The sequence below is a fragment of the Python bivittatus genome, unplaced genomic scaffold, assembly GCF_059951505.1.
Source record: "Python bivittatus isolate LINGU-HERP-01145 unplaced genomic scaffold, Pbiv_v1 ctg000330_np1212, whole genome shotgun sequence".
Classification (NCBI taxonomy): domain Eukaryota; kingdom Metazoa; phylum Chordata; class Lepidosauria; order Squamata; family Pythonidae; genus Python; species Python bivittatus.
In genome coordinates this window covers 24,789,964-25,033,756 of record NW_028277058.1, presented here as the reverse complement: position 1 = coordinate 25,033,756, position 243,793 = coordinate 24,789,964, and the positions used below count along the sequence as shown (strand labels likewise).

At 35.1% G+C, this 243,793-nt stretch overlaps 3 protein-coding genes across 3 annotated transcripts; all 3 read right to left on the bottom strand.

Moving 5' to 3' along the window:
- Nucleotides 1-3,985: 3,985 nt before the first annotated feature.
- On the bottom strand, nt 3,986-127,028 carry PTPRQ (protein tyrosine phosphatase receptor type Q). Its single transcript, XM_088141850.1, has 64 exons — nt 127,010-127,028; nt 125,597-125,720; nt 124,828-124,965; nt 122,726-122,861; nt 120,887-121,141; nt 119,652-119,869; nt 118,754-118,940; nt 118,360-118,644; nt 115,526-115,810; nt 114,747-115,016; nt 113,648-113,908; nt 112,516-112,646; nt 112,014-112,143; nt 110,375-110,525; nt 107,834-107,940; nt 106,486-106,583; nt 102,767-102,932; nt 100,768-101,028; nt 99,672-99,832; nt 98,684-98,795; nt 97,892-98,118; nt 94,588-94,657; nt 92,830-93,029; nt 90,937-91,171; nt 86,467-86,595; nt 84,008-84,154; nt 82,741-82,913; nt 82,412-82,619; nt 81,185-81,310; nt 80,913-81,092; nt 77,589-77,696; nt 76,093-76,374; nt 75,037-75,219; nt 74,458-74,559; nt 71,527-71,647; nt 69,219-69,376; nt 67,154-67,299; nt 66,155-66,323; nt 65,469-65,762; nt 62,101-62,376; nt 58,628-58,779; nt 53,080-53,221; nt 52,261-52,533; nt 46,172-46,498; nt 41,391-41,512; nt 37,485-37,671; nt 35,748-35,992; nt 35,230-35,296; nt 34,313-34,471; nt 33,266-33,488; nt 32,358-32,431; nt 31,803-31,902; nt 29,575-29,703; nt 27,390-27,434; nt 20,016-20,042; nt 19,327-19,408; nt 15,511-15,601; nt 12,955-13,031; nt 11,502-11,636; nt 11,265-11,390; nt 10,142-10,290; nt 8,203-8,338; nt 6,494-6,614; nt 3,986-5,475 (listed from the first exon to the last, which is right to left on the bottom strand). Exons 2-64 carry the CDS (start codon nt 125,642-125,644, stop codon nt 5,438-5,440), a joined length of 10,161 nt encoding a protein of 3,386 aa, XP_087997976.1. The 5' UTR covers nt 125,645-125,720; nt 127,010-127,028; the 3' UTR covers nt 3,986-5,437.
- A 1,930-nt stretch (nt 127,029-128,958) lies between these two features.
- OTOGL (otogelin like) lies at nt 128,959-219,303 on the bottom strand. The gene is made up of 56 exons (XM_088141505.1): nt 219,233-219,303; nt 217,269-217,317; nt 215,754-215,814; nt 214,642-214,740; nt 212,895-213,049; nt 210,198-210,319; nt 209,489-209,694; nt 208,814-208,941; nt 206,776-206,882; nt 203,684-203,790; nt 202,957-203,082; nt 202,421-202,529; nt 201,447-201,493; nt 198,437-198,582; nt 197,025-197,151; nt 194,260-194,437; nt 192,271-192,395; nt 191,649-191,858; nt 190,721-190,886; nt 189,105-189,179; nt 187,712-187,764; nt 186,763-186,925; nt 185,746-185,853; nt 181,840-181,978; nt 171,181-171,315; nt 169,177-169,323; nt 167,886-168,005; nt 166,362-166,478; nt 165,515-165,671; nt 164,671-164,697; nt 164,144-164,311; nt 161,787-162,065; nt 161,190-161,307; nt 160,898-160,977; nt 157,538-159,993; nt 155,798-155,975; nt 154,830-154,972; nt 154,411-154,434; nt 154,214-154,306; nt 152,861-153,050; nt 151,246-151,460; nt 150,515-150,656; nt 149,280-149,465; nt 148,186-148,398; nt 147,196-147,300; nt 146,949-147,056; nt 145,637-145,738; nt 144,734-144,838; nt 144,596-144,630; nt 142,329-142,392; nt 140,977-141,155; nt 139,305-139,409; nt 138,518-138,637; nt 136,836-136,881; nt 132,228-132,307; nt 128,959-130,638 (listed from the first exon to the last, which is right to left on the bottom strand). The coding sequence occupies exons 1-56, from the start codon at nt 219,301-219,303 to the stop codon at nt 130,438-130,440; spliced, it is 9,315 nt and encodes a 3,104-aa protein (XP_087997631.1). The 3' UTR covers nt 128,959-130,437.
- A 5,053-nt stretch (nt 219,304-224,356) lies between these two features.
- RPS16 (ribosomal protein S16) lies at nt 224,357-227,293 on the bottom strand. Its single transcript, XM_007422265.4, has 6 exons — nt 227,174-227,293; nt 227,027-227,079; nt 226,020-226,121; nt 225,230-225,326; nt 224,758-224,805; nt 224,357-224,548 (listed from the first exon to the last, which is right to left on the bottom strand). Exons 2-6 carry the CDS (start codon nt 227,072-227,074, stop codon nt 224,403-224,405), a joined length of 441 nt encoding a protein of 146 aa, XP_007422327.1. The 5' UTR covers nt 227,075-227,079; nt 227,174-227,293; the 3' UTR covers nt 224,357-224,402.
- Between the last annotated feature and the right edge of the window lie 16,500 nt (nt 227,294-243,793).

Sequence of the window (243,793 nt, the reverse complement as noted above, 5' to 3'; positions counted from 1 at the left end):
AATAAAATTATTGCAAAAAGAAAAAGAAAAAAGAAAAAAAAATCAATTGCCACAGACAGATCCCATTCACCAAAGCTGCCTTCAGCTGATTTTGGGAGATTCCCCCTTCCCACAGCTGGCTGTATCACAGTCACACGTCTTCTAATCCTGCAGGAGATTTTGGGGGAATTTTTAAGCATAATATTGGTCAAGAATATCTGACTATCCCTTTCACTGGTGCTTTTACCAATATACCCTAGAAACTGAGAATTAACCACATTCAGGCCTTCCTCCTATTAAACACAGAGGAGATGCATTTATTTTTGGCTGGATAATGCCATATATTCCATACTGAAGTGTGTCTCAATGGTTTACAAAACTGGTTAGCAGTAATGTATACAAAAAGTAACGTAATATGACAATTTAAAAAAAATGTAATATGAAGGATATGTTATGACATGAATTAAAAAGCAGAAAATAAAACCAACAATCTTAGGTCATCACATATTGGTATAAAAAAACCAACCAATCCTGAAAAGCTACTGTGTGCTGCATAAAAGCTGAAGAATATCTATAGTGTCACAGCATGAGTTTTCAGCTGTTCAGGATTATGAGATAATATTTCAATTCTCATAAAACAAAGAAACAAAATGCAAGAGCAGACATTCAAAGAAATGTTACAAGTTCCTAGATACCATAACTCCAGCAATTCACATCTTCTGTACGAAAATATATCTGTTACATCTACAGATAACAGCTTTTACTTATAATTCACCACAATAAGGACACAAATTTACACTTAAATTGCTTTGTATGACATTTGGTTTATTCGGAAATTAATGTTATAAACAGCTTTCCACAACATGGTGCCTTCCAGATGTTATAGACTTTAATTTCCATAATTTCCAGCATGCATACAAATGGAAGTTATGGAGGTTGAAGATTTTGGAAGAGACCAGGTTGGAGAAAGCTGTCATAAGGTAACTTAGATGTAAAGAGAATGTATTCAGGATTCTTTCTGAGAGGATACAAGGGTCTATGTGTGAGAAACTGAATATAAATTATTTGTGGAATATATAATTCACCTTTCCTCTAGAACAGTGTTTCTCAACCTTAGCAACTTTCAGATTTGTGGACTTCAACTCCCAGAATTCTCTGGTTGGTTTTATTTTAAGAGATAGTGATAAGTTGTTAATACTAATAGTTGAGTATACTTGCTGGGGATGAAGGATGAATCTTCATGCTGGCTGGGGAATTCTGGGAGTTAAAGTCCACACATCTGAAAGTTGCTAAGGTTGAGAAACACTGCTCTAGAAGGTCAAGTGAGTGTGCCTAGTAGCTCCACTCCAATTTTGTTCTTATAACAACCAGAGGTGATAGGTTAGTTTGAAATGTATTGACTGGCTCCAAGTCATCCAGACAGATTTCTGACTGAACGAGGACAGCAATGTCAGCCTTTTCAGTCCAAGCCCAACATGACATAATTTCATATCGTGCAGTTGTTACTTTCAATGGTATATCAGTTGTAGGCACACCTAAAATTAATTAATTAATCAAATTATTGACTGACTGATTGATTTTAACTCTCTGCCTCAAACTTGCCAGATTCTATGCAGTTTACAGAATTTATGTATTAATAACAGGATATGAAATCAGAATACAAATAGTCTTCGGGTTACAACAGCAATTGGGACCAGAATTTCTGTTGCTAAGCAATGTGACTGTAAAGTGTGATGTCACATGACTGCATCACTTAGCAACAGCAATCACAGTTGCCATTGTAACCCCAGGACCATGTGGGTTATTAAGTGGGAAGAGACGGGAGTCCCTGGCAAGCAGGCTGTGCAGGTACACGGGTGCTGCGGGGGGGGGGTGGCCATGTGCCACAGGCAGGCACTGGGAGCAGGGGCAGGTGTTCAGGTGCCATGGGGTGGTGGGCAGGTGCCATAGGCAGGCGTTGTGGAGCATGCGTGGGTGCCATGGAGGGCTGGGGGTGCCATGGGCAGGCACTATGGAGCACAGGCAGGTGAAAAAGCAGCAGGAATGTAAGGGACTTCCAATTTCCTGCTGCATTTCCACTGACTTTGCTTGTGGGAAACTGGCAGGGAATGTCAGCAATCACAATTATGTGACTGTGGCTTGCTGCGGTGTCATAATTGTGAGCTGGGCACTGAGTGCCTGGATTGTGATCATGTGGCTGTGGGGACGCTGCAATGGCTGCAACTTTGCAGACCAGTTGTAAATCCTCCTCGTTCAGTGCCATTGTAACTTTGAATGGTCACTGAACGAGTTGTTGTAACTTGGACTACCTGTAAAATGATTAAAATGGTAACTAAGAATACAAAGCTAAGAAATTATTGTAAAAAGTGGAAACAATTTCTCCCCAAAAGTCTTCCAGAATAGCCAAGGTTTCACCTGCTTCTAGAAGACCATGAGGATGGGGGCCATCTGCACTTCAAGGAGAAAGCTATTCCAGAAGAGTAAATCCTAGTCCTGATTTAAATTATCATCCCATTTCAAGAAATAAATGACATCTTCCTGAAGCCTGTTTCTGTGAATACATGGCAATTTGGGGAATTTGGCTATAATTCTGAAATCATGTAGAATTATTTATATGCCACCTGACTCCCAGCAACTCTGGGTGATAGACACAGTATAGAGTATTTACAAATTATGCACAGGAGTAGGCACTGTTCTGAGAAAGTTAATTTTAACTAAGGCTCTTATTTCTTGGCTGTTATCCCAAATAGATTTATAAACAAAGAGGTCAAATGAAACCAAGAGGTCTAACGGTACATGCCTATGCTGGATTGTAGTCATTTAAAGCAACATGTTCAATGTTTGTATATACGTAGTCCTCAACTTACGATGACAGTTTGGACCAGAATTGCTAAGCGATGCAGTCATAAAGTGCAACTGCATCACTTAGTGCAAGCAATCCCTGCAGTCCCAGTTGCTGTTGTTAACTGAATCCCATGGTTGTTAGGCAAGGCAACTTCCTGCCAGCTTCCCATAACCAAAGTCAGTGGGGAAGCCCACAGGAAGTTGCTAGTCCCAGGCCGGCAGACAGATAAGTGTCTGCTGCCGGGTGGGGAAGGAAATGAGGGGGTGCGGGGGGGGGGTGTCAGAGAGGGTGTGTGAGGGTGTGAAGTGTGGCATGGGTTGGGGAGGGGCTGAGGAGGGTGCACGGGTGGGGGAGACTTACTCCAGCAACTTGCAATCTTCCCTACCAGCTTCCCAGCTGACTTTCTGGGAAAGCCGGAAGGGAAGCTTACAAATGGCAATCACGTGGTTGCTTGGCAACCGGTCATAAGTGCAAATGGGTTGCCAAATGCCCAGATTGTGACCACATGACTATGTGGTGCTGGGACAGCCGGAACTCTAAGGCCCAGTCATAACCACCATTCATTCAGCACAGTTGAAACTTCAAATGAAGTTTACAAACTAAGTAAGTCAAGGACTACCTGCATATATTTAAAATGAAAGTTTTAGATCTGAAAGTTTGGATCAAATGTTTGGACATACAATTATTATATAGGTTCACCCAGATAATAGCTGGTCTTAGCCTTAGGTCCTTCCATTGTCACAATTTAATTATGAAAAGAAATGAACCTAGATGTAGAAGCATCTTCGTTTTGCATTCTTGAGTGAGGTATAGTGATTAAGATGTCAGATTAGTTCAAGTCCATCTTCAACCATAGAAGCTTACTGGATGATTTTGGGTCAATTACTCCCTAAGATTTTTGTTATGATTGTAAAATTAAGGGAATCTCCATAGAAGCCACCTTAGGCTTGTATGAAGGCAGGACATAAACAATATTTTCCCCTATTCTTTGTAATGTTCAGAACAACTTTGGTTCTGTCGTTGCACAACCAGGCTCCATAATTTCCAGGTAGTATGGCGAACACATATGAAAATACCAGTATGGAGAAGACTGATCTAGCATAATGCATAAAAACAGAACTTTGATATTCAGTGGCATGTTTAATATTGTAGAAAAAAATTATTATGACTTACAGATTACAAGGTACAGTAAAAAATATAAAAACAAAAGTAGTGCCATTGAAAGGCCTGATAATATATTTTTGAGCTACCTCCTAAACAGTAGCAAGGAAATGGCTTGCTTTGATTCCAATACTAATTTATTCCATAATATGAGCTCTGCAGCTATAAAAGCCAAATTAATCATTGACCTGAAATCTAATCCTAGTGGGACTTATAAAAAGTGTTCTGCTTTTGGCCTGGGAAAAACTTTCTGATTACCTCCTTTGGTAGCAACCGAAGAATTGCATTTGCCCATCTTTTTCCCTCTACGAAAGCCAAAACTGGACCTACAACCAGTCTGTAAAAAAATGTAGTTAATCTGCTCCATTTAAGACTTCTTTACCACTGTCACATAGTTGTTAAAATTAGAGTTGTTTCTTAACTGAAAGCCTTTGCACTGACACTTCTAAAATAAGAGGAAAATTTATCTACAAATGGGAAATTTTGATGATATGAATATTCACTAGCAGGACAGAGGCTCTAGGGGTCCTTAATAAGCCAAGCTAGATATGGATCTAATATACAAGCAGTGGCACAAACGGATCTAAGAACCTTCTGTATTTCTTCAGGGGGCAAGCTATACATTCCAACAGATGTTACAAGACAGGTGAGAACTACCCATCGGCATCCACAGGGCAGGGACACATATACAAAAGGAATGGACTTTGATGTCATGAAAGACAAATAACAAAATGTCTTCCATGACATCAAACTCCTTTCCTTTTGTATGTGTGTCACCACACCACATGCACGTCCATAAGGAGTGGAGCTTGCCTTGTGACTGATGACTCACATTTCATCATTCTGATGGAACCACTGGATTCAGTGGATGCCTGAAGCCCAGCATAAACTAACCAAAATGGAGCTTGGGTGGTATGAAGGACGTAGCACTGGAAGTTTAGTTGTCAATCTGACAGTCCTGAAGACCTTCCTTTGATGGTTCTCCTCAAATCTGTCACTTTTGTTCTTTTATGATTGCCTCACATAGGCATTACAAAGATGCACCATAACCATTGAAATATGCAATTATGATGACAGTTTATCATACATCAGAATATTATACTAGCTATTTTTAGAGAAAAAGGAAAAGAATATAAATCAACAACCATTGAGTGTCTCTTGTAATGTGTATTTTATTGTAATGTCTATTGCTGGATTGTTCTTATTGTATTCAGTTTTATTATAAGAATCACATTGTACTCAGTATAAAATTATAATTTAATAATTTATATTATTTGTGAAGGCACATAAAATATAAAACATGACTATTATAATTTTATTTTGCTACAAAAATTATTCTTTGTTTATAATCAATTGTATGATGGGGATATGTTTTGGCCCCTATTATGAAACAACAACAAGAAGAATACAAGCATATGATTCCTGAAATGTAATACATTTTCATCTGTGTATTTACATAGTAGTTTCTTCCCACTCTAGTTCCACATCACCTGAAAAAGAAACAGAACACTAGTTGAAGCTTTTACAAATTAATCTTAAATTACACATACAGGTTTTGTAAGCATTTAAAATATATTGCATGAATTTCTCCTGCTTCCATCACCAATGGAAGAGTAAACTACTTATTGGGGATTTTTTACCAACCATCATGATAATTTTGTTTATTGTTATTTTCAGCTTGCAGTTTATATACTAACTAGTATATATACCATATACCATATACTAAAACAAAAGCATGCATAAGTACTTAGTGAGGAAAAGTTGTCAAAGGGCTTCTAAGAAACATTGTGTATTTTAAGTAAAAGTGGCTTATAAGAAATGAAGCAAAGAGGGAAAGTAGAGGTGATAATCTGAAAAATGAGGTTGGCGGAGCTAAGGCAAGAGATGTCACCAAAAAGATAAAAAGGGCAAGATCATGGAGCCCAATCTGTTGGACTGGCGAGCTGACAGCATACATTTAGGGAATTACATGAACAGTACAATGAGATAATTTAATTATCTTAACAGTAGAAATCTGGATAGTGATGAGCTATAACAAGGCCAAAAATGATCAGATCAAGTTTTCACTTAAAGGAATATATTAGAAGGGCATTTCCTCCCAGTTTTGTGAAGGAAGAATTGATACGATGAGGTAACAGACTGTATATTGTGGAAAGGATGCAGAGACAACAAAAGCATGAAATGAATAAAAATACAAAGCCAGGGAATGCCCACTGTTAATGAAGAAAAAGAGGACTTGGCTGAAAGTTCTACAATAAGAAAGTTCTACAATAAGAAAGTACTTCTGGTTATCAACAAATGGGTTAGAATGAAAACTATAAAACGTCATGAGCTTAGCGATGGTGCAAATTTGGTACCTTTGATTTTATCCAAAAAGGTAAAAACCAAAACATCAAATAAAGTAATATAAATAATACTTCTCAACACATAATTTTTGAATACAGCACTAATAAATGCACCAGCATTTTTTTTAAAAAACAGTAATTTTGATATAGTACATCTATTTACCTTCCATTGCATCCAAAGAATCCATCTTTTGCAATACTGAATAATTAACAAAACATATAGGCTGGCTGTTCTTGATTGCCAGTAAGTCCAGAACACACTGATGTAAAAATATATACTGTGCCTAGAAAGTATGAAAATTAAAAACGGTTAAGTTTTATTCATAGATACCTTGGTGCTAACATGAACTTGTTTTGAAGCAATTTTTGAATTTAATATTCAGAATAGTTTTAGAAAAAGCAAAATTCTTATAGCTAATTCATATTTTGGGGTTCTTCTGTAGCCCATTTCCAGTTAGACAAGATTTTATTAAATGTCTTATTGCAGCTGCTTCAAGGGGAGATATAGTGAAGAAAGACATAACATGAGGATGGGACAGCAAAAACCTATCAGGGACCATGTTTCCATTACCATGGTAAGTTCACATGCAAGTGAGATAAAGATAATGTCTCAGAGTCTCATGGAGCCTAATCTTGAAAAAAAAAATTATTTTGGTTTTTGGTATTCTGAGGGCCATTCTTCTAGATATATTGTAAGAACAGTGCCCTCCCAAGTTGAGCTTCAAGGTGAATAAGAATGAAACTGCCAAAAACTCACCATGCCTCAAGAGTTTCCTTGCTCTTTTAGACCAATCCTACTATAGACAGCAAATCAGGATCTTTCTATTAGATCCTGATTTGCTGTCAATAGTAGGATTGGTCTAAAAGAGCAAGGAAACTCTTCCCTTGGAAGAGCTGTTCCAAAATGATTGGACTTGATTTGGGATCCAAGAGGAGGTGTTATGTAAAAATATATTAACGCTATCTATGAATCCAGGAAGAATTACCACCAAGCACCACTATGTAGAAAAAGAGACTTTAGTTAAATTAGGGCAAGCTTTACTGACTGAAACACTTTAAATGAGGATCTCAGCTTGCTACTTATTTTTCCCCAAAGCTGCAGGATGTTTAAAACAGAGAAAAAAGTCAAAATGGTGGCTTCTGATTGGCTTATAGGTGATCCAATATGAATTATAGAAGCAAAGGTACTCATCCTTTTAATTATTATACTTTTGCTCCAGAGAGATATTTTCTAAAGGTAATATGCATTACATGAGGAATGATCCTCAAACAACATATTGATTACTACTATGATATGCTGAATGCAATGAACGTACAAGCTTGACAGAGGATTATTCTAAGTGTAATTTCTATTTTATTATTATTTTGACTATCATTTCTGACATTATGTTCCCTTTCAGACATAATGAAAAGTGTGTAGCAAGCTGGGAAATAGATAGGTCTGTATATTTTTCTGTCAGTCATCCTTTCCTCTACTTGCATTAAATGCTAGTTTTAACAATAAATGATTCCTCTTATTTTCAATGCCCCCCTATCACAATACCACCACCACCACCACCAGTTATTGTTAACATTATTTCACAACTATGGAATTTTTTCACTGGATTAAAAACATTGACTAAGACTTTCACGGATGGATACAAATAGAAGCAGATATCCATTTCATATCTCAATGATATTCTAGATTCTAAATAACATTTCTACTTATATATACTATAGTATTTGTCTAATAATATGTTCTCCCCCAACATGCCGAGAAAGTCAGGGAGGGAGGGAGGGAGGGAGGGAGGGAAGAAACAACAATTTCTCATAGTATGAGCCTTCACCTGCAATCTGAGAACTGGACCACTGCATGTATCTTAAAGATCTTACCAAATTCTGTACCATACACATCCTTTCACTTCTCAGTTCAGCTACCAGTCCATAGACATCCACAAAATCATGGTCATTTATATGCTGTATTAAATGGTCAAGGGCAATGTAAACTCCTGTTCTTCCAACTCCAGCACTATAAGAAAAAAATAGAGGTGAAACACACATGGAAACATCTGACACTTTTAATGGGAAAAAACCGCATGATTACAATGAAACAGAGTACAGGTTGGATAAAATATTATTTCAAAATAATTATTTTTAGGTGTGTATAATATTGGAGATACATAATTATATGCCACTTTTCATCATGTAAAAACTTTGTACTATCCATAGTATATTTTTTTTTAATTCGTTCAGTCATGTCCAATTCTCAGAGATTGCCTGGATTGTCCCTGCAGTTTTCTTGACAAGGTTTTTCAGAAGTGGTTTGCCACTGCCTTTTTCCTAGGGCTGAGAGAGAGGGACTGGTCCAAGTTCATCCAGTTGGCATCATGCCTAAGCTGGGACTAGAACTCATGGTCTCCTGGTTTCTAGCCCAATGTCTTAACCACTACACCAAATTGGCTCTCATCTATAGTATTTTTATTTGTTTGTTTGTTCGTTTGTTTGTTTGTTTATTTATTTATTTATTTATATTTCAAATTTAGATACCACCCATCTCATGAAAAAGTGACTCTGGGCGGTTCACAATAAAACAACAATAAATATTAATTAAAATACAATGAAAACAATATAAAAATACAGTAAAAGTAGAATAAAACCAAACACATATGCAAATAATATCTTCCAAGATGTTGATGATCAGTAAGATGTTAATATATGGGAGCATCTTCAAAGTGCTAGCCACTCCCAGGATTGGTTGCCCCTTTTTTCGCCCCATGCCAGTTGGCAGAGCCAGGTCTTGACTGCTTTCTGGAAGGACAAGAGAGTTGGGGCCTGTCTCACCTCTGGGGGGAGAGTATTCTATAGGGTGGGGGCCACTATAGATGTAGTCAGAACAGAAGGGACATTTTTGACCTAAATACAATTCTAAATTTATGGTAAATACTATATTCTATATTAAGACTTAATAAGAGCAATAATGAGTTAAGTGTAATGGTAGCTATAGTATTACACCTAAATCATTATTGCTTCTATTTACCAATTTTCACCTTGTACTGTTAAATATGTCTGCTGCTATATATGAAATAGGCTTCATCACGTTCATTGGTGTTAAGCTATACATGGATTCTGTGCTCCATATTGGAATTCATTATCTCTCTAATCTTTTGGTATTACTATTTCTTTTACCATGGTGGGTCATTAATAACATGTTAGTGGCCATAATTCCTCAGAAAATAAAAGATTCAGATAAAAGAAAAGAAAAGAAATTCAAATTCACATAAATCGGATACAGTGGTACCTCGGGATACGAACGCCTCTACTAACGAACTTTTCGGGTTACGACCAGCTCCGGCTGCAAAAATTTACCTCGATGTGCGAACTCCGCCTCGGGGTACGGTCATTTTTCCGCCCTGACACATGGTCCACGGCCATTTTTCTGCCCCTGACACGTGGTCCGCGGCCATTTTTCCGCCCCTGACATGTGGTCTGCGGCCATTTTCCCGCTGTGCTGTGCGGCGCCCGGGCATTTTCCTGCCCCTGACACGTGGTCCGCGGATGCCAGAACGGATTAACGGTAATTACATTGAACCTTATGGGAAAATTTGCTTCGGGGTGTGACCAAATTCGGAGGGCGGAACAGATTAACCGGATTTACATTGAACCCTATGGGGAAATTTGCGTCGGGTTACGATCAACTCAGGATACGCCCAGAGTCACAGAACGGATTAAGTTCGTATCCCGAGGTATCACTGTATTCATTTCTTCTGTTCATGATAAACTAATTCCATTATTTAACATTCTGAGTTTTGTTTAAAATATATTATCTGCTTACCTGCAATGAACAATTATGGGTGTGTTGTCATGTGATCGACTGCCTCGGATCAGCTTTGCAAAATGGACTAATGCTGCACTTGTTTCAGGTACTCCATGTTCAGGCCAGGCAGTGAAGTTACACTGACGTACCATCATACAATCCCCATGCTGTTAAGGTACACAAAGTTTTGTTTTTTAAAAAAAATTATAGAAATATTTAGTTATCCATTGAAAGGCCATTTATACTGGGATAAACTACAATTGGAGGCTTTCTATTAAGATTTTTTTTTTTAATCTAAGAAGACAGGCATCTAAGCTGTAGTGTGCACCTAAACACCTAAGATACTTGTTTATGGCAGTCTAATAAGCAGTTCAACCAGTAATTATTACTTGTAACAGAACATTAACGTAGCTCATTGTCCTGATTCTATCAGTAGGACAAACTAGACATTTGATACAGAATTCAAGAATCAGTGACATCATAGAATCATTGGAAATATTACAGAAATGAAGCCACCTAGTTTACTGCTTCTAAAATATCAAGAGATTTCTAATATTTTTTTCATAAGTTGTTGTCAACCTGAACTGACATATTGGGCATGCTAAAGCATCTGTAAAAGTGGCAGTCATGACCAATGTAGTCCAGCATAATTTGACATCTCATTACTAAGTGACATATGCCCCTTTAAATTTTAACTAAATAGGCAAACCCTTTCCTTCATTAAAACCCACTATACCGGGGTAATGGTATTGAACATTTTCTCTGGTTTTGATTTATGATAATTGGTTCATGCCAGCAAATAAAAGTCATACAAGGTTGAATATACACTCATAAGCTGTTCTTTGGATTTCAGTTTCCCAGAAGCTCAACACTCCTCAAATATTGTTTTCATACGACGGTGCAACAGCAGGGTAAGGCAAATAGGTACCTATTCTTTTCTAAGTTTGTAGAAGGTAATCTGATGACATCCAGAAGTATGAAGTATTGGGGAATTATAAAAGCCAAGATACATTAATCAAGAAATTTAAACAATACTCCCAAGAGTAAGATGTATTTAACTCTGTCAGATATTTTAGCTTCAGACTGATTACAATTTTCACAGAAACCATGGAAGCTTAAATAAAATAAAATCTATTCTTACCCTTTCAATTTTTAGATCCCTGATGGTCCAGTCTATCTGAATATCTTCCACTAATTTAGTAATCACTATATCTCCAAAAACAGTAACTGGAATGTTATCTTCAGGCCAATACTGATGGCATCTTATCTGCAGTCAGGATGCAATAAGATGGCTTATAAAACCATACCATTTTTATGAATGTATAATAATAATAGTGAGTTTTCAAATATATTTATAACCCATATATTGGTAACTTACCCGCCCTTTTTCATAACACTGAGTTAGCATAACAACAGTTTTTGCTCTTGTTTCCCATACCATTCTCCAGAAATCTCCCACTGTGCCAGGTAATGGTCCTTGAGTAGCAATAAATTCATTTGGACATAAATAACCCTAAGGAAAAGATGGAACTTAGTACATATTGCTAAAGAAAAAAGAAAAAAATGGCTACATATTCAGTAAAGTATTAAATATGCATTCTTGCATGAAGACATTCAAAATTCAGCTTCCTGAATATTCCCTGTATTCTTATGTTCTTTAGAAAGTGGTGGTGATTAGATACCACAGATCTGGATCTTGCAACAAGTTGTTGCAAAAAAGCTCTGCCTCTTTCCAGATGTTTCATTCCCATTTATTTGGGAATGTAATTCCATAAAGGACTAATAATTTTTCACTGTGAACTGAATTGTTTCTTTGGACCTATACGGAAGATATCCCTAAAACAGTATTGTTCCTCCGCCTCTCAATATGCTTAATAATTTTGTGAATACATATCTCTTGAATGTAATTCTGTGTTATTGCATATTTATCTATGTAGCTCCGAAATTCTCAAAATAATGCATTGGTTAAGCACACAGCAAAAGAGCTGGTCCAATCTAGTAGATTAGATGATGTTAGAATTTAGAATCTAAAACACTGATGTTTCTTAGTTCGGTAATGAAACATCTGCAAGCAAACAACCAAGCTCAGAGAGCACCAAGAACTCCACAGTTCAGCCCTGAGCTACATATATTCTCTTCTATTGGAGATAAGGGGATGCTAAAAATACAACATATGGTAAAATTTCAAATTTAGAAGCATGTTTTTTAATTCTTTTGAATCACTTAAAATCCAAAATCAACAATACATTTTTTGAACTAAGAAAAAAATAAAATAAATATTAGGAACTTCTCTACAAACAGGAAACATAGTATTCTGCGCTACTGAATCTTATAGAGAAAACAAATTCCAAAGCATATCCCAGTATGATTCTCTTTCTCCTGCATGAATCCAAGATGGTCTGCTCCTATCTTAGCTTAAAGTGAAGGATTTAGCTTCCAAGAGCTTAAAATATGCAAGACAACTAGCCTAGGTGTTTAGCTGCAATATCATCTTAATCATACTGGGAGCTTAATAGCAGAATAAACTAAAATGTTCTATGAGCTGATAGAGTGAAACAATTATAGAGAACATTCTTGAAAAACTGAAATCTACAAGTATAGTACACTTCATGGTGTTCAATAAACTATTTTTGTTTCCCATGTGAAACAAAACGAATGAAATGAAAACTTAAATGATGACAATGACTGAAGTTAATCTATAGCTGTATAGTAATACATATAGAGGGTAAAAGAAAAGTCATGCATTTTTCCCATAAAGATATGTTTCTTTCTAAATCACTAAGTGGCATGAAGGAGAATGAAGTAACAATTTAAAATGATTACAAACTTACAGATACATAGCTGGCATTGATGTAATCAGATCCTGGTATACAAGCATCAGGCATTAACTTCACTCGATTATTATTATCTGTGCAAAAGAAATTAAATCAAAGCATCTTTCCAAGGTTTCAGTGGATGGATGGATGGATGGATGGATGGATGGATGGATGGATGGATGGATGGATGCATACATACATGTACACACACAAATCATTTTAGCAAATATAACATTTAATGATATTCTAGCATCACACTTGAAAACTATCAGCCATCTCTTTTAAAATACATAATATTTTTCTATTACATTTTATTTTTTTCCTTCAGTTTCATATTTAACCAATGCAATTGTTGAGTTTAACAGAATAAAGGAATATATCCATTAACAAAGCACACCTTTAGATAGACATTTTAATTCACAACTTTCTCTCTCTTCACACAGAGCTAAGAAAGGAAAAGATCTCTCTCTCTCTGTGTTTGTATTTGTGTTGTGTTAGTGTTTGTGCCTGTGCCTGTGTCAGGAGAAATTGAAGATCTGTGCTGCTGTTCCCCCCTCAGATTAAATCTATGTATCTAAGTCCCTATATAGTTCTCCTGAACACATTCAAGAGTGAGTATATCTGTTTCTAACAACATATCCTGAACAGAAGTACCCTTAAATAATTTCACATGAGTATTATTATGAATTATTACTGATATATGAGTATTACTATGAAGCATCCTGGAATGACAGAAATAATAGAACTATGCAAAGCTTCAGTTAGAAGGTGAGTAAATCAAATAACCTCTTTGAATCCATCACCAAATTTATTTAATTGTTGGATTAAAGCAAGTACCTTTGAATCGAATTCATGATCCATTGGGCTTTTCTGCATGAATACATATACTTTTATTTAATGTAATCATTGAATAAAATTCATTCATATTGATTCAAATATTTAAACTAGATTGCAAAATCAAATTGGATCTTGGCTGGTTGTATATGTTTGATAAATAATGCAGTGGAAGAATAGAGTTTTGAATATATAGGTAGTCTTATGACCATTTGCTTAGTGACTGTTCAAAGTTACAACAATGCTGAAAATAGTGACTTATGACCAGTCCTCGCACTTATGACCATTGCAGTGTCCCTGTGGTCACATGATCAAAAGTCAGACGCTTGGCAACCAGCATGTATTTATGATGGTTACAGCATCCCAGGGTCATGTGATCACCATTTGCAACCTTCCCAGCCAGCTTCCAACAAGCAAAATCAGTGGGGAACTGAGTGATTGCCTCATTTGCCACATAATGACCACATGATTCACTTAATGATCACTACAAAAAAGTTGTAAAATCGGGTGCAGTCATGTGATGCCTTGCTTAACAACCACACCACTTAAAGATGAATTTTCCAGTCCCTATTGTGGCTGTAAGTCGAGGACTACCTGTATGTACAAAAGATATATGTACAATAGAAAAGAGAGCCAGACACTAGCCTAGAAAGCAGGAGACTGTGAGTTCTAGCCCTGCCTTAGGCATGAAAGCTGGCTGGGTGACTTTGGGCCAGTCACTCTCTCTCTCAGCTCAACTCACCTCACAGGGTTGTTATTGTGGGGAAAATAGGAGGAGGAAGGAGCATTAGGCATGTTTGCTGCCTTGAATTATTTATAAAAATAATAAAGGCAGGATAAAAAAAAATCTAAAAAAAAAAGAGGTAAACTCTAAATATGTATTCTGCTACTGCATCAGGCATGTTAGCTCAGGTAAATTGGTGCACAGAATATTTCCTGAATCAGTAGCAGACAGCAAGAGCAGCTGTTCTCAAAAGTTAATAGCACAGAATGTGACCACATTAACCAAAGAATGCCTTGTCCCCATCTCACATCACAGCTAATGCTTAAAATAATAATAGCATTTCTTTTCTTAATAAGTGAAAAATGAAGCAGTGTTGACTACAGAGGGAGACAGACTCCTGTCTCCTGTGATAAAATCTATCCTAGATTTATAAATTACTATATATTCACTCTGATCTTTCCTGGAGCAGCTACATAGCACATTTAGAAGTATCTTAAGAAAGCATCATCATGTTCCAAAGAAAAAGTGAACATATACAGAGATGGACCCAGCAATTTTAGATAACTTTATTTTACACCAGGGTACACAGCCCAGGAAGAATAATTAGGATGGATTATGTTACAAAGTTAAGAAACCATGAGGCTGTAATATTTCCTGTCCTGCAACTGCAGTGAACAATCTGCTGCTTCAGATCTCTCTACTAATCTGCAGACTCTCTGACTGCCTAATCTGAAAAAGTTCCAAGGGAGGAGTTCCTTGAGGATCTTGTCCCTTTACTTGTATAAAAGACAGGCTGCTGACTGTAGGAGAGATGGTAGTACAATGACAGATGCAATATATTCACACATCTCTCATCTACTTTATAGCAAGAATTCTGGGATTTCCACATAAATGTGGAATTCCTTTAAGTAAAGAAATGGCTTTATACATCAAAAAGATACAGAAGGCACTTTCAACATGGCACTATTTAAAATTTAATTTAAGAACAACATGATTAGTAAAATACTACCTACATGGCTTGATGTTTGGAAAACGATTTTTAGACTTGTTCCAAGGAAGATCAGCATCAGTTGACGCAAGATCTGGAAGAAACTTGGGAAGTTCCTATAAAATAATATATATGTTGCTATGACTTCCAGGTTACTCATGTTTTCAGCAAAAATGTACACAGGAAGCATAGTATCATGATTACTTCCAATTAATACTGTACCAAAATATACTTTTCTTTTTCACAATGATTTTCATTTCCTACAAAAGAGGCTTCAGACCTTTTGCCTCATTTTCAGGTGGCATTAAAATTAGTGAATACTTTATTACGTCATGGTGAGCAGGTAGTTGTAATTTCTTATCATACAGTATCTCCCTCTTCAGTTTTCAAGCTGCCCACATTTTCTGATCTAAAACAATTTTCAAGGGATCAGTTCCTTTACAACTGAAGCACACAGTTAAGGAGACTGTGGGCTGCTTGAGGGATAATTATACATTAATTGGACAGCCTCATAAAATAAGTGCCAAGAACCATAAACCTTAAACTTCCAAGGAAGGGAGGGAGGAAGGGAGGGAGGGAGGGAGGGATTTTTTTCCCAATAAACTGAATGGGAATGGTAAGATTCAGAAGAAATTTTCAGCACAGCACTATTTATTTATTAAATTTATCTCTGCCCATCTCCCCCTGATGGGGGACTCTAGGTGGCTTACATAACCCATAAAACAATAAATATATATAAAATTACCTAAAACATAAAACATTACTGTGCAAAACATTACTAAAAGAAAAGAAAAAGCCCAAGAGGCTGATGGTTTTCAGAGCTGCAGATGACAGGCCTCTAAGGTGCTAGCCATCCCCACGCTTGATGTCTTCCCTCCCCACCCCAGGCCAAGCGGCAGAGCCAGGTCTTCAAATCCCTCCAGAAAGCCAGGAGTGAGGGGGCCAATCTCACCTCCGGGGGCAAGATATTCCAAAGGGCGGGGGCTACAGCAAAGAAGGCCCGCCTTCTTTTTGCAATATAAGCAGTGCCCTGCCAATCTAGTTTAGCAGTCTGTTCTCCCAGTGGCCAATCAACTGCACAAGGCAGCCCACTAGTCTCCCACAGAAGGCCTTCGGAGGGAGTCACGCTGCCTTCAAGGCTAATAGCCATTGACCCCCAAGGCTTCATTTATGCTTATGCTGGTCTATTACTATAATAAAGATTTGATTTGATTTATTTATGCTTCATATTGTGAACCTCATAGATAGAAAAGAACCAGCGTCTTTAGTCTTTACCCAAATGAGCTTATGGCAAAATGAAATGAAACAAAATGAAAAAAAAATTGTTTATGTTTTTTGCTTCTTTAATGTCTGAAGCAGAGAAGTAAATATTTTACTGTTTATCATAGTAAAATTATCAAAAATGAACATGTTTGCCATTTTATGGATATTCATTGTAAAAATATTAGGTTTTCATATACTAAACAGTCTAATGAAGAAAATAGAAAAACTAAATTCACCTGCTTAATTTTAATATGGGAAAGGGGAAGGTTCCAGAAAAGGATAGCCAGAGTTAATGCATATTGAATTTCTAACTACAGCTAAAAACATTACATAATCTTTTTCATTTAATGTAAGCCTTTGTTACATCAGATCTATGAGATACTAAACATACTAGCTTATATGAACTTCCATTTTACAAATCTCAATATAGTCACACTATTACCTTCTGTGCTTTTGTTTGGCTTTTAACAGAAGAAAGCCAAAAAGAAACAGGACTTTTTCACAGCTACTTAAGGTGGCAGTAATGGTCGATTGCCTTAGTCTTGCCTAGCATTAAAGTATTTTTCCCAAGTCTTCACTTTGGGAGAGGAATTACAACAACGTGAGAACAAGTTAAGTATTTAATCAGGCAGGCAACTGGCAATTTGTTATTTCTCACTGACCTCTGCCTTAGTGCAGGAAGACAGAAATATGAATAGTGTGCATGACAAATAGGATAAAGAAAGAGGTGAGTTGAAATATAGTCTAAATGTAAATGAATGGAAGTGTCATAGTCAGGACATAAAAAAATAATGAATTAATGATCAGTTTAAAAAATCCAGGAGTCAGAAAAACAGAAGACCAAAACATATATAAAAATCACATTGTTCTTAAGGATGTATTGCTTTTACCAATCCCAACACTTGTCAGTTTATTATCTTTGGTTGCCTTATTATACACAGTTAACAATAAAATATGTTTTCTTAACACTAACATTTGAACATAGGCTAATGCTAGATGCTCAGTAAAAGTTCAAACTTTTACAAATTAGGGGAATCATGAAATAACTTTTCTCCTACAAGATAATAAAAAACTATGATTTGGGGATGATCTTTTTCATTTCACCACTGCAAATTGGTATCCTGCAAATTGGTATACCATTGATTTGTAAACATTTTTTAAAACAAAAATACTAATAGGGATTTGGGCAAAGCATTCTGAGTTTACAGGTAGTCCTTGTTTAGCAACCACAATTGGGACCAGCAGCTCGGTCATTAAGCGAAGCAATTGCTAAGTGAAACCATGACTGTGCTTATGATCTTACTTCAGCTTTCCTTTGCTTTACAGACCTGTGCTGGTCATAAATGCGAGGACTGGTTACAAAGTTACTTTCTCATCACTGTCATAACTGTGAACAGTTGCTAAATGAGGCAGTTGCTAAAACAGGGGCTACCTGTACAGAAATGATTTTAGGTGTAGAACAGAACCTCCTAATTTTTGCTGATGCTTTCTCCTATTTAAACCTAAGTTTGGTTTACAGTACCTTTATTTGAAAAGGAACAGAAAAATGTGGTCTCAATGGAGTTCTTTTCTGACCTCCCAGCCACCTGCTTTATGTTCATAATTTTTATCTCATTGGCCTTAGTTTGCATCTAAAGCACAAAAAATATGGGTTTAAAAACATGTTCTTGTACAAAGGTATATGGAAAAAACATTATGGCTATATAAAAAACTTACTGATAATTTGAAAACAAAAAAGATACATATATAAAATGTTTTGGCAAGTCACCAAGGAAGTCTACAAGCAACCGGCCTAGAACTGCAGAGAGTGTGTTGAGAAGGCTAAAGAATAAGGTCAAATTAAAAGAGATGCAAATAATAACAAAAAGGTTTCTTTAGATAGGTGCAGAAAAAAGTAAACGTGGCCAAACACTGTCATCTGATAGCAGACTAACAAAATGAAATTGCTGATGAACTTTCATAATCTCTACACATTTTACCTCCTGCAAATCCATACCAGCATAGTTGGGAATTGTGAGCTCTGATCCAGCTAGATGGCATCAGACTGAGAACTAAAGTTTCCACATCAATGTCTGATTGTTGCAGGTCCTATTTATAAGATTTCTATATTTTTTCTGTCCATAAGGATGTAAGAAGATTATGTGAATGGAGATTCTATGTGGTTAGCCTGAAGAAGTAATTCTGTAGCAGGAATAATAATATTTAGATGCATATTATTCCTTTACTATGGAAAGACCCAAAATAATGAACTGAGACAAACGTAGAAACCGTTTGCATTTACATCAGAATCAAGACTACATTCAGAGAAGTTAAGAAGTCAGGTAAAAAGAAATACAGAATGAAGATTGCATTTTTTGTTTGTATACAAGCAGCAGTGAGGGAAATATTTCTGTAGCAGAAATAAGGAGGATCAGTGTATGAACATTCCCGATCAAATGGCAATGAGAAGTAATACGTGTGTAACATTTCTTTCTACAGATCAAACTATTCATTGGATACTGATGATCAAGGTGCATCAAATGTGACATATGAAACAAGTGGAGATTATACAATGTTGTGACAACTGCTGGTAACATACCAAAAATTCTTCCTGAAACTTGATGTTGTTATTTGTGCAAAGTTCTTCAACATGTTGCAGAAAACATTTCTTGCCTATTGGCCTTGAAATAAAGGAGAAAAATGTGGTAGCTTGAGGCTTAAACTGAAGGCATTTCTATTGGAAAGCTGACATACAGTTTTCTATACATATAAAACAATTAAGAGGAAAAGGCTTACTTTACATTTGAAACAGTTTTGAAATAACAGAATTCCATTTCAAACTTTCTCCTTTTTATTTGATAGCCTATGACTACTGCCTACAAACTGTTTCACAAATGTGATTACTTCCAAATGCAGTCTTTTGATATTTATGCACATTTGTAAAATCACCTTTCAGTTCAAATCAAGCAGATAATGCTTCTTTTGTCACACAGAAACCATTTTATACAATGCAAGGCTTTAGATACATAAAATATAGCAGTGACTTCATTCCCATAATGACATGGTTTTTAAACCCCTAGGAGTTAAATATCCCTGTATTACTTGCCAAGCTAAAACACAGACATGCAGGCTTCACCCCAGAGAGAGAGAAAGCATTTCTCCAGTTACCATGCAATTGGTCATGCTTTTATGATTTATACACAGCTTGGAACTTTTTCTAATAAGTATACCAATATATATCACACATTACAATTCATCAGACTAGGCACAATATAAAACCCAACTTACCTGATGGATTTTCTATAACTAAGTAACCTGCAATAGAGATTATGTTAAATAAGGTAAATTGTGAGTCAAGCAACACTTTGCATTCTAAATCAGTTCTGGACTCAACAAAGATAGAACTAAGGAGTCGAATGACATTAAAAATTTTTGAATGATTCAATTTTTAAAGTTTTTAAATTTCATTTTATGGGATACTGTGCCAATATAAATTATTTTAAATTCTTTTTGCAACAGGAGAGGCACTTCTTCTTGCCTTAAGAAGTGCAGCAGGGCCCCTGTAGGTAGAAGAGAGGATTGATATTATGTTAACCCTGTTTTCAGTGTTTTAATGATGTAGTGGATTATGTGAGGTTGTTTAGCCTCAGTCAGCCCCAAACTAAAGCTACTCCCATTGAAGACCAGGTAAAGATATTTCACAATTCAGTTACTTATCTCTAACTAAGTTATATGTCACACAAAGAGGGTTTTTAAATTCAGAAGAACATCTACACTTTATTAACCTCTGCTTCAGTAATGAGAATCCAGTATGATGTCTCATTTTTTGAAGGGATAATGTCTGCTAGGTTTAAAATACAATATTATATTTTCTTGTACTACTTGGGTATGTGGTAGTATGTTGGTAGACCTCTCCTGATTTGGTGCCCTCCAGATGTGTGGGATTGCAGCTCACATAGATTCCAACACGTTTAGAGAGCGCTAGATTGGGGACAGTTACAATGAATGTTTATTAACATTTTAAACAAATTAACAACATATTGACTGAAAAGCGAAAGCATAAAATACATAGTAATAATGTAATAGTAGTCATTTTTCTAGAAATTGTATTCACACATTATCATGATTGAGAATTTCCTATTTATAAAATCTGATTTCAGTGGATGATTTTAAGAATTTCAGGAGGGGTTCTGTATTTCTTTTCCCCCCTAAGTGTGCACATGTAATGGGCTAAGGTGTTGTGTATGTGTATCATACATAATCTTTTTTTTTTCTCCTTTTCTATATTCATGTGGCTGTGTGCACAGAGAAGCACAGAGTGAGCTGCATATGCTTTGCTTTGGATCATGTGACCAGAAGGAGGAGGCCATAGGGCTTAGAATGAAGCAGTTGATAGCATACGAGCTGCTGTCCAAATCTCTCTCCCATAAGGATGCAGTGTAAGATATTTTTAATGGCTAGTTTTTCTTTGCAGTCCCAAGCCAGAACTAGCTAATTTTTTAACCGAATCATTGTTTCACTGGCTTTTCTATCAGACAAAATTTGGTCCCATTTTGTTCAGTTTTCGAAGTATTATTCTGCTGTAGATGGACTCACTGAAGAGTTCTGAACCTGTTTACATAATTTCTTTCCAAACTTTGGTTGGGTTGGACAGAATAAAAATAAGATTCCTGGGGCGGGGGGGGGAATACTATTAACTGCTAATGTAAGTATTTAAGTGCTTTCAAAAGGATACACTATACTATTTATAGAATAAATGAATAGTTCTGGCTTGTACCTGGAAGTGATCCTTGGTGATAAAATTAAGTTCCTTACAGTTCTCTCCTTTCTATTCACTGTATTTTTAATATAATCAGACCAGTTCTGCGTAAACTCAGGAACCACTGGACATATAGTGACAGGAGGATCCAAATATGGCTGGCTGCCTTCCTTCCTTCCTTCCTTCCTTCCTTCCTTCCTTCCTTCCTTCCTTCCTTCCTTCCTTCCTTCCTTCCTTCCTTCCTTCCTTCCTTCCTTCCCTATCTATCATCCATCCATCCATCCATCCATCCATCCATCCATCCATCCATCCATCCTGTCCACATTGTAATAACATCTCTGGACAGTGCAGAAAACAGTAAAAACAATAGAAGCCCCAACCCATAAAATAAAAATAAATTAAAACTCTATAAAATTCATGGCTTCCCAGGGCAGCACTCCCCCATACACCTACACACCATCTTGCTGGGCTATAGCCTCATCATATTGAAATTCTTGTAGAAAGAGCCAACTCTTCAAGGCCTCCAGAAGGTCAAGAGGGTGAAGTCCTCCCAGATATCTGGGGGAAGGGTGTTCAACAGGCCAGGGGCAGCTTCAGAGAGGGTGCGCTTCCTAAGTACCACTAGATGACAACATTTAAAGCAAAAGACCTAAAGCATACCCTCCTTATCTGACCTGGTGGGACAGGCAGATACCCTCAGGGAGAATAATTCCTGCAAGTAGCCTGGTTCCATGTCATTTAGGACTTTAAAGGCAATAACGAGCACCTTGAATTGCACTTAGGAATAAACTGGAAGCCAGTGCAGCTCATGCAGTAGTAGTGTAATATGGGTAAAATGTGGAGGCCCAGAACCCCGCACACTGTCACATTCTGGACCAGTTGTCATATCTGGATAGTGTTCAAGGGCTCCCCCAATGTAGAGTGCATTGCAGTAATCCAATCGGGAAGTGATCAGGGCATGAGTAACTATGAGCATGTCACTTATTGACAGGTGCAGATACACAGTAGCACCTTATGTAAACATAGGTCCTTTATTCTTGCATGATGCAATACAATGTTTACATTCTTGAAAGTCTTGGGAATTTCTGTTTATTGAAGATGCACTCCTTCAGTGTTCATTCTACAGAATCATTCAGAATGCTTTTATCTCTTGCTTAAGATCCTACAGCTCAACCATATGTCTGTTTACTACTCTCAGATGATAATCCTGCCATAACATATAAATTTATGTTTTGCGTTGCATTATGTAGAATATGCAGTATCTACTGGGAATTGTCTGCCAGCAAAAGACAACAAGAAATGGTAAATTAGAAGAGCAGAGTTTTATATGTATATATATACTGTATATTTGCTATTATTTGCTATTGTCTGAGTGAACTAGGTTTAATTTCCATCATTAATCGTTACTATATCACAGCCTTAATCTTATGATTCCTGTGCATGTAGTTTTTATAGTTATAATGTTTATAGTTTTGTGTTAGTAGTGTTAATGTCCTTATTTTATAGATTAGATTAGTAGTTGTAATATTTTCAACTTTTTATTTGATATTTTATGTTGCATCTTCATTTTTATACTCTTAGCAGTAAAAGTTAATAATGTTAGACATAATATTTCAGTTATTTTGTATATTTTAGAGAATAAATTGCTATCACTCTTGGTTGTACATTTTTTAGTTTTATGTTATTTTTGCTGGCCTATGATCAAAATGAAGAATTTCTGATTCTACCAATATGCTGAAATATTCCCCATGAATTATTTCAATCCAATTATCTGAAGAATCAAAAGTATGTTATTTATTATTTAAAGTAGGAATTTGATTATTTATGCCTTCTTGGGTGCAGAAGCTGGGAGATTAAAAAAAATAGAAGCTAAAATAACATGTCTTCAATTGAGCTAAATAAAACTTTAATTGCTCTTCTAGAATACCCTTCATGTTTTCTATTTAAAATATAAGTTTAATTTATAAATAGAACATCATTTGAATATTTTGGACTTTCCTGTATGGAATTCCAGAAAAAGATGATATTGAAAATGACAAAGGATTTTTCCTACTAACTCAGTGCCATAATCACACAACAAAATGAAAATTAAAATGACTGCACTTTTAAAAGCATTTAAAATACTGCTTAGCAGTTATGAATATGGGTATTCTGGGTTATGAAAATAAATATTTCAAGGATTGAATTATATGTGGGTTTAATTTGGAACTGAATCCCACTGAATTCAGTAGAGCTTATTCACAGGCAAGTGTGTATAAGATTACAGTTTGAATTACTGAAAGATTTGTAGACTAAGATTTTTGAAATATAAAGAACAATTTATACCAGACAATCTTATGAAAGAGAGTTGGCTTTATTCATATCACACCCTGCTTTACTGGCTACCTGATCTGGACAATATGTGCCACTGTGTTAAGATAGGGTTTCATCTCCTAGAAGTTTATGTAAAATTTCACAGTGATATATTAAAATATCAAATTATGACAAAGGTAATTTAATATAATCATGAACCACTTGCACGGGAACAAGCTTCCATCTCACTTCTGGATCAAGTTCCATCAAGGATGAGAGGATGAATCTTTGCAGAATAAGTACTATCTGCATACTTTTAAAATGCTAATCAAGGCAGATGAAACTTCATTTATTTTTAGAAGGACATTCATCACTGACTCCTCATTCTGCTCTCCAATAGATAATCAGTAAAGCCAGCTACTAAAAGAGGAAGATCTTGCTTAAGCACAAAAGGATCTGGATTAGGACCAAACAGTAAAAATATTAACTAATATATAATAAATGACCAATAAATGACATATGATCAAGGCTATCAGTTTCTATAGGAAGTTAGAACGGGATTAAGTTTTATTGAGTAAATATAATGTCTAAAGATTACAGATGCACTGAGTGGAAGAAATGCTAATTTGCTAAGCACTCAGTAATAAGATTTACAGTTTTCTTCAACCCAATTTTTCTGGCTTTAATGGTTAGGACTTATCTGGAATACTTCATTTTAGAAAAGGCTGAGTTACAGAATCAAGGAAATTATTGTGCAGATTATTTATTTTCATGCATTCAATTCGTCCAATACTGATATTGTAACATAACTGCATGCTACAAAACTGTAAGACTTCCATGTTTTAGGTTTACACAGGAAATCAAAATGCTTTATCTAACAAGTCTCCCATCAGGTTTTGGGAAAACATTTAGATTATCAAAGCTATTCTATATACAGCAACAGTTTATCAAAACTTGCGATAATAATCACATCTTGAATGATAGATGGAGCCTTAAACCCTAGGCTCACTTTCACTTCTAGTATGGTTTTCTCCCTTTCCCAGATTCAAGTTATTTGTATAGATGGAGAATCAACAGAAGCCATTTGTTTATGTTGGCAATGGTGACCGGCATTTCTCTATGGGTCAATCACTTAAAAACTGTTGGGAATTATATCTTGTTCAATAGGCTACACAGAAATGAATATGTAGACTAAAGGCTTAACAAATAAGCAACATGAGCGCTTACTAGGAATAGCCATGGAAATATTTTTTAATAAGTTAATTAAGATCTTCATTGGTCTATCTCTTCAAGAACAATATAGAATAATCATTCCTTATTAAAAGTCTTTATGATACTTTTTTTCTTCTCATCTTTCAGACCTTAAACTACTTCATAATAGTCTAAGACATTCACGTAAATATATTTTATAGCTCATCTGTGGATAATCTTAGCACTTTACAAGCTTCTTACAATTCAGAAGAATAATTCTGAAAACAAGCTTGTTAATAGTGTAAAATAATGCTATTAAGATAATACTGAACTTTCAGCTTCAATTTATTATAGTCATTAGCTGCAGATAAATTCAAAACAAGAAAAGACTAAAACAAATAAACATAAATATAAGCATTTAGGCTTATTTTTCACTATGGATTGCCTGCCACAGTCTTGAAGTTTAAGTAATGAAACTTCATAACATTATATATTACATAAAAGATTTGTCTGCAAGAAGGAAATCAATAGAGAAGTATCTGATGTTAAAAGAATACAAGAAGAAAATACATGTAAATAAACCAGGGATCAAGAATGTCATGGAGATGACAGTTTTCCAGTTTTTAACAGTTTAGCTTCAGAAGTTTTATACTTGAAATCACAATTCTGCATTTATATTTAAAAAAAAAAACAATCCCAAAAAACTCCTGAAAATTTATCCTCCAGGAACCCCATCATGACTACATGAAAATGGCAGTCCCTGTCTCCTTCCTCCTAATGACATTTGAATGTTAGTCTGAATGATATTTTAAGTGTCCTATGAATTTGTTGTTGTGATAAGTGATTGCTAGAATGGGTTCATCCGGTTAGCCAGGATTATCCTGGCTGCTCCTGTGACTGGGAGACTTCTCTAAAGAAATGTGCTAACAGAATCCTAGGGAACTACATTATAACAGCAGCTTTATGTGAGAAGTTACCTGAATTGAAGATGTCTTATCCTTTTGTGATATAGCCTCTTATGCTTGGTCAGTCTATGCTAAGTTACAGAACAAGAAAAAAGAATAGCTGGCCATCCTATCAGTTAAGGCATGAGTCCAATGGAGTGCTGAAATTGATTTTTGTAGATCTAGTCAGCCTGCCTGCCTATCTCTTTCTCTCTCTTCCTGGGTAAATAAACCTTTCTGCCAAAAAATCATGAGACACTTAAAATTTCTCTCCGCTGAAAACCAGAGCATCTACTCTTTAGCAATATAGCAACATGTAACTAAGTTGTAATGCCTCTGTTTTATGCACTGTCCAGTTTTGCTTACAGCAGCAAGTAAAAGAGACAACTCAATGGCACTAATGTGTAAGCTGATTTTGGTATATCATGTGATTTTAATATATCATGGAACAGAAGAATGTGACCTTGACTGTTTTTGAACAGTAACATCACTTTTTTAATATGAAGTTTTCCCTAAAAATGAAATTAGTTATATTAAATTTTAAATTAATAATTATTTTAAATTATTTTAAATTACTAATTATTTTAAATTAATTGCAAGTTTGTTTTATTATTTTTAGTTTCTTAGGTAATTTAGTGTTATTTTAAATTAGATTTTGGAAAATCTAAAATTACAAATTTGTGAAATTCTGAATCCTGATTATCATTATTCATAATATCATCTAGAATTTGTTTTTTGTTTCAGTAGAAGAATTGGAGTAAATGAGAACTGAACTAAAAGATGCTTTAGTTACTGTCAATCCAAGTTTAGTAACTTGAAATATACTATATGTGAAGCTTGAATCAAACTTTTCTATAACTTCAGTACAGGTAAAGTCTTTGGGGTCTACTTCAAAGGTCTTTTTAGTTGTTATTTTCACACATCACAAAAAGTTAATTATAGCTTCAGGATCTGCTTAGGATCCACAAATTGGTCTACACAGAGTGGTTTTGTTTACAGTACTTTAACAAAACAATGACAAACACAAAAAATGCTTCCTCTTCTCTCATACATATTTTTTGACCATAGTGTGCGCCTTTGACTTAAATTTTATTTATTTTCTGAAGGGTCTGTTTGTTGCATTATACACCTTCAATTGCTATGGTGTTTTTAAAGCAGCAAATGGAATTATTCAAGGCATGGTACCAAGCACCATGTCTTGGGGAGCAGGTTGTGGATAGGATATTATGCTGAATCATGCACATGCTATTATAGCACTAATAATGACAAATTGATTTTTCTATCATCAGGAAAAACCCTGCATTTCCTCTGGAAGATAGGAAAACAAATGTCATCACCAGTGAACTGATACAAAATTCATCTGAAGTGCTAAGAAAAGTATTATTTCCAATAAAAATCAGTTTAACCTAGCATCACACAAGTGAACACATCACACTGGAAACCACACTTTGAATCTTCAGCCATGCAGTAACTTACTGGATGATAAATATCTCCTTGCGTCTAAAGAAAAAAGAGGAATATCTGGGAACGAAACCCACTTGTAATTAAGTACTCAGATAGAAACCACATTTGTTATTCAAATGAAGAGTTGTTTATGATAATGTGCAAACTTTGAGCTAGAACTCAAGAAGTAAGTACAAAAGTAATAGAGTTAAAATGGCTTCCTGACTGCTCCCTGAAATGAATGTTTTCTGTCTTTGCCAATCTAATTGTTTATTTGTTTATTTAAATAATTTATATAGCCATCCATTTCATGATGGGTGAATAGGCAGCACCCACAGGATTAAAATATGATGCAAATCAACAAAATATGATGCAAAAATATAAATCTAAATTATTATTATTAATAATAATATATAACATAACATATGCCTACACCTAAAAATCTGGTATTAATCCATGTAGAGCAAACAACAAATCCATCAACAGGGATGGTTTAATCTCCTGGCCCTACTGCCTGGGAGAAGACAAGGTCATTAATGTGTTAGTTAAAATGTCAAGCATTTTATTCCAAAATATATTTTTTCACTCTCAAATTCCAAAATGTTGCCTTTTCACTTAAAATAACCTGTCATAGTATTAAGTTCAATTCAACAGCTGAGGTCTCTGTTCTATCATCTGAAGTAATGACTATTGAGGAAGGATAGCTAAGCCATCAGTTTTTCTGGTAATTCATTTGTTTCATTTGTTCCAAGAATGGTAGCTAGAAGATTCCTAATTTACAAGTTAGGGTACTGAATTTAGATTCCTTCATTTTAATAGGACTTAAAAACATTCTGCTCAGAATTCCTCTTGGAGAAGGGACAGCCATGTAAATTTGTGAAATAAATAAATAGAATTCTTGGGGAAAAAATAATTACATTTAATGAAATTACCACATTCATTTTATTTAATATTTCAACATTATGTTTAATGTCTAAAATAACTAGGTGGTGTAAAAAAAAATATACAAAATATTTGCTGGCTAATACTTACAAACTAAGTCACAATTCAGTAGTTCCTATCCTCTTTCCTTTATGTGAACAGTTATACCAGCAGTAAAGGTTTTGAGAGCCATCACATAAACCATAGCTTAGCAATGTAGCACCAGTAGTCATCCTGGCATACTTTGTTCTCTTTTCTTTCCCAGATTGTATATATGAGATTCCCAAATTATATCAGAGTTAATTCAAAAAGTTTAAATTGCCAAAATATTGGGAGATCACAAAATCTTATGAGATTTTTGTGTTCTGTCAGAAATCTTGCAAATGATAATGACAATATCTCACTAAGGTTTAAGTGAAAATGTTAAAAATTTATAATTATTTTTACTTTGGTGTTTGAAAATCAATAGGGGTTCCTATATCATTGGTTGGAAGCCGATTATAACTTAAATAATTTTAGACCCAGCAGCCTTCTGGGAAAAGAAATTAGCATCTTTTACCTGAGGGTAAGTAAAAAATGCATTAGCAAATTTTTTCCTCCAGGTAAACTCACTTGAATTAATGGCAAAAAATCTTCTGTTGAAGATGATGTCTCAGAAGCAAATCCCAAACTCTTTTGAAGAGTAGTGTAAAAGACCTTTACATTGCTTTTATAAAGAAAAGTACATTTTCCCCCACATGTTATAATCTAGCCATTTAATTTTCTTCATCCTTCAGGGGGACTACATTCCTCTAATTAAACAGAACAATCCAGCAAAGGTTAGGCTGAAAGAAGCCATGCAGTGAAAATCATGACTATTCATGGATTTGAATTCAGGTCTCCTGAACCAAATTGTCTATCATGCTATAGCACTAACTCTATTGGTGACATATTTCAGAGATACTATCAGATAGCAGAGAGCAATATGCTATTGTATTACTTTGAGACCAACAGTTTATCAGAGCATTATTAGTAGCTTTACATTCCCCCATCAAAAATGCTTCAGCTCAGAGATATAAGTGTGTAATAGCAGGGCATGATATATAAAGGCTGCCTTCTGTCCTTATTCCAACATGGTGAAGAGCAAATGATTATCTAAATTCCTGAGAGAAGTGTCTGGAGGTCACCCTTTGAAAGAGGATCTTTGTGACCTGTGCAAATAAGAATACCACAAATACTTCTAAACAAGTAAAAGGTCACAATAGGGTCATGGCTTCAGACTCCCAGAACTACTGTTTTGCCTAAAGAGTTTGCTTACCGTGTAAATCTTTCATCCTTCATATCCAGGTCTGCCACTGTGATCAACTGGTCCAGCTTGAATTTAGTGTCAATAATTTCTGCATCCCGTGGAGAATATGTACCCCCTTCTTTTTGCTTTTGGCGAATTCTAAACCAACACAAAGGATATTGAATAAGATATAATATTTAATGTCATTCATAATCCTCAACCTCACTAGAGCATTTGTGAAACATGTATTCCTATCCATAACTACAAAGAATTGACTTCAGTGTAACTCATCCCAGGTGACTTTGGATAGTATTGCACTTTAAATTACAAAGTCCTTGAAGTATGGAAATTATGCAATAACATGAAAAATAAAAATATAAAAATGACAATTATTATTTTCCATGTTTAAATTTTTGAGATATGGTATCATTACAAAGATTTGCACTCCAAATTGATAGCAGTTTTATATTTTTCTATATAAAATAAACATAAAAGTTTCAATTTTAGCAGTATAACAACAAATTAAAATATATCAATGATATTACAAGAAATAACAACCCCCCGCCCCCATTTTCTGCTGTTATATTAGCTGTCTTTACTTGGCAACAGTCATACTGATTTCTCCTGTACATATTGATCTTTGACTAGATCAATCTATTGACTAGAACTGAGTTGTAGTCAATAGTTCAAAGTTGTCTTCTAGCTGTCTAGAATTGGTTGCACTTTAGTTAGAAAGAACCTTCAGTTCCCCATTGGCACATAGAAAATGCTGACCTGTACAGTAGGATTTTTAAAATAAAACTTCTATTGATTATGCGTCAAAAAGTCGGTGTTGACTCTTAGCAACCACATAGATTTACATACATACATGTATACACTTCACATTAATTCCTTTTGAGATAAGCATCATTATATAGGGCACAGAAAAGGAATAAGAAAAAGAAAAGGAAACATAGATAAAACTGCTTTTCACCTATACCATTTACTGCAGTTCTCCACTGATTTCTGTCCTTGCAAACTATGCAAACTATCCTTGATTCTACCACATCCATACATTGCTTTGTACATTACCTTATTTCTGTAAAAGTCTTTCTTTTTTAAAAGTCTATCAATTCCACCTAGCTACAACTTTCTTCATCTTCTCCTTCCACCTCCCTGATTCACTCTTCTTCAGTGTTTGCAGTTCAACGTGTATTCTCTTACCCTATATGACCAAAGCACCTCAATGTACTTGTTTTGTACTGGTCACTCACTTTTGCAGTCAGTCTAATCCAGTAGCACCTATTCATCCTTGATCCTATATCTTGTTTTTCCATCCACCCTTATCAAAAGTACCCTATTTCCAGTACATTCAACTGGTTTTATGTTTTATGTTTCTCTTTACATACCCAACTCTCATTTCTATATAGCAATGTGAGCATAAACATGCTGTTATGCATGGCATTTTTGCTTCTTTGAGCAATATTCATTCCTTTCAAAAGACCACAGTACTACCCACTGCCTTTCTACCAGCATTTTCATGTCTTTAGATTTCTCCATTTTCTCCTCTTTAGTAAACATTCTACCAAGTTACACTTTCATCTTCTTCCTCTAATTTTTAATCATTTATGTACACTTTGTAATTGCCCCCCCATGGTTTTCTCTGTCAAAGACAACTTAGTCTTTCATACATTAATTTTCAGATACATACTTCTTGTTGCGTCCTACATTCTGTCTAATATTCAATGCAAATCATTCATTCTACTTTCACTCATTTCTTTCATTTTTTTTACCAAGATCTACTCTTGACACCACCAAAAATTGGTCTGGGTTCTATTATACTGATTTCAAAATTAAAAGCAATAGCTCTTCTTTGCCTGGAGATCTTCAAAAAGATTTTCACTTCACTTCTTTCCCTAAAGAATGTGTGTTAGAAACAATTCCATAAAATGTAGCAAGACCTGCAAGGGAAGACATTTTCGCAGAACAAGAACTGGCATAACCCTCTTGCCTTCTGCTTCTGGAAGCTCATACACTAGTCCTTAGCCATGTTAGTCTTTAATCATGTTTGCTGATTAAGCTTCTATACAATACCTATACATTTTGAATAAAGTTTATGACCTCTTGTTATCATAGAATGTCTGCCTTGCTGGATGTCAAGTTATGACAATAAATAATTAATTGCCAATGACTGTAAAAATATAATTCGTTTTAATTAATAAGTTTATTCTTCATCTAAAACTTAAAAATTCAGCTTATGCAACTAGATATATACTTACCTTGCAAATGCATAAATTATAGCCACAAGAAGAACAATAGATAGTATACATAAAGTAACTGCAAGTATTATTTCTACAGCTCTTTCTGACAGCCCATCACCTATAATATAAAGTCAGTGGATATTAGGATTTAAACTCAAAAACAAAACTACTATCTGAAATCATAGACCAGTTATTACAACTGGTTCCTGAACATAGCTGCATCAAAGTCATAATGGCAATGATCAGTACTAATAGGTACACCAGCACATTTGCTAGCCTTTTTGAGGTTACCTCTCACCAAGAATTTCTAAAGCCTTTGTAGCTAACAAATGAATGGAGTATCTTATTACATGGCATGAACATTACCCCCCCCCCCAAATGCAAGTGACCCCAAGAGGAACTCAAATGAGATTACATACAAGAGCATCAGGAGCTGTGAAAGTCAATGCAACCCTATACCTTTGATGCAAAGGAGTTGTCTTTATAACAAGAGGGACACAGATTTACTAGGAAGTTTTAAAAGTGATTTGTACACTTCTAATAAATAGACATTTGTGATGGAATATTCTTTACCTAAAGTTTTGATGGGATCAGAATAGTCTGAATCTGTATATTGATCTCTGATATTTGTAGCTCTGAACTTAAATCTGTAAAAAGCAAACACATAACATTATGCACATACATAACCCACACAAGCATACTTTATAAGTATATATAAAATGTATGTATAAATTAAGGACACCACCCCTGTAGCTTACGATGTATTCCATACATGCTTTGCAGCTCTTTGGATTCAAAGAAAAATGGTGCTTTGGAGCATGACTGGGCATTGTATACCACCTGTTGGCAACTCAGGTGTGTCTTTTTCTCAAACTCCACTATAGCTGCAGAGGGCAATTATGAAATCTCAAGAAAATCTGTGGCTGCTTTAAGAAGTCACCAAGAGTTGATGCATGAATATCCCTACCTGCTCCACACCATTCAAATCTGCTGCATTTTTCTTTCTCTTTTTTTAAAAATTAGTTTTATTAAAGAAGTTTTTTGCAAAGTAAAAACAATACAAATTTAAATAAAAAAGAAAGAAAAGTGAAAGAAAAGTGATAAGTAAATAGAAAAAATGAAAGAAAAAAGAAAAGTAAAATAAAATAAAAGATATAAAGAAGTGGCTTCCAATCTTCTTTACAGCAGTTATAATGCATTTATGTTTTATCTGCTCTCTCTAAGGTTACATCACGGCTCCCTTCTTTCCATATTCTACCCTTTCTAATCTTCAAACCCATAAATCACTACTTCATTTTGTCCCGTTTTCAGCAAGAAGTCCATTAAGGGTTTTCAGTCACTAACAAATGTAGTTATTGTTGTTTCCCTAATCAAACAAGTCAATTTTGCCACCTCTGCAAATTCTTTCAAAAATGTGAATTCTTATTAATGATATCCGTATAATCTACTTCACTGCTATAAAATGCAAGTCCTATACTTACACATATTGCTTTCTGGGTTTCAGTGGTCCATTGCAAAACTTTTCTTCACTTCCTGGGATGTTACAAGTGCTATCTGCCCCTATTACATATATGTCTTCTCTGGTGCTCAGTCCTTCACTGTCTTTTATACATGGAGGATTTGGAAAGCCTTCATTTACAAAATAGGGTCTTGCTTTACTGAAGTAGGCATCATACCATTTAGTGATATTGTCATCATTCTGAACTGAATCCCAAAAAAAAGAGCAGTGTATTATATAGGTAATAATTCCTGTTTGATATCTTCTATTATTTCCCAGCCCTATATGTGCATTTATTTCTCTTTTAAGGTAATGAATCTGATAAATTGTAGTGCAGTACACAAAAGCTTACACTATAACAAATTTGTTAGTCTTTAAGGTGCATAATACTGTTATTTAAAGAACAACAAAAAAGGATAATTGTAATTTTACCTACATCATACTTCAGCTAATATATAGTAAGGATAACATATGACTACAAATATTACCAAGGATTGTGATTTAAAAAAATAGCATAGGAAATTTTGAAAACATTATTACCACAAATTTGGAATAACTTGACATGATTCTAATATCACCATTTCCTCATTTAATTTATTTACAGTGCAATACTTTATCTACTCAGACAATGAGTGTGAAAAGAAGATAATTGATTGGTAAATGAGTACAGGATTGCCATTTGGTTAAATATAAGATCCTGTGTTTCAGAGGACCGACTATCACAAAGCACCTTATAATTTATATATTTACAAAAATATTGAGGTAAAAAAAAGGGGAGTAGAACCAATGACAGGAAGATTTCTGTTCTCTCTGTTGCTAGTTTTCCCACCCAATTTCTTCTGCTTATTCAAGTACCATACTTTCTGTGAATCACATTCTTTCTGTCATTCATTTGCATTTATGATCCAAATGTAGCTCATTAAGAATTCCAAAACTCAGAAGTCTCCATGAGCAGATAAGACAAATAGAGGTTAAGAAAAGGTAGAAATAGAAGCTTTATAAGTTCCTTTTAGGAAAAAAAAATTCATACCTCCTGCTTCTGCAACAAGGATTTGTATTTTCTTGATAGGCCCGTGATTATCATTATAGTAGCAAACTGGCATACGGATCGTAATTGTAGTAGCTGTGACAAGTAATATTCCACTGGTATCATAAACTGGCACTGGCTTTTTACTAGGTCTTGGTGGTTCTGTTTTGAGGCAAATAAATGCTACAATGCTTTCCAGTTAAATCTGTTCACAACAAATCTTTTAAAGTTACTATTCAGATAAGTACTATTTAATTGAGTCATATCCACTTAGCCATTTTATGATCCTACCAACAGTGATAGTAGATCATTCACAAACTGTAAAGCAGTAGTTATCAGTTTTGCTACCCAAGCACTTCTGTTCATCCCTTTTTTAGAATGGGGAATTGAGGGTATTGATCTTTGCATAATTCAAATTATAATTAAATTATATTGCTACAGTAGAAATTGTGCAAATAAAATGTGAGATAGGTTTCACAAGGAACTGGAAAATATTAATCTCTTTCACACCATACCACCTCTTTATTTATGTATAAAATTTATAGGGTCAGCCATAGTATTATTGCCCAAAGAGTCTTAAAAATATTAATCCCATTATCACTTGAATTCAGTTTCCACTGGATTTAATGGAACATGTGTTCAAATAAATCTGTTCAGGATTTCAGTCTTTGTATAGTTTAAAAACTACTCAATTCAATCTTACTGACACTTCTGTAAGATCTAACATTATTTTGCTAACCTGCATCATAGTACAAGTCAAAATAGTATGGTGGTTATGACCAAGCTGAGAATGAAAGAAGATATACACTGATTAAATTCTAGTAACTAGAATATGAAAACCCAAATGAACGCGAGCTGATTTTATATTTTTACAGTCACTGGCTTCATTATAAAAGTATAAAAGACTTATAATAGTCTACCTTTAATATCTGTTGTTATTTTAAGCTGAATCTTCGGTCCTGCACCAGCACTATTGATTGCATACACCTAAGCAAATAAAACAGCCTTTAGCATGTTTAGTCAAACACTAATTACGGGATCAATTAACTGTATTTCACTATGTATGTTTATAGGGATACATATATGACATAAAAAGTAAATGGTAAAAATAAGATTTTGATTCTGAGCATATCAATTACTTCACTGAAGTCAGCAGGTCTTATTTCTACACATGAAAGTGTGATGTTTCTTTTTATTTTTGCTGATTACTCTTCATTATATATTTTGTCAACTTCAAGATTATTGAAATAAAAGTAAAACAGGAATTCAAATCATTCATTCATTCATGTTATGAACTGCTGAACAGCAAAGAGTCCATTGGAGTCGGGCGGCCAATAAATTTAAATAAAAATAAATAAATAAATAAAGCCTCCTCAGTTTGTTTTACATTTAATTTAACCTTATTACTGATTGTGGGGAAAAAAAGAGTTCAACTTACACTGATATTATATGTGTGTCCTCCTTTTAATCCCTCTATCATAGCAGTGATTGACTTGTTTGTTCTGTCTATAACACTTAAATTATAAATCTGAAAGATGTCTGTGTTATCATCTTTATATACCATAGCTTGATATACTTGAATATTCCCATTAAGTTCAGAGGGTGGTATAAACATCACTTGAAATTTTGTTACTTCATCAGGTATCTTCTGAAATGTTACATTGTTAAGTGGGTCTCTGGGCGCTGAAAAAAATTCAATAGCTGATGAGACAGTTAATTAAAAATATTACTAGGAATCTAGACACTAAAAGATTAGGGAATAGGATACTTTCCTAGAATAAGGGCCATATTCAGAGAGAATCTACTTTGAATACAGAAGGTAGGGCTACCAGATCTGTAAAAATCTGGATGACTTGTAGATAGCAACAAAGAGAGATTTTGCTGTCATCTAGCAGTCCTCCATAATCTTGCAGCCCAGTTCTGGTAGCTCTACAGAAGTATCTGGTCTAATCCCTGTTATCATCCATAAGTAAAAGAAAGCCCTCTCTGATACTTCACCATTAAAACCAACAATACAGGAAATCCTTGTTTACCAACCACTTGTTCAGCAACTGTTTAAAGTAATGACAGCTACTGAAAAAGGAGATTTATGACCAGTCCTCAAAGTTGTGTCTGTTGCAGCATCCCCACAGTCACGTGATTGCAATTCAGGTGCTTGGCAACCTGTGCGTGCTTACAACAGTCACAGCATTCCACAGTCACATGATTGCCATTTGCAACCTTCACAGCTGGCTTCCAACAAGCAAAGTCAAATGAGAAACTGGCAGGAAGTTGCAAGTCGCAGTCACATGATATTTAATTGCACGTTAAGTTGCACTTAACGGCTGCAGGTGATTTGCATATATCTGGATTGGTGTTGTAAGTTGGTGTGGTCATGTGATATTTCACTTTACAACTCCATCACTTAGCAATGGAGTTGCTAGTCCCAAATGCAGTCGGGAAGTGAGGATTACCTGTACCGGATTATACAGAAAATATGGAGCAAATTGGTCTAGGAATTGATTCTCATTAAAAAGTTACTTCTTCTGTTCCTAAAAAATAAACCTATTTAATAGATTTGTACAGTTTGCAATAAAACTTTCAATTTCTGGAGAACAGTGTCTTCCAATTTTCACTGCTTCCAGTGAAACTTCCCTCTAAATCCTTATTTTGCAGCTTCAATGTCCATTGGAGTCTATGTGCAACCTATATGGATTTCTTTAATTTCTTAGTGAAAAAAAAATAGACATAGATTTACTTTTTAAAAATACTCTAAGAAGCAAAATCTATAGAGAATTTGCCCATACTGCATTTTATACTGGGTTTTTATATTCAGCGGATTGACCCAAGGCTTAAGGTTGAAAATAATAGCTGATATCTTAAGCTCCCCTTTGATATTAAGTTCCAGGTAAGTCAAATAAAAATTACTTGGTTCACCTTTCTTTTCAGAAGAATAACAGTTAAGCTAAAGATATTAGTGGCAGTGGAGGGGTTGAATATACAATTTGTTATATATGTGATATAAATTTTTTGGACACTACATGGGATGTTTTTGTTGTTTTAGATAAGAGTTTAAAAATTATTGATGCTTTTAATGTTTTTTTACAGTTTTGATTGTAATTCACTTTGTAATGCTTATGCACTCAGATAGCTAAATGTTTTTAAATAAAACGAACAAATAGGATTAGTGACTTACCTGCTTCAAAAGTGGAAACAATAACTGAAGAACTAGATTTGCCTTCAGTATATGCGGTATGTACATCTCCTACAAAAGCAGTGACTACTATGGAATACCTTGTAAATGCTCTCAGTCCTGAAATACTGAGGGTTTTATCCTCATAATTTGCTTTGATGAATGAAGCTTGATAGTAATTTGTATCCACCTGTGCCAAGCAAACCCAAAGCAAGGTGAAAGGATAATGTCTATTAGAATGGTATTAGTAAGAAACTATGGGTGATATATCATCAATGGGAAACTGAGTTAGCAGGACTGGATTGTCATCTACCTATGCAAAAAAATGAAGGACAGCATGTGTGTGGGTGGGTGAATTTAGGGAATAACACAAACAGACATAGCATGCATAATGACTTTGTCATGCTTTTTTATCCCAGTACCAATGCAATAAATTTTCTTTAGATCTTATGTATGGCTATATAGTGGGGATTCTTTGGGGAACCTTTAATTCAGAAATCATTGGCATAATTTTCCAGATATTCTTGTGGAAGAATACTTTGTAACTCATAAAATTGGAGATTCATCATGCTTTTTGCTTGCTTTCAATTTTTACATTTAGCAGTCTTGGGACACAAAGTCACAAAATACTTTATGTCTGTTTCATTAAACAATAAATATAATAACTACAGGCTATAAAGAATTGCTATACTCGATTGCTTTTAAAGGACCAAAGGCCTATAGATCAGTGTTTCTCAACCTTGGCAACTTGAAGATGTGTGGACTTCAACTCCCAGAATTCCCCACCCAGCATGAATGAAGTACATTTGTAGAAATTCTATTTAAATGTGATGTATTTTATAGCCAAACATAGAATTAGTTAATTGTATGAAAGAGCTGATAATATTGCAGGACTGATTCCTAAATCATAACTCTATGAAATGTAAGAGTTGAAAGACTAAATTATTAATGTAGTCAGAAAAACTTATTATGTCCATAAAGGGTCTTTATACAAATAATAGCTTTGCAATGGCATCTGAAAACTGATTTTGTAGCACATTTAAAACTAAAACATGTATTGAGCAAGCCTGGTTGTTGGACATCTGAAGTAGAAGGCTTTGCTTATCTTAATATTGGAATCTATCACACATGCATAAAGTCAAAATATTCACCATAGGCATGGACAACCCTCCAGTAATTATTTTACTAAGTTGGGATTCTGTTTCAGAAGGATCCATACAATATCCCCATTTCAAGTGGGTGATTCAATGAGGGAAATAAAAAAGCTCCCAGAAACCTGTTGCCATTTATTTCTTTAGAGATATATGATAAACCCACACATGTTCCTGGTTTTTCTTTCTTTTAGGTTTTTTTTGGTCTTTGTTTGTTTATTTTTTTGCTGAATAGCAATATCAAGATATATAAATAAAATCTAAGCAGCAATAGAATATAACACAAAATGTCATACAAATGAACACAAAAAACTTTTCATATGTTTGCCATATTCCAATGTTGTTTTCCATTATGAAACAGAAACCCAGGAAATGAATCTCTACAGTAGCAGTCCCACAGGGTCATATCTACTGAAGATGCAGCTGCTAAGAGACTAAGATAGTTTAAGCATATATTTTATTTGACAGATGTGCTTTAGAATCCCCATTGACAGTTAACCTTAAGTAAAGACTCTGATGTACTAAACAGACAGTGATTTCCTGGGATGACCATCAAGGGACAAAGTATTTTTTTTCATATATCTTTGCTCCCTATAACAGTATAGGAATATAACAAGACTTATTCCATTTTCACAATACTGAGCTTTGTCCTATGTCCCTGACTGGTCATTTGTTTCTGCAATTAGTCCTTACTACAGACAACTGATGAAAAGTGGTAGTTCATTTCCCATAGAAAACTAGCTAAGGTCATTTCATTATCATACATTTTCCCCCTAGTATGTATGTGTATACACACAGTGCTCATAGACTTATGCATTTTTAGATTAAGAATAATACTGGGGACAACATGATGTAGTAAATAAAAAGCATTCAAAAGATTGGGTTTAAATCCTTGCTTAGAACTATACTGGGGGCCCAGAGGCTAGCCTTAAAAGAGTTGAAGTAAATCAGATGTGTTAAACGGGGCTGAAAAATGGAATAAAAATGATGTAGTGTTGGTCATTGCTGAAGAACAAGAAAATACCTGATTCTTAAATAAACAAGAAAAACAAGAAAAATGAATGAGAAAAAGAAAGAAAGAAAGAAAGAAAGAAAGAAAGAAAGAAAGAAAGAAAGAAAGAAAGAAAGAAAAAAACTGAAATTGAGTTAGTTAAAACTAACAATTATCTCAACAAAAATAATTGCTAGAGGATTGCTCAAGGTTGCAGTGTATCTAGAGGACTGAAGGAGGAGGAGAGGATGAGAAAGTCCTATTATGTGAGTGAAAGTCTATTTATAATACATTGGATTTCACTCAGTTGATTGCTGTACAAACATTGACTTTATAGGTTAACCAATTATTATGACTAAAGATAAACATTCAGAATAATATTACAATAGCTGAAACCATCAAATATCTCTGCCTTACAAAGACTGATAAATGCCATAGCAAATTCCATTAAAAAGAAACTAACCCTTCTTAATATTGTCTGTTTTTTAAAAAGCACAAATAAGTAAATCAATATGTTTTTCATTAACGGATTAGTTAATCCTGATCTAATATTTCATATAATACTTGTGTGAGTGACCAGCTAAACAAAGAGTGCATTGACCCTATTTGAGCCACAGTTGCAGCAGCTCAAATAGAAAGTAGGTAATTTCATATCAAGTGTTAGAATAATTGGTAACTTCCTCAAACAAAATAATTTGTCTTCTGAACTAAGTTTATAATGTAAGTAATTATACTTAGGGATATCTTAGAATTGTGACATTATCTGAGATTTTAGGAACCCAGAATCTTTAAGCTGAGTCTGTGTGGCCCTTGGTATGATTTCAAAGCCACTGTGCAATCTGTGGAATCGGTTTAGACTTTTGATACGAGCTACAGGTAGTCATCGTTTAGTAACTGCCTTGTGCAGTAACTGTTCACAGTTACGACTGTGATGAAAAAGTAACTTTGCGACCAGTCCTCACATTTACAATCTTCACAGGTCGTAAGGCAAAGGAAAGCTGAAGTAAGATCATAAGCACTGTTGTGGTTTCACTTAGCGACTTCGCTTAACAACCAAGTTGCCGGTCCCAATTGTGGTCACTACACAATGACTACCTGTATTTCATCCCTTCCTTGTACTTGGCTGTGAGAAGTGCATTAGAAAAATAAAAAACAATGCTATTAGAAAGAAAATGGTATCACCACTAACTTTTTATTTTGGCTCAATCCACTGTTTGCTTTAACCCTGCCCTCTGGGGACCTTCTCACTAGATATCCCTGGAAGAAAATAGTTTTAAAAAGATAAAAGATTGCCCAATCTTGATACAGCTGATCAGGTTGTTTTTACTGTTAGCCAGTAGCATATCAGCTGCAGTTTCTTTGCTGCAGTGAACAATATCCTGTATTCAGAAGACTGGCCAAAGACTGCCTTTAACTTTTTTTTTTTTTTTTTTTTTTTGAGAGAGAGAGTAATGGCTATAGTTGGTGAATTTCTGAATATTTTCTATTTATCCCCGAAAGCCAAGAAACATCACTATTGATTTTCTGCTGTGTTGCCAGGGGAATTCTGAAGGCCTCACAAAGGAGATTCATAAGCTGCAGGGAAACCTGTGACATCAGGTTGCTCACTCCTGTTGTATACTAACGTTCAGTAAAATATTGTTTAATACCTGATTCTTAAGTAAACATCTGCTTCTGAATTTTTCCCTTTAGAAAACATGCATCAATCAATTCTATACAAGATATTAGTCTGTATCAATAAACAACAGAAGACCTGAAATGACTCACTGAGGAAATGTCAATGAGGTAGAATGTTGGTCCAGTAATTACAGCAGGCTCATTCCAACTAATATTAATACTGTAAGGAGACGTAGCCACTACAGTTACATTTTCTGGAGAAGCATCTGGAGCTACAGGGAGAAAAGTACATGAAAAGATGTATTTTGCTCACAAAGACTCTCATTCTGAGCAATAGAGGGATAATCATTATGCAATAACATTAATTAATACTATTAAGCACAAACTGCTTTGCTGGAAATGAAAATACATATTTACAGTACTAAAATACAATTTTCTTCCCAACACAGTAATGCTTTATTTACTGGTCATTGCTTTTACCAAACCACCCTGTGCAAGTTCTCCAATGGCCAGGGCACCTCTTTGGGGAAAAACTCTGCTATTTATCTTCTAGTATTCAATACTGTGGGGAGTGGGTCTAGGGTTAAATTTTGAATTAGGACCAAGACAGCCACACTCAGCTATGGAAGTTCACTTAGGAACCCTGGGGCAGTCACTGCCTTGCAGTTAAACTTGCCTCCAAGGTGATCACTGTGAGGGAAAAAATAGAGGCAGAGCTATATACATTATTTTAAGCTTCTGGAAGAAAGGTGGGAGATAACTCTAATTCTCACTTTCTCTGTACAAAAACAAGACATCATGTATTCTTTTTTCCCTGTTAGTTATTGCCCTTAAGTCTATTTACATCCTTGGTGTAGGAAAGAGAGGGGACTGAAATAATAGTTGATTTATTTAAAGTAAATTAAAGATTACATTTAATGGATTTTCAAAAATTGAAAGATGATTCATATACATGATTGTGTAAAAATCTTTAGCCAGAGATATTGTTCCTATGCCTGAGTTTGATGCTTGCTCTACAGAAAGTAAATTCCTTTCTGCAATGCAGCTTCTGCCCCAAGCACTTATTTGAAAGCAAATTCCTCTGATACCAATGAAATTAGAGATTGTTCACATGAACCTTTAAGCTCTGGCAGGCTTTTTATTTAGTTCTGCTGTTAGCCATGCTGATATCGGCTGAGCTGGCCTCTGTACAGAATTTTGCCTTGCACTGAATCAGCCCTTGAGAACCCCTCTTCCTTTTGAGGGATTGCATGTAAGTATCAAAGAATGGGTCAATTCTGAAAGTGGCAATCAGCATACTATACATGTGATCACCTCACCCAGTGGCAACATGTCTGGGAAGCAACACATCCTGACTGAAAACCACAGCTGCAAAAAACACAAAAGGGTGAACATCTAGACACTTCCATATAAATGTATTTAGGATCAGGATGTCAATGCCTTTCAAATTCTTTGTCTAACGTGCCAATATATCTCTTCATTGGCTTTTGTCATAGTTGAAGAATGTTCACCCAAAAGGAGAATTATACTTCACATTGGTATAACTAAAATATGACTGGAAATTAGAAATCTATTAGCTTCAGTCCAGAAGCTTTATAACAAACATCTTACATAAACAAACTTTGTGCCAATGGCAACTGTCACATACTGATTTAAGACTGTTTGTGAAACAAGTCTAGCCAGTAATGGGTAAGATATCACCATAGCCTTTCTCTTATAAATCACAGCAATTTACTCAGTAGGAATGACCCAGTCTTATTCACTCATTCCCATATAATCCAATCACTTCCTCTCATGAGCACTTTTCTCCTGGTTTTCACAATAATGCATTTTCTGTAACTAATACCCATCATTTCCTGATTATCATGCTTCTATGCTTCCACAGGAATGTAGGTCTTACAGAGGTCAGGGTCATTTTTTCCCATCCATCTGTGTCCTGATGCAAAGGCAGCAGTTAAGTTGGTTTGCTGGATGGTACATTTGGATAGCTTATCATTTTACAGACTGATCTTCTGATGCTCAAAAGCATCTTTTGATTCAAAGTCTATTCATTTTAACAGGGCCTACACTAGCAAAATAGTTTTAAAAGAGTAGTTTAGGAAGAATTCATACCAGAATTCTTTACAATATGGAGTCCTTAGATAAAATACACATATTTAAACAAATATATTTAAATTTATTATTTCAATAAATGTCCTCTGGTCTGAACTATTTTCTAGAAGCAATTGCAACACAATGAAATGCTAATTTCTCTTCCCTTATTGCATAGCTGGTAAAGAATTAGGGGTATAGAAAAAAACACATATTGCTCCCTCCAGATTCCTTGGAAATCTGATGTTTAAAAAAGGATAAGTTGGGGCAAGAGATTTTTTTTCTTACAGCAAACTTCCACTGGAGCTCTATTGATTATGCCAACATTCTTGCTCTGTCTTCCAACATTCTGGAAGACAATTTTTATATATAACCACATGGTGAGGAAAGAGCAGATACAGTAGGAATCGTATTGGTATCTGGGCCATGCCACTCTGCTGCAATTTTTTGTTGTCGCTGTTGTGTTTTGCATGTCATTATCTTTGTACTACTATTGTATACTGATTATATCAAATCAGGAAATATACCAGATTAATTACAGCCTTAAATTTACTGATTAGTGGGCATAGCTAGAAACAGCATTCTGACATTCCTACCTATGTGAAACATTTAATGAGGGAAGGAGTACCTGTTGTGCATATGAAGAATGTGTGGATGGAACGAAGTCAGGAAGTTCTAATGTGGCCCTGCCCAGTAACTACCTCCTAACTTCCAAACATGTCAATAATGTGTTTAAAAAGCTGCAGTACATCCACTCTATAGTCTGCATAATACAGGAACCAACTTCTACATGCCTGGACCCAATGTGCAGATTTGTATGCACAAAGAAAATTGGTATGAAACCAGGAACAGCAAATTGAATTCTTCCTCCCAAATTGATTCATTATATAGTCCCCTGCATTAAGCTAATGTTAACAAGCAGGAACAAAATCATTAAATAAAATTAAGTTTAGTGTAGGCTCAATGGAAATTAGGAGGGGTTGCCATTGTTTCTAGTATTACTAACTTTTCAAGGACTGGATACTGCTCAGTGATCCAAAATACAGTAAAACAAAAATTCTGCATGCACTGAAGCTCCATGCCAGGAAATGATTTTCTTACTGAATTTCTATTTTTCTATTCCCTGTCCCTGGGCCTCAGTACTTTGAATATCCATCTGCAAAGGAAGATAGAACTTTTACCTCCTACATATGTGTTAAAAAGAGGAGATTTGGGTATATAGATTTTTTTCACTACTTATAAAAAACTACATTTGTCAATAATCCTTTTATTGTGACAGAAGCACATGTATAATACTAGTTAGATATTGTAGAAAATATCTCATTGTAAAGCAGAGTTGTATAATTTATCATCAGTGCAATAACAGTCCCATTGACCTATTTTATGAGACAGAAAGACAGGTCCTAAGAGAACAATCTGTAAAACAGAAGGCTGAGTACTCTATCTAAATTATGGAAACAGAAATTGCATGAAGAATATACAAAAAGTTAAGGTTGCTATTCTTATAGTTATCACTATGTAAACACATGATGAATGCTTTAAAATATAACAAACTCAGTCATGAGTATGCAAATTGTCATGGTTCCATAATGCATGAGCTGATTTTCTTGGTGTTTATTTCATTATTGCATAATGAACTTGAAATATAATTTGGCCAATCAAAGGATGCCCATCAATTATTCTTTAACATATCCTATATCCACAAATTTAGTGTGAGTTTGTAAAGAGAAAATATTGTCGTGTTTTTGCATGTTAAAGATACCTTGCTCTTACTTATTTACTTATTTGTTAGATTTACATGCCACACTCTCACCAGGAGCCCAGGGTGGTATACATCGCATTCAATTCTTTTCCCTTGTCAGCAACCCTGTGAGGTTGGTTGAGCTGAAAGACGTGAATCTTGGCCTTCCTATTCATAGTCTAATAATCTAGGGATACGCACACACTTCAGTACATTAACCATGTCATGCCACTGTGTTTCACCCAAAACATTCAAACAAAACTGTTAATAATAGTAAATTATTGGAGGAAGTGGTGACTTGATGATGTATGATTTTTATAACTAACATTTTAATGAAAAAGACAAAAGACAAGATTGTTGAATTTAAATTAAATTGGTCTTCTTTGGGGGTAGAATGAGAAAATATTTTTACTCTCCTTTATTTTAAACAGTTTTTATAATCTGAAAGGTTACTAAATTCAGCAGCTGTTTTCTGATCATTAGCAGTTCAAGCAGCTGCTCAGTTGTACCAGTGAAAAATCTTTCTCAGAAGTGAAACCACCAATATGTTTTTTTGTACTTTCTTTGCAGCATTAGAAATGGTACTTCTATGTTAAAAGATTAAATCTTCCAGTCCACCAAACTTATTCTAAGCAAATAATATGTTTTAATTTTGTTATCTTGAATGTTTAGTCTTTAAAAAGCTTAGCTACAGATAGCCATTGGTAGATGAAGAAAATATTAATCCAAACTATATGTTCTGTTTATATTTTAAATGTGGGCCTCTATTATATATTTATTTTGTAGAAAAAATAGAAAAAGAAGTAGATATGGAAATGAATAGCTAAATGCAAAGCGATTTAATTGCCTCTGATTTCATGACCAGATATGTTGTACATTCAACTCCTAATACAGTATATATTTCAATTATTTGTTATATGAAATTATATCAGATAAGAGACAGAGTGAGAGAGAGATGGACATATATTTAAACTGAACAAGTGAATACTCTTGGAGATACATATGGTAGTAATTTTAGATATAATTAATTGCATCTAGTGTTAATTTCTCATGAGTTTTATACACTTATAAAATTAGGAGTTATGATAGTCTTACTTACAGCCAGGAAGAGTTTGTGTGACAATCCAAGGAGTAGACCTGCCATAACCAGCATTTGTACTAGCAGAAACTCTAAATCGATACCATCTAAATTTTTTCAGATCATACACTGTTTCTTCTGTAACATTATCAGCAAGATATGAGTATTGCTCTTTCTCATATTCAATACATTCAGAAGGATCCCAGTCATTGCAATGGATGGATTGTAACTGTGCAGTAATCTTGTAGTTTTGAAAGTAGCCCAAAATAGTAACTGGCATTTTCCATCTCAAGGTCACACTTGTTGACTGTACATTGGAAAATATTATATCTCTTGGAGCACTTGGAACTAAAAATAGTAATAAAATAATAATCATAATGTAACTATGTTATTGTGGAAAAAAGATGACACTTTATCATATTGTGCATTAAAGCTAAGATACACTTCATATTATTTTTTCAGATGCATTTACATATACACTCTTTCTCAATCTGAAAGTCTGAAAAACATACACTGGAATAAAGAACGGATATTTCCCATAGTAATAGGCATAACATATGAAATAAAAAGAACTGAGAAAAGACGTATATTTTATGAAGTCTAGGTGCTCTATAGAAATGCTGTATATCTTTAGAGTTTTAGGATAAGCCATTCCTATCAATTTTGCTTTCCAAAGTTAGGAAATACATATTCATTGTTATTACAATCTGGTTAAGACTTCAATTATTGTTAGTTTGGCTACATCATCTTTTGATACTGTTGCTAAGTAGAATTCTTTAGGTACCTTTTTAAAATTGAGAACTTTGGCACAAACCTTTAAAAATGGATCCAGTTCATAAATGAAGGAATAAATTTATACCAGCTCAGTCAAAAGATTTATTATAGAGGCAGGGACTATAATGTGCATGAAGATTTATTTGAAATTCAAGAGCTTTTCTCATTAGTTCCAATGAGGAAGCATATCTACCCCCATATTCCTCTGTGTATTAGGAACTTTTTCTTCTGCTGGATCTGCACACATATGCTAACTAAAGATCTATATTTACATCTAAGCTATTAGACTATTTTAAAAATGACTTGAATATTTAACTTATCTCTAAATACAAAAAACAAAGAAAAAGAATACACAAAATTATAAAAGGGGAAAATAGCTCGAAAAGAACTGAAAATTATTTCTTAGCTTAATTATGTGTTCTCAAATGAATTGAATCCTTAAATAAATTCCATTCTTTTGACTATTTGGCAATCCTCAGTATCTTTATCTGAAGAACTACTTCCAGCATCCCTCATTGTTTCCTTTCTATAAAAATGTTACTGTTAGATTACAGATCCAAAGTTGAATTTACATTAATAGAAGGAAACCGATACCCATTTGTTTTTCTAAAATAAAATGATACTAATCAAATCCTGTACTTGTCTGTACTTTATAAATATGACTCAGCTATCATGATACATTACACTAATGATTCTTAAACTATTGAATGCATATGAATCATCTGTTAAAACAAATATTTTCATCTATCCATGGGAGGGGCCAAACATTTATTTCAGTATTCTCCCTTTGTACCCTATTCTCTTTCAGTTTAAGCAACTTTATGCAAAGCACAGAAAGCACAGAAAAAAGAATAAGAAATAGTCAAAGAAATTCAGGCCTGACATAAGAAAAACTAAAGGAAACATAGCTAAATCTAGTTTATTCCGCCATTTACTAAACCTCTCTGTAAACTATTGTTCCATGTACTATGTCAACTATCCATCACTTTATACATTGCTTTTTGTGGTTTAAACTAATCTCTCTTTTTCAGAATCTCATCAACTCCACCCAACTACAATTTCCTTGATTTTTCCCTGCCTCTCAATCCATTCAGTCCTCTTTCATATATTGTTTGATCCTCATTTTTTTCACAATATGACAAAACCAACTCAGCATTATTATTACTCTTGTTAATCCAGAATTCATTCTTGATCCTATCTTTTGCTTTATACACATGCTTCTTAAGAAAGTCACAACCACTGCATTCAACTTACTTTCATCCTTTTCCTGAACTCTTATTTCTATATAACAAAGTAGAGAAAAGCACACATTTATGCACAGCCATTTTCATTTCTTTGACAAACATTCATTTTTACAACAGACTACACACTACTTACTACAGACCCTTGTGCCAGTATTTTTCCACTCATTTCCCCATTTTTGGTTAACATTCTATGGAAGCACATTCACTCAGTTTTCCCTGTTAAACATGACTACTTTGGTCCTTGATATATTTATTTTCAGATCCATACTCCTTGTTACATCATAAAATCTATTTTATATTTATTGCAAATCATTTGGGTTCTCAGCTGTCAACATGGCATTATCTGCATATAAAAGTACACATAAATTACATCTCCAGGCAGCCCTTATATACTCATTCACAATATTAATCTAAGGGAACTTCACATCCCTTTGTTTTAATTCTCAGTGTTGAACCATTTGCTAACCTTTCAGTTTATTCTCGTGTATTCTTTATTTTCATTTTATACCACTCTTTTTGCATTTAGGAACAAACCTTCAACTTTCTTGTACAAAATATTCCATAATTAAAGCCTATTAATTAAAGCCTATTTACTTTATCATTCACTTTTTTAAATCAACAAACTTTCTCATGTTCATATATTTCTCAGTGACAAGCTAAAGAGCAAAAATCTGGTCTACACACCCTCTGCCTGGCATAAATCCAACATTCTCACATTACTTATCAATTTCTTTTCATCCATCTTTTCATGGACAGAAACATTTATAGAATTCATATCATTTCCCTACTTGAACATATCACTATCATTTCCATACATATTTCTAAAATACTTCTTCCACTATTCTCTAACTTCAGTTGTATCCAAAATAATTTCACCACTTTTATTTTTAATTTTATTCACTGTGCTTATATCTACTTATTTAGCCCTCTTCACTCTCTTCCAAAAGAACGTTTTATTTTTGCATTTCATTTCTTTGCATCTTTTTATATCAACTCATCTTTGTTCTATCTGATTACAGCATCTGCAGCTATCTTTTCCCCTCTCCGTGCATTAAACAATATATTGTTGCTATTTTGCAACAGTCATTCTCTTAGCAGTCATTTTTCTTATTCACAGTTTTTTTCACATCATCATTTCACTGTGCATCCTGTTCATTGTTGTCAGTACACTTATCATTTCTGTGGCCTCCTGTACATAATTCTTTCTACTCTGTTCCAAGCAGTTTCCACATCCTCTTTCCTTATGTTCAATTTCCATTAATTCTATTAGGAGATTATTCTATCTTCTAATACTTTTTTCACAGAGGACTTGTTCTTTCTTTTCCTGCTATGATTCTATTTTCATTCTAGCTTCTTTCCTTCCTTTCCTTTCTTGTCTATTTTTTCCCTTGATATACTTTTGGCACTGCAAAGAAGAAGAAGGAGAAGGAGAAGGAGAAGGAGAAGGAGAAGGAGAAGGAGAAGGAGAAGGAGAAGGAGAAGGAGAAGGAGAGGAGGAGGAGGAAAATAAACAAACAAACAAAAAACCCTATCTGTTCCATATTCGGAACCTTTCATCAGTCTTGCATCTTTCATCTATTTTCCCAATCTTTTACCACATTTACTGAGAACATTTTAATTGTATTGTCAATTATGTTGTTAACAGCAAAGAATCTGGTTTAATTGCAATGGTGTACAAATCCAATCAATCAGAAATTAGAAATAATCAAATAAATCACACTGTTTGATTCATATCTTTCCCATGTGTACTTATGAATAATATGACTTTTTTCTAAGCAGTTGCCCATCAGTTGCCTTTCCCATCCATTTCATGGTCTACGAATGACCCTAATACTTTTTCAATACTTTCTTGTTTCATTCCCATTTATCTATTAATACTACATTGCAGAATATTTTTTTTCCTTGGATCGTATTCATTCAGAATGCTGCATAATTTTTCCTGAAAGTCATCCCTGGCTTTTCTATTGTCACCATTCACTGGAGTACAGGTAGTTCCCAGGTTAAGAATGCCTGGGTTACAGATGATCCATAGTTAAGAATGGAGCCTATTGTAGCAAAATTCGAGTTAAATACACAATGATTTGAGTTCATTACACAATACTACTTATACAGTATTATACAATAATACTGTTCCAGCTTACATACAAATTTGACTTAAGGACAGACCTTGGGAATGGAATTCAAACTGGGGACTACCTGTATAATATGCAACTTTATCCATTCTATGCATTCCCACTTTTATACATACCCACGACAGCCTAGAGGGTACATATTCATACTTTCTGACATACATTTTAGCCTTTTCATTCACTTCCCTGCATATATTAACCATTTTCACTCCACTCCATTTGGATCTATTATATTCCATAGACGCACAACATTTATTTATTTCTTTTCATTCATTAGTTCATGCTCTGTACCATTTAACCCTCCTATATCCAAGTCACTAAATCAGTCAATTTGCTTATTTTGGCTTTTTAATAAGACAGAGAGAATGTAAACTATGTTACCAGCCTGTGTAACACTAGTGTCACATGCAGCATTCCCTGAAAATGGTAAGGACAATACTGGTCAGTCTTGACATATTTTAGCACAGCAAGTATGTCACAAATGTAGCTAAAGCCAGGTTTATCCAAGCATACTCACACTATTCTATGCAAGCTACAATTTCTAATTTAGAGACTACACACTGTTTCTTACTTCCCACCAACTAGGACATGCAGTATACTAACACACACTGAAAATACACCGAGATAAATAATTTCATAACTGAGAATGATCCTTTTAAAAACTATTGGTAAAGAGTTTGTAATAGAAAGAAAATACTACTTGTGTTCTAATAGCTAACATTTTCCAAATGAGTTTTTTTCAAGTGGCACCATCTAGCTCATCTGGATGCTATCATAATATAGAACATTTCCTTGTAAAGACATATAAATGGTTCCAGGCCACTGGAATGATACATTCATACCAATGTATCTAGAAATCTTTGATGTATGTATGTAGCTTATGTTTAGATCACAACTTGATGTCCAAGAAAGAACAGGCCCCTAGAATTCAGAAGCACCTCTTGAATTCTCACAATTTGAATCCCTTACGTAGACTGATTGACTATTTATTTATGTTTAAAAGATTACTTTTCCTTGAAAATTGGAGAGCTGTCTTACATTTGCTGAGAATATGATAATAGGATCAGATGCAAAGTATTAGTTGTGCTTTATTAGTGTTTTCACCTTTTCCACTATTTTTTTATAAACTGGCATGACAGTTTTGTATTAAACAGCAGATCTAAATATTAAAAGGTAAAAATAAAAATTCAACCATCACATTCATTCTCTTCCAGTTCTTATATTGTAGCTAATAAGCAGTATATATTCAGAAGAGGCTACAGTTCTATTCAGTTTCTACAAGCTGGTAACATGTATTCATACAACTTTATATATTTTCTTCTATAAATAGAAGCAAATTATCCTACAGGGTAGACTGTGATAAAACATATTACATTCAATTGAGAATGCCACTGTATCATGGTATTATATACAATTATTTTTATGATCATGTATAATTACACCCAGTTTAATGAATCCAACAATAAACAATCAAGTTATCCTTTGAAGGCTCTTGTTCAGAGATTTTGGAATGAGACGGTGAACCTAATTTGATTTCACTTAGCGTTAGAAATAAATGCCTTGGCAGTGACTCTGTGTTGGCTATGTGTCTGTGACTAACATTGTCCACCATAAATAAGAAGCTGAGAATAACTTTAAAACTGTTTCCATTCCTAATTATAAGTCTCCAATTTCAAGTGGCTGCTACTCAACACAAAAAAATGCATGTGAACACATAGCTAAGAGAATGTTAACCCAATAATAAAAACTTTATTGTTGTTATAGTTGCTTCTATGAATTCCTGACCACATCTACTTGGAAGTATTGCCTTTCTAATACATTCTACAAAATTAACACACAGAAGTTTAACACATATTCATAGTACAATTTTGTTCCATTCATCTCTGATAACTTACTTGAAATGACATTGTGAAAGTAAATTTATGAAATTGTTAATTGCATTTAACATGTAGGGAATTGGTACCTGTTTCTGGAAATGTGCTGGCATTGCATAACTGTTCTTTTCCTTCTCCAGCAGCTGTTGCAGCTTTTATTTTAAACTGGTACATTGTATTGGATAGCAAGTTTCTCAAAATACACAATGTTTCATTATGAGATGATAAGATTGTTGAATTCTTTCCAAATGTTATGATGTAATGTGTAATGATCCCATTTGTTTTCAGAGGAGGGTCCCATTGGAGTAGAACTAACTGCCAACTAGTTGCAGTACACTGGATATTCTGGACAATATCTGGTGCTTCAAACAAAAGTACGGATTACATTCTGATAAAACTGAAAGGCAGTTGCAACTTCAGCATGATCACAAAAAAATTCAAGTGCAAGAAGCATTTCAGCATTTCATATGATACCACAATAAAAGCACTTTAGTAGATCTACCAAAGGAAGTTGTTGGCTTTGCACTGTGCCACAGCAGGAAAAAAACCAATAGAATTAAATATATTTTTGATGGGCACCTGCTTTTGTAATTATGGTTTTCACAATTTCTCTGTACAGGGGATAAATATAGCATGTTTCTTGAGCTACTGTACTAGTCTATTGGCAGAAGAAAGATTAATGGACTTGGGAGTAGAAAATCAGAGATGATCTAATATTAATAATCTTAATAACTGCCCAACTAAGTTTATAATAATTAATAAGATCCTGGAATTGGAACCAACTTTTGATCTTTAAGTAAGTAATAGATAAGAAGTTCATTGGTTTATTGGATTAAATTTGGAATAGGTAAAATGTTTCATCAGCAAAACCAATACATATTAAAATGCTTTATTTTAAACAATCTAACCTGATTCCATTGTTGTGAATTGTACAAGGTTACTAAATTGATTGCCATTTCCAACTTTTGTAAATGCAGAAACACTGATGGAATAAACCAAGAATGGTTCTAGTCCAAGTATAATAGCTTCATTGTGTGAACCTGAAATGTTCTTAGATTAAGAAAATAATTAGTTACTATACATTTTTATTGCTGTAATAATTTCTTCAGAAATATAACAATGACATAGTAATCAATCTATTAAAGGGTAGCCAATCTATTATGATATGTATAATCATCAGAAACTAGACTCCATTTCCTCACTTGTATGAAGTGTTATATTCAGCTCATATAACATGTTCACATGAATTTAGATGAAAAAAGTTACATGTATGCAATCAAATAACAACAAAAAAGGAGACTACTCAGGCTTCTGGATAAGGAACTTTGGTGGACTAGATGTCCCTGAAAGAGGAGGGATGGCATTGTGGTGGAGATTGGTGGCCAGATGGTAAATTATGGCTGGCACTGTCTTTCTGGATGAAGGACAGATCATGAGATCATCCACTAGCACTCCAGATAGCTGCTTCTCATTGAGTAGACTGCAGGAACTAAGGTTTTTGCAGTTGACTTATGAGTTGAGCAGCTGGAAGCAAGGGATTTCAATGAAGCCTACAGCTGTGATGCAGCCTATATGGATATAAGGTTTGCAGGAGCCTCATTTTCTTAAACATTTTCAGATGTAATTAATTTACAGTTAAAGAAAGATTTTCTGAGCAGCAGAAGAGAATTGCTCTTGGTGAGTCAACATTATTTCTGGACTAAAAAGGAAAAAAAAAGGGGTTTTAAAGATTTAAAAAAAATGGGTAAAAAGCTTAACAAGAAGTGGATATAAGAAAGTTTAAAATGGATAAAGGAGATAGGGTTTTTTTTCTTTGAAAGATTATTTTTAGTGAAAGTACTTTTGAATAAATTGGAATTAAAATAGACAAATGAACCAGACTTCATGGGAATGTTTTTTGTTTGCAGACAATTGGTGGGCTTTACAAAACAAAAGGTTATATGAGCCAGACTGCGATCGTGACTATGAAGTGCCATTTGAGATGAAAGTATTGAGGGCACAGGAAGACAAAACAGAAAAAAGGGAAAGCATTCCTTTTATTCTTTCCCTTGCAACTGAGACACTTTCACTTTTGGATTACAATATTACAATGGCAACCACCTGAAAAGCAGCAAAAACAGCAGAGGGGAGGAGAAGATCTCTAGAGCAACCTGCATAGAAAGGAATTACACCAGATTTACTTCAGAAAATGTTTGAGGAATTGGGATGAATCACTTGATACTAAATTGACTAAATGGATACAAAATTGATAGCTTTTGAAAAAAGAATGGATCAAAGACTTGTAAAGATGAAAGAGGAGATGAAAAAAAGAAGTCAAGAAGATGCAAAGCTCTGTAAAACAAATGTCTGGAGATATAAAACAAATTAATGACAAAGTAGAAATTGTGGAGAATAAGACAAAAGTTATGGATAGAGAGCTGGAAAGAGAATTAGATAATTTGACACTATTGGAACTGAGAGAAAAGGAATTTTGTTTGAGATTTAGAGCAATTCCAGAGGATTCTGGTGAAGATATTAGAGAAAATGTTATTGAAGCTTTAGCAATTTTTTTGGGATAGGGATGAAGAGGATATAGAGGTAGAAAATTATTATTTGTTTGTTTGTTTGTTTATTTATAGATATAGAATAAATACAAGATTTGCAAGAATAAGAAATGTTCCAAGAGATGTCTTGGTGTACTTTGTCAGGAAGAAAATAAGAGATCAAGTTTTGCAGCAGCATTTTAATACAAGATTTAAGATTGATAATACAGGTGTAATTGTTCTTAAAGAAATTCCTGTTAGAGTCTTGTGTAACAGAAAAGAGTATTCCTTTTTGACTGAGAGATTAAAACAGAGAACAATTCCATTTCGATGGGATAAATTGGAAGATGTGATTTTTACTTTTAAACAGCAGAGGTTTTGACAGAATTCTGTCCAGAAGATGAGGGAATTTCTAGAAAAAATTAAAGAGGAATTGGAGGAGTTTCAAATGGAGGTGTCAGATGAGACACAAAAACTTGAGCAGGTGCAACAGGAAACTGAACAAGATGATACTGAACTACTACGATGCTACAGGTATCGACTTTTCTAAATTTTTGACTTGATTATGGATTATAAATGCTTAACGTGGAGCAAATGGAGCAAATTCTCCTCAAAAGAGAAAAAATATTTAATTATTTGAAAAAATTAAAACAACATATAATTTGCCTATTAGAAAAAAAGGACATAAAGTATTTAAGTTATAAAAATTTGGGTGAAGAATTTGTTTCAGCAGGAACTAAACAAAGAAATGGAGTTATTTTGTATATAAATCCCCAACTAAAACCAGAACTTATAATGACTGATGACCATGGTAGATTTGTTGGGGTGGAGGTTAATTTGCATGGGATTAAGACTCTGATATTGTGATGGAATGGATTTATGAAGGCCAGACTCAGGGAAATAAGCGTGTTCTTAGCCCCCAACAGGAGCGTGGGAAGTTCAAGAAGATGAGGCTGGCACCTCCCTAAGGAATTCATGGTGTTGTGGCTGGCTGGCTTGGGAACTAGGGTCCAGTCTGGGGAGATTTTCTGTCTGGGGGTTGTAGCTAATAAACGCAACTGAACTGTATTTGCATTGTCTCTTGGAGTTCTTTGGGCTGAACCTGACAGATATTGAGAATTCATGCCCCAAATGAGGATAAAGTACTGTTCTGTAAAGGACTTGTGGAGAGACTAATAGGTTGCTCTTATGAAAATTGGTGTTTGATGGCGGAATGGAGTAATGTCCCCACAACTGGATAAAACTTCTAAGAAAAATATTAAAATAATTCAAGGTAAATTACCAAAAGTTTTCTTTGACTTGATAGACAATTTAGGGCTTGTGGACATATGGAGACAGAAAAATGGCAATTCAAGAGAGTACACCTATTTTTCTGAAAGACATAGATCCTTTTCAAGAATAGATATGATATAGACTTCAAAGAATTTGGCTACTAAGGTTTCTAAAGTAGAGATATTATCAAAGACTTTTTCGGATCATAATCCTGTGAGTTTGGTTTATAAAGGAAATCCAGTTCCATGGAGACTAAATGAAATGTTGTTACAGAAAGAAGCAATAGTGGAAGATTATAAAAAAAATTAAAATAATTTTTTGAAAATAATTTAAACAAAGGTACTGATTTAAGAATGGATTGGGATGCAAGTAAAGCTTTTATCAGAGGTTATATCATGCAATGTAATTGTGAATTCAGAAAGAAGAATCAAGAGAAAACACAAGTTCTTTTGGATGAGATAAAGAGAAAAGAAGAAGAATTAAAGAAATTTCCAAGATAAGTATTTCTCCACAAATTAAGCTTTTACAATGACAGTAAGAATAATGTTAAGTAAGAGAAATAAAAATGAACTATACAAAGCAAAAAATCTTTGAGTTTGTAAATAAACCAGGGAAATGGTTCTCATATAAATTATGAAAACAAAAAGAAAAGAAAATGATACTGAAACTACAAGAAGGAGATACTGTGTTAATGAATAGCATGCATTGCTGCCGTTTGCATGCAAACCGCAGCAAGATTATTGTATGTACAAAGATGGAAAGATTCGGCAATACCTACAATGGAAGATGATGGAACTTGCTGAGATGGCCAAATTGACTTCTTTGATTAGAGAACAGACAATAACTACATTTATTTCTGACAGGAAACCCCTTATGGACTTTTTGTGGGGGAAAAAAATGAACTTATGATTTATGGTTTTGATGTTTATACAGGATAGATTATAGAAAGAAGAGAGACATGTTGTAGCTTTAGAGAAAGAGGTAACTTTATAACTTATATAAAGCACTTATAACTGCTGTAAAGAAGATCGGAAGCCAATTTTTGTATCTTTTTTTCTTTCTGTTTATTTCTCTTTTACTTTTTTTCCTTTCTTGCATTTTTAGCTTTCTTTCTTTTTCTTTTTTCTTTCTTACTTTATATTAGTTTGTACCTTCCTTTTTAAAACTTTTAATAAAAATATTTTTAAAAAAGAAAAGAAAAGGAGAGTATTCACAGCTTAGGTAACTGATGATAACCACATTATCCTTGTATTATAAGTTTAATTAACAACTGTAGTGGAACAGGAAGCCATTGTCCATATTCACACACAAATGGACAACATTGCATTTCCCCCATAAATTCTAATTTAGAAGTCATATTGCAGTTTCTTTGAAAATTACTGCAAGCAAATGATATCTCACAAGTCAGAAGCAAAGTGTTTAGAAAAATTATACATTTACCTAATGATTTTTGCATGCTACAATTTCTGAAATATGTATCCAACCCCCCCCGCCTTTTTTTTTTTATGTATAAAGATTGCCTGTTTGTTCTATGGAGTTCAAAAGGGCACTGTTTGGATTTGATTGTGTGTTACTTAAACGTATAATTAGATATGGGCTTAGAATGTAATTTGAGTTAGCTTCTTATCAGTTTCTTTTAAAACCTGTCCAGAAATAGATTATTACCTAAGAATAATTTTGCCTTGCCTTGTTGGACTATATCACAGAATGGGCATTGCAATCCAATGAATGCCTCTTATAAACTTAACATGTTATTCCTATCTGAGGTGCCTGAACAATATGATGTATTTTAGGATTTATAGGTGATGAATCTTTTGATGTTCTATGGATAGCAGTTTTTCCTATCTCCCTGCCACCAAAATCCAGTGTTTTATGGCCTAACATTGTTTGGTGATCTGAAATTGGGCAGTTAAAGTAGATTACTATATACTCATATATAAACCCATACGTGGATAAATCGACCCTCAAATTTTTAACCAAAATACCATGAAATGCCACCCATGGATAAGCTGACCCTCAAAATGTTTGTATGTTTTAATTTTCACAATTGACTTAACTGTGGGTGGCTCATTTTTCAAGGTATTTTGGTTAAAAACTTGATGGTTGGCTTATCCACAGATGGGCTTATACATGAATGAAAAGAAAAAGAAAAAGGAAAGATTATTCACAGCTTAGGTAATTGGTGATAACCCCATCATCCTTGTATTATAATATTAATTAACAACTGTAATATACAGCTACTTTTAACAAGTATTACTGTATATACTCGTGGTTCAGCCCATCTGTGAATAAGCCAATCACAATTTTTTGGGTGCATTTTGGCACCTAAAATTCTTGTCTTATCTGTAAGTATATATAGTACACTTTTTTTTTCATTTCTAAGCTTTATTTCCATTATTTACACTTTATGTCAAGAAAAATGTTCATCATCAAAAACAGTTTAAGTTCATCTCTGCAAAACACTGAAACAGATTCAACTATCGTAGTGTCTGTCCTGTTTACCTATTTCAGAGTTGCTTCATCCAGAATGAGAGAAATCCTCTTTGACTTTTCCTTGTCCGTACAAATTATCTTCTGATTATCACCCCCCACAGCATTGATGGTTTTTTAATATATGTTAATAATTTTACTGTTTAAATATAATATGTTAATTATAACATACCTGGTAAAAAGTAGCTTGACTATTGTGTTCAAAAATGTTAAAAACATATCTTCTAATAACACCATTTGGCCTAGGACTTGGATCCCATTTCAGCCATGCAGAGTTGTATGTGTAATTAATAACTGTCAGATTCTCTGGAGGTGCCAATGGGACTGTGAAAGTAATATCATTCAGATTAAGGCAATGTGATAGTACTTTATACACACAAATACCAACACTTGTTATACGTTTGAATTTTTGACATATTGTGCTCCTTCATAAATACTCCCAAATTGTTATTAGAAATTATATAAGAAATGACATTTTTCAGAAGTTTAAATATCTATCCTGTTACTCTGTTTTATAGCCAGGGGACTGATATATTCCTTGGCAGCAAGCTAGCAGTCTCTAGATGAGTAGCAGCTAACAAATACAGATAAACTGAAGCAGAATGACTGCTTACAAATTCATACTGGTTTGTAACTGGGTTCTTCAGATTTACTCAGTGCGTGAGTAAATGGGTAGATAAGATAAGGAAGTCATAGGATGGTCCAAGGTTTCATCCTATGCAATTCACAGAATAAAAGTATAGGGCATAGAGCCAAGGAGAACAGTTGCAAATAACAATGGGAATGAGTCTGCTTATTTCTGCCAGGTTAGGTATGTAAGTAGGATCTGGTTTCAACAGACAGTATCCATGAAAATATAAGCAGGATCTAGTTTCTACAGATAATATGCATGAAAATGACAGAGCAGCTGAGGTCCATGCACATACAATGTGTCTTCCTTAAGTTAGCTATATTACTTCCAGTCCAGGAGATACTTTAAGCAAGCCTGGTGTAGCAGGAAGTACAAATCTTAAACAACTTCTAATTTCTCCTCATGAGCCACCAGAATGGACAGGATGGGTTAAGGATGGGACCCAAATGATTTGGTGGCACATCTGGTATTAGCATAGATTAGTGAAAAATGGGGTGAATGTTCAGGAGGCAAAGGCAAAAGGTGAAAGGGTTACCAGTGATTGCTTATAGATGCATAGCTATAGCTACTCATAGTGAAAGTCCTCAGGATTTTCCAAGAGGCAGATTAAATGATGTGGTCATAGAAAGGTACAGGGATCCAGTACACAATTCAGAGACAGAGATAAGGAGGGTAGTTACACACAACACTAGGAGTTGGCTTACATCTGCCAGACTGGATGTTTCCCTTAGGTGCTGCTGATTAGTCAGCTGAGGCAGTCCTGTCTCTGCCAGCCCTTACTTTCAATCACTCATTGCATAATAAACCCTTGAACTTAAAGGCTTTGTTCTTGAAGAACAGGATGGGATTCAGATTCTAGCAACTCTTCATCCCCAACTGTTTATGCTCTAGAAACATTTGTCTCTGTCTCTCCAGATTCCTCAGCCTGCTACAAGTCTTGTTTCTGCAGAGGTATTAGCTCCTCTTCTTCCTTATGAACGGATACTGTCCTGACAATGTCTAAACAGTAATGTGGAATTGTAAGATCTACTACATGTTATTTCTAAAGAAAAGCAGTTCTACAGAATCACTCAGCTAAATCTTAAAATGAAAGCAAATAGCTTTTTTAAAAGAATTGCTATGACACGCTATCTAACAGTAAAGGCCATACAAGATTATACTCAAGATTATAGAAAAATTAAGACCTGCTTTCTCGAACAAATTCTCAAAGCAACTTACAAAATACAAAAACAGATACACAACTGTAATCCATAATTAGAATGCAATTACCAAATTAAAACTAACATAAAAAAGAAATCCAAAAAATCCAACATGTCAATCAAAATAAAATATGCCATGCAATATTAGAAAAGAATGTAATTTCTACAGATCGAAAAATAACCTAACCTCTTTGGGTACTACATTCCTCAACAATTAGCTAAGTGTATGCAAGTGTCTGATCTTAAAGGAAGAATAGATTTCAAAGTAGGGGATGTTCCTACAGATAGCCTATCACATTTTAGCTTCAAAGAAATTACTAGCATATCCTTATAGTGTATTCAGAATTGTGGTTGCAACCAGTGTAACTGATGTAATAAAGGGATCACATGATCCCAACACTTTCTCTAAAAACAGATTTTTGCAGTAATGATTTGCAAAAGCTGAAGCTTTCATGGGCAATCCACATTTAGCATATGTTACAGAACATAACTAATATATGCAGACCATAGCCACAGAAAAACCACAGTCAACATCTGAGCACATTGTTTATACAATGTTTACTTATTCAATCTCACCATTATTGAATCCAAAGACTGTTCAGAATTTCCTTAAAATTAATTATCACTGCAAAAGTATAATACCAGCAAGATATACTGTAAATGCTGGCAAGTATGTCTAGGAATATTAAAAGAGAAGCTATGTAGCTTGATCCATAATATCTTACCTAGGGGAAGAACTGAAAAATGTATAAATCCTTCTCTATTAAGTCTATCTATATAGAAAATAGAATACTGTATATTTTTCCAAAGCATAGGAAATAATAATAATAATACTACAGGAATAAAAACAATATTTAGGAGTGTTTACCAATATAGGAAATTCTCACTGTCTGCTATCATATTACAATGATATTTTCTTATATGATCTTTAAGCCAATGAATATAACACTACAAACGAGGATTTTTATTTGTCTGTTTTACAGATCTTTCTGGGAATATCTTAATAATGAATAGTAGAACCAAAGTGCAAAATATCAAAACAGTAGCTCTAGAAGCTAATATAACTATGAGAATAATTGCAATTGCATTAGTGAAGTATAGCTGCATGAAATCTGTCCATGCGCTGTTTTGTCCAGATTAATACTCTTAAGTACAAACAAATAAATACTTTCACAGAGACTTTGTGTAACAACCCGGTGGTTTGTGTAATCTCAGGGTCTTGCTCATTATTTTCATTTTCTAAAAATAATTCCTCTCTTTTCCAATTTATGATATTGTAAGCTTCTCAGGAAGAAGCTGCAGAAGATCCCACGTGAATGGATGGAAATATTTAATGTAGTTAGCTCCTTTTAAAAAACAGTAGCTGAAAGCTAGGAAACATCTAGGTAAGGCTGTTTCTTGCTGACAGAGGTTGTCATGCTGTGTTGCAGCTGACCTGCAAAATTGCTCTGAAGTGATATTGCAGATAAAGAGAAAAAGGTGCATAGATATCAAGGTGAAAATCCCTACTTATCTTACTGGACCACCATGTCTCAGCTTAAAGATTCCACTGTGGATAAAATGGGCTGATATAGCATCTCACACATGTCCCCTTAACTTATTAGAAAAACAGGATGTAAATATTTCTGACAGCATTTTGACCTGCTGGATGATTTCATAGCAGCCATGCATACCAAGCTTCAGATCTCAGTTGTTCTAAATAACTCTCGTTTAGTTAACGACCAATAAGATACTAATATCATGACCAAGGAATCATCTTGAAGTCTTATATACGTTGGTTTCATTGATTATTCTGCAACCTTAAAAATTACTCACCTGACTCATCTGTAGAGAACATAAGTGTAGCATATGGGCCAGGTCCTTTTACAGTTCTGGCAGATGCAAAAAATCTGTATAGGGTAAATGGCAAAAGTTCTTCTAAAATAATTGAATTATTGGAAGTAGTGAAAGAAACATTTTTTCCTGGCCCTTGCAGCTTTAAGTCATAGCTTCTTATAATGCCATTTGGCCCATACGGAGGATCCCAAGATAACATCACTGAGGTAGATGAAAGGTTTTTGTAAGTTTTCAAGATAGGTGCAGAGTCTGGAACTGTGTCAGATAATCAGGGAAGAAACATAAAATGGGAGAAGCAAACATTAACCTGAAATATAAGTGAAGTATCTGCATATATGTGTATATATTCATTTTCTTTAATAATCCTAGCGCAAAATTACAAAGCATCTTAAAGTAACAATTTGCCATTTTTTATTTAACAACTTATAAAAGCTGTTTAAAGTAACAATATATGTACATAGACAATAACATTACAATGATTTTTAAAATTCAGCATTTCAGTACAAAAGAGCTGAACAATGTAATTAACCTTGAATGCAGTATCAGAAAAACAAAGATATGAAACTGCATGTTATATAAATTGTTGCCTGGTGCTATATATATTTACTTTGAAGTAAGCTCTACTGTTTTCATTCATTCATTTATTCATTCATTTGGTGTATATCCCATGTTTCTCTTGGAAAATCAAGGTTCATTCCTTCTTCCAATTGTTTCCCCGTAACAACTTTGTGAAATAGGTTGGGCTGAAAAATAGTGACTGGTCTAAGGTCATCCAGTAAGGTCAAAGATAATGTATTTACTTTCAAGTAATGTATGTAAGACTGAGATCTATTTTGCGTATTTTAAAAAAACCTGAATAATGTAATAATACATTTTCCTGAACATTTTTTATTAAATTTATATGCTAGATATGCAAAACTGTTCTCATCAAAAAGTCTTGATTTTGAGATTTAAAATGAATCTTGTTTCTGATTCTGTTGTATTGATAATTGTGAATGTTCTATACTTCCTAATACACATACTCAGAAATATTGCAAGGATATTGGCAAAATATTAAGAACCTTTTTATTGGGAGGATACATTTTATTTATTTAAATGTTGCTTATCATTCTATGATGGGGGTTTCAACTTGTTTTTCAGGTTTATCCTGGGCATATATTTTGTCCTCTATTTCTCTATGGAATCTAAGTAATTACGTCCAAAACTCACCACTGACACTATTATTAGTATCATGAACACAGTTCATTTTTAGTAAAAAAAATTACATATTTCCAACATTAAGGCTGAAAGGCATATTTAGAAGTTGTTGAGATACAAGTATTATTTTGATTCTTATTTACAATGATAAATCTACACATTGGAATAATCCCAGTCTTTTTTTCTGTTTGGAATGTTTGGAGTGATAGGATATTTATTTATGTTTATATGCTACAATAAGTCTCCCAGCTATTTACAAATAACAATCACATTAAATCAAATAAATAACATCACATTAAATCAAATAAATAAACTTATATTTATTCTATTTAAGTGCATTGCAGTAGTCTATCCTTGAGGCAATAAAGACATGAGATACTATTGCCAAGACCTCTCCCTCCAGGAAGGACCACAACTGGCACACCAGCAATTAAGCATCCTATCCACTTCTCAAAATCAACAGGTCAAAACAAATCCTTGATGACATAATAAAGTATTACTTTTGTCACTTTTTCAGATCTTGCTGTTGTGGAGTTGAGACCATATATGCTATTTTATTGACAAAAGATTGCATAAATACCTCATAACAGCTTGTAGGTAGAACTTCCTGTCTCTCCATAATCAGAAGAGAAGGGAATGGGGCATGTAAACAAGGTTGCTGGACTCCATCCTGCCAGCACAGTAAAAGTGGAGAAGTACTTATACTTCACCTCCCTTATTACCATGAAATAAAGCTCAAACATGATCTCCTTCCCATATTTGTTCAAGTTCACTTTTGGCCTTCCTCCACTGGTGCTACAAGCATCTCTTTTCTCTTTTTCTTTTACAGATAAAAGGATTGACCAACAGAGAGAGGCAAATTCTTGCCATTATAGGTAATTTGCTGATTCAGGCCAATGTGAAGAGTCTCCTATGTGAAGTGCAAGAAATGTTATAAAAATATCTGGGAATAAAGTGGGAAAGGATGGTTATTGAGCTATCAGTCTGAAGATCTAGGTCTCAGATCCTCCACTGAAGGGTAACTATAGCTTTATCAGGGATGAAATCAATTCATGCTGGAAATGAAAAGCCACAGTAAACCAGATTAAGATTGAACTGTTTTCTTAAGGAAGATTCAAACCCTTCTAGTTAGGTGGCATGGACCAAAGATGTTCCCAAAGAATTTGCTTCAACCAGTTTCTGAGGTGACAAAGTGTCAGGTGGGCCCCTAAGGAGATGCAGCCTATTTCCAGCTGGATAAGGGAATAAGGGTGGAATAAGGATTTATATAGGATTATAGCCTTTAAAATTTTGGATTGCATAGCTTCTAACCTAGAAGCATCCTTATATATACATAACTGGGCACCATGTAGTATTGAGCCCAGTACTTTAGCCTTGAACATTTTGATGGCTGCTGGTTCATAGTTACTATGCTGACATGAGAAATTGATGATTGCAAAGGATGTCCTACAGTATAAGAAGGTCCTTTGATTGACTGATCCAGTGAGTAGATGTTTGAAAGTGGATGCCTAGCTACTTAAAGGTTCTGATATTAATTAATTGCAAGAATTTTGGAAGAAAGGGTTGGAATACCCATATTAATAAATCAGTGGTTAAGAGTCTTAAAAATAGTATGTTTCATATATTAAGATAATACTAAATAACATTTTTCATTTTTATTGGACATCTCAGAAAAACTTTTTAAAAGGTAGGCTGTGAGCTTCATGGTGCTTGAAGTATAAAATGCTGGGAAGGACATGTATGTATATGGCATAGACTTGCCTCCAGCCATCCTGTTTTTATCTTACATTCATCAGTTAGTTATTATAGTTTTAGGAAGAGTAATATGGTTAAATATGTAAATGTGTTTTTTAATTACATACCAACCTGCTGGAATGTATCATTCCAGTATATGGCCTTTTGGCTATATCAAGTATAGTACAGATTTATTAAGCCTGAAGAAAAGCAAAAGGATTTTTGTCTATCAACTCAATCCAATTTAAAAAAATAAAAAGCCAATACATATGGAAGTACTGTTTTAGAGAAAAAAAAAAATTGAGTAACACAAGTCATAGGCTACACAAATATGATCTAAGTTATACAAGCTGTATACATATAGTTTATGCCTGAATAATCCTATATTTAAAAACAAAGCTATACAGATAACATACCATCTTCTTCAGTTCTTATGTATAAACTTGAAGTGTACATTTCAGATGATCCTTTTTCTGTTGCTGGAGTAATGTTTAGAAGATAACTGGTATATTTTTCCAGCTTATTAAAAATTATGTTTGTATCATATAGAACAAGTGACCAAATCTCATGATTTATTTGAGTATCCTTCATTGTCAGTGAAACATTATAGAAGACGAGTCCATTGGGCTGCATTGGTGGGACCCAGCTTACATTTACTACAGTGGAAGAAATGTTCTGATAGGCCAGCTGATCAACGGGTCCATCAGGTACTATAGGAAATGATTTAAAAAAATGTTATCTGCATGTACAATGTCTCTATCCTCAATAATGATAAATGCAGTTGATGAGAAGCATTATACATAAAAGTAAGTCCATGTTATTCATGGGACTTTCACATCATGTGTAGGGTAAGTGTCACTCAAGACATTGTTTTTAAAAATTACTATTTTTATAAATTATATCTAATCCCTCACATTTAATGCATAGTAGCAAAACCTAATAAAAGTTATACTGCATAATTCTGGTGATCAGATGGCTTAGACCATATTGAACTTCAACAGATGTTAAAGTTTTAGGTTCCCTTCCCACAAAAGGGCTTACAGATGAGTATATAAAGAATTAAATATAGGGTTTGTACAAACAATATAAACTTTTTACATACTATCTTGGTCTGTGTATAGCTGCATTATTTCACTGGTTTGGTTTCCATTTCCAAGGGCTGTGTTTGCAGTTAACCAAAGTGTGTAGTGGCTCCATTTTGCTAAATCATTTAATACTATAGATAAAGTTGTATTATCAGCACTGCTGTCAATTGTGGAACCGGTAAAATTCTAGACAGAAAATATTAGGAAAAGTGATTAAATTAAAATTAATATTTCTATATAACCTATATTCTTTCTCCTATGACTATGTGGTATACATAAATGAGCATTATGTAGTACAAACATTTATGGTACATAAACAAAAAACAAATTATCATAGCACAAAGAGAAGATTAACTTCTAGATGCAAGATGATGATGATGATGATTAGATAACCGGTCATCTGGATGTTGGTGAGGAAGAAATAATTATATTCACTTTATCTGACTACACTTAATTCACATAATCTTTTGCAAAGCTTGAATAATTTGACTTGTATGCATTCTCCATCTGAAGGTGGAGAGAGCCTGACCTTGATCATGCAAGCTATGTACACCTTCAGCTTCAAACAGAACATTAAATGGAGATTGCAGATTATTCCTTATTTACTTTTGTTTTCTGTATACATTAAAAAATATGATAAACATAGCTAATAATTAAATATAATAAAATAACAAGTAATAACCAAACTAATAAAACTAAGTAGGACCATGACAAATAAATAACATGATGCAGCAGAGAACATTTTTTCCAGGCTTGTTCAGAAGCCAGAAAAAAAGCAGGCTGCAATAAGGAATAGCAGCAAGATGCTATACTCATGCAAGTTCTAAGCAAGTGTTCTGAATCATTTTCAGAGCATGCATCACCCTCACTTTCTGTGTTCAAGCCCATAAAACTCTAACTCTTTCTTTCACTTAATACTAATGCTCAGAACTATCTGGGGATGAAGTATAGGTAAAAAAAAATATAGATTTTAATATTTTCAAACACTTTCAGAGAAAATTAAAAAGTGGATATACCTGTACATGAGTGTCAGAATCATTTTTGTAGTAAACTGAATAAAACTGTATGATACCATTGGGTTTTTGAGGAGGATCCCAAAATATCCTTACAGATGAAGAAGTGAGATTTTTATACCACATGTTTTTAGGTGGATCACCTGGAGCTAAAAAAATGTAAACATTTATCAACTGTACAAAACAGGTTTTTGTTTTTGTTTTTGTGCCCAGAAAATGTTTCGGAAATGGATTTCATTGCTAAAATCCTTCTTTTCTGCTGATCCTTAATGGAACCCAACCTTTGCCTCTGGCAATACAAAGAGCTGCTATTATAATAATATATTTCCTGACACTCTTTGCTTTCTATTGTGTTTTGTGGTTTGGAAAGGAGCACAATAATGCATCATTAAACATTGTTTAGTGATCAGACCAAGTCAGAATTACTGAGATGAGAGTGGTACAATTGAGGTTGACAGATAACTCTGGTAAAAATTAATGAAATGAAACTGTTTAACAATTTATCATTCATTCATTCATTCATTCATTCATTCATTCATTCATTCATTCATTCATTCATTCATACATATACTAATATACAAGACCCAACAAAATAGCTATTTGCATTAGATTGGACAAAGCACAAGTAACAAAATGGCATGAACTGCTTATAAGGCATTCTGACTGTCTTTGAACTGAAGTGGCTAAGTACCAAAATGAAGTGTATTGTCCCAAACATTCAGAGGAAAAATTGCTATAACCCCTGTAAGGACATATTAATGAAACTGCCACATGTCCTGTAAGCCGTCCAGAAAATGAAAATGTGGAAGTAGGGAGGAAGTAATGGTTGTCATTTTGGAGTTCTGGCATTTCATCATAGTACTCTGGGGTCAGCAGTGCTCAAGTCTTCTGCAGTTTCAAAAACAGCCTGAATACCATAATATGGGCATAATGTCAATCCAGTGTATCCACATTCATTTCAAGCTTCTTAGAAGCTGCTTTTCAAGAGCAGCTCAAAATAAGGATGAAATATGAGTAGCAAATGGTGCCTACACTCAATTGTAAGATTTAAAGGATAGAAAAATATTATTCATTCAGTATGCAGAGATTTATCTACCTTTTATGAAGGGGCAATATTCAAAATTCCCACGAAAAAAGTAATATATTAAAACAACTACCCCTTGACCTGACTGGCATGAAGACCAATCTTCTGAAGGAGCATGCTTTATAGAAAGAGTGTTTTACAGAAATCTACAGCCACAGGACTCCATGTGGACCCCAGTCCTTTTCCTGTAGCCTCTAGAGTTGCCTCTGATCATGTGACTGATAACTGGCAATACAGTTTCCCATTATTTTGAATTAAGAAGTGTAAAAACTGTAGTGTTAAATGTAAAGTATCTATAAAATAATTAAGTAAGAAGGAAATCACCAATTCCTCATCAAAAGTAGGAAAGCCCCATCTTCTGTAGGAAAAAGATTGAGATAACTGGCCAGAATTACCCACTTTATCACTGGAGATCCAAGTTTAGCAGAATTTATATCCATTAGAATAGAATGAGTAGATCTGAGTAGAATCAGGCCCATTAAGAATATTTAAGAGAGAGACTTAAGGTCCAAAAGGATAAGGAACATATCTTAAAAAGTGATGTGGTCCTTTAGGATTCTTGCAGGATGTGACCTTTATATCCTCACTGTGGGGAACAGAGCAAGGGATAGGCATACTCTATTCTTCCTATAACAAGCAAGCTGAAGGAAAGAGCCTTATAGCAGAGATAAAGAAAGGCCAAAACAGAGGGTTCCTCACTTGTTGCTAATGCCCATAATAGTCCAAGAGATAAAGGATACAAAGAGATTGTGCTTCTGGAACTGCACCTCCAACATCCCCAACCATTAAAGCTTTTGACTTCCACAAACACATTAAACTCAATCCCTGATTAATCAAAAGGTAGCCCATCCTATTTTTATACATAAATACACTGTTTTGGCTGACTGAAATGTTTATCTCTAGAGCACTTATTATACAATTATCTACTGTTAAATCAGTACATTCTCAATTATTTATTTCATTAAGGTAACCGTATATGTTTACCTCCTTCAGAAGTTCTGAAGCTTGTTGTGTTACTTTTTATATTTCCATCACCAAATCTGGTACTCGCAGTTACATAAACACTGTATTTCTTGTTATATTCTAAATCTGTTATTTCTAGTGATGGTTCAGATACATTGATACTTCTTGACATAATATTCCTAAGCAAGCACATTAAAGAGAATTAAAGAGCTGATTAGCAAAATAAGAACTATATATTTCTAAGGTCCAATGTGTTACTGATGTGGATTCAACTTCAGAGTTTCTATTTAGCATCATTGTGTTTCTATTTAGTTCTTTGTTCCACATGTAGTAAGAATTGGTTATCATTCCAGCACTGAAGGCATTCAGATATATTTGAATCCTACTGGATAAAAAAAAAAAGTTTTTTTTTGCTCTATGAGAAACAGCTTTTTTGTAGCAATTCTCATTTAAACATTTCTGATTTTTTTTTTTTAAAACAAACTTAAAAAAAAAGATTTGTACTCTTAATCACTAATAAGAAACAATATTTCAACATTTTTGAGTTTTTGTAAAATAAGCAAAACACTTGCTATGTTAACTGTTATGTCCCAATCCCTCATGGTATTAAAAATTGCAAAGGCACTTAGTATGTCAGGGAGTGCCTTCACTCAGATGAAACCAACAACGTATTTATTTGCAAAAACAAAGTTTTAATGTATTTATTCATTTATTTATTCAATTTATATAGCCTCCCATCCAATAGTGGCTCTGGGTGGCTTGCAACATTTAAAAACAAACAATACCCAAGGAGCCAAACCAGTCTAAACAAATAATAACACTATCATGGGCTAACTAACATTCGTACCTGGGAAATTCGGCCAATATACAAGAAATCTTGAATAGAGAACTGGAGTATCCTCTTTTGCCCAATCAATGGCTTCAAATTTTAATGAATGTCAAGTATGTCTCATATTATTTCAATACTCGGTTCAACAAAATATTCTTTGGGGGGTTTATTGGATAGTTCAAACATATTTTTAAAAGGTTGCCTATCATCCTTTCTATGCTGGAGACTAGTGTAATAAATTTAAAGGAACTCCAGTGCAGACTTTATGGACATGTCTTCTGGTAGCTCCCTATTGGCTAGATATTATTACTGTGGTGAACCAGGTTCTTGGAAGGAAATTAAGAGTTAAAATGATTTATGGAATCTTTCAATCTATGAAGAACTTTGAATATATCAACCTTGAACTATTGTGAAAAACGTAATATACTCCTGGAAGGGCATTTGTATGCCACACTATAAAAGTTGACCTTGGGAATTCTGAAATGTGATTATTCCGAAATTTGATTATCTCACTATTTTTATTAACTTTTTAAAGTTTTCTTCACTATTCCCTATTTAACTTTTTGTTAGCTGTTTTTCTGGTAATGGAATTTTTTTAGTTTCTTTAGTTGTTTTCATTTTTTTGTTTTCTATATTATCTTAGTTTATGGTGTTTATATGTTGTAATACTGTTTCTTGTCTCTTTTAGTAGCTCTTTGAAATTCTTTGTTAACAATTTATAATTTTTATTTCTTCAGAATTCTTTCCTGAGAACCTTATTTTTCTTGGGCAGCTGAGATGACCTTCATGCCTTGGGTAATCCTGCTGCGATTTTATATTCTTGGTGTACATTCCTAGCATTCTTTGCTTATCCATTCCAGGGACATCCACCGCCACCACAGTGAGGCAGCATAGCAGGACTTGGGAAGTTAGCAGGACCGGTGGTCATGCACGTGCTTAGCATAACTTTTAGTTTGAATTTTAAGAGTGGAACTCTTCTTAGAAAGCAACATGAAGGATTGGTAAAGATTTTTGTGCTACTAGTTCAGGACCTCAACAATGCATAGCTGTTTAGTTTCACAGCATCATTGTATATGAACTATAGACTGGGACATGACATGAACTAATTGCACATACCAAATGCTGCAATTTTCTCAGTTACTTTCCATCTTCACATTAAGTGGCAGTGAGTTGGTTATTTGCTACTGGTTCATGAAGCATGTATAAGAGCATCCACTCTGTTAAGTGGCATTCAATAGCAGTAGGTGGTAGTCTGCTAGAGAACTACTAAAAGCTGTATTTGGTTTAGCAGTATCAGTTTTGATGATTCCAAAAATACTTGAAGAATCTAGCAAGCACTGATTTCTAAAAACATTAGTTATCTATATTAAAGCTCAGTTAAAGATAAATTGTTTCAAATTCTTCACTAATATTCGTGTATGTGGAATAAGATATGAATAAAAAGGTTAAGGAGAAATATATTTTCAGTAGATGAAATCTTAGTATTTAGGAAAATCTTACCAAATATAAACTGTATAATAGAGGATAATTCCATTTGGCTCCAGTGGTGGTTGCCATGACAATATCATGATGGCATCAGATAACTGTTTTACTGTGAGCAATCTTGGAGGGGAACTAGGAGCTGCAAAGTAAGTATATAATATAGTGTTAATTAATTATTGCTTCAACAATTATTAGACACAATCTTAAAATTTGAGTGTTTGCATTATTAGACACAATCTTAAAATTTGAGTGTTTGCATTATTAGAGTTACAGTAATTATATTTGAAGTTGTTTGGGTTTTTTTTTATTATGGGAATAAGAAAGAATAATTTTGCATTGTGTTGCAAATCATCTGTTTCTTTGATTTTGACAAGAAATAATATTTTATGAGAAAATAGAGCAGCAGTAGTATCACAGTAATTCATGGTCAGCCCAAGGATATTATTATAATTTGTTTTCTTGTAATAAAATATGAATTTTATAGATACAAATCAATATAAAATATATAAATAATATCCCCTGAGAAGTAAAGGGTGAAAACCAATAAGCATTACAATGACAAATGATAAAAATGCACCATTTTAATTTATATACGCCATTCTTAATGTGTTACTGTGTGTGTGTGTGTGTGTGTGTGTGTGTGTGTGTATGTGTACAGCTTGAACCAATCCACCACAAGATGGAGGCTTCTTCACTGAAGGTTATGGACTGTAATCTACCATGCTTGTCTAGGGCAGATTAGCAGATATTTCTCAACTTCCCAGTCTAGGGCTGAGAGAGAACAACTGGCCCAAAGTCTCCCATTTGACTTCCATGACTAAGGGAGGACTAGTACCCTATCATGCAATTGAAAACAAGCACAGTATGACAGCTTACAGTTTACACTAAACTAGTGTAAACTATAGTAATACAGTAATAAAGTACAGCAATATATATACAATGCATAGATATAAGTAATGTATATATGTGTAAACTATAGTAATACAGTAAGAAAGTACAGCAATATATATACAATGTATAGATATATTAAAATATATTATGTTCAGTGGTAGAAAACTATCTGTATGCATTAAGTCCCAGATTAACCTCCCAGATTAGCATATTAATCTATTATATGATGGACCATGTAGAATACTCATGAAGTGAAATAAGATTAAACAGTTGATCCTAACCCAAATTTATGTGTTTCTGCTAAATAATTACAATTTGCAACCATCCACACAAAGGGATTCCCTTATAAACCACACATCAATATGTCAGTTTGGGGAGAGCAGAGGTAATCTGGATACATGACATTTTCAACAGGACAAATAGCATAACCCTCCTTTGGAAAGCTATGGGCTGAAGGATTGAAGGATATTATAATAATACAATTACCAAAAAGTTGAGCTTATCGTCTGAATAAATTCAGTTGTCTATTGTTATTTTGAATAGAACAATTGGATTTTCTTATTTTCTTATAATAAAATATAATATTTTTATTCAGAACTAGTATTTTAAATTAGAATGTATATTGGTTTAGTGTTATTCTGTGCTTCTTAAATAATCTAATTGTAAAATTAATTACAATTTAAATAATTGTAATTTAATAGATTCTTTGAATGAAAAAGTAACATATAAATCTTTACAAAAGGTGAATTCAAATATACATAGTAATGTTATAACATCCATAAAAATTATGTGTCTAAATATAGACTTAAATAAAATAGTCCCCCTTTTCTTATATTGATTAAAAGAAGTCAGTCAGAGGAAGTATATTTCTTTCTCAATGTTTCTGCTGCCCCTTTCTCACCACCTTTTCCTTTAAGTTCCTGAAACAGAGGTCTACATACAACCCAGGGACTATAAATTCCCCAAATCAAGTCTAACCTTAGAAACCAAATTAGTCCAAAACAAATGAGTACAACCAACGAGCTGCATTAAAAAAGCAAGGATAATCTAACACATAGTCAGAAACATTTATTGATTGATTTCAATGTTGCATGCATCAGTTTACTTTTATGTGTCCTGTAATGATACGCATTCATTATATGACATAAACAAATGTTAATAATAATTACTCATGCAGTTCTATAAAATACCTGCTGGGGCTTAAATTCCAGATAAAAACAGTAAAAATCCCCTAAATTAGATTCAGTTGATCCAAGTTATTATAAACTATAGGATATTTTATTTTTATTAATACTTTAATTACTAGGATAAGTAAAAATATTATCAGGATCCATAAACATTAGATTAAATATTCATCAGGGATATTTTTATTAATAATAATAAAAATAGCCATTGGCCCCCAGTGATAGATGATCAGATGTTTTATTATTTTCTTGATAAATATAGGCATTTCATCATTCCAATAGACCAAAAGTTTATTTTAAATCACATAAATTATTATCATATTCCAAAAGCAGGTCATCACTTTAGTTATGCATGAAATGAAAACATGAGCTCCGCTATGAAGAAATCTGTAAAATATTTTGACTAACAGCCAGAACAGTATGTATTTCCAAGAATATACATTCTGAACTTTTTTTGGGGGGGGGGGTGCTTGCATGGCTTCAAGTGGATCTTGTTATTTAGAAAGTAATTGAATTCTCTGGGCTTGTGCCTTACAAAAACTCTTCTTCTAAGAAAATGATTACTGTAAACCACTTTTTTCCTATCTATTGAACTGCTGAATCTCAATTTTCTTCTATTCTGAAGCAGTGGGGGGGAGGGGAAACCCTATTCTGTGATGTGGCTTATTCCAACCATTCCAGGTCTCAGCCTGCCCAAAAAACCATTAAGTGAAGCTCTCATGCTCAAAAATGTTGTCCACCCCTAAATACCAACTGCCATTTTGAGCTCCCCTAATCAGTGGGAATAGAGTAGCTATTCCCTATAACATACTTTCACTCCAGCTTAACCAACTGATAGGAAACACAACACAATAGTCAGTGATGTATACTTTACCATCTTCATCAGTTATTATATCCAAAGGTGTACTCCGAGCTCCTTCACCTTTTACAGTGCTTGAAGATACTTCAACCAGATATTCTGTATATTTTTTTAAACCTAAATAAAGAATATACATGGTGCGTGCTTTATTCAATTTAATATTGATTTATTATTTTTATTGATGCATATATGTTACTGTGTGGGGTTCTATTTATGTTATTTTGATAATTTCATACAAATGAAGTAGAGAAAAGATTTGCATTATAAAAACTCAATAAAAACCCAGATTTCATATCACATTTTGCATAATTTGGTTTGAGAGTCTACCAAGAGTAATTAAATTTCGCACATAAAATACTAGCAATGCAGCACTGACCTTATCAGTGCACATTTGCTTAATTTTAGAGAAGCCAAACAGTAGAAAACATTGCACACAAATACTCTGAATTATTCACCTATATATGTTTAGTACACAGTATATAATTCTGTGTACTAAATACACAGAAATAAATAAATACATGTTATCTGTTACAAGCTGACCATAACACAGCTAGATTACTGTCACGTAAAATAATAGGCCAAAATAGTTATTACCTGTAATAATTAGTGACAGATGTGTTGTGTTGATGACTCTTACTTCAGTTCCATTAATCTCTGTGAGATATATAGTATATGTCTTTATAATTCCATTGGGAACAGATGGAGGAAGGAATGATAACTCTATTGCTGAAGAAGACATGTTTCTGTAAGTTATATTTTGTGGCGGAAAGTCAGGTACTGAAATGAATTCAGAGAAAAATATTACATCCATATTTTAAATAATTTTATGTAGAAGTACTACATACAAAAATATTAAAGATGTGATGATAATAATTGAAACTCAAGATCATAGCTCCTTTTACCAAATGCTATTATTTTACATAAGCGGATTAAATACAAAGCAATAATATATATTAATATATACGTTTGAAGTCTGTGACCCAGCTATAGTAATGAGCCATCAAAGATTTGGTTTGCCTTTAAGAAATAAAAACAGAAGTGCATTTTTCCTCAGCTCTGAGGTAGATGTTTTCTTTAGTTTCAAGCATAGTTGACCTACATCCTGTTGCTTGCATATAAACCCAACCCTACCCCCAATCCTGGGTAACTCATAGGGAACTATATATTCATTTTAATGTACAGTCAGGAAGTTTTTATTTAGGAATTGCATTTCTCTCTTGTGGCTGTTATTCTTCCAACATGCCTTGTAATTCATTTGGGCTTTGGCTTCATGTTTCCAAATGTAAAACTAAACAGGATAAAAATGGGGTTATATATAGGTTATAATTGGAAAACTTGTTAATACCAATATTGTAAAACAACTAAGAACAAAGAATATCATGAACGTCTTTGATATTCTGATATATGCCACTGATGCAATCAAAACTTTAATTGATAGAGACTCAATAGCTATCATCAAGAAAAGTTCTCAGCTCTGGCCAGCAGATATTTTGAGAAATGCTTCATGGCATCATATGCCACATGCAAATCCAAATGTGTGTAATTTATATCCTGATTATGTTTAATTGATTTTAAATATTAGATCTGTTCAATACAATATTTATAATTGAATCCATAAGAACAAAAGAAAATTCTAGTATTTTCACTTACCAGTTTCAGCTGTTCTTACAGATAATGGAGCAGATGACTGATTCCCATGACCAAGGCGGGTGAATGCTCTTACAGAAATGTTATACAAAGTGTATGGTTTCAACTCATTTAAAATAAAATTTGTTGTTGTAGCATTTTTAATTATTAAAATACTGCCATTATTGGACATGATTTCATAATGAGTTATGATCCCATTAGGCATTTCAGGTGGTAACCATCTTAATTTTACTTCTGAGGCAGTCACTTCTAATGCCTCAATCGTCCGAGGTGGTGAACTGGGTTCTTTTATTCAGAAAAACGTACCAAAAAAAAAAAAAGTTGAGGGTTAGGGTTCATTCATTCATAATTGTTTTAAAATACAGAATTTGCCAATTACAGTAAGTGATTTTTTGTTCTTTCCATTTTTATAATATGTAGACCAAAATTAGATAATCTTTTGGGAACTAAAGACTGATTAGTTGCCAGATGAGGCTTCTGAGGACAAATTTGTCAGCAAATGCAAAAGAACTTTGGGATATGCAAATACATGACCTTAAACAACCTCTTCCCCAAGCATATGGACATATACCCAAGCTCTGTATATGCACCTACATACACATTTTTCTCAGGCACATTAATACACATATATACTCACATACACACACACATGCACATACAGATCTTGCTCCTACATACAGCTGTGCCCTACATGCATATCACATTCCCTCTTACCTTGTCTCATGCAAAATACCCTAGTTTTTGCCATCACTGGCAGAAAAATGCAGTAATTTTGAACTGGTTCAATGAGTGGAAATTCCAAGCCATAATTCAGAATTTCTAAAAATAGCCAAAACTGAGTGATTCAGCTTCCTTCTCTTCCTTATTGTCTATTTCCTCCGCTTACTTCAGCACCACAAAGCCCTTCAACTCACTGTTTATGCTGACACCTCCTCTACTACCACATTTGCCTTCAGTGGTAACTTTCTACCTGTTCTCTCACAGATAAAGCTGTGCTATTCAGTTGGTTAGTCTTCAGCTATATTTATAAATTAAAATTATAAATTAAAATTCCCTAACTTAATGGCAGCAACTAACTGGTGCAGCTTGAAGCTAGTCAATATATTTTAAGATGGTAATAGTATTTAGTGCTGTCTCTTATCTTAGTGGGAGAAAAAGAGTTTTAAGGGGTGTGACATATGTACAAGAACTTTAAGAATTAGAAATTGCTTGCAATGTGGTTTACAAAACACATTTTTAAAATGGTCATATTAGGCCACAATTGGTCATGCTAAACAACAGAAGAGGTTGGAATATGCCCAGAAAAAAGAATGTTAAGATTTATATCAAAATCTGGGAGTTGAAGTCCACTCATCTTAAAGTCACCAAGGGTAAGAAACACTGGCTTACATGGTTTTTATTATCTGTACACATTTATAGCTTAATGGGCATTCTAGATAAATCAATCATAATTGATCAAACCCAAAATTCTAAAATCAATATGAAAACAGTATGCTTACCATCTTCAAGCGTTCTTACAAAAATATCGTGATCTTCAGAGAGTGCGCTTTCTCCAACAGTTGTGGAGGCTGTGACCCTCATTTTATAATCTGTGTATTTTTTTAAATCTAAAATGAAGAGAAAACAAACTCTATAAATCAAATTGACTATGCGTTCCTTTGGGCACTTTTATACTTTTCTTGTTCACTGTAATAGATACTGAGGAGAAGTTGCTTTCGAGGTACTTCTTCTAATACATTACAAAGATAGGGACTTCAGAAAAATGATTAAGTATTATATAAAAGTGCTTTTTGGAGAAACACCATGTGATCCTGATCCACTAAACTGCCTTTAAAATGTTTTATTAATTTTACTTTGTAGGTTTAGCTTTAATTTTTAATGGGCCAAAATAATAATAATAATAAAAAACTATATTGGCTATTTCAGTATTTTGACCTTTTCCTTTTCCTTTTTTTTTTTTTTTTGTTATTTCTTGTCTAATCAGCTTTGTGAAAGTCATATATATTTTTGCATCAGTTTGCTATATTAATTTGGAGAGGGGCCCTGAGAAACCTGGAGTAATATCTGTTTATGAATGGAAAATATGACTGCCTTCAATCCTGGTCATTATCAATTATGATTTTCTTAGCAAGATATTCTGAGAATCTTGAAACAGTCATAATGGCGTTGTTAAATGCAAGGAAAATCTTTCATATGGTGCAAGTTTTGGGACAAGTTAATTAAAAATAGACTCTTATTAAACTCTATTTCATGGTTAAAATATTGCTATTCTAATTCTTCTGCTTGTGCTATTATTTATTTAATTATTCATACTATTTATTTATTATTACAGGCTTATTTCACCTGTAATTAACTTGTACTGTATTCAGTTTAACATTAGAAGCTTTGGCCTATCTAATATGACAATCTAGTGATATTCAGGGTATTCCAGTGGCAAGAATCAAACATAAACGTTATTATAGGCTGATGATATTGTGGACCTTTTTCATTATCAAAGATCTTTACCTAGATTTGTAGTGTCAGTACAGCAGTAAAACAACTAGTCCAAGTAAATTAAATATTTTGCTAGTTGGTAATAATATATTGAAATGTGTACAAAATGGGGGTTTGTTTTTTGTTCAGATTACACTCCAAATATGTTTTAGATTTATTTGACTTCTCAATATATGTTTTTTAAAAGGTTGGTTATTGTCCTTATGTTGAATGTGTAATACATTAATTTTTATTCACTAGATTTATAAAGCCACCCATTTCATATAAGTGACTCTGGGCAGCCCTAACACAATAAAAACATCAAAATAATAACACGATGCAATAAATAAAATAAAACCCAAAAGAATAAAAAAAGCTACCAATCATAAACTTTTTTTTTCTATCTGTTCAATTGTGTCCAATTCTTGGAGACTCCCTGGACAAGTCCCTGCAATTTTCTTGGCAAGATTTTTCAGAAGTGGTTTGTCATTACCTGCTTCCTAGGGCTGAGAGAAAGTGACTGGCTCAAGGTTGTCCAGCTGGCTTTGTGCCTAAGGTGGGACTAGAACTCATGTTTTCCTGGTTTCTACCCTGATGCCTTAACCACTACACCAAACTGGCTGAATGATAAACTAATCAACAACAAATACATTCAACTCATAGGCTCAACTACATCCTGACCCACATGCCTGAGTAAAAAATCAGGTCTTAGGACACTAGAAAAGGCCACCAAGGTTGAGACTAATCTAATCTTGGAAGGAATAGTATTCTAGAAGGTAGGTGGTGCTACAGTTGAGTCTGATGAGACTCTTTAATCAACAGGACCAAGAGCATGCCCCTTCTGATGGGATGGGTACAGACAATTAGAGAGAGGAGGTCCCTCAAATTACCTGGGCCCATGCCATGAAGTGCTTTATAGGTGACAGTCAGTACCTTGAATTGCACCCAAAAGCATATTGGGAGTCAGTGCAGGTTGCAAAGCAAATGCCTAACATAATTGCTAGCACCACTGCATTCTGCACCAACTGTAGTTTCCAGATGTTTTTCAAGGGCAGTCCTATGTATAATGCATTGCAGTAGTCCACTTGACACATGACTGTGAAAAGTGCTGCCTGCTCCAGGAAAGGCTCAGTTGATACACAACACAGAGTTGTGCAAAAGCCCTCCTGGCCATGGCTACCACCTGCTCTTTGAACAGAAACCATGAGTCCAGGAGGACTTACAAATTGCACTCTGGTTCTGGCTGGGGCAGTACAATCCAATCCAGAACTAAAGATGGAAAATCACTGAATCCAGGAAGCCCTAAAGTCTAGAACCACTCTGTCTTGTTCAGGTTGAACTGAAGCCTGTTCTTCCCCATCTAGAACCTCACAGCCTTCAGATACCAAGACAGACCTCCACAGCATAACTTGGTCAGACTGCGGCTGAGATGTACAACTAAGTATCATCAGCACACTGATAGTACCTCACTCTATCTCACCAAGAATGATCTCATCCAGCAATATCATGTAGATGTTAAAAAGGAATGGAGAGAGTATTGAGCCCTGAGAAACCCCATAACACAGGGGACATGAACTCTTCTCTCTGCCTCCCATCAGCACTGGCTGGAACCACTCCTGGAGAAAGGAGGAGAACCAATTTGAAGGTACACTAGTACAGAAACTTTGATCATTTCCACTGGTACCTCCTTCTTGGTTGCATATTCTTACTGGGTTGAAGTAAGGTTCAGCAATGTTAATGTGCTATTAAATCATACTACACATGTCTTGAATTTATCCATTTATGAATAACTTTGGCTCTGTCGAGAATTGTCGGATGCTAAAGGTTGGCTCAACAAAAATTGTCAACTCTCAGCCTTTGAAGTGGCTCTTTATTATTATGTTTGCATTGTAATAATGTAATATTATATCATGTATTTTTGTTTTTCTTCTTTTTTTCTCTATGTTCATGCTAGTTTGTTAGCTTTTTTTTAGAATTTTCATACTTTGTTTTGTTTGATCTGCATTCACAAGGTTTTTTATTTAATTTGTAGTTTTAAGAAGAGCAATAATGACAATATGATAATGATAATGATAATGATAAAAAATGTATCCACTATGGTTTTCCTTGATTAAATTCTTTTTAGCCATCTATTACAATTGAAAAACAAGAATGAATATGGAAAAAGCTGCAAACAGAGAGAAAGAGAACCTATTTTTAAGCACCAAAGGTAAAGTACAATGACGGCATAACTTGGCATAAGTAACTTCTACAGAATTAACTTATATTTCCAAACATTCACTCACTCACTCTCCCTTCTTCCCTCTTCTTTCTTTCTCTCTCTCTCTATATATATATAAAAGCCATCCTACCTGTAATCAATATGTGTTTATCTGATGTAGTCAAGTGAAAAGCTCTGTTTGTATCCATCTCCATTGCATAAACTGTGTAATGGGTGATTTTTCCATTGGGATTTATTGGTTTATCCCAAAAGAGCAAAATTGAAGATGAACTAATATTTTTATAATTTATATTTTCCACAGAGCTTGGAACTGCAGAACAAAAGTCATTTAAAATTATTTGGATAATCTGAAAGGAACTAAATACTGCCGACATGAAAATATTTCAGTTGCAAAAATGTTACCTTGTTCGCTTGTCTTAGAAATGAGAATAGCTGGTGGTCCTTCTCCAATGATGGTAAAAGCAGACACAGCAATTGCATATTTAGTGAAAGGCTGGAGTCCATTTACACGATATGACAGCTGCTCAGCTGAAAGATTGATGGTATCAAATGTTTTATATTTTAAAAAGTCAGTCATATACATTTCTAAATTAAGGTTAGTCCAGAGGAGATTATTTCTACAAAAATGGTATAAGATTGCAGTTTTCATGTTTGTGTTAAATAGTCAGCATCAAAATAATTACCAAATTGATCATCATGGTGAAACTCACTGGACAAGAAAGAATAAAACACTGGAATGTTTTATCTATGCATGTTTAATGAAGAAGAAATAACACTGAGTTCAATGGATTTGATTCCCAGATAAATTTGCATAGGATTACAACTTTAGATTTAATTTCTGAAACATGTTTGCATCAGTGCAAAAAAGAAAGATCATGTGCATATTGGAAATGGAAAATATGTTTTTGAACAGTCTTGGTAAAACAAAAATAATAGCTAAGAATATTGATTAGATTAAAAAAAAATATTTTCCCAGGACTGATTTCATTTATAACTGACATTCAAAGTAATGAAAATAACATTAGAATCACTCTTCTGCTTCATTTAATGCCTTCCTTTTAAAATTTCAGAAGAACATTTTTAACATTTTTAAGCCTGTATCTGTCAGCCAAACTTTATTTAATGGGTCATAAATATCTGTGTTTAGTCACAAAAATGCTCCATTGATAATGCTGTGTGAGTGAGTATGCTAATGACATCACTGTGTCACAGGGTCATCTCCACCTGTTGGTTGCCCCATGTTGCTGAGTTGTAACTTTTTGACCTATTTACCTTCAGTGACATTTGGAAGCCTATTAGTCAAATACTGTTGGGAAAAAAATTAAAGGTCCACATGGGACATGGAGATATGTTAATCTCTTCCAATCACACCTGCTTTGGCAACTGTAATAACTGATTGTCTATGCAGCTTGTACAATGGGTCTGGCATCTTCTTTCTCTAGGAGATAGGTCAACTGGGTGACAAGGGGCTAGTAAGCTCTGCTTGTGTGGCATTTCCCATTTGCAGAATGTAACATCAGCAAATGACCCACTAATAATCTGGCTGAACTCTTTGCTAAAGATAGCATATGTAACAGACATGATTTGAACAATGAAGTAGCTATAGAACACAACTTTTTTCCTACTTACCAGAATTTGAATATAGTTCTGCAACATCATTTAAAATTAGTAAATTATCAACAGGAATACTAGTATATTTTACTGGAGAAAATTCATGCACTCTTGGGAAGATTTCAGCTGAACCTTCATATAAACTGGTCACTGTTTTTATTTTATTCAATGAGGAAGGTAGTGCATATCCTTTTATCATATCCAGATCCACTGATTCGGTAAAATGCTAACACAGAAAGAAAAGAAAGAAACAACTTTCCATTTTTTAATCTTAGCAGTAAGAATGAAGACAAAGGGAAAATGTGAAAACATTAAACAACAGTTAGCATGAACTGGGGTTAAAGTACCTTGATTTTTTCTGTTAGAATTGTATTTTCAAGAATCTTTCCTGTCTCCTCATGTAATACTTTTATTCTGTACTGAATAATGATTCCATTTGATTGCTGTGGTTTTTTCCAAGCAATTCTTATAAAGGTTGCTGCTTCTTCTACTACATGCAAATCAAATACAGGTCCTGGAACTGAAATATAAAGAATATAGAAAAAATTACACAACTGCAAGCATTAGAAAATGTTTAATCTTAAAATGTAATGCCATCTATAAAAGTAACATTTATTTGGAGTCACGCAACTCTGATCGAATGTTGCCAAAAACACTATGGAAATTTGCTATTGTCTTCTAGCGTACAGTCCTGATATTCCCTAAGCCTAGCCTGCTTAGCTTCCAAGCCTAACCAGGTGTTGCTAACCTACTGAAGACTATTCCCATCATTCTTGTTTTTTAACCTAGTCCAGGACTGGAGAACTTCCAGACTGCAAACCTCATCTAGTCTGCCATAGTAGCCCATTCTGCCCAAGGGATATTGAGTGAAATACCAGGTCTCCCCAAAGTCCTATCCACAGTGAGAACTGCTCTTGAGAGCATTCTAGCTGTGCATCTGTAAGTACAATTCTGAGGTTGGGATGCATCCTCTGCATTTTCCAAAGGAAGAAGAGGCTGGATAGCAGAGACTGTCTTCATAATGTATGTTCCATTTATTGTAAAGAAACTGGAGAGGGAAAAAGTGCATGGAAAGATCTAGAAAGAAACAATTAATATACTTCTAGCTTTTGAAGTGAAAGTTTTTCACATTAATGCATGATATAAAAGTTGAGTTAACTTCAGTTACAAGAACTTGTAATATAATCAGCTTCTTTACTAAACAAACCTTTGGTGTAATCACTTACTGCCATCTAATGGCCATATAGTTGCTGTGCTGTCCTAACTATATAAAATGTATAAAACAGAATAATATTAAGGCTGTTTAATTCATCTTTCAAAAAAAATCCAGCCTGACTTCAAAATGTTGTCAGAGGACCTGCTGAATTTTTGCTTATATTGCAGCTGCTAAGGGAACTCCATAAAACTAATGGTACACTCATTTTCATTTATACCATTCTTACTTATTCCACTGTTCTTGGAAGCAAGCAATTGATCCAGGTGTTACTCAACTTTTAGAACCTCACACACACACATATTATTCAGAGGCTGCATTTGCCAACACTACCTGTCTGTATTAAGGGTTGAATATAATGTATTGAAATTATACATTTTGTTATGACATATACAGCTTACCTCCTGCCGGTGTGAAAACTGTTAGATTTGAATTTGGGCCCACTCCAGCACTTGTTTCAGCAGCAACAAACACATCATATATTGTAAATGGTATTAGATTATTAAATGTAAATTTGAGATCTTTTGTGCTGTTATCCAAAATACGACCTGAAACAATCATTTAAAACAAAATACAGGAAACAAACAGTTAAGCTCTTTGAAATTATTTAAAAAGGAATTTTGTTCCTGATTATGTTAAAGAAAACTGAAAGAGGCAAATATTATAAACTGATCAGATATGTCAACCGCATGTTAATGAATATTTTTATGATGCTTGGTAAAAGGTTGAAATACAGTAACAATACAGATATATCCTATTAATTTCATCCAGGGCTTTGAAAATGTCTATAATTCCAGATATTTAATACTTAAATCAGTTTTACTACATACTGAGTATATGTCAATACACTGCATATAATTTAGTTGTTGGGGTGCAGACATTGCTATGTTGGCTTACCAGATAATCACTAGATGAAAGATCATACATTGAACAGATTAACCAGGCTTAGGTAAATCTGGGCTTTGCCTGTACTTACGGTATATTGGCAAAATGGACCAGTTGTGCCCTTTCAGTTAGCAGGGAATGATGCCTGTTGCATAGGTATGATTAAGGATGGTAACCTAATCTACAGCTTCTCTACCATGCTAAAAAATGTTAGGTGAACACATTTATTGATCAAAATCACACTGGGTGGCAGATGCCAATATCTATGACTCATCTGGTGATTATCATGGCATATGGAAGATTAATGGTAAAGACCATAAATTAATAAATGATAATAAAGAAAAAAGATGCATTGTGTATCCACAAAATTAAGAGAAAGAGAAAGGATTTAATAGAATCAAATGAATATATTTAATCACAAGGAATAGAACTTTTCTTTGGGTATCTCATATTATTAAGCCTTGTTCTTTGGGGAAAGGGGTTTCATTAGGTCATGCCACTTGGGAGTGCTGGGTGGTGGAATGGATATTGGTTGCTTTTAGTGTAAGTTGCCCAGAACTGATCAAGTTGGGCAGCTGTATAAATTTTATTAAAGAAACAAACAAATAACTTATTTTCATGCAGCACAGTTGCATGTTATACTCCAGTGAATTATGATAATGAAATAATTAGAGATGAGTTTTAAAAGAAATTGTGCAACATTCTGAATTAATGTGATCAAGGAGCAAAAATATTCTGTTGGTGCATGGATAGATCAGAACAAGACAAAAAAATTCAGAAAAAGCGAGATCATTCAGAGATCTAAGGATGAATGGCAATGGTGGATTTATGCTTAGAAATAGGCTTGCACACATGGCAAAGTTTTGAATAGAAATTTATGATTGATGTATTTATGTTAAAAACTGAGATAATGAGTGAAAGACCCAAGACTGATGACAGAGTACTACGTATAGGTACCATTTTTGATAGTATCAACAGTGGATCTTCTGAAAAAAAATAGAGAGAGAAGAAAAATAAACAAATGAAAGAAACAAGAACAAAAATAGAATGACTGCAGGAAGAATGAATCCAATATGAAAAATATTAGGTAGACTATATGAAGCAAGAGATGTACGGATCTGCAAACTGATGGATCAAAGACCAAGGTAACTGTGTTTGACAATTAAAATGGAATGAACAATTACAGTGTATACATAAATGATGAAAAACTAGAGCACATAGAGAAATTTCATTATAGAGAAGAACTGGTAAAAACTGGTGGTTTGTTATGTGGTATCTTGCAAGGAATGAATATTGAAAAAATTTTAAATAGTGGTGCATAAGAGTTATGTCTGCCCACTTCATTATATGGAAGTGAGAGTTGGATATATCAGGATAAAAATACAAGTACGTTTAATGCAGTGGGTATGGGTTATTTAAAGAATGAATGTAATAAAAATGAATCTGTGCTGACTGAAAGTAAATTGAATATAAAAATGAGTGAACAGCATGAAAGAAATACTTTGAAGTGGTTTGGTCATGCAGAAATAATAAAATCTAAAAAAGATAAATGAGGAAAGAGTGAATGCCTCAAGAGGAAGGTGAAGATGCAGAAAATAATGGTTAAATGGAATTAATGAAATCCTGAAAAAAAAGTCCTAAGTTTAAAGAACAAAAGATGTGGTGGAAGTAAAAATGGTTTGCAAGGCTAGAAAGATATGGAACAGTAATGGTATAAAGTAAATTTGGATATGTTTTCTTTTCTATATCTTTGCTTATTATTTCTTACTCTGAGTTCTGGATAAGGTTACGTAAACCAAAAGGAAATAGTATAATGTATGTGTGTGTATGTGTGTGTGTGTGTGTGTGTGTGTGTATGTATGTAAATATTACAACTGTATAGCTGAAATATCTGCTTTTATTAACCAATTAATGTGTAAGAGTAGATTATGAAACATATGAATAAAATAATTAAAAATCAGATCAACTGACTTACCAGATTGCCCATATAATTCTACTTTGTAGTTAAACTTTCCAGTAACAATGGTTGGTGGCTCCCATGAAACTGAGAAAGATTTTCCTGTAACGTTGCCTGTGACAAGATTCTGAGGAGGATCTTCTGGAACTAAAGTATGTTTAAAACACACACACACACACGTTTATTTCATAAAATCTGAATTCTGTCCCCCAAGTTTCTTTTCATTGCTGTAATTATTTTTAAAATTCATCCTGATTGTAAAACTATCAAAGACATTTTCTGAGGTTTTACGGATATGAAAAGAGACTGTTCACTTTTTTTTTTTTTTTTAATGCTTTACTGTGGCAGTAAGAAGAAAAAGGCACTGGGCTGAATCAATCATTTTACTTAATAGGAATGATACTTCCGCTTGTCCAAAGTGCCCATTTCTGGATTCTACTAATTATCCTCTTTGCATCCACTCCCTAACCTCCTTCCAATTGCCTAAATTGGAATTTGGGTGGGGCCTGAGTAGGTTGCAGGGAAAGCAGGAATGGAAAACCAAGCAGAGGCACATTGCCAGCAGTGATGGGCATGCCACGGTACGCCCATATGACACTTCTGCTTCATGAGCTGCACTGGTTGCCAGTTTGCCTCGAGGTGGAATTCAAGGTGTTGGTTGTTACCTATAAAGTCCTATATGGCATAGGGCCTGGTTACTTGAGGAACTGTTTGTTTCCCATAATATCTGCCCAGCCAATTTGATCTTCTACAGTTGGTACACTCCAGATTCCTTTGATTAAACTATGTCATCTATTGGGACCCTGGAAGCACAGCTTCTCTGTAGTAGCACCTGCCCTCTGGGATAAAGTTTCCCCAGAGATCCAGATGATGTTATTCAGAAGAGCTGTGAAGACCTGGTTCTTCACCCAGGCCTTTGGCAAGGGAGATTGAGACCCCTTACTTCCTTCCATCTGGTCTGTCACTCTTGCCATCTTTTATCTTTTATAGATTTTATTGTAACTTTTTGTGTTTGTTTGATTGCTGTGAGCTGCCTAGAGGCACTGGGAATCAGTCAGCATACAAGTTTATTGTTATTCATCTTGGAGAAAATCTATCTATGTGGTTGTATTGTCGAAGGCTTTCACGGCCGGAATTCAATGGCTGGTGTGGGTCTTCCAGGCTGTGTGGCCGTGTTCTGGAAGTTTTGTTTCCTAACGTTTTGCCAGCATCTGTGACCGGCATCTTCAGAGGGCAGGAGCACAGACAGGAGCAGTTCTCTCTGTGCCCAGGGTGATGTGACCCTTTTGTGGGTATTTATAGAGATCAGCGAGGGTACCTGAAGGGGGTGGTGGTGGGGTTTGGGTTAACGAGCGGCTGCTTGTTTTAGTGTCAGAATACAGTGGAACCTCGGTTTACGAACTTAATTCGTCCCATGACTCTGGCCGCAACCCGAATTGGTCGCAACCCGAAGGAAATTTCCCCATAAGGTTCAATGTAATTACCGTTAATCCGTTCTGGCGTGGAGGACAGGAAGGCGGCTATTGCTTGGAGGGAGAGTCCCCCTCCCTACGACCACGTGTCAGGGGCGGAAAATGGCCGCGGACCACGTGTCGGAGCGGAAAATGGCCGCGGACCACGTGTCAGGGGCGGAAAAATGGCCGCGGACCATGTCACGGGAGGGAAAATGGCCGCGTATCCTGCTCGTACCCCGAGGCAGAGTTCACAAACCGAGGTAAATTTTTGCGGCCGGAGCTGGTCGTAACCTGAAAAGTTCATTAATAGAGGCATTTGTAACCCGAGGTACCACTATGTGTGTATCTTCCTGGGGGTTAGGCAGGGTTTTTTCTTCTATTGAGTTGTTAATGAGTGCCTGCTGAGGGTGATCAGCATGTTCATTGTGTGAATTGTTCACGCGTCCTGGTGGTTGAGCTGAGTTCGTTGACCTTTTGCAGGCTGTATTTTTCAGGATTGGTAGCCAGGTTTTGTTGATTTTTAGACTTTCCTCTTTTTTATTGAAACTGTGCTGGTGTTTGTGAATCTCAATGGCTTCCCGGTATAGCCTGGTATAGTGGCTGTTGGTGTTATCCAGTATCTCTGTGTTTTCAAATAGAATTTTGTGTCCAGTGTGCTTGAGAGCATGTTCAGCTACTGCAGTGCAACCAGAAAAATCTGCAGTAGCTAAACATGCTGGACAACACCAACAACCACTATACAGCCTGCAATAGAACTCAATAGACAAAAAAACCCTGCCTAACCCCCAGGAAGATACACACATATTCTGACACTAAAACAAGCAGCCACTCGTTAACCCAAACCCCACCACCACCCCCTTCAGGTACCCTCGCTGATCTCTATAAATACCCACAAAAGGGTCACATCATCCTGGGCACAGAGAGAACTGCTCCTGTCTGTGCTCCTGCCCTCTGAAGATGCCGGTCACAGATGCTGGCGAAACGTTAGGAAGCAAAACTTCCAGAACATGGCCATACAACCCAGAAGACCCACACCAGCCATCCAATCTATGTGGTTGCTAAGAGTCGAAAATGACTTGATGGCACATAATCAATTTTAAAAAATCAATTGAATTTAATCAAATATGTTTAATAATGAGGCAGAGTTCCTTACAATTTTATTTTATTCTAAATAAAGAGCTTGTGTGGGTTTGTCCACAATTTGTGCGCATGTTTGTGTTTCATTGTTAACATTAAAAGTTTCTCTCAAATACACGAACATTAAGTCTTGAAGCCAAATTTCATGCATTCTGTTAAAATGAGGCATATAAAATTACATTATTTTCCTATTCTTTATGGAGAATATATGTTTATATAAAATATATTATTATTAATAGCCTCAAAAAAAGAACTGAAAGCGAAACTTTAGACATCACTTTCTAAAAATAATCTTGGTTATGCATTTAAACTGTCTTGAATATTTGTTTGAACACTTACTTTGTTAGTGATATCCCTAACATATTGCTATTTCTACACAGCTGACAAAATGCTTCAGCTGCTTGAACTGTAACGAAGATTAGGTCAAACATTATTCAAAGGCACCGGTGCTCATAAACAGAACAAATATTTTGTATTATGCTAGCTGCCAAAATGAGAACAGCTGTTAATGAATAGAAATAAGTCTTGTACATGCAAAACCTGATCTCTGCTTTCTAAAGATTATTTATCATTCTGTATAATCTTGCCAAATATAAGGGCATCAACTAGATTGTTATAAAACACAGTTATCCTTGGAATAGAATAATTAAGCCCTGCAGTTCTGTCAAGAAATACATCCTACACAAGGAGCATTGTCAATTAATTTGCAAGGTCAGTGCTACCTTTAGTGAAGTAGCTGGCTCAAATTGCATATTTTGGATGTTATAAAAGCAGCAGCTATTCAGTTATTTAACATGTAGTTGCTGTATCTTTATTTGTGATTTGTCTAACCTTGGTTACTAGGCATTTTGACTTAAATAGATAGAAGGTGAAATTGGTTACTCTGCTATAGGCTACAAAAGTTGTCCCATGTGTTTATGAAGGCCTTCATTATTTCTTGCCTTCAGTTATGGAAACTAAACCAATATTAATATCTATTTCCTTAAACTAGAGGAAAATGTATGCTTTAGTAGCATTGTAAAGCATATATTTCCCCCTGGTTTAAGGAAATAGACCTTTCTGAAACAGAGCAATACCAACTGAAAAGGCAGTGGGGATTAGGGAATTTTTTTTTTTAAATGTACCACTATTCAAATCCTAATGCAGGTCTTCCACTGCATGCTGACTTTAAAAAAATTAAGGCAGAATCCTCTATTATAGACACTAACTTTTTCATTGCAAGCTAACTTTTTCTCCATTGTTTGTCTGCTGAAATGAGAAGTGTAATTAGTAATATGTAAAAATATTTATTCTCACATAACTCTTGCCATTATACTTTAACTGCTCGAATAAAGAACACTGATAATTTCATATACTAATTTGTACTTCATATGTCCCCTGCCCTCTCATGTATGGGGCTCGAGAAATTGGTCTCTTTGAAAAGACTCTGAGGGAGATTAGAAATCTGATCTTAGGTCTATAGATTCATTATGCAAATTTAAAAACTTTAATATAATTAATTTTTTATTGCTAGAAAGCTTTTTTTGTTTGTTTGTTTCAAAGCGTCTTTGTTTCAGATGATTCACCATTTGAGTCTTATATGATTAAATAAAATGCAAATACTTACACTGAACTGACCACAGATTTCTCACTGATACCCATACCTTTCAGCATTTCTCTGAAGGACAGATGTAAGGTCCTTTATTCTCTTAAGGTTCTAGGGACACCATACCATAAGTAAGGAAAACCTGACCCTTTCCTTATACAAGGACAAAATGCAACATATACAAAAATATATTCCTGGAATGTAAATTACCCTACGATACATTCTGAAAAATATTTATTCTAGCTTTGCCAATTGAAAATGTTCTACATATTGATTTACTTTATTTAACATTGTTACCTGAAGAATACATACCTGATTCTGGTGTCCTGACAATTGCACTGTCAATATAACCTGCTTCAGTGGTTACTGCTGAAACTTCAAAAAGGTAAGTTGTGTATGGCCTAAGATTAGTCACAACAAAACTGACAGGTTCATTCCAGACAGAACTCATTGCCCCGGGAGCAGCTGTACTTGAGATAAATGTGGTAGTTTTACTAGATGTCGTTGAAGGAGTGGTAGTACTCCATAAAAATGAATCACTGTTATCCTGTAAAGACAAACATTGGAATAAAAACTATTTCCATGTTATTATTTTATTCCAATAAAATATTGGATTAAAAACTGTTCTCATGTTTCAGTATGCATACACTGAAAACCTTTTTCAGAGTATGCATATTGTAAAGGAGAAAAAAGGAAAATGCACTAGACACCAATGCAGCTGAATGAAAATATAAAAGCTGTAGGATAAACTTAACTTGATAACGCCAAACAGTTGGTCAATATACATAATTTCTTATGAAAATTTCAAAATATATGTTGTTACATAAACTTCTGTCAAATTATGCAGCTCAAACTGTGAAGTTCTTCATCTACAATTTAATTTATTATTTGGAATTGCATATGCCTGAGAGAACCAAAATGTGACAGTGTGACTGTTGTATACCTCATTATTATCACTATATAGGGACTAAATTTTTCAATAGGATGGCTCAAAACAAAAATAGAACAGGACTTATGAACCTTCAAGAGTGGTATTCCATATATGACAAATTAAAATTCCTTCCTTTTCATAACTGTTGAAATGAAGAAGCTATCTTTTTTGTATTTGACCACCTAATTTTTATCCATAACTGACTAACGTGCTGAATAATCTGGTTATTGTCTAGAGAGCATCTATTTAACCAGATTTTTTAAGGTGTCCTTTTCCATAGTTCTCACCAGGAAACTTTCAAACTGATACTTGAAGAGTGATACAAGCTGATACAAATTGTAAATGTAGATTTAGGATCATGTAAGAGCTATTTCACAGTGGACATAATGGAAAAATGCATGAATCAATTTTTTAAAAGCTTGCAAACAAATAGCAGATAATAATAGTGCTTTTTCATAATAACTGTCATTATGTCCAATGGAGTTTTTATTAGATAAACGTAGAACTGCAGCCTTGTAACATGATCCTATGGTAATATATTCAGTGGAACTTAATTCCCAAATTAGATAGGCATAAGATTCCATATTTTGCTATAGTTGTATGAAAATTCAAGGAACAACTTTGGAATTTTGTTGTTTTGCTAAGGAGAAAATTAATTCAAAGAAAAATATAATGCTGCATTTCTGGATCATCTATACCACTGGATCAGACACTATAGCCAGATACTGTAATTTCAGTTACTCTAGCAAATACAATCAATATTAACTGATGACAAAAATGATGATGATGATGATGATGATGATGATGATGATGATGATGATGATGATATTTCCTTTTGTTTATATGTTCCAGGTAGTTTATAAGAAGAAAACAATTAAAATTTAAACATAAAAAAAGATAAAATAACAAAGCAAAACAAGAAACAAAACCCTAAATCCCCCAAATCCCAAAAGCCAAAACTCCAAAACCAAAAACGTAAAAGGAGCATTTAAAAAGAAAACAAGGTTAAATAAATAACATTAACATGTAATGTAAAATACCAAAGAAATAAAATGTTTGCCTGGGATTAAAAGGGCAATAAAGTAAGTTCCTTTATTTTTCAAACCATGCTTTGAAGATCTCCATTACTTCACTCTTAAGACCACTCACACAATGCCCTTAAGCTGCTACTATCACACTGATTTTTTTTTAATGTGAAATTTGAATTGAAATGTGGAAAGTCCTAAGAATCAGCTTTTATTTTTATCTATAACTAGCATGTTTTACATACTCACGTTGCATTCTGGTAACCTCCCAGACAGAAGATCCTCCACTTTAACAGAGACATCTTTCACTACTATTCCACTTCTCGCATGCTTTACACTAATTTTGAAACTAGTTATTTTCCCATTTGGCTGTTGTGGCAAGAACCAAATCAGATTTACAGCTGAGTGGTTGAAAGCTTCAACTGTGAGATTCACCACTTTACCAGGGGCTGAGGAAGGGAGTGGCAAAGTAAAAAGCAAAGAAAGAAAGAATACATTTGACTCATAGTCACATTTTAATTTTAAGTACAGTCTATAAAAGACAATATTCTGTTACCACCCTGCATTACATGAAGACATCCCAGAGCAAATGCCAATCCAATTTTAACAACTTACTTCAGCAACTCCCATGTGAAATGTTCTGCAAGTGGTTCTATAACAAATAGACTCCTTTCATATTTTCCATGTTATGAAACTGTCCACCCATTTTCATGTTAAATAACAACTTTGTACACCACTGATTTGCCACATAGGTAATATACCCATACAATATTATTACAGGTAAAAGTATTAAGTAGCAAAATTATTCTTCTCCTATTCCAATTACTATGAAAACAAATTAAATTTTTTAAATTATTACTTATGAAATATTATATAGTTGGCATTCCACACCAAAAAAAATGAATAATCTCTTTAACAGTAAACTTTACACAAGCTGGAAATTCAGTGCAAAGGCTGGCATTGTGTATTTTGGAATTAAAGTTGAAAAGATATTTAGGGAATCATTGGATATATATAACAATTGAATTTAAACAATAGTATTGGATATATTTGTTTAAATATCCATAAAACATTTGGTAATTTTTCTTTCAATTAGTAGCTGCTAACTTGTCAAAACTTTATGGAATTTCATCAGGAATATTTATTGAAGGTTCACTGTCATTTCAGTGAATTTGCCATACTAAATGACAACAGACAAAATCTAAGCTTACAGAATAGGCTTAAATCTGAAGATAAATTTAGCATTACAGTGGTACCTCGGGATACGAACTTAATCCGTTCCGTGACTCTGGGCGTATCCCGAGTTGGTCGTAACCCGACGCAAATTTCCCAATAGGGTTCAATGTAAATCCAGTTAATCTGTTCCGCCCTCCGAATTTGGTCGCACCCCGAAGCAAATTTTCCCATAAGGTTCAATGTAATTACCGTTAATCCGTTCTGGCGTCCGCAGACCACGCGTCAGGGGCAGGAAAACGGCCGGGCGCCACGCAGCTGGGGGGAAAACGGCCGGGCGCCGCACAGCGGGGCGGGAAAACGGCCGCAGACCACGTGTCGGGGCGAGAAAATGGCCACGGACCACGTGTCAGGGGCGGGAAAATGGCTGCGGACCACGTGTCAGGGCGGAAAAATGACCGTACCCCAAGGCGGAGTTCGCACATCGAGATAAAGTTTTGCAGCCGGAGCTGGTCGTAACCCAAAAGTTCGTTAGTAGAGGCGTTCGTATCCTGAGGTACCACTGTATATTATTAAATTATATTAAGATTTCAACAGTATATGAATTAAATGGATTAAACTGTGTATTTGACTGAATTTACATAATATTGCAAATTTCTATTAATAAATTTATACATATAATAGATTTAACATTTAATTTAAAAACAAAAAGAAATAATGTTCTCATTATAGCATATGATTGGGCAAAATGTGGCCCTTCAAATCCAAGCATATCTTACTGTTAGGTACCCTGACAGGACTATTACTATTAAGAGCTGCTATAAATCAAGTTACCACTTTCTGCAGTTTGAAAGAGAAATGGGTCACTAAATATTCCAATGCCAGCACTATTTTCAGCAGCAACCTGCAAGAGGACAAAATCAGTAAGAACAGAGATTGTATGTTAAGATGAAACAAGCAATATTCACACAAACTACCAAATTCATGTATGCTTCTGTGGGGAAAAAGTACCTGATAAAAACAGAAGGTGGAAGTCATCTGGAAGTTTTCCACACATTCTTTACTAAGTGCTATGCATTGTATAAATGGCTCCTTTTTTTCCCCAATGAAATTAAGATGTGGGAGATAAAGGTGACAACTGGACCCATACATTGTATGAAGCCATAATGGGTGTTGTTTGATTTGAGATGTTGCTTGAACAATAATGGCATATTCAACAAACCATGGTTAAAACATAACTGACTTAGTACACTATATATATCCAGCCTATTAAAATGCCACTGTATAAGAGCTTATTTCCAACACTGTCATAAAAAAAAAATTGCATGATTTCTTACCAATATTCAGATACAGGCAAATCTTGTCAATAATAAATGGGTGCTAATTATGCTCCAACATGTACCGTAGTATGGGCATAAGGTTAATGTGTGTGTGTGTGTGTGTGTGTGTGCACACATATACACATGAATTCATATATGCATATAAAAATAGCAATTGAAAATTAGGATTCACCAAGTATTCCAATTTTGCCCTAGATTATTATCTAATATTATCTCAGATAATTTCTATGAACCAATCTTAGTGCTTCTCATTGTCTCAGTTCTTCTAGTCCAGCAAAACTTGGAAAGATCTTTATAGGCCCCAAAAGCCAGCCCTCACAATAGCCTTTACAGTTCCTAGTACTGAGCCCAATATAAACTCAACATTTCATTATCTTACCTTTCAAGGGAAGAAGCTTAGAAAAGCACTTTTAACTGTACTTTTAACTTTATAAATGTAAGCTTTTAACATCTAAAAAAGATCAGAGAATTTTTCTCCCTTCCCTGCCTTTTCAGCATCATGATACACTTCCAGCAGCATTCCATGGCAGAAAATGAAATGGAGATCCATGTCATGAATGACATGATGGTTTTCCATGAGCTATACTTAATGTTGGTGCTGATTAGTAAGTAGGTCCAGTCTACCAGATCTGGTAAACAAAAATAAGAATTACTACTAGAAAACTATAAATCTGTACAAAAAACTCTAACTCTTTCCTGGCATTTAGTAGTCATCCATATTTTTGCAGGCCAGATCTGGCAGTCTTAGTTCAGCATCATGCTGTCATTGATTATTTTTAATAATAGTTTATTGAATAAAGAACTATTACACAATAAACCATAGTCTATGTTTATTTAGCATACTATGGCTGGGTTCACACATGTGAAGCCAGAAATGGACAAATTGCATTATAGTTTAGTATGATGAATTCCATTAAAAAAGACATCCACCCACAACCCTCCAGAAAAACTCGGTTTTCTGTTTTTTCTGGAAAGAAGATAATGTTGTGGACAAACAAATCTTCAATAGGAGGCCATTCCAGAGGGCTGTCCCCCCCACTGAAAAACAGTGCTTCCAGATAGTGACCCCACAACCTCTCCAAAATGTGGGACAACGAGCTGCTTATCCCAGCAGGATCAAAGTGGATGAGCCAATTCTAATGGGGAGATGAGAATAGATTATTATAACCAATAACCTCATTCATAGAAGAAAGAAAAACACAACAGTAGAATTCTTTGCAAAACCTCTGAGCAGAAACCAAAAGTCCATGTGCACCAACTCTCGATGAGGAAGTGCACCCCCATGCAGAGTTAAAGATGGAGAATCTCTGAAACTGGGAAGCCTTAAAACCCACAGCCACTCAGTCTTGCCAGGACTAAGCTTTAGCCTGTTTTCTCTCATCTCGTAAGGTAGAGATCTACAACTGGGTATCATCAGCATAATGATGATACTGCACTCCATGCCAGGGGATGACCTGCCCAGTGGCTTAATGTATACGTTTAAAAGAAGCAGGGAGAGAATGGAGCCCTGAGTCAGGGGGCCTCAGACTTGGCCTGCTCCCCCAAACCAGCACCAACTGGAACCAGCCTGAGAAAGGAAGGCAACCACCGTAACACAGTAACTCCCACTCCTAATTCCCTAAGCCAGCTCAGACAGATCTCATGATCAGTTGTATTGAAAGTTGCCCAAGGAGGGTCAGGATGGATGCACCCCCATCACAAACCTGCCAGAGGTCATCGATAAGTGCAATCAGTGCTATCTTAGTACTATAACCAGGCCTTAATTCTGACTGAAAAGGGTCCAGATAATCTACTTCTTCTAGGGCCCGCTATAAGTCAAACACCTTCTTAACAGCCTTCCCTAAAATTATATATGTATATGTAGATATGTTTCATGTATGCTCATGTTATATTGAATGTGTGCAGGGATCTTGCACATGGATATGGTGCCATAGCATATATGCTTTTGAATAACCTCCAATTTACAGAAACATTCTAGGAAGCTTTGAGAGTAACTTTTTCAAGGCAACAGAAGTCTATAGAATAATCTCAATAATTTGAAACCATAGAATAGCAAATACAGCAAAATGTGCTGAAATTACCAATACTGAGATACTTACTTGTCACGCTGTAAGAGATTTATTTGTAAAAACTTTTGCCAACAGATTGATGAAAACATAACCTTAATGCTTGATCTCTTAAATCACTATATTACAACGGTTGGGGAAGGGAATGCAAGAGGCATAGTCAGTGGTATAACTTAAGGATCTGAAAGAATGAGAAGCATTAACCCTTTTCATATTAATTATTTTGTAACGTGTAATGCATTGTTATATGATGATAACATTATCATATATGAACAAGTGTGGTGGCATCCTCAAACAGAAGTATGTGAAATATATTATTTTTACCAAATAGTACAAAAATACACTAAAATCAAGTATAAAATCTCATTGTGACAAAAAAGGGGAAGGGAAGGGAAGGGAAGGGAAGGGAAGGGAAGGGAAGGGAAGGGAAGGGAAGGGAAGGGAAGGGAAGGGAAAATTTATTAAAATATATAACACTACCAGCTCTGGAAATCAACATACTTTATCACTGTATAAAATGACTTAAATGCAAAGCCTTCTACTACAGAGCACAGCTGAAGTGAAAACTAGGTGAAATATTAATTACACATCTGCAATCAGATTTACTTTAATTACACTTTGATCATGTGTCATACATATAATTAAAATCATGTTTTGAAGCTTGCAAATTTCAAAAAGGAAAATATCTCTTTTTAAGTTATATTTTATAAGTAGAAAAAGTTAAATCTTTACCTGAATTTCATAAGTTGTTCCAGGGTTAAGATTGGTTAGCAGAACTTCCAAACTATCAGGTTTTGTTGTAACTTGGGTGTAAATATTTTGCATCCAAGGACAAACCTCTTTATATTTAACTATGTAGGATATAATTCTCCCATTTGGGAATGGTGGTATATTCCACGAAAGGAGAATTCCTGCAGATCCGACTTTTTCTCCAGCAAGGAAAACAGGAGGTCCTGGATCTACACAAATTATATATTTTTACATTAAACCTAGGTATTCTGCAGCTAATGCAGAATAACGAAAGAGTTTTCCATTTCTTAAGCATTAAAGAGTAGCAAATATGAAGTTGGCTTTCTTAACTCCCTGAAAGATAATAAATTGCCTTTTGGAACATCAAGTACATTCTTTCTATAAGAATTTTAAAAATGGAATGCTGAAATATTCTTAGACAAATAGATGCTGATGCCAGTTTACTTTTTAAAGCTCATTATTAAATCATCTTTAGTATCAGACTTCTCCACCTAAATTGGAATGAAATTGTTTGGAAGAGTTTGCCAAGAAGTCTTTGAATACTCATATTTTGGCAAGTGTGTTTTAAATCATGATATTTTTCATAGTGTAATTTGCTCTTCAAATATGCAACTCTTTCAAACACATGAACCACTTGTTTAAAAGAAACCTTTTCTCAATAGTCTACCGCAAGCACTAATGAACAAGAATTTTAATTTGCAAAACAGAAAATTACATAGATATTTTTGAGACATTTTGATAAAACACTCAAATGCAATTTTGCCATAAACTCACTAGTTACATTAGTTGTCACTGTTCTGCTGACAGGTAAACTATACACTGAAGAGGAAACTGAAGAAACAGTCACATTATACATTGTTCCAGGAGTGGTATTTGAAATTTCAGCCTAGAATATGAAATTAAGCAATTAGAACTGCAGCTTTCAATTCAAACCACCACCAACAAAAAAGTATTGAATAAATCAATAATACATTCATATTACTAATATTCATAACATTTTTATTTTTTAAAAAATGCATTACTCTTATATATAAGCTGCCTATTAAAAGACTTGAAAAAATGTTCAAAAAAGCAGTAAGATTCTTCAGTTGATAGCTCTTTTCAGTGGCCCTGTCTATTTACATTTGTAGGATTCTGCACAGTCCTAAGTAACAAATCTATTTTGTTCATATCAGCTAAGACAGCCTGAGATAGCCTAAGAAAATATACTCATCTATCATAGCTTGAAATATAACCCACATCCACCAATACTCAGTATTCATATGAAATACCTGTGTCTTTGCAGCTCCAATAAAAAACAGAAGCAAGATAACATGAAAAATCATGGTGTGAATATTTGTATGTATATATATATATATATCCAAATACTGCAATCAAACAGTGCTCTTAAAACTTTGTGATGGCTTATGAGAGAAATGTTGTCTGCATTAATGATTTAAGTCTAGATCTCCCTGGCAAGTACACAATTAACGAACTTCTATTACTCAATAGCTCAGCCCTGCCTTTGTTAAACTATTCATGAACTCTTAAATGACTGGCTGGAGATCTGAGGTAGACTTCATAAAAGTATCATCACTGTTGTTAAGGCAACAAAGAATAGATGTTGAAATATGCTCTCATAAATTTGGTACACGTACTTTTGCATTCCCGATCCAGCTTAAAAGCTACAAGATAGAATGTCATGCTATGCCAATTGTCCTGTCTCACAGTTTATAAACAAATTCGAACTACTACAGTACTGTAAACAAAAGCCCTCACATACCTGATACTTTCCACTTCCCATATCTTGGAGAGAAACAAAGCCATGAGGAGGTGCAAGATGCACATGAAACTTTTCAGCATATCCATGTGGTAGCCTCCAGTGCAATAAAAAGGAATGTGATGACACATTGAAGACTGTCAGTTTCTGTGGCTTTTCAGGCTCTTAAAGAAAAATTATTTATATATTATTCTTTCCACTAAGAAGGATTATGTACCAAAACATTAAGTTCTAAAAAAAACTAGCTCCAGTATACAGATCTTTGCATGCATCAACAAGCTGTGCATAAGCTATATAACTATTTAAAATGTTTAATTTCCCCCCTGCCCCCTTTTTTTGCCTTTAAATTAGTCTTGACTCCTAGCAATTGCTTAGACAATTCCCTCAAGGTCCCCAGAAGTGGTTTGCCCTTGCCTTCTTCCTAGGGCTGAGAGAGAGTGACTGGCCCAAGGTCACCCAGCTGGCTTTGTGTCTAAGGTGGGACTAGAACTCATGGTCTCCCGTAGCCTGATGCTTAACCACTACACCAAACTGGCTTTCTTAAATTCCCATTATCTCTTCAGAAATTGAATATATTAATATATTAAGTAAACATTATAAATAATATAATGACCCTATTTTTCATGAGCAAAGCTTATAATTTGTGCATGAGAATAACTGATACATGGATATGTAGAAAATATTCACAGTAATCATTCTTAAATCCAGAGTAAAACCTGGTCAATGGAAAACAAATCATGGATGATTTGGAACTTAAATTATTTCTTCTGCAATGGTCTGTCTGATTACAACTTCAAAGATGCACTTGTATGATCTTACTCCTAAAATGTCTTTCACTTTTAGTTCCTCTATTTACAAACACTGCAACTTTCCACAGAAGTGTTTTATTCAAGAAGGTGCAGCATTAAGTAATTTTTTGCAAAACCATGCCTTTCAGCATTTCCAGCATTTCCAGGAGGATAGTTGTTTATCCTCTTACCCCATCAAAAGATGAAACAATTCATATTTTTCACAAAACCTTAGAATAACATGCTTTGAACTGATTCTAGCAGCACATTTGTCAACCAAAGAATAGCTACCAACAGAGAGATTCACAAACCTGTAACAATTTTTGCAAAGGAAAGTACACTTTCAGCACTGCCTTGTACTCTCTGCAAAGTGAAGTTATAAATGTTACCAGGAGTCAGATTTGTAATGGTGTGATGTGTCTGAATTCCTAAAATAGTATATTCCTTTGTGAATGTCTTGTTTGATACAGATGCTTTATAATGGCTGAAGTTGGTCTTGCTTGGATTCCATGTTAATTTGGCAGAAGTTGTATTTATCAATGTTAAGGTTAGACCACATATCCTCACTGGTTCTGATTAAAATTTGGAAAAGAGAGACAATATATTATATGTGGAAAAGCAACCAAATATTAAATAAATCAATTTCTCTAGATATATAGAAACTGTTCTTATAACACTTTGATGTTGCTCTTATAATGAAATTAATCCTTTCAACTGCAAGCTGATAATAGTTAACTAATAATGCCATATGACAATTCCAATGTAATGAACACGGAAGAGCAAAGGGCTCATATAATTCCTTTTTCTCAGCCTGTTTTTTTCCCATTGGACAAAATAACTGGTCCCAATTTGGAGTCAGTCATAATTTCCTGTCTGCAATCATAGTTTTCAGCATTCAGCAAAATGCAATTTTACACTTCAGCTACTGATAAATGGTTTAGCATAATAATGGCTGGTGTGTGTGTATGTGTACGTACATACATACATACACATACACACTCCAGAAATCAGGCCCCATCGGTTAATCTTTTTTTTTTAACAGAGAAAATGTGAGTGTACTTAGTTCAAAAGTCATGTGTCACATGAGTAAGGAAGCGTTTAGAAGAAAATGGCAACCAATTTGAACATTTAATGTAATTTATATAATAAATTGTCTAGGGGGCTTGGGTTTGTCTTTGGGGCCTGACTCTATATCGTGCTAAACTATAATCTGGTTTGCTTGCTTTTAGCATGTATGATCCCCAGAATTGTGGTTTGTAGAATATGGATTATGATTTAGCATTACATGTGAACCAGAACACTATGGCTTATTCAACATACAATACTTTAACAGGTGGGTGCTTATATCACTTTGCATGATTATTTTAACCAGAGTAACCTTGTCTATACATCATATTAAACCATAAAGGGTGGGTTGCACATCATGTAGTGTTATTCCTGAATGTTGTCTGGCTCCATTAGCCAATACAGACAAAGGCACACTATGTTGGCCTCTTTTCAGTCCTTATTTTCTGGGACTATGCCATCCTTCAAATCATTTGAGGTAGCAAGTCTGACCATATTATGTGCAATCCTAAGAATATATCTAGCAGCTCCTGCAAGTCCTACATAGGAAAGTTCCTGAAATTCTGTCCCTTGTGCTTGCCCTGGCTGTTCTCACTCATCTGGATAACCAGTTATGGATTATCGGCAGAATAAACACCACTTCCAGGGTTACATAACATGTCATACATACTGGCATCCTCTTTAAATACAAGAGGCAGACTCCCATGAAAGCTACTTGCTTCTAAACATCAACTCTCAGCCTCAGGCCCTTCTTGTCCATTTCTGACTGGGCCCACATAATCAAAACTCTTCTGAAATTCTTGAGAAAGTGTGGCTTGGGTTTGCAATTCCTAATACTGCAAGTGGAATTTGCACATACATATAGTGAGCTTTGTCATAATTTGTTGAACTCCATAAGATAATTTGCAACAAATATGGTTCAGGAATGTAATGCAATCTTTTTAGCTAAAATATTGTAATTCTAGTAAAATTATAAGGTAAATTCTAATAAAATTATTTTATTTCTATTTTAGAGTAACTGTTATTAGTTTTATGCTGGTCTATGACCAAAATTACACACACTTTGGAAAATACATTCAAAACAGAATAAATCATTTGGGGGGGAAAAGTGAGGTCCTTCTTCAGGGAGTTTTATCTCTAAAACAGAGCAGAACTGTAGGCAAATTACATCTGTATCCATAATCTCAGGCTATCTACTCACATTTTTTTTCAACATAAAATTACAATAATGTATCAGACAATTACTTGTAGTAATTTTTATCTTCACAGGGACACTGAAATCTTGTCCTTTCATTGTCTTTACTTGAAAGATGTATTCTACTCCAGGCATGAGATTTTTCACTACAGCCCGGTTATCAGGCATTACTGTTGTTTGAAGAGTTTTTTTGCTGGTTACCAGACTGTAAGATAACTAGGAAACAGATGCATATTTTCATATGATATTCCTAGTAATACTTAATTACTGTTTTAAAGTCATCAAGATAGCATAGCATAGAGACAAAGAGAATGAGAATGAGAAATGTGGGTTAGAACCAAAAAACTGAATGGAAGTAAACTAGTATTCATACAAAACTTCAGAAACTGCTACAAAGAGTAAATTCTATAACAATTTTCTCACCAATCAGGAGATAGTGGAAAATATGTCTATACTTAGATGGCATTACTGAGTCCCTTAAGTAGTGAACCAATTACTGTGAACACATAGCAATTCCGCAGCACTGTCTTTGCTTAAAATGCTGGCCTTGCTGCTTGGCAACTGATGATTCACTTTTCCCATTATACCACAGCAAAATAGGCAGTCTTTTTTAAAAAAAAAAAAAAAAATTAAAAAGCCCTACAGATACAGTAAGTTGTTCAGATGAATCCATTTTCCTATGGCTCTCTAATATCAGGATGACAAGTGTAGCTGGAGCCTAAATATATGTATTGTGTATATGCATATGCAGTATATGAATTGTGCTTGCTTATTTAAAATTTTTAAAGAAGCAAGGATGATGTGCATGGCGACAGGCAGCAACCCTATTTTACAGCTGCCTGCAGGAGGAATCAATGATACACTGTTTCTTACCACAACTGTATCCATCATTTGATGGTCCTGTCTTCTCTGGCAGCATTTTAGGAGCCTAGACATCTACTCCAAAGGCCATTCCTGCCAGATTTATTGTGGAAACAACTAGGCGCTATACAGCTAGATGATACATTTAGGCAATGATACTGTAGGATTGAGTTTACACTACTGCTACATTAGAAAAAATGTTCAGTAGTTTGATGTATTGTTGAAGGCTTTCACGGCTGGAATACGATGGCTGGTGTGGGTCTTCCGGGCTTCCTGGGCACAGAGAGAACTGCTCCTGTCTGTGCTCCTGCCCTCTGAAAATGCCGGTCACAGATGCTGGCAAAACGTTAGGAAACAAAACTTCCAGAACATGGCCACACAGCCCGGAAGACCCACACCAGCCATCGTTCAGTAGTTTGATGGGAACCCAAACACTGTTTCAGCAGGTTGCATGAATCAATCATCACATTAATCCATAATACGGTTGATTTGTTTGAGCATAGCATGTTAAGTGGACATAACAATTGTGATTTATTAACCTGAATTTAACGTTTAGTGCTTTGTGTAAAGGCTAAGAGTATCTAACATCAGAATGCCAGACTTATTTTCTCTATTTCAGTGTTTCATGAGTGTTTCCATATAGACTATATAAACATTCACTATTTGGGGAATGTCTGTACCTGTTTCTCAATTGAAGTACGCTTAGCTTATAGTGCAGGAAAATAACAAGCAGTCTGTAATAATGAATTCCCTGTGGCTCACTGTTAGTTACATATAAATTCTCAAATTTATTTTCTTTCTTTTTAAATTAACTTTTGTTCTGATGTTCATTTTTTTTCTTTTTGCCTATATTTTTACATTTTGTCTTGAAGTTTTATTTAATATTTTTAAAAGTACCAAGAATTATATTTGGGATATTTGAAATTTCAAGGCCTAGACAAGAATTGTCTTTATTTATGCGAATTATCTACTACCTAAATACAGTTCTCAAGTCTACTCTATCTGGAGGAGCACAATCCCATGAATAGTCAAAGTTGAAATTGCTTTGGAATCAGTTATTTCATGAATCACCTATTCACTCTGTGTGGTTGGTGGAGTCTGAGCTTGTTTATTACCACCCAGAATCTGACAGCTTCCAGACATCTGATCAGAACTTGTGCTACATCTCCTACTGGGTCTGGCTGATGCCACATAACTGGATATTATCTGCATACTCATGACACCTCACCCCAAACCAATGGAAGAACTTTTCCAGTGGCTTCATGAAGATATTAAACAATATAGTGGAAGAACTAAACCCTAGAGCACCCGTAACAGAGCACTCAAGGCTCTGAAATACTGTCCCTGCAACCACAAACTGGACCTGCATATTTAGGAAAAAGGAGAAACACCATGGTGTTTCCAACTCCCAACTCTTTCAAGTGGTCAAGAAGAATACTATACCACCAAGAGATCTAGCAAAAAAAGGATGGTCAATTTTCATCCATGAAAGTCTTGCCCAAGTCATCCATGAGAACAACCAATGCAATTTCTGTTCCATGTCTAGGTCTGAATCTAGACGCCCAGAGATCCAGATGAATGTCCAATGGAGCTTTTGGTAATTGTCATTCACCACTTTCTCAATACCCTTCCTAAAAACAGATTAGAAATAAGATAATAGTTGTCCATAACATTAAATCCAGGGCTGGCCCCTTAAGGAGTGGACAGACCAGCCTCAAAACCTCCTTTCCTTTAAGGAGGCATTGACTGCTGCCTGAGCTGAGGTCCTTATTCCATCCCTGGTCTTAACTAGCCAGGTGAGAAGGGGAACAGGGAACATGTGGCAGAACTAATATCACAGTGAACATGATGTATGAGACAGAGGATTGTAAAATATATTCCAGAATGATTGCCTCAGAAAACAGAGATTGAAAAAAAGGAAGAAAATAAAATCATTGCTACAGAAATCAGTGTTGTTGTGGCAGACGTTTATAAATCAAACTGTGTACTCATATTAATTAGATTTGAGTAGAGTTATTATTTATATGGATTAAATCTAACTACAAAAGTATTAAAAGCATATGAATGAACTAAGTGGACAAAAAAGAAATTTCATTTTTTAAAATTGTTATTTATATATTAAACTTGTCACCACCCATCTCGTTAAAAAATGACTCGTTAAAAAATGAAAAAGATTATTAAAACACCAGTATTATCTTCACACAATCATTGTCTGAGCTTGTGATAAAAATTGGATGAGTTGAAATGATTAATTTTAAATGATTGGCTATATGATCCTATTTGTGCAGCTGAACTTTGCTAAGCAACCTCTCTTTCAATGCTTTGTTCATTAATATTTCACATTTAATCTAATTTATTCAGCAGAAGCACTCTCTTGCATGGCTTCCTGCTCTGTGGTATGTCATGCAATAATATGACATTACTGGGATTAATATTAAATGATGGTTTCTTTCCATAACGTATTAGAAACAACCTTTCAAAGTACTAATTAAAAAACATTATTTGCACAGATACACACATATGCAGATACCTTAAATCAAACATACATTTTTCTAAATTATTCTAAGATGAATAACTAAATAAATTTGTAATGGATATTTTTTGGCTTAGCTACGTCAAATGAACAAAACAATTAGAAATCTTACATTTATTTTTAAATATATTTGTGTGATTTTATATAATAAGGTCACTGAAGCTGTAATTTGAAGGCTTCAAATTGAAGGTTTTGAGAAAGGCTTTTTAAAAATTTCTCCATTCACAATTTTCCCCATGACCCCACTTAGAACAACTGTTTATATTCTACTTTGTTGCACTGTGTAATATAGAGAGTTGCTTTCAGCATATACTACTGAAAAAGCAAACATCTGTAATAAGTCAGTAATAGCGCTTTGCATATTATTTTTATTACCTCAAAACGATCAAAACCTCCATTAGGCAGCTCCCATGACAAGTAAACTGTGTTCTCTTCTATTCCCAAGGCTTGTAAAGCTAAAGGTACATCTGGGTCTGAAATAAAGTTGAACAGACAAATGTAAATAGCAAAGAAGGATAATACCCCAAACGTGGCTGATAAGACAAGTTATTGATTACTTGTCTGAACAACCCATGAAAAGGGTAACTCTACCATTTATCTCAAAAATATCTTTGAAATTACCAACAGACTACTATAACCCCTAGGCATCATGACAGTGAATAAACCAACAAAATCTATCCAAAGCATCCTAAACAAACCCAAAGACCCAGTAGCCAAAGAAGACAAAACAGGATTTTTTGGGATCATTTATAGCATATATTACAAGGACTGCGAAAATCAGTATGTGAAGCTGCCAGGGAGAATAGTGAGAGAAATATCCATGAACATCAACTGGCAGGCAGAAGACTTGATGAAAACTCCTTGATTTCACAGCACAATGACAGGCTCAGCCACAATTTGAGACATCTTAGATCAAGCTAGAATTCAATTTCATCACACACCTATTAACCAATACCTAGAGAAGCAGGAACCAGCACCAGATAAATAAGAAACAATACCCCACTCAAAAAGCTATTAAAAAAAAAACAATACCCCAATCAAGGCTAGTAAGAAAAGCTATCACATAAAAACAGCCAGAAAACTCCATTCCTCCATGCACTGATTATCTTACCTAGCCTGGTAGTAAATCATGTGCCAGAAAAGAAGCAAGCTCAAGGAACACCAAAAAGCCAAAGATATAAAAATGTTGACTTTTCACTCCTTCTGAATATCAAACATAAAGGGAACTGGAATACTGTTTGGGAAAACAGAATCTGTACATAGTACTCTATCATTGTACTATGGGATACCAGTCTGGCTCATGTTTTTAAAGCAGACATATAAGATCAACACATTATTAAATATTTTGATGGCACATAATCCATCATTCAAGCAGTACAAACTAATGATTAGCATGAATGGAAAAGCTATATGCCTCTCCATCCATACAGTAATTGCTTTCTACACGGAACTCATGCTCTGAAATAAGATTAACTTTTGTTGGGGTTATATACATACCTTGATTACAGTCACTGCATTACCTTGAATAAAACAATCAACTGTGGATGGAACAAGATAAAACAGTTTGTGACTAGATCATTTATGTGATCAAGGAGTATCTGGGGTTGAGATTTCATACTGTATGTGGATATTACAACTTGATTATGCACTCAAGTAGCTCTGTAAAGCACATTTTAAGATTTGTATTTATATTGTAATTGTATTTGTAATATAATTAACTTACCAGTTGTAACTCTCAGAAAAGTAGGGAAGCTGCTCTTTAATCTGTTTGTGGTAACAATTTGAAGAAAATATTCCATTCCTGGGGAAAGACCATCAAATCTGAACTTTCTGTAGTTAAGGAAAATAACCTGATATTATTATTATTATTATTATTATTATTATTATTATTATTATCATCATCATCATCATCATCATCATCAACAACAACAACAACAACAGCAGCCATCAACAACAAAATAGTGGAAACTGAGGGAATCAACATTCCCTATGAAAATAACATCAAGAGTCTAGATGATGAAGTTCACTGCAAATACCTGGGCATCCTTCAAACTGACAACATCAAGCACACTGAAGACAAGAAGAAGGTTAGTAGTGCACGCATCAGAAGAGTGAAGAAGATCTTAAAGTCCAAACTCAGTGGAGGAAATACTATCAAGGCAATTAACATCTAGGTAATTTCAGTCAGTAGATACACAGCTGGAATAGTGGACTGGACTCAAGCAGAACTAGAAGGCCTGGATAGGAAGACCAGAAAAATAATGACAATGAATTATGCCCTTCATCCATGCAGCAATGCTGACAGACTCTACTTACCAAGGAGCATAGGTGGACATGGAATGTTGCAAGTACAGTGGACAGTTGAAGAAGAAAAAAGAGCATTGGAAGAATATCTGAAGGACCGTGAAGAAGATGCGCTGAAGCTAGTACGCCATGAAGGCTTACTGAATACTGAATAGACCATAGTGGCCTACAAGAAAGATCAAATGAAGAATAGAAAAGGGACATGGCAAGGCAAAGTATTACATGGCCAGTACACACACACACACACACACACACACACATACACAAACCTAGCAGGCAAAGCAGATAACAACAAGACCTGCCAATGGCTAAGAACAGGAAAGTTGAAGAAAGAGACAGAAGGGTTCATTCTGGCTGCACAAGACCAAGCCTTAAGAACAAATGCATACAAAGCCAGAATTGAGAAGACAGAACAAACAGCAATGTTGCTTCTGCAAAGAAGCTGAGGAAACAGTGGACCACCTAGTCAGCTGCTGCAAGATGATTGCACGGACTGACTACAAACAACAGCATGACAAAGTAGCAACAATGGTGCATTGTAATATCTGCAAGAAGTACCATTTGCCTGCAAGCAAGAACTGGTGGGACAACAAAACAAAATAATAAAAAATAAAGAAGCTAAAGTGTTCTGGGCCTTTAGAATTCAAACAGACAAGCACCTGCCACACAACACTCCAGAGTTAACAATCATTGATAAGAAAGACAAAAAAGTCTGGATAGTGGACATTGCAATATTTGGAGATAGCAGAATAGAAGAGAAAGACCTGGAGAAAATCACAAAATATAAAGACCTGTAAACAGAAGTAGAATGACTATGGCAAAAGAAAGCAAAGATAGTACCAGTAGTAATAGGCACCTTGGGTACAATCCCAAAACATCTGGAGTACCACTTGAAGACCATCGGTATTGACAAAATCACCATCAGTCAATTGCAAAAGGCAGCTTTACTTGGAACAGCTTATATCCTGCAACAATATCTTTAACACCATCAAACAGCAACTTCTGCCCATCTCAGGTCCTTGGGAAGGACTTGATAGGTGGATAAAATTGCCAAATCCAGTCTAAAAAACTGGCTGACTATGCGACCAACGCTAATAATTTATTAAATGTATATGTTGCCCAACTCCCAGTGACTCTAGGTGGTTTACAATTGTTAAATGTTTAAAAAACAAGAAACAATACAAAAAACAGAAAAACAGCACAAGACAAAAGAACAATGATGACAAAGAAAATAAATCCAGAGGCAAACAGAAAGGAAGAAAGGGGTGTCAGTCATCCTCTCCAAAGGCCTGGATGAAGAGCCTGGTCTTTAAGGCCCTTCAAAATAGCAGTAGGGTGGAAGCCATTTGAATTTTGGGTGGAACGTCAATCCAGAGGACAGGGGCTGGTACAGAGGAGGCATGCTTCCAGGCTCCCAATAGGTGACATTGCTTAATCGATGGAACCCGGAGCACACCAACCCTGCCTGATCGAACTGGTTGGACAGACAGGCAGTCCCTCAAATAACCAGGCCCTAAAGCATATACTGTACATTAAGGGTTAGGGTTAGGCTCCTGAGTATATGGTGGACAGCCAAGAAAATAAACAAACAAGTCGTTGAATAAATCAACCCAAAGTTCTCACTCAAGACACAAATGACTAGGCTTAAATTATCCCATTTTGGATACATTATGCCTAGTACCTAGCTCTCTGGAGAACAATCTAATGCTAGAAAAGGTAGAAGGAAAGAGAAGATGCCCAGTAGCAACATGGATGGACTCAGTTACAGTGGCAATGGATGCACTGTTGGAAGACCTGAAGGATCAGGTTAGGGACAGATCATCATGGAGAAAATCTATCAATGTAGTTGCTAAGAGGCTTGATGGCACATAATTAGTCAATCAAAAATTCCAAGCAGTCACATAGTATAGTCTCTAATTATATTATAATTAGAAAGTTATATATCATCTTCAAAAGGTACCTTTTATCTGATGATAACCTTTCTTCCTTGCTATAGTTTTTGCAAACCAGAGTAGTAATGTATCCATCAACTATACCAAACGCTGGTGGCCAGGTAACAGTTATTGATCCAGAATCTTTACTGAAATTCATATATTTAACTGAACTTGGCTCTATTAGTAAAATGGATGAAAATTATCAGTTCATGTAAATTTATAAAACAACATTTGTAATTTCTATTCAAGGAAGTTCTAAGAGGAAATAAAAAGGCAAATGTTAGTAATGGGTAGGGTCTGTATGCTGCAGTTAGTGGTTTTGAAATAGCTGGGCTAATCCAACATTTCTACAGTTCTTTTTATGGTATAACTTGATTCTCCAATTTTTATGAATTTAGCTATATTTACTTCTTGGGTATTTCTACATTAGTTATGACTCTTTAATAGATGAATAACTGCCAAAGATCAAGTTAATTCTGCTAACTTGCTATAAGCTTTTTCATAATTTAATATACACAACAGTACAGGTTTTGAGACATAATTCTTCCATACTTTTAATTTACAGTGTTTCCCACTATCACTCATGTAGAAGCCCCACAAAATTTTGATATCCACATTGTGAGAAGCTTCATATATTGCATGGAGATGAATCAGAAACTGCTTGTATACAGTAACTGATACAGTAACTGGTGTGGGTGCCTTTCTACCTGAAACAACAAGGCATTCATGTACTAAATTTAAGAAAATACCTACATATTTTTATTTTATTTCATGTATTAAATGAATTGAGAAAGACCATATCCTTTTCTTATTCTGAGAAAAATAAATGGGCCATCATAAGGTTTTATTCAGCTGTTTGTCCATCAGCAGGATGGACACTACCAGCAGACTGAACTTTTACCTCTAGGAACTTTCTCCTCTGGATTCTGAGCTTTCCTTGGTATCTCACAAATCTGCTTTAGAGGTTTAAATGACCCTCTGGAACTGTTTGAAATTTCATGGAGGGTGGTCTGCCAACATGGGAAAGTTTGATAATATAAAGTTGAATGAAAACCTTAGCTTAGTCATCCAACAGATACCTATCAAGAAATATACCCCCATTGAATTCAATAGGACTTACTGCACAGTAGATATGCAGTGGAATTTACAAGAAATATATTCCTTTTCAAGTCTATAATATTACATGTTCCTCAATTTAATTAAGAGAAATCTATTACGAATATGAAAACTCACAAAATGAAAAGGCAGAAACAAGGCAGTTGGATTGATACCTCAGCATGTACTTTCACATACAGGTAAATGATGCATTATGAGAAAAGAAAAACAAGTTGCAGAATCAGTACATTAAAATACAGGCTTATGACTACACAACTAAAAAAATGACTAAACATTAAAAAAAAAACCTTTTAACCAACCAGGTATGTGAGAGTCGTAATAGTAGAGGAGGAGGGCTGCTTTGATCTCCTCTTAGTGGACTTCCTAGATGTGTATGGTGTATGAGATAGAATGATAGCTAGCTGGGCCTAGGACTGATCCAGGAGGTCATATGTTCTCATTTTCTCAAGGATTAGCATTCTACAGTGTGGTAGAGAAGTGGCAGCTTCTGTGTAAGATCTTTGTGATGCTTGAAACAGTACTAAATGTTACAATTTTACATTCTCATACCTGTCTCTATCTGTATGGTTACAGGAAGGCTGTCCTTGTATCCTTCTTTTTCTGTTTTAACTGTAAAGTTATATAAGAAGCCAGGAATCAAATTGGAAAATTCTGCCATTTCTTTTGTGACCTTCTGAACCTGCAACTCAAAATAGAAATATTGCCATATTTGCGATTTGCGATAACAGATTTGTCTCTGTTTCTGTCATGTGTATATATGCATCCTTTTCTCAGGCTATTCCTGCAGCCAAACATCCACATATGAATCACTTGGTGGCTTTGTGGAAGCAGAAAATATATCAAATTACACATGTAGATAACACCTGCCTATGACTTCATCCTGTGGATATTCCTTTCCAATATATACCACAGGATTTATCTAGCCTGACTGGTGTTTGCTTTACCATCTGGATGCTTCCATTATCAGTTGGACTAAAAATAAATGAGAAAAGCAATATAACAGTAAAATATTCAGAATTGCTCTTTTTTAATAATTTATTTGGCAACATACCCTATCAGTATCTGCACAGTTTGTACATGTGACTTCATATTGTTGAAAATTTCCTTCTGCCTGATCCCAAATAATCTGTATTGAAATATTTGTGACTCTGCCTTCATATATATTTAGTGGAACTGCAAGACCTACAAGAAGCAATATGTAAAATACTCATCACACACAAGCAAAAAGTGGACTGAATGAATGGCCAAATCCTTTTAACTGATTCTGATACATTGTGTCTAGCAGAGAACTCAGTACCAAAAGTAAAATTTACAATACTTTGAAATGTACCCTTTCCTAATTTTGTGATAACTTCTCAATTAAAATGCATGTGTTTTTTATTTTGGAGAAAGTTTGCACCAAAATATGTATATTAGTGAAAATAATATATGCAAATACACTGTTGTACACCTCCCAGAGTCACCTTGTGTGAGATGGACAGTATATAAATATGAAAAATAAATAAATAAATAAATACTATATGCAAATACATTATATCCAAATACATTATAATATTTGCAAAAATGTGCATGTTAGGCAAAATTACATATAAATATATATATTTATATATTTGGGGGGTCAAAAGTTTTGGCAAAAATAAGAATTCTCAGAAAGATGCAGAAATGGGTGTGACTGAAAAAATAAACAACTGAAGAAACAGAAATAGATCTGCCTATCTCTATATGCTACATCTGGACTTGGACTATATTCTTCTACTGATCTGGTAAGAAATAAACTGCTGTGTTCAGCAACTAGCAAAAACCAAGTGCAAATGTGATGCCTATTTACACATTTTTAATTTTCTTACAAAAATTCTATGCTTATATGAGAATGCACAAAATATGTGTCTACTGTATATCTTAAGAATAAAAGCGTGCTCTGTTTAAGATGAGATTATCTACTTTTCGTTGATTTAATGCCAAGTAGAAAACTAGATACTGCAAATAATTGTAAATAATTATAACATCTATATGTAATTCCCCTCATACCTTTGGTATTAAGTTCTATAAGTTATGAATCAGCTTCTGTTCATTCATTTATAATAATTAATTACAGTTTCTTTGAACCTTCACTATTATCATATAGTCTAGAAAAACTATCATAACCCCCCCCCCCAAAAAACAATGTAATTTAAATAACTTACATGTTTTTATTGCTGGCAGGTGATATACAGAACTTAACATATATCTGCTAGTTGTAAAAACAAAGAAATCATATTCTGTTCCTGGAATTAACTTTTCTATAGTTACTTTTCCATCATTCAATAAAGTAAATGTTGCATTTGGGCCTCCTTTACTCATGATGTGAATGCCATCAGTTATTCCAACGACAGGTATTTTAACAAATAAAATCACAAAAGTACTATGGATTTCATAAGGAATAACAATCTGTACTGGTTTGGGTTCTAGAATGGCAATAAAACAGAAAAATATGTTCAATATATCAATTACAAATAACTGCCTATTACAATAATCATAGATTTTTCTAATAAAAGATATTATCCTTCAAACATTGCCACATATTAGATGCAAGATAAAACAGGATTGACAAAGAACTAAATTTATATTCTACGCTATAAAATTTTATAGTATTCTATTGGCAAAGCAATACATAAAAAGGCTTATTAAATCCTAGATCTGCTTAGCTTTAATTCTGCTTCCATTTCCACTAAATATTATGATCTTCACAACCTTTGATCATATTCTCTTTAAAATTAGTAATAAAATTACTATTGACTTCATGCATTCATTTTTCAGGTAGTCCTTGACTTATGACTACAACAGGGACCAGAAAATTAGTCCTTAAGTGGGGTGGTTAAGTGAGATGTCATGAGACCACACCCCATTTTATGACATCTTTGCAGCAGTCGTTAAGCAAACCATGCAGGCCTTAACTGAATCACTTGGCTCCCCACTGATTTTGCTTGTCAGAAGCCAGCTGGGAAGGTGGCAAATGGCAATTGTGTGACCTCAGGATGCTGCAACCATGCATGCTGGTTGCCAAGCACATGAATTTCGATCACATGACTGTGGGGACACTGAAATGGTTGTAAGTATAAGGACCAGTCATAAACCATTTTTCAGCTTCATCGTAACTTCGAACAGCTGCTAAACAAATGGTCGTAAGTTGAGGAGTACCTGTATGGCAAATGCTCTAGTTTTAGTTCTTAAGAGTAACCTGAACAATATGTTTAAATCTGAATAAGTTTAAACTGTATGTAAATCAGCCATAAAACATCTTACTAAGAGTACACTGAATGGTAGTCAGATCACTCTTATTTCCAGATGTTACTGTAGCCACTCCTATTTCATAAGTCATTCCAGGAATTAAATGTTCAATTTTAAATTTCTCTGTGTTGTTTACTAAAAACATCATGCTTTTATCCTCAAATGCAGTTGGTTTTACTTGAATGTAGGATTCCTGGCCCTCTTCTGGTAGTTTCCAGTAGATAATCACATGGTCCTCACCTACATCCCTTGGATGGATTAACAGACCAGTAGGTGGTGTCACACCTAAGCAACAGAAATAATACCTACTTTGTATCTGGGACACTGAAACTTCTTTATCATAACACTATTTTTAAAAACTTGTTTCTCAGTTGTGAAAAATACATTCATGAAAAGAACACTCAGTAGTTTAATCATGCAACAAGTATTTCAAAATAGGTTCCTTGTTGCTAAGCTTTTAAAGAGAAAATTGCTTATACTGTATGTAAATATACATACTACAATGTACATTTGAGGGTGTTTCTAGCAACTGAAGTTTTAATTAGGACAAAAAGTATATTTAGTCCTAAAAAAAGAAATATTGTTTTCTGAATTTACTCAGAAGCCTAGTTTCCTGATAAAAGGGACCAATGCTTCAGAAGAGGGAAGTTCTTATGCCCATTTGACAACTAAAATGAGAGTACAATTTTATAATAATAGCTTACATTAAAGCAGGTATGAACATTTTATGTTCTATCCAGACAGCATATAGCATTCAGGGCATTGTTATCAGGAATACTAATAGTTAACTTTACCTGTTATTATTTCTAGAGGATCCTCATAGCAGCTTGGAGTTCCCTTTTCAGTAACACTTTGAACATATAACCAATATCGATGATATGATTTGACATTTCTGATGACAGCAGAAGTGTTACTTTTTCCAAATGGAAAAAATTTCCACTTGATTGTTTTACTATCAAAGATGTTAACTAGGTAATGATGGGAAAATGCATTGTATGAACTTGCTGGAGAATCCCACTGTAAAACTATTTCTGATGATGTCACTCTTATTGCCTTTACATTGTGCAGATGTAATGGTCCTAATGATTGGAAGTTGAAAAAACAATTCTAATGTGAGAGTAAAACATGGGACAGAGAGGCAAATAATAAAAGATGCATTAAATAAAAGGTGAAAGAAACAGCAGAGGCAGATAACTGAACAGAAGTAAATTGTACAAACAGACATTTGTTTATACAGACTGCCTTCAACTAATTTGGAACTGTTTTTATATTCAGAGCCTTCTCCTGTAAGTAGGCATTTCTGAAAGTCCCTTGATTCTTTTTAGAAAGTAGAAGAGTATGTTGCAGAAGAAACAGCAGTAAAACATTGGAGATAATTCTGATTCTTCTGTTGTCATAATCTTTCTACAGAAATTCAAATAATATTTTGGATATGTTTAATATGGCTGTGCAAAGTATTGCTTTGCTTCACCAAGTATGTTAGACCATTTTCTCACCAGTGATTTATAGCATCTTCTCTCATCATCCAACCATCATTATGCTAATATAATAATAATGAGCGGATTATTTTTTATAATTAAACGTTAGGCTCAACCTTATGTTCACCTTACCACAGCACAAAGACATCTCACCAGCCATTTTTAAGGGACATGTCTAATTTAATTTCCAGGTGTTAATCTAATTTCCAGCCTGAAGAAAACTTTAGGTGTTCTACCATTAAAGTGTTGTTTTCCCTCCTGTTCTGACTCAAACATCAGAACCTTCCTGTACAAACAAACAAACACACTTAGATTCTTCAGTTACAGGCCTGAGGATGATGTGGTCAGGACACTGATTTGTTAAGCCTAGGTCTGCTGCAGGAGTAACCCTTCCCCAGCCAGTCTCTCAGCACTGATTGTATTATCCATTTTTATTGTCTGTGAGGGAGACCAGACTGGCTTTCATAGCCTCTTTCTTTTTCATTGGGAATACCAACCTTATAGGGTATTGGTGCATTGCAGCAGAGGTATACACATGCATTAAACTGTATCTACATAAACTGGTATGTACACTACCAGTTCAGTCATTTTAAAACATCAGTCTAAAAGAATATTGATTTTAGGGAGTACTAATCTCATGGAATGTTGAGAACAGCTAATATTGCATTAACTTCTCTATAGGAATGTCATGAGATCAATATTCCAGTGGACAGCTGAAACAACAACAAAAAAGGAAAATAAATGTATTCCTAGATGATAAGTTCTGCAGAAGATGGAGAAAAAAACCTCTTCAATAGCTTTCAAACATTTCATTCATTTATCCCCCAAAAGTTTTTTTCAGAAATATCAATCTCACAACAGTGATAGCCCTATAAGAATAAGAGTTTTCATGTCTGCGTAGTTGGCTTATCTAAGAGGAGTGCTAAGGAGAAGAATCATGTATGGATAGCTCAGTTTATATTGGGCAGGCTGTAGTTTAGTGATAGTCTTATAGCAAAAAAGTAAAAGAAAACTTCCAGGTGACTGACTGGTTGGTCATATGAGGGTTGTGGGATGAATATATGATGTATACCTGTGGTATATAGAAAAATTGATTATTATTGTCTGCCAGAAGATGACACTGGGGGGGATGGAAAAGGAAGACAGAAGTTCCACCAATTGCTACCTGAAATTGTAAAGATAGTTACAATTGTTGCTAGGTTGTGAGGATAGCACAATTTAGGTTAACATACTTTTCTGCCACATCAAAGACAAGCAAAAGGCACATGTGGCAGTGAGGAAGAGCCCTATAAGATACTATAAAGTACTAGTGTGATGGAATGTGTCTACAAAGGGGGAGGTGATGTGTTAGACTACAGTAATGCAGCAGGTTCTCAGGAAGGACGGAGCACATTCCAGGAAGGGGGGTGAGAAAAGAGTCAACACAGTCTGGAGTTGGATCATGGGAAGAGGTTTAGGATAGCCATTCCCCAGAATCTCCCAGGGTATATCCACTAGGTAGTACAGATTTAGTCTGGTAAGATTCTGTCTATATGGTATAAGCAATTAAAAAAACAAAAACAAAGAAGAACTGAACTTGGCTGGACCATTTCTCTGTCGTCCTTGGGCTGGGCCTGACAACTAGTAAGAAAATGGTTTTAATGCAAACACAACACCATCCTCAAGGCATTAAAGCAGCCACATCTTTCCAAGACCCCCAAAGTTGTTTCAAAAACTATTTGAGGTTGTCTGCATATCCAGACTATGGACATGGGTGAAGTGTAACAGCTGTGTGTGCACACCACACACAGCAGCAAACCTCCGTTACAGCTTCAAACCTTATACTGTACAATTTGAGAGGGTAAGCTAAATGTCGTTAGTACAGATGCTACATAGTAAGTGCTCTCTTAAAAATATGACTTGAACACCATTTCACCAGATCAAAATATAATTCCCTCCACTATACTGCCATTTTTATGACAAATCTTTACTATATATTATGATAGTGCATCAGGGGCTAATATTAACTTGTCATACATTCTGAGCAATACCAGAATTTTAATCTGAATGATTACTCAGAGCACGTTAAACACAAAACAAGTTTTTGTTTTAAAGAAGCATATATATTAAACAATGACATAAAAAATGATTTTTATTTTATTGAAACTTACTTGTCTCTACTATTACAACAGGATATAAACTAATTTGTGCTCCTTCAGAGTTCTGGGCTGATAATAAAAATTTGTAAGAATGACCTGGGTCCAAGTTGAAAATTTTTGCATGTGTTGAATTTAGAGTAAAAAAAATTGAATACTGTTCTGAGTGTTCATAATAGTACTTAACATTGAGTTGAAAACCTGAATTCAGCCAACCATTCAAACTGCTCCAAAAAAATGTCGCTTCATTTGTACCGACTTCCTGTACTTTAAATGTGAAGTTTTCAGGAACAGAGGATACTGCAAAAGACAATTTTTAAATTAAAAATGCCAATTTTCAATAAGCAATTATTTTCTGTTTTAAAGAATAAACTTTAATAAAAAAAATTAAACTTGATAAAATAATTACATTCATATTTACAAATATATGGCAAAGATATATAGCAGAAAAATCCTACGAAGAGATAATCTGGGACAAATGGATTTCTCTGGAAAGCATAACAATCTGTCTCATTTTCCGGTATCAGTGTCAGAGAAGAGAATTCAGATTTTCCAAGATATGGGGAGTCATCAGTCCAAGAGAGATGTCCTTCCTCCTAAAAGAAACAAGATTACTGTTTTCTTAAATTATATTGATAAACTACTAAATTTCTTTCTGCAATATACTTGATACATTTTAAATAATAACTTTTTGTTGTTAATAATTATTTTTCTATAATTGTTAATATGTGCATTAATTATATATTTAAAAACAGTTTTTTAAAATTTAAGATTTTTATGTATATTGCTGTTCAAAATCTGCAGCAGGAGACAAAAAAGTCAGTATAATGGCAATTTAAGCTCTTCCCTTTTCATGTGCATTGCAGGGCTCCATCTTGACTTTTTGATAGCCCCTCCTCCTGGAGACATCCCTGTTCGAATTGCAAAGATTAATTGCCTTTTTAGTTTAGATTTCAGGCATATATAATATTAATATTATTATCAAATGTCAAAAGATTTTTCCTTAGCATCTCTGACCTGGCTTTGATTGGTTTGATAAGAGAGTCATGCTCATTTGTATGGCTGAACTTTTTCCCTTGTATGTGACATAGCAAAATCATGGCCAGTGAAAGTCAGAGGTGACTGCTTTCTGACAAATTATATTTCCATTTCTTATTGTGTAGCAGTGTGTGCTTTTATTCTGTGAATAATGGGACTTTACTTCAATTTTTAAATAGGTCTCATGTAGACAATCCAGAGCACAGATGGATTGATCTCAGGTCCACAGCTGCACTCATAATCAATTTTTTAAGAATTAATATACTGACCTTAATATCATTAAGTCCTGTCCATACCATGTTTAGCTGGTTGAACGACTGAAGATAAGAAGTTATAAATGAGTATTCTTCTTTGTTTCTTATGTCAACAAGACGTGCCCCAGTTGAAAACAATCCACATTTATGTTGTGCCATACTCCAAGGCTTACTGTCTTTGCTTACTTTATAGCAGTTCTCTTTGAAAGCTGTCCAACCATCTGAACATAAACCTAATATGGAATATTTAATTCCATGCATTTTTTCAGTATGTTCACATGAATGGCAAAATAAAAATTCCAGAATTTAAGAAAAGCCATATTTCATATAAGATAAAGATGGGGATGATATACACTTTCCTCATTCATTAATTTCATAACAACAAACATGAGCATCACATATTTGTACAATTTTCCTACAATTTTGTCCAAAAGGTTTGCCTTGCTTGCTATGCAATAATTAATGTTGCATTCACATGTAATTTCCTATATTTGGTCCATACATCCCATTATACACACACACACACACACACACACACACACACAGTGTGTGTGTGTGTGTGTATATACAATTGTACATATTGTACAAATATGTGATGCTCATTATATATATATATATATATATATATTGAAGTTAAAGTTGTGGATATTTTTTTCTTTTCCATCTATTTTTAAACATGTATTTCTGTATTAACCATTTCAGTTTAATTCTGCAGTTTTTTAAACAATCAACGAAATATTTCAGTAATTAAGCCACACTGTTTCAGAATTACAGATTTCAGTAAGATAATGCATATATCTATCTATCTATCTATCTATCTATCTATCTATCTATCTATCTATCTATCTATCTATCTATCATCTATCGTTCCAAAAAATAATTTCAGGAAAATTTGAATACTATGCATAACTCCTTTATTTGGAACCAACTGCAATAAGTAATATATTTTCATTATAATCAAAAATTCAGTGCAGGTATATATTGTTACTCTCACTAAATAACAAAAGATGCCTCCTAAATCAGTAGGAGTTTACATCTGGAAATGTACATTTAGTAAAGGGTTGTAATTATGTAGTGAATTTAAACAAGTTTCACTGTTATTTTCACTGGTTATATTTATTCCCTACTTTTCTTTAAAGGAACTTGATTAAAAAAAAGCTTACATGTTCTGAATCAGACAATGGTCAAATCAGAACTATGTTGATATTTATAGAGGAGGGTGATAATAATACATTAATTACAATACTGACCTGTTTCAATGTGAAACTCCAGCATCTGACACACATTAATAAATTCAATGTCAAGTTGCTTAAATTGAAGAGAAAATGTATACAGTGTTGCAGGTCTCAGATCAGTCCATTCATAAAACAGTTCTTTATTTTTAAGCATATAAGAAATGTTATTATGGAAAACTCCTATGGAAAAATCATGAGCCAGCATATTCCAGTTAAACAATACACTAGTACTTGTCACACGGGTTTTGACACTATTGTCTGGAATTCCATCTGTAATAGACATAGATAAAATCAAATTATATATTAGATTATTCAAATTAAGATAAATTATTTTGAATCAGGTTCATAAATTGAAGACAGCATCTGGATAGTGGCAGGGTAGAAATGTGGTAAATAAACTAAAAATCAATTTCAAAACCAGAGGGGGAGACACAACTGTATTTATGTGTCTGTGTGTGCACATACATGCGCAAACATATACATAAACCTACATACATATATATATATATATACATTATACAAAACAATCCACTAAAGCTGAAAAAGTGAAAAGCTCATTTTCAAAAATGCAGTCATGTTAAATTATTTGCTCCAAATAGTAATGTGCGCAAAAACTATCTGATCCTAATGGCAGCTAAGGGGCATTATTGTGCTTGAATAAACATTATGATAATCATCCATTCTAAAGAATAAATTTAAAAAGGAAGATACTATATATCAGTGGCATACAAACAAGTTCCCATCTGATTTATATTAATCCAGTTCAGAATATAACATTAATTCAAATCAAATAGTTGAACTAAATTAAGGTTTGATTAAGAGTAGGTTTGTTTAAGTTATTCTAACTGAACCACTGAATTATAATTCAATTTGATTTACGAATTTCATCCAAATTTGTGTATTTATTTAATGCAATTTAGAGATCACCCAACTCAAAGTAACTCTGGGCAACTTCAAAAAAGCAGGAACAAGAAAATATGGATCCAGAAGGCAAACTTTCTATAACAAACCAAGCATCCTACAGGACCTCAATCACTACCCTGCCCTAAACCCTGGGAGAATAGCCAAATATTCAGTGACTTTCCAAATGTCATCAGGGTGTTTGCTATATGGATCTCTGCTGTTTCAGATGGCAGGTCCTGCAACAAAGAAGCACATTTCTTAAGTTCTCATGTTTGATGCTGTTTAATAGAAGGAACATGAAGCACAGGCACTTTGCCCAGTCTCACCAAACAGGCAGAAACAATTGCTTATTTGGGGCAGTCCTCAGATAACCAGATCCTATGCCATGAAGGGTTTTATAGGTGGTAACCAGCTCCTTGCATTGCACCTGGAAGCCAGCTGGTACCAGTGCAGCTTATGTAGCAGTGGCATTACATAGCATATCACCACATACCCATTACTGCCACATCATCACCTTCTGAACCAGCTGTAGCTTCTGAGTGATCTTTAAGGGCAGCCCCATGTAGAGGTTATTGCAATAATCTATACATGAGAGTCATGTTTTGTGAGATGGACAGTATATAAATATGATAAACAAACAAACAAACAAACAAGGTGACTAGGGTGTGAATTACTATCTGAAAGTTCACTCATGCCCCATGGTCACTATTAATTCAAAAAACCAATTTGATCTGGAGTGTCAATTATCTGAATCAAAATTTTACATCCCCCCCAAACTCGTAATATAGAAGGCTACCCAAAAGGAACTGAAATACCCAAATGCAAAAATTTTGATCAATAAAATGCCAAATTGGTAATAATTAATACTTGTACCATATATGTTTTCATATTAATTTTAATACAAATTTAATATATGGGTTGCTTATATGGAGTATATTTTGTTCTACTTACATATTTTAAATGATTTTGCATATAGAACTTTTCCACTTTTTACTGATTGGATCATCACATCATATTTCTTGCCTTCTTCAAGCAGAATTGTAACTTTCTGTATTTTTACTTGAATTGTAGAAACACTTCTCATATTCTATAATTTAAACATATTTTAATGCTTACTTTAAAAACTAATACAGCAATGTACCTTAGGCTGAAATCATAAAAATACTTATCAAAGAGAAATTTCTTTGAACAAAATGTGATGTCCTTTTCAGTACATATAGCTAGGTTTATTATATAAGTTAGGGGCCTTTATATGTTGATCAAGATTTCCAATTTAATACAATATCTGGGCTAATAATCCATGAAGTTATAATGAGCCCTAGAGACTCTGCTCTACAAAGACATTTCAATCACTTTATCTTACTATTGGGTCAGCTCAAGAATAAAATCAAGAAATAACTGCCAGAAAAGGAACAAGCATTACATTGTTGATACAGTTCATGAACTATAATCATAACTCCTGCATCCAAAAAAACTGTTTATAATGTGCCATTTGCTTACCCATTAATCAAACATACCTGTTTCATAATTTGAAGCCTAACTATTACCCATATTTACCAATCTGTTTCCAGGTCAAGTTCAAAGCTGAGTAATAAAATCTACATTACCTAGGTAATGATTAATTTAATTCCTCTGAAAGAACCTAACTTGTTTAATGAACCCCTGTTATTCATCTTATGAGGAAGCTAGATTAATCTAAAAATCAGACTATACTATTGCACCCTTAAAATATTCTTAGAATGGTTGGCTAAAAATAACAAGATACTTCAAATAGAAGAATACCTGACAATGTATATGATACAGTACCAAATAACAGCTTTAAAGAAAGAACATGATTTATTAGATTCTATGATGAAACATAGGAATTTTCTATCGAGTGCCATGCTAACAGTAAGCGTATATGTGGAGCTGCAGATACAGAAGATATTGTTGATCCATTCTGTTTGACTGCCAACTATATTCTTCAGTAAGAGTACAACACCTAGAGTCACTACTTGACAGAACAATCTATTGGGTCACTAACAAAAGACTGTCTTGTTTCCTCCAGAGCTCAAACTCATTTGTTACTAGTAGGATCGCCAAGTTTGTAGTTAAGGTTATATAAGATTAACTATAGTTATAGTTAATTGAGAACACATTTTATAGAACAGATTGGGGTAATATGCAAAGTGAATGAATTTATTTGAATATACTTCCTTTTATATACAGTGGTACCTTGGGATACGAACGCCTCTACTTACGAACCAGATCCACGGCCATTTTCCCTGCTGCCGCGCGGTCGCGGCTTCCTGTGGGCGAGGTCACGGTAGCAAGGAGACGTTCGGTGAGGCTTGTGGTGTGTTTTGCAGTGGTTTGCGAAGGTTTTTGGTGTGCGTGTTAGCATGGCTCCAAAGAAAATGCAGAGCAGGCTTGGCGGGAATCAGGCTCTGAAGAGAAAATTGCCTCGGGTTGCGACTAAATTCGGGCGGAGGGCGGAACGGATTAACCGGATTTACATTGAACCCTATGGGAAACTTTACCTCGACTTGAGACCAACTCGAGTTGCAACCAGAGTCACGGAACAGATTAAGTTCGTATCCCGAGGTACCAGTATTTGTATATTTGCATCTATTTTACATTTTAGTGTTGTTTTATATTTTGATAAGATCAGTTGATTAATCAAATAAATCAATAGAAGTGAATGAATGCTTGTAGTGGGAAAAGAAGATATGTCTCCTGAATTGGTCAAACAGGAAATAGTATCTCAGAAAGTCCATAAAATACAATGTTTATTCCATCAAGATTATTGATTACTTTAAAAAATTAATATAATATCAAACAATATATGTTCCTTGTGCCATTTTCCCTTTTACAAATATTAATTATCTTATGACAGTGTTAAATTTATAGATATATACTTGTTTTTCAAAGCTTACATTTTTTTCTACTAAGCATTCTTTCAACAAACAAGTTCTACCACAATATTTTTAACACATTTTTCTACCAATGCCCTGGGTTACAGACTGAAAGAACAGCACCACTAAAAAAATGTAACAATGAAGAGTTTAGCTTACTTTTTGAGCAAAGTCATCTGAGATGTGATATGTTATAATATAAAAATCTGGATGTTGGTCTTCTGGAAATTTTGACCATTCCAATGAAACAGCTCTAGAAGGTTTCTTTACTTGATCACACTTCAGGCTGCTAGTTATCTTCAGTAAAAGACAAAGATTTCACTACATGAATATTAATATTTCACTACATGAATATTAAAGCATACTAATATTGTTACTATATATAATAGCACATATCACTTAGCAATGTCATCAAAGTTAATATTTATTTGGCTCAGAGTATGAATTTCTCCAGTTCATATCATGGAGAACTTCATTAAATGTTGGTCTTTATTCTCTGGTTTGGATAAAAAACTGAATTTCTAGATGTTAATATTCATTACATATGGCAGTATATACTGAAAACATCGCTTTCAAGGATCCCATGACATCATCTTGATTAAAGGAGCTATTGGGACATCATCTTCAAGAAACATGAAATGGTATTTAGGTACTCATGAGAAATGGAGGCTACATAGATCCCCGGCACCAAATTAGTGTTGCCACTACTAGCAAAAGTTGTGATTTAAGTGAAAAGAAGTATGTATCCAGAGCTCAGATAAATATATGAAGAACATGCAAGTATATTTCTACCTCTCATTTCACATTGTCCAAATAATTGTTTTAGTGGCTTCTTTCTAGCAATAAAAGTTCTTATCTAGCCATGCTATATGCTATGTCTGAATATTGCTAAAAAGAATACCAAACATTAGAAGATACCAATTCTTACCTGAAATACATATTGGGTCACAATTAAAAACCGCATTGTCTTGTCCATAGTGTGCTTCAGCCTCAGAGTTTAAAATGTGTCAGGCTTCTAGTTAAATGATTTCTAATTCAATTATGAAGCCAATCTTGTAAAAAGAGAGAAATATTATAATAAAACCTACTTGATTTTTTAAATATATTATTCTGTACTAACATCTTTGAGAAAACATGCATATACTCAGTTTTCAAGTTAGATCTTTTTTCAGTACATGATCAAATGCCACTAATAGTTAATTCAGGTTGATCTATATTTCCATCATATCCAATGATATGTACAACTGCAATAATTTGACTAAAATAATATAATTATTTAACCTGTTTTTTTTGTGATGCATATGATTACACACACCCACACACACATAAAGTTCAATTATTGACAAAGTATCTGTAATGTTTTATATCTAGCACATCCAAGACTTTCTTTTGTGCTATCGGTGTCTCTCAAACCATTGTTATGTTTACATCTGTAATTTTATATTTAGAATTGTAACATAGGAAGAAATTGTTAATGTATACCTACTGTATTAAGAAAACAAACAATATTGTGCATTATTCTTTCTGTGGGACGTGGTGGAAGAAAGAGATTTATAATGTATATTGCAGGGATGTTAATAGATGTTTTCCTAGTATCACAGGAAGAATGTTATAGACACTTGAGCAGTATCCTTAAAGGGATTTTCTGTGCCATGACTAGCCTGCACTCTGAAGAACAGGAAAGAACATTGGAGAGCATGGAAGCTGAACTCTGCTATTTCTTATATGGACTTGTATGCACTATAGGAGGTGCCTTCACCCAGAGCCTGAACTGAATCCCATCCCTTCTAGTTCTACAGGCTCTGTTATTCCTGTTCCTGAATCAACACTTCAGCCTCCAAATCCTAAAATGTGGTTGCCACAATGTGGAACAGCAATGAGCTGACTGACAAGGGATGGCTCAATTGGAAAATCTGGCTGTCAGGGAGCAGCAGTCTCCTGGAGAGTGCTACTGGAAGAAGCCCCAATGAATGCCAGTGATGTCTAGAAGGGACTCAGCTGCCTCGAGTATAAAATCTCATTACAAGAAAGTCAAGTTTGTTGGAAACAACAGTCAAACAGTCTGTTTTGGGTCTTCTTTGAATAAATAACCTTGAATAAATGGGTTCTTCAGGTGTCCTGACCTGTTTCTGGGTCTCAAAATCACCCAGTGAGTTTCCTTGGGGGAAAGTGGACTTGAACTTCAGTTTTCCCTCACCACCCTGTCTTGATTAGGTAAATTTCCCACAAGCTGAGTGGGAAAGATGACAAGTATTACATCACTAGATGTTTCTATGCACATGATGGAGCACGGGGCTCATGGATTTCTTTTTGCCAGAACTGTTCCCCAAATGTTCCCAACCTCAATCGCCATAATTCTTCAGCCAGAAACCGTCCTCCTTTCAAGCGTCACGAGATTCTCAGTTGTTCAAGGGAAATTAGACTGAGCTTCTGACAGCCAAGATCCAGTCAGCCGGTCGCCCTGGGAATAGCTTGCTTGTCCAAGACCTCCCTCCTCTTCGGCAAGGAGTGAGACGCGAAGCGCCTCCGAAAGGGTCTGCTCTGCCCACCGCCGAAAACCCTGCTGCTGAATCAAGCGTTCGCGCTCTGTCACTCTGTTCGGGTCGCCAAGTGACCCCAAAAGGGCGCGCCAGTTCCTTCCCGGCAGCCCTCGGCCGGCGCCGGTAGGAGCTCGTCCGCCGCTCGCGCGCAAAACCCACCTGCTGCTCGCCAGGGAAGAAGGAACCCGCCTGCAAGCACCTCGGGCTCCCTGCGGGAATGAGGCGCCGCTTTCCCTGCTGCCTTTACTCGTCCCCCCCACCCCCCACGTCCAACTCGTTCTGGCCACGCTCACCATCCCCCTGCGTGGGCTAAGGGACGTCACCGTGCAAACAGGAGGACTGACCTGACCGACCGAAGGAAAGAGAGGGGCGGGCGGAGTCGATTTGGAACCGACAAGAACATTGGAAAGTTCCTCCACCCGTGGCAGATTGTCCACGTGCCTTCAAGCAGGAACATTTTTGGTGGCCAGGAACATCGATACAGTCATCCCACCATCGCAAGTGCAGAACATGCTTGAAAAGCACAACGTTTTTTATTTCATGTGTCAGATTCATATGGCATTTCAGTAAAAAGCGTGTAGTTAAAAGTAGGGCTTTGCAAGTAAAGTCACCTACAAATCATTTCAATAGAAAATATGATAGGTATAACAGAAAATTTGTGAAATGGGTACAGCATTCAGTTAAGAACAGGAAAAAGGAGCCCTCATCTAAACTTCCCTCACTGGCACTGAAAAAATATTTTTAAAATAGTATAAATAATAGAAATAGAATCATAGAGGGGTTTTGTTGGGTTTGGGGGGGCGGAATAGGGAGTTAAACAGACTATTTCAATATTTGGTCATAGTCTTCATTTTAAAACTTGGAGATTCAAAATGGAAAAACAGAAAAATCAAAGTAAATATGATATATTGTCATCCCTTTTATAAATAATCAGATTTCGAAATAATTTGATTCCATCTTAGTTATCTGTATGTTGTACACAACCTACCTATATAAAAATTGTGTTTGTATTGTAGGAAATTACATTTTATTGTGTTTATGAAGAGATATTTTGCCTTGAAGCCTAAGTGGATTAGATAATCTTGCAACTGGTTTCAGCTATATTTTTAATAGTGAAATTTTGTATGAAGTTACTCAAATGGAAATGTTACTAAGTTTGAATTATTTTTTCCAGGATTTCTGTTTAAAAGCACTATAAAATCTTCAAGTGCATTTTCCCATGCTCTCTTTCCAAGTACTGGAGAATTACACCATTTGTTTAAAGAAAGCCAAATATTTTTTCCATTCACTCTAAGGTATCAGCAATGAAGGCTCTTGTAAATATAGGATGGTTACTGTAAAGCTAAAATACACTTCTGACATGCATTCATTGGTCATCTGGAGAAAACATCTCTAGAGTAAAAATGCATTATGTTTGCAACTTTCAGCTTTACGTGAAGCTTTCATCAATAGGTCAGCTTTCTGGGATCAGCAGAAATGTTCCTTTACAGGCAAAGTAAACATCTTTCTTTAGAAACAGCATATTTCATTCTAATTAAATGGATACTCCCTAAATGAAAATATTTTCATTTCATAAACTGTTTCTAGTAAATATATAAGTAATTATTCACAAACTAAAGCAAGGTACCAAACTACTTTTTAAGACAGATACAGTTTTTCTACTGAAATTTTATTTAGGAGGGCCATTTTGAAGAGAAAAGCAGTCGAATAAAGGAAAGTAAGTCATCTTTTCTGTACAGATATTTTCCTGTTCAAATTGCCTTCGACTTTCCTCTAGATATAAGTAAACAAATGCTTGGAATCCCATGTGAGAAAGCTACCTGAAAGGTGATTTGGAATGTAGAAAATGGGCAACGGATTAAGTATTAAGCACCTCTCTATCCATCTCTTCCCTTCCTCCTTTACTATATAATTGGAGCACATGTTGGAACTTCATTATTCATGCTTTCAAGTGACCCGTAATCTTCCCCTAGAACTTAACAAACAAGTGGTGATTCCAAGATTATGAAGGCACATTTATAAAAACAAAACAAAACCTGACCTTCTAAAGGGTTTTTCCTGAATGTTCATTTTCTTTTCCCAATAAAAGTCTTAGTTATTACAAGAGTTTCCTATGGCAACAATATACACTAAATTCTTTTTTTAAAAAAACATTTATTTATATACAGTATTTTATGTATTAAAATTTTGTAGCAGATAACCAAGTGTTCAAAAGATACATTTAGATTGCTATCCCATGATATATTGGAAATACCATGAATGGTTGTACAAAGCACACATTAGTCTGTCATAATTAGCCTCCTACCTCAACATGCACTTTCTAAAAAAAATGCAACCTTTTCATATGACTATGCTAACATTTCATATGGAAACTTACAAAGTCCTCTTATATATCATGTCCCATATCAAATCACAGCTCCTCACATAGATTCTTTATGACTCTAAAGCCCTCAGCTTTTTCTATCATTAATGCTTGTAATGATAATGAAATAATTTCTATTATTATTTCTGATATTGATGCTGAATAGTATATACAATCAGCATCTACATTTGTGTAGGGTGTGCATTATATTACTGTGTTTATTGAAGAACAATTGCATATACTGTATGCATAACAATATTTAACAAATATATTCAATATCTGGAAATTTAAATAATAAAAATGGCCTCTCCATTTGCCCAAAGTAAATATGCATTTTCCTCTTTAGGAATACATATAGTGTTTTGGATTATATTTTAATCCAAATATGCAAACTATCATTTACTTTTACATAAGTTCTTGTAAATATAAAATAATGTCAAAAATGGTTTATAAGAAATTACTACGTGCAGTCATAGTAATAAAACGTGTGCTGAAAAGAAGGTTAGAACCAGAAAAATAAGAAATACTAGCATGTTACAGATTCTAAAATACAAATAAAATGTTACAAATATTACAATGTGGGCTAAGATTACTGTTAAGCAAGAAAGAGTGATGCCAATGGAGGTGCTAATAAACTGCAATGTTTTGATATAACTCCAGAACAAGTACGTTATGTAGTTAACGTTGGTTAATTACATAGAATACTTCATAGAAGTACATTGCTCTAAAGTAAATTAAGTGTTCCATATATGTTAAAATGAATATGCTCCCTTTTTACATATGCATATTAAAAATGAGAAATTATTTATATGTTAAACCTGAACATAAGAAAAACATAATCTTGGTTTGCATGTAATCACAAAATTCTTAATTCCACTGGCATAAACAGTCCATGGGTTCCTGGATGGTATACAGAATTTCAGTGTCATTTCCCGAGCAGTAAAGTGGCACTGTTCGATTCTGAACTCCATTTTCACGGCAGCATTTGCAGAACCTTAAATGGCTATCTATGTTGACATTAAAAATTGTAGCCGAGGGGCATTTTCCATCACAAGAAGCCACATTTATCTGTTAGGGACAGGAAGGGGAAGGATGTCATTCATGATTTCAAATCTTATCATTTAAATTTATTGAAAGCATCAGTCATCACATGTATTAAAAATAAGTTTGGAAATCCGTCATCATGCTGAATCTCCAGTGTGTTCAGGTCTCCTGCAATGGGCCCAATGGTCTGTTCAGGATCAACCAGCTTCCTTCCTCCTCCAGTTACCTTTTTATGATAGCTTTGCCATCTAATTCTGAAAATATGGATAACCGTGCACTATTTTGTGATATATAAGGTTGTCTAATGCAAATATTACTTTAATATACAGACTGGAGTGCTGCTTAAATACATCCATGGAAGTGGAGGAAGGAAGATTACTGTATTTCAATAAACAGCAGGACATCCCCAGTTCAAGATAGCAAGCTTAGTATTCCTACAAACAAATACTCATGAACATACTAGATGGGGAAATATGCCCACACACATACTGTACTTATTCTGGCACACATGCATATGCCTCTAGATGGAAAAATGTTCCCCTCTTGGTGGCATTCAGTCCATCAACCATGGCACCATTCAGGGCTATCCACAAGGATTAGAAATGGGGAGGATACTATTTAATGGTGATTATGCTCCTACTTGAGTAGGTGGTTCCAGTCTATGGTTCTTGGGGCAGAAGTGTTTGAGCCCATGGGATCCTTAGGCAGACTCCTCCAGGGCCCAGACCTCTCCCCTTAATGTAACATTTAGATTAAAGCTACAGGAGACATAACCCACTGATCTGGGTGTGATGTTGATAACATGTTGATGACACCCAGTTTCTGCATCACCACCCAAGAGATTCTCTGAATATCATGAACTTGACTTGTGGACGGGACAAAATAAGCTCAGATTGGATCTTTCAAAGAAGACAATCCAATAACATCAGCCCCATGTCATTACTCTGGATGGGATCACATTCCCCTGAAAGAACGGCTTTATGACTTATGGGTTTTCCTGTATTCTCAACCCTTGCTTCAATAGCAGATGAAAGCTACAGCCAGGAGACCTTTGCCCAATCACAGATGGAGTGCCACATACAACCATACCTGGGCCAGAATGCCGCAGTGATGGCAGCTCATGCCCTGATCCCCAATAGGCTGGACTACTGTGACACACACTACATAGGTCTGCCTTTGGAGATGACTTAGAAATTGCAGCTGGTGCAAATGCAACAGCTAGATTATTGGCAGGACAAGCCCTGTGAATGTTGATTAACCCCAATCTTGAAGTCATTGCTTGGGTTACCAGTAGGTTTTGGGGTCCAAATTAAAATGCTGGTCATTACCCAATTGGCATAGGCAATTTTATTCTGCACTAGTCATCTGGTTTCAGATGTCTCTGAACTGAAAAAGTCAGCATTTAAATAATGTTAGGGTAAAAGCAATTAAATTATAAATTCTTTTTATGAGTAGGAGGATATTACAAGGGAGAGAGGTTTTCCAGATGTCAGAAAAGTAATAGGACCTGCGTGTATATTTACCACACTAATTAAAAGCATGTTTTAGTAGCTGATATGCTTTAAGGCACACCCTGTCTATTAAATCTCCCCAAATTAGGCACTTCTACTTACAGGACTTTGGCTTACGCAGTCATGTTTTCTTACAGTAGTTCTGACCATTATTTTCTGGCAAATCCTTTCATCTCTTTTACCTGATAAAACATAAGGTATGAAGACAATCAAGACATTTCTACTAGATCTTTAGTTACAGAGCTCTTTAGGTGTGTGGCATCATTTGAATATGCACCAAGGTGTCTAATCCTCCTCCCATAATCCACCTGTAGGGTTTTATTTTGTTTGTAATAGAAGAATATCTCATAGATGTTTATGCACATTAATTTATATTTCAAGTTTTTTTTTCCCTATTCCCTTCCCAACAGAGAACCTACACATGAAGGCTATACAGCAATTGGATTTAAAATAAGATGAACAAGCATGTGTTCAATAGATGTTAAGGAGATTACAGACCTGTCAAAATGTATATAAAAGTTAGAGTATGAACTGCTTAGTATAGGCAGTTCTATCACTATCCCAGTTATCCCTAACCCTTGTGCATACAATGGGCAGCAAATGTAGAGTTTTCCATCAGGTCTCTGAACTGATTGGAGGATTTCCAGGAGGAGCTCAATAAAGGTGCAACCCTCTTGTGTGGCACAGCACATATGGCCACCCAAAGAACTGCTCTTAGATAGAATCAGGTAATGGCATAGCCAGGACTGCCATTTAATTTTAGAATTAATTTTAGAATTTTAGAATGGACAGAAAGTCTTAGCCACAGGGGACCATGCAGTCTGAATTACACTGCATTCAGGAACTATAGCAAGTACAACATACAAAGGCAGACTGCTTTCTAGTTTCATTGCACAGACAACATAACACCAGCATTCAAACTGACTCCCTAGTTTCCTATTTCTTCTGAATTCAGTTGTAGTATTATTATATGTATAATTATTAGTCTTCTTTATAGTTATAATTTATCACTCAGGGTTCTTTTTTTTTTAATGACCCTGTCATACTGTAGAGAATTAAGAAAGGCATTCTGATTGTCGAGCTCCATTTCTAGAGAGGTTAGTTGGCTTCTTTGATACAGCTTTTAGACTGTGCTGCTATTTTTTAGTGATTCATGTTGCTGTTCACTTTTGATAGATTTCCCTGATGTATTGTAATGTATGTATTCTATCAGTATTGGTTAAGATTTGTTTTTAAATGTTGTATTGTTTTATGAATTGATTGTAAGCTACTTTGAACATTGGAGAGCAATTCAATCAATAGAGAAAAAACAACAGCAGAAATTAGAAATCCCAATAAAAGGCACAAAATGGGTGTTGTACACATCCTTGATTTTATAAATCCTAGTAGAAATATATTTCTGCTGCTTCTCTGGCTGTGTTCAATGCTTGTATTTCAAAAATTATATCTGCAGAAATGTTTATAAATCAGATCTATGAAAAGCACCTATAGTGGAATAATACAGAAGAATCTGTGATAATTATGGAGTCAATCAACATTTTTCTTGATCACAGTCTAATGTAATATATATTGTTACAGTTGCAAATGGAGGTTTTTATAAAAAATATTAACATATGTTTTTTAAAAATAAAGAAAATAAAATACATTTATTAAAAATAGTAATACCTGGTTCACAATTAATACTATCAGTAGAGACTACAGGCCTAATGGCAAAGGGTAATACACCCCGTCCAGAACCTGGCAGAATTATTGGGAACATAAGTTTCTTGTAATATGCAAAAACATTTTTACATAAATAGCATTGCATTAATTCTTACACTGCCAACTGATAATAATTTTTATAGAAGCTGTTCTTTTTACAAAAAGAAACAAGTATTCCTATTTTTCTAATTTAATTATATCCCTATGTTTTAATACTCATGTGGATAATAAGGCCATTACATTTACATATGAAAAAGAAACCTGGAATATAATTTGGCAAGGTAAGAATTAAATATATGGACTCACTCAGCATGCATATAATCATTCTCCTTTTAAAATAAAGATTATCGGTTACCATTAAAACCCAAGGAATTTCAAGCTTTACTTGTAGCTCACTTTTACTGCTTAGCCGTTAAAAGCACATGCTTTTAGTTTGTTCTAAAAAAATTTCTCTATTAGTATGTAAAACAGCATTTAATTATGTTTTTTAAAAGCTAGTTCAGCAAACAGTTCTGAAGTATGACAGTTACATTTCTAAGCCTATATTATTGGTTAAGGTAAAAATTGTTTTAGAGAACAGTAAAGAAAAATTCTATCGGTCAATGCCAAAGACTGGTTTTTACATTGTTTACTTCATCTAAATAAAATATTTATGGGGAGAGATAAAATTATGGTCTTCATGAGAAGTTATTAAGCTTTAAATATCTATTTCATGACATAATTGTCATTATTTACCTTGTCATTTTACCGCTCAAAATAGTAACTTTTTTAGGTAAAGGAATTTCTAGATTTCAGTCATGATGTGGAAAAAGACACCTTCAAGTTGTGTGAGAAAATGTATGTATGTGTATAGCAGGATCCAGAATATTGTGAGTAGAAATCTGATCAAGAAGCATTCTTTTGGAGAACTGAAGAGGGACAGAGTGTTTGCTGATTTCTTCTTGTCCCTGCCACTGTGCCACTGGGCATTCCCATCTAAAGGCAATGTAGAGTGCAAGAGAACTTCTAGCAAAATATGAAAGATGATAAAGGAGTTTCTGTGGTGTTTCCTTGGCAATCTATCTTTTTCTACAAGTGTATCTTCAGAGCCAGTGTGGTATAGTTGTTAAACTGTTAGACTGGCACCAGGGAGACCAGGTTCCTAACCATCCTCAGCCACTGGGTAAATTTCTGGCCAACCTAAGTCACAGGGTTCTTGTAGGAAAATGGGGAGAGGAAGTGTTATATACACTGCCATCAGCTTCTGAATGGAAGGCAGGAGATATAAGAAATAACTATAGAAACATAGGCATATATTGTAAGTAAATATTAAGGGAAAAGCTTACTAACTGTAAGAGCGGTACTACAGTAGCAGTGAGGTTCTTCTTACTGAATCTGTCAAGTAAAAGCTAGGCTTGCCCTCTGTCAGGGATGGTTTAATTTGGAATCCTGCATTGAGCATGGGGTTGGATACAATGACTTAAATGGCCCCTTTTGACACTAGAATTGAAAGTGTTTGCCGAAACAGATGTATACATATTCTTGTTCAGATACGATTAGGGGAAAGATCCAAAAATAAGAGCTCTGGTTTTCCAGCAAGAGCTTCTTTTATTCTTTTCCTCACTGCAGTCCCTCAGAACTACTCCTGATCTTGGCATTAGATTTTGAATAAGGTCTGCAGTATGTGGATGGGAATCTACAGAAATCAGAGACTTTCTGTACAGCCTTTTTGAATCCCAGCTGCACAGACTGAGACTTAGCATGTTTTGAAAAGTGCTATAGGCAGATGTTCTGGGAGTTACCCAGATGTATACACCATTAATTGACAAGATCTCACCCTGATTTCTTGAGCTACAACATGAAGGATTTCCAAAAGAATAAAAACAAAAAGTATAAAGGAGGTTCACTTCACAAAAAATGTTTTAAAAAGCATGGCAACTATCAAAAAGTGTAGCTGTCTTTTTCTTTCTTTCTTTCTTTGGTGCTTCTTATCCAACTCTATTTGATATGAGTTTCTGTGTTGGATTCTCAAATGAGGCTAAGAGAAGGACACTCTTTTGCTGGCAGTATTTTGTATTATGGATAAAGGAAACTCAGTACAGAAGATTATCATTCCAGCTCAGGAAGAAAATTCCAGGGTTGGATGGAATCCAAAGAACCATTCAATGAGTTCTCTTATATTGGACTGATTTTAACTGTCTCAGATAAAATACCCAAATTCCCCCATTGTGAAAAGTAATCATCCCTAGATTTAAGTTCTGTTAGTTTAACAAGGCTTTGAGAACTAATATTATTATAAAATAATCCTTGATGCATTTTTTTTTAAAGTGGAATATTTGTCATTATCCTGAATGAGCAAATTCATGACCTTTTGGAGCTGGCCAATAAGTTTTACAATACAGTTACTGAAATTACAGTATTCTAAAACAATAATTAATACATTTTCACATTTAATGTTTTTACATAGAGTCTTACAAGTGTAATTATCCCTTTTTATATAAGCATATTATATAACTTTCTCAATTAAATATCTTCTTATGGTTGTATTTAAAAGAAGGGGGGAAGGAAAAAGCATATTTCGATAGAACATAGGTCAGCAACCCATTATCGCTTCATTTTTTTCAATGAATGACCTAAACAAAATATTCACATTTTGAGATTTTCTTATAATCATGTAGATGTATTAATCTAGAGAAAAATCCTATTAATAAAATGTATAACCATGGTTTTCTAAAGACATCCAAAGCAGCTTTTAGTCATATCTATATTATTTTGGGGGAACTGGTTATATATCAGAAAGGAAAGGTTAAAAAACAAATGTAAGATTTAAAATCACAGTGTTAGCAGCCATAGAAAGCCAGGCTCGTCAATTACTTTTGTTAATGACTGGACACATATGACATGATTCAGAGACAGCATGCTATTTTCTTTTCATATGTCTCCTTAAAGAGGTTAAGAATGCACACAGCTGTCCAAACCCAAAGCCATACCAACAGAGAACTACCACATAATACAGCTGTCTTCACTTACAGGTCTTGCAGCAGCCATTGTGATAGGTCTGTACAGAGCCTCCATTCTAGGAAAATTAAAAAGGAATATTTCAAAAAAGACTGTGCTCAAAGAAACATTTTGAGGTACCTGGGCAATACATATAAACAAAAAGAAAGACCCAGATGCCCAATCCAATCTACAAATATTTTAATTAAGGGGACATTTTACATGAAGGGACAATCCTCTATGAATCTTCAGCTATTTTAAGGTATAATTCAGGAATGGGAGACATCCACAGGAATTGCTGTGTATATCTAACTGTTTGATACTTTTTCCAGCTGGTGCTCAGAAGAAAAAAAGCAGAACAAGAGAGCTGTAGGAAAACTTTATTTCCTCAGAATGTCATTGAATGCTGATATACTGAAAATTGGTTATAGAATCGGAAGTTCTGGAGAAAAAGTAAAAAGTAGTGGTTGCAACCATATATAACAAACTACTTTGAAGTCTCTCATATATTATCTCCATACATTTACTAAACCTGTCACTATAACTGTGTAATGTAGGATTGAGGTGACTCTTCTCCACCACACGTTTACTTTTCAAGCATTGGCAGCATTGTTTCATTAAATCAAAATGAATACAAAAGTGAATACAAAAACTGAATACAAAAACTGAATCAACTGACTATAAGATAATCTTGGATCAGTTTTTGTATTCAGTTTTTAATTGTTTTTGATTTGGTGGATTAGATTTTCTTGTAATTTTCTAATTAAATTTTCATGCAGTGGCTCCAGTTCATACTGCAAATACCTGCAACAGTATTGTTTCCACTATACAAATGAATAACCTAGCATAATCTGAAAGCAACTCAGCTAATGCAAGATTGAATTAAGACATAAATATATAATATTCTGATTAATTGTAAGATATGTAAATTTGTTGGATGAGAGTGTACAGGTTTACAGAGTTGGTAGCTTAAATAGGTGCAAACTTCTAAATAACAATTTTATGGGCAAACCTAGTTTTCTCTCATCTGCATTCAGGAGTACTGCTTAACTAGCATATCTAATGTTGCATTCATATATATCATTTGAATTCAATCATTTGCATTCATTCTAAGGATGGAGACTGCAGTCCTATACTCAATTCAGAGTAAAGAAGATCTATATCTTTACATGTTAATAGCATAACATTGTGAGACACACATTCTGAAGACTTGAGAGAACTTCATAATTTTTACTCAGTATTAACATTTCATTTGAGCCAATAGCACATTCCTAAACCTATTCATTTCAATGGAAGCAGCAGGTCCACAAACTGATCCATCTTTCTGTTAAGATCAATAAAGCAACTTCAGACAGTATGTGGGGATTTGGGGAAATACATGTCAGAACCAAAGATGACACTCAATGGACAGTTTATGCTGCTAAAATTACTATGAATAAGGGAACGTAGAATCAAGCAGAGCTCCTGAAGCTGCCCTATATTTCCCCTTGGATGTAAGAAGCTAGGGGGAGAGAAGATAATACTAGATTTCAAGCTAAGTGGGTTTAATTAATTCTAAGTATTATGTGTGTGCAGGGATAATTCAGAGGAAAAAAATTAAGGCAATAAATGCAGTTGTAGATAGTTTTATATTAAACACTTACACCTGGATACCAAATTCCCAAATAAATGAAACATACATGAATGAAGAATATTTTTATATATAAAGTACAAACCTTCACACATTCAGTCTCATTAAAGGGTGGGCAAAATACACTGGAGCCAAGTACCACTGTTCCCACACCAATCTTTGCACATTCATATTTAGTGCAGTTTGAGTCCCATGTGCTTCCTTCCTATAAAAAGAGAGAAGGAGAGTAGGGCAAAGGAAAGAAAGGAAAGACTGGCTAAAATGTGGCAGAAATAATGATTGAGCCATGCATTAAGATAACCTTACCAACCTTAATGGCTTCAGGTATGTTGCAGTCAACCACAGTTGAAGAATACTAGGCTGGTAAATACTGTATTTTAGTTTAATGACTATTAAATTCTGTTGAACACTGTCAGTGTTTTCTGAGAGCATCATAACAATGGCCTAATATAGTAATATGGTAATCTATTTCTCATACGAAGCATTTACAAGAAGAGCAACTTCAGCAGACAATAACTGTTGTTTGTTGCTTAACACCAGACATAGAGTCAATGTGTAATTTTGTTTGTGGTATGGTGAAATGTATGGTGTTCGCACAAGTCCAGGTAACTTTGATTAAATGTCTGCTCATATGTAAATCAAGCTTAAACTGAATTCCTTGACTAATACCAAGCTAACACCAGTATTCCTGGTGTCTCATTATACATTTAGCTCATTTGGATATCTAATCATGTTGAATGTCTAATATGATCTTCAATCAAGAAAAGTTTGAATCTGGAGTAATCATATGAGAAACTTGTAGAATTTAGATCTTCACTTAATTAGAATTCTAATTCCTTGTTGTTCTCTGAACCATTTTTAAACCCACTTACTTCATAAATCACAAGAGTTCCGTTGTCAGTATAAAAAGGACATGAGACATTTATGCAGGAACCACAACAAGAATGTTGACCATCAGATGGGCTGTGTACTTGATGCTGTTAAAAAGAGAGAATATCCATATCAGTTGTATTAAATACATATAAGCTAATTATAATCAAGTGCTAAAACTGTATTTAACTGCTATATGATGTATGCATCAGTTAACAATATGATTTCCTTTGACAACTGTACCCATATCTTTGTTGTTGATGAGATATAAGCTTACTTTTAAAATCCTTGCACCAATTAAACTGGCAAGGCAAATCAACAAGAGTTAGTTTTAGTAGCATTTTTCCTTCAAAGCAATATAGGTAACAGTCTTATACCAAACAAACATTATTAGTCTATCTTGCTCAGTATTGTACATAGCAGGTGTACACAACCTATTTTGTTCTCAGAGCTTGAATGGTATGCTGGGAATGTTATTCTTAAAAGTGGAAACAGCAGAACAAGGATAGAAACTACATGCAATTGCTGTTACATTTAAATAAAATTACAATTAAATACATTTAACATTATTATTTGCTATGTATTTAATAAGATTCCCTTTCTGTCATGTTAAACATGAAAAATTGCTGCCCACTATAATATGCAGTTTTGGATCCAATTATTAATGAATAGATCATAGCATAAAGAAGGTTACTCAGGTAATTTTGAGTGTTTTTTTTTAAGTGATGTATGATGTGAAAGAGTGTTGTTTTAAAAATAAAAAGGCTGTACTATAAAGCTGTATAAATGTATGTGGAATTAAACATTGGCTGATCAATTAACCTTATTGTTATCAGAGAGAAAATGGAAGTCAACTCTCAATTTCTGTCTGCAAATTCTTTTCCCTGTCCCAGGGCAAAGATGAAGATAAGAATATTATGAAATCAGCCTGACAGCTAGAATGTCATCTAGTATAGACATTCTCTAGACTAGATGACATATAATGTATTCGCACTAGGGCTATGCTTTGTAAAGTGCTTATGCAGACCAGCTTCTTGAAGAATAGTGTTAGCTGAGTCTCACGGAAGCTACTTTAGTTCAGTTCTTCAGTGACAAAGTAGAATAATTTTTTAATATGTATGCACATTCCCAGAAGACCACAAAAAGAGATATGGGGCTGCTTTGAGACTTCAGCCAGTCGGTCTAGAGGAGGGCTTTGTGCAGTCTTGAACACCACACATAAACCATAATCATAAAAGAGGACCAGGAAGATGTGACATATAGAGGGATCTTGGGTTGAGAAGCCCTGTGACTATAATATAAAAGAAATAAATTGCATGTTTCTTTTCTGGAAAAATGACAGGATCACTGCATAGCACGTAATTCACATATTTCATCAGCATATGTTTCAAAATATTTATTGGTTAAAAATTTAATACAAACATCTTCATTCTTGGGAAATAGATTACTTTAGTCACTGACTTTGGGTGCAAAACTGGTTTTGATGTAGAAGGATTCTACCAGAGAAAGGGAACCTTTGAATCCAATCCTTTATTTCAAATTTCCCTAAATAATAAATATATTTACACTGAACACAGTTTAAGATATTGCTTATCATTTTAAACAGATTTTAAAGCCAATGTTATATTAATTGTGTTGTTTCAGGAATAACTTTGTCTATATATTTTTACTTACTGCTTCACATTTTTGGGAACAGTTAATTACTGCCAGATTCATAATGTGAAATCCTGTGTTGGGGTCTGTTTCTTGTGAACACTTTGCCGTATAACAAAGTTCTTCATCCAAATATTGAATCACTGTCTGACCTGGGTTCAGTACAGTGACTTCTTGGAAGACACAGACACTTTCTTTTTCTAGGAAGGAAGGAAGGAAGGAAGGAAGGAAGGAAGGAAGGAAGGAAGGAAGGAAGGAAGGAAGGAAGGAAGGAAGGAAGGAAGGAAGGAAGGAAGGAAGGAAGGAAGGAAAATACACAAAAAAAGAGAGACTTTTAAATATCAATTCTATTTTTTCACATACAATAAGAAAGGTTTAGTGATAAGCTGTGGTTTATTTGCAAACTACAATGGTTGATTGATATATCATACTTACAGTTTAGCATTAGTATGACCTTGGCTACATGCAGTTTGCAATTTTCCTTTTAAAGCTGTTATTCTGCTTCTTAGTATTACCAAAGAAGGAATTCAATATAAAGGTAACTTGATTTCTGTATGTGTATGTGTGTGTGCGCGCATACATACACACACACATACAAAAGGCAACCTATTTTTTCAAACATGCAGAATGTGGTTGCCATTGCAGTGCAATGAAAGTACATTACACTGATTCTTATATGTGTTTCTTACTCACATATAAGCCAAATTTTACTAATACTAGGAAAATACGCAAAAAAAGAGAGACTTTTAAATATCAATTCTATTTTTTCACATACAATAAAAAAGGTTTAGTGATAAGCTGTGGTTTATTTGCAAACTACAATGGTTGATTGATATATCAATAAATATCACTAATTGGGACCTAAAATGACAAATTTCCATGGCAAATACACAAAAGAGCACCTTATTGCAGAAATTCATTATATAATATATATACATACATATACATACGCACACACACACTTTATTAGCAGCTCCTTACTCACTGAAGTCGGACAAATGCCAACAGTCCAAGCCCTTCAGTACCCAATTAAAACTTACTTGCCATGCCATATTAAACTGTTTTGTTTAGTTTTCTCTCTAAGTCCTAATGGAATATAAATAATTTATTTATCACTCTATGTGCTATAATTCCCTTGATAAATTTAACACTACTAAAGAACATGAAGCATAAAGTTTGTTCATGTGAATATTTCTGTTCTAACAGAATGTGTCCCTTTTTTATTTTAAACTAAAAATTCATTGAAAATTGTAAGCACATAAAGTATATAGGGCTTGTCTTAACAACTATGCTACTGAAAATTAAATATTAAAAAAAAAGGATATTGAAAAGAACACCCATACGGATGCGCACACACACACACATGTACATACCACAAATATATTGTGGGCATCCACATGTACTAGAAGTATTAGCAGTTATTTTCCGAACTTCACCCTATGGAATTAAAAAAAAAAATTTCAATGATACATTTGTTCAACTGCACATAGACATGTACTTTCATTTGCAACGAAGTGAATATCTTTACATAACAACTGTCAAAACTATCAAATGCATTTTAGCAGCTAAAGTTGTTGCACATTTGAATGCAGGTTTGCGGAAACCATTAGGCCACATGCTTACAGCCAAAGCACTTGGTCCAGCTCTTCCTTGCCACTGTTAGAATTGTTACAGTTCCTTCTACAGAACCCAAACTACACTGATGTTCACCGGAGATGAGCAAGCCAAGTGGGAGCTGCCGTTGCTTCTCAGTCTTGTCACAGCTTCAAATTCAGAGGAGGTAGCTGAATGTGTGTAACTGCAGGGATGTCCACTAAGTGTGGTCAAGAAAATCAAGATGGCAGCCATGATAGCGTGTTTGAAGCTCTGCCTGTTTTTTATGTGTGTTGCAACTGTGTAACTGTTTAGAAGGCTAACAGTACAGATAGGTTTCCAGGGATCGGCAGAGGGATCAATGCTGTGGAATGTACTTTGGTAGGTGTTAGGTAGGCCCAAGACATTCTGTTATATGAGGCAGAAAAGCGAACGGTGTCCACATACCAAACATTGTACAATATGGGTAGCACAATGATTTAGTACAATGATTCTCTATTAACAGAACAAATAATGTTGTTGCCTCTTTAGGACAGTGCCAATATTTATTGTCTAATGGTAGGGTTATATTTTCCCCACAAGCACAATAGCCAATAACATAATTACAACTTGTAAAGCCACAGCAAGTATTTATCAAGTCATCTCTTCATTGGGTTTGTCATGAGCCACGACATGAATCTGAATCTGATTCTGACAATGTTGTTCCAGCTGAGCCTGTGGAATGTCAGCCTCAGGAATCATTAAACCATGATGCATCTGAGACTGACCAGCCACAGACATCTTCTGATCAGCTGGAGCAGTCAGATGACGAGGCATGACTCCCAAGCCCAGATTCAGACGCATGCAGAGGTGAGCAGAGCAGCATTGATCAAGGAGACTCCTCGCAAGGCAAAGGGTGAGGCCTGAATAATTGCAGCCAGCTGCCATCAGAGAGATTTATGTAGCTTGCTTTGCCTTAATTCTCTGTTGGAAAACAACCCTTTGAATACCTAGCTTGTGTCTTGTGTGTATCCTGAATTCCCGACTTCTGGACTGGCTGATTACCTGATTTGGCTTCATGACTTTTGGCATTGTAATTAGCCTACTCTTTTGCGTCTTGGACTACAAACGGTACTTTACTTTGATAAGTCTTTGTTTTGCAACTTGTCTGCTCTGCTTCTCCTTGGCAACTGTGTCTGCTACCTTGAAACAGAACCGTTTTTCATATTGGTATTAACGTGAATAAGAGCCAGTTTGGTGTAATGGTTAAGGTGCTGGATTAGATGGAGAAAGCTAGCTCTAGTCCTGCCTTAGGCACAAAGCCAACTGGGTAACTTTGGGCAAGTCATTCTCTCTCAGCCCTGGGAAGAAGGAGGCAGGGGCAAGCCATTTCTGAAATTGTTGCCAAGAAAACTGCATGAACTTATTTAGGTAGTTGCCAAAAGTCAAGAAGGACTTGAAGGCCTCAAAAAACAAAAAGGGAAACGTAACTTGAATATCACATGTACAATAAAGTTTCTATCATAATTTGCTATGCTCCTGATATAAAAGTAGAATGTAACAGACAAATAAACATTGAGTTATTACTATAAATGAATTAGTACCAATATTCTATATAACAATATACCACACTTAACTCTGTCTGGCCATCTATCTATCTGTCATAATCCATATTTGTCACCTACTTCTGTCCACTTACTTCCTACACTCAGTCTCAGATTTCTTTGCCAAGATTTTCATTTTAATATTGCTTTGAGATGGGTTGCTTACAGTGTGACTTTAGGTTACTGAAAGCTTATTTTACAAGTGTCAATGTTTTACAAAATTCTGCTACCAACAGATTTTATAATAGCTATCACTGGTTCTGATTCTATCAGAATTCACTGCACACTATATCTCAGTTCTGTCAAGATCTTTCACTTTCATACACCGACACAATTTTATTCATTTTACATGTCTTACAAACTTATGACTACTGTCATCGTAATACAGGGTAGCATAGAAAAATTTAAAATGAAAGGAGAGGAATAAGAATTCCAAAACTATTATGAAAGTAAATATTTCTTACCAATTTACAGCTTGGTACAGTATCACAATCACATTCTGGAGAAAACAAGAGAGAAAAGTTCAGTATGACTACATCAATGGGAATAGATGATATACCTCATTAATTTACATAATTAGAAAAAAAGCAGATTATAGATACCACAAATCCAATCTGGGCAACACTGTCCAGGTACTCTTTTTCTAATCAGTTTCATATCAGCAGAGCAATTCAGAAGAGGTGAAGGACAGAGATTCTCTTCACATACTAGAGAAAGAGAAATTGTGTCTTTAAAAGATTATTGCCACAATATCACTGGGAAAAAAAAATAACTAAACATATAAAACTTTTCTCTATTATATTATTATTTCTACCTGCCACCTTAAATGAATGGTTAGGAGTGAATGAGTTATTTTAGGCTCCAGTAATCAATAATAATTTGAAGTTTCAATAGTAGAGCACATGTTTTGTATCACAAACTACTTTAGATAGAGGAGACAACCTTCCTCATAATATGATAGTGTTCCAAAATCAGTTTGCTATAAAGCATGGGAAACTGTTGCTTGAACAACAAAACCCCAAAGTATCACTCCATATGAATAGTTACATAAGTCTTCATCACGTTTTGTGGTATCAGATATGCTTATTGAATGGACAAGGTAGGCACTAGGTACAGTCTAGATGTTTAGATATTAGCATTAAATTGAAAATCTAAAGTGAGACTACAACTATGTACAGCTGAATGTTGTTTTTGTTCTTTCTGCCATCGGCAATCCTTGAGATACGGAACAACTCAGTGGTAATCTTTCCTTAGATTATACATGCTTATGCATGCCTAGACTTTTCAACAGCTGTACATGGCTAAATATATTTTTGCCTGATTATTTACCTGAATTTTTAGAATAGAAATAAGATAGTAATTGACTCTACCTCTATGGCAGCTGCAGTGTAATAATACTGTATTTAATACCAGCAATGAATACTATTTTATGACTTAATACAAAGAAAAATCCCAATAAAACAAGTAACAATCACTCCGAGATATTTAATCCAAGCAAAACTTACCACAGTGATAATGAGGACAACAGTAATGTGCAGTACTAAGATCTACTGTAAGAAGTTCTTCTTCATTGCATACTGGAATAGGTTCAATGCAAGATTCACAAACTTCAAGAGAAACATAAACACCATGTAATGCATACATACATACATACATATATACATACGTATGTATATATATATATCCACCAACGTACACTCATATACATACGACATTAGTTCTGAGCCCGTTTTATATTTATATTTATATGCTGACACTGTCCTAATCAATAGAAATTGTTAACCATGTTTGAATAACTGAATATTTAACAGTTTGCAAAAATGCAAAAATAAATAAATAAAATGCATAGCTATGTATGCCAAACTGTGCCGTGATTTTTTAAAGCTCAAGCAAGCAGCCTCCAACACTGAATTGCAACAGGTTTTAACACTCTACAGATGTACTAGGTATTAAATTAAATGAGATGCATTTATTCAACTCACTGAACTGGGAAAACATGTGAAAACTTCACATGGCTCCTAGGAAAGTCATGCCCTATTTTGTATTGCAAATACAATAGCATCATAATATGTGAATAGGAGGCACAGGTCAGAGAACACATGATATATACAGCTTGGCGTCACCAGGGCTTCTATGTATATTTCTACTGGTGGTTTACTGATACACATGATCTTGTCTAGGCTTGAAAGCCAAGTAGATTGGGCCCAGTTACTGCTTGATGGGGGGAAAAAAGAAAGAAAAGAAAGAAAGAAAGAGAGAGAGAGAGAGTGTACAGAACAATCAACAAGAATATTCATAGCAGTTAAATTATATTATAGCAACCAATACATAGCAAAGGTTACAACAATACAAGGAAAAATGATAATAGTGATAATGAAAAATAAAACATATCAAAAGCAAATAACATAATATCAACAATTTAATCAAATGTAAGTAATTCAAAATTAAATTAATAATAATATTACAAGGACTGGATCGAGCTTTTATTGTAAGTATGACATTAAGCATATAATGAGTCCTTGTAATTTTTGTTCCCCTTTTCGTTATTCAATGGCATTGTGAAAGAGAGAGAAGAGTACACATTGGGACCATAGTGTTAACAGTTAACTCCCATTTCCTTCCTTGCTACAGTTAATCAAAAACAATGGTCACATAGCTACTATATAATAAGAAAAGTTCTCAGCACCTGAATTCTCCCATTAAAAATTGGGTGGTTTTGTAACTAAATTTAAAAAGTAACCTCTAAATTTGTACTTATCTTAGATATTTGCAATACTTAATTTACCCAAGATTTTTAACATGAGAAATGTTCCTTACCACACAAATAGGATAAACAGCAGATATCCTCCAATTTGGCTTCCACAATAAACTGATCTTCTCGGCATTCTGGACGGGTAACTTTGGGACATGCAGATACATCACATTCTGAATTAAAAAACAAAGCAAACCAAAACAGGCTATCTAGTAAAATGCAACCAATGATTTACTGTTTTAAGAATTTAGAAGTTATACACTTCTAAATGAAAAATCTTTTCTCAGTTGCATTATTCACTGTATCACTTACCACACTGGTATTGAGGACAGCAGGAGAAAGGAGTGTATTTAACTGTCAGCTCCTCAGTACTTCGGCATACTGGGATAATAGGGTTACACAGAGTCATGTTGCATTCTAAAAAAAGCAGAATCCTGAATCAAATCAAATCAATATATCTCTACTTAACTTTTTTCATGGAAAGATGATAGGGAAAACATTTATTGACCCGTCAAGCAGTTCTGGTTAATAAGCAAGATGATGTGAATGTGGACGAGCTGTTCTTTTTTCAAATAAAGCATTTTAAGATTACTGATACTTGATGTTACATTGATCGTATAGAATATATTGAAAGTGAAGAACAAGAAGTTGTACTAACATAAAAATTAGTGTCCAAATTTGTTTGGCTTCTTACATTAATGTAACATTATCTTAATGTATGCATTAAAATAAAGGCAGAGCAGCTTGAAGTTACATGGAGAATCGTATATTTTGCTGGGATCAGCTTAGCACACAACTGGATCGCCATTTGGGTATCTCTGGTATCCTACCTAGTGTTGTTTTTTTTTACCCCCAAGAAAGAAATTGGAAATATTTGCAAATGCCATTTTTCAACATCCAAAGTGTTTTTGGAATGCACTTGTCTTAATTGACCTTCTTATTGTCCATAATTTGACATGTCTATAAGCCTGAATGCCATCTCCCATTTCTCCATGATAAGGTATTACCAAAAAGGTGTTTGAACCCTTATTCGTCTCCTTAATTTTGGTCAGAAAATGATGAACTGGATATTTTTATCATAATTCAGAAGAGGAAGATTTTTCATGGTCTGTGCCCATACTAGATCATAGAAATGAAATATAGTGAATAGATTTTTTTTGAAACTTAAATGTTGACTTTTATAATGATAGATTATTTTCTCACTATACACTAGCTATGTGCCAAATATTTTATCTTTCTCTATACTACACACAGATTCTGTCCTACCAGCTGAATATTATGCCTTTCATAAATGTCACATACCACAGACTTTTTTTGGACAGCAAGTTTGTTCTTCAATTATACTGACAATCACTTCAGCCTCTCGCTCACACATTGGAGGTGGCTGTTTATCCCATTCAGGCTCTGTATCAATAATGCTCCCATTCTCCAAGCATTTATACATGCAGCATCCTTTACTGGAGCCAATCCAAACCTCTCCAGCAGAGTGGGGATGCCCTTCATTATCAGTACAGGCTATAAAAAAATGAAAACATTTTTTTAATGACATCAAAAAAAAAACCCTGTTTACATTTTGATATAAACCATATCTGTCATAAAAGCTAGAAGTTAAATAACTCCAGATGTTTATAAGAAGCTGGAGCAAAATATATCCTGACACTTCTAAGCAGAGAAAGGAAATATTACAAGCATCTTGATATTTAGATGTATATTGCACCTAAGACATACAATTTTACTTTTGCAAAACTATCATTAATTAATGCCTCTTGATAAGTAGTTTAGACCTCAGGCTCATATGACTGTAATTATGGTGTATAGATCCAGAATGATTATCTATCTTTACTCTGTTTATGGTGTTTGAGTCATTAGAACATTAAAATACAGGTCTACCCTACTTCAGTACTGCAGGTGGTAAGAACTGTTATTGACAATAAAATAATCACACTGGTTTCCTTTGTTTTATTTTACTTTTTTTTTACCTTGAGCCTCAGAAATTATAAATCTATCACTTTGAAATCATATTTCTGAAGGATTTTTACCAGGAAACCAGCATCTCATAATGCTCATAATGCTCTTTCAAATTCTGAAACAGTCAGAAATTGTAATTCCATACTTAAATGAGAATACATCTCAGTCAATTTAGTGGGATTTATGAAGTTAGGATTACTTTTACAGTAAAAATCTGTAGTTTTCTACAGATTCCTACAGAAGATCAGCTTCCTAGCTATACTACTTAGGGAATATAAACTCTGGAGGTACATTGGACTGTTTATTAATTTTATATTATTTGCATAAAGAGGAGATAAAAATAGAAATCATGCCTCTGCCCCACCAGACAGCAAGGATACTTGAATCTAATAGGAAAAATATGCTAGCATATCAGTAGGCTTACTCACCACATTTTTCTTCTGGAATGCAAAGGTCAGAGTCTGTTCTATGAAGAATGGTCCCCTTTTTGCAAACACAGTCTTCTCTTAAATAGGAACATGATGATTTTTCATAAAACCATTTATTTAGGCATGTTTTGGCAGCACAAGGTTGTACACAAGGTTGATATTCCTTTCCATCAGGGCAAGCAAGCACTACATGTTGAGGAAAATAAATATTGCTAACATTTCCTTAACATTCATTGGAAAAGGGGAGAAAGAAGGTGTTAAGAGGAAAAATTTCTTGTGAAACATAATTTATCTAAATGTCCAGTTTTAGCTACACATTTCATTTTGTACAATTTGTAAATTGGCTTTCTTGTTATCAAAGGATAAAAAATGAAGGATACAACTAATAGATTAGAAAATTAGAAGACACTGTTTTGAATGATTAGAAATAAAGACCTGTTTCCATTAATAACCTTCTCTGAATATTATTTTACTTGATCTTGTTCGAAGTGGTCATCATTTAACTTTTTCTCTTGTGCAATTAGTATTATGTATTCAGATGATGGGGGAGAAATAGTAAGTTATAGATCTGATTATATCTGATTAGTTTTTCATTTTTTTCATTAACAAAGATTAGTTGTTGGTGACTTGTCATACATTTCTATGGTGAAATTTGAAAAGCACATTGTCGTCAATTCTATATTATTGCTAGCATATGTTCTTGAAAATAAATATTTTTTTGAAAAATATTGCAACTGAAACACCAGTCTTTCTGATGCTGAAAAAGTAATGTCATATACATGTAGGTCTAAATTCATTGCTTTGTGGTTTTTAACTGTAATTTTTGTTGTGGATGCCAAGAAAGTTAAACAGTGTGTCCTCCTTTTCCCCCCATTTGTCCTTTCCAATTGTCCATGTCCTCCTTTGCCTGTCCAGATATCTGGTAATCCTAGGTGAAAAGAATTTTACAAAATCTGGAAAGTAGAGTGATAAAAACAATCTATTGATGATGTAGGTAGACAATATCAGCAATTAAATTATATACAGTTTATCATAACTTATTAGCATCTAGCTAATAACTATCAATACTAACCCATAGTGTCTAGAATGGTATTGAATGGAGTGCTAAGCAAGAAATTGGAACCATTCCTTTCTAAATCTAGCCTTCTATGTATCACTAAAGTCTAGCAAACTAAAAACTCAAAATAAAATCCAAGTAAAAATCAAGTGATCAGAAATGAGAGTATCACGCTTACAACAGTAATCTGGTGTTCTCCACTTAATGCAGATATTATGCTTGTTGCATAGTGCTACATATGCAGAAAGAGCATCACATTCATAATTCCCAAAATAGATATTGTTGACCCACATTTTCTCACAAAAATCTTGTGGTGAAACCTAGATCAAATATATTTAGATAAATTAATAATCTAGATAAATTGGAGAAAAATAATCATTAGTTTCATTTTAATAGCTGCCATGCAATTAAACCCACAATCATTTGCATAACATAGCTTTTTTCTAAAAAAAGTTGCTAAAATATTAATATAATTCCTATATTTTAAAAAATACAGTTCCCCAAATTATTATTTTTTTTGTTCATTTTTGTTCCCATTTTGAAAGTCACATTTATGTAGGGCCCAATGATCCATTTTTGCAGATAGAACTTAGTTAATAGAAAAAGGAAGTTTAATTCCACCTCCTCCTTGCAACCCCTTCTGCATCCTCAAATTCTGCTACAAAAGATTAGGGGATTGCTGGAGATTGAAGACTAGTTTCCTGACACTTTTATCTGGGAAACAGATTAAAGTAGTAGTATAAGCCCCCAAATAGGTATACATCACAATTTAAAAAAAACACTCTACCTCCCAGCCCTATCTGCATATATGTTGTGACTCCGCCATAGTACCTCCAAATGTTGAGTCTGGTCCTTTGGCACCACAAGATTGTCACCCCAATTCTATACGCATAATTGCTTCATACTCACTTTTTTGTGACAAGGGGCAAAAACCCACTTCTGTAAGAGTTCCATACAATATGTACAATTATCTTCTGTACAGTTTTTAATGGGTCTTCTTGTTGTTACATCAAAAGATTTCTCAATTTCCCAACTTTTAATAAAAATCTCAACTTCTTCCATGTTTGTGATTATTGTTCTATTTTGCATTTTCAAGTCATCAGCTGGATCACCATTGCAGACACCTTGAAATAAACACATACTTAAAATATATGAAATAATTGAAACAGCATTACATTTCTGAAAGAAGAAAACAGAAATTTAAAAATTCCCATCAGTTTGTTAAAAACTAGAAAAACTACTAAAATGAGGTATAGTTTAAGAATACATTTTCAGACTTTTTCTTAAATACTTACACAATGAAAACTAAGAAATCTTCCAGCAATTCTGTAAGGATTAACATATTCTTGAATATTAGTTTCTAGTCTCTGATGCTTTGCTAATGGATGATGTGAAATAAAATATTTTATTTACAAAAACAATTCTATCTTTTCAAAATAACTCTAAGGACACTTGTTCTCATAGCACTATTTTATTATTGTTTTTGTTACTTTGAATTATCTGCCCAGAGAACTTGAATTATTGGGTGATAAGTATAATAAATATCAATAATAATGAATACTTAGTTATGGGGAAGGACCATCACTTAGTGGAGAGCCCATATTATGACTGTATAATACACCAGATTATTACTGGTATTTTCAGAAAGCAAGTGATGTGAAAAACTCTTGCTGGCTACTCCCAGTTAGAATAGACCACATTTTTCAATTTAATGCTCTCCAGTTCCTTCATAAATGTTCTGCTAGGTTAGTATGATGGGATACGTTATCAACACTTTTGGATGGTATCAGGTTGAGAGATGCTGGACTATGCAGTAGTGGCTTAGATAGACAAATGATCTGAGTCAGCATACAGCACTTTCAAATATTTGTACATTCAACACTAGAAAGTCTGAATTACAGGAATTGTTAAGTTTAAGTTCAGGAAGCTTAAGATTCTCCATACACTTTCCATAAGATCAACTAAATACATTGCACTTAATTTGTTTTTAGTTGACTTTGTCATAGATGATTTTTGCACCCATCTGTCCATCTTTTACTGTTTAAAGAGTAGCAGACCATACTGAATAGTGAAGACTTAATTCTCATAAAAGTTCTCTTTAAGCATTTCATGCATTATGATTTATCATAACTATGTTCAAAATTTCTAATTATTACTAGCAGTGTTAGACTAATACATTTTGGGGGCGAAAACATAAAATCTGAACCATATAGCACACATTTCAGACTCAATTAATCAAAACTCAGAACATTTGCATAGAACAGGGAATAAATTGAAAAAAAGTATAGAGAATCATAATCAAATTCCTCATTATCTTTTCTGTTAACTTCAGCAGTGGATATTTATGCTGAATAAGAACAATTTACTGTGATAATTTTACATAGGATAAATGGCAGCCATGGAAGGAAGGGAGAAGAGAGCAGTAAGATCTCAGATAAGAGGACATTAGAGAGCAAATTTAGGCTTATAAATCTAAAAGATCAAAGTAAGGATAACAAAGTATAGAAATTATGCATGTTCTTACCACAAAGCCCTTCTGTCTTCATAGATATATTAGAGTTAAAGCCATACTGGATGTCTATAATGCCTGTAACATGAGCCCATTTAATGTTGATTCCAGCTGGTGTATTGATTACATACATTGCTCCAGTGTCCTGAATACATATGCCATCTTTCAAGAAAGGCAAAGGTTGGATCACAGAATTTATAATTACCTAAAATGATCCAGAAAAATTGCAGGTATGAACAAAATCATTCCAAAACCATGCTTTTGAAAATTGTAGGTAGCAGAATTCTCTCTAGAAAAATAAACTACAAATGTTCTCACAACATTTAAATCTGAATATATACTATTTTCTAAGTTTTCTATTTTCAAAAATGAATGATACTTAGCAAATAAGGCAAGGCCTTATAGTTAAGTTTAAACAACAAATATGTAGTTGTTTAATTCTATCCCAAAACTGCCTATAGTATTGAGATGTTTCTGATAACCATAACTATGGCTTGAACACAAAACCCAGACTATGCCTTGCGTTTTTTAGCAACTGTTATGAATGAAACATAACAAGAGCAAAAGACAATGAAGCATTATTTTTGGTTGAGGAATAGAAATAGAAGACATCCTTAGTGATTCCTCATTTGCCTATAAACCTTATTGTGACTGTATTATTTTTTCTCCAATAGTAATAACAATTTAGAGAATAGATGAATGGGATTAAGGCCACAACAGAGGAACAAGAAAACATAATTAAGGACAAATTTGAAGATATGTGAATTGATTCTCCTACTCAATTTTATTCCTTGAAAAGCAAATATTGAAGATGACATGTTGGCTTGGGGAGTATTTTTTGATTAGGTGTTACTCTAGTTTTTAAAAATCATGACAAATGTAAGTAATATTCATAACATAATATATAAGGCTGAAAAATGGAAACCAGTTGCCAGGTTATTTTCTGGGCACAAATTTAAGTGTTGGTATAATCTATTAAAGTCCTAAACATTTTAGGGGTTGATTATCTAAAGGACTGCCTCTCTTGTTATGAACTTGTCCCGATATTAAGATCTTTAGCCTGTTCCCTGGACCACTTCCAAACTATAGAATATACTTCCTCAGAGTAATTTGTCTGCTCCTCTGCATTTAGAAGAGTAATTAAGATATATCTTTTTAGTCAGGCAGTTTAATGTAAATTATTTTAATATTTGTAGTTGATAGCTGATACATTATAGATAGAAAGATAATCACAGCTGTTAAGCTTTCCATTATTAGTAGCCTTTTATTTATTAAAGCCAGTTAGTTTATGCCTGTAGAGCCACTGGATTGCCTAAGTAATCACATTTTGGCAGTGGCATTCTACAGTTCCCCAAAAGCTTAACTCACCTTTCTTGCTAAGCGGTTAATAAGAATCGCAAAAGGTGGTATTGTTACGTTAAGTTTCTTAAAACAAAGACCCGAAGCACTTCCTGCTGGAACCTTGAAAAGAAAGAACAAAGTGTTCTGAAACTAAAACAATTAGCAGATTACTAACGCCTAAATAATGCTAGAGGTATTAACAACTGTACTTGAAAAATACTCACTAGTTTTCTTATTGAATTTGCACTCTGAAAAATAGTTTTAAAAATGAGTTAGATTTGTTGTCACATAAAAACAACATCATCCCAGCCCTGTAGTAAATATTATTACTGAGTCCCCTCATGTGTATCTTGAGGAGAGGAGTGATATCACATGTATCATGGTTCCTTCACACAAATGATGCAAAATATGTAATTTGCATTAGTCCTATTCTATTCATGGTGGAATCATCAAGAATCATTAACAATATAGTTCAGGTATAATACAAAAGTGAAACACACTTTTTTATATTTATTATAGGAAATACATTTACAAATATAGAAATACAAAAAAAAGGTCAAAGCACTGAAAAAGTTTTGATTCTATCCTTAGTTTTTATAATATAAAATGTTAATTATTGCAAGGTACTACATAGGGTTCCTACCTGATTGGTGGGGCATTTTTCAATATGAGCCACAATAATTTCTGTGGGTAACTTGACTAAAATATAGGACGCTACTTTATATAATGCTACATTATTTCCATCAAATGTAATGATACTTAGTTCAGAGAGGATAGAACACTGACCTAAGGAAAAAATGACAGTTAATGAGATCCCATTAAGATTTCAGGCCTTTTTCAGTCTGTAATTATGCATTGAATCAATTACAATTACACTGAATTTAGTAATAATAAAAATAATTGCTTAAGAAATCATACAGTTACACTCCTGTCCATGTTTACTTAGAAGTACTCTGTGATTTCAGTAGGGTATATACCAAAATCAGTTTGCAATATATTGTAATCATAAACAGGGTACTTTCTTTATAAAGTATGTAAAATGATACCTGTGCAATACAGAATATTTCTTGTAAGATGGAAGTACTGTATATATTCTTTTTATGGTATTGTACAAAGCAAGAATTATGGCTAGTTTTTGTTGGATCTTACCTGAGTTAGTAACAAATAATTATCTGAGATTCGGGTTCATTCAGAGGGATATTGCTGGTTCATCAGACACAACAGTCACCAGAGAATTGTCTGACTTAGTTATAATTGGTGGCAAGATAAACCAGCAAACACCAGAATGCTGGTAAGTCAAAAAGCTGATTTATCATTCTGGGCATATAGCAGCCATTATCAGATAGCTTGTTATTTCAACTCAGACCTTCAAATCTTATTCTCTTAATGAGAAATGCATGTGTCAGGCAAGGATATATCAAGCCAGTTGTTTGTACAATACTGAAATGAATAAATTTCAATAAATGAGGAATAAAAATGATGCAAACAGCTAAAATAGGGTACAAATTATTTGGCATTCTGTGATTTCCATGGCAGCATTTTCCTGTAATTTAAAATGCAAGTTTAGGTTTCTCTGTTTCATATATAATCTAATATAATGCAAAGACTTACAAGGACATTCCCATTCAGGACAGCAGCTGTCGCTGTTGATCTGAACTGGCATCCCTCGAAAACCACAGTCAGGTTTCTCCACATTCTTATGGCAGTTCCTTGAAAGATTGTACAGCATCCATTCCATGTTTATGCACACGTACTGACTACATTTGTCTATAGGATCAAGGTATCTTGGCTACTCCGTGATGGGGAAAATAAATTGAGTCATTAGACATAATGGCATCATAAATATTTTTATAAACAGTTGCCATAAAACCTCAGAAATATGTAGGTTCATGGGTAGATTTATTAAACAAAATATAGATCTTTTGGATTACCACACATATGATCCTTTTGGTTGGCATGTGATGCATAATTATAATAACACTAATTTTATCAGTCATAATAGTTATAAGTAAATGTGCTATTAAGGGATCCTGCTAGCTCATCCTACAGCAGTCAGAGCGGTGCAATTCCCAGCTATGAGTTGGGTCATTCCAAGGCACGGTGATGCTACTTCCAGCCTGCTGTAATAACCATAAGGGATGCATTTACCACTGAAACATTGTATGATTACAATTTAATAATTGTATTTTATGCTGTATAATTTACGTTTTTATTGGTTTTGGTTGTGAACCGCCCAGAGTCCCTCCTTGTGGGGGAGTTGGGCGGTGATATAAATTTGACAAATAAATAAATAAATATGCAAATACATTTGGAGAGCCAGTTTAGTGTAGTGGTTAAAGGCACTGGGCTGGAAACCAGGAAACTGAGATCTAGTCCAGCCTTAGGCACAAAGACAACTGGTTAATTTGGGTCAGTCTCTCACTCACTCACTCACTCCTAGGAGGATGGCAAGGATAAACTACTTCTGAAAAATGTTGCCAAGAAAGCAACTTGGACTGACTCCAAGGCGCACACACAAAAACATTCTCAGAGGAAGCACACACTCAATAGTGTAGATTGCTGGTTATATTTATGAACAGCTCACTAATGAAACAACTTACATGGAAAATAAATATAAATTCTATACCAGTTTAAGTCTTCTGTGGAATTAAAGATTAGATTTATCAATGTAGCACTGGGAAATAGGAAAGTTTCAAGAATTTTAGATATTGAAACATAAAAATAAGTAAAAAATAATGTAGCATATTTTGTATCAAAAAAATTGTGGCATAGAACATAAATTGTTTTATCTTAGGTTAATGGATACTTATATTCTTATTGGAAGATTCCTTATTCCATAGCCTAGAAAATGATACATAGAATCTTTTCATAAATTAACCATTTAGGTCCAGTTCACATCAATTAAACTAGAAAACCACTCACATGGAAACTGATTCCTCCCTATCAGGGATCCTGGCTGACTAATTTGTTCCTTCTATCAGAATAAAGCTAACATGGATACTGTATCATTTGACAGATTCCACAGATCAGAGTTTTTCAAACTGTCTGTAAGGGACTAAGGGGGGGACATTAAGTTCCTTGCAAAAAGAGGGGTTTTTTCCTCTTAGTCCTCGTAGAGAAGCCCCCCCCCGCCGCTTAGTCACTTAGGATCAGTGGAAAAAGTGGGGCTTGTCATCTGAAATTCAGAAGCCCCACTCCTTTTAATCAGGGGTTCCAGTTTGTTTGTTTTTTTAACTAACAGGTTCCATGGCCTGAAAAAACTGGAAAACTCTCCAATACAGCATGTATCACTTGAGATATTAAAACATAAAAAGGAAAAGGAAAAACAAAACAAAACAAAACTATCTTTACCGTGCATTCTGAGGATGTCACAGATACAAGCGTATGTATTATTGTGCCAGATGAAGCACGTTCTTCACTCTCTGCTGTCATTATTTCAACTTCAGCCTTTGTGGTTTGGGTTTCCAAAAGTTTTGCAGTGACATGTGATGAATCTGCCATGGTGAAATTCTGTGAGCTAATGATACTTACTTCCTCTGGTTTAGTCACACTGTAGTAAGGTCTAATTGATTCTGTGGGTGGAATCCTAGACCAATCAGATAATGTTATGTCTGTCCCCTCAGAGAGAGAAACTGGTTTTACTGAAGCTGTGCTGTTTTCACCAGCAGACACAGTCTTCTGAACAAATGCTAGAGATGGCTTTTCAGTCCTTGCATATTTTGTGATGTTTCCTTCTGAAGTTTTATTACTTCCTAAAGCATACAAAGTGCTTGTTGCATTTTGAAATTTGGAAGCCTGGGTTATTCCTGTTTCTACCCAACCTGAAATAGGTACTTTATCCATTTCTAAGGGCATAGTTCGTAGAGCTTCTTTGCATGGTTTAGGTGTAAAGAAAGTAACATTTGGAAAATACGTGGGTTCTTGGAAGACAGCAGGAACAGGGACTGAAGTAGTTGTGTGAAAATCAAAACTTATAGGGGGAAATTCAGTAACTTCAGCAGTTTTGTGAGGAGCTATTGTGCCAGTAGAGGAAACTAGCCAACTTTCTGAGGGGCTGATGGAGTACTTTTCAGTAATATCTTGTGGGGTTGATGTAATATTCCAAAGTATGCCCAGAGTCAAAGCTGATTCCATTGCTGGTTCTTCATACTGAGAGATGGATGCACTTGTTAATGAAGATAAAGTTCTCCTATCCACTGAAGAAGTCAAAGAAGGCCTTCTTGTTCCCAAAGATATGGTTGATATATCAAAAGCAGTCAAAGGAACTGAAGATGTAGTGTGTATAGTGGAAGTATTTGTAGTTAAAGTTAGCAAAGGAATAGCTGAAGGATAAGAACTTGAACTTGTTGAGGTCAAATGGTCACTTACTGATATAACAGGCATTTGTATATCAGTGCTAGTTGGTACCACAGCAGAAGTGGTGGGAACTGCTGATAAACTTCCAGAATGGGATGCTGTAACAGAAATCTGAGGAGTAGAAGCTCTTGTTGTCAACATTTTAAGAGAGGTTTCTGGAAACTGAACTGAAGTAGTGAAAGTATCAACACTTTTAACTGTTGATGCAATTTTTGATTCTGGATATGAACCAAATGGTTCATAAGTTATTTGTGCTTCATCCTGTGAAATCTTAATAGGCAATACTGGAATGCTACTTGTCACCTTGGTACCAGCAGACTCTGACAAAGTTATAAAATCAGTTGGAATTGGAGATGAATCTGCACGCAACACATGCTTACTTTCTGCTGAAACAGTACTTGCCTCAGATGATTTGGAAATCTGAGGAACTGCTAGAAGAGAACCTGTGGAAGGCCTCAAATGAAAACTCTTTGAAATAAGTGTCACTTCCCCTGTTCCTTTGAGCCTTTGAGATGTAATTGGAGGAGGTATTAATGTTGATGTTCTCTGTGTTATTTTGGGACTAAAAGATTTTATTGTTATAGGATTTTGGGTCACAACTGAAGTTGTTGTTTTACTAATTAGATCAGCAACAGTAGAAAAATGTTTTGTGGTTAAGGAAGTAATATGTTCAGAAGGTGTCAGAAATGCTTTTTGTGATGATACAGATGCAGGCATTAATGTTTTATTTATCAATTTCAAATCTGGTTGAATGGTCACTGAACCTGAAACTGAAATACTATAAAGTGGACTTGAGGCAAATGAAGTAAATCTAGAAGTAAATGCAGGAGTTCGAGGCATAGTTGTTGTAAGTGTAGACAGATAAGAACTAGTTCCTGAAGTTACAGCAAATGTTTGTGTTAAGAGTGAATCTGTCAGTATTGTGGAAGTTGGAAGAGTTCTAGCTACCACCATAGAAGGAGCTGCAACCTCTAGTGGTGTAGTTGACTTACTTATTAAAGGAAAAGCAGTCACTGATGGTACAGCAATCGTTGCAGGGGTAGGTGGTGAAAAGAAAATAGGAGTTTTACTATAGGATATTGTTTTTACACTAACCACTGGAGCTTCATAAGTAATTGGGAAAGCTGTTGGAGATAGAGATGTAAGCAGCACAGGTGGGATTGTTGTGTTGTAGCTGTCTTCAGAAAAGAGTTCTGAACCTGGTAACAAATCAGGTAAATGCATGCTTGAATGAGATACCATTGCTGAATAAGCATCTTTGGCTGCTGTTGGTTCAGTTGTCATGTTGGTGGTTAAGTTAATATATGTTGGTTCAGTCTCTTCAATATCTAATATAGGAGGCATTTGAGAAAATGTTTCTGATGTATTCTTTATCTGGGAACTTAGCATTGTAGGGCTTGTTCTAAATGGCTTGGTTCCAAATAAAGGTTCTGTTGGTTTCACAGGGATGCCTGAAAAAAAAAGTTTTATTCCATAATTTTGAAAAGGAACATGGAAAGTGAGAAATGTAATCTCATACTGGTGTCACTGTTTCAATGCTAAATGCAGAAATCAAAGCTAATTTTCATGTACAATGTATCTACTCTATTTCCTTTCCTTTTGAATTTCCATTCCCGCCTTCACCATTATACACTCACTTCCTTTGCTCAGCCTAAATTGGTCTCAGGATACAGTTTTCTAAGAAAATATTTTAAGCATTTGCAGACATCAATGTTTCCCTGAGCGTCTGATATCTTTCCCATTGGCTACTGCAGAAGTTATATTTGAAGATCTGTGTTCACTATTATTATATAATTTGCTTCCTAAAATATTAAAATAATGGCATACCTTTTACAATCTTAACAGAATAACAATGTTATGAAATGAAGCCAAAACTATTGACTGCTATTGTGGGTAACCAGTATATTCCAGGACTGTTGCCTATACTTACTTTCAACCCTCCAAATGCAAATCTCCCAGGACAATCTATTCATAGCCCCCCATTTCTGTCAGATTAGCAGGATGGAGCCTCACAAATGTTGTACCTCTGGGATAGCACCAATATTACAAAACTTCTGCACCATGAAATCCAATCAAGTCCTACTTGTTAGGCTTTCATTTAATAGATGCCACCATCAATTTCCAATGCTTTTTGGTTGTTTGGTTAATTATTTTATCTGTTGTTTAATTTAGGGGGACTACATTTTTTTTATTATAGTTATAACTGTAATTGTACCCTGGATTTGTTGTTGTTGTTATTATTATGATTGTAATCCACTGAGAGTCTCCCAATTTCCATGGGCAACCCCCCCAAATAAGTAAATAAATAAATATTTTTTTTTGGCAATGCAAGAACATCATATAAAGGACACTTACAATCTTCTGGATAAACACATTTAAGTGTGACTTCATCTAGGATCATATCTTTTGGACAGTACGGTAAGCAACCTTCAACCCTACAATAAAAGATTCAAGAAAAATAGAATACAAGCAATTATTTTGCATGTGTGCATTATCCAGAACTTAAAATACTTGAATGGGAGAATTATTCACTCTGTAGAACTTCTAAACTAAAGTAATAAAAAAACAAAAAGTCAACGTAATGTTATTTGTACACATCTCCAGTTGAGAAAATAATATTATTACGATAAATATTCCTTTTACTCACGGTGGAAGAAATTTGCATGCTGTTCCTTCAGGATCATTGCATGTTTTAACACAAGGACTTGTACAAGGTTCATATCTCCATTCACACATCCTCCTGTAAGGTATTGCTGCATGGAGTTCTAAGAAATTTTAAAAATTATTATTTTGTAAATGGATGTATTTCTCTCTATAACCCATAGCTGAAGCTGGCAGAAATGATATGGAGGAATTTACTCTAAAAATTTCCCTCAGGCCATTTCCCTACTGAAAAATACTTCTCTTTCTGCCCCCCCCCCCAAACAAATATAGTGCTATATATGCACTGTGCAAACTTCTAGAATTGTGTGTCTTTTCTGAAATCACATATTGTAGATGCCCTGAGGAATGTAGGCCATGCAGTAAGTATTTATGATGAAACATACATTGTCCTTCCAAATAAAAGCTACTTAATCCTATAAATAAAAGATACAATCCTATAAAGATTCACCCAAAGTCCACTGAATAAATCTCTTTATTCCCAAAAGAGTTTCTATATGGGTAATTTCAAAGTAAGGACTGTAACTATGATTTGGTAAAGTTTATTGGCGGTGTCTCCCACACACCATGATGCATAACTCACCCTCGATACTGAAGCTACTTAAGCTTTTGAATTCTTCAGTGTCATCAAACTTCGATATTTTCACTGCTGAAGTGCTAAGTGTAATGAAGAAACCTTTTTTGCTGTGCAGTTCAAATGCACTATAACCAGAGATCCAAAGTCCTTGGTGATGGATAAAAGTTGCTCTTCTACGAAATGACAAACTTGCATCCCACTGTGCTAAGAAAATGCTGTTGTCGTTGTGGACATAAAGAAAGTTGTTTGGCCTTTCCGCACACTCAAGTGAAATCAGAGATGAAGCTGATGGAAAAAATGAAATTCATAGCAATGAATGATACAAAACGTAGAATAACAAGCTAATTCCCAACAGATCAGTCCTCATTAGGATTAGGGAAGGGATGAGCAACATAATGTGTTCCACTTCCAAATACCTGACAAGGCTCATGCCAGTAAGTATATTTCTTTCCCAACTGATAGGTTTTTATTTTCTTTAAATTCCTCTAATTTAAAAAAAAAAATTAAACCACCCATAAATAGGGAGGGAGGGTATTTACTGGTGTAGCTGAAGGGACAAATTCCGGGACCCTTCACAGAGTACAAGGACTCCACAGCCATAATATCCAAAATTGTGATCTGTTTCCAAAATACTTTGCTGTCAGGATTTATACAGTACTGGCTATTGCTGGAAAGAAAACAGGTGAACCAGGCTGCCAGGGGAGCACCTCCCTAGCAGTAGGAAGGTCTCTTTCAATTTCTCAATGCTCAGGCAGTGTATCTTGGTGACAGAATTGCTCTGTATAAGTTTAACACCTACCTTTTTATTTCTTTAACTGTTGGTGGAAATAGAAAAAAGTCTCTTGTCACCATCAAAACTTTTCTTATCATGTCTATTACAACATTTAATCCAATTTAGAAAGTGCGTTTAAAAGATACAGTCTAATGCAGAAAAGTTAAACCTTTTGCACTTCTAAAACCTAGAACTGAATTATAATCAGATAGATTTATTTATTTATTTATTTATTTATTTGATTTATCTCCACCCATCTTCCCCTAATGGGGGACTCTGGGCGGCTCACATGATCCATTAAAACAATAAATATATATAAAATTACAGAAAACATAAAAACTATACAAAGCATTACCAAGAAAAGAAAAAGTCCAAGAGGCTGATGGTTTCCCGAGCTGCAGATGACAGGCCTCTAAGGGGCTAACCATCCCCACGCTTGATGTCTTCCCTCCCCACCCCAGGCCAAGTGGCAGAGCCAGGTCTTCAAATCCCTCTGGAAGGCCAGGAGTGAGGGGGCCAATCTCACCTCCGGGAGCAAGATATCCCAAAGGGCAGGGGCTACAGAAGAGAAGGCCTGCCTTCTGGACCCCGCTAATCGGAGCTCTTTTACTGAGGGGGTCTGAAGCATGCCCTCTCTGTGTGATCGGGTGGGACAGGTTAAAGTCATGGGGAAGAGGCGGTCCCTTAGGTAACTTGGTCCCATGCCATGTAGGGCTTTAAAGGTGATAACCAACATCTTGAATAGGACCTGGAAGCAGACCGGTACCCAATGCAGCTCACGGAGCAATGGTGTTACATGGACCCTTCTTGGGGCTCCAAAAATAGCCTGTGAGGTTGCATTCTGGACCAGCTGTAGCTTCCAGATACTCTTCAAGGGTAGCCCCATGTACAGCGCATTGCGGTAGTCTATATGTGTGATGGAATGGAATTATGAAGGCCACGCTCAGGGAATAAACATTGTGTTAGCTCGCCAGAGGAGCATGGGAGCTACAAGAGGATGAGACTGGCACCTCCCTGAGGAATTCACACTGTTGTGGCTGGCTGACTTGGGAGCTGGGGTTTCAGTCTGGGAAGATTCTTGCTAGAGGTTGTAGCTAATAAACATAGCTGAACTGAATTTGCATTGTCTCTTGGAGTTCCTTGGGCTAGGCCTGACAGGGACCTTGTTTTTAACCAACCTGGCATTAAGCAGCAGCAGCTGAAGGCCAGGGCCCCTATGAATCTGTTGACCAGGGCCTGGGAATGAGCAAGGAGGGCCGGAACACACCGCCAGTAACACACACTGGGGGCATCTTCCCTGAAGATGGCCCACCCTCCAGCTCCTGCAATATCATCCCCTACCCATCACCACCTTAATAGTGTGGCCCCCCACATAGTCCCCAGAGGTTCTGGGCCCAGGTACCTCCAAACCCGGACCCCTGGAGTCCCTAATCCGGGGTAAAGGTCACTCCATCCAATCAGTCATCCTCATTCACAACCAGACACTCACAGGTGAGGGACGGTCCCGCCGGCGCACGAGCTCACACTTTCGGCGCCGCTGGGACCTGCCCCCCACCAAATCTTACACTTATAATCATAAGTAAATACTCACCTAAAATTTTATCTTTGTAAAGTCCAGGTGTTAGCATAAAATTATAATAGACATTTCCTTGGAGATTGTTTCTAGATAAGGGAAACACCCTTTTGCTGTTGATGTTGATTCCTATAACAGTATCATTCTGGCCATAATTGGCCAAAATATAAGGCCCTTCCCCAAGTTCTGGAAGTAGGAAAATGCCAATGTTAATTAGCAATAGAAAAACCAGTCACCGAGGAAGAATAACCAGCCATTTGAAAGAACAGAAACTTTCATGCTGTTGAGGCATGCTTTTTGTAAATAAAATAAATCAAAGGTAAAATGGAAATTCAATTAGGGCGCTAATTTATTTGCATTAATACTCAAATATTTGCATTAAATGGTGCTTGTAATTCCCACATGGCATTATGACCATGTTTTATTTTTACAACTTGGAATAATTTTCAAATGTAACCTACTTATTCAATAAAAAGGATAAGTGCCTTGGATACATGTATATGTACCTAGTATTATTTTCTTTAATACCCAGAAAAAATACATACCTTGATTGTAATAATCACAGTCATAAGCTGAAAAAAAAAAAGAACAATATAGTAATATTTATAGTGAACAACAGTAACAGAATTTGTGATTCATGACAACAATATACAACAAACTAGAATTCACAAAAAAGCTACTTTTACATCTTCTAATTAAGCCCTTTACTGAGCTAAATATTCACCCAGTTTCATTATTAGTAAAAGAAAATATATCAACATAGAGCTACTATTTATGAGGACCTAATTTTATTGTTACACACATACCTATGATTAGCCTTTTCTGTACTGTAGAATAAAAAAATAAATTCATATTCATTTATATTTTCATGCATATTCATTAGCCAGTGCTGGGGGTGGGGGGTCCTTTTAAAAAGTGAGGAATAAAAAAATATATATTAGCAGATAGATGCTTGTACTGTACATTATTATGTTTCTAGCTCATGTGGGGGGCTCCATGGATACAATTTATAAACAGGAAGGCTCCCTTGCCTGAATACCTACATCTGTATGGATAGATGGCTGGAGGAGTAACTAAATGGTCCATGTGATGTTGAAGATATTAGCATGGCCCTATCTTCATTTACATTTGATTTGGAAGGGAGAGAGGGAGCAGAGTCTGGGAAATAGGATGATTCAGTTGTAAAACCTGTACTAATTAACATAAAGACCAATTATTAAAATATAGATTAAAAATATTTCTATACTATAGTTTCTGCTGTCACCCTCTATGTATATGTTCTAGCACACTGAACTGCTATGATTTAATTGAAAAGAAGCAACACTGTGTGAAATAATCTGCATTATTTATAGGGATTATACTTAGGAAAATAACAAAAAGCATACATACGGCAGAGAGAAGGAGATCGCCAGTGAATTACTGCTCCCTGCTGGCAACATTTATGAGCATAAGCTGCAATACTACTACACAGACATTCACAGTCTCCACCAAGATTACAGTTGCATGTATCTGTGTGGCAGTTTTTCACAAATGATGTGACATCAATCTGGAAAATACAGAGAAAAATAACACATGGTGAATAGTATGGGAAACATAAAGATCTAAAATCCATCAGGAAACATGAGTTATTTAAAATTACTATAATGTAATCTCATATAACATGTATACTGTATGTTGGTTTTTTTTTTTTTTAATCTGTTCAATCATGTCCAGTTCTCGGAGACTGCCTGGACAAGTCCCTACAGTTTTCTTCGCAAGGTTTTTTCAGAAGTGGCTTGCCACTGCCTCCTTCCTAGGGCTGAGAGAATGTGACTGGCCCAAGGTCACCCAGCTGGCTTTGTGCCTAGGCAAGCCTAGAACTCACAGTCTCCCAGTTTATAGCCTGATGCCTTAACCACCCCACCAAACATATGGTATATGTCTTACGTACAGACATCTGCAAAAATGTATCAGCATGTTATTAGAAAGTTCAAAAGACACATTAAGAAGGAGGAGGAGGGATAGGATAGGATAGGATAGGATAGGATAGGATAGGATAGGATAGGATAGGATAGGATAGGATAGGATAGGATAGGATAGGATAGGATAGGATACTTTATTGGCCAAGTATGATTAGACATACAAGGAATTTGACTTTGGTGCAAAGAGCTCTCAGGAGGAGGAGAAATTCTCTATTAAGTTATGAACTACAAGCTGTCTTGAGCAGTTTTAGAAAATGTAAGAAATATCCACTTACCACATTGCGGCAAGAAGCAAAAACATCACTGTATAAAACTGAACATTCTTTTTTGGCATATGGGAACTTGTTCTGATGAACTTCACATGGTTTGATGGTCTCATTTGGGCTTGCACACTAATGAAAGAGAAATAAAGCATGGCTATTATTATTATTATTATTATTATTATTATTATTATTATTATCCATTAGAAATATCTATTAAAAACTCAAAAGTCTTTAAAAAACTGAATGTATATTTCTTTTACTAAGTTAGCTTCATGTTGTCCTTCCAAATGAAAACATATAACTGGGAAGAATATTTGTTTACTGTTTTGCTTTTAAAACAAGCATGTATTCCTATGATTTTTGGCACTGAATTAAATGTTTTCTTTATCACACACCATTATTGTTTCCAGAACAATCAATTGTAAATTGTAAATAGAGCTTTGTTCTTCTAATAACCTTTGGTTAATATTTGCTGCTCTGATACATTTACATTGTTCATAAGTTCAAATAAAGAATCAACATTATACTGACTCCTGAAAAATATGCAAAATATAATTAAGGAAAGAATTAATAGTGAGGAGGCATAAGGGGAAAATGTTAGTGCTGCAGCTGTCTGAAGATTGCTGTTTCAAGGCAATTATGTATAAGATATACATTGTGTTTTTCAGATTTTATAAAGTATATACTGTATGTACAGTACATTGATTTCTATCATTCATATAGGAAATTGTTTTGCTTGAAGTAAATATCAGATATCACAATAAAATTTACAGCAAACAGGAGAAATCTACTTAAGAGCAAAAAATAAGTCAAAACCATATTTGTAACATGATAGGTCAGTACAAGGTAGGACAAGGTTACTGCACTTTTATATAGCAGAATGTCATGGAGAAGATACACTTACTATTTTTAGAAACAATTTTGCTTCAGCTAAATAGGAGATGTTACATTCATTCTAGCAGGAAAATCCAACTGAGAACTTAAATGTTAAAGATTTTCCCTCATACGGTGTTTGGCCCACAGAATGGTAAATATCATTATTCTTCAGTTAGCATGAAGCCACAAATATCCTTTTAACAGCTCTTATGGTTTTGTGATAGTCTTTGTTGTGTAGTTATGAAATGAGGCTTCACTTAGAACAAATTTCTCCCAAAAAAGAGAAACCTTCCAGATGTTCTGAATTACAACCCACACAATTTCCAGCCAGGATGAGATGGAAACGATAGTTGTATTCAAACATATTTAAAGAAGGGTGCCATAAAATATCCCCATCTTCTTTACTTCAGTTGCCTAATCAAGAAACACTGAGACAAGTTAGAAAGAGAATGTGCAGAATAAGGGGAATTTGGGGGGTAGGGGAAAGTGTGGGAAAGAAGTACCAGTAGTAAGTATACACTATTACTACTAATACCACATCCACTGGCTGTCATAACAATGAGCTATCAGTGGCTGCCTTAAAAGTAATTATATTTCCACAAGTTCTTGTGCTTGCAATTATTTAAATCAAAGTAAAATAAATGGAGATGTTATGCTTACCTGTCCTATTGCCCAACTCTCTCCAAAAATTTGAGCATTTTTTACCTCCATGTTATTCGATGTAGTCAGATCATTTGAAGTAAATTTGTCAAAATTCCCACATAAACCTGCTAATTTACCCTAAAAGTAAAAGCATAAACATTTTTCCTAAACATATTTTACCTAGGACAATCAAGATGTATGAAGCTAACAAACAATGCACTCATTTTTTAAAAAAATCTGATTAATGTTAATTTAGGTATTAAAGTAGATTTAGTACCCACAAAACAGACACAATTTAGACTAGCATTTAGAAAAATGTAACCTTTTCTATAACTGTTTTAATGTTATCTTTTTTTTGTTGACTGTTTCTCCACTTTCACAGCATGTGCTTACTGGTGATATAAGCTTTATCCCCTTAATCTTATCTACCTCCCCCATCCCGCAGTCTAGCTGGGCTTAGTGCAAATGTTTATTAATTTAATAACTCCTTTAATCACTGGAAACATCTCCAGAGAGGGCCAGACAATTCTTGCCAGAAACCTGAAAAACTGGTGCCAGTCAGTGTTAGCAATCCTAGTTGGATCAAAGGGCTGTCTCAACATAAGGCAGTTTCCAGAGTTTTTAAAAACCTAACAGCAAAGAACTGACAAAATATCACATAGCTTTAGCAGTGAAAACATTTCTGCAAGCATCACAAGGGGTGTAAGTGAAATTAAATCAGAAGGAATTCTCATTCTACTTCTTAGGTCAGAAAATGTGGCATCTCTGGGGAAGACAAGGGCGAGCAGGTGACACCATGAGGTCCATGGCACCATCATAGTTTGTACCAGATGCCTATGATAACACATGTGTCAGTAAAAGGACCGTGTTTTGTAGGAAATATTTGCAACTGTTTTCATTATGGGGGGGAAAATATCTCCTTCCCAGCTTGTGATTAGTTTTTTCCTCTCTCATCTTAGGATAATATGATCAATATAACACTATGGGCCATGAATATGCAGCTATTCCAGGCACAATAGAGAAGATTATTTTAGTCTAAGAGAATAAGAATGTAAAGCCTACGTTTTCTTGAAACCACATTTCTGTATTCATTTCTGACAAGGTGAGGAACTTTTGGAACCTACGGTGTATTAGACCAAAAAGAATGTATTGTTCGTGGAGCACTTGGCCATATTACAAAAGATACTTTGCAAAATATTATAAATGTGTGTTATTTATATCAAGCATCACTCAAGAATAAATTGGCATGTTTGTAGAATAGTCCTCCTGTTTCCTATCATTACAGTGACTTAGCTTCATACTGATTCACCTTCCATCGAGGTCCGACTTTGATATGCATTGTTGTCTTCCTGTCCCAGAGTACTGTGAACTCTTGCTCTGGAAAATGTATTGCTACATAATATCCAGCTTTCCATACTTGGTACTTGGATCTGTCTCCATGTCTGTTTAGCATCCTCTATAAATAAATAGATACCTGTCAGGTACTAATGATGCTGCTTCAGTCACATGTAATATATAAGCTTTTTTCTTTTTCTTTTTAACATTCAGTAGAAATCTTCCTATCTATAGCTTAATTCTATTATTCTTTGTCCTGCAACTGGGAACAACTGGGAACAATTCTTAAACTTCTCTATGATATCCTTCCAAATATTTAAAGTTTGCAATCATTTTCCTCCTCAGTCTTCTCTTCTCAAGGCTAAACACAGCTCACTCCTTCAATCTGTCTTCATTTCACTTTGTTTTTAAATGTTTAAACTTCTCTGAACCTGTCCTAGTTTTGAATTATTTTTCAAGTATAGTGCCCATAACTGGACACAAGGTGGGGTCTAAACAATGCAGAGTAACATTTCTGTATTCCTTCCAGTGATTTGGAACTATATTTCCAATGATGACATCTAAAACTGTGCCTTTTTACAACCTTATTGCACTGCTGATTCACATTCATTTGCAATCAGCTATTCTAAGATCTTTTGCATATATTGTTAGCAAGCCAGGCCTCCAACATTCTTTACTTGTTTTTAAATGAACAGCTTTGCACTTGGTATACGTGGGAAATTAACTCACAACATTGATGATTAATGTATAATTAGATTAAGAATAAAGTATATTTTTGCACACCCTCTTTCTGCTTTCCCCATACCCAATTTGCTCTTTGTCCTATCTACATCAATCTGTCAACATATTCTATAAGACCCACACATAGCTCTCAACCCAAGGAAATCTGTAAAGCCTTTTCTCTCTTTATTTCTACCCTCACAGTTACTGTACTTTTTTTTTTTGACATTCTTTTCCTATAGCAAACATTTATTAGCAATCCAGCCTGATTATAACATGTTAAACATTCCATGACCACAGTCTAAATAATAATCAATTACTAATGTTCATTAAGGTTTTCACCTTTCAAAGGAAGTGACCCAACCCAGTCTCAGACCCCAGAGTGAAGTAATATAAATTGAAAGAAGTTTCAGAAGATTTCCGTGATACATCATACAGATGACCTGCTACTTTCATAACAGGTATGCAAGCTCTTGGCTATACCTGAAACAATTATTTGCATCATGGTTTGAAGAAAGGGGATCTATTGAAAACTACAGATCAATAGTTGGAACACATGAGAGCATAGTGAAATGAAATCTTTAGCATCTTAAATTGATACAATAAAATTACCACATCAAAAGTTTAGGTTAAACTAGATTCCTAATCTATCAATTCTTAGTTTGGGTGAACTTTTAATGGCTGCTGATTATGAAGAATTTTCATAGGATTGACTTTTTTCATATAACTGGAGAATTCTGGGGAAAAAATGCTGTTTTTCCTATCACCAAAATATTAAAGCTTAGTTCTTTGTTGAAACTCAAATCACAGGAACCTGGAAGAAAAACCTTAACATTTCTCCTAACCTACACCACTGCCGTTTTTAAAGCTTTCTTTCTGTTTAATTAACTTTAATTTTGTGTTGTCTGATGAAGCTGCCATTCTTCTCCAAGAAACCCAGTGGTTCCTTATTAAATGGAAGGAGAAGAGAATTTGGCAGCAGAGAGGTTCTGTGATACCAAGTATAATGGGGATTGTATAGAAGACTTTGAAGAAAAGAAATCAGAAGATAATACTTTTTATTGTTATAAAAGAACATGTGTTTTATATTATATTATGCTTGCTTAGGCCAGCCTTCCCCAATCTAGCATCTACTGATTATCTTATAATTCTCTTCACATCATGTTGTATACAGTATATGGTTGGTGTAAACTAAGCAACATTTTAATACTCAATTGGGATTCAGTGAATAACTTTAAAAAGGGGAAATTAAACTTACCTGTAGGTCTAGGGACTCACTGAAAAAAATCTCAGAGTCTCCAATAGTTAGCAACACATCTTTTGAACAAACGATGTCATTATCGAAGCACTTCTTATTTTGAACAATTAGAGACAAGTTTGAACTGTCAACACTCTGTGAAGGAGAAATAATTGTTATGTACAAACATAGTGACAGATCACTGCAACATCTACATAAGGAATTTGTCAGGCAGTACATTCCCTTAACTGGACTACAACTGCTTTGGGATGTTTTCTGGGTTAACTTGAGTTAATGCTGTTCTAAATCAAGTGATGTCAGGCTGACCTAGCTATAAACCTTGATCAGCCAGATTGTGAAGAAAGAAATGTTACCCACTGAGTTTCATACTGTATAAGGGACCCATGCTTTACTGAAGCTGGAATGAGGTGAAACCAAATCACTTTGAGCATGGATATATTATTTCTATCTTGAAGATGGAGTTAATCACATTTTCTCATTAAAGGATATTTTCTAAGGCAGATTTGCAAATGTACTATCAGACTAAACAGGACAGTGGTCTTCCCTTTCTTTTTATTTGTATAACCTATCCTTTTCTTAAAAAAACAAGAAATATTAATTATGGCATTGGTGCAACCATTTGTATTACTTGTATTGTTTTAAGGCTTTAAAGAATAATATAAGCCACATAACTGTTGTTTCAGATAGCACTATGGCAGCACTGAAAAGAAGTCTACTATGCTTCCATTTGCCAGAAGTAATTAATTACTTGCCCGCTCCTCTTTTCAGAGCTTGCTGACCATGTAACTTTTCAGAGTGGGCTGAATGCTCTAAAAAAGCTTCAGTAGTTCAGTCTGTCCCAGAATGAGAAAAACTGCTTGAAAGTTAAGGTGGGGGCTGAAATGAAGGTTTTCCTGACTTACAGATTTTTACCTATTTGCAAAAAAAAAAAAGTGTGAGAAGACTCTGAGCTACTTGTGTTATAATATCTTTTGTGTAAGGTGTTTCATTGCCATTTATTTTTATTGGTACTTTAAAATCACCTCATGGGACATTTTTTCAATATACAGAATATTTACTTATAAAGAAGAAGCATGGAAAGAATAATGTGTTACTTTCAAAACAGGAAGAATCTGAAGAGAAAGTGGCACAACTGCTTGGTCTTATAAGTTTGATGCTTTAAGCCGAAGTGCATGATTTGGTCAACACTGTCAACACTGGTTCTTTATATGTTTTATATGTTTGTTCCTGCAGCCTAAAATGGTATACCCCTCAGAAAGTTTTAGTATTTTATTCTGCTATTTAAACAGGAGAAATATTACATTTTGAAATCAAATATGTAGTTAGTGGAATACATCTGTTATAAATTTGATTTTTATTGTAAAAGTAGAAAAAGAAGGAAAAATATTTGATTTTTCTTTTATCTAGTAATTTCACATGTTGATATGCAAACTTGAAAACAGAGCTTTCCAAAGGAAGATTATATTAAAACTGACATATAAACATCTAAGCTATATCTTATTAAACATACTATGTACATAAACAGTAAAACCATGAGCAGCAGGCAAAAAAGCTTAATTGCAGCCTATAAATTTAAAATAGTAAGCTATTGATATAAGGAAGGAGAGTAAAAAGATCTTTGCCAGGTGTTCCATGTACCTTACTGTACATGGCATTACATGGCTGGGGCTGCCATTACTGCCAGGCAGACCCTAACTGCGGTTTGCATGGGAGGGCAACGCCTCCAATGAAGCCTTTAGTGTATTGGTAAGAATATATGGGAAGAGACATGTGTTCAGATGCTATAGGCATAAGCCCTGAAAGACTTTAATATCAGCATCTGAAGTGAAGTAGAAACGAACTTTTGGCAACCGTGAAAGAAAATGATAATGAGATGATGATGATGTAGCAGTAGTAATAATAAGGGGCCTTAGATAAGGGTCTCCATTTTATCTCCTCAACAACCTCCAATGAATTAATCTGGACTGACAGAAAGTGACTGGTCCAAAGTTGGCCAGTGAGCATATATGGCTGACTGGAGATTTAAATCTGGATTGCCCTAAGGTTTTTCCATTGTTTTATATCTGGTAGTTATATGCTGCTTTTAATAAGTCACAGAAGTATTAACATTTTTAAAGAGGGAAAATATGGAAGGAACAACAATGTATTAAATGTTAAAATGGTGTTAAAACAGCATGTAAACAATTGCCACAAAGTCATTTAAAGGGCCAAATTAAAATGGTCAGCCCCCATTAATGTATACATACAGCATGGAATACAGTATTTAATGTCAACATGTCTGCTCATGAACTAATTCTTCTAGCAGACTACCCAGCCAGACTTCCAGTGAGCCTTACAAGCCGCATGTTTTGATCGTTTAATCCGCAGTCATACTAATCCAAAAAGTTGTTTGCTTTCAATTTAGTGTGATAATCTACATATCATGGGTTAACCTTATAGGCCAACAACCATTGTAACCTATTAAACAAACCCATGGCTAAGCATTCTGTAGAACCATAGTTATGCTAGCTGCCAGCAACCTTTCGAATTCTTAGGCAGAAATCTTCCTAATGTGCTGATTTAGGGGCAGAGGCTGGGGACAGAATTTCTGTGTAAAGTATTCTTGGCTACCGAGCAAAACTCCCTTCCTGAGTTTGTAGACTGGCTCATTGCTATGACAAAGGAGAAAAACGTTTTTCCATGTCTGAATAGGGACTTTGCTGTCCCCCTCATTTTACTTGATACAGTCTCAGAGATGAATAATGAAATGCTATTTTTATATCATAAGTTATGTAATCACTGATCCAGTGGTATATTTTCCTTTTAAGGCAAAATACAAAAAAAGTACTATGATCTGTCATGTGAAGCCAATTTACAGTGACAGGAAACAAAAACAAAAATATTTCCTTGCTTCTTGTAAGCCTATCTTCTATCTTTCCATTAAACTATCAAAACAAGGCTGCTCTAACTTTGTACCAGTTTCTTTGTAATATGGTGTTGCTAAGCAACAGGGAAACAGGATGAAAAATCCTGGCAAGTAACCAGAATGGACCTGCATTTCCAACATGAATTATACCATAGCTCAATAAAACAACTATGCTGTCCGAGTGTATTTGAAAAAGTAAGCTTAACTGTGGGTCTTAAAATCATTAGCAGTTAGCTGTATTGATGTATAATTTAATTAATATAATATGTTTAACTATTGCACCTTGTAAAATTAATCCATGAAACAAAGAGCAGTAGTTGCAATTACTAATAAAACTACTGGGGGGGAAAATCTGGAAACAATACAAAAAAGTTCCATCCAATCCCTTTCTTGCTCTGTATATTGGGAAGAAGGAAATATAAAACTGGACACCACGGTTTTTCTTGCTGCCTCGTGAGCCACGTGGAGATCATCAAGAGAAACTCCACACCCTATCTCTCTAATAATACTTCATCAGCAGCATGGATTGCCAGTGGGTTCATTACAGGCAAATGAAATATTTATTTATAATATTTCATGCTAGAATACACTTTTATACAACAGAATCCCAGGACGGGACATAAAAAATTCCAAATTTGAATGCATTATTACAAATCAAAACATTTAAAATATCAAAACAAAAAACCTACATTGATTGACATTATTCAGCATTGGTATAAAATACAATTACCTAATGTTATCACCTGTAGTTTCAACAATGAAATTACTTACTTTCTTTCATGCAAAAATACGATCTGCTTAAAGATCTTGAACAAATAAAAACATTTTGAGTTAGAACCTTTATGTGGAATTCTGGCCATTGACCATAATAAAGGATGGACTGACTTAGAATCAAGAAGAATATAGCACTGCCTGGACATATTTCCCCCAGGAAGGCAATCCAAAATTGGAATGCCACTGTAGAGAAGTCTCTATTTTTGTACATACATAGTACACATTCCCAATTCACAAAACTATGACCGGGACATCCTCAGGCTTAGTATGCAAGCAGGATGGAATAAAAAGATTTTATTTCTTTGGGTAATGGGCAGTTCTCTATATCGGAGAGTAGGAGCTAATGGAAATACCACTTTATATATAGGTATATAAAGAGCAGTTTCTGTAAATACATATTATAAATAAATTGCATAGCTGTTTATTAAAGGTATATTTTCTGTTTACCTGCCAAATGCCCTGGTTAAACCTTCCAGTAAGTAAAACAAAAGAGGCATTTCACTCCTATAAAACTTCTATAAAAATTGTAGTACATAGGATGGTACTATTTCTCTTTGATTTCAGTTAAAATCTATTATGAATGGTGCAAATGCAGCTTTTGAAGAACATACTCACAGTAAACAGTTCTCTTTTGTGTTATTCACTTGGTTCTCTTCTACTAAGAATCAGTTTTGTTATTTTATTGGATTACATTACAGCAATCCGCTCCTAATTAAAAACATGATAGCACAAAGATTAAGTTCTGGGAATGCTTGGGTATCAATTTTCGAGTAATACAAACTCTAACAATGTTTTACTGTGAGCGTCTATAGCAAAACAGGAGAAAATGCCATTCTCCTCCTACAAGGTGCTGAAAAGTCACTTAAGAAATATTCCTGTGCTCCATTTATGAAGAGATCAATGAATCTGTTTTCATAAATATTTTATTTTGTTGCCATCTAAAGCAGAATGAGGACTAGAAAAGGGGGGGAAATGTACATAATTTATAATTTAAAATATTCTGACATTTAGTTTATATACTTTTTAAATTAGTGCCAGATGCATTTATTTTTATTCTATGGAACAAGTTTGATGCTTGTATCCTCAGGCAGTAGTGCACAGTTCTATATGCATTTACATGGAAGAAAATTCAAAGAACTCTACAGGAATTCCTGACTTACAGTATAGTTCTACGGATCTGACTCAGAATTAAACTCTACTTATTTTGGGGTAAGGGTCACAGATTAGTTAAAAGAAAATTCACTTCAGAATTCAAAGGGCTGTTGTCTATTTTAAGTTATTCAGAGCATTTTTACTGACTTTGTAACTATGTGGAAATGACCAATGGAAGCCCTAAATATATGCATACGTTCCCCCTTCATAAAACACATATGTTCAGCAACTATCTAGTATGAATGACAATCCTGTCATAGAACCACAACAAATGCTTTATTCCCATGAAGACTATGGAAAATTCTCATAGCAATAGGCTGAGACTACAGCAGTTTTTGCAGTGTTAAAATAGAACCTAACCCTGACTGAAGATTTATCAAGAACATCATTAGGATTGTCAAGGTGAAATCAGTTAAGAACATTTATCAATCAAGGTGAAATAATATTTAAAGAAGAAAAAAGTGCAGATTGCAATGTGACAGATCCATCATGCATTAAATGTGACCGTGCTAACCATTCATAGAATAAAGCACCATTAAGAAAAGATGCTTATTCAGAAAATGCTAGTTCAATTCTATAACTTGTGGTACAAGGAAAAAACAATGTTCAACAGTTCTTGCACCAATGAAATGTCACTGTTGCCCTTCAAGGTAATTTCTAGAGGAGTAACTCAGGACACTATAGCTGTACTGAGTAAAAATCTGTCAAGAGTTAGGACAGAGTGAAATGGAGAGCAGAAGAGAGAATGGTTGCAACATATCAGGTAAGTACCTTACATGGCCTACAAACATCTAGCAATCACCAGATGGCAGCAAAGAGTTGGAGGTTTTGTATCTCTTTACTACCACTTACAGGTTGTTTGGATTTTTGCAGCCCAGATACAATAGCTGAATAGTTTAAACTTAAAAATGCCAAAAGGAAGATGAGGAAAGTTTCTCTCTCCACCTGGGTTGTACTTTCCAAATGTCAGGATATCTTTAATAGAAATTACAATATTTGTATTAAATCTTCTACCATAGATCTTCCTCTGCCTCCAGCGATTTTTATTGTTAATGCATTTCAGCAAAAATAAAAAGAGCCTTACAACCTCTTAAAGCAAACATCTCAAATGTTCTCTTCCAACTTTCTATATGCGATATTTGCTTCCTTCATACAACCTTTATATTGTATTTTAATTGATTTACCTCTTCTGTAAACTGCCCAGAGTTGCTTTTTAACAAGATGGGCAGTGACAAATTTGATAAATAAAATAAAATAAAATAAAATAAAATAAACCTAACATTAAAAGAGAGCTAGAAGTATATTAAACTGTGAAGCTTAGGTTTTGCATTACATTCCAGTATGTTTGCAAGCCTAAAGAAATGCTGGCTGGTGTATCTGAAAGGGTATCTCTTCCCATGTGCCTCACACTCACACACACTTTTACCCTAGATCTTCCTTTTCAGAACTATAGTTGGCAGTAATGATATCTGCAGCCTTTTCTAACTGGTCTTTCTAGGGAGAGAATAACAAATAAAAGCCACTGTTATTTTTCTCTCCCCAAGATGATCAACTTTTGTTTTCCTCCAGTTTAAAACTGGGAAAATCTAATTTTCTTCCCCTCGCCCCACCTTTGGTCTGGAAGATTGCTGGAAACAATTTAATAAACCTCTTTTTAAAAATATTAGATCTTTGGAACAAATGCTATTTTGTTAAGAGGATTTATTAAACTTTAATCTAGAGCTTTAAAGCCTTCAACAACAAGGCAGAAGACACTAAAGCAGATAGCTAGTTAAATTCAAATATGTAAAATGTAACAAACATATTTTTATAAAGATTTCCTTTAAAAATTGGTATTATTCAGAAGAATTATATTATTAACTGTCTGAAAGAGTTAAATTATCATATTAATGAATTGCACTAGACAGCCAATGCTAAAGAAACAGAATATTTCTCACATAATAGGGAAATAAACATCCTATTCGGCTTGAAAGATTTGGTTGACATGAAGTTTTAACAATCTCAGGTTCTACCAAATGAGTTAACTTATTGCAATGAAAGTCAATATCCCCTAAAAATAGTTTTCCACTCTTTGTCTGACAGTGTTAAGCAACACAGAGATTTCTTTCATAGCTGGGTAATGCAGAACGATCACATTTTTCAATGTCTTTCACTACAGAGCCTTCACTCTAAAATCATTATTACCAAAATTGTAAAATGTATTTACAGTGAATATCAAGAATATGAAGATCACAGACTGAGAAACTGGGGGTTGCTGGGCATGACTGAAATTGGGGCACAATGCAATGCAACTATTAAGATGACTTGCCTCTTCACATAATGGCTGCCTTGAATAAGCATTACCATTAGAAAACATCTATTTCCTAGAAGACACAGTACCATCTTGCTGTTGGTACTTACCCTTTTTCTCTGGGTCAGCGAGCATGCTTCTAACTAAAGCACTGCATTGCAACAATTCACTAAATTCATATTTTTAAGAATATTTACTGGACCTAAAAAGGGCCTAGAATAATTCTTGAAAATAAAGATGAAGCTAGAAATTGCTATTTACTAGTTTCCAATTGTTTAAATTAAAATAATTAAGAATAATTAAAATGACAAGGGAGGTGTTATAAGTACCATATTTTGTATTCCTGACTGATCAGATAGGTAGACTATCTAATTTTATATGTTTGTAGACAAGGGCAGCCCTGACAATAATCAGGGTGAAACAATCACTCATATGACAAATATTCAGAGGCAAGAGCAGATGTCTTTCATGAACTTCTCTGTTGTTTGTGTCATCTCTACGTTAGAGGGCTACTTCAGTATAATATATGACTCTATCCACAGGCAATACTGAAAGAAGATTCAACTACCCATCCAGTAAGTTTTGAATACTGAGATACCATGATATTTTGTGTCACGCAATATACAATCTTGTATCGGGCTTATGTACATTAGAGCAAAAGACTGGACAGCCCATAATCAGAGTATATTAAGCTCTTTATTTTAATTAATATCAACTTAAGCAAGTGCAAAGTATAATTAGCTGTTGTGCAACCTATACTTAAAACCAGGATATTAAAACTTCTAACTCACCTTCCCTAGATCTTTATTCGTAAAACAAGCAGGTGGAACTTATTAAACTTTATTAAAGCGTTACGCCTCTTTTCTACAGTAGGATATAACAATCACTCAAAATGGAACAGATGAAGCAAAATGCATCAGATTCCAAAAGGCTCATGGCCAAATCAAATAATGCCAAGTAAACACACAGACATCAATTACAAAGGAAATATATACATAAATAAGATGGAGACTGGAGTTAAGGAAATTATACTTCTATTGTGAAAGAAATTAGTTCAGTGATAATACTTGGTGGCTATATATCTCAAACACTGCATTATGAGTCCACACCCTTTTTAGTGCATACTTGTTCACTCAGCAGAAATAGCTTAGTTATCTAAGTGTCAGGTGAATGTGACAACCATATAGTTGAAAACTAATTATGTCTAACTGATTAGTAAACATAGATTAACAGACTATCTGAACCTCCACCCAGGATCACAACAGCTGATGGTGAAAGAATGCAATGATGTAACCCTGATTTTCTTTTTTTTCAGTATCATTTATTTCCCTGGCCATATATGATGCATATAAAATACGTGGTCCTGCTATTTCTCTTTGCCTGGCATTTGCTGTGCCAAATCTCTCCCATGAAGGTGCAGTTTGTTGTAGTCTGAGAATACCTGGCTTAGACTACAGTCTATGAACTTTCTGTAAAGAAATCCTTCAACAGTTGCATATGGTCCAAACACTAAGAACAAATTAGTTACTTGTTTGAAATAGCTGATTGTCCTTTTTTTCAAAAAAGGCAAAGTTTGAAAAGACTTTTAGATAGGTGAGAATTGCACCTGTCTAAAAAATAAAAAGGCTAATTCTAATAGCATCATTCCACACAGACAGCATTTTCATCACTTGAGTCATCTTGCTTGTTAGATAAAAGAGTTGCAGGCAATGTGGCACCTATCCTGGTTTTTTGTCAATGCCAACTTCTTCCTTGAACTTTAGAACTCCTGATGCTCCAAGTAGAATAAGTAGTATAGCTTCATGGCACAAGATAGGAGATTGCTTACATGCAAATCACATACCTGGGAAATCATTAATTTGCTTTCTAAGCATTGATTTTGGAAAGAGAAACAGACATAAATTGCATGCCTCCACTACAAATCCTGGTTCATTAAATTGCCATGCAGCCGCTGCCCTCCAAATGTGTTAGACTTTGCAAGTTCCATAGGCATATAATATGATACAAAAACGACAAAATGTGTGTCACATCGTTATGATGCAAACCCTAGCCTTTATACTTCTGTACCAACATCTGATGCAATCATCATTTAGGTTACGTCACAACATTGTGATGAATGTTTTGTCATTTGTTTCCCTCTCTTTGCCCCTACAGATAACTCTGACTGGTTGGAAAACCTATTTTAGAGCATCCAGCCAGCATCTCTGGAAAAGATGGCCCTATGGGAGTTCTCTTTACTTAGGATTTTAGCATGCCTGAAGGAGCAACGTGAAAGCTATGTAGCAATATGTATTCCTTGAATGTTGGCTAACCAGTTAAAACTGGTTTAATTTTCTTGCACTTCATGCATCTGTAAGTGAATAATATATGTGTACAAAACTTTCAGTGATAAAAAATGATAAAGATCTTTTATTTAAACAAAAACTTAACGCTGTCTGTTGCTGGGATGATGTATGATTTCATTATCATTATTTTTAATTTAATTTAATTTGATTTAATTTGATCAATTTAATTTAAAATGATTTACTGTGGATATTTTATGTGTTTGGTTACAGTGTTAACTGCCAGGAGTAGTTGTGAAATACCGCAGGATACAAGAATGATAAATAAATAAAAACTTGAAAAACTAAAAACAAGACGCAAAAGATTTCACTTTTGACCATGCATATATAAATTAAATAAATAAATAAATAAATAAAAACTCCTTTTTGCTGCTATCTATGAAGTAAATTAATTTTAGATATCAGCTTAAGATCTGCTGCTGTGGGAGTTGGTCGCTTGGTGCTCAGATTGATGAGTGGTCTGGTAGCCACTTCCAAAACAATCAACAGCTACAGATGTCTGCCTTCATGAAAGAGGCAGGCCTCCTTCTCTATATATTGAAAAAGCACCCGAAAATGTACAAAATCTTGCTGGCTTAACTTGCCTACATGCAGGTTTCTCATTTGGAAGTAGAGTACTTGCTAGAACTTTTGTGTTGTTCACCTTTTTGCTAAGAAATCTTCCTTATCAAAACTTGTTCTTTGAATTAACAGTTCTAGTCCAGGTAGCTGTAAAAGTCTGACAACTGCTGAAAAACATAGAAAGTAAAGCAAGTTCTTGCTTAAAATGGACCCATGGTACTTTATGAGCACCGTGTTTTGATAAAACTACTGTATAAGGAACAGCATCCATTGGTTGCTGGCTGTTGTCGGGTGACCCTGTTTCATTAGAAATCTGTGATGTGCTAATTGAAAGTATTATTTCATTGGCAGGAAGAAATGATCATATTAAATACATATAACAGAGGGCAGAGAAGTACCTGAAAGTATGCATAGAAAGATTTGCACTTGTACTATTTTGTGTCCACTCTATAGTAAATAATTGGTCATGAAGAACTTTGTTAAAGACTCTTTGAAAATCAAAGTAAACCGGGTGATCTCCATCCACATAGCTGTTGACACCCCCCAAAACTCTGGAAGGTTGATGAGATAGAAATTCTTATTCTGCATACAAGAAATTGAAAAAGGTAAAACAAAGAAACAAAAAGTCTACTTACCTTTATCAAATAAATCTGGCAGTCACTGACATAATCATATTCTAGTCCATCAAAAGTATAATAATGTCGATCTCCATAGACTGTACATACAGCAGGACAAGGATAGTACGTGCAATTAAATATCCCACGTCGGCAAATACTGGGATGGGGTGGGGGAATCAAGATTTTCTTATTGAAAAATAGATATACTCTTTTGTCATGAATCACAAAATAATAGAATTTACTACAGCGCAATATATTTTTGCAATATAACTCCTTTTTGCATCGCTCTTTACAGGGCAGGTCCTATCCAGATGCATTTACATCTCCAGGTTTCTTCTGGCAAGGAAATGTTTGCAAAAGAACAAATTGTGCATTTTATACTTTTGAAACGAGATTCCACCAACAAATAACCACCTCAATATTCTTAATGCACCGTGGTACTGTATATTATAACCAAATGTATCCACCTGGCATATCCATATATTACAAAAGGCATAAAGGGACATGTAGAATGATAAAAAATCAAAATGCCAATGTTTCGTTTTAGAAAGTTTAATTCACATAACATATTGCATACTTCATTAAATAACCACTTTGAGTAACGTTTATTATCATGAGATTTTATGCTCAAATTATATTTAGCTCTATGAACAACTTTATTTAAACTCTACATATAAAATTTATTGGCTGTTTATTTATTTAACTTAGTTTTGTTTAACTTGATTATCTTATCTTATCTTATCTTATCTTATCTTATCTTATCTTATCTTATCTTATTATTTTTATTTTTTAATTCCATTTAAATCTAAATTAAATCACATTAAATTAAATTTTGTTCCAATCCTGCCCAGGTCTTCATCTTGGCTCCATTCACCAAAGATTGGACACATCACTAATATGCCAATATACTAATAAATAGCTTTAGGTCCAAAAAGTGTTGCTGTGTCCTGTACAACATTTTATATACAATCATATCTTCCCTTACTCTCTTTTTTTTTAACCTAAATGTCTTCAGTGCCATCACTGATTTATTCCAGTGCATGGAATATGATTGTTGTTCCTTTTCTATATGTTCTTGAGCTCTGTAATACTTACTTTGTGCTGCAGTGACCATAAGTGTACATAATATTCCAAATATATTCATATCCTATACATGTGTGAATTCTGCATTAATAATAGATTTTATATCCAATTTCTTTCCTAATTATCTCCAATACACTTGTAGATCTTGAGGATGTGGGTAGGGTGAGTGGAGAGATCTAGGTAATCTCTTGCCTAGTTGACCCTTGCCCTTCCTTGCTGGCTCAAATTCAAGATAGGTGATCAACACCTCATTCATGTGGTCTTTGTATGCTTAAAAGAGGCCGTTATAAGTTATAAGGTTTCTTTAATTGAAAAAGCTCCCCCTTGACCCAAAAGATCTTTTTAATTATAAGAAAATCTCAAATATTCCATTCTTGGCTAAGGTAACTGAGTAAGTGGTAGCCTCACAGCTCCAGATACATTTCGATGCAAATGTTTTTCTGAACTTATTTCAATCAGAATTTTGTCTGGTATATAATGCTGAGACTGGTTTGGTTCCCCTGGCAGAAAACCTATACTGCACATTAGGTGGGAAGCATGCAACCCTGCTGTTAATTCTCTTGCAACTTACAGTAACACAGGCCATGGAATCTCTCTGGACTGTTTGAAGGATTGGCCCTTTGGAATAATCCTATACACTGGTTCCAGTCTTTCCTTTCAGGAAGTGCCCAGAAGGTGGTATGGGGGAACTATATTTCAATGCCCACTGTAAATTCTACAGGGTTCTGTGTTGTCTCCTATGCTCTTTAACATATACATGAAACCATTAGAGTTTCATGACAACGTTTACATGAAACCATGAGTGCTACATTGGTGTGCAGGTGCACCCGGGCACATGTATGCTATAGAGTGCAGGCAGGGAGATCTCATACTCCATAGCAGGCTCCTTGGGAGAAAAAGCAGTGGAAGTGACTTACGGGAGTGACTTGCGACCTTCCCTGCTGGCTTCCCTATTGCCTTTGCTTGTGGGAAGCTGGCAGGGAAGGTCACAAATGGTAATCACATGACCATGGGAAGCTGCAACCATTGTTAAATGCAAGCCGGTTGCCAAGCACCAGAATCATGATCATATGACTGAGGGGGTGCTGTGACAGCCGGACCTTCGAGGACTAGTTGTAAGTACCACTCGTTCAGCACTGTCGCAACTTTGAACAGTCACTGAACAAGTGGTCGTTAACAAGGACTACCCGTACAGGGATCATATAATGCTTGTATTAAAATGTCTGCACTGGCTACCAGTTGCCCACATGACCCAATTTAAGAAGCTTGTGTTAACTTTTAAAGCCCTAAAAGGCTTAGAACCTGATTAACTACAGAACTGTGTCTCTTGCTATGAACATGCCTGGCTACTTAGATCAACAAGAGAAGCCCCTCTGAAGATAGTCCTGCTGTCAGAAGCTTGACTACTGGGTACACAGGAAAATCCTTCTCCTGTATAGCTCCCAGACTGGATTGGAATACCACTCTCCCAGTATTTAGGAATGTGGTAAAAATTAATGTCTTTCATCAAGCATTTAATTTGATTATTTTAATGATTGATTTTAGTTGCATTAATTTTGTTTGGATGCATATGCATTTATTTATTTATTTATTCATTCATTCATCCATCCATCCATCCATCCATCCATCCATCCATCCATCCATCCATCCATCCATCCATCCATCCAATGTTTATGGCCACCCATTTCAACAAGTGACTCTGGGCAGTGAAAAGAATTAAAATAAAATAAAAACAAACATTACAAAAATTAAAATACAAAGCAGTTGAGAAACAATAAACCCAAATCACTAACACAACTAAGAAGTGGGTCCCTGCACACACTCGGAGCCCCAGACCCAGGCACAGACCCAGGTCTTTAGGGCCTTACAAATGGCCAGCAGGTTTGGGGCCATCCTGATCTCCAGAGGGAGAATGTTCTATAAGGTGGGTGCTACAGCAGAAAAGACACACAAACACACACACACACACACAATTGGTGCTGGAACAAACAGAATAGAATAAATTAATTAAATACATCTGCCTCAAAGCAATTTCTTGCTGCATCAAGTTTTCCTTGAGCTATCCATCACAATCCCAAGATCTCCTCTTGACAGTCATTTCCAATGTAAATTCCATCATGAATTTAGTATTTTTCACCCCAAGATGCAACATTTTATATGTACTGAATATTTGCTATTTGCATGTTCATGCCACAGTTTGGTGAGATCCTTTGATGGTCTTCATGTACATTTATGTTTTAACTGGCTTTAATACTTTGGTGCTTTTGGCAACGTGGTCATTTATGAAGTTGAAAAACTTTAATACTAAGACAAGCATTTGGAAGACCCCACAATTTACATTCATGCATTGTAATAATTATTAATATATTCCTATTCTCTGCAAAAGATAGATCGATTATAGGACTCACCATATTATATGAGGGACCTTTTTTTAAAAAAACTACTTTCTTGTTCACTTATTAATCTATATTTTAAGCGTCTTGTCTATTTCCTTAAGTCTTATTTTTGCTACTAAGTTTTGAAAGAGAAATAAGACTCTTGTGCATTTCCTACTCGGATATGTCCATTGATTGATTGATTGATTGATTGATTGATTGATTGATTGATTTAGGCAGAATGAAAATGATTTGCCATTGATTTATTCTGGGGTATTTTTTTGAGTTCCCAATGTAACTTACAGCCCATCAATGTATGACCCTACTTAGTTTTGGGATTTTTTACATCAGTCATTGTTAAATTATTTTAAATCATTACATAATCAAAAAACACATGCATGACCATGTCACAACTTATGTAGTACTAAAATTAATTACATCATTAAAATATAATAATCTCACTTACCAGGTATAACAAGGGGTAGCTAACACTTCACCTGACATATACTCCCAATCCTTCCACATACACGGACAACTATCTGGCACGTAACATTTTCCTTTATGCTCAGCCATCCTTTGAAATAGTAAAAACATAAATTTTAAGAAATTAACTATCCATATGTATTTGTAATCATCTTTTTATAGAAAACAGTGGATTTAAGTTCTGTTCCAGTTGACTCAATGGTCACAAAGTAGTGCAGAGATAGCTTTTGAGTCCTATAGGAATCACCATTAAGCCAGATGGTAAATACATTTTAAAACAGGAAAATAGGAAAGTTGGAAGGTATAGAATCAGTGGAATCTTTACACATAGTTTTATGGTGAAATGGGCAAGCAGATTTCAACCATCCTCAATTAGGCTGTAGTGCATGTTTTGATGTTTTCAGGTTGCCCCTAATACACTCAGAAAGGAGAAGGAGAAGTAACTGATACACAGTGGCTGAAAATGTGTTTACCTGGAATTATTTCCATCTTAAATAAAACAGTTCTCATAATAGACAGATAGGAGATGTCAAATGAAACTAGATATTAAAATAAATAAAATTGGAGTTTATTTTAGATGGCTTACTGGGTTAAAAATATAAGTAAAGAAAAATCAGATGGAATATATTTAACTAATACTTTAAGGGGATATATTCTCAGTAACTTAAGTCATAACTTCGAATTGTGTATTTGCAAGCTGCATATATAACCAAAAGGCTCATTCTTGATTTACTAAGTTAAGATATGATCATTCAAACCAATATATACATCTTTTTGATTCCAGAAAGTCTCCCCGTATATTTCTAAACAAAGCCGTTTGAGGCCTCCAATACATTCTTATCTAATAAAAATGAAGCCTATAGCACTGCTGTTGAAATTTCTTTGCATTCATACTGATTGGGAACAATTAACAATAATACAGTACCCAGAGAAAGATATATTCATCTGATCTTTGAATACAATTGCCGCATCCCATGCTCTGACTTTTGCTATCACTTACCCAGGGGGGCAGATGCAACCACTCAAACATGGTGGAGAAGGTGTACAGGTAAAGTTCATAGCAATGTTTGTACATGTTAGTTCACAGTTTACTCCAGCTGATGTCAAGCCAGGTACATGAGACTGGCAGTCATAGTAGATCTTTCCATCAGGACATGTGTGCACTATGAATATGAAATGCAAATGATATATAATCTGCTTTACTTCACTCTCCCTTTAATTTAACTTACAAGTGATTAGGTTTGCTGGCTAACATTGTAAATTTTCAGTAATATGCCCCAACTTAATATCATTCAAATTTCATGTACAATAGTAATTTTAAAAAAGATTAAGCCTTCTTCAAATTGAGTTCAACTTTTCATGGGCACATTTGTGACTTATCTAGGATTTTTATTATTATTATTATTATTATTATTATTATTATTATTATTATTATTATTATTTTCCCAATTTCCTAGTCTAGCCTATAGCCTTGGGTCTCTCTGACAGCTCCTACCCAAGTACTAACCAGGCCCAACCCTTTTTAGCTTCTAAAACTAGATAAGGTTGGCCAGCTACTGCAGTACTTTTCTTAAATTGTAGGTGGCTAACATTCTCCTGTCTAAGGCAGTTTCTCAGCCTTGGCAACTTTAAGACGTGTGGACTTTAACTTCTAGAATTCCTCAGCCAGTATGCTGGCTGGAGAATTCTGGGAGTTGAAATCCACACGACTTAAAGTCACCAAGGTTGAGAAACACTGGTCTAAGGACATATGGAAATGCTGTAGGGCTGAAAATAATGGCTTACACAAGAGCCATGCAGAAAAAGGTTTGGTAAGCACAGTTAGAGATATGGGTACAAACTTAAATCCCTTCCTTAGAAGTTGAATAGCTGAACATAATTCCCACAAAAAAGAAAGCTGACCAAGACATATTTGGGAATTGTTATTCTAAATGAGTCAAGAAAGTTACCTGCAGGAACAGCTGCCACTTCATCGCATTTCATTGTTCCATTTAGACATTGGCTAGTCAATGTACATTAAAAAAAAAAAAAAGTTTAATAAGAAAACTATTCCCCTGATGTCATTATTTTAAACTGCTTACTACGTAATATTGATATGCTAATATGTATATTATCAGCATAACTGGCAGAACTGGTGGTAACTCACAAGGATATTCCCTCAATCTCCCCCAAAGCTCTATCAGAGGGTTCCCTAGTTCTCTGAAGCATATGGATATGCATGCAAAGCATAAGGAAGAAGAATCTCTTCCGCCAGCATATACTATTCTGTCAGTGATTGACACTGGTGAATGCAACCATTATGTTTAGATGTCATAATAATTTAATTAAAACCTTCAAATTTTGTTTTATTATATTATTTGATCCTTTAGCTTTACATACCTAGTAGTGGTACATATGATTCAGTTATCCATTGGACTTAGGCAATTTTAAAAAAAACACAAAAACTACTAAGTGAATCGGCCCCATAACCACTCTGTAATGGGACTAGATTTTCCATATACTTTGTTTATCTATCAGAACATGTTGTGTTCTGAAGATAAATCAGGTGTTAGCCACTGTATTTCCTGATTACACCAAAGTCCACATCTGAACTAGGGTTATGAATTTACTCTGTTGGTAGATTTTAAGGCCCCATAGGCTAAATTGGCCAGTAATCTCCCCAACCACCAATAGCTCAAGGCAGTCAATTATGACAAAAGCCAGGCCCAGTTTCCTAGCTCATAAAGTACATATGTCCTTTGCAGGACATGAAGACTGAATCTATCTCATATTTTTGTTTCAATGGATGTTCCATTATTTTTACCCTAATGAGTACTGATATATTTAATTATATATATATCTTGATGATTTTTAAAGATCAATGGGTAAATTTTGTCACAACCAACTCTTGCTTTAAGATGCTAAATCTAGGAGGACTTCCCACAAATCACATTCCTAAGTGAATTCATTTGTAAGGTGTAACAAATGGTTAAGTGGCTTGACATATAAAAACAAGCCCACATTTCCACAGAAATATAAACAAACTATTTTTCCTGTGCTTGGCCAAATAGTAAAATAAGTTTACTTGGTATATTGGATAGTAATCATACAGAGAAGTGTTTAAATAAGATGCATCCAGAAAGAAAAACAAGTGAGTGTTTATTCTTCCATAATAAATCACAGTTTACCATAATAGACCACAGTTTTACTATAATATTAAGAAGAAAAAGCAGGAAATTATTTAGGAAAACATACTAAATGTATATAAAATTAAAACAGGCCTGCATCTAACTCAAAAATTAAATGCACAAAAACTCAATCTACAAATTCAGTCAAAATGAAACTCTTGAAATCAAAACTTACCATGACCCTGATGGTGTGGGCAAAATTTCTCCAGGCTGAAAACTTCTGCCTTTATAATAACATCGACAGCTAGCCCTGATTTTTTAAAAACATATATGGTTCAGATATAATACAACATTATAGAAAAGAATAATCCTTTGTGTTGGTTTATGCCAGCGATTGTCAAGTATGATTTTTGAGTCACCAGAGGTTCTCAAAGGGCCACCAGATGGTTCACTGTAGCCTTACTACATTCAGGTGCCAAAGATTGCTTGTCATCTTTGCCCCATTGCATCTCAGCCCCACCTCAACCGTACACCAGCACCAGCAACAAAAAACTGGAACAACTTAGCAAGTTTGCATTAAGATTTGTTATTATAGCAAGGAGTATATAAAATAATTAATAATTCTTAAGGTTGGAATAATTTTGGAGTACAAGAGTACAACACCTTTATAAATGAAGGGATGGGAAGGCATACACAAATGCAGCCATGATTATTATCTTATTTACTATAAAGAAATAAAAAACTTCCCATATTCTTAAGGAAGAAAACATAGAAAGGTAGGTGTTTGCTCAATTAGGTGGTCTCCACATTTCTGAATGTTTATTTAGTGGTTCAATAACTGCAGAAAGTATGACAAATGCTGGTTAATGCTATGGTGCTCAGAATTGAGTTTAAACTCAGCACCTTCACCCTGATGTAACAGTACCAAGTTACTCTGCTCCATTTGTAATTTGGGCTTTTGCCATGCATCTCAATACTAGTAGTATGTAAAAGTACAGATAGCCTAGAGCTGAGCTTGGCTTCTCATGGCTGCACTGATACAGTTTTCTTGGCACTTTCCAAAGTGGTTTATCATTAACTTCCTCTGCTTTGTTTGTTTGTTTGTTGATTCTCCAAACTAGCTAACAGGTCTAGAATTCAAAAATAGTCTCTCATGTAAGTACTGCTTAGCTTCTGAGATCAACCAAGGTTAGCTAGGTGCTGCCACCTGCTGAGGCAAATTCTAGTAGGATGCTTTAAGAACATAAAAACAGCCCATTTTAGTCCAGTATTTCATTTCTCACAGTGCCAACCAGATACTTCTGGGACACATGACCCCCAATCTGGAGGTAATTTTGAGTCTTAAACAGTCCTGTCCTCCAGGAATTTATATCCAATTTTCTTTAAAGCCACCCAAGTTATTGTCTCTCATCACATTTTGTGGTAATGAATCCCACAGGTTAATTATATGCTACATGAAAAAGTGCCTTCTTTTGTTCCTAAATCTATTTATCAGCTTCATTGGATGACTTGATCCTACTGTTCTGAGAGATGGTGAAAAACATTTGCCTGACTATGCAAGATTTTATACATCTCAATCATGTTCTTCCTCAGTTGCCTTTTGTCCAAACTATTAAAAGCCTCAAACGTTCCAGGCTTTTCTGACAGGAAAAATGTTTGAGTCCCCTGATCATGTCAGTTGCACTCTTCTGCATTTTTAACCCTAACCCTAATCCTTTTCCAAATGTGGCAACTGAGCAGAGACATGATGCTAAACCTAAGAGTTTGTTTCTTCCTCCTAAACATAGAGTTATGGTAGCATGGCTTTGTGCTAGCTTAAAAATCCATTTAACTAAATTTGCTATAGCTTACATTGGCACACAAAAATTAATAGATTCTTCAAAGTATTTTCCTTCAGGACAGTTACAGCCTTCAGCGCAGTCGTAATCACAAGCATCCAGAAGAGAAAGGGAAGAACAGGAGTGCTCACAGAAGGAGGAACATGGGTGATACAGCATTCCGCTTCTGCATACTAATGCTATGGAGATACATCATATTGCAAAAATGTCAGAAATTATCTACAGGTACAAAAAGAGCATGAAATCTTCTCTCTTTGTTAATCAAGTCTACTCTAGGGTCACTTTAGAACAGAAAGATGTCTTTAAAAATGCCCTTCAGACACTTTGCTTGAGAAACTGATTACATAATAGATGGCAGACAAACGTAGGTAATATTCATAAAGCAACATGTTTGGCAGGATGGTGGTGGGGGAAAAGTGTTTTAACCACAAATACTTGCCAGGCAGCCATTCTCCCATTGGATCTCAAAGAAAAAGAAATCCTATTTTCAAGTTGGAAAGTCATCAGCCCATGCTGCATTTTAAATTACCTAATTTGAAATGCAAGCACACTCACTTCCATACACAGTACACCAACACCAACATACATGTGTATGCACAAACACATAGATATATTCATTAGGCAATAGGAAGCTAAAAATTGTCAGGCTTGTGTCTTCTTCTATAGAGCTATAGTAAGTTGGGTTAAAGCTATCTTAAATTATCTACTTTTTACTCTACACAAATAGTCTGACACATTTTGAGTAACTACCTAGATCCAAAGTAATAACCAGCTTCACCTTATTGACTTGATCAAGAAATAAAGGAATTCAGATCAGGTCATATCTGGTTGGTATTCTCATAAGTGTTACTAATTTTAAGTAGAATTGCTATTATTTTGAAGTTGCATTCATTTTAATTGTTTATATTTTTCAATTCAAAAATCATTTCTGTGTTACTTACCACAGTTTGAAACATGAGATCTGAAGTCTATAGTAATCCCATGCTTGCTGCAAATATAAGCATAGTGTGCAAATGCATTACACAAGCAACTTCTCCCACATTTGCAAGCATCAAAGCGACATAGCTGGTAATATAATCCTGGACTGATGTATATATGACATGGAGCAAAGAGTTCTTGATTGATGAGATCACACTGGGATGCGTATGCAACTATGAAAAAGTGACATTTGGCTTATTACAATGCTTATTATATTAAAGCCCAAAAGTAACTGGCAAAAAAAAAATAAAAATCCAATAATAGATATTACACCAAAACTGGAAGCTGATCAAAATATAACACATGCAAACATATCAGCGTAGTGTCCATCCCACTGACTTAAATAAGAATAAACCAAAGTAAGTAAAATGTCTTCAATGGCCAGTTAAAACAGTAATATGTAAACAAATATGAGAGACAGAATTACCTTTACCAAAAATATGGAACAAAGTAAAGATCAAAGGAATAGTTTTAAATCATCAGGAGGTAGGAAAAAAACCCAGACACCAGATAAGAGTTGTAATCTAATAATATAATTATGATAAAATTTAGATTTAAAAATCTCCAAGTAAATGAAAAGTGCACCATTTTGTTGGTTAATGTTGCAAGGATCAACCACAGGAATATTGACAGGCACTTGACATGCTGAGGAAACCTTCCATGCGTTAGCATGAAGTTGTGGAGTTCCTTCAATCATTCCTGATGGGGAGCTAAGTGGGGAAATGAGAACAATTAAACAAAAGAATCAGACTGTCCAGGAAAATATACTTAACACTAGAATATTCTGTTTTCTCCTGAGCTATGCCTATATGGAAAATTTCTATGCTATCATGGTGGTTATGTGGACCTTTAAATGGTGTGACTTCATATTCAGACCAAGATGGGACTGTGTCATGCAGAACTTCAGCTGAACATTTCCAATTGTACTGTTTCAAATGCTGACCTTGCCAGTCCCTCAGTCTATATTCTGAACTATTGTGCATTAGCACAGCAATTATACAAATGCCATTCTTTGCAGAATTTCATGTACTGAGTCAGCACATTAAAAAGAAAAAAACAGAACCAGAACCAAGGCTACTTGACCTGGGTATCATAGGCATTTTGACACAATTTCCCTTTTGGGATACCACTATATTGTGGCACAATTTCCCTTTTGGGATACCACTATAAGACAGACAGACAGACAGACAGACAGATAGTGCCACCAATGTTGTTTCGGTCCTGTGCCCAGACCTGATTCCTGACTGAAGTGGTACAGATAATCCACTTCCTTCAGCATTCTTCGATGCTGCAGAGGGCTCTGTTTACTTCCTCAGCACTCACAGGATCAAGCTCACCCCAGGATACCTCACAAGCCTCAGCTTGCCTAGCATAGCTTCCATCAAGCTCTAAGCAAATCTGTGACTTTGTCCTCCAGATGCTTAGAAAATCCCTCACAGTAGTCCAGCACAGGGAGGACAGTACAATAGCAGCATTCCCTTACATCCAGTTATCTGGGGGATAATACTCCTCAATGCCAACAGATTCTTCTGAATTACACATGTCACTCCAATTCCCCTTTCCTGAGTTTACAGCTGATGCAGAACCCAAACACTCCTCTGCTCCCAACCAGATTTTAGTATAAGCCATGTCTGCCTTCTCTCCCATTTAAATAAATAGCTCCAAATTAGCAGCAATCATAGCTTATTATAAGACTAATTCTATAGCTGTTTAGTACAATTATGTCTGCATCTGACAGAACACTTTGTGTTTAGAAAGCTAAACAAACCTCCTCTGCCTTTTAAGACTGCAACAACATAAACATGTATATGGTGCAGTATGGAAGACTGAGTAAACACTCCTTTAAAAAAAAAAAAAACCTGTCTGTAACAAAAATTATAATTCAGGGCTTTTTATAAGAAATGAACAAATACGTAAAAATAAAAATTGAAAACTGTTCTTAAGGGTGTACAGAGAATAAACAAGGCTGCTAGTTTTGTCCAAGTTTGTAATTCTTCCCTTGCTATTTTCTTCAAAGAACATTTTGTTGACCATCAGCTTAAGTCAAGGGTTGGTGAAAAGAGTACCCAGACTCATTTTTAATTTCTATAATATACTGATAACTTCAGAGTGCTAGTGAAAGAGAGAACGTGGAATTCCCTCCCTGCTTATTTGTGGTTTGTGTTTAAACTTATAAGTTTCCATGCCAACTGCAGATTCCTTTGATCAACTAAACATTTGTTGAATTGTGCTGCTGGTTCTTGTCTGAGGCTGTTATTCTTGCTCTCCTTTAAAATGGCTTTAATCTCTTCTATCTGAAAACTTTTTTATTGCCTTTTGTAATTTTAGATGTGTTTATTATTCTTTCTTTTACTTCTACAGTGGGATTATTTTTATAAATGAAATATAAAAGCATTTGTCAAGAAAATACAGCTCCTCTGAATTTAAAAAATGGTTAAACTTTTTTTTAACAAGTCGTGGCATTGCAGTTTATATTTTGATCAATGCAAATGACTAGAATTATCCACATGTTACATGCATGTAGAGAAAGACTAAATAAAATAATAATGGAATAACTGTACAAATCTGACTTACAGAAAATCATCTCTCAGATTTCCATTATAAGTTCCACAAAGACCCAAAGTTCTGCTCTTCCACTCAGCACTGAGTTGAATATACACCCTTTCACCATCTTTAGCAAATCGGATTTTTAAACCAAATTTAGTTTTTAGTTGCACAAACAGTGAAGACAGGTTCTGTACTTCCACATATCCTGAATATAACAGAAAGAGAATTAAATTAAATAGTGAGCAGTACTATGCACTGTGGAAAAAGGAGTAAAAAATAGCAAGCAAAGAAATTAAAGACATGGGAGTTAAAAAAAAAAAAAGGAAAGGAAAAATGGCTATATCTAGTTTATATTCCCAAACATTCACTATACCTCTTCATATCTTTCTAGCCTTGCAAATCATCCTTGTTTCCATAATGTCTATGCTTCAGTGCCTTTTGTTTGTTAATATTTTCATCTTTTTCTGTTTTAAAATCTCAACAGTTCAACCACAGCTTTTCAGTCTTTCTCTTGACCCATTCACCCTTCCTTTATATATATCTTTTATGATTCAGTACTCATTTGTTCTCTCTATATGATCAAACCACCTCAATATACTTTGTTTGAACACTCGGAAGTCATTGTTGACCCTATTCAATCCATGTCCATTCAGAACTCAGCCTTGACCCTATTTTTTACTTCTTTCACCACACATATTTCTTTAGTGCCCTATTCCAATGGATTCTGCAGAACAGCATAAGAGGTGGTTTTTGGTGGAGCTACACAGAAATGTACTTTCATCCCTCTTCCTTCTATGGAAACATTGGCTGACTATTTGTCTTTTCTGAAAATCCTTTCTGTTCGTGGAAGGATCAATCTATCTATCAATTCATTTACATCTTTCAACTAAACACAGTTCCATTTTCTTATTAATTCTTTTGAGATTATCCATAAGTGGTAAACATTCAAAATCTGCACATTTCAGATGACAAATTATTTTATAATTCAACCGTTGAACAACTGAATTTTTTGCAGACAGATGATTCTGCAGTTATGACCCCATTTTCCTACAATAATAAAAAAGAATTAAAGAGAACTAAAAATGATTGTGATTTTCCCCAGAGTCTTCATGAACCTCCTAAAAAGTAGGAAGCTCAGTGGTAATCCAGCCTCAAGTGACTTTAAATAGAATAATCACTTGCAGCTAATTTATAATTCCTATATATCAGAGTGAAAGACTTTAAATTTTTCCACAGAGGACAAGTGTGATATACTAATTAATCATGACAAGAGAAGACTATGAAAAGCATTTCATCTATTTTTGCTTTTCTAAACAAAAATGTAAAACTGTGGACCACCATGTGATGAATGACGTATCTATGGTAATTTTCTGTGCTGGAAGTATACTGTTTTTATTGTATTTTAATTAATATTTATTTGTTGTTTTATTGTAAACTGCCCAGAGTCACTTCCTCGTGAGATGAGAGGTGTCTAAATTTGAAATATAGATAGATAGATAGATAGATAGATAGATAGATAGATAGATAGATAGATAGATAGATAAAAATAACATAGCAAATAATTGCAACAAGGCATGGCTTATAGCTATACCAGTTGCTCCAATTCAACTGTTTTCACACATAGAATACCAGAGATGATAGCCAGCTACCTAATTCAGTTCATGTGCTCAGTGAAGTCTAGCTATTTAATTTGAACCAATCCTTGGCTCCAAAACTGAGAAGAAGCTTGCTGAAGCTACAAGGTTGGATTCATGAATTCATTTTAATTCATTTAAAAAGTAGTGCTAATCTTTTATCCTTTCGTGAAAATATATTCAGAACCATATTGCAGCAAACAGCTGAATTCATTGGGTGGAAGGCATAAACATTCATTTCCAGAAGGCCTCTGGGTCTTCATACAGTGCTTTGGAACAGTGGCTCGGTAGTTCCTGCTGCCACCACCTATCTTCCAAGATAGGGTGCCATCTACCCCTATGCCTAATGTTTCAAAAAGATAGAGTTTTCATAACCTATGCTGTCTTTCTACTTATTAAAAGGCCAAGAAGCAAAAAAAAAAAAAAAGGAAATAATTTCAATAGTGTAACCACCTTACCATGTAACACAGAAGCACAGTATCTAGAAAATTCAGCCCTTCCCCTATCTTTTGGGGGATAAAGGGACCAATCTCATAGGGCATAAACAAAATAAAGTCTGTTAAAAATAGATAAAATGTAAAATCTCTTTTTAATTTCAAAAATGAAAATGCAAAAATTGAATGTCAAAGAAGATAAATTATACAGAGCTGCCTAACTCATGAAAAAAAAAAAAACAGCTGCTAACTTTGGTAAGCCAAAATTGCATCCCAAAGAAAACACAGTGCTCCAGGCAGATCATAAGATCATGCAGTTTTGCTAAAATGAAATGCTGTCTGCCCTTAAGTCTCCATAAATAGACAAGACTGTGTTCCAAATTAATATTATTGATTAGAAGAAGATTTGACAGAGGAAAATATATTGTCTAGAATACAACCTGAAGTACAGAATGAAGGTTAAAATATACATAATCCCCCAATTTATACAGAGAGAGAAAGAAAATGAGACTTAGTACAAGACAAACAGAAATCAGAATCATAGAACTGCCTAATCCTATCTAAACATTTTAGCTGTTTTTACTGGGGATGACTCTGTATCTGGCCAGTGCAATCTGGCACATGTACAATATATTTATTTCTCAGAAACAGCTTGGTTAGTATATATAAAGGGAATTTAGGTTCAGGAAGATAATTAACTAATATATACTAAATGGTATCTTACCATTCAGGATGAATCCCTGGTTGGAAGAACCGTACTGAATTTCACCACTCCGGGTGAAAATCACTTGCTTGCTTATGTCATCCTCAAAAATTAGTATCAGAGACTGAATGCAGACATAATCAATGCTCTGTATGAACCAAAGGAAGAGGAGGGCTGAGTCTTATGAGAAAAGGAACATATAGAGCAAATATTGTTAATCTGTATTATATTCCATTTTTAGCAATATTGCACTTTCATTCTACTTTTATCCTCCCTCCCACTCCCAAATTTTATTCTCACTACAGTTCTGTAAGATAGATTATCTTGGACTGCCTTTTCCCATATAATGCTAATGTATATGTACTGCCCTGGCTAGGAATGTTGAATTGTATAGTTCCAGATTGAAAAAGTAACAGCCAATAGTCATGCTGGCCTGAGATTTTGGGTAGTTACAGTCCCAAGAGTTCCAGAGGGCCCAGAGTTTGGAAAAGTTGATCTAGATGACAGAGAGTGGCATGGTGATTTTCATGAAAAAATGGGGATTTAAATGCTAGGGTAAAGCACTAGTATAAGAGGTATAGGCAAGGCCTATTGATATGATCAAAAGAAAGTTCACTTTAGAATTACAAATAAAAGCATATATTATTATTTATTAACTAAAGCAAAAAGTCACCTCATGATGGGTTACATACACTGCAAATCACATATCTAAAATGTAAATAAAAATACAGCATAACATGCATAATAAAACAATAAGTAAAACAAGCAACTAGAACAAGTAAAACTACTGAAACAGAACCCATTTTAATTAAAAAGCATAACTGCAGCATAAATAGAGATAATAGTAATAGGCTAATGCCAAGAGTAACTTTGTTTCCCTCTTGGAATGCAATAACCAGATAATTAGCTAAAATAATTTAAAAATAACTCAAATGCTTCAGCAAGTTCAGCATATCCTAGATTTAACTAACCATCAGGGTAAATGCCTGATCAAATATTTTTATATTCTCTGAGCTTCCAGAATTATTGTTCCAAGAAAAGAGCACATAAAATATCAAATAAATATCTCAGTCAGCTTCAAAATGCTCTTATCTGGTTGGCAGTATATCAAGCCTGTTCAGACCTGTCACCAAGAGCATTTATCTGTCTAAGACACCTGCTCAGACTGTAACCAAATATGTACATGCTTGTGTAATCATGCATGAATGAAAAACCTTTAGACTTAATCACAGTAAAAGGTGCAATTGCTTTTACAAAGCCAGTGCTTATAGTTGAAACAAAATCCAGGTTCTGATCATAAAAGACACTCAGTATCAAGAAAAACACTGATTTTTTTATTGCTAATCTTCTTAAGTAATTTATTGGCTTCCTCTGAATTAGATATATAGGAATTTACTGATCATCATAAAATATTAATTAAACTGTCAACTTACCTGTCCACAGGAACTTTTCTGTAAAGTGAGTGTGAATTTGTCTTTCCCAGTGCCTTTTACCAGAATATACTGACAACTCCCAAGAAAGGTATAATGGCGACCATCAAAAGTTGTGAAATGGGATTCACCAACAATTGAACATTCAGCTTAAAGCAAAGATTGATCAATACAAAAGCTGTATTATTTTTTATTTTTATTGATTCAATTTCTATGCTGTCTGACTCCAACCAACTGTCTGAGAGCAACATAACTAAAAGAGTAACATAAACCAAAGAGCAACATTAAAACTAAATAGCAACACAAAAAATGAGTAAAAGGAAATGAAATAAGAATTAATCCAAAAAAGAATTACATGATAGTTAGAAGATGGCAAACCAATCAATACAGACAACATTTCGAACAGGAGGGTCTCACCTACCCTACCTCAAGGCCTGGGAGAATAGCTAGGTCTTTAAGCTAGGCCATCCAGAATATCACCAAGGTAGGAGCCATCCAGATCTCGGGCTTGACCTCATTCCAGAGGGCAGGGGCCACTACAGAGAAGGTATGCTTCCTGGGTCCCAAAAGATTAGATCGTTTAATAGAGGGGTCCTGGAGTGTGCCTACTCATACTGGCCAGGCAGAAACCATGGGAAATAGTCAGTCCTTTAAATAATTGGGCCATATACCATGGAGTGCTTTATAGGTGATAACCAGCACCTTGAATTGAACCAAGAAGCATAGTGACAACCAGTGCAGCTTGCAGAGCAGAGGTGTCACACAGGCATACTAAGGCATGTCCATCACTGCCCATGTTGCTGTATACTGGACCAGCTGAGGCTTCTGAGTAGTTTTCAAGGGCAGCCCCATGTAGAGTGCATTGCAGTGGTTAAGCCTTGAGGTGACTAGGGATGAGCAATTGTCTGAAGGGTCTCTCAGTCCAGGAGAGAGCACAACAGGTTCACCAAATGCAGCTGAGGAAAGCCACCAAGTTGCACACCACTCCTGAATGGGGAATGGCAACCCCACTCAGGAGTAAAGATGGAAAATCCCCAGACCTAGGTGGTCCTAACAGTCACAGCCACTCAGTCTTGGTAGGATTGAGCCAGAGTTGGTTTCTTCCCATCCAGGCCCACACAGCCTCCAGGTACTGGGACAAGACTTTGACAGCCTTACTTGGCTGTCCTGAGATTGAAAGATATAATTGGGTCTCATCAGAATACTGATGATTCTGGACCCCAAACCGGTGGATGATCTCACCCAGTGATTTCATGTAGTTGCTGAATATCTGTATCGCATAGAACCAAACACAAATTAGAAACTATAAAGTGAATGCAAGATAACTTCGATACCACAATGTGCATGTTCTTTTATTCTTTTTCCGTTACTTGACTTGCACTAATGAAAGCTAATCCAAGACATGCCACAAACTAAAGTTCAAGAGAGCTTCAAAAGTAATTTGCAATTACTCAGAGAAGCTCATTGATACAGATAATGTCTCCTCTGAGTTCAGCAGTCCAGCTGAGTTCAGTTAAGTCTCCTGGTGATTTCATGGAGAGATCCATATAAGAATGGGGTTTTAACAAATCAGAATTGTTTTTACATTGGGATGTTATTTTGACTTCCTAGTCCAGCCTACAGCCTGGGGATTTCCTGATGGTCTTTCTTCTGAGGGCTAACCAGGTCTGATACTGCTTAGATTGTCAAGGTCAGCCAAGGAGATATTTCGTATTCTTAGAAATCTTTCAAGGCTTTTCACGCACTCAAGTGGTGTTATAGATTGCAGTTAGAAAAATACATCCAGAAAACCCCATCTGATAATATCTCTATATCAAGTATGAAAGAAAGAATTTTTCTTGTAATGGGTTTCTAAGGCAGTAGCTTGCTTTGGACCCTTACATCTTGAGTTAAAAAATTAAGGAACAATGCACTTTTGCAGCTACTTTGCTTCTTTCTTTGTACACGTTAATATCTGGATTTTTCAGTTTCAGTTACTGGGATTACTAGATTCAAAACAAAGGTTTTTCAGTTAGGGCTTGGTTGATTCATAATCCTAATTTCCTCCTAGGATTATGGGATATTATAATTATTATTCTATACGATCTCTGGCTCCATTCCCTAAAGCCATCTGAAAGATTTGCCTGCTTCGATATGGGTTAGGTTGACCCTACTCTGAATCTGCTCCAGTTTTTTGGAAAGCATTCCTGCTCATTTGAGGATTCATTCTCCTTGTTTGCTTTAAAAATTTATCCTTTTGGACAGGTTTTTAATGGTGGACAATATTAATTTGTTTATGATAGTTGATGTTCTATTGATAACCATCAAGAGAACTCAGTAGTTTCTGGTATCTAAAATATGTATTCTGGCATACATATACACACACATATATATATAAATGTAAGATTTCCAGATAATCAAAGAAGAAGAAGAAGAAAAAAAAGGATGAAGAAGCTGCACATAAACTGAAATATGATCACCACAGCAAACCATTGTTCAATAGTCAAAATATTATTCACAATAAACATGAAGCATGAGGGAATCTGTAGGATCTGATACATTACATGGAAATTTTTATCACACTTTTCATGTTGGTTTAAGTAATAACACTAATATCCTAGGATGCACCATAGTTGTAAGCTGAAGTACAGTAATCAAATCATATAAGAGGTTACTTTTTTCTGAACATACTTTAGTTATTTATTTATTTATTTATTTTGGCAGCTAGAAGTAAGTAAATTTAAGGATGCATACAACTGGGTTTAATTCTGAGTAAATGGGCTATTTATTTATTTAACTACATGTGCTGCCCAATATTTAACAACACTCAATCTCAAGATTATCACCATAAAAACTAACAGCATAAATGTTTTTAAATCATAGGCTTGTATTATGGAGGTTGGAAGCTTAACATGCACATTTTAGCTAGAATTCAACATCCCCCCCCACACACTTTCTCTCTCTCTCTCTCTCTTTCACACGCACACCCCCACACATACCCACACAGAGAGTTATCTTTTAAAGAAAAAGTTACCTGGGCAATCATGTTCAGTGCAGTTCCAAACACCACCCATACAAATGCTAAACAAAATTAAAAATTAAAAAACCTTAATTATTTGGAGATAAGAATGAGCACTGTAGATTTGTTTATAATACAAACCTACATAATAGCCCTTTTGTTATATAGTACATAAAAACTACTATAAAAGTAAAAGTCAGTACTTTTTTTTGTGCTTTCACACACAGAACAGAACAGACCAGGCTACAGGGGTTCACTTCTGCTCCTAGTACCTGAGTAGACACAGTGCAGAATGGGACCTACTCTAGATCCTTTGGCAGCATCCTTTAATTCTGAGAAGACAATTCCATGGGCAATCCTGGAAGCAGTTCCCTCTTTGATCCACACCTGAGGCATGCATGTTCATCAATAACACTAGCCAATTCTACTTTGGCTCCCACCATATATTGCCAACATTCATTCACTAAGTTATGTTGCTATGGTATGATATGAGTCTCTAATTGATGATAAGAACTAGAGCCATCTGATAATCTTTTATCTGACTAGTCTACCTGGTTGCAACTTTAACATGGGTACTAAAACTATAATGTATAATGTGCTGGGATGGATCCATAACAATGAAAAACAAGGAATGATACTGTGCAAAATGGGTGAAGGAGTGAAGTTCACCATAAAGGAAGTTGGTGTTGGGACTTCAAATCTTCAGCCTAATTCAGAGGCCTTAATGTTCACATATAACTAGGTAGTAAAGGAACCTATAAGAATGGTTCATTCTTTGGTGTGCCAGAAGATTTCTTCTACCACCACGTCAAAGCCAGTAAAGTTGGGCCTGATTTTAATATGACCTTGGTTTTCAGCCACCTCCTTTGTCCTATTCCACAGCAAGAATTGTGGGTGTAAATTTGATATTCTCCATACAAATAAAACACCATAAAACAGAGCAACTATAGGCAAGACACAAATCAGAGAAGTTACAGAAGATTACATACCAGTTACTGCATTCTTGCTCAATTGTTGAACCTACAGGGAAAGCTGTCCCATGATAAATACATGGGCAATCTGATGCAGAAATACAAGTTCCATTGTCCAATATAAGGCCTAGGTTGTAAAAATATAAAGAGATCACAATATGTAAAATGGTCAATGTTAATATGTACAAAGATATTCCTCAGTGTGAAATTAAAATAATTACATAACTGATTACCCAGTCTATATCTGACACTTTCAATAGATATTTCCTCAAACCTTAGTGAGATGGAATAGTGGCATTACTAATACTACAATAATCTTTTGCTGAGGCTGATGGAAAGAGGAGGTCTGGAAAATTGCACTAAGGAAAGAATGTACAGTAACGGTCTATATTCCAGTTCATTTCCTATTTATTAGCAATGATTTAAGGACAATCACATTTAATAACAATCTCATTCCTTAAAAAACTATGGAAAATTCTGATGATAACAGGACAAATAGCTCTCTGATAGAAACTTTATTATCAGAATAGTTCAGCTGATAAAAGTTCACTTACCATCTGGGCAATAGCATCCATCTAAGCAATGGAGGTTACTACCTAGGCAGTCTTTCTCAAAAGTACAGGTTGGTGGACAACAGCTAATACAATCCCGGTGAATAAAAGTATCTTCACAATTGTCAGCTTAAATAATAAGTTAGACAAGAATGATTACAGTCCAGTACAATTCACTTTAATGAGATAAAGTACACATTATTTTCTTTTTTAAAAATGTTAATTAAACATAATAACAGCAACCAGCTTCCTAAATTAAGATTTTGGTTTGCCAAAGACATTCTTAAAACCAAATTTAGACTAAAGAACCCATATGTTAATTCTTAGTAAGAGGAATATTAAGATGCAGAAATGTACATTTTTACAATTAAAAATAATGGCACACACACAAAAAACCCTGAAATCTAAATCATTCTGAGATCTATCATGAAGAGTTATATATAAATATTTAAATTTTTAAAACATTAAAAAAAGGCAATTGAGTTTATATATCCTGTTTAACATGACCCTGAAATCATTTTTATTCCCAGAGATGTTCTGGCTATGGAGTCAAATTCTAAAACATGTCAGGACTGTTGATTAAAGTTGTTCTTTTCTTGCAGAATGGTTGCAATATGCTGCCCATTATAGTCCAGGGATCTTTGACATTAGTGTGTCAGATAAGCACTTTTGCATTTGTTTAACATCATGAAGCTAATATTTGATTGATCCAGTATTAAAACACACTTACTACAGGCTGGAAAGTCATCTCTCCAATCTCTGATAGGATAGCCTGCATGTGAACATGAGCGAGTATATTCTGTTACTGCTCGGCAGTAAGTTTCTTCATCATCCTGTCTGAAACAGCAAAATGAAGCTTTCTGGTTAATTACTGTACTTGCTTATGTATTTATTATTCACTTTTCACTGTAAGTATAATACGTGTGTTAAGTAAGTTAAGGCAGGATTTTAGTAGAGTCTTATAGCATCTTCCAGTGATCACTGAGTTGACATAGCACTAAAGGAGGACAAGCTTTACAGCATCTCAGTGATGGCTGCTGATGCTCTAGAGATACTGTAAGGGAAGTGCCCTAAAACTGTACAATTATATCTGAAAATCAAAACAGCACACCCTAAGTTTAAATTATTTCTGCAAACCTAGACTAATTTCTCACTTCAAAAGAAAGATCAGGTACTGACTCTTGAACTGTGCACCTCAAAAAGCAAATTCCAGAATGGAGTTTTATTTGAAGACAAACTAAATTCTTGTCTAATATTCCAGAGCAGTAACCAATGATCCTGAAACTACAATGAAAATACTTTATGAATATAAATAATTTGAAAAGGCAATACATTAAAAAAAAAAAAACTAACCTTAAAACCAGTTTGTTTTTTGGTTACAGATCTGGTTGCAATGAAAGCTTCAATTAAAAAAAACAAAACCCATATTTTTGCTATAAGTATAGCTTCGTCCAAGTATGGATTTATAGGTAATCGTAGACTTATGACTACGATAGGGACTAGAAAATTTGTCATTAAGCGGTGCAGTCATTAAGCAAGGCATCACGTGACTGCATCTGATTTTATGACATTTTTTGTGGTGGTTGTTAAGTGAATCACGTGGTTCCCCATTGATTTTTCTTGTTGGAAGCCACCTGGGAAGGTTGCAAAGGGTGATCATGTGATCCTGGGATGCTGCAACCGTTGTAAATACATGCTGGTTGCCAAGTGCCCAAATTTTGATCACATGACTGTGGGGATGCTGTGATGGTCATAAGTGCAAGGACAAGTCATAAGTCACTTTTTTCAGCGCTGCCGTAACTTCTAATGGTCACTAAACGAATGGTCGTTCGTCAAGGACTACCTATAGCTTCACTGGCTCACAGTCACAAAAGACAATGTAGCAGTGATTTTAATTTCAGATCTTTTCCAGCCTCCCTGCATGATGAGTTTGTAAGGCAAAAATATAAAACAATGGCAAAGTAGCAGCGTCTCATTTGTGATCCAGGAGTTTATGGTCCAAGCTATCATATTTTACTGCATTAAGTGCCCTACTATTTTTTCCCCTTTTTTCTTCGCAGCTGAATGACAGGGAAGAGGAAGAGAGGTAAAAATGAAAAAGCTATGGAAGAAAATATTTAAATTTGTATAACCACAACTTCCCTTATCTGGGAAAGATAAGCAGAATAAAAAAAAAAAGTATAACTTGTTTAAGAATAGAACCCACTGTTAAAACTTAGGTTTTTTTATGGGCCAATTTTTGGATAAAAAAATTGGTAATTTAAAAAATTAGAAGTATAATATAGTTTCTGTATATTAGCTTGGGTCTTATTTAGATATTCTCCTTCTAACTGAAATTCCCTGCACTGTGTTCTATTATTTTGTTCCAGTTAGTGTCAAAGTCCTATAGAACAGATTTTCAATGGATATAGGGATTTGCTTAAGTGGGAAAGCCACAAATAGAACCCTGTTCTTTCTTGGAAAAGAGCTTAGGATAAAAGCCAATAATGGCAATTGTTTTATCTTTCATCATCAGAATTACTAGCTTCCAACAATTTTGCATGTAGTATGATATTTCACAATATGAAATTTAGTAATCTCTTATTGTAAAATCATCATGTCAAGTATAATTATGCTATTCTGTCATGAACAACTTTCTTACAACATATATCCAATTAAATGTGTATCATGAGAAATAACGATTTATCAGTATAATTCAGAGTTGCATGCTACTTCCTTTATTAAACCAAACAGCAAAAATTCTTTTTCAATAAATAATCAAAATTAATTAATAATTAATTAACCAATATTAATGAAATTGAATAAATAATGAGATTGTTATCATCTGTATTCAATACAAAATGTTTCAGAAAAATGAGTGTTGATTCTGTTTAGGTGATACCAGCACAGAAAATAAGCTTGCTAATTAAAATTCATCTAGAGAATACTTCCTAGTCTAGTTCTCCTCTGAAAATTGGCCCTTGGAACCTCTTAACCAAGAAAGGAGACTAATACCTTTCAATCCACATTTTTCCAAGATCTGGTTTACAAAACCACTCATTGCTTTTTCCTTGCATTGTTAGGGGAGGCCTAGGTTCAAGTACAACTTCAACCATGGAATTTATAACTCTGAACCAGTCATTTTCTGTCAGTCAAATCTAGCCCACAGGTTACTGAGACACAGACATCAATACTGAACCATGAGGACACCAACATGCATTGTGACATGACAGTGCAAGCTTTGTCCTTTTGTACTTGTATCGTGAGTTGCATACAAATCTATAATGGGAGGACTTTGCATCACAATTACCAGAACACACATTTTATCACCTCCCTCCCTCACAGATGCCTATTTGTCATTTGGAGAAAAGTTGGAGGAGGGAAGACTGTGATACCCCTTGAGCTAAGAGAAGGATGGAAGGATGGATGGATGGATGGATGGATGGATGGATGGAAGGAAGGAAGGAAGGAAGGAAGGAAGGAAGGAAGGAAGGAAGGAAGGAAGGAAGGTCGGTCATAATAATCCTTGGACTGTGAAGAAATTTTCTCCTCACCAATGCACACCACCTTTTCCAGCAAAATCTTTTCAAAGCAGACCCAACCCCCAACCCCCAAAAGTTAGCAATCTATATTGCTTTGGTACCAAGCTAGGGACAATTTGGAAACAATTAATTTCCAGGCTATTCTGATGCAAGTCGAGAGGCTATTTGCTTCACTCTTATTGTAGTTAAGAGACATTACAGCAGAAGAGTTCCACTGTGTTAAGAATGGAGAGGTTATTTACAAGGCAAAGTAATTATGACTAATAAGCCTGTGAAACAAAACAAAGTATATTGAGCTTACCTACATAGGTCATTCATGCAGCTGGAAATGTAGGGATAAGGATCTATGCTTTGATGACAACTTAGAAAAGGAAACTGCAAGAGTATTTGGCACTTGAAGTAGATACTCTATATATAGAATAAAAATGGTATTGAGATACATACATACATATATACAAACATACATATAAAATAAAACATACAAAAAATTCCCCCCATCCAAGGACATTTTATTTATAAACCTAACCTAATAACTCTTTTGAAAGTCAGTACATTTTTCATTATATCAACTTTTTGTGTTATTGTCGAGGTAGTTCTTGCTTACCAACTGCCTCATTTAGTGACCATGTGAAGTTACAATGGTGTAAAAAAAAAAACAAGCTTTGCAACAAGTTCTCACATTTATGACTATTGCAGCATGCCGCAGTCATGTGATTGCCATTTGCATACTTCCCTACCAGCTTGCAACAAACAGAGAATAGAAAAAGCAGAAGTAAAATCACAAGTTGTGGTCATGTGATATTTCGGTTAACGACTGCAGTGACTTGCTTAAAAACTGAATGGGAAGTGACATCATAAGTCCATTACAGTCACTTGATTTTCCACTTAGTGACCACGGCACTTTGCAATGGAGTTGCCAGTTCCAATTGTGGTCACTAAGTGAGAACTACCTGTATTTCAAATGCTAATTTTCCCAACAACCTAACTTTCCAAAATGTAGAACATAACACAACAGATAACATTTCCATGAGGAACTCTAAATTTCTGAAGTAAATATGACACAGCAAACATAGAAATTAAACTGTAGTTTCACCTGGGAATGAACCAGCTTCAATTCTGTACAAAGCATACATTAGCAGATTAATATCCAAAAGCTATTACATTTCTAAATTCATTTCATTCCTTCAATATTATAAGTAGCAACTTAAATAAAAATTAATTGCGTGGTGAGACAATGAAACAAAAATATATAATACTTATCAGTACTACAACAACTTCATCTTTATCTTGTAGCTATTTATGTTTCATTGCATTTTATTAAAATATCATGGTGTAGAAATGTGAGAAAAAGATAATTTGTGGGGAGAAATGACGTATTTTCTGTAGCTTGGGTCTTGAAAACTATGAGTACAAGAAAGGTTACAAAGCAGACAACTCCTCGCTCCTCCTTATAACCTGAATTATCCTGTATACATTTATTCATTTTTATTTTATTATTAAATTTGTATGCCACCCATCTCCCCCAATGGGTGACTCTGGGTGGCTCACAATTAAAAAACCAAAAGTCTAAAACCTATATACCGTATTTTTCCGACTATAAGACGATACTTTTTTCTAAAATCCTTACTCTAAAAACTGAAGGGCGTCTTATTCAAGGAAGTCAGCCAAGAATCGCACGGTTCCAAACTGCCCATACTTTGTTTCTGCAGAGAGGCTTCCTCCTATTGCTAGCCTCCAATCACAAGTGAAATAGCTTGTCTCCAAAACAGACTTCCTCCAATCACGAGCCTTATGTAATTGACGTCAGCTGATGCTGAACAAACTAATTAGAGGAAGGCTGATTGCAGAGACAAGCTATCGGCAGTTTCACTCGTGATTGAATGTAATCAGTTATGCAAAAGAGCCTGGAAATAGAGCTGCAGAGAGACAGTTTGGACCTCCTCCCACCGAGTGTATCAGGTCAATGTTAACTAATTACTAAATAAAAATGTGTTCTGCACTATCTTTAAAATATTGATTTTTTAATTTTGGGCTGGAAAAGTGGGGGTCGTCTTGTACATGGGTGCGTCTTATTGTCGGAAAAATACAGTACATTGCTGAAACATTTTTGTAGAGAGTCAGCAAACTAACAATTCAGGATATTTTGTGAGATACTTCTGATTCTAGTGTCTCATTCCTCATCTCAGGTCAAAGACAGTCCCTCCAACCTTCCAAGTAAGTTTTTCAAGGGGAGAGGAAAGAAAATCTGTTTCTCCAAACTTTCTTCTACTTGTGGCTCTTGGGATCAAGGCCCATAGAAATAAATATTTTATATGAAAATTGCAACCTAAACTGCTTACCTCATAAGATTCTGTATCAATGTTGCAAGGACTAGGAAAACCAGATGCAATTGCTACACAGGTTGCATCATCTGGGAGTTGTACAGCCCAGCTGTTAGCAAATTTAGCTATATCTTCTTTATAGTCACCTATTTAAGAATATAAATTTATATACATAGCCCAGCATACAGAGGAGGATATACAGTTATTCAAATGATGGATCCCTAGATTTTAAGTCATGGATATTATGTATAATTCCCTTAAATTACATATATAGTGCATCTCTCATCATATCTATTTGACCCTTGACATGGAGTTATAGTAATGATAGCTGATACTAATACATCTTGTTAATGTTGGACAAGACCAGCTATGAAATATCGAGTTTGAATTTCACAATACACATAAATTCACTTGAATAGTCTTAGACAGTTCATGCCATTTCAATTCAGTCCTTATTTGCAACAGGCAGATAACACCACTCATTAACTAAAGTAATAAGGATCATAATGATGTCACGAACCTTGAATACATTATATAACTGCTAAGTAATTATATAATTTTCATTCCTCAAATTAAGAAATGTATGCAATTACCATTCACAACAGATTCAATAGCCTAGTAATAATCTCCAATGACAATTACAAATTAGTAGAATGCAAGAAAGTGGGCTTATCGTCACATATTTTGGCTTACTATTTTGTATTACGAGATCATCCGATGTATTATTATTATAATTTCCACAGAGACCACATGTTTTTCCCTTGTGTTCTTCTGTCAATTTAATGTAAATCCCAGAGTTTCCATCCCAAGCTAGGGAAAAGCCAAATGTAGTTTTCACCAAAATATAATCTGCTAATCTCTCAATGAAAATATTTCCAATTGTTTGGGGCAAAGACAACCTGAAAAAACAAAATAAATTCTAACTCAAAGATGTCAGCTACCTATAATCATGCTATCTTTTTATTCATAAAAATATTGTGCTTCTTAAAAAAAAAATCAATCATAGTAATATATTAAGTATAGAAGTTACTTCTATATACATAAAATGCAAATTATAACAAATACATTGTTTTTATTTGAATCATTTTTTTCTTTTTTCTTTTCCCATAATACAAATATTAACATTTGTAATATGACAATGTTATTTCAGTGATATTAAAATAGTATCTGTGAGATTCTCTTCCTTAGCCGGTTGGCTGAAGGCTCCCAGAAACTTGATAATATCACTGCAAGGGAAAAACAGATATTCCAGAAAAGTAGGTTCAAAAATGTGACTCCAGATCAACTAGAACTGAATGTTTTCATCATCAGAATTTCATCATAAGGCAAATAATGTAATAATTTTGCTATGAATACTTTAGTTGTTTTAAGAAATGTAAGAAAACATTTCAATTGTTTTTACCTGATTCTACCCTTTCTAACTTCATGTCCCGATATGAGTATCTCATCCTGATTTGAAAAAAACAAGCTTATTGACCGCAAACAAGAGTACACTGAACCAGCACAGTGAGGACTATTATTAACCTTAAAGGGAGAAGAAACAGAACATAAGAACATATTTTTTAAAAAATATTCACATATTATTCAACTTATTTTTTAAAAGAATTGAACTAGAAACATTTGGAGAAGTTTTTGAACAGCATGTTTAGTGTACATGTCTCTAAATATGAAAACTGTATGTATCACATCATGTATACTACACTGTGGGTACATTTTCCACAGTCAGAGCATCTGCAGTCTTCAAAACTGAGGTTCCACAAAAGTAGATTCAGAAGTGTGACATGTACGTTGAGGTTACTCTACTGGTTACCAACGGGCTTATAGACCCAACTCAAGGTGCTGGTTTTAACCTTCAAAACCCTGCATGGCTTGACAGTCATGTATCTGAAGGTTCATTTCTGCTAACCAGAATATCCTTGCCCTATGTGTTCATCCGGAAAGGCCTGGTAAGAATGCCCTCTCCATATGAGGTTAAAGAAGTAGGAGCTTGGAGTCTTGCCTTCTTAGTGGGAGCCCCTGAGCCTGAAGGTAAGGGGAGCCAGCAGCAAAGCAGTGAAAGCCAAGTAATTACAAAGAGTTTTGTGGGTAAATGCGTACACACACACAAATATAAATTTTTATATTTGTTATATATTTATATTTTTGGGGAGATATGGAGATATACAGAAATGTTGTGGTAGATAGATAGATAGATAGATAGATAGATAGATAGATAGATAGATAGATAGATAGATAGATAGACAGATATAGATAGATACCTATGACTAAGCAGAACATGCTTACATTTGCTACCAAACTAAAACCATTATTCAATAATAACTTTACATTCAGACTTAATGCAATCTTAAATATTGTTACCATAGGAAACAGGTTTAGGATGGGCCATACTGTTAATCTTTGCTAATCCAGTCTGATAAACAATGTCATTACACCAGCAATGCAGGGAAATCAAAATAGTATCACTAGCATTTACCTGAAGATCTTAAGTATTAGTGTGCTTTCTTACTGCAGAACTTCAGCATTCCTTGACCAATAGTTTTGGTCATCATTTGATACAATGCTGATTCTGATCTCATTTTTTATGAACCTTCACATAAGAGATTAACACTTCAAAATAATAATAATAATAATAATAATAATGCTGAATTCACACAGATTAAAAAACTGCTGAGTGAAATAGTTCAGCATAGAGTAGCACAGTCAACTAATTGGCATTGGGGAGTAGTAAGGAAAACTACAGAGAGCCGTTTTATGCATCTGCAATCTCCCTCTGTTACAGCAATATCTGAACAGATTTTCTCTTCCATCAGTACAGAAATCTTCCATTACCATTTCCCCGTAGAGAGTTTTGTGTCATTGAAAAGCTTATATATATGACACCTACCCTTCCAATCTGGTGCCTACTAGATACATTCAGGCTACCAAATCCCCACCTTCCATTTAATATGCTCCAGATTTATTTATTTATTTATTTATATATCAAATTTATATCACTGCCCAACTCCCCCACAAGGAGGGACTCTGGGCAGTTCACAACCAAACAATTTAAAATCAATAAAAACTTAAATAATACAGTATAAAATACAATTATTAAATATAATAAAATCCAAGTGATGGTGATATTTCAGCCTGTGACCAGATAATATTGGTCAAAGGTAAGACTAGGGAACCAGCCACCCTCAAAACTGACTATTTCCATCCCCACCCCATGCATGATGACAAAACCCGGTCTTCAGTTTTTTTCTGAAGTCTAAGAGGGAGGGGGCCAACCTCACTTCTGGGGGAAGAGTGTTCCAAAGGGCAGGGGCTGCTGCAGAAAAGGCTCGCCTCCTGGAACCTGTCAGATGAAATTCTCTTGCAGACGGGGTCCGTAGCATGCCCTCTCTGCATGACCAGGTGGGACGGGTTGATGTAACGGGGATGAGACGGTCCTTCAGGTACCCTGGACCCATGCCATGTAGGGCTTTAAAGGTAATAACCAACACCTTGACTTGGACCCGGAAGCAAACTGGCATCCAATGCAGCTCACAGAGCAAAGGTGTTATATGCGCTGATCTTGATGCACCTAAAATCGTCCACGTGGCTGCATTCTGGACCAGTTGAAGCTTCCGGATACTCTTCAAGGGTAGCCCCATGTAGAGCGCATTACAATTAGGTCTAACAGTAATAAAATCCTGTCAAATCTGTAGTTACTGTACAAAGATGGAACATCTATAAGAATTCAATCCAATTTCTAGGGATAGTGGGAAGTGAACAAAAGATTTCTATAGTATTATTGGAAACAATATTGGCTAATGTGATTAAGGTATACTTAATACTTCCTCATTTTCCTAACCTTTTAGATTGGCTGCCTGGAATCCTTTTGAATCTCAGATTCAAATAATTAATTGTTAATCTGTCAGTCAATGGAATCATGAGCTCACAAGCTCAACCACACAATGGTAAGTGAACATACTGTAGTAACTGAAATAGTTCTCTCACTTTCCATACCATGAAACTAAACCAGTTTAGTTACAAACTGCAGAGGAATCTCTTACATAACTGTCAGAAAAGAATATGCTGTTTTTAGTTCCCTCCTGACCCAAATTTCCAATCTTACCCACACAGTGTACTGAGGCTCTGGATTGCTGCAATCTTTCACAAAAATGTATGAACAGTTTCCTGGGAAGTAGTAGTAGATGCCATCAAATGTTTCAAAGTGATATTGTCCCCATGATTTGCAAATGCCAGCTCTGTCTTTGCCAGTATTTGGAACTAAAGAAAAAAAAAATAGTTGTTTCCAAGCCATGCCAACAGAAACAAACATTTCAGATGAGTGTTGCCCATTCCAAATATATTCTCCTTCCTTCCTTCCTTCCTTCCTTCCTTCCTTCCTTCCTTCCTTCCTTCCTTCCTTCCTTCCTTCCTTCCTTCCTTCCTTCCTTCCTTCCTTCCTTCTGTTTTCCTGCAGGGTCCACTTTTTTTTTTCCTGGATCAACTGAATGCTGATCCATGGTTATGACAGGAATCTACCTGTCATACTCTATACTAGAGTATAACTAAATAATATTATAACTAGATTAACTTCCTGAATATTTTCTGCAGTAGCTGCCTCTTTCAAAGAAGCTGGCAACTTTTCATCTTGCTTCTTCAGGATGTTGCAGGGGCATGGAAACACTGATGCAGAGAAAAATATCGATGATTATCTGTGCTTTGTTCAGAATAAAAATGGAATTGCATTCTTAGCAGAGGCTTTTGCAGGATTGTGAAAGGATTGTTAAACTGATGAAAGCAGCGTTGTATCATTGCACCACAAACTCCTCTGTCTTGTATGTGAGTCTGACATCATAATGTAAATAAAAAAGGGACCAGGTTTGCATCACAACAGACAATACTGCCTTTGTCAATTGCCACCCCTCCGTAGATGCCTCTGTTACTAAAATGGATGAATGATAAACCTATAATGTAGCAAATACAATCCTATACTTTCATCTCAGAATCTAAGCATGAAGGAGTAGGAATCAAGCACAACTATTTTGAATATGATTTCTTAGTGCAGGCTAACTGTATATTCTAAAACCTTTTCCAGGATGAGGATAACTTTCAACTTCTGAATTGTGTGCTGGGCAGGTTTCTCCAAAAGTGATTGGCGCCATAACTAAAACTTAGAGAAAACCAGAATTAAAACTTCCATATTGTTTTCTTTAATACTGTCCTGTGACATATTAAACAATTTCCCACTTCTATTGAAATACAAATTAGTAATTGTTCTAATGGTAAGTCTTGGGGGCTGAACTCAAGGCTTTTGTGTTGCACATGGCCCCAGTGACTGATACTGTGCATCTATTCAGCTATAAAAGTGGGGCAGAGATAATGTTGGGGAAGGAATGCAAGAGCCATTAACTCATGAAAGAGTCTGTAAATGAAATCTCAGCCCTGGGAAAGTAGTAAACATAAGAAAGAGACTCAAAATAACCCCACCTTGATTCTATATGGTATTAGAGAGGGCAAAAGGAAACTCTGGCAGACTTTTAAGATTCTGTAATAATTATGTCCTACATTAATAAAATAGAATTACACCAGTTCTTGGGAGTCTGTTTCCTGACTTGGGCTACCTTGAAGGACTGACATCAATTTAACTAATCCCAAACACCTGAAGCCTCTTTTAAAACCTTTAAAAATCCTAGAGGTCCAGTCAGTTTAAAAGAATCTCTAGGCTCAACAAGAACCAGAGTTACAAGTTGCATTTAGGCTTTGCAATATTTATATCAATGCAAGGTGCTAGCTTGAATTATTCAAATATGACATCTAATCCTTTTGCAATGTGCCTCCGATAAAAGTGTATCACACCTTCTCCTGGAACTTACTGATTTGGCAGTGCTCTCCCTGTGCCTGAAATGTCTCGCAGTCACAAATTCCTGCCTTTGTGCAAACGGCTCCATTAAGACAATCTTGAGGGCAAGAACCTGGATAGAAAAACAGGCAGGGGTGTCAGTAAGGGCTCAAATTAGAAGAATTTCCTAAACAGGCCCTGATACCCCCCAGACCTGTTTCAGTTCTGGACATCTGAAGAATGATGGGTTGAGAAAGATCCCCCAAAATAAATATACACCATCCTATAGCTAGCTTTCTCTTAAGTTTATTCTTATCCATATAAGCTTCTCAAGTTTCTTCTCACTTCTTAAAAAGTGAGAAACAGGATCCCTTGGTACTTTTATTTCTGCAAAAAATCCACAAGTAACAAATTACATTAATTCTTTCTCACAAATAAGGTGAAACACATATTTAGTTCCTTTTTTCAACATCTGGAAAAGTTCGCTCAGAAGTGAAATCTCTGAAAGCATTTTTCATCCAAAGGTAACAGGTTATCCCATACACTAAAGTCAATCCTGCAGCTGCACATAAATTTGCGAGTTAAATGGCTAATCCAGCAATCAAGAACAATCAGCAAAGACCTAATAAAGAAAATTGGCTCTAACATCAGGCAGACTGAGATGGTAGAAACAGAAAGTAACAAAGCTGACTGATGAGTTTGTGAAGAGTTCAGTTTTCATTCCCCCCAATTTATGGATTGATGAATATGGGTACATTTTATTATACTGTCTGTTTACTGCCTTGGAACACAGTTTAATGACTGGGTTTCTATTTCTTAACCCATAACCATAACCCATAAACAAATAAATACTGGGAAATAGATCTGGGGCCCCAGGTATAGAGTCACTTTTGTTCTTGCTGTCAATATTAAATTAAAAATCCACCCCAGTTGATTTGCTGTATGGGTGTGGAATGGAAGGAAGCTATCTTATTCTACCTCTGGTAGAAAACTAGATTTGATCTCCCACATCAATAAACCACCTATTGTTGCAACTTTCTTTGGACTATTAAAATAGAGGAATTGTCAAATATTTGCTGTAACAGCTGTAAGAAACCCATGGAAATTATACAAATATCTTTAATTATAGGTAGCTGGATTACTGACCTCCTGATGAATTCTGAGCCTGAGAAAAGATATCATGAACATATGGTGAAATACCAGTTGTCTATGAGAAGGGGGAAAAAACACGCAAAACATTCACGAGTATCCAAATCAAAAACAAATCAGCAAATCTTATAACCGTACAAATTATAATTTAATTGTAAAAAAGCATATTACCTTAAATTTATATAGAGACTGTTCTTGGGGGAAGCTCAAAGTTCTTGATTAGTTAACAATGAATTCAAATATAATTTCATTAAATATCAGGAAAATAAGAGAGACCCACTAATGCTGAACACCACAAAAGTGAAGGCATTTAAGACATATAATTCTTATATTACAAATGAAATGTTATTCCATATTTGAAATACAGATAAAAATGTAGTGCTAGTATATAGTCAGATTTCTGGAATTTGCAGCGTCAGTGAAATTTCACTGGGGTTTCTTGCATTTTAACTGCATTGACTTAGTTCACAGATCTTTCTAAACCACAACTACTGCTTATTGAATAAACCACAATTTGTACAAAATGCTGTGCCTGAAACAAGTAAACCATGTTACAATTTATTGCAGAATATTAACCCAGTCAGCAGTTCCACTTAGATGTGTGGAGTTCTGTTGCAACACAACCTGCCTTGCCAGCAAAATAAAGCCCTCACTGCAGGCAGCAGGTCCTGGGGAAGAGAAGCAAGACGTGAGTGGACAGAGCTATGAATGGATGCCTGTCCTGCATGTTCTAAGCCTTCTTGCTAACCTATGCTTGGGTGGAAGAAACAATCCCATCACCAGGTTGAAGTAATACTCAAGAATCAACCACCAGGGTTGAAGGAACATTACACGTTCTGGCTGAATGTGGAATGAAGGCACCATATGATGTGGGCTGGCCCTGCCATCAAGGCTGGCCCAGACATTTTTCTTGTCCCACTCATATAAAAGATAAAATAGCTGAAGATTAAACTACTTACACATTTAAGCCATCCTGAAACTGATATCAGAAGGCTGCTCTGTCTTCACCTATCTCAAATTAAATGAGGCACTGAAATAGCGAGAAGATTTTTCACAAGTGTAACATCTGTTCCTGGGAATCTATTGTGGAACCAGATAGAACTGTCACAGTAACAGCATCTGAAAGAGAACTCATCTACTGTTTCTCGATTGTGCATTTTGCCAAGCGCTAACAAAATTTCAGCCTTTTTTGTCTGCTTTCACAAAAGAGATAACATGAAAGATGCCTTTTTTCTACTTTATGTGTGCGCCACTTAGTGTGATAGGGTGATTAATTCAATAAGCTATTTACAAAGAATGAATGGACAGCTGAATGTAGGTTTGCATTGTGACAATTGCAGGAAGATAGGTACAGTATGGAAAAACTACTCCACTCATTCCTGCCTTGATATAGCTATTTCTATTCTTTTTTACAAAGACTTCATTGTAGAGATAGGAAGCACCCCTAGTAGGCAAATGGGCGTGTGTGTGTGTGTGTGCCTTTTCTCTTCTTCCTTTTGAGGTATAACCTACCTCAGCTGCTAAGAGGTCTCTTTTTTGAGGAACAGCAGTAAATTCATTCCTGGAAGAAAACAAAAAGAATCCTGTATAATCAAAGGTTGCAAATGCACGGACTCCCTTGAGAGAGGTGTTTCGTTCTGATTTCTCTCACTTCATCAAAGACACCTTTCTTGGGCTAAGCTTCTCTTTTTTAAAAAAGTTATTGTTCATGTTTGTTTCCTTTTTCATCTCCTTTTTTACAAGTACAAGAGATGCCAATCTTTTGTTCCTGGACATTAATTATAATTAGAGACATTCCTAAGGGGGCGGGGAATCAGTAAGAGTTGGATATATTTTATTACTATAGCTACCAGTAAGGTAAAGATAAAGACTCCCTTGAGTCAAGCTCAGTTACTTGAGACTTTGTGAGCACTTCCATTGAGTTTTCTTAGCAACATGGAAGTGGTTTACCACTGTTGCCCTCCAGGATATAGTTTTCAACTACCTAAATTAATTGGTTTGGATTTCCTGGTGGTCTCCCATCAAAGTAATAACTTGATCCAGCACTGCTTAACTTTACAAATGCTAGAACAACTGTCAGCCCTACTTTTAAGGATGCATAGGTCTCAGGGTAATAATGAGGCTAATAATAAGGTTAATAATGGGAGTAGCACAACAAAGAAATAAACTGAAAGATCCAATAACTGATGCAAATCTAAAATCAAGATGCTCTTATTAGATATGAGCAAAGTAGGACTCAGTAATCTAAGCATAATCTTCCCAATTTTGCTTTTTTGCAGCTGGTATTGTAATGAGAGTGCTGACAAAAATGGAAATTTATTTTATGGGCTACTGTAGAACCAGAATAGGTGATGGGCCCAAATGTTCAAGGTCGCATTTTCCAATATATACATTAATTTTCAGCAAATGATTTCTTGAATTTTGTCATGAAAATCAACAGCTTATTTTCACCATTTACTACTTTTACATTACTGCTCAGTTGCTGAACTTGTTATCTGGCTGGCCTTTGGTTATAATAAAGTATTTCCTTCCTTCCTTCCTTCCTTCCTTCCTTCCTTCCTTCCTTCCTTCCTTCCTTCCTTCCTTCCTTCCTTCCTTCCTCCATCCCTCCCTCCCTCCCTCCCTCCCTCCCTCTCTTCCTCCCTCCCCCTTCCTTCCTTCCTTCCTTCCTTCCTTCCTTCCTTCCTTCCTTCCTTCCTTCCTTCCTTCCCACCCCCACCCTTTACTATCAATACAATTACCATAGTATTGTATTTGCTTTGTGACCTGGGAATCTGGATCATGCCAGGCTAGGCATGTATGATCTAAGGCAGTGTTTCTTAAAGTGTGGTCCTAGGACCCCTGGGGTTCCCCAAGACCCTCACAGGTCTCTGCAAAATCTTTACCAGCCTATGTTAAAAATAACACAAGATTAAAATCCCATCAAACAATTGTGAGAAGCGGTAACATCAACAAATGTGTCAATTTTAATTTTTAATATGGTAAATATATATAAATACAACTGATAGAAACAAAAGCTCTTTTGGGGTCCTCCATAATTTTTAAAAGTGGGAGGTGGTCTAAGGCAACAGCTAAGGGATCCTATGCATGATTTCCAAGATCCATATTAAAAAAATCTGATCAGAAAATACCTAAATTGTCTCAAAACCTTCTAGTACAATTAAGTCTTTTCATATCTGAGATTTCTCAGTGGCCAAGTAGTATCTCAAAATCACACCCTTTCAAATGTAAAGGCGTGCCCTATATTGATTTCGACAATTATAATTTGTCATGTTCATTATATAAATGTCTTTTGGCAATCCTTCTCTGACAGTTCATGCTTTGAAAAACACTGAAATTATTGTAAAAACTGTTTAAAACAGCTTTGGTAAGGAGTTTTTTTTAAAATTTCTTAAACTTCTAAAATATTAGTACAATGTTGTATTCCCCAACTGAATGTGTTTTTATTATCAAAACAAACAGGAATTCAAACTCACCTTACAGTTCTTTTCAGAAGATGCAATTCACAGATAGACTCTATTAGATAAAAATAGTGAAAATCAATCATTCTTTCTCTCTCACACTCTTCTGGAATTTTTCTCAATAGACTGAGCTCTAAAAGCAACCTTTTATTGGAGTTCAGTTTTTAAAATGAAAAGATTTGTTTTTTCAAAAAGGATTAACAAAATTTCCACCCATCTTCCATGTTAAATATTTCTCAAAAGTAAAATGTTACTTTAATTATTAAGAGGGACAAAGATTTGCTTTTTTTAAAAAAAAACTTGAATCTGTTTTGAATTCATATTAAAATAACATGAAAATGGAAGATGAATTGTGTTTACATAATACAGTTTTTGTATTATGTAAATATACTGTCATCTGCCTGTCTGTCCATTCATAAAATACAAGAATCCTTAGCTGGCAAAAATGACTTTTTAGTAGTTTGTTCTAGAACATACCATAGACATGTATTACAACATGAATCTTTTGAACTCCAATCACCTATAGTATTTTTAGTTTTGCTATACTTGGGAATTTTTAAATTCCTTAAATACCCTTTCATCTACCTAACAAGAATGACAGAATCATTCACAAAAATGCTATTACTAATTAAACATTTATACTGGCATTTCAACACATTGCAGTTAACCCAAAGGTCAAAGCTAGTGTGAGAAAAAGTAAATTTGTTATGCAGAAGAGTAGCATATGTGCAATACAAACCCATGCATATTTTCCTTGAAGTAAGACCCTTTGAATACAATAGGACTTAGTTCTTAGTAAACATAGCCAGTCTTCTTTTTAATCCAAAGAATATATTTGAAACTTCTTTTTAATGGTATTATAATACAATTAGATTCAAAGCAAAGATAAAATAACGCTTGTTTTTTTCACTTTTCTAAATATTATTTTTTTCAAAAAGAAAAAAAATAAAGAACATCTTCATAAACGTTTCTAAACAAGGTTAAATTAAAAAAACAAAAAACAAAAACTTACCTTCCAAGGTTGAAAACAGAATGTGAACCCAAAAAATGTCCCACAGTATCATGAAATTGATTTTTCTCGCAACGTTCATTTCAGTGCAGCTGCTTAAGTAAAAAGTGTCCAAACTGGTGCCCTAAATTAGGATGACATTTTAAAAGTCACTATCCTTCCCAGGGTCTTTCCAATTTGATAAAGTGAAATGGAAAGAGGGAGGGGGATGAAACTAGCTAGCTGCGTACAGCTTTTGAACTTTGAAAATACTGCAGATACTTTGGCCAGAGTTTTCTCATTAGCAATGCATGGCGATCGGCATCAGTATTAGTTACATGAGCCCCTACGCTCCTACTCCTCTCTGGGACTGAATCAATCCTTTATAATGCTTGGGGAGAGCAGACCTGCCAAGCCACAATACTTAAGAGATCGTTTTGCACATCAGCTTTGAAGCCTCTAGCAATCAACTTCCACTATCTTCCTTTATATATATTCAGAATTCAAACATTTAGTAAAATATTTTTAAAATTATTAATAATGTGGTGTTTTCAGAGTGCAAGTAACTAGCAAGCATGCAATCAAATTGTAATCCCGATCCTAAAACAGGAACAGAGTTTTCTTTCTGACATTCTGGTATTCTTCACAAGTAATCTAGAAGAATATTATGGCATTTTGGCCATTTTCATTCCATTCCATCTCCACAGAAGAGGTAATTTGAGATAGATTTTTACTTTTACTTTACAGATACTTCTATATTGTTAGCTATTTTGTGGATCTCTGTGACTGAAAAGTGGGAAGTTTTCTTTATAATGGATCCATTACTATGGATCACATTTTGGTGCTCTTTCTCGGTTACTGCTCCCTTATGGAAGAGCCTCCCCTTGGAATTAAGAGTCACACTGATCCAGAAGCTGCTTAAGACAGAAGTCTTCTGTACATTTGGTTACTAGTTAACGGTTGATGCTTTTAAAAATTTGTTGTATTTCATTTTGTCTTATATTTTTGTTGTGTTCATTATTTTTCTCCATTATTATTTATTGTTCACAATTTTAATTGTATTTACCATGGACATTTTAATTAGTTGAATGTTTTTACTGGATTGCTATAAACCACTATGGGTCTTTATTAATTTGACAGTATACAAATAGAATAAAGTTTAAATCAATTCTGATTTAAACCAATCACCAAGCTTAAATCAGTTCTGATGGGGAATCATTATCAAGTGCTTGGACATCACTCATTTGAACATAATCACTTAATAAATTTCAGAGACTACAAAGAAACATTCAAGGGGAAACGAGGAAGAAAAGACAAATCCAGTAATGTATCCACTTAGTATGTAGGAATACATCTTATCATATGACAAGAGCATTACAAAGCCTACTATGTTATTTTACAGGATGTTCCTTCACCTGGAAACATACTTTGTTAACACTTGTGTGAAAGCGGTACCAAATCTATTATTTTACTCCTCCAGCTCATTTTCTAGATTGTTTCTTCTATTTCTTCTTCACTACAGTCAGCAGTTGCCAGGTTTGGGACCTAGCTAACATCCCTTTTGACAGCAAAATACTGCAAAAATGTTCAAAAAGGTGAGTGCAATATTTTATCTTCCTAACCAATCTATCTGGAAATAAAAAGCCATTGTGTCCAGTGCTCAGAAATGTTTTATGCCAGCAAATAATTATTAGGGAAACTGTTTATTTCACCTGACTTCAGAATGACTCTGGGCAGCTTACATGAAGTAAAAACAATAAGGAACAGCAAAGAAACCCCATGTGCCTGGAAAAACCCATTCCCTCTAACAAAATCGCCACATACAGGGCTTCACATGCATCCTACCCCAAGGCCTGGGAGAACAGCCATGTTTTTAAGGCCTTCTGGATCATCATCATCAGGGGAAGGGGGGCAACATAGATCTCTGCTATACCCATGCATTATTTCCAGGTATACTAGTTTAATTTTCAGTTAGCATGTATATAGAAACCATTTGAGCATGTTGTATGAGCCTAGCCAATTGTGGTTTATGCAATAAATCATAAACAAACCATGGCTTAGCATACATTAACCATGTTGACAATGTAACTGAAAGATTGCTTAATGGGATTTTGTTCTCAAAGTGATAGCCAAATGTACCTACTGTGTGTTCAGTATACCAAACAGAAATATGGGATTGAGAGCAAAATGCAAGTGGATTAATTTTGTAGTAATGAATTGTTTCACTTTTTTTTTTTTTAGTCATTAAAGTGCTTTTTAAAATGTTTCCATCTTTTAGGATAAGCAATTTCTTTTAGACATTTCTCTTAAAATATAATTTGTTTTTTAGAAAACATATACTAAAGAGCTCTCCCAACCATAAGAGAAACAGCTCCTTGCTTGAAAAGTTCTAAACCACGAAGGAATCTGTTTTGCTTCTACATACTACACATTTGCCTTGCTGTCTGTATTGCTAGAATAAGGTTTGGAAATACAAGTTCCTCACTTCTGTTCTATTTAGAACTGGAACGCAAACACTATTGTTTATAGAATACGAAGAGAATATCTTCTGGGGGGGGAAAAATGGAACAGGATGATCTCTTATATATGCTTAGAAGTGTCTGCTGACGCATAAGTACGCTTGGAAAAAACATGCAAACTACCAATGAACACAGGTGTAACTTGAAGATGCAGCTCAGGTCTTCTATCTTCAATAACTAAATGTTGCCTTACATACTTAAAAGCATCCTTTTTAAAATAAACATATCAAATTTGTACAACATATAAACATTACCAGAATTCCAAGACTATGAGCAATTTGTTTTGATTTCAGACTGATAGGAAATAAATGTTGTTCTGGAATGTGGCAGAACTGTTATCAATGGTTAGGAGATAAAAATGTACTTGCAGGCAATGAATGGAATTGGAGAAGCCCACCAGTTAAGGTACAAAAAAAAAAAAAATCATTTAGAAGTTGTATGAACAATTTGAAGCTAAATAAATGAGAGGCATTTAGTTTTGTAGTCATCACTAGCAATCTTTCTCAAACCCCAAATTCCCCTGCCTTTTAGAGATTTGGATAATTGAGAATTTCAAAATTCTTTGGGATGCATTGAATAGATATGAAGCCTTTGTCTCCCCCTCAAAATTCTCTTAAGTACCACAATTTCCCTTAAGCTCTAGTGATTTGACACTTCCATGTTGTTTTCTTGGTAAAACTGAAGCGCTTTCCTACTGCTTTCTTCCAGGATTTTTTCTCAACTTCCAATCTAGTCTTCAGCCCTGGGATTTCCTGGTGGTCCCTCACCCAAATATTAATCAGTTCCAGCCCCATTTAACTTTTCAAAATCAGAGTAGTTTAGTTAGCTGCTGTCAACTGAATTATGAGGAATATTATTAAGACAATTGTGCTTAGGACAATGTATTTGCATTTTTGTGAGTTAAATATTATTGTTCTTTCACCACAGAGGGAGCTACAGGCAGGACGAAGAACTTTTTGTGCAAACCTGATGCATTATAAACTAATATCTATAGCATACAAAGATACAGAATCCGGCAGTACAGTACTTGGGAGACATTAGGTACTTCTGCAATTCAAGAATGAGTTATACAAAACATATACATAGTAATTATAACATATTAGATAATTATTTTACTACTGTGTCCACAATTCTCCATATGCTTTGTTGCACTGTGGTAAAAACATTTACTACTGAGTTTAGTGCTACAATCTGCAGCATCCACTGAATGGAGGACTTTCTTCCAAACTGTCCTGCAAGTTTGGAGAAAAGCCTATGTAGCTGAAGACCAGGCAGGGAAACTGAAATTAATGGCTTGCCTCCTATTCACACAAGGTGGAATTATTAAGTGTTAACCCAACTTAATCTATCCTTTTAAGGGATCGTGTCTCATTTAGTGATATTTCATTTTGAGAAAACACTTAAGATTGCACTAAAAGGCAATAGTTGAAATAAGCTAACTGTAGAAACATTAATCCATTAAAGGGACATTACCCTCTCTGCAAAGTGTTAATTGTCCAATCATTAGCAATATAGAATTTTAAAACTGACTCTAATCACATGACAGATTCATTCTGTATCTTATGCAATATATTAAGCATTCCCTTGAAAAGTCACAAGAACAGATTGAAATATATTTCTCACAAACACAAGTTATTAAATGTTATTCTTTATTTCAAATACACAAAAAAGTTTCCTTTTAACGATAAGATTTCTGGTAACGTGCACGAGCACCAGGTCCACCAAACTTCTTGGACTCACAACGTCGAGGATCAGCAACTAAAAGGGTCCTATCGTACTGGATGAGGATATCCTTTATCTCCTTCTTAGATGCTTCATCAACATCTTGAGAAAATAAAAGAACACCTGTATTAAACTTTGAAGCTACTGTTTATAATCAGCCCTAATATAGCTTAGGAAAGATAACTTAGAGGAAGCAGCAAGGAACAAACTTTTTGAATGGTGCTTAATATTGAGCATATATATTAATATTGTATACAATTGGTCTTAAATGAGATGAAAAGCAGCCAAGAATAAAGGTAATGAAAACTTACATTTCTGGTAATAAGCCACCAGTGCTTTGGAAATAGACTGCCGAATTGCTGTAGAGGAAATAAGTAAAATAAAATACCAAACTAAAACAAAAAAGCTGTAAGTGGCTAGTAAAAGTTAAGCCAGAGATCTTAACTGTGGGGTCTTTGGGGCAAATTAGTATTTCAGGTTTATGTAAGTATACCTATATACATATATATGCAATTATAAAGAGCAATAATCTGATACAGAATAAATCAACAAATACAATACAGCAGACTTCCATAAACTGATGCCCTATAAATAAGCTGGAATATCAATCAACCTAGCTAGCAGCCAGTAAAATAAATCCAGAGAACACCAGGCTAGAAAAGGCTATAAACAGATTAATACTGGTTGATAATACATTTTACAAGTACACACATTATTACATTTGGATAGTTGATACATTTAATAATATACTTTTTCCACTTGCAAAATATGAGCTGTTCATACCATAAATCTGTGCCACATGACCACCACCCTTCACACGGACTCTTATGTCAACTCCTGCAAAGCGCTCTTTGCCCAAAAGAAGTACTGGCTCAAGCAGCTGGGGAAAAAAGGATTTAGTTTTAGTCCAAAACAAATTATTAATGCAGAAATGTCTGAGTAAACATACATAAGATTTATAGAATACAGGCTATTGGTATTCCTTGAATTTACTATTCTTACATCACCGAGGGAAATGATAGAAAATATATAGTATTTTCAACTGACATCTTGCCATTTAATTTAGCTTACCTTCTTAACCATCTTAACAATTCACCCATTTCAGTTGTTTCCTTAGTATACTGGAACACAGTAGCCTTAAGTAACTCCAGGAGTTACAACTAACTTGCATGCAATGACACAGAAATAAATAGAACAATTTTTATTTGCCTTCAGTGTTTTAGTTTTCAGTTAGTGTATTACAGCACACAGGTATTCCAGGACTAAAGAGTACCCCTGATAGGAAGCAATACATCAATATACCTCTTTTGTCTAGTTTTCCAAAGAACATATGCAAAATACTGGAAGTTTAATTTGTACTAGGGATTCTGAATAATATAGATAATAGTTTTTACAAAAATGCTAAGTCTATTTATCAAAGGATAATTCAAAACCCATTTGAAATTCACTGTCCTTTCACATGGAATTAAGTTTTTAAAACAGAAGAGGGGGAAAAACTAAATAAAGGAAGCAAAAGTTATTAGTTTATACATACACTATTATGATTATGTTTTATGTTCCTAAAATGACTTACTTTGTATTGTAGAGTTCTAGGTTCTATCATTTCCAGAGGCCGTCCATTCACCTTAATAAGTCCATTTCCTCTTTTGCAGTGAGCAACTGCAGTAGCAGTTTTCTAAATGGGGGTGGGGTGGGGATGATAATAAAAAATATTAAGCAAAATTGTAGCATTGAAGACAGATCAGCAGTATCAGCTATCAAGAATAAACATCTAGAATATTCCACTACACACCGTTGTTAATTATCACTGTATATATCTCACTATTGAAACCAATCAACTGAAGCTTTTATCCATCCCATTTTCACTTGTTGTCATGAAGCAAGAAACCTAAGTTATAGGTGCAATTATCAATCAACTGGTGGGAAACACAAAAAAGGAGTCCAGTGATTACAAAATGAAATGGGAAACCTTTGCGATAAGCATTTGCTACAGCGAAGTCACTGAGCTTATGCCACAAATTTGAACATGAACATATCGAAGAGCCTTGCATACGCAGGAGCTGGACACGATGGCTCTTCAGCAAAGATGAGCAACCCAGTGTTCTCCAGAGATTATGGACAATTCCCATGGTATCAGTCGTTTTGGTTAACGGCAAAGGATGACGGGAACTGTAGTCCAACCAGAGGACCCCAAGTTGTCCCTGGGGCAACATGAAATAGGGCCGGCCCCCACTCAACCCCACCCCCAGAACAGCCATCTGCTTATCCGTCCTTCCACCCCACGTGCCGCGGTTAAAGCGCTGCACACGGAACAGAGAAACCGCTAAGGAAGCCCGTTCTCCTACGCCGAGGCTTAGGCCAGATCCCCTCCACTCAAGTGGGAAAACGTGGCCGCGGAACAGCGCCATGGCGCGCGCAGGAAATGAAAAACGAGAAATACTTTTCAGCGCCGGAGCTCGGCCAGGCCAAGGCAGCTTTCAGGCAGCAACAGCATCCCGCTGCCCCCCCAATCTCTCGGCTTTTCATGGCGGAAGGGGAGACAACGAGCTAGGCCCGTTCCAAGAACCACGCGAGCCTCACCTTCCTGCCGAAAACCTGAACGCTCTGGAGGGGCCCCTTGGCCGGCATGGCGCCTGAGGAAGAGAAAGACAAACCGACAAAGAAGGTGAGCGACCGGACCGACACCCCGCGGAAAAGCCTGGACGAGAGAGACCAACCTCCACCCACCTTCAGCAAAAGCGATCGCGAAAGAAAGAACAGGGTTTCCCAACTAAGTTTCCCAGGGGCCGGCTCGGCCGCAAAGCAAGCGTCACTTCCGGCAGCGCGACATCGCGCTTTCCGGCAGCCGCGCCAGGCTCTGGTTTCTATTTTGCCCTCCCGCTCGCGTTCCTGGGGGCGGGGCGTCTTGTTGGAATAGGTGGTTACGGTCCTGTCTTTCAGTGTAGTAGTAAGGTATTAAAGTCCGCGTTCATTCCTCCTGTTGGAGTTTTTTCGATTAAAATATTTATGTCCACACATTTAAATATGAAGAGGTGGCCGTCAAGGACATGATAGGCTGCATTCACACGGCACGTTGAACCATATACCATAATCATAAGCTAGTTACACTTTAGCTTATCATGCTGTGGGAAACCAACCTATATGCAATCTTCAAATCTGGGCGAATTTTAAAAGACCAGTATTGCCAAACTAAAGCCATCTAACAAGTTAACTTTGGCCTGTTTTCTCTGTTTCTGGCTATGTTTTCTCTGGGGCTTCAATGTTGGATTCAAGGCATCTGGCATAAGCTGGAGGAGTATTTCCTACATTTAATAGTATAGCACCCAGATGTCACAGTAGTGGTAACAGGTAACTTGAATTGGTCCATATGATGGAGTCTTGTACTCATGATTTGGCTCAGTTCCCTCCATTAGCCAAGGAAGATGAGCATCTATTATTTGCCTGACTAAAGATATGAGATGTACAGTAACGTAGCAGGATTTTCCTTGGTTCAGCTTGCAAACTTAGACCTATTCATCTCCAGTGGTATAGTTAGGCATACTGATCCATGGAGATCTAGTCTTAATGTCATATACTGGTTTCACATTCATTTTTTGCCACAGTGGCCACCTTACAATGGAGGCTCATATAGAAAGTGATCACTTCTCTTAATTAAAATTAATAACCATATAGTGAATAACTTTGATGCTGATCCTTTGTAGTTGAAGGACACGTAAAAACATGATAGTGCAAAAAGACAACCAACAGAGCCTAATAGTATTTTGCCACAGAGAATGCTTTTCATTTCTGCTTTTTCATTCGAACTGATGATTCGCCAGAATCAGTTATGTGCAAGTGAATCAGAAGTTTATTTCAGCTTTCTAAGAACTTTTAGGAGAGGACTATCTTCAATCAATGTCCTAATATCAGGACTGATTAAAGAATTATTTTATAGCTCAATTCAAATTGTATAAAATAAATGATCATCAGATATTTTTTCCTTTTAAATCTTGAAAGAGTCAATGTGGGATGCTAGCAAGGGGGGAGGAGGAGGAGAATACTCAAAGGAAAATTTGGATACAGTTCAGACATGCAAGCTCAATGATATGGCTACACTATGGTATATTATCACAGAGGATTCCTGAGGGATAGTGCTAAACTAGACTCTCACATACAGTGGCTTGATGTATTGGAGACTCATTTTCAAAAACTTCATATAGCAAAACTGGCCTATTTCTCTTTTAAAACTTTATCAGGTAGATATAAATAAGGATCAAAATAAGGAGATTAGTGGGTCATCTGAAGCCAGACAAAACACAGGAATGATGATCATAGTAGGAATTACGTTTTCCCAGATTGATTAAAATACATTGACTGGTTGCCTCCAATGCTGGCTGTCCTTTTCAAAAGCATTGATTAATTGCTTATATACTAATTATTGATTAATTCCCTAGATACTCAAAGACTGATGTCAAGGAAATACAATTCCTGTACAGAATTATATGAACAAAATCTGAATCCTTTAATTATCATCCCATTGATGTCCTGAAAAAATGTTTGTGCTGGAATCTGTGGAACTTGAGGAACTGTGACAATATGTACAGTGAAGAAAAGGCAGGGTTTAGGTCAGGTTGCCTGTACCTAAGTAGACAAGTACCTAATCCTACAAATCTCGCTGAAAATTGCACAGTTAAGTAATGAAGGGGCCAGTTAAGTTCCTTTGTGGAGTTTAAGTGAGCATTTGTTTCTATATTCAGAGATAGGCATTTGGAGAAATTGAGAGCATCTACTTTTCACTGAAGTTTGTTTGTTCATATCTACAAATGGCAAGAAAATAATTTACAGGTAAGGTGCAGCTCTTAATTCCATCTGACATTACCAGTCTGATCTCAGAATGGTGTAAAACAGCTGTATTTTGGCCTGCTTGTTGAATTTTAAAATAAATCTAAACTATTTCTGATCCTGTGTTTTACCTTCCAGAATTGGCAAATTGCCTCTTCCCTTGGTTCTTTACATAAACAACAGAGTTACTCTGTCCTTTACAACAAATGGATTAAGGAGGGTTCTGTTTGAAGCAAAATCAAACTTAAGTGGCAAATCAGCAGTCATGATATTGAGCAGCTAAAGGCTTGTAACTAGTTTGACGTTATTTTTCAAAATATTGCTTCCTGAAGGGCACAAGTAACAAATGCAGTGAAGAATAACCAAAGATGCATTACATCAATACTTTGTTCCTTCTACACAAAGTGGAGTGCATATATTCCATTTGCAGTTAAGACGTGGTGGTATCCCAGCTGATAATGCGCATCACAGTTGTGTGTACTTCTCACCTTTGGAGTTAATACAACCCTAATTGCTTATGGCCGTTTTTGAGTGCCACGTTGTGTTCTGAATGCTGAGTGTGCTGGGTATAATCTCTAGAGACTCAAACCTGATTTCACACAATCAAGTTGTAGCTCACGCTTATGTTTGGCATGAGGACATTGTCTCCAGTGGAAGGGAATGCTAGATAAACCCTGGAGGTACGTATATACCCCTCATCCTCTTTATTCTCTGTTTGAGAATGTCAGGGAGTTTGAGATGTAGACCGCCAAAGGAACAGAATCTTGATTTTAGGCTGTTGTTTCAATTGGGAACTTTTCTAAAAAAAAAAATTACTCTGAGTATCATTCAAATCTTATAGTCTCTATGTATAGGGAAGCCTTTAATCTGACTTGTTTTGACTTTGATGTCTTCTGCTGCAGTGGAAGGGAGACTTGCATGAGTAGTCTGTTGAATATCTCTGCCCCTCCCTGAAATGGTTGAAAGGATGGACTCTGTAGTGTATATTGTTGTTATATTCTCTTTTTTATAACTCTTGCAACAAAACGTTGTGGCAGTTTCTTTCCTTCCTTCTTTCAAAACTAATATTGATGTCACAAAGTTGCCAAATTTAATGCTATGGCTTGTAATATTAAGGCACAGATAGTTAAATGTATATACAGTAATCCACTTTAGATAAACTATGAACTGTTTGTAATTATAGGGCAGCTTGAATGTTCTATTTATATTTGATCATTTGTAATTGACTTTATTTTATACGTTAGTCATGAGTCACAATAAATGATTTTTGAAAAGGCCACTGAATACTTTCAAAGACAACCAATTGAACAGAATCTATAATTACTGAATGTAGTTGGATCAAAAATATAGTGTAAACCAAGCTGCAGTTGCTGGAGCACCACAGTGGCTGGAAACATGAACGTGATTATATGTTTATATGCATGTGCTCTTATATACTAATTATTTTAATTCAGTGATGTGGCTCTTAATATTTATATTGTTTATATTTTGCCATTTAATTAATCCCAGAGGGTACTGAAGTGTCTTCAAAATAGTAGTGCTACATGGTCCAAACATACTGGATTTATTTTGTTATGTGGAATTAGGTGTTAGGAAATGTGGCATAGAAGACTTACTTTTTTTTTTTTTTTAATCTGCGCTCAGTCGTTACCGACTCTGCAGTAACTGCTTGGACGAGTCCTTGCAGTTTTCAAGGCAAGGTGTTTCGGAAGTGGTTTGCCAGAGCCTCCTTCCTAGAGCAGAGCCCAGCTGGCGAGTGCAGGAGGCAAAGTTTCCGTTGCTTTGCGCCCTTTTCGGGCGAGCGCGGTTTTGCACTTACCGGCAACTGCTCCTGACTCCTTTTGCAAGGCGCCGCCAGCATTTTTTCCTCCCACCGGAGTGAGAGTACCCATTTATCTACTCACGTGAGTTTTCGAACTGTTGGGTTGACAGGAACTGGGGAGGAAACAGGAGCTCACCCTGTTAACGCGAAGGCTGAACTCGAACCGCTGAAGCGTCGACCATTTCTGGCTGGCAACTTTCAGCGTCATTAAGCTGCTGCGCCACCACGTCCCCCTAGAAGACTTACTAGTTGATATAAAACTTACCCTTTAACATCATTTCAGGCAATAAGGCACTGAGAAAAGAACCTGGATAGGAGTATAATAATACTGGTATAACAAGATTATCTACTGTTGGGGGAACATGATAGATTCACAGACTCTCTACAATGATGATAAGGCAGTTTGTTTGGCAAGCGAGGCAACTGTATGTGTTTTTCAGAAGAAATTTGGAATGAATAAAGTATATAGATATCTGCAACAACAGCTTTCCCTAATACACTGGAATTTCTGATGTTCTCAGTCATTAAAATCCAATATGAAACTTGGTTGAGGATATCTTCATATAATTTTTCCAGTCCAGTTTTTCTCATTAGATATACGTTCCATTGATATTCCATTTACCTGCAATGCTGACTCAAGGGAATGAATAGTCCCAATTTGGGTATTACAGCATTTTGTCTACTTTTGTTCTAAAACCAGTTCAGTACTATTGAGATACTTTCTTGCCATCATCCTGTCTGCTTGTGACAGGAAAGATAGGAATGAGTAGCTCCTTCATAATCATGACAACAGCAAGGCATCCTGGCTCTGCTAAACTGGTTTTAGAAAAAAGCAAATACAGTACAGGGATCTGGGGTGTGTTTGTACAATGCCTCTCTCTCTCTTGCTCACAGTTGCCAGAATCCTGTTGCTCAAAGCAGTTAGTTAAGTTTATCTATACTTAAGCAACATTTGTTTGTATAATGATGAATCAAAGCACCATAAGTGATCCATTAAAAAAATAAAAATAAAAGTGGTTTGAAACATGAAAAATGTATTATAAAGAAGAAGCTGCAACCAATAGTCTTAATGATCATTCAAAATGCTCATTACAGAAAAAAAAAAAATGGTTAATTTCAAGTGTAATGAGGATACTTTCTGGATGCTTTGCCAGTGTTTCAAGGAGATTGCAAAAGACCTGATACACCAGTACAGATACAAAGTACATGGACTTATGGATTATTCAGTATATAAGAAAACCACATCATCTTAATGACTCAAAAATTACTGTATGAACAAATATTTTTGAAATAGCAGGAAGCAGAATTTTGCCTACAGTAACTTCAAAAGCAATTGCACAAACACAGAAATTTTGAAGTATATTAAATTGGAGCTCCTTACAACGAAAACAAGATTAGAAACAGGCCATCAATTAAACCCAGATTGCTATGAGAATGCTTGCTACAAAACTACATAGTCTGTGAAGACATCGTCATATGTGGCCCATGTGAGAACACTCCAGAGACTGAAATCTTTAATCAAGCTATAAAGGGGGGGGGGAATGGTTTTACTTCTGCAAGCAAAGAGTTTTTCTACATATAGTAATATAAAATGCATGCTAATAATGGGAATGAGAACGTTTATAGAGGGAGACAGAACGGCTAAAGGTTTGGGACTAGGAGTGGAGAGAGCAAGGTTCAAGTCCATTTTCATGCATGGAAATTCACTGGATAATGTTGGGCCAGTCACACACACTCATCATAAACTAATCACAGGGCCTGTGGGGATAAAATGAAAGGGAATCCCCACATAAGCCATCTTGAGGTCTTAGAAGAAAAGTGAGATACAAATGAAATAAATACATTTTCCTTTATTCTTGTTATTGAAAAAAATCATTGAAATGTACAAAAATAATAAATAACCTGCATTCTGCATGTGTGCCAAACTACAACTAAGATACAGAAAGGAGGGGGGATTAAAAAAAATTTTTTTTATATCATAGTAGGTTCCTTCACATGACATTTTAGGTATTAACTAACACTAGTAAAATTTCTGCATCACATGTTGTCTATCCCTTGCATATGTTGTATCCTGTGATGAAGGAAAGGATCCTACAACTTTTCTAGGCATCATATATTACTGTATTAGCCATAATCTTCATATATAAACCTTTTTTTCTCTTTGTTTTGGGCGACCACTGTTAAGTAAATTAGATTCTTCATTCTACAATATTACAATTTATTTTGTTTTTCATTCAATGGTTATGTACCAGAAGCAATCTATTCAACAAAGGCAATAGCTGTAAATATGTTATATGATGTGAGGCATTCAGATGAAGAAGAGAGATCAGCACATTCATTTTAAAATGGTCAAAACCTCAAGGTAGTCATGATACTAGGCATTGCATATTTCAAGGATGAAGAAAGCATGCTTGAAATATGCAGAAATAAATGTCTATAGAAATCTGAGAAGTTCATTTTGTCTCTAAATCAACACTTTTGAGAAAAATACAAGCTTGTGTCTGAGGCATTCCTTAGAGGCATTCCTAATACTTAACCTTCCCTATTCATGCTAAAAAATATTTTTCATATTCCATTTAATTACGATTAGGAAAACAACCCTGAAAACAGTGGATATATATGATAAACATATCTTTATTAATCAAAGTCAAATTTTCATGTTATGCTTTGAAGCTTAAAGTTAGATCCTATTTTAGCATTATATAGGGTTTTTAAAAATCATTTGTTTGCTTTCAGACTAATGTTTAGGAATATCTTTTTGCTTATATTAGCTTTTTGCATTTACCATAGCTCCTTGCCATACAATTTGCTTTGTACTGTCAGGATGATCAGATAGAGAGATAAATATATTTAGTAACAGTGGCTTCCTGCCACATCTTTAGTCAGCATGAAAAAGAAACCATTAAAGGATGAGCTGTTTGTAATGATGGGAAGTGGTGGTCTCTTGAGAACACACCAGTAAAGACTTTAAAAGCAGGACAGAAAAATATTTGGCTATGTCACATGCAATTAGATGCTTCGTAAATCGAATTGCCTATATACATTACTTACGAATAGCTGATACACCTTCTGTTTGTTAAGCAGTACTTAGCCAATTTAAAAAATGAATAAGAAATATTAAGTAGCATTTGGAATGGACATTCCTATGTTTATTCTTTCTATAGTTAAGTGTAAAGACTAAAATAGACAGTGTTGTTTCTTTTCTTTGAACTACTGTGCCTACCAGAAGCAACATATTTTATTCTTGAAAGGCGAATTATTCTCGTCCTACCTCACTTAGTCTAGTAAACAGGTAAGAGTTAGCAGGGTGGGTGGTGAGCTGTAACATAGGAGGTGTAGTGTTAAGTCATATGTACAGATTGGACAGCAGATAAGGATGAATGGAAAAATTGCTAAGAAGGCAGTACTGATAATTCATTGTAAGAAAATATGGATCTGAGAAAGGAAAGGGATAGATATTCAAATTCTGAATAAGGGTGCAGAATGCAACTGGTGACATGTAGTCTACAGTTGTCAGACAATTGAGCAGTGAAAAGGTAATATTGAAGTACAGTTGATACTTTCTTGGGAAGAAGCTTCATTGTATTTGGAGCTTATATCAATGGGAACACTACAGGATTGAACTTTAAGGTAACTTTGCAGTTGTACTGTGACAAGTATAAATGAAAAAATCCCCAAAAGTAGAAAAATTAGATTGCATTATGCTGTCAGAGATTAAACAAGAAAATATAATTAAAAGCCAAAAAGGGAAATTACAGTGTGGGACCTATAATTATCTGAATGAAGCTTGATAATTGCTTCTGCTTGATCAAAATGTGATTCCAGTTCATAGGCAGGCATCTTTGGGCTCTGCCTTACACAAATAAGTTGCAACCCCTGTAGCTGGCACTAGAGGGCCTTGAATGCTGAAGAAAGATGCTAAGTTTCTCAACAGTTCAGTTTTTTTAATCTGTGTAGCAGTGTTTGTTTGTTTTTTTAAATGATTTTATATGAGCTCTTTATGTAACAGTTGTGGTATTCGTAGAAGAGTTTATTGGTGTGTATATCTTAGAAAAATTGATGAAAAACAATAGAATTTTTAGAAAGAAATGGCCTTTACCAAATGCAACCAAGACCCAAATTTCTCTTCACCACCAATTTCAAACTCCAAAATTATGCCTAAAGCTTTTAAAGGGAGCTATGAAGAGATTTGTCAGTGCCACTGTTCTTAGGAATATCAGAGACATTTAGACAGGTAGTCTTTCCAGATGAGCTTTTGATTCAAGACCATCCAGGATTTACTCAGAATAATGACAAGACTTTTGGGGGGAATACAGAATGCCCAGTCCAGAATTAGTGCTGTCAAAATGAAATTGTCCAGATCACCATTCCTGCCTCATTCCCCTCCCCTCCTTGTAGTGATTTCATGACAGGCTTAATGGGCTTTCCCAATCTTGTAATACTATTTATGTTCTATATTTCTAAACTGCCCCAAACCACAATTCTGTGGTTAGTATACAGAAATACTAAAAATACATTGTACAGAATAATGTAAGAGCCAACATGGAAAACAGTACAATCAAATGATCAGCAAGTAAAATCACATTGTTTTACTAAAATCACTAGCAGTAAAATTATTAACAAAGGCACAACATTACTAATAATAAATTGGCAGTTCTGACAGCTCTAAAATATTTTTTTTAATCTATTTTTTTTTAAGTCTGAGAAAACAAAAAAGATCCTCAATTAAGACTGAAAGGATGATAATGTAGGCACCAGGTAAGTATTTCTGGGTGTCATTTTATAAGCAGAGAGCCTGCTTATAAATAAACCCTGTGACTTACGTACTTGTCTCCAGTGTCATTATGCAAATATGAAAGGTAGGTTTGTAGCATGACATCACAATGTGCTTGCTTGCTTGCTTGCTGTGTAGTACATGCCCATATCTGTTTCATATGCACTAGTTGTTTAAAAAAGTTAATAACATTTAATTGCCAGAATGGGGAAGTGAGTTGGGAAAAACAAGCTGAGGGTGCTCTGACCCAAGAAGGAAGAGGAATATTTTCAGTTCCTAATCAACTGCAAGACCTTGGCAAGCACTTGATACAGGGAGAGGATGGATTTCCTTCCTACTCAGGGGTGGGGCTTAATGGGAACCAGAAGTGTAGGTTGCCCTCTTCCCTTGTTCTGCTGTTGTGCTCCTCCACTGAGTACACGCATATTGCAACTGGTCTTGTGCTGAGTTTCTGGTGATCAGAACTGTAGCCTTTCCCCAAGCCATTTAATGCTTTAATAACCTCGCACTGTCAGCTTATGCTGTATTGTAATTCCTTGTTAGTACTATAGGTGCCCTGTTCTGAACCAACCGTTTTCAAAGGCAGTCCCTTGTGTAACACAGCAATAAATAACATACTTAGGAAAACGTGGTACAGAACCTGGGGTGAGGATCTGTTGATATAGCTTGTGAAAGAAGCCCAAGCTTTCTAAGGTGTATGAGTCCAAAGGCCCATGAAAAATGAATTATTGGGAAGGTACTTAGTGAGGTTTAATTAACCATAAATAAAACAACATACTTTTTTCCAACCATAGTTCAGAAGGATAGCCACACACCTAACCCTCTCTCTTCCTATCATACTAGGAATAAGGATTGGTTGATGTTGACTTAAAATGAGAAGTTATACAGTCTAGCTGTAGCAATATTTCACTAAATATAAAAAGCATTTTGTGAATGTTCGTATATTATGTCTGGCACTGAAATAAATTCACAGGTATGGCTTTCTTAGCTGTCACACTTTTGCAGCATATCCATCAGTAGGACTTAAATATGCTGGCAGGTTATATAGTGATAATATATACTAAGAGATTTCAAAATCCAGGCACTTGGTCCTGGGAAACTGATAATAGATCTACTGATATCAGATGTGCCTCAGAGAAAATATAATTAGGATGACAATGTATACATCTGAAAAGTTGGCTGTATAAAGTTGATACAAATAAATCTTGAATTTAAGAAAGAAAGATTGATGGATCTATAAGGTTTCCATTGACAAGGAATTTGTCCTTTTTCTTTATATTAGGAGATATCAATGTACAGATTGGCTATGTGCATATAACCTACTTAATCAGGTCAGTTACAAACCTAGTAGCTGCATTTCTACTATATGTTTAATTGCTTGGTTTTAATCTTGGGTTTTCCCTTTTTTTTTTTTTGGTAGCTTAGTTTATGTGAATTCCAATTATCTGGTTGCTTTATTATTCAGCATAGAAAATGGTTCATTTATTAACCAAGTTAAGTGTGCTATCAGACAGCCATTAGCTCTTATGACTAGCAGTAGACTTGTTCTCATTTCATGCTAAGTCATAAGATGTTTGGTTTGGTTTAGGGTTAGCATATAGAATAAAGCCCATTACTGTTTACATGTACAGTAATGTCTGATATTCCATGGGCTCAGACAAATGCTAACCAATTCCATGGGCTCAAACAAATGCTAACCTGTGCTTGCCTAACTGATTTGCTGAACAAGTCACAACTGGCAAGATTCACACAAATGCTTAGCCACCAAATAACCTAGAATGTTGGACTTGATTGGCCTTTGGCTCATCTTCTGTTTTTATTTTTATTTTGTAATCATGCAGCATGATGCATAAATCCAAATGATATAAAACTTCTATGTCATTACTGGCTAAGAGAGAGAATTACAGACAGTTGGGGATATTTAATATGATAACCCATCTCCTGACCCTGAAAATCTGATTATCTCCTAAATAAACCTTGTTTAAATGCCTGCCATGAAGATCCTAGAGCTATTGCAGTCTCACAAACAAAAAAGCTTGTTGATGAAGGTGGGCCCCAAGTGTTCCTTTTTTAACCTGTCTTGTCCAGGTATTTGCAAATCTTTTGAATTTAATCATCTGATAGTTTGACTAGGATGTACCATATCAGCAACGGAACAAACTGTCTCCTCTACTGGAAGGTTTTAAACAGAAGCTGGATGGCCATTTCTCAAGGATACTATAATAGTAAATTCTTATACTGAGCAGGAGGTTGGGTTAGATGATCTTCAAAGTCTTTTTTCCCAAATCCTTGCAGTCTATTATTCTAATTGTAACCTTTCTCTCAACATTGCTACTTATTCCACATGTTAATTAGCCCAGCTTGTCTATTTTATTTATTACTGCAGCACAATTTAAATTTTAACTTCTGCTTTTAGACATAGAATAAAAATATTTTAGGCAATATTTTAAAAGAAGCTAGATAAAGTAGCAACAGATGCTAGAGAGCAGGTTGCCTCTTGTTTGATCCGTGACAAGATGATTTATTTGCATATGTAAGAAAATCCCAATATAACTTGCTGCCTATAAAAAGAAACAATCTTCTGAACTCCAAATACAGCATCTGGGAAGGTCAAGGAATTCATCCTCTGAGAACTCCTCTGTCAAGTATGCCAACAATAAACGGAGAGGAGTTACCATGGCACCAACACAAAGGGAAAATAAATTGGCAAGACGTGACTAAGGCTGGCTATAGCCGTATATGGTATTTGGGAAAGGCATGACTTTGCTACTTGATATTGATTATAACTGAGATCTCCTCTCATCCTTTCCTGTACCTATTAGGCTTTACAACTTACATATATTTATTTATCCTGGGGTTATTCCCAATTTGCATGCCAAGTTGATGGCAAAATGATTAGATGCACAGACAGCAGCTTAGTTCAATGGTTATATACCCTATTAAACAATCTGATAGTGTTTTACCAACATACTTTACCTTTTATAGTTATATTGTTATTAGACTGTACAGTGTAAGATGCATGGATGAAATATGTTAAAATATAGGGGCCCCATCATTCCTAGAGCCTCAGTAGTCCTAGGAATTTTCTTCATCCCAATGAACACATTTTACCCCTCAGAGAAGCTTGTGCAGAGATATAAGTAGTAGGCTGTTAATAAATGATAGACTTTTAACTGAAGTAGTGTCCCTTTCCCCAAGAGACTATTTTCTTCCTAGCTTCTAGGAACTGATTATGCATAAACCCAAGCTTGTATGGTATGGATGAACTTGTAGTAAAAAGGATTCTGACCCTAGGTATCACTCAAAGCTGCTTGGTTTGCTGTATTGTCCTACAGTTCTGCATTGCAGGAGATATTCAGTAAAGATGCTGAACCTATCTTTCAAGGATGTTTGACCAAAATGACTGCCCTAGTTGGAGAAGCTTCATAAACTTCTCAGGAACAGATATTGTGAATCCCTGCTGTATGATAAATCATCCCACTCCCTTTGTAACTGCTTTATGAGTGTGATCTCCATTTCAATCCATGCATGTGTTGGTTACATCTATATTATGGGTGGATCCATACACACAGTGAAAGTGGCAAATTTAGTTTTGTAAAGCTGTTAAAGTTGAGACGTGTATAAATATTTAAATCTGCTAAGGAAGTGACTTCTTTTACATAGTTTCACCCACAATTCTTCTGTGTACCTACTTTCCTTGCCTATTATGGAGCACGACTGGACTTTTAATTACTACAGCTAGATATGCTGTGACTCCATTTTATGTTTTTCCACTTCAAAGTAATAGATGAGCTACTGTGTGTTACATGCAATATAGATATAATTCTGACGTGTATAGCAACAATAATCCATTTAGAATTCAACTGTGGACATTTTTATGTACCGGGTGGCTGGGAATTATGGATATTATGATCCAACAGATCTGGAGAGTATCAGGGAGGGGCAAATTGGATCCTTCTTTCCAATTAGGATGCACATTAGGTCATAACTGCAAAGAATCCATTTGTCAGGGACCTGGTAGCTGATTCTGCCAAAAGCAAAAGTCACAGAGAGTCTCCTTTAGCAAGATTTATTGAAAGAGTAGTAGATAGAGAAATCTCAAGAACTGGATAGAGCAGAGACTTTTCTCATCTTTTTCTAACAGGCTTCTTGTGAACTGGTGAGGTAGCTGCTTTTTTCCCCAAATAAGTGAGAAATGTGCAGGTAGTTGTTTCCTAAGCAATCACTAAATCTTTATTAGGCTTTGAACAACCATTACTCCAAGGATCTTCTTCAGTATTAATCATCTATGATATACTTGGAAAAATTAAATCAGAATTGGAAGGAGATCCATGTTATTTGATTGATAACACAGGTATCATAAACACAGTTTATTAAACAAACCACAATTGGTAAATTTGCATAACTACAGACAGTAGTCTAAAAACCACACTGGCTGGGATTGTACAATATATTAAAACCAAACCAGATTATGGTTTAGTGTGATGCATAAACCATAGTTCTGCCATCCTTTGTTTTTAGATAATTTTTATGTGTGTCCTTTAATTCTAGGGAGGGCAGAAAGTAGAAGTGATTTATGTGTCTTCCATTTTCTTTCTTTCGTTAATATTTAAATTAAATTCCATAAATCTTGTGAAATAAGTGTGTGCTCCTGGTGTAGAAATAAATGTCTACAACTCAGTGCAATGGAACTGTGCTCAGAAGATCTACTGAGTCACATTCTTGTCTTTAAGTAATCTTTGTGTTTTCTATTTGTCTGTCTGTCTATCTGCTGTCTCATTCACTGAGGCAACTAACATATTAGAATTAAAAAGCTTAGGAATAATAAAAGGACAAGAAGCAAAAACAGACCATAATGCATAGCACACTTCAGGGGAATAATCAACTCCACATTTATAACAAAAAAGAAAAAACAGACTACCAGGGAGCATATCACTTCACTCTACTTAGGGTCTGCTGCCAGATTTTCATAGCTATGAAAACTCAACACACAAATTTCAAGGGAAAGCTGTCCCACAGGAAGTGAAACTACAGAGAAGGCACATTGTGTAATAGGCTCATTTGAATCCCCTACATCAGAAGCTGAAGAGGCAGACCTCACAGACCAGCAACCTGAAGGACCAGTAGATATTTACAGTCACTCCAGGAGAGAAATGAGCCTGAGCAGATGAGATCAGATTCAGATAATAAGGGGCCACTTACTGGCAGGGCACGTAGCTCAAGTGTATGCCTCCAGCTCTGAAGGGCTGGGCAAAGGCACTCAGCATGCATCCTTGAGAGGGCAGCAATGCCACTAATCAAGACATCCCAGCATCTGGGGCTATATAAGAGCAGCCTCCAGGGCTTTGCTCCTCTGTGGAAACAACTCTGACTCCAGATTGGCATTTCTGCCACTCTTACTGCATTTGAACCTGCTCATGGAATCCTCTGGACTGTTATAAACAACTCTTGTGGCCCTGAATCTGCTTTTCTCCTGCTCACAGATGGTCATGGCTCAAATTATGGACTTTGCTGTAATCTTGAGTGTTCTCTGGCTAATTACTGACCCAGTTCCCAGCTGTTATTAGAAAGTTTCTATCAGTTCTTCAAGATAGTCCAGACAAGAAGCACAAACCATGTGTACTAATGCTACCTTTGTAATTGTAAGGTTACAATTACAGAATCTTGCAACTCTGTAAGCACCTCCTTTACTTTTACTTTCCAGAAAACTATGGAGGGTCCATTCTGAAATGTTTCCCATGCCCCTTTTTTTCTGTGGATGGAGATACCTTTTGCATGATGGTTGTCTAGTCTGCAGCTCTTCTTTCTGTCTCCCAAGGTCATTCCCACATATCATTTCAATTTCTGACATGGCAATAAAGCCTTTCAAACTTCTAATTATCTGGCTTTTTGTTTAACACATAACTATCTAGTATTAGATACTTTATCACCTGCTTTACCTTCTCAAGAACCTTCATATATAGAGAAAGAGTACATACAAAATTGCCTGTCTGTGAAGACTTTTCCCTGAGATTTTAAAACCATGCAACTTTAGAGGAGTGATCTTAAGGAAATCTTCCTTATACAAAGGGATTTTTTTTTCTCTGCCATGAGCAGAGAGAATAAATGGGGTGGAAGTAGCATGCTAATCCCCACACCGTATTTTATGAAATGGTCTCAGATTTTAGATAAATAACAATCACATAGCTTAATTAGTGTAACAAAACTATATAAACTATTTATAGTATGTTTTGCCTAGAAGAATGCTTACTGTCCTCCCAACATCCTAAACTACAAATTTACAGATTCAATACATCTACCTTCCCAGATGAATGAGCTAAAGTGTTGGATCAGTTTGATGGCTCTGCTGCTTCTGTCTTTTCTTAGACTGATACAGAACCTTTGAGTAGCTTTCATTTTTGCCATTTACTAGAAAAAAATATACACAATACATCAGGGAACATATTATTTCCCTGACAGACACAGCTGCGCAGGAAGATCAGCCTTTTAAAAGCAAAGATTTCACTGGTGTTAAAAGCCTGATGAAAGAAATTTGCAAACTTAGTGGAAGAGGAACCAACACTTTCATCAGATGGGATCTCAGATCTCTGGTGAATCTATCCAGTAGTATACTGACATAAGGAAGTGGAAATAGAAAAATAAGAGCTTATATTCAGAGTAATAGGAAATGTAATGGGCAAGCATGGAAGATTTATCTCTTACCTCTGAGTGTTTGCTCCCATTATTAAGATTAGAAAGGGTGCTTTGGTATACTAGTGTTGGGAGCAATGTAGAGCATATCTTATTCCTGAAGTATACAATTCATTATGTTATATTAATAGAAGGAGTGTTACTGGGACAAATCCAGGTCAGCATTCATTGCTTCAACTTTAATTTGCCCACTGAAATCACAAAAAGAGAAAGATACCATTCTTCCAAAATGAGCAGGATTGTGACTGTCTGCAAGTAAGTAATTGCAGTTGTGCAAATATGTAGGTTTTTTCCTTATCCTTCCCCCCCCCCCACCACAAGTAGGAAAAATATTCAGAGGAATATTGGTTGTGATCTGGGCAGGGCAAAAGTTGGTGAAAAGCTACTATAAAATTACCTCCTTTCTCAAAGGGATCCTAAAAGCTGAAGCGGTTCTCACTTGCTGGCTGCTCTTGCAAGTTTCAGTTTAAATATTAACTTATATAGGAAGTCAGTAATTCTCAAGGTGTGCGCTTTGGAGGTCCACTGGGTAGTCTCCTGCAGCCACCCACATTCATAGGCTAGAGCCTGCGTGCTGCCTCAGCGCTGCTCCTCCGTCATGCACCACCAGTCAGCCTGCCACCTCAATCTCTGCTATGAGAGCTGATTCTCACACTGATGAAATGTCTAGTAGTGTTTCTAAAACAATCAACAGATGCAGCCTGCCCCTCCTTCACAAAAAAGACAAGCTTCCTTCCCTTTTACATTGAAAGTGGAAGAAGATCCAGAACCTTCCTGCTCTAATTTGCCTACATATAGGTTTCTTATTTGAAAGTAGAGTATTTGTTGGAATTCTTCTGCTGGTACTTTAACTTTCTTCTTAATAAATCTTACTAACCAGAGATAAAAGAGACTAGCTTTTGGAATAATCACTTCCAGCACAGGTGTTGGTAGTAAAGAAACTTGATGTGTGCTGCTAATCACCTGGCAGGAGCCCAGTCACTGCCTCAGCTCTATGGGGAGAACATCTTCAGTCCACATGTGCTAAACTAAATGTGATCTCTTATAAGCAGCCCAAGAAGAAATGAGCAAGTAGGAAATAAGATGATATCTAAACATGAGATTTCATTGGGCTGGGGATCAGTTATCTGTAGCCCCTTCGGCCTCAGAGATTTCTATCGAAGAATATTCTTGATCTGCAAATTTACATTAGGAGTAGTTGTTGTTATAGCATGGGATACATATAGTAATTCAAGTGGTA

Bases quoted from the DNA above. Each gene is read 5' to 3' on its own strand.
- PTPRQ (XM_088141850.1), bottom strand. From the start codon at position 125,644: ATGGACAAGACAATGCGGTTTTTAATTGTGACCCAATATGTATTTCAG. The intron at 31,903-32,357 runs GTAAAGAATATT...TTTATATTATAG, and splicing joins TGATCCCATCAAAACTTTAG to GTGATGGGCTGTCAGAAAGA. The intron at 10,291-11,264 runs GTAAGAATAGAT...GTACCTTAACAG, and splicing joins GGGATCTAAAAATTGAAAGG to CATGGGGATTGTATGATGGT.
- OTOGL (XM_088141505.1), bottom strand. From the start codon at position 219,303: ATGATTGATTTTCACTATTTTTATCTAATAGAGTCTATCTGTGAATTG. The intron at 154,435-154,829 runs GTAGGAACCCTA...ACTATTTTTCAG, and splicing joins AAAAATGCCCCACCAATCAG to AGTGCAAATTCAATAAGAAA. The intron at 149,466-150,514 runs GTAAGCGTGATA...CTCAACATGTAG, and splicing joins GAGAACACCAGATTACTGTT to TGCTTGCTTGCCCTGATGGA.
- RPS16 (XM_007422265.4), bottom strand. From the start codon at position 227,074: ATGCCGGCCAAGGGGCCCCTCCAGAGCGTTCAGGTTTTCGGCAGGAAG. The intron at 224,806-225,229 runs GTATGAACAGCT...TTTCCTCTACAG, and splicing joins TCATGTGGCACAGATTTATG to CAATTCGGCAGTCTATTTCC. The intron at 224,549-224,757 runs GTAAGTTTTCAT...TATTTTCTCAAG, and splicing joins GGTGGCTTATTACCAGAAAT to ATGTTGATGAAGCATCTAAG.